General features: G+C 37.1%; 1 protein-coding gene and 1 long non-coding RNA gene across 4 annotated transcripts; one reads left to right on the top strand and one right to left on the bottom strand.

The window, feature by feature from the left end:
* Positions 1–6,623: 6,623 nt before the first annotated feature.
* RORB (RAR related orphan receptor B) lies at positions 6,624–195,170 on the bottom strand. 2 transcript variants are annotated; one of them, XM_012759802.2, is made up of 10 exons: positions 194,495–195,170; positions 67,430–67,515; positions 62,822–62,963; positions 55,370–55,771; positions 38,456–38,577; positions 36,909–37,041; positions 34,435–34,542; positions 32,797–32,907; positions 28,201–28,313; positions 6,624–13,359 (listed from the first exon to the last, which is right to left on the bottom strand). In XM_012759802.2, exons 1-10 carry the CDS (start codon positions 194,499–194,501, stop codon positions 13,204–13,206), a joined length of 1,380 nt encoding a protein of 459 aa, XP_012615256.1. In that variant the 5' UTR covers positions 194,502–195,170; the 3' UTR covers positions 6,624–13,203. The 2 variants fall into 2 exon arrangements, with proteins under 2 accessions (XP_012615256.1, XP_075864741.1); XM_076008626.1 differs by lacking the exon at positions 194,495–195,170 and adding an exon at positions 80,280–80,615.
* A 567-nt stretch (positions 195,171–195,737) lies between these two features.
* LOC105868717 (uncharacterized) lies at positions 195,738–207,239 on the top strand. Of its 2 annotated transcripts, none has more exons than XR_012922082.1 (3): positions 195,738–196,211; positions 200,881–200,945; positions 207,014–207,239. It is a non-coding gene; the product is annotated as an uncharacterized LOC105868717 (long non-coding RNA). The 2 variants fall into 2 exon arrangements; XR_012922083.1 differs by lacking the exon at positions 195,738–196,211 and adding an exon at positions 197,610–199,797.
* The last annotated feature ends 81,119 nt before the right edge of the window (positions 207,240–288,358 follow it).

The raw sequence follows: 288,358 nt of genomic DNA on the forward strand, positions 1-288,358 counted from the left end.
GAGATCAAGTGATCCTCCTGCCTCGGCCTCCCAGAGTGCTAGGATTACAGGCGTGAGCCACTGCGCCCGGCCCACAGGGGGACTTTTGATCCCTGGGAAAAGTGCGTGGAAAGGTGAGGGACATTGGCGATTGGCTGGCCATGTTCCAGTCTCAGCATCCCCACTGAATCCAATGACTTCTCAACTGCCTCTTATAAGCTTTCTTCGAATGACTTTGTCCCTTCCCTCTGCCCCGTTACATTCTGATACTGCTTTGATTTCTGTCCTTTGCATCAACAACAAGCTACGTGATTTGTAGATTGCTAGACCCAAAAGTGAATATATTCTAAGAATAATTTTATTTTATTGAAATCAATTTGGAGTGTCGTCATCTCATCGAATGGGTGGGACATTACCAAATATCACTGGAATGCACACTATGTAAGAGGAGGAACCTTGCTGTTAGTTCATTATTTTCTCTCTAATTGTTATGGGTTGAATTGTAACCCTCAAAAAGGATACATTGGGGTCTTAACCTCAGTACCTCAGAATGTGACTGTGGGGACAAGGCCATTGGCCTCCTAAAGGGTCATTAAAAATCACTGACACAAGGAAGATTGATTCATAGGAGAAAAGGCATATGAATTTATTTAACGGGAGCCTGCAGAATGAAGACCCAAAGATACAGGGGAAATTGTTTATTTTTATGCTTAGGTTTACCAAAATATGGATAGACATGTAGAAATATTGTTGGACAAAAAGGGTGTGATCTAATGCTAACAGACTGAGTAGGGAAACTCAGCAAGGCCTGTCTAGAGTCTTCTCAACCTCTCTGAGTATACATTCCTTCCTTCTGGGTCTGGGGCAGGATCCTCCCTGGAATGGGGGTCTTACTACCTACAGTTAAACAAGATAGATCAGATAGTTTCTTTATGGCCAGTTTTTTAATGCAGAATAATTTTAGGTTTTATGGCTGGCTTTCAGAAAATGGGTTTGGGTTTCTATGACCAGCCTTGAGGAAGAGGGATTCTGGTTTCTATGGCTGGTCTCAGGGGAGAATGGGACTGAGAGACAGAAGAATGGCAGGTCAGAGAAAAACTTTTGCTTCTGAGGCCTTCATTTTGGGGTACTGTTTCCTGAGCCCCAACATGACCTTATATGGAGATAAGGTCTTTGCAGAGGTAATCATGTTAGAATGAGGCCATTAGGGTGGGCCCTAATCCAGCATGACTGGTGTTCTCATAAAAAGGGGAAATTTGAACACAGACATGCATACAGGGAGAACACCATGTGAAGATAAAAGCAGAGATTGGGATAATATTTCTGCAAGCCAAGGAATGCTAAAGATTATCAGCAAAGTACCAGAAACTAGGGGACAGGCATGGAACAGATTCTTTCTGATAGCCCACAGAAGGAACCAACCCTGCTAACAATTTAAGCTTGGATTCTAGCCTCCAGAAATGTGAGGCAGTATACATTTCTGTTGTTTAACCTACCAGCTGGAGGTGCTTTGTTATAGCAACCCTAGCAAATTAATACACTAATGATTGGCACATGGTCTAGTGGTTGCTCAATGAATAGGAGCACCTGTATGAATTAATAAACTGATGTCTCCCTCACAGAGGAGGCCTCTGTGGTACCTAGAAATTGGGATTAAGTGTCTGTGTTCTAGAGTCACCATAATATCTGCATATTTCTTCATGATTCAAATCTTGAAGATATTCTCCTCTTTGTTGCACTGTGTGAGACACAGTAACCTTTGCTGGGACAGAGCTCTCAGAAGCCTGGAAGTCAGCTGTCTACTTTGTAAACACTTGAGGTAAGGAATTACAAAGTGCCTTAGGCATGAGTTTGAACCCAGAGGAGGGAAAATAGAGAAGGAAGAACACACAAATATCTTTAAAAAATTTCCTTCCACGATGGACAGATATGGTTGTATTCTTCCTACGTAAGGTTTGAGATTGGATTTTTTCCCATGGGAGGTCAATATGTACAAATCAATTGTACTACGCATGTCTTTTTATCCTGATGCTTTAACATCATATAAATAATTAGCCCAGCTGACTCTGGAAAGACTGCCCTTCCCAGGCCTGGCCAATTCCTAGAGCTAGTAAATGACTTGCAGGTGAGCCCCCTTTCAAATACAAATCAACCAGTCCAGAGCCCATGCCCAACCACCTCCTTTGGGAGCTGTCACACAGGGTGCCACTGTCCCCCTGGCCTCATCACCTAAGGGTCAGGTACTAGACAACTGGAGAAAGTCCCTACACTTCAGTGTCACCTGAAATTATTTAAACCAACCAATTCTACATCTGCTTACCCTGCCTCACCTGTTCCTTTCCATAGAAACCACAATAAAAGCGAGGCAGCTAAAGAAATTTCAACAACAACAGCAAAAGGAACCACAACAAAAGTTCTTACCCACATTTCTGCTTGATCCCTCTGCCTCTTATTGGACACTTGTGCTTCCCCGTGTGGCCCTGGGTGGTGGTGTGTGCATGCCACCTCCTCTAGGGAACTGTGAGTAACAAACTATCTTTCCAATGGCAACTGTCTCCTGATCTCTTGACCTCACCATACCTGAATAATAATAAAATCTAAATTTTAAAACACAAGTGCCCTCAAAAAACCGTGTTCTAAATGCACGTATGACTGACATCATTGACATCATTGGGATCACTGATTGGTCCCTGTGCCACTGATTTGTGTTCCTGGCTGTTCTGATGACATTCTTCAAATGAACAAAATTTTTATGAGCAGGTTTTTTTTTTTTTTTCTGAGCAGGTTTAATTGTGAGAAATATTTTGGATAAGTGAGAATTTTTATTGTGCAAAAAGTAAGATGAGGTGTAAAACCTGAAAGATGTGTTGATTTTATTGAAGGCCTTGATATGACAAAGATAGGTTTGGACGTGCATTTGCTATGCTTAGTCTCAATGAGCAGAGCTAGGTTTAACTGGAAGTATATAACATGAGAAGAAAGGTTTTATTTTACTATTATGAAATTAATTACACAATTACAGTGTTAAACACAAACAAACCCTGAATGGGCTATGATGGGTGATTATGAGTTCAAAAGTAGAGCTAAATACAGAATAGGTGATAATCTGTAAGGACATCTTATAATTTTGTTTGTAGCTACCATAGTAGTTGTAATAAAGTTTATCCTTCATAATTATTTATATTACATCTTTGTCCTCTTGTATACTCACCTTTCTTGGACATGGACCATAGATTCCATAAGGGCAGAATCTGTACCTGTCGTATTTCACCATTGTGATTTTGGTGGACAGTGCCTGGCGTGCAGTAGTGGAGCAATATTTGTTGAATATTTGTTGAATAAATAAATAAATAAATAATAATTTGTTGAATAAATAAATAAATATTTGTTGAATAAATAAGTTGAATAATTGTTTGTTGAAGTCTCTGGTGGGAAAAGAAATGAGAGACTTTCCTGAATTTCTTTCATATTTGTGTCAGGGCTGTTATGTGTTCTTTAAAACCTGTTTCCTTTTCCCTGTGGGCACACAACTAGATGGCATTTCTCAACCACTTCTACCTTTATGTGGATCAATTCTGAATGAATTGAACTCTAGGTAGGCCTAGTATGTGCAAACCAGAGTACTGGGTAATCTTGTCTGCTCTTTCTTGCTTCCTTCATTTTCTGTCCACATGCAAAGCATTTAGTGACTAAGTAGACATCCAGGATAACATTTGACCCACTGTTTGCTGCAACAGGAATATATAGTCACAGCTATCATGGTTTCCATCTCTTAAGAAGTAGGACTTCTCTAAAATTTCTTACCTGTGCAGTAATATAGTTCAAGAAATAACCAGTTCTCCAGAATATCTCCTTTTGGACTGAGATTTTTTGATATGATCAAACCAGACCGGAAGATTTGAGAATGGCATACCAAAGCCAGGCTTTTATGCTAAATTTATTATACAAATTAGGGTCCCAGAGCTCCTGCCCAGCTAGCTTGTCTATGAAAATTTGAGAAGATACATCTAATAAATAATACCTTCTAATAGCCACTGAGCCTCCTCTGTTATTGCTTTTGGTTAAATCTTTGGAGAAAGGAAGGGAAAAAATATTCTTTTAGTGTCCATTGCCAATGGGCTGCCATTTTCCTTCTCATTGTTTACAGTGAAAAGCATGTCCCTGTCTGGTGCCCTTGATTTGTTCAAGGGCAAAACCAGTGAAATGAAACACATGGATAGTTGGGTAGCTAAAATTACAAAAGGAGAATGGATCCCAATACATGTGGTTGACACATTTATGGAATGCCATGCCTTGTCCCAGGAACTTGGGTGGTTTAAAGGTCTGTGAGACATAGCCATCATGAGTTTTACAGTCTCTTGGCATAACATTTATTCAACCAGTGAAGCTTAACAAATTCAAATTCAGAAAACAATGAGAGCAAAATTTTAGAGCATGGTGGCTTTGTAATCTGAGACACCACACTGTCAAGATGATATTAGAGGGTTTGCTTCACTTCTGTCTCTTCTCTAATTTGGTCAAGGAGCTGCTGCCCCTCTGATACCTGACATGCCTCATGCACACTAGCCTGGTGTGATGATGGAAATTTGTTGCCAGTTCTTGTCCTCAAATAAAGAAGAGGAGCTGTGAACAGAACAAAACTCTGTGTACAAAAAGGGCTTAATTCGTAATTTTGATAATGCTATTAAAAGTTAAGAATTGTCATGCTATATGGTTCAAGCTGAATTTAAAAAATGGTAAGTTTTCTTTTGTATTTTGATGTTGCCTAGATCTAAGTTTCTGAAAAAAACTTCAGATCACTGTAAAGAGTTTTGTGACCAATCATTAGTGACAATTGACATGAGCCTGGGAGAGACTGAGATAGTATGTTTGTCATCTCCGATTAGGCACTCAAAGACCTCATTAACAACCTAGGACATAAATGGTACTTTCACAGAAATCTCAGTGCAGCTCTCTATTTCCGTTTCCTCTGATCGGGGCCACATGGTGTATAGATGTCCTGAATAGAGATGTGGTGTGAAACCTACTGCAAGTGTTTTCATTGGTACCGAAGAGCAGGAAAAGTTGGGAGAAATTTTACTGAAAGATGTCTGAGGCTCATTCTGTCGTTTGTGTCAATGCCTTCACTTTTAAAAGCTGTTAAATCTTGCTTCAAAATACTGCTTTTGGAGCATTTCAGAACCCCAATCTGCAGCAACTTCCAAGCACCTGAAAAATCGTTGGCCTCTCTTAGAGCTGTCTTTTTCAACATCACTGTGAGTCTGTGATTATCCTCAATTGCTTCCTACTTCAGCTCCAAATAAGATTCAGAGCATTCATATGTTGGTGGGTATTGATTTTGGTAGCAGAACAGCTTGGTGATGCTTTGTTAAAAAAAAAAAAATCAGACTCAGAGACTTAATCATTAATTATTATCTGAAAGCTTTCATCAGATGTAGGGATTGTTACATCCATTTCAAATCTGCTTCAACTTATTTCAACAAAGTGTTTGTGGGGGAATTGCTTATAGCTCTGCTAGCTGGGGATTCCTCTTCTGAAAGTGCTCAGAAAAGGAGAGCTGTTATCTTTGAGAGATGCTGCTCTCATTTTAATTGCAACTTGGTAAGCTATTTGGCTAGAATGAAGCCTGGGTCTTTTCTCAATGAACATTTCTAACTCAGGCCAGGTCCACACAAGAATTCCCAGAAAAAAAATTACCCATTATTTACTGGAAAAAGAACAATTCTGAAGGTAAGAACCCAAAGCTAAAGCTATCTAACTTTTCCACCCTTGTTCGAGGAAAGAAAACCATCATTAGGCAAGACTTTTTTTTTCTTTTTCTTCTTTTAATTTTGTTCAGCATTAAAGGAGGGAACTTCATAAACATTGATTGTCATTTACAGAAAACATTCAGAAATCATGTGTGCATTATCTGGGAATGCTAACAGTATTCAACTAATAATTTACAGGACATAAAATAAGGACAAAAACCTATTACATTCTAAAGTAATAGAAAACTCTTTTTTAATTGTTAGGGAGTGCTGTTTTATTCTAGTATATTTATAATTTAAAAAAACTCAATGCTTACTTCCTAAATGACTCAGGCTGCAGTTTTACTCACATACACAGAAATTAGGTCTTACATATTAAACAAGGAGAGAGAGATCAGAAAATTGTAGATTTTAAAACTATATATGTCACTGGGTTTATTCGTAGTTTGCCTTTTGCCTCTATAGGACGATAAGAATACATGGTAACAATGTAATTAAAGTCCAGAAAAATCAATGGTGACTATAAGAGGCGTTATTCTTTTAAAAAAGTAGAATTACTATGCTTTTTAGAGTGAATACTTTTATTTTACATACTTGTGGCAATGCCACTTTTGTGCATTGCCAGCAGTGGTGTACATGCTCAGGAAATGCAAACTGCACCCCTCCCATGCTGCTGCCCCAGGTGCAGTAGTGGTTAGTGGATACAGCCAAGCCCCAGACAGCCCAAGGTTTCAACCTGGAGGACTTAGAGTCGCTCTGCACTTTGCAAGTGTAGGCTGGAGCTAAGGTAATAACATTAAATCTCTGAATGTTGGAAGTATACGAAAATCATTTCTCTCAATCCTAAAAGCAAGGAAGCATTATCGGGGATTTCAAAAATATTGGAAAGTCTCATTTAAATCTAAATATCTTTTTTATTATTATTATAAATCAATCATCATAAAATACTAGCCTTTTAAAGTCATATTTGGGATGCAGGAAAAGCATCAGTTTCATGGACTTGCTCCTGCCTGTGTTGCTACAGCTCATGACGCCTTAGATTTTCTTCCCTCTCAGTCTCTCCCCAGCCCTCCCCCAGGTCTTTGCAACATTTTATTTGGTGCAGGTCAGTTATGGCTTCAGCGAATGAGTGGTCTGACCTCAGGTTATTCATAAGAAATAAACGTGTATAAAAATATTTTGTTCATCGGAAAGCGGAGTTTGTTTGCCTTAAGCTAGTCCATGCAGAAAGGATTTGGACAAAGCCATTTGTTACAAGGAAAGATGACTTAACTCAGGCAACATTTTGACTATTTTTTTTTTTCACTTCCTTTTTTTCATATTGTTTAGCTCAGATAGCGTTTGCAGGTCTTAGGCCAATCTTCAATCCAAATTCTTTGGAGCAGATTTAATTGACAGCCCTGTCCCTTTCTCAGTTGTATTACAAAAAGAAGCATACACTTAACACCAATGACCCGTCAGGATGCTTAAACTGTTACAATCAGTTTCCATTTAAAAACTGAGAAGTATATAACACGCAGAAAGGAAGCAAGTACATATTTGCTCTTTGTTGGTTTTTTTCCCCCTCTAAAAAAATTGTTACAAAGTCTTATGCTTAAACAGAGACATAGAAAAATCAGTGTATTCACTGTCCCCAGTTATTTACAGCAAAAATTACAGAGACAGCATACATTGTATTAGACCTTCCACAAGCATATATTAAAAGTAATTACATTTGAAAAAATATTTTTATTTTTCCTCTACATTTCTACAATACATACTCAGTTTTTCTGCGGGTGTAGTTTTTCTTTCTTGTGTGTGTGTGTTAATCAGATGAAGCAGACGGTACTGTGCTTGGATGTGGGATTTGTAGCTTTTCAGACATACCTAATGTGTGTCTACATATGGCTGTGACAGAGGCTGACAAATGCTTGCCACCAGCCACGGCCAGAACGGTAGAGTTGAAAACAAGGATAGTGCCGCCCAGCTGGGGTGCAGACACCCTGCGCTTCCCTGAACCGGGCTCATGCAATTCCAGTAACCCTTGTGCTTTATTTTTGGCTGTGAGAACAATCACTGAGCTGCCTTCTCTGATCCCCTGGAGGCAGTCGCGCAGGAGGCAAAGATTACTATGGCCAATTCGCTTCAGAGGAATTTCAGCAGCTTAGGAAAAAAAGTGCACAAACAGACAACCCCGTCTGCTGCATAGGAATCCGTGGTCTGCACTTGGGCACAGCGGAGGACTGCATTAGCACGACTATAGAGTCAATTCTTCACATATGACTAAGCGAAAACGAAAACTTGTTGCAGGTACCCAAATCACACAGTTAAAGAAACACGTTACGACCCCAAAGCATAAAAAAAACTGTGCATTTGACTTTCAGAAAAAAGTGGCAAGAAATCTAGCCCCCCGACGCTGTGAAGGTGGGAGTTTGTGCAAGACAAATTGAAGTGTCTTTTATAAACCATCATTAAATTGAATTGTTACCATTTTTAGACTGCGATTTTTTTTTAAACTGACCTCTAACTATGTCCTCTAGTAGTGATAGTCCAAATATGGAAACCAAATTGAATATCAGAAGGGCAAGATCTCTACCCCCTCCGGCCAAAACACTAATATTGTTCTAATATCATCCAGGGTTGAATCTGACCAGACCTGCTCCAGCTGAACAGGGCCCTAGTAGTGATTTTACTTTAAACCAGAAGTTGCAAGCTAGTGGCCTGTGAGCCCTCTTCTGCCCAGGGACTTTGGTCTGTCCTAAGGTCTGAATCAACTGCCATCATTTACAACTTGAGAGATTTTATAAAATTTAGAAGCTCTAGCAACACTCAACTTCAGCTGAATAGGGAATGTCCCCTTTTAGATGGGACATTTCCTAGCTAACTTGCCACTGGGCTGTTCAACTCATTTGCATTGACTCCCTGGCCCTTTTAGGCTTTGGAATTTTCAACCCCTGCTTTAAATGGACATCTAACTCTGGTCCTGAGACCCCCCCAAAATAGAGTGTCAGCTCTTTTTTGAAAGATTCCCATGGTTTCCCACATCAGGCCTTTATTCTAATTGCTACTTATACCAGCAGTTAGAATATCAAACAGTGCTTTGTTTAACGCAAATGAGGGGCATTTCCCCCCTCTTTCTAACAGGGGATTTTGAGGGAAGTTTCACTACGGATACACACTTTAAATTTATTGTTGTTCTATTGCACGGTGGTTCTATCAGGGCACAGATGTCCATGGCCTGAATTTAGTGCCAATTGTAGTAATCTCATTGGAAATAAATGTTTACAAAGAAAAAAGAGCCAGGAAGAAATTATTTCTTCTAATATCTAATAGAAATTTTCCTTGCTTCTGTAACAATCAGAAAGAAAGAACATAGAACAGCACTGACATTATTTGCATCTCATTGAAGTTTTTAGGAAAAATAAGCTGTTAAATTTTGGGTTGTCTTTGGGACCTAAGTACTGTTTTTTTTTTTTTTTTTTTTGCATTCAAGTCTGGTACACACAGCATTGTAGATAGAGTGAGGGTGAGTTGATCTGTATGGTTTCCTACAGTTAGCTTGACTGCTATAGAGTTGCAAGTTGCACAAGGCAGCTATGACAGGAAATGCACTGAGGCCTCCCTGGCAACTCTTGTTAGTGTGCAGAGTTCATTATGATTTAGGGGTCTCTTAGATTCTGCCACAGAAATATAATCACTCAACAGACCATTTTATTCTCTGTTTTTACCTACTCGTAGGTCCTTTAGCTCACAGCCCTGAAGGCATTGTTCAAACAAGGGAAATTTAGAAAGGGTATTGTTTGTAGAATACATCTCCACCCTCAGCTTTCAGTCTTTGGAGATAAAAGGGCCACAGAAAAAAGAACACAAAGATGCACTGAGTCCTGGGCAGTAGGGGTATATGGGGGATGTCAGACCAGATTTGGAGTCCCTTATTCTCCTATTTGCCCTCCCAAATTTCCCTTTCTTTTACAGATCACAGGTACATTGGAGTTTGCGTTCACACAGCTTCATTCCCTTGTCAATTCCATCTAACGACAGTGAGATTTCTGTCTCTTCCTTGCTCAGGATTTGTATAGGAAGCTTGGATTTGCTGAGGGATAAGTATTCCTATGAATGGGGCAGCTGGATTATTTGGCTCTTAGCAGATTTTTAGAAAATGAGGCTAAGTTGTCTTCACTCATGTGCAACTTTTCAGCAAGTCCAAATAATAAAAGGAAATTCAGTTTACAACATGAAGTTACCGCTTGTTGGTCTGAAAGCCTTGTCAGAGAGGTTCTCTCATTGGCATACTTAATTTATCCTATTTATATTTTGTTGTCATTTTCCTGTTTTTTTTTTTTTTTTTTAGTTTTTTCCTACTTCTTGATGTACCTTTTTTTTTTTTTCTCAAATGAAAACATCCCTGAGTGGATACAGTGCAACATCTGCATCAAGCAGTGATTGTCATTACGAAGCATGAAGTGAAAAGTACAGATCATGAATTTTTTTCTTCCAGTGCACATTTTATCATGAGTGTGTTGTGAACATTTTTTAGTCCTCATGGGGAAGGGACAAAGTGCTAGGGATTGCATGTAAAGAAAGTTGTTTTCACCAAAATTTCTAAATACCTTGACAGGTATAATAGCATTAGGACATGTTTAAAGGGCAGCCTCTTAAGGCTTTGCTACCATTGCAAACATGACTTGATTCTCTTTTAAGAGGAGATTTGGCAACTGTGGCCCAAACTACAAATCTCTCAATCTCAATCTCTTCTCTCAGCTGAAGTGGGCTGAGTATATACTGGTTTCCATTGTTTTGTTCTGGTTCAGTTGCCAGCTCTGTTTCCTGTCCCCAAGCTTCAAAAAGTTTATGTCGTCCCAATGAAATGCTTGCACTAGTGGAAACGACACAAATTCAAAACCAGTACCTCCCCAGGCAAATGTGGGGAACAATCTTTTTCCTACATCACCCATGGGACAAAGGAGGAAAAAATTCTCAGCCACTTCATCAATTGAGCCAATTTAAATCCTCCAAGGTAAATTGGAGGAAACAAATGATTCCCTTTGCAACTGAGCAGGAATTACAGGCTGACAATGGAAAACACTAGGCCAACAGAACAATGAAAACAAAGTTTGACATAAGTTCAAAGCTCAAAGGGAAACACCAAGTAGACACATTAAGCATCGCCTATCACAAGCCAATCATAAAACATACATTGCATTTGGAAATGGCTTGCTTTAATTGAGTGCCTTCCATTACCCTGTTTTCCTAGCAATCAGTAAAGTAATCTTTCCATTAGAAGGAAATATGACTCTTGGAATTAATTCTTTATACAAAGAGCTAGCAGGAGTGACATTTACACCAAAAAGAATTGAGTCCCTGTAGCAGCATAATAAGCAGTCTACAGCTGTCTTCTTAGAACCAAAGGTAATTTGGTTCAATGTAGTTAAATTAATTGAATATAACAGTAGTTGAGAAAGAGATTCATTATTTTAAAGCCTTTTTGTTTTTCCCCATTGGTTTGGAATTCATCAATCATGAGGTGAGAAAAAATCTCCATTTTCTAAAAGGAAAAGACTAACACTGCTGTTTTGATCATCAGTCAGGAGTTCTGAAGCATCTTGGACATGGCTCTCAACAATGAGCTTCAGGAGAGCATAAGAGATGAGAAAAAAAAATCAAAAGTTTTCCACTGATGGAAACTTTACAAAGCAGGTGTGTGTGTGTGTGTGTGTGTGTGTGTGTGTGTGTGTATGTGTGTGCATGTGTTTGACAAGCAGAGAAGGACAGGTCTTTATGAACTGTTGGCTGGGCTACACTTAACAAGAGATCATAATTTTCATTGTCTTACACACAAATTTCTCCCCTAGCTTCCTTCTTTATAAAAAAGGTCTTATTTTGCATCAGATAATACCAAAGGCATAGGGCTCCAGGATGTAGGCAGAATAAAAGCCTTGATATTTATGCTTTTCTGATGATTGATTTTTATCACAGAGCAGGTGGAGGCCTAAAAGCTGGTGGAGAAGTGAGAACTTGTACAAGGCAGTCTAAAATCTATGACCACAATGTCATCCTTGTAATTCTGTGCTTTTAAAAGTTGCTAAAAAACAATCTTAGGGTAGATGGATGATGTAATTTCAAACTGCATAGGAATTAGTTTTGGTTTTGGGGAATATTAGTTCCATAGAATAATACAGATATTTTTTTCCTTATCTGTTAAGTTTTTGCTATCATTTTATAATATAGCACTTTGGAGTTAAAAAAACAAATTAGAGGCCCCAGACTAGAAGGACATAAAAAGTCCTCCCTTCCCCTTTATCATCATCACTTTTTATAACAAATGTATTAAAGAGAAGAAATATAAAGAATTATTTATCTACTTTGTATCTTCTCTTTCTATCTCTTCTTTGCCAAAACAATGATTGGAGAGAAAATGTTGACATGAAATGGCATTGGGACCCTGGCTTCTGATCTGCTTCTTTCATTTTTCTAGAAAAAATTGCTGGTGGTCATAATCCACAGACTATATTTTTCAGTTGAAGACACAATAAGCACCAAAATCAAGTTTTTTGTCATACTTGGAAATCCAAAGGAAAAAAGTGTTTTATATGTTCTGGTGAAAAATGGGAAATATCTATTGTTTGGTCAAAAAAGTCACAGACCTTACAGTATTATCTGCGGCCTAATTCTTGAAACAGGAAAATGGCTACAAATACTTCCCCGCCATGATGTACCATCTTGACAAGGCTTTGATGTCACTGACAGAAATAGAGTTTACACAGAGGCTGTGCATTACAGTTTTTCCTTTGTAGGCTTATTTCTGAATTGGTACCATCCTGCTGTTGACTATAGATGAAAACTCTGGCTGGGAAAATAAAATCCTGATTGTCTAACATAAAGGTAACATATAACACAGAAGGGAAATAATATGAGAGAGCCTGACTGAACCTCCATTGCTAGTAGGTATGGTATTTAAGCCACAGTGCATGTGCATGTATAAGTAATAGTCATATATAATATCTCCCATATTATATACTTATTACATACATGCACAGTACTTCCCAAGACAGCTACAAATTTACACATGCATCAACTATCTAAAAACATAGAAATAGGTAAGCCTATTAAGTGGAATTTTCTTAAATTATATTTGAACAATCAACAGGAAAAGTAATCATGTAAAGTACCGCTCTGTTCTCGTATATATCTACAATAAAATTCTATAAACAGTTGTCTCCCAAAACATACCCGAAAAAATAAAAAAAAAAGGATAACACCCAGTGTCCTATATTTGTATATTTATGGTCATTTCAAAAACAAACCAACAAATAAAAGAGCCCCACTCAGGTGCATATTTACATTCTTCAAACTGTAGCGGTGAAAAATAATTCTATTAAGTGCAGGACATTCCTAATGTTGCAGTAGTGACATTTTCCTTAAGTCTTCATGAACACATTGCTTTTGTCTTAATGGTGATGCATTCCATGACTATGAGATAGTTCTCTCGTCCCCTTCATTTGCAGACTGTGGCACAGTCAGGATTAAAGAGCTCCTTGTATAACGGAGGAAACAGTGTATTCACTATGTCTGGATGAGATTGCTTAAATACCTGCAGCTTCTCCCCGTGCAAGTTGCAAACTGCTGTGATGGTTGGTATCTTGGCTATTAACTGCAAAATAGAGAGACAGGGAGGGAGACAAAGGGGGAAGCTCATTAGTGCTCTGTCTTCAGAATCAGTGTCCTTTCTGGCCCCAGATGAAGGTAAGTGGCTTTGGCAAAAGATGTTCAGAAAGACAGAAGGCTCACTTTCAGCTTCTCTTTCAGAACAAAACAAAACAAAATGTACCCCCCAACTTCATCTCCTAGAGGGAAAAATAGAGAGAAAGAAAGAAAGCAGGACCAAGCTTCCTGATTCATTGTTCTTAAATAAATTATGTATGGGAGGCAGTCTGGTTTAATAGTTACAAGTGGGTGCTCCGTAGGCAGGCTGCCTGCGTTCCAAAATAGCTTAATGATGGTGCGACTGTGACGTGCTCTATGTCTCAGTTTGTTCATTTATGAAATGGGCTTAGTAATAGCACCTAGTTCACTGGGTTGCTGTGTACACCAGGTGATGTAATTCTTATAAAGGTGTTAAAAATAGTGTAGGCATGAAGCATAAATGTTAGCTAACATTATTAGTATCTTATCATTTCCCACAGATTTTTGTGACATGAATATTAGACTTTTTTGGTTTGGAAGGTGACAATGTTAGGAACATATAACTAAACTGCACCGGGTGTGATCCACAGTGGTCTAGACTTCTTCGCTATCAAACTCACTAAACCTACTATGTGTCTCTAATCCCTTTCCATTGTATTCCAAAACATGAAACCTATGTTTAATCAACAGAAAATTTGGGAAGTCACTGGCACTTAGCTTCCTTAGGGAGTTGCTTTAAAAATGAGTAGGAGAACATTCGCTTATAATTGCTAGGTTTTGAGATATGTGTGTCATGTACGATGGTAATTTTTTGAGTTAAAATACCCAGAAGGCAAAGTTTTATAATAATTTAACACATTGACTGCCACACTAGAAAAAAAATTTTTTTTCCTTGGGGCCATGGTGTTTTATTATGAAAATAGAATAAGAACTTTAAAAACAAAACAATCCTTTCTGATTTAATGAAAAATTTGTTATTTTTTATTCTGTTGTGAATTATATGCAATTAAATTGTCAATATTAATTGTCACAATGAGAATATCAACAAGGAAGAGTTTCATGACCCAACTGCAGGGTTTTGCCCAGGGGGCCACCCGTCATGTAACATGTATGCTATAGCATGGCAGCGTGAGTTGCCTGCATACCACACGGCTCCCATGGTAAAGAGATGTGTGAGTTACATATGCTTCATGAGGCCCCGGACTCAAAACTAGCACTAGTTAAATACAACTCACATGGCAGTTAATATGTTAAAATGTCTATAGTTTGCTAACTGCTATGTAGGTTTTAGGAGATGAACAATTCCAGCTTTTAACATACTTATAGTTCAGGAATACTTTGAATACATCATTTAGTGTCAAAATTAGCTTAAACAAATATCATCATTATCAAATTACTGTGAGAAATATGTTCTTGTATAGAGAACACTCTTACAAAAGATAAGCATGATAGTTCATATAGCTGACTAAAGATACACTTGAAAGTGATGATAAAATATGATTAAATAAAACCCATCTCATCACCAATTAAGCTCATCGTGCTCCCTAACCCGTTCAATAACAAGAATCCACTTCAGTCTTTGAAGTAAAAGAGGAAATAGATAATTAGTTACTTTGTGGTTTTTCAAAATCAGAAATTTCCACTCTTTCATTAACTTTCCTTTTACCAGCTAATGACTATATAACCACACTATGAGCAATTTAAAAATAGCATCAGGATTAGAGCTGTTCACACATTCATTAAAGGGATCTAGAATAAATCAAGTAGTTTTTGGGTCACACTTTCTAACCCAGCCATCTCCACTGCTATTTACAGACAAGGATAGAAACGGAAGATGTGCAATCTTTGTCATATAGAATTGATGATAAATTCTAGACTGAGAATTAAAATCTTCTCTTGAACATTATGAATTAAATTTTTTTCATGATGCCCCACAACAATGAAGTGCATGCCTGCTATGTAGCAGGCTCTCTGCTGGACACCAGAATGCACAGAACAGTTACGGTTCTTATTTGTAGAGCCAAATAGTTGGAAGAGACAGGTTGAAATAGGTTGGTAAACGGTCAAAAGCAGACTGAAAGCTATGGTGAGCAATGGTGAGTGCCATGGAAGAATGGTGGGTGGAGAAGTGGTAGACAAGAGGATGGCCTGACTTCTTGAGGCAGGTTTAAGAAGGCTTCCCTGAGAAAGTGACACTGAAGCTGAGAACTGATGGAAAAGTGAGAGCTAACGAGGTGCTGGGGCAGAGGATACATAATAGAGCCCAGGATCATGTGCAAAGTTGCTGCAGTGCTTGGTGCACTGAGAGAGCCGAAGGCAGTTCAGGGTTTTTGGAGTCGTGGTAAGGATAATGCCGGAGACACGTTCATGGCCAGATTATATAAGCCCTCATAGCCCACGTTATAGTCCCTGGGAGAGTTTTATGCAAAAAAAGAAAGATGATAAGAATTCCATTCTGAAAGACTCACTTTGGGTCCCGGGTGAAAAAACTGTCTTTTCTATATTTTCATAGGTACAGAGTGTACAAGTGTCCACTTAACTGGAGTCCCTTGGGAAGTTATTCAGGCTCTCTTAACCAGCTGGCTCACACAGAAGGAGACTACAACAATTTAGGAACACTTCTTGCACATGACAATTCTCCCTGAAATAGCTGTTGAACGTAGAGAGGCTTTGAGAGCTTTCTACAATCATCTTCAGTCGAATTGATGATGTGCAGAGCTCCTGAAACTTCCAGATGCAATGCCATGATTGTCAATCTTTAGTGTGTATAAGAGTCAATGGGGTGTCTCCTAAAAATGCAGATTACTGGGACCTACTCCTAGGGTTTCAGTGTCAGGAAGTCTGGGTGAAGCTCAGACTCCAAGTTTGAAACAAACATCCCCTGTGGACACTGATGTAATGGGTCCATGGGATAGACTTTAAGAAACACTACTTAGGACATTCAAGTTTTATAAATTTACAGTTGGCTTTCACAAGTGAAAAGGAAATTCTATATTGTATTTGAAACAGTCCTGTGAGCTGAATGTAAAGTGACCTCCCTTTCAGAAGGAAGGAGGAAGGATATCAACGAAGTTCTAGTATCTACAGAGGGAGGTTGCCACTTGGTTTGTTCTCTCAGTTTGGATTCCTGAGTTCCCTGGGACACACAAGTAGTATGTAGAGAGGACTAGCCTGTTGATAAAGAACATGGGCTTTGGAGTCAGGTTGCCTGGGTTTGAATCCTAGTTCTGCCCTTTACAGCTGTGTGATCCTTGGGCAAGTCACATAACTATTGTATCCTTATCCATCAAATGGTGATGACAACCGCCCCTGCCTCACAGGGATGTTGTGAGGATTAAATGACTCAACATCAATTTTTTTACAGTGGTGTCTGGCACATAGTGGTGATATATGTGGTAGCTGTCACGCTTCCATTCCCACATAATGCTGCCGTCAAGGAGAGAAAGAGTCAAGGCCACACTTTTCAGTCACATGACATACAGGGCAGGAAACCAGCTTTGCCTTTAACCAAGCACCAAAAGTATCTCTGTATGTTACATTTTTGGGGGGAGAAAATCTGCCACTTACTTTTATTAAAATGGCAAGGCAAAATCATACTGTTTTCCATTTTCTTGTAGCAATCCAAGTAAGTTGCCTTTTTTTTTTTTTTTTTTTTTTTTTGAGACAGAGTCTTGCTCTGTTGCCCAGGCTACTACAGTGCCATGGTGTCAGCCAAGCTCACGGCAACCTCAAACTCCTGGGCTCAAGCGATCCTCCTGCCTCAGCCTCCTGAGTAGCTGGGACTACAGCTGTGTGCCACAATGCCCAGCTAATGTTTTCTATTTTCTGTAGAGATGGGTCTTTCTTTTGCTCAGGCTGTTTTCAAACTCCTGAGATCAAGCGATCCTCCCACTTTGGCCTCCCCTAGGGTTACGGGTGTGAGCCACCGTTAGTTACTCATTATATTAACTGTGCTTGATAGAGTAGAATCTGATGTACTACAATTATTGAAGCACTTCTCTGGTTTTTTTAAAATTTATTTACCTTTTTTAAAGACAAGCGTTTACTATGTTGCCCAGGCTGGTCTTGAACTCCTGGGCTCACATGATCTTCTTTCTCGCTTTAACCTAGAGAGTAGCTGGAACCACAGGTGTGCACCACCACACCCAGCTTCTTACTGCTCCTTTAGTGGAGAGGTAGTGTGGGAAATCAAATGTATAAAAGGATGGCCGAAATCCTTCTATCGTTGCTCATTTGTGCTGCCAATATTCAACTAGGTGTCTGATTTTGGAAAGTGAAATACGGACCCTTGCTCCTTTCCTGCCAAAAATTGGGGTTAAAGAAGAGTCTGGCTCAGGGCCCAGTTCTGCCCTTTTTTCTGGGATTTGAATCCAGTCCCTGTTGCTCATCTATAGAATGGGCCAAATGATGAGAGTTGCTTTTTCTTAAAGGACAACCAGCCCACTTGAGCAGACAGCACTGAGAAAGGCAAAGAGCTTCCTCAGTCTCTACGCTCACAGAAGAGGCCGACTGTAAGACACCAATCGGCCAAGGAAACAGAAGTGCTGGCAGGGGTATCCATCACTCCGGAGGCGTGATAGGCCAGGAGGCCTTGCGGAGGCAGCAGCAGCACTTGTCAGAGCCCAGAAGGGCCTGGTGGAGAAAGCAGCAGGCAGTCACTTACTGCTCATTAATATTATGCACTGCAGCCGGGGGACCCCCATTTCAAAGGGAGCTCAGAGCAGCCTCAGCAGCAGTTAATGGCTCAACAACTTTTTAAACAGCTGGGGAGGTGATCCAGAAGCACTTGGAGATGGAGGGGGTAGTCAATTTTAAATCATCATGAAATTCCTTCATGTTTAAATAATCCCCATGGCAGAAGTAGACAGAGGGTCTATGAAAAGGCATTTTCATGCTCATCCCTTTCTTATGACAAGCATTTCTTATAAGAAGGAAGCTTCAGCTTATACCTACAGGGGTCTACAGAAAGAAAAAGCGGCTGTTTGAGAAGAGATAATAATCCTACACTTCTCTCCAGAGGGCAGTTTTATGAGAAAATTCACAATTTTATAACTGGTACATTTGATCTTGGGAAAATGGAACATGCGGAGGGTAAAACCAGTGATCTTGTTCACGTGGGCTTCCAGGCCATCAACATGCCCTCCAACCTGAAGCAGGAAGCCAGCAAGGGTTTGATCAAATTGCAAGAAACTTCAGGGGCACTGACAAGAGCAAGGTGCATAAAATAAAGGCTGAACACGTCCATTTCACATGTCCATTCAATTTTCTTTGTTTGGGTTTTGATGAACCAAACCTAGACACCTGGGTTTTTTAGAATTATAACTGTGAATCTAAGATATTGTTCCAGGTCATAAGCCCTCTGCTCCCATTCCTAGTTGGTCCTTGGCATTCTTGTCATAGTGCATGTTCTTTCTACCCCCCGGGGCTGGCTGACTAAAGTGGAAGTGGACATTTGACCCAGCTGGGGCTGGAATTTGCAATCAGATTGAGAGCCAGCAAGATCGCTTCTAAATGTAGCAGAAACTATAAGTAACCTAAGGAGCCAAGAGCTTGCTATATTTCATCATGAGGACCAGGGAAGCAGAGAAAACTAGTATTCAGAAAGGGAGAAGAATGAAGTAGATACCTATACAGAGATAAACATGTAAGATGGAGAATTCTGAAGGCTTCCCAATTCCTTGTTCCAGTACCTTCTGAAGGGTGGCTGAATTTTTGACCTTGGGTTCTATGAGATATCTATTATTTTTATTTTTATTTATTTATTTATTTGCTTAAATTAGTTGGAGTTGGGTCCTGTTACTTGTAACCAAAGAGTCCTAATTAATACATCGACTTGAAATTTGATAAGTGAGGAGCAATATCAAAGCCTCTCTTCTCAGTTACAGACGATTAATCTGATGGACAACCCTCGGAGTTTCTGGATGTTGGACCTTTAGCGTATGCCAGCAAATTATAAATAGCTAAAATAGTTTGAAATAATCTGGCCTCTCACGGGAGATCCCTCAAGGAAACTGCCATGTGTCATGCACTGTTCTTTCCTTGCGCCTGGCACCTAGCACCTATTCATAATAAATGTAGGTTGAAGGAGAAAACCATCCCAGGAGAGAGCTATGCTTCTTGAGTCTACATTTGAAATTTAGAAACTTGGGGGATCTGTTGAACTGTTTTCTACAATTTTGCCTATTCTTGCATTATTTTAAAGTCTATTTACTTTCGAGAGGAAGCCTGAGGGGGGCTTTGGGGAAACTGGTTTCACTTCTGCGGTGGTTACCCAGGTATGTTAACATTATGATAAGTCACTGAGCTATACGCGGAGGACTCAGGAACTTCTCACTATGTGTGTTGTACTTTAAAAAAGTATAGACATTTTAAAGCATAAAACAAATCTCTAACTAAAAAGAAAAGGGAACGGAGAGGCTGAGACCACAAGTCACATCATTTAGGTGGGGGCCTCTCAAGCGCTCACTAGACAGGCTGTGCTGTTCAAGATGAAATTGAATCCAAATCCCTAGCCCCACCTGCTAGAATTCTAATATAAGACCTAGTGTCTTGCAAGAAAAATAAGCAAGCTTGAGGCATAAACATTCCATCATTAATCATAGCGTAGTCTATTTTGATCTCATTGAGAAGGCAGTAAAAATCAATGTAAACGACCTTTTGCAGTTTTCATTGATTTCTCAGTGAATGTTTGCTCCATAGACTCCATCTGCAAAGAGCATGGCTGTTTTTTCTAAATCTGTAGCATAATAGTACTCCTAATGTGAGAGTGGCCAGAAATGATTTCTTTCAAGTAAAATCTCAATTATTAGTACAGAAAATAGGGTTGTTTAAGCCTTCCCACTTTTAAGCTTTTACTTAGCAACTTGGTATTGCTATAATAGAAAGACAAGCTTTCCTCTCATGTTAAGTATACAGTTTTGTTATCTTTATGCTAGAAACAGATGTAGGAATTAAGAAGTTAGTGAACCTGTTAGCATGTATTTTTCCCAGGGGGAAATTTTTGGGAATTTTTCCCAATTCTATTGCAGTTCTCCCTGGGAAAGTGCAGGTGCCTGAGCTAGAAAGAGCCTCTTTACCGAGCCTCTCAGATATTTAGGAGCAGTTGCCCCCAAATTAAGAGTTCTGACACTGGAATTGGCCCAATTTGTTTCAAATTCTGGCCCCCCATTTGCAAGCTGATTAACCTTGGGCAAGATACATAATCACTTGAAGTTTCAACTTTCTCTTTTGTAAAGAGAAGTAAAGAGAGTGTAGTTTTGAGAAATAAATGCCAATCTATTTAGAATCTATCAACACAGTGCCTGGCACATAATAAATGCTCAAGCCTTCCTAACTAACTGTCACTGATCTTTTTATCAGTCAAGTGATTCTGATCATGCACCACTTTTCATTGAAGTCATTGAGGTACTTGGTTATTTCCTCCACAGCATGTGAACTTATATCTCATATGTTTATATATCTTACATATTTGATCTGCAGTAAATATTTGTTGAGTGAACAGAAATAATGGACCTTATAAAAACTTCTTACTTCACCTTATTTCCATGTAAGATATTTTTTTTTTTTTTGCAGTATGAAAGCTGTCCCTACGATGTCGCATTCAGATAGTGCATTATATCCTGCAAAGTTAAGGTTGCACTGTCTAGATAGCATCTCACCTGGAAGGTGAAGGGAATGCTCAGGTCCTCACTTAGGTAAGAGGTTTTTGCTCAGACAGATTATTGGAAATGAGAGGCTGTGTCTGAAATAGGCAGGAGAGGTGTATCTCCCTCTTATTTGAACCTCAAGGAATCTAGATCAGTGATGTCCGATGGAAATATAATGTGGGCTACAGATGCAATCTAAAAATTTCTAGTAGCCACGTTAGAAAAAGAAAAAAAAAAAGAACAGATAAAATTAATTTTATAATTCATTTTATGTAACTCAAAATACCTAAAATATTATTATTTCAACATATAATCATAAAAAGTATAAATGAAGTATTTTATATTCTTTTTTTTTTTTGCACACTGAGTCTCTGAAATTGGTGTATACAGGCTTAAAGGCTGAGGAAGGAGATCTTGCCTAGATGATGCTGCCCATGGCAAAGTAGGTCAGAAGTCAGGAAATGAAAGGGAGGCCCCTCGTTCATCTCCCTGAGGCCACGTGAAAATATGATGGGTGTGTGCTGGGGAAGGCTGGACCTTTTAAACCTGATTGTTTAGATTTAGGTCAGTCTCCTCTATCTATGTCAGAGGAGATTGTATGGATCTGTATGGATTAGATCTTTTCAACAAGTCCAGCTTCTTCTCAGTGGTCCTGCGGGGGACCAGGAGAAAGGTCTAGTGTTTATTCTGGGGCTACGCTGTGAAAGGAGGGTGTGCCTCCTCTGAGGCCCACTTGTCGATGGCAGTGAATTAAGCAAAAGATCTGAAAAGATGAACCTCAAAGGAACAGGTTTGTCACCACATGGTCCAGTCATTCTTCTTGGCCAGGATGCACTCTTCCCACAACTAAGCCTAGATCCCCATTGCGCTTCCATGAACATGGTGTAACCTTGGACTCTAGCACTGCCTTGTGGGTGAAGGGATGTGGTGAGGACTTCTTCTTAGTCAGCATGAGCTTGGGCAGACTGACTGGAAAAGAGAGAGCAGAGAGCCCTGCAAGGGACAGGTCGTAATGCTCTGGCCAGCCAGGAATAGGAGGAAAGAGAGGAGTGAGGTGTTGACCTTCGGCAAAAGAATGACAGACTCCTCCACATCCTAGGAGAATTAGAAAGGGTTTGTCAGCATAGAACAGAAGTGTGGTGAGGCCAGGACTCCTGGAAAGCCAGCATGGATAGCACACATGGCGAGGCACAAGCATTGAACATTGAACCTGCTTTGAGAAGCTAACTGGAGACATGGCACTCTCAGAGCGTTACAGTTGGGGCAAAATAAGAAACAACATTCCCTCTAAGCCTGCATACTGTAAACAGATTGGGCTTTGCCTGAGGCATACCAGGAGTTCTCTATGCCTTCCTGTTACATATATGTATAGTTAGAGAGTTTGCTATTTTCAAACTTCTCAATACAGCTTTGAGCAAGAACACATCTCTAGGAGTGTTGCATCTATTTGCAGGAGTGCTGGGAAAAAATAAATATGCTATCTAACAATATTTCATGATGCTAATCACCCAGGAGGCATGAAAGGAGGAGTGCATTGGGGGTGGCCAGCATCAAACAAGTCTCCAGCTACTGGCCTGACCCAGAGGCTGCATTTAGGAAAGGGCTGGAAACACGCACCTGAGGGCAAGGTGAGCAAAGCATACAGATCCAGGCTTTGCCCTTGGTTGTGGGTACTCTGCCACAGCCTGGCCTTGGCTGGACCGGACCCTCCCTCTCCTCCAACTTCTGCCCCTACGTTCAGGGCAACAAGAAAGGTAGACCTGGCCAGGCGTGGTGGCTCACGCCTGTAATCCTAGCACTCTGGGAGGCCGAGGCGGGCGGATTGCTTGAGGTCAGGAGTTCGAAACCAGCCTGAGCGAGACCCTGTCTCTACTAAAAAAATCAAAAGAAATGAATTAACCAACTAAATATATATATATACAAAAAATTATCCGGGCATGGTGGCACATGCCTGTAGTCCCAGCTACTCAGGAGGCTGAGGCAGGAGGATCACTTGAGCCCAGGAGATTGAGGTTGCTGTGAGCTAGGCTGATGCCACGGCACTCACCCTAGGTTGGGCAACAAAGTGAGACTCTGTCTCAGAAAAAAAAAACAAAAAACCAAAAACAAAATGGTAGACCTAGTGACTTTTAATAGAGGAAGCCCGAGAATAGAAGTGCCAACAGTGTTCCAGTCCAAACACTCACTGCCTTATCTCCCGCTGTTTCTCCATCCCCAGCAGTGGTCCTGCTGTTCTCAACTGAGCGGAAAAATTGCTTCACAGGCTCCAAAACTTTACAGCGTCCTTCACTCAGGAAGTAAACCTCTCAATGTGAGTCTCGGCAGCCACCACAGCCCAAGGTGGCGGACCTCCTCCTGGGAGCCTGGCAGGAACGCTGACCTCTGAACCCAGGCTGTGCAAACACTGTGTGTTTTGCAGCTTTGTGGTGGGAATATCATCCTAGGCTAGATGACCACGGCGCACAGAGAACTAACGTGGATCCGAGAGACTTGGCAACATCAGTTCTTTTCTTCACTTACTGTGACGGTAAAACATTGAAAGAGTACTTAAAACAGTCGCACTGGACCGAGCGCGGCAGGGCAAGAGAAGAGGTCCAGAGGAACCTTTGTTTTTCTTCTTTTGGGAGTCAAGGAATATCACACTGAAGAGACCTTAAAGACCATGCAGTCCAACCTACTCATTTCCCAGACAAGAAAAGTGAAGCCCAGAGAACAGATGGGCTGCCTCCTCTAGTCATATGGGGCTTAAAAATATATATGTATATTTATTTTAAATATATATGTATGTATTTTTTCATGAGTTTTAGTGAAAGTGACCAGTGTTATCTCATTTCCTGGCTTCTCAAATCCAGGTTCCAGCCAAATCTAACTATTATTTATAGCCCGAATATACCTTATGCTTTCCTTCCTCCATATCGTTGCCCCTGGCACTTGGAATGCCATTCTGCACACCCCAGCCTCCCAACTTCCTTCTTTTGAAATAGTTTTCATTCACCAGTGATTAGCTCAAATATACTATCTCTTGGCTGAAAATTTCCCCGCTGAAATAAAATTTCTTCTGTCAACAACAACTACAACACAGCAATAGCAACTACATAATGCCTATTGTGAACTGGGCAGCTTACTTATATTTTATCTCATTTAGTCCTTGAAATAATCATATTTTGAGGTTATTGGTATGACATTGGTACTGTCTGTAGTCACACTGTATAAATGAGGACTGAGGTACAGACAGTTTAAGTTATGTGTCCAGTCACTCAAATAGCAAGTTTATTATGTAATAAAACTGAGAGTTTATTGTAAATATGGTGTAAATATGCCTCATTACACTGATGAGGAAAGGAAACTAGATTCTTTTCTTTTTTTGAGACCAAGTCTCACTCTGTTGCCCAGGCTAGAGTGCTGTGACCAGCCTAGCTCACAGCAACCTCAAACTCCTGGGCTCAAGCAATCCTTCTGCTTCAGCCTTCTGAGTAGCTGGGACTATAGGCATGCGCCACCATGCCCGGCTCATTTTTTTCTATTTTTGGTAGAGATGGGCTCTCCCTCTTGCTCAGGCTGGTCTCGAACTCCTGAGCTCAAATGATCCACCCACCTCAGCCTCCCAGAGTGCTAGGATTACAGGCGTGAGCCACCACGCCTGGCTGAAACTAGATTCTTTAAAAGTTTTTTTTTTTTTTTCCCTAACCACCCCCTCCCCAAATCAAAAACCAGATTAATATATAGGGATTGAAATCTTCTAGTTAATGGACACAGAATCCCTGAATTTTCAAACCTTCCCTAGGTTAAAGTTTAGTCAAAATTAGAAGGCACTGCTAGCTGAACTTTAACTTTCAGGAAGTGGGCATGGAGAAAGTGTGCTGGAGATCGCTCTTTTAGGAGGAAGTTCAATGACTGGGTACGATCCTCTACCTCTAACCTGAAGTCTGTGACATCTGCTCAGGGTTGAACTGGTCAGTGGTAGAAAGAGTCCTTTGCACAGCACACAGAAGGCAAGTGTATCCCCCACCCCCTGACTACTGGAGATTTAACCCGAGCCTCAGGATTTGAACACAACGTTTTGGGTATATGTGTATTTTTCTAGAGATAGGTTTCATAATGTTTACTGGATTCCCCAAGAGTTCCATGAGCAGCAAATATTAAGAATGACCGGCCAGGCGCGATGGCTCACATCTGTAATCCTAGCACTCTGGAATGCCGAGGTGGGTGGATTGCTCAAGGTCAGGAGTTCAAAACCAGCCTGAGCAAGAGCACGACCCCTGTCTCTATTAAAAATAGAAAGAAATTAATTGGCCAACTAAAAATATCTAGAAAAAATTAGCCAGGCATGGTAGCATGTGCCTGTAGTCCCAGCTACTCAGGAGGCTGAGGCAGAAGGACTGCTTGAGCCCAGGAGTTTGAGGCTGCTGTGAGCTAGGCTGATGCCACAGCACTCTACCCAGGGCAACAAAGTGAGACTTTGTCTAAAAAAAGAAAAAGAATGGCCATTGTTTTTTTAGAAGAATTATGGAGGTAGAACTCCATGACTACGAAGGCACGGGAGCATTTCTGAAAAGATGAGAAGAATCGTGGTGGAGTGAAACAGTTTCTCTTGAATTTAAACAAAACTATTCCTTCTGGGGAATTCGGTGAGAGGGTGTCCTATACACCACTGGTGTGTTTGTCCTCAGAGTGTTAAAGCAGCCAGGAGCTAAAAGAACTCACTTAACACTCCCGCCTCCTCCAACACTTGACAGTTGATGAGTGTGAGACTCAGACAAGTGACTTATCCGAAGCCACAGAGTTTGGAGCTGGGATAAGTGAGAATCCAGTTCTCACTTGGTTTCATGGTCAGTCCACATTCGTTCAGATAACATCCTATAAAAATGATGACTGTTACAAGAAAGGGTGCACAGAAAAACCCAATATCTACACATGGCCTTGGAAACCATGTTTTGTCATCTGACTCCAGTGTATTTTATACAAGAAATAATCTTCTTCTAATGCATTCTCAGCTTTGCAGCATTACTTCTCTATAAGAGAAGAACTGAATTGTGTACTTTTCCCACTAAAGAGATAGAAAGGGAAGTTAAACTGATGTATAGTCGTTGTTGCAATTTTTTTTCCTTGCCATCAGGTACATTTCATTCTTCAATTTCTCTGTCTACTTTCTACCTCAAATTCCTCAAATCACCACCAGGACATTGAGAGGCAGAAAGGAGTTAAGCATGCACATCCTGCCCTCCCAATGGAGTAATAATCACAATTTCACAGTGTGTTAGAATTTATGCAGTGTGTATCTCATTTGAATCTCACAACACACCTGTACAGGAAAAGAAATTGTATTCCTCATTTTCTAGATGATGAGACCATGGTTTTCAGGCAAGCAGACAACTCCCCTAGGCAGAATAACAAAAACTTTCATCTAACTCTGGGTTTTTTAAGACTTTAATTTTAGGAGAGCAAATATGGGGACCAAAGTTTTTGGAAGATCCCAAATGCAAGAAACATCCCCCCACGTGAATTAGCTAGATGTATTTATGCACATTAAGCTACCAAGGAAGTGTAGAGACACATGCTTATGTTCACATTACAATCTTTTCTGCCCAGTGAATATGAAAACATGTTGAAGTTCTGCTCCTGACTGGGAGAAAACTGAGGTGATTTGAGCAGGTGATTTGCCCTTGACCACATAACAAGTGAAAAGTTACGTCAAAGAGAACTATCACTCTACCATGTGGAAATGTTCTTCCTAGTGATGCGTTAATTTTAACAAAATGTTACCATAATGAAGCAGCATATTTAACTCATGGGGTTTTTTTTATAGCAGTGCTGTGTATGTGCGAAGTAAAATCTGACGGTGTCTTCAAATAGAGTCTTTACCCTCCCCCTTTTTAAAATAAAGAACTTCAAGGGCAGAGTGGGAAGGTTTTAATGATAAAAATACAAAGAGTAGGATTCCTATCATCTTTATCCAAGAATAAGCTCAATTTCCTAGTTTCTTACCCTGTAAAAAATTCTAGTTCTTAAGATATAAAATAATGCGGAATATCGATCATTGAAAATTACTTCTTCCTTTTGTGATTATTTTACTTTGGTAAACAATTTTTCTTAATACTCTTCTTAAAGATCATGATTCTTTGGCCGGGTATGGTGGCTCACGAGTGTAATCTTAGCACTCTGGGAGGCCAAGGCGGGCGAATTGCTCGAGGTCAGGAGTTCAAAACCAGCCTAAGCAAGAGCGAGACCCTGTCTCTACTATAAATAGAAAGAAATTAATTGGCCAACTAACATACATATATATATATAGAAAAAATTAGCCGGGCATGGTGGCGCATGCCTGTAGTCCCAGCTACTTGGGAGGCTGAGGCAGCAGGATTGCTTGAGCCCAGGAGTTTGAGGTTGCTGTGAGCTAGGCTGACGCCATGGCACTCACTCTAGCCTGGGCAACAAAGCAAGACTCTGTCTCAAAAAAAAAAAAAAAAAAAAATTCACGATTCTTAATTAAGCAGAAATTGGCAGCATGTTGCATGCATTTTTGCCCATGGGATACTTCACTATTTTGAAAGAACCTCAAGGCAAGTCCTGCATGAAGAGATTAGCATTGGAGGGAAATTTATAAGTCATCAATCTATTGTTCCACTCTGGGTAGGACTGCCAATTCATAACACAGCCGAGAGGTGACCAGGCAGTATCTGCTAGGATCCGACCAGTGACGGGGAGCACTGGTGGACATGCAGCAGCCCACCCCTCTGTTCAACAATTCTCATTGTTTGATGGTTCTTCCGTATTTTGAATAAATATCTACCCACTTTTAACTTTTGCCCAGACCTGAGTCCCTAACTGGCATAGTGTTCTCCTTCTTTGCACGTGAATTTTGAAGGCTTATTTCCTTGCTCCAAGCTTTTGTTCTTCTCATGAAACACCCTCAGTTTCCTTTGATTGGTCTTCCTGTGCCTTGGGTTCAGATCTGTCATTATCACCCTTCTCTAAAAAAGCCATTCTCCTCTCTATCTATTATAATTTAACTAGTCTCCCTCTTAAAATGCATACCTCAAAATCTATGGAGCCTTTGACAACTTTCAGAAATTGTTGCTGCTGAGAAATTTCCCTTGGTTCCTAACAGGCCCCTTTTGCTCACAGCCCCCTCTTGATGGTAGTGGTCCTGTGATCTGAGGACCTACCTTTGCCAAGGTCTCGTCATCCAGGTGATTCTTCTGAATCACATGTTGAAGTGCAAAATATATTTTTTCCTGAAGCTTCTGGACTTTCCTTGGTTCTATCAGCCAGGCTCGGTCTGACAAAGGAAAAGGAATAGATAAGAAGGGGAGAGAACATAAGCTGTTTTATTTTACCAACAAGTGTCAGTGCTGAGTGTCAGACCCACTTAAAATTGCTTGGTTCCAAATTGCTTCTGAAGACAGGTCGTTGTTTGTGTAAAACACAAATATAAGCAATACCATGATGCCAGCAATGCATAATATAATGACATAGGAAATAAGTTTGGAGGAAAGGACACGATGGTTCAAACAAACTCCTTTGCTGTTTCTCATTGTCTATGACAATTTACATCTCTCATTCTTTCTTTGGACATATGCTTAGATTTTCTTTCAAAGCAGAAGTTAGCAATTTATAAAGAAAGTGAATTATATAAGTGAAGAAAGTCTATTATATAGAAATATTTTTGGTTTCAGGATTCCTTTTCCTTTTCTCAGCTTATTCTGCCATCAGATAATAAAGCTGAAGCTATGTTATAATTTATGTAGTATGAACATGAACCAATTTCAAAAAGTTACTCCTGAGTCCTAGTTTTCCATATTGAATTTTTAAATGGTGGGTAGGATAATCCTGCCTTCCCTCCCTCTCTCCCTTTGTTCTTTCCTCCCTTCTCTTTCTTTCTCCATCCTTTTCTCTCTTCCTTTCTCCCTCACACACTGCTTCTCCTCCCTCCATCCCTCTCTCCTTCCCTCCCTACTTCCTTCCTTCCTTTCTTTCTAGAGGCTTTATATACCATGGTGACAAAATTCAGCCCAGCATCAGTGCTTCAGGTTGGACCTTCAATGAAGAGACATCTGGAATCCTCAAATACTGAACAAATACTCATGGAAAAGAACCTGGACATGATCCTCCTGAACACAATTCAGGTCAGGTGAGAAACTCGATTCTGTAATCCTAGACAGGACGAGGACAAGTCTAGCCAACAGTTAAGCAAACCCTTACGTAAGTGAGTACAAAAAGCCTTCAGTGACAATTGTCAATCAGAATAAATTAAGTTTCTCTCCCTCTCCCTCCCCTAAGCTGTTTGGAGCTGAATAGACAGTGGCCCTTATGTCGAGAACCCGGAGAAGGTGGGGGTGTCTAGCAGGGGATGGAGCCTACACAGGCTGGAAATCTGTCTTCCTTCCCTCTCTTTTAAAGGATGGCCCTACGCCAGGGTGCCAAAGAAGGTATTTGGAGTTGCTGAAGCTTCTCCGTGTGGGTCTGCTACCAGCACTGAAAGATTCCCCACTGGGTACAGTGAGCCAAATCTCATGCTTCCAAACTCCTCAGAATTTGATGGCGATAGTATGTTCTTTCCAGAAAAGGGCTGAACAGCTCAGCTGATTTCTAACTCGTAAGGAACAACAGGCTACCCTTCTTCTGGGGCAGTCATTTTCACAGATCATTCAGGTTTAACATTTCATGTCTTAAATATTTGCTGCTTGACATTTACTGATTGGCCACAAACATTATCCAAAGAAGAGAGTGACTCTTTCTAATGCTTCCTTTGAACTAGCAGGAACCATCGTAAAATCATCTCGCTCATCCATAGACCCATAGGCTTAGATTTAGTCTTCTATTGAATTATTCTCAAGGGAAATAATGACATGCACTGAGAAAACGGTAGAAGGAAAATTATTTGGCATATGGTTGCTATCAGAAATAAGTGTTTCTTGTCACTTCTTCTGTCTATCTTTGTGCTTCCAGTCCTGGGAAACTTTCTAGGGTTTAAAAAAAAAAAAAAAAAAAGGCCCAGAGGAACAGCTTGATTTTAGACAGAGCCATAAAAGAAACTGTTAGTAAAAACACTCCATGTGAGAACTAATTTCCATTTTTGATAAAGCGGTTAAATAAAAAACAGCAGCAAATTCGAAAAACCCTGATAAGACCATCAATGATCATATTAAGAGTCATAAAGTCTAACAGATAAAAAGTGTAGAGGTTGGTATTGTTGGTAAATATAGGTAGAATGACATGCCAAAGGTATAAGATAATCTTATATCACAGGTAAGATTAACTTCTTCCAGCCTCATGGAAAAATATACTAGCATATAAGAAAGAAGATCTAGTCTCTAGAGATAAATGGGTTACAGAAGGAATGAGTCTCTCAAACTTAAAAATTAGTCAGGAACCTGACATGGTGGTTCACAGCTATAATCCTAGCACTCTGGGAGGCCGAGGTGAGAGGATTGCTTGAGGAGTTGGAGACCAGCCTGAGCAAGAGTGAGACCCCCAAATGGAGAAAATGGAAGTCGAACTATCGCTCTTTGCTGATGATATGATCGCATATCTAGAAGAGTGAGACCCCCATCTCTACAAAAACTAAAAAAAATTAGCTGAGCTTTGTAATGCACGCATATAGTCCCAGCTATTCTGGAGGCTGAGGCAGGGTACTTGCTTAAGCCCAGGAGTTTGAGGTTGCAGCGAACTACAATGACCCAACTGCACTCTAGCCTGGGTGACAGAGTGAGATCCTGTCTCAAAAAAAAAAAAAATGTAGGGGGGAATGTGTTTTTCTTTCAATAGAGAGCTGTCAATGATACTGACATCCCTTGACTCAAAATCTAACCAAACAGACAGCTGAGAGAGAGACTGAATTCTCATTCTGGTTGAAGGGGGAGCCATGTATTTATTATCATATCATTATTATTATATTATTATTATAATTATTTATCATTACATTTCAAGCTGGCATATACTTTTTTATTTTTTAAAATTTTTATTACTACTTTTTCTTTACTTTTATGTTCTTTTCCTTCAAAAATTCGTCTGCACATCTACTTCTGAAAAGTATTTTAATTGCTATAGTTCTAGTTGATCCACAAGCATCACACCTTGGCTTGTCTGAAAACTTTTTGGTATTTTATTGCATTTTAGAGCTGGCAGAGGTCTTAGTTATTATGAGTTCCAACCCTCTTATTTTGTAGATGAGGAAACTGAGGCTCTGAGGGTCAGGTCTTTAAGGTCACACAGATAACTGGTGACAGAGCTGGCACCAGAGTGTCCATGTCCACGTCTGAGATTCTTCCTCTTCCACTAGGCAGTCTTTAGTAGGAGCCATTTCCCCCTCGGCTGTCCTCGCCTCCTTTTAAAACTCCTAATACAGCTGACCCTTGAACAACACAGGTTTGAACTGTGCGAGTCCACTTGTAGGGGGACTTTCTTCCTCCTCTGCCACCCCTGAGACAGCAAGGCTAACCCCTCCTTTTCCTTCTCCTCCTCAGCTTATTCAATGTGAAGATGATGAGGATAAAGACCTTTACAATGATCCACTTCCACTTAATAAATAGCAAATACATTTTCTCTTCCTTATGATTTTCTTAATAACATTTCTTTTTCTCTAGTTTACTTTAATGCAAGAATAAATATAATACAAATACCGTATTTCCCCGAAAATAAGACAGGGTCTTATATTTATTTTTCCTCAAGAAGACACCCTAGGGCTCATTTTCAAGGGATGTGTTATTTTTTTTTAAGTACGGTACAACAATCTACATTTATTCAAATATAGTTAAGTCGTCTTCTTCTGGAACATCATCATAACTCTCCAAACCCCGAATTCCATCCTGAATTTCTTGTGACTCTGTTTCCTTTAGAACCATTGGCCCCAATCTCTCATGTTGAGCAATAGAGCTCTCATGGGGCAGATGAGAAGGGCTGCTCCTCTTCTTTACCGCTCCACGACGAAATGCATGGGTTGTGCAGATATGCTGCGCAGCCACGCCCATCACTAGGTCTTATTTTCGGGATAGGGCTTCTATTGCACAAATGCTTAGAAATCTTACTAGGGCTTATTTTATGGGTAGGTCTTATTTTTGGGGAAACACGGTAACAGAAAATACCTGTTAATCGATTGTTTATGTTATTGGTAAGGCTTCTGGGCAACAGCAGGCTATTAGCAAAGTTTTTGGAGAATCAGAAGACATACTTGAGTTTTTGACATGTATTGGGGGTCGTTCCCCTAACTTCTGCATTGTTCAAGGCTCAGCTGTATTGCTAAGAAAATAGACATCAGCCTTTACTTGCCTGAAGTGAGCACACCAACACTAATTTGGGAGGAAAAGCCAATGAAAGAGGTATTTAAAGAGGAGAAAGTGTACCTTTTACTTATTTAAGTCCCTATCCTGGATCTTTCATTTAGGTACATTTCTACTGAGTCTCACCTTACTAAATATTTATTTTCCATGCACTTTATTCTTAAAGTCAAAATAGAACTTTAGCTATAACTAAAATAGCTGTAACTCAGAGCACTGTGTGTCTTCATTTATTTGTTAAGAAACAATTTCGTTTATCTGAATCTGAGCGGCCCCTAACCATATGCTTTTGGAACAAAGTTGGTCATTTTAATAAACTCAAGGCTACTTTCCTTTGCCTTGTCCAAAAATGTCAAAAGCTTATCAAAGAAAATATAGTTCTTTTAAAGTTTCTCCTGAACACATTGGATTAGGTAGTTATAATCAATGTTAAAGATAATAAAACAAGCTTAAAAAAAAAAGGTAAAGGACCTGAGACCGCCCTACCTGGAGATATCAGAACAGCAGATGAGAACAAAGCAATCTCTTCCTCTGTCAGCTGCAAGGAACACAAATTCTTTGCAAAGTCAAATGCTTCATTCACTAGGTCATCAGAACCTATAAAGGAAGAAGGAAAATTGAATGAAAATGCTTGAACTTAGAACAAGGCATGAATAAGACAAGTCTCATCAAGAAGTTATTCAAGGATTTTCATACTGGAAATCTAGAAAAATATGTCTAAGTTCCTCACCACGGAAAAAAATGACATGATATTAATTATAGAATGGGGAAATTGGGCAACATCTTCACAAGGTGATTGAAGTTAACATTAAAAAATGAGGGGCAGGTTGACACGTGAGTGTCTAGTGTAATATCTGGCTGAGAATACATAATCTGAATCTAATCCTATACATTTGAAATTTTTTCCAACTAAAAAAAATTAAATCAATTATTTGGGGATCTTTTATAATAAAGATAGTATTCAAAGAAAACCTAAAACATTATGTACAGGGGCTGAAGATTGTCGGTCCTAGTGGCACTTGAACATAGCAATGTAGGGTGTTCAGAGGCTTCAAACTGAAATGTTAGGAACATCTTATGGAACAGAGATGAGGTATCTTTCAATTTGGTAATTTCCCTGGAAATTTGATTGAAGAGCTAGAGTTTATTTTTATCTTCTAATGAATGGATCAGAGGTCAGTTGCTTAGCCATCGTGAATTTTGGCAAAATAACGTTGCATCTCTATACTGTTCCCTGGTAAATGTTTATTTGATGAAGCTGGAAATGTACTGAGGTTGCTTGCCAAGGCTTTTCCTCCTTTCTTGAAAATCTAGCCCTGGAGATGACATGGATGTGTATCAACTGTAGAAGGGAAACACTGCCAGTCCCGATGGACTTGCTGTTGGCTGCCATATCAACTAACAGGACAAGAGGTGAAAGGGCAGTGGCCTTCTTTGGTGTCTGTGGGCAGGATATGGAACAAATGGCACTATCAATCGTTAAAACCTTTCCTGGCGTCAGCCCATCTTTGCTAATGTTCTTCTCCATGCTGTGCGCTGACGACTGGATGGGATGACACACAACACTTGCAAACAAAGACTGACTCCTTCAGTGCTCTCCTGCAAGAATGGGCTGGGGATCATTTGGGACAGGTTGGCACCAACTCTATCTGTGCTCCCAGCACTTCATGAATTAAGTGTTCTCCATGAGAACCAACTGAAGGAGCTCTTCTTTTAATTAAGTATCTTAACTCATGACTATGAATTGACATAAAAAACTTAAGAGGTAATATGCTTTGTGAAGCAGTAAACTAGGAGGTAAAAGAAAAGCTGATTCTACTAAGAATGACCTACAGTGCAGCCCAGCTCTTTTAGTGCTAATCTTCATTTATTTCTGAATGAGATCTCAACAGGCTTGGTCTCAATAGGGTCCACATTTCCCTCCTTCCTTTTATATTAGGAGCCACAGTTGTAAGATGAGGAGGGGCTTACCTGGACTGGAAGCTCACCTGGTCCAACTCTTATTGAATAGTGAGATACAAGTTTACATTTGAAGAGTCAGGGCACTTCATTTTTCAATTTCACTCTAAGTGGAGAAACTGATGGTAGCTAACAAAATTGTGTCCTCATGAAATGGAAACTTACCTAAGGCTTTGAACATTTGCATTCCTCCATATTTTCCTTCAAACAGAACAGTGTTGTTTAATGGGTTGAAGGCACGGCACATTCTCACTAAAACCACTTCCAAGCAACCTGTGAGTTAAAAAAAGATTAAATATATGTGTATATATATATATATATATATATATACACACACACACACACATATATATCCAACAATAAAGAGGTTATCACAGCATATAGTTCAAGAGTCTTTCAAGAACTTTAAAACACACACACACACAGACACAGGCACAAACAAACACACACATACAGAAATTCCTTAAGATTCCTTCCCCCCTAATAACTATGTTAGAAATAAAGTTCTCTTGATACTTACGTGAGGAATTAAAGAGAAAATATACTTTACAGGTGGCTGAACTGGAGGGTAGCAACATTATTTTTTGGAAATATGCATTTCTCTTTATTTTTTGACTAATATTAAAGTTGGTTTCAATTCTACAGTTCACAATTGATAAAATTAGGGCAGCAGAAACCTTGTCTGCAGCAATAGGAATTTGTGGTTATTGTGCTCACTCTTGGATTTCCAGAACCAAGAAAAGTCTCGGCTGGGCACATAGTAGCTGCTTAGTAAATATTTATTAAATGAATTTATTTACTACCTTTGTTTTTCCCTCTGAACATTTATTAACATGCTGAGGATGTACCGCTGCATAGTTTCTCGATGTTTTAGAGAAATGGGCCTTTGCCCCCCACAGCATAGTGGAAGGTAACAGCCAGAGTCAAAAGCCACGGATTTGCATGAGAGCATCAGACTGGCAATTTGGCTACATCTTGGTGTCTTTCTTGTGCCACCACTTTGCATTTATGACTGTTTTATTTCTTTTGATACATGTATGTTTGCCGATTTCTCTTTGCTTTCCCTTAGGTATGTCAGCTAGCATAGGGGCTTATATATATGAAAGAATTTGCAAATATTAATTGCAACAATGCTTTTCTGACATAAACAGTACTAGGTACCATTTCCTATTTACAATTATGGAAGGCACTTTCTTCGGTCTCTTACATTCATTATCGTATTTGCACCTTGCAGTAACTATTACAGGTGAGCTTTATTAAACCCATTTTATGGATGAGTTGTAGGAGGCTTAAAGAGATTAAGTGCCTTGCCTTTTATACTAGAGTCAACATTTTTACACCAGGCAGAGATGTTAAAAATGATACGGTTCAGTGGTTCCTAATTGTCAGCCCATGGATTGGTCATATCTGAGTCTTAGTTAGAAACACAATGAACTGGGTTCCCCTTCAGGAAGTCCAAACAATCTGGAGAGGCTTACATAGAGAGAAACTGAGGCCCCGAGCCCAGAGCTTTGGCTGAACTCCAGGCTGCCACCTGGCACAACTTGCCAGCCATGTGAGTAAGCCAATTTGCAACTGGATCCTCCTGCCCTCAGTGAACTCCACATGGACCAGAGATAAGGCATTCCTACTGAGCCCTGCCTAAACTGTATTTCTGAGAGCAAAAGAAATGATTATTGTTGTTTTGGCTAAGTTTTAGGCAACAGACAACTGATACATCAAGTTAATGCTTGAGTCAGGATTCACATCAACTTGCATCATTTGATAAAAGAAGCAGCAACAGCTTAGAATAACAATTCTCTCTGGCCTAAGTTCAAAGGCCAGCTTTACCGTGTATTGGCTTTGAACATAGCCCTTTACTTCTCTGAACCTCTGCCTCCTCCTCTATTAAATGTAAATAATAATGACAATCTCACAAGATTAAATGAGGTATCATAGGTAAGCATGTGTGCATGTGTTTATATATATGGGTATGCTGTCTTTATTACCATAGCATAGGACCATGAAGAGTAGCAGAAACACCATGATGGTCCTTATTTGCTATTTTTAAAGGAAGCCAAGAAAGACAAATAATTTTTCTCCTATTTGGTAATAGCGTTTGCAAAGTCAATCATAGGCAGAATTTCTTGAGCTACTTCAAAACGATTGTGTATGTGTGTCAGAGAGTGTGGAGGGAAGGGGAGGGAAAGATTAGAGCACTGGGGAGTTTCTCCCCGTGTATACTGGCTGCAGGGCATCCTCATTAAAATGATTGGAAATGACCACAGAGGCAGAGCTCAGCTAACCCGCATTTTTTTTCCCCATCGCAGAAGGCAAGGAGTATGTTTTAGCGCCAGCTCAGCAATTCAGCCACCTTGACACGCTAATTACTCGCACTGCCTGTCAAGCTGGGTATCTCAGCCTCCGCAATTAATAGCTCCACTTTCAATGAGCAAAATTGTATTTGACTTCAAAGGGGAACTGAATGAATATCAGGGCATTTTTATTACTGAGAGTTTTCCTTTGGGAGTTGGCAGCCAATGTGGGTGGTAGAAACCAGCTACATACGGGAAGGAGGGTTTCCTAGACCTGACACAGAGCTGAGGGTCCACCACATCCTGGTCTAAAATAGGCCCCCCGTGAATCTCCTCCTTGCTCACCTGACTTCAGAAGTAGAATTTGATCATTTTGACAGAGCTCCATGAAGCCTGTTATCCGCTTTGCAAACTCCACCACGTACTGGATGGCGTGAGTGATCTGGATGGCACACTGCTGCCACAGCGCTTCCCTGGACTTCAAGAGAGAAGACACAATGTAAACGGGGCCAACAACCCTCTCGAGAGTCAATAACGTACTCAGCCTTGCCTTACTGCTGCTGCCTGGCACCTGGGGCCCAGGGTGGGAACTTACATAATTCCTTTAAAAGAGGAGGGCAATATTTTCTTTTCTTTTCTTTTTTTTCCCCCTAAGATGATATTTTGACTTATTTCAACCTCAATATGCCACAATGATCAAAATACGGAGGCTAAAATAATAGAAACGTTGCTTATAGTATATAAAGATAGTTTAGTTGTTTTCTTTACTATTTTTTCCCTCCTTTTCTTCCTTCTTAATTAAACAAACTCAAGCTCTTAGTCCATTATGTAAAAACAAACCATTGCATTGAGGAATAGTGATTTTATAGACAGACTTCCTTGATGCCATTTTCATGGGCACCTGATGAACATTAAATCCGTAATATTTTTATATTGTGTTCTTTTTCCAGAACCTACAGAGATTATATTTTTGGTATAAAAAGAACTCCGAGAGAAAAGATGTCAAACCAAATCAAATCACTCTTGTAAGTAATATAGAATTCCCCAAATATATTTTAGTCCTTGGGTTATTTTCTTTGAAATGAGAAAGATAAATCTATGTGTGTTAATTCTTCTTCTTATGGACCATAGCAATACCTGCTCCTGTGTTTTCTTAGTTATATAAAAGTAGTAAGATTTAATTGTTGTGGTGGAGAAAAATCAGTATGTTATAATCATTTATTTAGATATACACACATTTACATATTTTGTTAAAATTCCATCTCTAGGTAAATATTATAGTTGAGGGTCTCTAGCCCAAAGGAAAGTAATGTGAGTACTGAAAAGCAACAACAAACTCCTTTCCTTAAAAACTTCTTCAATGGATCCAAAGAAATAGCAATAATAATAATATAATAATGATATGGGATAAGTTGTCCTCTTTTCTTGGGCCCTTTTGTAACAAGTAGGGCAAGAAAAAACATTTAGAATGCTTTGTTCTATATGTTTGCTGTGTGAGTTTGTGACTATTTATTACTGCTGTGATCACTCAGTTGCTCCTGTTTTTTGCCTGGACCCAGAAAGCCACCAAGAGATTTTCTAAAATCATCCGATGAAGGCACAGTCTCTGCAGTCACTCAAACAGGGCAGCAGTTTTCAATAAGGGCAGTTTTGCCTCCAAGGGAACACGTGCCGATACCTGGAGACATTTTTGGTTGTCACAACTGTGTGTGAGGGTAGTGCCACTGGCCTCTAGTGGGTAGAGATCGGGGATGCTGCTAACTATCTTACAGTTGACAGGGCAGCCCCTACAACAAAGAGTTACCCAGCCCCAAAATGTCAATAGCGCCAAGGTGGAGAAAGCCAGAAGTAGGGCGATCGCAGAATAACTTTCCCATAGTTTCTCAGAGTACCTTGCTTTGATATGCTTTAATTTCTTCATAGGTGTGGGTCTGCCACGCCAGCTGGTGCAGCTCTTCCATGGTGTACTGACACGTCTCCAAATGGGACTTGATGATGTTCTGTGCAATTCGATCTATGAGAAAGAATATCATTTTGAGGGTTTGTGAACAAAATCACTCTGCTTGAGAAATTTGCTTTTAATGTGTTTACTATAGGAGTGCCTTTTGGAGATAATCCAGTTGCATTAAAGCGTCGTTAACACTACTATCTATCTCAAAATCTCCAGACTCTTTATTGCCGTCTTTCAATTTTCAGTATTTTAATCAAAATTTACTGCATCCCCCTCTTTGATCACAGCCTTGAGAGTTGCAAAACATTCGAAATTATTTATTTATGAAATAGATACAAAATTATCATATTTCTCGCCTTTTGTTCTAAAAGTCAACTAACAGGGTTTACATACTCCAGATACTTAAAAATGTTTTGAAAATCACTAGAACCCTCTTCTGTATCTCAGATAGGGAGAATTAAAATATAAATGTATTTCCTTATATTTTTAAAAAGGGCAACTAATCAATAGACTAAAAAAACCGGTTATCTAGCAAGTAAAAAGGGAATAGAATGGAGGGACAGGGAAAAAAGTTAGACTTCAGTGATGATATTATTTTTTTAGATTTTACTTTGGGGCAATGTAAAGATATTACATAATTAATAATGGGAGAGGAGGTACAGATGATATAATATGGGCCCATGAATTGATAATTATTGGAATTGGGTCATGGCGGGTCATTATATTCTTTTTAATTTTTTTTTAAATTTTTTTTTATTTTGGCATATTATGGGGGTACAGATTTTAAGGTTTCAATAAATGCCCATTTCCCCCCCTCCCCCCAAAAGTCTGAGTCTCCATCATTTTTTTAATTTTTTATATGATAAAATTTTTCTTTTAAAAAAGTTTAATAAAAGGGAAAAGATTATATTCATAGACAGTGGTAACAAACACAATCAGTCATTTTAGGCAGTTTATCCCAAATGAGTTGTATTTTATATTGTGTCTTTATACTAATCATATTGGGTTTGGAAGTATGAAAATGGAGAAATAGAACCAGACATAAGACCTCTCTTTAAAAAAATCTTCCCCCAGGAAGGAGGAAAGAGCCAGGAGGAGATTCCTTGTAATCACACCTGCTATTTGAACATATGGAGCAGGTAACAACTTGGGAAACCAAAGTATTCAGGAATTCTGCTTGTGGGGTGTGACCAGAATGAACATGACCAAATATTCTGCTTGATACCTGCTCTTGGCTCATATAGAAATGGAATTTTTCTTGTGTTTCAGGTTGTGTCATTTTAAATACAATTTCTGTTCTTTCTAAATGGTCAATTTCATTTCTCCAGGAGAGCCCTCAAAGCAGCACTTGCGTATGCTCTCTTTACCTCACTAAGCTTCAGGTACGTATGGTATGAAGTAAATTCAATTTCGGTGATGTAGAGCAGGGGTCCCCAACCCATGGGGAGCTGTGTAATTATTTCATTATGTATTACAATGTAATAACAATAGAAATAAAGTGCACAATAAAGGTAATGTGCTTGAATCATCCCGAAACCCATCCCCCACCCCCAGTCCATGGAAAAATTGTCTTCCATGAAAACAGTCCCCGGTGCTAAAAAGTTGGGGATAATTGATACAGAGAACAAAAAATGTAAACTTAAGCTTCTAATGAACTTGCCAAATAAAAATCTCCTATAGCCCATTGCCTGGCACATTATAAACACTGAGCAAATGGTAGCTACAATTATCACTGTTAGACTATTCTATATAGTTTGTCATCAGGGCAGCAATGTGATGACTCCAGGGGAGACAAAATTAAAGGGAGATATTTAATTTTGCAATCAGTGCTACCGAAGAAAGATATTTCAGTACTTATTAGAGTTTTTCAATCAAAATAAGTGATATATGTAGAAGATGCTACCAAATGCTAATTTATGATGATAGTTATACTCTGTTGGATTCAGCATTGAGCATTTCTAGGTTTTCACTGCTTATAATAATACAATTTTTTTCTGCTTATAATAATACAAGTTTTTTTCTTTAAAAAATCCTATATTCAAAGTTTTATTGATATCTTCCTATGGTATGAAAAAGGGCAAACATTACTCTACACATCATGTTAAAATAGATTGGTATGTCATGGTTCATCAACTTTCAATTTCACTTGGGCATTCTAATTACTTAGAATCTAAAAAACGTATCTGTTCTCCAGTAGGTACATAATGAAAACATAAGACTTTATAGCTCTATAGTTTTCAAACCTTTATCTTCTTGGTATAGTTTGTTTTCATCTTCAAAGATATTCTGATTTGTTGGTAATTTAAAGGCTTCAGGGTTTATAAAAAAAACTATAATTGCCACTCAAAATTGTATTATGAAAAAAGTCTATCTGTTCCTTTGTGATATTTCTCAGGAACTGTTGGCTAAACTGAAACATTCTCTGGGCTTCTGCCACCAAAACTTCAGGTTCTGTAGGGTATGAGGAGAGGTAGGCACAATAAACAAGTGGGCAGGTGAAACCAAATAGGAAATGAAATGCACATGCATGCTTCAGGTCCCTTCCCGGTGAGGGCTTCCCTGTCTCCCTGAGTCCTCAGGTAGAAGGAAGGGCTGGCTGCCATCACACTTCGAATCTGCCTCACCTGAGCCTTATCCCAGTGATACTGTTACTGTGGTTATTTGTGTGGGTCTGTGTGTTTCCCATCCCATCCCATCCCCATGTTCAAGATCTGCTATTCAAGAACTGGACAGCAGAGCCCTGCACGGTGCCTTCCTATATTCATTCTACAAATACTTTTGAGAAGCTACTTCTATATCAGGTCAAGGTACAGATTAAAAAACAAAGGCATTCCTTTTAGGCATCTTACAATAATATCATTTCATGTCATGATGCAATAAATGCTATGGTCATTGCGGGATCCCAAAGAAGAAAGCATCTAACTCAGTCTAGGGGAGGCAGAAGAATAATCACAGAGGAGTTTGTCACATGAAGAGAAAGATGTACCTCAGGTAGAGGAAGTGATGTTATGAAGGCACAGATAGAAAACTGTAATAGCTCTAGACTAGGCAACTTCTGACATATCTTACATCTTTCCGACCCTTGTCTCTTTCCAAATAATCTCCCCTTTATGGAGGAAAGAAGTGAGGTCCAGAAAGAGTGAACAACTCTAGACCAGTTTCTACAGAGTTAGTAAACAGTGCTTTGAAATTGGGTCTGTCTTTTGAAAAGAAGTCTCAAGTGTTTGCAACAAGGGTGCCTGGAGGAGATGGGGAGAGATGGGGCTCAAGTGAATTTGTGACTGGAGTGGGGACAGCTGAGTCTGCAGGACAAGAAATTTCATCTTACAGGATTTTTGGATTTTATCTTTAAATTCTACCTTGTAGGCAACTGGAAGCTAGGGGAAGCTGTAAGGCAGGAGGGTGACGTGGGCCGTGTTTTGCTTTGGAAGGGTGACCCTGGCCATAGCAAAGATGAGATGGTATTAGCTAGTATGTGAGATTAATCATGCTGTTGCAAAAACTGAGGCAAGCTATGAGGAGGGTCTGGACTAGGTGGTGATAAGAGAGATAGAGTGGAGGGGCTAGATTCAAGACAATCCTGAAATAGAATGAGCAGGACCTGCAGATGAGTCAGTAAGACAGAGAAAACATTAAATATAGTAAATGCTTGACCAATGTTGAGTTGATGAAGGTGATATTGAAAATGTCTATCCATCCATCCATCATCCATCCATCCATCCATCCATCCATCCATCCATCCATCCACCCATCTATCCTCCCATTGTCTGCCTTATTTCACAAAGGAATTTAAAAAGTTAAGATTGACTCTTTGTTTGATGATTTCAAAGCCTAAGCACTCAAAATGGCTTTGAACAGTAAGCATGCACAATTATTTCCCATGCCCTTGTGGTGAGAAATAAAGGTCAATCTCTTTTGGCCATAAGGCTCATAAATGGCAACGAAGGCAAAGGCACAGTAGCAGCAGTTGCAGACGCATTCCTCCTTCGCTTTCTCCCACTGTTCTGCAGTGCAGAGGTGAGCCACGTGCGAGAACCAACTTGACCCTCTCAAAGCTCAGGTCGATAAAACACGCGGTAACGCTAGACTTGGTCTCATGGGAGCAAGACTAGAGGGCTTATTCTGTCGATTAGAAAGATGCCTGAACATCAGAGGAGATGGTTTGCTCGGACTGAGAGTCTGCAGTTGTGAAAAGGGGAGAAGGACTTAAAAAGAAGGGATAAAGGGAGAGACAATGAATACAGTATGCAAAGTTCCTGCTGGGAGCCAAAGGAACTTTCAAGAGTCCTTGCCTGGAAAAGTAGAAAAGGTAAGAGTAAACGTAGTCCTCTCCAGGGACCAACCACATGAGAAGGTGCAGACAAAGGAGGCTAAGGTAAAAGAGCAGAGGATACGGAATCTTTCTGGGCAATCTCACATCCGTTACCCTGACTTGGATTGCAGCTGTTTCTCAGAGCTCAGTTTTTGTTGGATTCTTTAACTAGCTTGGGCTGCAGATGGTACATGTTGAAGAAGTTGTCAGCATGCTCTGTGCTATGAAAATCGGTCCAACGGCAATATGGCCCAGATAACTAACTGATGGAAAATCCTACCACCTTCCAAGGTGATGTGCATGGACTCCACACTCTGCTCTTCCTGAGACCAGGAATGAGGCTGGAGATTCCTTAAATGGATGTGAAAGGAACCTGTAGTGAAAATGCAGCCACATCTTCTCAGTAGTTAAGATTCTCTATGTATGTTCAGTGAGACAGAGGTTTGTTTGTTCTCAACTTGCTGACAGTGTATGGGCTGCTTTGATAATTAATAAAATGATGTTGAGGAATAAGGAAAACTATATGCTCAGTCCAGTCACTCCTTTTCAATCATAATGAGGCCAAATGAGAACACTGATGCAGGCAAGGGAAAATTAGGTATGTATTATAGGTTAATATTAAGTCTATGTTCTTTATACTCTATTTGTTAGTTTCATGAAAAATAGCTTGCTCTCATTTTCTCTCACTTCCATTCCCTTCTACATTTCCATGTATCTGAACATATAAAACTTTTTTTTCTTTTTTTTTTTTAGAGACAGAGTCTTGCTCTGTTGCACAGGCTGGAGTGCTGTGGTATCATGATCCTCCTACTTCAGCCTTCCTAGTAGCTGGGGCTATAGCTTATGACACCATGCCCAGCTATTTTTAATTTTTTTGTAGAGATGGGATCTTACTATGTTGCTCAGGCTGGTCCTGAACTCCTGGCCTAAAGCAATTCTCCCACTTCAGTCTCTCAAAGTGCTGGAATTACAGGCGTTAGCCAATGCACCCAGCCAAAAATTTCTTTCCTCTATAAAATTGCTGTTTTGTTTTGGACTTTGACCCTGATACTATTCTTGGAGGAAGGCTTAATTGAACCCAAGATTTATATCCAATTAATAGAATTTGTAACTTCTTTTTAAGTAACTTTATGGGATAGAAATGACAATGTGTGATTCAAATGAAAGAATAATCCTAGAAGCTTTAAAATACTTGGTAAAGATAAACATACTTCTCCATCATTTTTGATGAAAAAATATTTTAAAATATTGTTAAAACTGTCATACTTCCCTAGAAGTCTTAAGGATAATCTTTACTTTTGATGTAGATAGTAAGAGGAGAGAAATTAATTTTTTGGAGGGAAAATTAGAATAAAATTGATATTATCAATAGTGTGTGCAGTAATTATAGAACTCTGGAGCTGAAACTAACCTCCTTCCTCCATTTCCAAACGGACTGTTAATCTTAGAAATGAATTGGGTCTTTCCTGTCTCTCTCTCTCTCTCTCTCTCTCTCTCTCTCTCTCTGCCTCTCAGACTGTAAAGGATTTCCACCCTTCCTATCCCATCCTATTAAATAAATTAAAGTAGTAAGAAAGAAAGTCCTCTTTAAGGCATTTATAGCATGGTTGAGATGTATGTGATAAAGTTTACACAGGTAAATGGAATTTTAAAAGTATATCACATGATGTAAAAAGATGTAAGAATAATATTTTGAAGCAATTTTAAAGAATATATGAAAAATAACTTTTGTTACACATTGGTCCACAGAGTTAAGCGAAGTTTGGAAACAAGTCATCTAAATTACCTAACTCTATGTACAAAAAAAAAAGGCTGCATCTGCTTATTTTGGTGAGAAAGAAGTAAACTGACAAGCAAGGTGACAATTTCTTGTTTATAGCTGTGATATTATAAAATGAGGACCAGCTTGCAGCTACTAAAATAGCAAGTGACCTTCTGCAGCTCAGATTTCAACCACTCAGCGGGTTTTTTCCACCAAAGTGGCTTATTTTAGCTCTCACTAGACATTTCAGCAAATGGTGCTCTCCAAAGGCTACGGTGTCTCCGATATGGATTGCACCGGTGGATTCATTAGAATTCCACATCCTGGGAGTGGGGAAAGTTGAGTACATCTTTAAAAACTGCTGCTTTCAGTGTTATTAGCAAGAGCACCCAGTGGCCCAACTGCACCAAGGCGAGAAAGCTGAGGCTCAAAGCTATATATAGCGCTGGAGGGTGTTGTGCCTGAACTTCCTAATTCTCTCCTCCACCTCCTCCCTTTTTTTTTTTTTTTCCTTATGAGAAAAGAATGGTTTCTTCATGGTGAACTATAACCTCTATTCATTTTCCTCCATGAGGGATTTTTTTTTTTAAACTTGGAAGTATTCTTCCTAAAATACTATATCTGAGCCTCAATCAAAATGATTAATGGATTTTTAATTTGTCACTTGCCTTAAGGATCTAGACAACCGCTGAATTCTCTGTTTAGTTTATACTACTAGTGCGAGAGTGGAATTCTTAGGGGATTCGCTTTGAATTAATGCCAAGATATCTCTACGGACTTGCTCAAGGCATATTTTAAGTGCCTGCATTCGGTTTCCATAATATCGAGATTCCTCAGAATCCGCGCTCCGAAGTGGTAACTATAATATAGTAAAACAATTTGTTGAAGAGTGAAACATTTAACCAAATGCACATTTGGCCTTTTTTGACAACAGACCACTGGTTTTACAAGTTTTCTGTCATTTAATAAAACAAGTCTAGTGGTCATGTCAGAAAAGACAATGACATTTAAAGACCTTTCTGATTTTTCTAATCTCTAGTTAGAGATCGTTATTTTTAGCATAAATAGAATTCTGCTGTCAGAATAAAAATATCAATAATACTTAAGTTTAAAACAGCAATCTACTAGTGATCTGTAGCCTCAAAAAAAAAAAAAAAGGAGTAGATTTAACATTTGGGCTCCTCAAATTCTTTTAAGCAGAAATTGGGGCATAAATAATCTATAACTTATTTGTTGGCTCAGTTTATGGTCCACCTACTCATTACTCTGTCCCGAATGAATGAAGATAGCTTCTAATCTCCTTTTCACGTAAATTCTATTGCCAACATTTATATCAGAGAATGGCATAACTGATTTTTACTTCATGTAGACCTCAATGTTCTAAGACCAATTTGTTCTTAGAATTTCTTCAGAAAAAAATATATTGATAAAAATAAGATTTTGTAATTAACTTTACACAATAATGGAAATATGATAAAACAATGAAAAAAGTCTGATTAATACTAAAAACAGTAATATCTGGGTAAGGACTGAGTGAACATGTTAGTACAATGGTTAACATTTTTTTAAATTTCAGGAAGCTACAGTAAGATAGTATTTTACTAGAAGGTAAGAAAGAAGGAAATAAAGAAGAAAGAAGAACCGAAAGACCTTATATAGCATTAGCGTTTAAGCAGAGTGTATCTAAAGGAAAACAATTGCAAGAAGCTAAAACAAGTTAAATATCTAAGAGGGTACTTTCTTAGTTATTTAATAATGGAAAGCTGTTTTGGATCACAAGCATTTTGTTTTATTGCAGTAGTGCACGTCTAATTTTGGGAAATTACAGTTTCCTTTCTTGAAAGTAGTTGATGAAATTGAGAAAGAATCTATTATGAAAACATTGCATTTTAAGTGAACTTTCATAGTAAAAGACCTCCTTCCCAGAACAATCGGAAAAGATGAACTTACTTAAATGTCCTGCAGTTGATGAATATTAAGGGAGCTATATGATAAGACAGGGAGAGTCCACATGGCCCCTTTCAGTCTTATAGATCGTGCCTTTGGGGAAGTCACTTAACCTTGTTAATTCTTAGTCTTTTGGGGTTTGATTCTCCATCTGCAGAAGGATTTGGCAGCAGCAATGTTTTCTAAGGGCTATGTGAAGCAGGACAACTTGAGTCTGAGAGGCTACGTGGGAATTTTTCTTTGATGCATGAGGGAGAAGTCTCACAGAGTCATGGAGGATGAGAGTACAGCACAGTCTTAAAAGCACTTGAAGAGTCTTAGGACGAACAAAAGCAATACAATCTGGAGGCCATGAAAATCCTTCCTCACTCTCCTTTAAAAAGTGCACCCACACATGCCACCCAAAAGACAACTACTGGGACACAGATGATGAAACCTAATTATGGAAATTGCTCAGGGCCATCATTAGGATTGATTTTCTACTATTTGAATTTTGTTGACATATGGATTGATTGTTAACTTAAACAGAAGCACTCCCCACCCCCCTTTGGGAAGTTTAGTCCATGCATTTCTGACCTTCAGGAAGAACTAATTTAGAGATAATCTTTGGAGGCCATTTTTATATTTTCAAACACTTAACTTAAAATTTAAAAAGTAATTTGATTACTTCAATAGTGTATTTAGTTGACAAATGTTTTAAAAGAAGTGTTTTCTTATGGCTTCTTATTACACCAAATTGTTGCAGAACAAACCTGTCTGAAAACCAAGTAGTGGTTCCCCAAAAGGCCCTGTAAATATGGCTCAAATTTACATAGCAAATTCATTCTCCTCAATATTAAGATTATGTTGTCAAAAAGAAGCTTACACCCCAAAATAAAATTAAATAAAACAAACAAAAAAAGTTTTCTCCAGCTGAAAACCCTTCCAACAATTTTCCCCGCATTTGTGAACATTACAGAAATAAATACCGTCCTGGTTAACAAAGAGTGCCCGTTAAATTGGTTGTATGACTAATGACGCCAATGTATATTGACCTCCACCAACCTGGACATCACCTGGCATTTCTGTATTCCATGTGGTATTTTAACCCTAACCAGCTCTTCCAAAAATAGGTGCTTGACTATGTGGCTAATGTAGAACAAATCCACCCCAGCCAGTGGAAAAGCAATTCAGAGTTCTGAAAGCTAATGTCAAAGCTTGCAATGCCTTAAAAGTATGCTTGTCTGCAGTATATCTTGAAATACTATTCAATGTGCAAATTGTCCATAGGGGGCTGTTTCAGAGGTCACCTCATAAATACAACCATTCTCTCTTCCTACAAGTCACAGGCAGAACCTTCTGAAATCCCCTTTCCTTTTGCTTACTGCAGAATATTTCATATGTACTATGGCTTTTGAAATTGGTGTGTAAAATAGAATTGGCTTTCCAGTACCTTCTCCATAATATTTTTTTTGTTGTTGGTAGATTTTAGAATCTTCTTACGAAGTTCTGAATTCTAAGTCAAAAATTAATCCCAAACAAGTATCTCCAGGGCAAGTCCACTGAGGAAGATCAATTTTACACAATTTTAACTTAAAGTAGAAAAGGTGCTTTAGAAGATTTATCTAATCTAGTGAATGCTAGCACATTAAGAAAGCTGTATTAACAGAGGTAAAAGCACGCAGTGACTAATATGCACACATGTACTGTTAAGTAGCTGTGTCTGTTTATGAGTACTTGAATTGAGCATGTATGCGTGTGTTGCTTTTGATGTAAATCATCTTTATGTTTGTTTGGAAGCTTTCTGGTCACAAAGTGCTTTGTATACATTATATCATTTATCCCAGGTGGGGATTCACTGTACACGTCACTAGGTGATTGTAGACCATCTTTGGGAGGTTATTACAGGATATCTAGATACATATGGATTTGGATGACCCTAGGGAAGAACTGTAGAGTCCTTGGATCCAGGTACTGTCTAGGATAATTCATATCTGTGAACTGGTTAATAGCATAGTTGTAACCATGGTAGAGATCCTAGGAATATGGAAAATTGGCCCCATAGTTGGGGAGTTCCTTTTCAAGATAGAAGCATCCTTAGGGAGATATTTTGTGGGTGGCAAAGAACAAGGTGGTATTAAAATTTCAGGAGTCAAGTAAGTCCCTCTCCAGTGACCCAGGTGACCTAGGTAGGTTGACTCCTTAGTAGTCAAGAAAATATCTTCATTGTGTAAACATATATTTATTTTTCCCTCAAGAGGGGCTTGGAAGTGACCAGGATGTAGTGAACCCAGGAGGACAGGTGCTTTTGCCTTGAAGTGGTATCTCTACAGCAGCTATTGATTGCATGTGAACTTGGGGTGGTTTGGGATTGGCTACCACCCTCTCCTGGAGCTTCTCCTGATGTTCATTTTAATCTGATTTCTCTTTCTTTTCCCCAGGAGGGTGGATGAAGAGGCTGGTGCAGAATTCTGGTTTGATGGTGGTTATTAACTGTATATTTGGCAGGGTCATTCCACCCAGTGAAGGCCCCAAGCATTGTCCTGCTCCTTGGGAGGGAGGTGTGCTGGCCACTGCCATCAACAAACTCATCAGCATCATTCAGGATTGTCTAGTTGCCTCGAAGTCCCCTCCTCTCCACCCCCCTATCCTTCTCCATGTGAAGTGGCTATAACAAGGGGACTATTTGTGCACATGACCAAAGCCCTCCAGGAGGTGAGAGAACCATAATCCTTCAGTCATTTAGTCCAACTGTTTTATTTTTCATATGATGAGACAGAGCCTCAGACAGCTAAACTAATTTTGAACAAGTTCACATGGCTACTATGCAGAGTTAGGACACCTAATTTCAATGTACTTCCCCAAAGTGCTTGCAAAGGGTGTGTGTTTGGGGTGAGGGTCACAGAAGGCTAGATGACAAAGGAAGTTCACAAGATGTTTTCCCTTGAGGAAAGAAAGAAAGAGCTACAGACACTAGTTTTCCTTCCCCCATACTGTTTAACTATTCTTTTCTTGCTAGTTTAGTCTACTTCTATCTGTTTTTATGACCTACTAGACAGTTACTCCTAAATTGAATGCCTACCTGTATTTGATAGAGTGTGCTATCACAGGACACAAGAAATATATAGCAAAAGTTAAATTGTAGTCTCTGTATCACCTCTGCACGGGCAGTTAAATATGCATAATAGATTTAAACAGTTGTAAAATATTTATCCATAAAAGCATATGTCATTAAAGGTGCTGCTTTAAGACCACAGCATCTGCTTGGGGTTCTCAATAAGCAACAATTGAAATACCACCAACTGTTATAGAGTTCTGTAAAATAAAACACTACTGATAATATCTTCTGTATTTCTATGTAGGTTTGATAGAATAAGTAGTACATTACAGGGACGAGATCACTTTTAGGCCAGTCCCTTTTTGTAATTTCTAACTATTAATACTCAGTTTCTGTAATAGATTAATTAAAAAAAAGAATTTATATCTATCTTGATGCTTAAAATTCCTGGCTCTAGAACTAGAACACAAAAGAAATATGAAACTAAATCTATGGTAAGACAACATACTATGAAAATAAATCTATGTTTAAGACTATATAATGGATATATGATGAATGTAATGCATATATTCATATAATGAAGATATGATGAATTCACATTTCATCATCTTTATCTAGAGAGAAAAATTAATGAGTACAATAGCAAACCCAGGCGAGGTACATAAAAAAGGCAACTTATCCCCTTAGCATCATAGCTAATTTAATGAATTTTTGTTTTCTTTTTACAAAGCATGTTGTTTGGTTGTTTGAATAGTCTTGTTGTCTGGGACCTCGTAGATACATTGTCTCTCAGCTTAAATGAGCTTTCATTAAGAGTATTAGAGCTGCAGAATCCTACAACCCATCAGAGCACTATAGTTGGGGAGCAAAAACAAGAGGTTCCACTTTCCTTTTCTGCTTGTTTGTTAAGTATCTTCTAGCTCGTTTCCTCTCCCTGCCACCAATCAGTGCAAAATTTTATTCCCAAACATTTAAGACATCCATCATGCCAGCCTGAAGTAAAATTCCAGCTCAACCCAGTTAATATTTCTGTCTAAATATTAATTTGCAGCTTACGGTTGCCTTTCTTTTATTTCATGGCTTCTTTCCCCTACGGGATTTTGAAAAACCTAGGGATGTAATTCCTGAAATATTTCATGGTTTTCTTTTTGCTCACCCACATTTTGTCTTCTATGCTCAATACATACATAATGAGTGAGATGTGCACCATCTGGGGGATGGTCATGATGGAGACTCAGACTTTTGGGGGGAGGGGGGAAATGGGCATTTCTTGAAACCTTAAAATCTGTATCCCCATAATATGCCGAAAAAAAAAACAAACAAAAAACAAACAAACAAACAAACAAAAAAAAACTACGGGAATGAAATATTCCTGATAAGAGATGTAGCTCAGAGTAATCAATACCCGCCGTCTCCCTCACCCTCCAGGCCTGCATGGTACCGTCATGCCCAGGATGTGTAGTATGTGACACTATGAACATTGCAATTACTGTATTTATCTTCATGGTGTTTCCTAGATGGGGTGGTCAGAAACCTTGTTCTGCTCTTCTTGAGTGTCTGGCACATTTCAAAAATAGGCTTTTGAAGAAATGCCTGGCAGTCTGGGGCAGCGGAATGACTTACTTTTAGAATCTAAGTTTTGCCACTTAACTAACTCTGTGCCCTAGAAACACCCTTAATTCTGGTCCTTAATTTCTATAGCTGTGCAATGGGACAGTTTCTTCACTGCTGACCTGAAAGCATTGGTGTGAGACTCAAATTGACTAAAATGCACGAACGGGTTCTTTCTATACATGAAACATTACTATGAGAGCCTTTAACCTAGGAAGTTTATAGTTCCTTTGGTGGACTTTCAGAAAGACAGGTTTGCTTTTTCTGGAGAACATTCGTGATTCTGATCACATCAATTTACTTTTTGGGATCTGCATGCAGTTGCTTATATAGTTCTGCTATGGTTCTTAAACATGCATTTTTATTAAAAATTTCAAAATCATAAGATCTTATACTACACGGACTAATCTAAAAGCTGTTTTTTTTTTTTTTCCCAAAAGATCTACTTTTAAGATGCCCCACTCTCAGAATAATGACCTGGTGGCACACATTTCATTATTCTCTCAGAAACCAGAGGAAGCAGATCAGGACTTCCAGTAGTTAAGAATGATAAAAAATGTTTTGGTGTGACATAACTTTGAATTCACACAGTCAGCACGTGGCAAAAATCAGATTTTCTGTTTTGTCTGCACAGGGCTCTTTCAATGACAGGTTGCCACCAGTCAGATTGGCTTAGACGCCCATTAATCAAATCAAGTCAAAATGTCACCATGAGAACTCAGTAAGCTCCAGTTTGTAGCACTTAGAAGGATGTTAGGCAGCAAACACCAACCAGAATGCCAACCGGCTTGTGAAGGATGGTCATTGTTTGCTGGGAGGAGATGCACTATAATAGTTACTCAGACCTGGTCTCTTATATATTCTTTTGCTTTTTATAAGCTATGTAACTTCTGAGCCTCAAGTTTTTCATCTGTAAAATGGGTATACAAATTCATAACAGTCATAGTGGGATTGTTAAAAGAATTAAATCTAGGACATTGCTCACCACAATGTAGGTGTTCAATAAAAGGTAATTATATTACCTTCAATAACTAGTGATGCTATTAAGTAATAAATAATTATATCAATTATATTATTAATAATGATGATGCTTACACATGACAAGTACCTTACTAAGAACTCACAAATGCATATTAACTCATTTAATCCACATACACAGATAAAAACTATTATTGGCCTAGGTTTACAACTGAGACTCAGAGAAGTTAAATAAATTGCCTAAGGGAAAAGGCTTTCAGGCTTTTCAGGTTTTGAACTCAGGCAGTTTGACTCCAGAAACCAGAGTTGTTAGACACCATATTGATTCACTGATGCCTTCCTGACTGTTAAGATCTTGGTATTTTAGGCGGGGCACAGTGGCTCACGCCTGTGATCCTAGCACTCTGGGAGGCCGAGGAGGGCGGATTGCTCGAGGTCAGGAGTTCGAAACCAGCCTGAGCGAGACCCCATCTCTACTATAAATAGAAAGAAATTAATTGGCCAACTAATATATATAGAAAAAATAAGCCAGGCATGGTGGCGTATGCCTGTAGTCCCAGCTACTCGGGAGGCTGAGGCAAGAGGATTGCTTGAGCCCAGGAGTTTGAGGGTGCTGTGAGCTAGGCTGACGCCATGGCACTCACTCTAGCCTAGGCAACAAAGTGAGACTCTGTCTAAAAAAAAAAAAAAAAAAAAAGAACTTGGTGTTTTAGTGAAGTGATTGGCAATTTTTTGGATGGTGCAGGAAACACAGTGTATCACACTATTGTCACAGGTACTTAAGAGTCGACACTCATAGAATGGGCTTGTGTCCACTAGGTGGCATTGCTGTTTTAACAAAATGCGAACCAAGCAACTATTTAGGTTTAGGAGTCTGCTAAATTTGAGAGCACTTGCAGGACGTTCTATTGCATCCCTTAAAGTCGGATAGAAGAAGCTTCCAACATTTAAAACCTATCTAGAGATCTCGAAAGACTAACTGTATCTTAAAATAATTAAGAAAATATATCTGCCAGTTCATTTTCCATGTTGACATATGTGCAGAATATATGGATACATTTTGAGATTATCTATTATAGTCCAGTTCTATCAGTTCATAGAATAGACTCGGGACCAGAGAGGAAAAATGACTTGTTCAGGCTAACCCAGGCCTGATGGTTTTGGCTGTACTTCTCTTTCCATAATACTTCCTCGATGTTGCTAAATCACAAAGAAATTGTGATTTCTGAACACTTAGAAGATTTCCGCTTTGCGTATGGGGCAGAAGATTGCTCAAAAATTATGAGTTTTGTTTCATTAGGATTTAAATTATGTTCCAAATTAATAGTAGAATCAGGAACTTAGAGATCAAGTAGTAAAATGCAAAAAAAATGGTGTCTTTCCCTTCTTGAAAAGATTGAGTGGTTCTATTTTAAATGACTGTCTTTATTAGTTGACAATGTAGTTTATGAATACTAAACCCAGGCAGGTAGCAGGTTAATGGAAGAGCACAAGGACTCTGGAATCAGACTGTGTAAGGAGGATGCTGGTTCTGTCATTTAGTAACCATAGGACTCTGGGACATCCTGAGATATTTCTAAGCCTATTTCAGCATCTATAAATTAGAAATAATATTTTTACCTATTTTTGAAGATGTTTGTGAAAATTAAACCTGTAAAGTGCCTGTGATTTGGACGAAACAAGGTTAAAGATCACAATAATAATTGACTATTTTTGTAATTACGGTTGATGGTTAGTTTTCTATGACTCTCAGTTATGAGAGTCATCACAGGTGCCTTATCAACCACTTTACTCACTGTCACATGCTGAATTACTAAAAGGGAGAAATAATATTTCAGGTTTATAACTGTGAAACATTGTCTCTTCCTCAGCCAGATGGTACAAGTAGCCAAGAATATGGCCATGTATTTCATTATGTGTTTACAGCAACTTAATTTAAAACACTTGTAGGCTCTAGGCTCCTGTTTGCAGGTTAGACAGAGAAGGTGACTGAGCACATGGCATAAAACAATAATAGCTAAGAGTTATTGAGCACTTGCTGAGTCCAACACATTGCTATGTTTTTACAAGTATTAACTCATTGAATTCTCACAACGTCCCTGAGAGCTATGGACTGATGCTTTCCTCTTTTTAAAGATGAGCAAACTGGGAGTGAGAAACTTGCTCCAGCTGAAATGAAAAGCCACAGTAACAGGCTTTGGATGCAGGTAGCCGGGTTCTTGATCACTCTGCTCTGTGACCTCTTAGGGTGAAATGTGAGGGAGCCTCAAAGGTTCCTGAGCTCTAGACTGCTTTCCCCAGCACGCTAAACACTGCAACGAAGCCTGGGATAGCTATGGTTTGCTTAGCTCTTCTAGGCTATACCGTTAACGTGCAACCCTGTTACCCAGGAGGGGAACGTGTTAAGCTTACATCAATATTTTTTATGGCAGTTGGTTGATGAGATTAGCTGGCTAAACATTTAATAGGCTTTTGAATTTCACAGGGTAAAACAAAGTCGCAACAGGTCAGAAGAGAGCTTGCCTAAGATAGGGTACTCTCGAAGATCACTCCTTAGGAACTGAAGAAAGAGGATCAGGTTGCTGATGCAATCATGCCTATGACTAGCTTATTTGTCGCTCTTGTGTTCGGTAACATTCCAGACTACACTCTTTTCATTGCTGTAATTAAGAATCCCATATGGAATTCTTGAATTCAGATTTACGAGAAACTTAACTGTCTTCTGGTCGACTCCCCTGACTTTATAAAGAAGGAAACTGAGATACTGTTTGCTTAAGATTTTAGAGGAAGAGTTGGACCCCTGTTCATTTGGTTATTCTGTACTGTTTCTGTATCTCTTAGCTATTTCACTTTGAATAGCATCAACTTTGAATACATGCCGAAATTTCCCTGTTTATACCAATAACATTTTTCCTTCAGTGAGAACCCAAATTCAACAGATAGCATCTGTTCTTTACAGATAGCATCGTTCTATTTATAATTTCTTCTTTCTTCCTTTGCTCGAAATAAACTTTTATGGGGAAGGGAACAACAACATTTATTAGAATATATCTTAATCTCAATTAATTTTCTCAGCAGAAGACATGAATGCAAGTAATTCAATTTAGATCTAAGAAAATGACCCTGCTAAATAGGACCAAGGCAACTTCAAAGCAGAATTTCCAAACATAAAGGAAGACTTTATGTTTGAGAGGAGACTTCCACTTACCAATTTCAGTCATTGTTATCCCTGGGGCTAACTGCCCATTGTTGAAAGAGCTATAGGTAAACAAGTTGGGTACGGAGGTGAGGTCATAGATAGGTTCTTGCTTTATCTGTTTGATTCCAGTCATGTCAAGTCCTGACTGATCAGGGGACGGCTGACCGGAGTCGACGTTGTAATAACCCTCGGACTTGGGCAGGTCGATGACGTGCCCGTTGGCGTAAGTGCCGCTGGTCTCGTTGTTCAGGTTGCTCAGGCTGTTGCTGATGCTGGTGCTGTACACCCTGGCGAGGGCTTCCGCCTCCCCGCTCTGCTGCTGCCGCTGTTCCTGCAGCCGCTGCTGGTGCTTCTGCACCTCGGCGTACAGGCTGTCCCTTTGCTTCTTGGACATCCTCCCAAACTTCACAGCTGGGTGGGAGAGAAAAGCAGAAAACAGCACTTGTGGTTATTATTCTCATCAACCACCTCGGGTCCAAGGGGTCACAGATGGTTGTCCCTTCAACATCGAATGCGCAAACGCCCAGCGCTGTAACCTAACAACCCATGCATTCGCACTTATTTGGGACAAGACTATACTCAGAGGCTGTGTGTTCTAGTTTATGTGCATAGTGAGAACCAAGGCTAAGCCAGGAAGAAATGTAAAAAAACTTATGTATGCATTTCTCATTGCCATGAAGTTAGAAAGCATATTTTCTTGTTCTTTTTAATGTGTGAACCCCCCCCCTGAAAACCCCAAAGTCCAGATTATTAATAGTACCAGTTATTAAAAAGTCAACTAACATGTTACTAACTTCCCCCGCCTAAGCATTGGGACGACTGGTTTGTTGGATAGGACCCTTTTATTTCACGCTCAGATCTATTTTCTAAATAGTGTGTTGAGTAAGAGCAAGGATGTGGAGCAGGGCAATGAATACAATTTTAAGTGAACCACATCATTTGCCTTTTGGGATCAAACGATAAGAATCTTTGGAAAATAGCAATTTTGTGCATTCCAGTGTTCAGCAAGCGAGTCAACAGTAACTACCTTTTCTCATTCTACCACTACCAAGTTTTATTTTGCCCATCTCTTCTGGCAAAATTCTCAGCCTTTCCAAAGAAAAAGGAGGGAGAGGCTCTGTAAGGAATCAGAGAGTCATATAAAGATGCTTTTATTTCAATATGTTGTTTCTTAACTTATGGAGCTTCACCCCCTGAACTGTTATGGATATTGACATTTTTCCTTGCAGGTTGCCAACTCCCCTTTTAGGATGTGGACATCCTGAGCCACAGGGCTACCTTGTCTGAATCATCAAGCACTATTCAGCTCATGTTAATGGTAAGGACTATGACGAACCTGGAGGCTCCCCTTTGAGTTTCTGTTTTCTTTTCCTTTGTGACAGTGTTCCCATCAACTCTAGATGTTGGGAGTTGGAGGATGTAGGAAGAAGGAAACAGAGTTTAGAAACAGGTCCAATTCCTAGACTCAGTCACTAGGGTTAGTGTTCTTCAGAGAATTTCTAAATGGTGAAGTGCTTAAGAGCCCTCTAGCATAGAGGGCCCACAAAGGAGATTCCTGCTGGGAGAGAACTGCCATTCACTTCTCCCCCTGGCCCCAATTTCCTCCAAAATTTAATTTCTTATTCGGTTGGGTACAGAGCTACCAAATTTTATCCGAGCATAGGCTGTTCACAATGGAGACCACATTTTGCAGGCCCCCTCAGCAGCAGCTGTGCTAGGTGATTAAATTCTGAGTCACAGGAAGTAAATGGAAGGGTTGCATTCACTTCCGGGTGTTGGGGCATACGAGTTTCCTCCTTTCCTGCTGGACTGTGGATGTGAGGGGTGGACTTGGAGAAGCCCAAACTCTTTCTATTTTTCCTTAATCTTTCTTAAAAACCTATATTCTGCCTTTCTGATGCTGCCTAAGTAGGCAAATGAAGTGGTAATTTTCCAGTAATATTTCTGAATAAAGACAAACAATCTGATTAATTCAAACCAAAATCCTCTTTTCACCTCAGTAGTATCTTTTTTAGGGTCTTGAATCATTCAGATCATTATGTTCAGCTTTGTTTGTAGAGACAATGCCTTTATTAAATTGTTTCTCAGAGACAAATTTATTTTCTTAATAATTGCCGTGATATTTCTAGTTTGTCTATGGACAGAATTCTATAGTAACTTTTAGGGCAAGCTATCTCTGTACTTTTAAATTATGTCTTCCCAAATAATTTACTACATATTATTATTTTTTTATTTTATTTTATTTTATTTTATTTTTTTTTATTTCAGCATATTATGGGGGTACAGATTTTAAGGTTTCAATAAATGCCCATTCTCCCTCTCCCCCCACAAGTCTGAGTCTCCAGCATGACCATCCCCCAGATGGTGCACATCTCACTCATTATATTACATATTATTTTTTAAGAGGAAAAAACACTGTTGTGCAGGAAAAATAAAAAAAAAACTCATAAATATCGATTCAGAAAGAACTTCCTCATCTCCCCCAAGAAAGTAATGTGACATAGCTTCTTTTTTTGCTAACCTTCTATCCTTTGCATTCAGCTATGTTCAGAACAGCTCTTTGTTGCAGCATTATGGACGTGATTAAGATTTTTGTTTTGGCCAGGGTAGATTGACTGTTTGACTTATTTTAGTTGAATAGTTTTGCTTTCATTTGTTCAAAATTTATAGAAATCAAAAATTAAGAATGAGAAACTCTTTTCACGTGGAGGCAGAAATGCAGTATCTTTTAAAAACCCTTTCCATTTAATCCTTGCTTTAGATCTCTACATACATTATATTTGGGTCAAATATACTTTGTGTCAGATTGATTGCATTAATGACCCCGATTCCTAGCTTATGTCCTTCCATGCCCTTCCTCATGTCAATTTGCAGTGCCCTTTCATTCTGTGCAGGCATCCTGCCCAACCCCCTGACTCAGGGGCATGTGACCTGCTCTGGGCCAATAGGATATTGACAAATGTGACATGAGCAGAGTCTTTGAAGACAGCCTGTGTGATTGGGTACCTCACCATGACAAGGGCAAGCCTGAGCTAGCTTGCTGGAGGATACATTTATGTGAAGCACAGACAAGCCTTCCCAGTCATCCCAGGCAAGACCATTTATGATCAGCAGAGCCATAGAATGCCCTGCAGCCCACACATGCAGAATTCTGCTGTTAACCATAGATGTCATAATCAAAGCTAACAATGTTAAAAAGACACGCTGCCGAGACCCTGCCCTGGTAAACATCTGAAAACTCAACAGAGAAAAGCTATGCCTTTTTTAAAAAATTGACTTATCAGGTCACTGAGCAACTGACATATTTTCAAAGAAAAAACTTAAGGCTATACTACATTTTAAAATTAACAGGCTTCATTGTAAATCAAGGACTTCACTGACAATGATTATTATAGTATTCTAGAATGAATTTCCATTCATTTTATAAACACTGATGAGCCAGTGTTTTAGTTTTATGCCCCTTCCTCCAATAAAAGTAATGACATATTTGGGAAAAAATTACAATACGTGGCAAAAATAAACCTACTGGACTTTCCTAACATAAATAATTTCTTGTCACTATTTGTAAATACATTTGTTGTATTCTTAGGACTATTTTAACAAAGGCCATGTTACTATTATATTTCAAGTATTAGCATTCTTCTTATCACTACACATTAATCAGAGTGGCATATGTTGTGACTGTTTGCCCCTCTCAAACTTGAATTATTCTGTTAATGATATTCACTTGAGTATAGAGACAGCCTCTTGTTAAACTGCTACCTCTTAAAGAAAACAGCACAATTCTGTGTACATTGCAAGTGCTTTATAAATATTCAGTGACAATGGTGTTTTCTCATGATGTGCTCTTAACCCTCATTTTGATCCGATGCTAGCAAAGAACAATTTTACGAAAAAGTACTGGAAATCATTTCACATTTATTTGAATTATGGGGTTCTAAACGTAATGGAAGTTTTAAAAGTAACTAAAAAATAAAGTCATTACTCCTTAAAAGATTTCTACTTATATCATAACTGGACAAGAGAATCCAATTGTACAACTATCATCTATGACTTTCTATAGACATTTTGGAAATTATTTTATCTTACTACGTTGGTGGTGCAGTTCTCTATATTTACATCACACTGCTTACTGATGAAATTGGTCTTAATTTAACTCTTTTCAGCTTTGGAGATGTGCTCCCTTCCCTTTTTTAGTGCTCTGAGCTTGGTTTAGAAGTCCGATTCAATCTACCTAACCCTATCCATTATTTTAAAATTTCTTTTTTATCTCCTTTCACTTTTTCTCCAGCAGGACTTCCTGCGATGATAGAATGTTCTCTGGACTTTCAAATATGGCAGCCATGAGCCATATGTGGCTACCGAACACTTGAAATACAGCTAATGTGACTGAATAACTAAATTTTAGATTTTATTTAATTTTAATTCATTTAAATTTAAATTATTTAGAGAGTGACAATTGGATTAGATGATGTAGTTCTGAATAGAAGAAGCTTAATATGTGAAAACTGTCCTTCCTTGTAGGGCAGCTTCTGTGTTTTCATGGAGACATGCCATCTAGGAGGACATAGTCTAGATTTTTGCAAGGTGAGTATCATATTTTCTCTTTGGGGTCCAATATTGTCCTATTGATAGCAAACACTTTTTTTCCCTAGGAGTAGCACTATTGGAAACAATTACACTAAAGATTCCTTTGTGATGGGCCCAGAAAAAAAAAGATGGTAAAGAAGATTCAGTGGGCATATCCAAGCTATCAGTTCACACACACACACACACACACACACACACACACACACACACAGACACAAATGCATGCCTTCTCTTTTTTTATACACATAAACACACATGTGTATGTATTCCAAGTGGATTTGATTTTTGATTCTTTGCCTGAGCAAAATTTGAATACATTTGTTATTGCTGAGTTTGATGTCTATTCATACACGTGCTATTAAACCAGTATAGAAGTGAAAATTCAGGAGAGAATGAAAATCCAGTGATTTCAAAAGTTATTTTAGGCTATGTACTAGAAGCCATGTTATTTCAGTGGCCAGGTATAGTGAAACAAACACTTTTGGAGCCTAATTGGCAAGACTGGGCATGTTCAGGGTGGTATGGTCTGACACTTGGAGCCTGACTGACAGAAAGCAAATGTATTTGCCAAATTTACCAAATGAAGATGCCACTTTATATCTGGGGAAGGTAGAGGGTTTTAGAAAGAAGTTAGGTGTGAGGGCATCTTACCCTGGCTACTAGTAGTACTGCTAAAGCACTTTGAAAATACTTGCTTAATCAGTAGAAGGCAGGGATAATAAGCAAGTGGCAGGAGAAACCCTGCCTGTCATTCTTGAGTCTTTAGTAAACATAGCTAATCAATCCTGGCTTCAGGGTGTTGGAATCCTTCGACACTACATACTAGGCATTACTTACCAATAGGTGATAAAACCTATCCAGCTTCCCTGGTATTAGTATAATTTATTTTGGCATAAGTTATCCTTTCTAAGTTTGGTTCAGACCAAACTTGCTCTGTATGACATAGTAAAGAAGAAACTTTTTTTCCTCCTAGAATTTTTTTTCCTCTCCTTGAACGTCTTCTGCGCTTCCCAACCACTATTCCACTCCTGACCCTTTCTCCCCATGATTAGTTGGTCATCGATGTGCTTAGGAGGCATTTTGAAAGATGCCCTGGTAGCCTCAGGATTGTTTCTGGACCTAAAGTGAACATGGATCATTATCCTTAATCCCTAGTGTCCTTAGACATTATATTGCTTTTATTTGCATAAGGGTTTACATGGTGCAATGAATTTCTTCTCCCTTGAGAATAGATTATGGCTCTATCCATTAAATGACCCCTCCTCCTCTCCCAACACATTTCTTTTATGCCATGGGATTCAGACATCTCCTAGATTTTGTGGGCTGATGTCACTGAATCTGCTGAATCTGCCTTGGCCCATATACTCATCCCTGGCCCATGATTCTGTTCACCAGCACTGACCCAGAGAACACACTTTTCTAGAAGAGATACTTCCTTTTATTGCAGGAAGACATAACAAAAACAATAACTCAATGGCTTATCTCTTTGCCTAATTATTAATGGGGCTTTTCAGATGCTATCAATTAATATAATATCTGTATCCTAGGAGTAAATGTATGTGTTTAGTGAGCCCAGAAAAACAAATAAAACAAAATCAGTTAATAGGAAAGTTTTGGAAACTTTATCTTTTCAGCTTTAGAAGCTACCTATAGCTACTGAAAAGCTCAATTCAGATTCTTTGAATTCTTTTTGTCTGATTTGTTTTATAGGTGCACTTTTATGCAGGACAAGCTTAGGTGAATTGGGAATTAGAGAAAAGGTAAAGAATCTAATAACTAACAAAACCCCTTTATACTAAGTGCATATAAGTTATCCCTATTTCTTTAAAATTTGGAAGGGTTTTTTTTTTTTTTTTTTTTGTCTATACAGCCTTGAACTTCACTAGAGGGAGTGTGGCTAGAGGCATAGAATCCACAGTGATTCACATAAAGAGTGTAAGTATCAGGGCTGCTGTCTAAGTCTTAGGCTCCAGATAGAAGAGAATCTGACAAAACACTTATCTGGCTCATCTGACAAACATTTAGCTGCCTGCTTTACCCAGACCCTGAGGTTTTAGTGGGAACAAGACAGAAAGACCCCCCAGGACTCAAGGCTACTTATAATCTGATACAGAAGCGTTGTGGCCAATATCAGTGGGGAAAGAATTAGTTTAGATGAATGCCTAAAAATGAAAACAAAGCTAGGTGAAATTCTTTGTTCATCTTGTTTGAATTTATCTGTCCTCTTACATTAATCTTAGACGTTCATTTGGGGAGCCAAGCCACCCCATTTGGTTGGGTGTGAAGGTGGAGGGCACACTGTGTCATATTCTGAGTAGGACACCACCTATGCAACCCTTCTAAGACTTGGACTTCTGCTATAGCCTTTGCAATCTTTATCATGGCTCAGATAGTCCAAATCCTGATCTAGGTAGCTATGATCAGCCAGCAGAACTTCTGTGCTTGTTATAGAAGCATAGCAAGTTCCTTAGCATCTCCACACATGAAGCAACTTGTGCACCAGTCAGACCGATGCTGGTCCCAGTTTACCTGGGACTTTCTGGTTTTACCTCTGAAAGTCACATGTCCCAGGAAACCTTTGTTTGCAGGCTAACCTAGACAGGTGGTCACCTTCCACCCAGGCTTATGCTTTCCTTTAACCTAGTTAGCACAGGTTGCTGCATGAGCTACAGTAAAGTCTCTCATTTCACAGGCAGCACTGTTATTTTTATATGTTCTTACTCTACCTCTTAATGCACTACCAGCACCATGATTGTCTTTTCTTGCTATCCCCCATCCCTTTATTTAGAATTCTTCCAGTGGGTTAAATAGACTCCAGCAAAGCATCCATTTGAAAAGCCTCAAGTAAGAAATAGGAAGGTGAAGCCGTACCATCTCTCGACATTCCTAGGGCAAGACACTTTTGCAGTCGGCAGTGTTGGCAACGGTTTCTGTTGGTTCTGTCAATTAAACAGTTTCTCTGCCTTGGGCAGGAATAAGAGGCATTGTTCTGCTGGCTCCTCCTAAAGAATCCCTTGAGGGAAAAAGAGAGGGGAAGAGAAAAAGATTTATAAGATAGGAAATAGAAACTGTTAGTATATATATTTGCTATCTTTTTACAATGACTATAGCTGAGTTTAGTTTTTTAAAATTCTTTGAGTACCCCTCTTTGTATAGCTTGCAGATATTTCTGCTGGGAAGAACCTGTGCTCTCTGAAGAGGTATGATGGTAGCATTCATTCATTCATTCATTCACTCATTGAATTGATGTTTGTTAAAGACATTTACAGCCGTGCTGGTCTATGTAAAAAAATAAAAAAAACCCAACCACATGTACTCACCAACAAATTGGTATTAATGGATCAACACTTAAGTGGACATATAGGAATAACATTTATCGGGTGTCGGATGGGTGGGAAGAGGGAAAGGGGCATGGGCAATATACATAACCTTAACATTTGTACCCCTATAATATGCTAAAATAATTTAAAAAAAGATCAAAATAAAAAATAAAATAAAATAAACCCATTAAAAAAAAACAAAACCAAAAATGAGAACAGAGTTCCTGTCTCCAAGGAGCAGTGGAGAAAAAATGGCAAAGGAGAGTGTCACTACTAAACCAAATATGATAGGACTTGATGGGGGCAATAACACAGGCTGTGCCAAGTGCTGTGGTGGTGAGGAACTTGGGGTATTGTTAGCAGTAGTTGTGTTGAGGACTATGTGTTACTGTTTCCCTAGTTTCTAAGGTAGTTTCCATGATGCATTTTTTCCCCATTAGAAAATTTTTGAATTTGGCTAGAATGCATCTGGAAAGCTTTTTTTTTTTTAATTTTTTTTTTTAAGAGGAGTTTTGCTATGTTGATCAGGCTAGAATGCAGTGGCTATTCATAGGGATGATCATAGCTCACAGCAGCCTCAAAATCTGAGGCTCAAGCCATCCTCCTGCCTCAGCCTTCTGGTAGCTGGGACTATGAGGCATGTGTCACTGGACCCGGCTCTGCAAAGTTTTTAAAAATCAATGATTACCTTATAATCAACCACATCTTTGAATAAAGGAACTAATATAAGCTGTGCAATAACAAAATAAATAATAAGTAAAAATTGAATGACTGGTCCCTGCTTGGCCTCAGGTTATGGCAATGTAAGAGGTCTTCATGAAAGTACACTTGGGTCCTTCCGGTACAAAATGAACGCCAGTGACCATTCACAATTTCTCTAAATAAAGCCACAGCTGAGTTAATTTTTTAATAATTCTTTGGCTACTACCCTCTTTAGTTATCAAGAAAAATAATATTTTAACACAATGTGTTAAAAATCAACATTAATGTAAAAAAATACCAATAGTTTAAAGAAAGACAGGGTTAATATTATTGAATTTCCTATTGTCTTGGGCTCTGACATGGCTCTGCATGGCACAGTGAAGAAAGTATGGCCAACCTGTGAGGAGCCCCAGAAACAGATGTGTGGCTGAGGGTCTCCTTAGAGAGAGAGTCCCAACCGGCTTTGTGGTTGTGAGCCCAAAGCCATTCAATAATGAGGACTAGTTTCATCTCTGTATAGCCACACGTATTCTTTTTTTTGAGACAGAGTCTCACTTTGTTGCCCAGGCTAAAGTGAGTGCCATGGCGTCAGCCTAACTTACAGCAACCTCAGTCTCCTGGGCTCAAGCGATCCTCCTGCCTCAGCCTCCCGAGTAGCTGGGACTTACAAGCATGTGCCACCATGCCCGGCTAATTTTTTCTATATTTATTAGTTGGCCAATTAATTTCTTTCTATTTATAGTAGAGACGGGGTCTTGCTCTTGGTCAGGCTGGTCTCGAACTCCTGACCTCGAGCAATCCGCCCGCCTCAGCCTCCCAGAGTGCTAGGATTATAGGCGTGAGCCACCACGCCTGGCTCACACGTATTCTTTATTTAACGAACGGGTGATGGCACCGTGAAATGTCTGATTGTCCAGTTTGACAGAATTCATGGAACCCCTTAAAACAGAGATCACAAATAAGCCCCCAGGGATTGAAATGATGCACTTCATATACCATGAAAACTGTCAGAAAGCATAACCTCAGCCTGTCGGTCTTGATTAAAGATGACTTGAAATTTACATTTTAAGAAAGAATTGTGTGGTTTTTATCTTTGGATACTCTCATGCCATTTAGCGAAAAAACTGACAGAGAAGACTTTTCTGAAGTCACAGCTACATCCCTAATTTAAGGCCAATTTGACATTAATTACGAAGCATTTCTTGCTTATCTGTTGCTCATTATTGCAAATGAGGTTTTTGGCATGAAAAAGAGATTCTGTTCCAAATTTTATTGAATGAATAGGAATTTGAATAAGTGCACGAGCTGAATTGATGTTATTTAAAAATGGGTTGTTTATGTTGACTTGAAAACAGTATAATGAAAACTCAGAGGTTGGTACTGAATGGGCTGATACTGTCATCTAATTCTGAACAGAATTTCTTGAGTTTTCTGTTTGGACAAAAATGTAGCATATCCACAAATGTGGGTTTTTCCATGGATTAAAAAAAATAATAGTGTGGTATACAGTGTCATTTTGACTAAAAACTCAGAGTATGCTTCATAACAGCATACTTTCTTTGACTGTGGATTCTTTCTTTAAATAGAAAAGATGACAGTTGTTTCTGGCTATTGGCCTGTTGGATTATATGTGTGCAGCAGTTAAATCTCTTGGAAATTACTGTTTAAAGTGTTTTTCTCCTTAACATGAACATATCCCCATATTTTGAAATCAGACATTTTCCAAATGGAGCTTATACCATGAAATGCCAAATATCTCCATTTTGACACTGATCTAAGAAACACTTTTAGTGGATATTATGTAAGCTAAACCAGAGCTCTTCAAATTACACAACAAGCCAACAGAATGATAGAATTGCTTTCAAGGGAGATAGTTGTGATTCCAAAATTATTATTGTTTATGAAGAAAACTATTTGTCTATGTGCCCAGAGGAAGTAATAACTTATTTAAGGAGGGTAAAAAATTGCCAAGTTATAATTTTGCTTTATTGTTTCTTCTAGATGAGTTGAAAAACTTGCATTAAGGTGGACAAGATGCAATTCTTAATTATAGGTCTGCAGAGGAAAAGAACGCAAGGAACATCCCATGATGTTCACATGTGGATTATCACTAATCATCTCTAAAGCAGATCAGTATGTTGACAGGTTAGTACGTTAATATTATCCCCCACCTTCCTCCCTCTCCCACTTTATTCTCATTTATTTACTTTTCTTTTCTTCCCTCCATTTTCAATTCCAGAAATCACACATTTTTGAGACTACTATGAAAAGACTGTCAATTTTTCATGCAGCACCACTATTTGACAGTTACAGTATGTTTTGTTTCCTTTCTATTTGAAAGTCTGTTAAGATTAAGGCTGTATCTTCAAATCTATGACTGGACTACATCTCCTTCAGTTTACTGACCTTAAATTAATAACTCTTTGCTTTTGTCTTTGATCAAAAATATAATCACTCTTGCCAATGACTCTGCCAGTATATCACCGTTTCCCTCCCAGACTGTCTCTGAATTTTATTTGTTCTGGTTACACATGGCCCTGTAATGTTAGTTGTAGAACTCTTTTGATTTCTCCTTGCTGTTTTGTTTCCCACCCTTTCTTTCCTTCTAAGGATTAATTTAAAAAACTCACTCTTAAATTTCAAATTTCTCTTATTTCAGGTTAGGTCTATGTTAACTGCTATTTCCCTAGCTCTGCATATAAGAAGAAACTTGCTCCTAGGAATTGGTTTGTCATAGGAAGGACTGGTGGAATCTTTTGTGGAAGGGACTGTTGGGCTGAGACTGAACGATCCCTGTTTTTGGCCGTGCATGCTCTGTTCTTTCCTATTTGGATCAGCGATGTTGGTCAAATGGCATCATCTTATTTATACCTCAGGACCTCATCAAAAAATGAAGAGGTTGGGCAGACGATTTTTAATTGATTTAGAGATTATCTCATCCACTTCTAACATGCCATGCTTCTGATTTTCTTTCTTTTTTTTTTTTTTTCTGGAATGTGAGAATGAAGCATGGCCATATGCATATTGCAGCTATTACTTTGATTTTCTCTTTCTCAAGGAGATAGATAAATACAAGCCCATTTGTTTATAAGCTTTATTTTAACCTTTAGTTTTTTTTTTTTCCATACAGTAATAAATGCCCTGGAGTTTACTGGAGACAGTATTGCCAAAACAGCAAAAGAGTCAGTGTTTAAATCTCTGTAAATGTGAATAATTCAAGCTTTCGAATAAGAATCCATTTGTAAAGGAGCTGCAGACCAGGTAGACAATAACAAAAAGGTAAAAGACAAAAGACCAGAAAATCAACTGTCCCACCCACCAAGCAAGAATTTCTGAATGTCAGCAGCAGGCACAAGAACCCTTCAGCAAGATTTCTTTAAAAAGGTGCCTCCACGAGCCTTGCGCAGTGCACAGAGCCGGAGGCAATACAGAGCAGGGCGGTATGAAAGTCCCCTACCTTGCAGCCTTCACACGTGATGACTCCGTAGTGGATCCCAGAGGACTTATCGCCACAAATTTTGCATGGTATCACTTCAATTTGTGCTGAAAGGAAAATACAGACATTTTGAGTTTACAACGTTGTTTTCTTCCTTCCACATCTGTCTGTCTCTGCCCTGGGGTTTGCGTTTGGAAGTAGAGGTGCGGGGTCTCGTCCATTACTATTTGAATGGCCTTCTTAAGCTGTTTCTAAGGGAAAGGACATCCGTCTGCCATTGTTCTCTTGCTTTTCTCAACCTTAAAAACAATAACCAGAGACCAGAAGTTTTAAACTCTTGCCTTCACTGTTCTCTCCTGTGTGCCTTGCAAGAGGCTCAGTGCCCGCCTCTAATCCCAGCTACTCGGGAGGCTGAGGCGGGAGGATCTCTTTGAGCCCAAGAGTTCCAGGCTTCAGTGAGTTATGATCATGCCACTGCACTTCAGCCTGGGTGACAAGAGCAAAACCCTGTCTCTAAAATATAAAAGAAAAATGTTTTAAACGTTTAACATTAAAAAAAAAATAGTGTGACTCAAAAATCCCTGAACCCATGGCTTTAGTTTTCTTATTTTGCACTTAAAACATTAAGTCACTGAGAGCTTTCACATGGCCTTATCTCAATAATATTTAAATAAGTAAATAAACCACAACTAGGGAGGAAGTGCATGGTAGCTTTTATATATTATATGGCTGGATGTTGCCACATAATGTATATGGCGTGTGAATGTTGTGAAATTGCCAATAATGAATCAGTCCAATATTTATCGAGCATGCTGCATATGTCCATTAAGATAATGAAGGCTGTTGACGCAGGGTAAGATATGATAATTATACCAATAATCTAATTAATAAAACAAAATTGATGTTTCGAGAAATCAGAGACAAAATGATTAATTATATGGGTGTTAAGTATGAACTGTCAATAGTTTCACTGGAGATAAAGTCATTTTTGTTGCTTTTAAACATCGTGTGGGATTTGGTTCGGCTGAAGGGAAAGGCAAAGGGCATTTCTGCAAGCAGAAGTGAATGGAAAAAGATTGGAGGTCTGGGATGATTGTGGTTTGTGAACACTGAAGAGGTAACTTGGCTATAATGTAAATGTAGGTGAGATGGTTGGTTACAGGGGTGATGCCAGGTTGCGGAGCTCCGGGGGTTAAGCAGAAGAGTTTTCACCTAATCCCAATGTCCATAAGGAATCAATGAAGTGAACAGGGTGAGGAAAGGTTGAAAGTGGTAGCTTGGGTTAGAGAGGTGAGTTTGGCAGGTTAACCAGAGACAAGCAAAAGACCAACTAAAGGTTATTCCTAACTTGGGTAACAGGAGATCAAAGCATGGATTACATCGGTGGCAGGATAAATGCAGAGGAAGAAACAAATAGAAAGATTCAAAACCAGAAGCAAGATTATATGATGAAAAAAGAGTATAGAGGTGAAAACTGATGAAGAATTGAAGGTGATTTCTAGCTTATTAGCCTTGAAGGTGAGATAAAGTAGTAGGTTTGACAAAATTGGGGACATTGGTAAGGATTTTGTGGAATATGGTGGGGCATGGTATTTCTAGTTTGCATGTTTGGTGACATGTCTCGTATATGTATATGTGATGACCTCTTGGAAAGATAATTTTAAACCATCAGCATCGAGGCTATGAGATAAAATTTATTTAGAATGTAGTGATTCCTATGTCTCTGATAGTATTCTAAGAGTTGTTAAAATTATACACACTATGAAGATCTGCTATTTCCTCTCCCAATTTAAAATAATTATGTAAAATATACTTTAAAATGCTTTGTACATCAATCTGTCACTTGGATGTTTTTCTGCAAGTTTCTCACTCTTGAATATACAAAACAAATAAATGCAAGACATTACCCTCTTCTTATTGTTTTACATTTTTAAAAAAGACAATACTTAGTTTTAGGGTAGCACATTAAAATTTTCAAATTAAATATTTCACAGAAACTGTAAATCATCTTTGTAAGCACAACATTCAGTGTTGTGTCCCTAGTTTTCATATGAAAAAACTGAGGATCCAGGTTGTTAATGATGCTTTTGAGTTGATTTGAGAAGGGACAACCAGAAATTAGCCGCATTTCCTGCTACTTTGTTCAGTAGCCCATTCTCTGAGACACACAAAAACAAAATAAGACTACAATTTTGAAATCCTATATTATTCCAAGAACTAATGATAAAAACATCAGAAGACACAAAGTTACCTAAAATACTTACTAGAGTAAGTATGTATTTCTACTTGCTTCTGATTCTTTTAGTTTTCAGATTATACAAACTAGTAATTGTTTTCAAGATTTTGTGATGGGGAAAAACACAAGATTTGATGTCATTCTATTCTGTCCTCCTGAACTCCAGTCTTTAGTCTGTTAACGATTTGAGCTATGGTCAAGATAAAATCTCTGATCTTGTGTTTTCTGGTTTATAAAGCTTAGCTAACAAATTTACAGATTTTTGAGAATCAAATGGATATTTTACGTAAAAGTGCCTTGTAAATAGTACAGAGCTAGAAGATCAGTCTTTATCATCTTCCTCCTCCTTCTCCTCCTCATCAACTGGGTTTCCTAAAGCGTTTTTGGACAAGCCACATCATTATTCCTTTGTTAATTATCTTGCCATTTTAAAATAACCTGATATATCATGCTTATAAATTATTTGTACTACGAGGGTTTTCTAAAGTAGTGGATTGTTTATAATAATTACAAATTTGACTAAAAATCCCAGGTATACATTGTATAGTTTTTAGCTTATATGATATAAGTCAGAGATTCTCTTTGCATAAATTACTCCCCAGGGAGTAGCTTACACGTGGGGAGAATCTGCTTCAATAAGTTCTTAATTATAAAATGATCTAACTTTAAAGGAAATGAAAATAGAGGTAATTTGCCCCCTGGGGTATGAGAAGATGTTTTTGAAAGCCACAAAGGTTATCTTACACAACTTTGGAAATACAAATGAGATAAGGAACATTCAATAGAGTATCTGCATATTTATACATATTTATAATCCTGGCTCAAAAACATGTACTCCTGAAGAACCATAAACATTTTAACAGCATTTTAAAAGAGAAAAAGTAACTTAAAGGGTATATGTGTGTTGCTGTGTGTGGGAAGGGGTTATTGGTTTGGAAACCCTATGATCATTTTTACTTATTGTGACAGAATAAATCAGCTGAGGTTTCTTAAAGGTGAAGATAAATTTAAATCCTTTTAAAGTACTGATTTTCTTCCTTTTCGTTCATTTGGAAAAATAAACTGCTTCTGAGCTACAACTTTATAGTTTATACTATGTATTTTATAAGGCATATCTTCAAGACACAGTGTTTCTGAATCTGATTAGAACAATAGATCACATTATTGCTCCAATATTTGCCATTTCTAAATGTCTTGCTGTTATACCAGGCATAGCTTCTTGTGGAATTGTCTTGCAGTGAATACAGATCTAGTGACATGCTATTTGTTATGGTTTCGAACTGAAGATCTTGGGAGGATTTGGTGGCTTGGATCTTACCCAGCTGTGACAAAGAAAGTGACTGAAGGAAACTGAGGAAAGACTTTGGCTTTTGTACTTTTGCTTGAGTCATGGAATTATCCAATAATAGCATTCTCTGGGAGCTGAACTTAGAGGAACTGAAATGTCCTAAAATTTGTTCCTTTTTATCCCCCAATTTCCTATATATTTCTCTTACTTATATTTTTCTATTGGCAATTCTCTGTGGACACTATTGTTAACATTTTATTTGCCAATTAGTTTTTTTGTTTATAAAAGCAATGCTATATAGGTTTTTCTAAAAACAATATTCTCACAGTGTTAAAGAGTGTCATGAAAGATTTAAAATAATTTGAGGCTTTACTTTATATTAGAACAATGTATGAAGTACAATTAACTTACTATCCCATGACTTGACATGCAGATCCTAATCAACAATTATGAAGTAGTCAAAACTTGTCTCCCTCTTTGAAGATGACAATTCTCTCTCCCCCAGAATCCCCTAAAGATCCCTTCCTTGCCATAACTTTGCACAAATCCACCATGTTTTCAATTTTTCCTGCTTCATGGAAAGTACACATTTTTTGCTCTTTTTCCTCAGAACACCCCGCCGGTGATGACAAGTGTTAAGATTACATAAACTGATCCAGGCTAATGAGTTAACTAGAAAATGCATCACTTGGATGCATCAAAATCCTTTAACTCTTAAAAACATCCATCAGGAATGGCAGTAATAATGGAACTTTCAAGCACTTTCTGGTGGGAGGGAACATTTTTACTGTGCATGCTTCTGTGGTTCCCGGCACCTGCCATTCCAACTCTTGCAACTCAACTCGGCCATTTTTATATTCTGGGCATTTTAAATCCATGGAGGACTGGGACAAGGTCATACTCCTTTTTTGTTTTCTACGGTGCCTAAAGAAGAATTTTTATAATTCCTGAAAGCAGTGGCCCTAAAGTTTTTTTTTTTCTTTCAGTACAACCAAGAGATCGGACATATTCCCTTTTATTAAAAAAGGCTTTAAGCAATCCTGATTTTTCATATTTGGGGTGAAGAGAAGAAATCAGAGACTGTGGGAATATTTTGGAAAAGGCCCCCGGGTGACTCTGATATGATATGATAAGGATCCTACTGGGACTTCAATTAGTCAAGTTATTAGCTAGGAATTCTATCTACTGTATAAACCACCTACAACTGTGAAAAAAAAAAACAAAAAAACGATTGAAAGGACAGATCTGAAAATATTAAAGAGTGACCAGTAATTCCTTCCATCTTTCTTGACTTTGGGTTTGGGGCTATCCTTGCAGCACTTTGTTTTCTGCTTTTATTTTTGTTTTTGCCTTGATGGGAATAAGAAGCATCTGCCCAGGCTATGATTTCTGGACACTGGACACTGTGTTCCTAGACACAGGCCACATTCCTGGACACTAGGCTTGCCTGTCAGTTTCTGTTTTCCATAATTTTACAGTTATGCTAAAAGTGGGCAGTGCAATTAAATCTCTTAATGTCTGAGTAAAGCACAATTTACACATGTAGAAATTTCCAATAAAGATGACTATTTTGGTTAAAAATCCTTTTGCAGATGGTCTCAGTAGCCCAAGTTGTATCTCATCTACCCAAATTGTATCTCATCTACCATCTGTGGTAAATCCAAATTAAAATATCTGTTTGTACTTTTTCCCTCTCTCACTGGCAGACTGATAAATATCTATCTCTTTTAGGTACAAAATCTTCTGATGTCACAGAACAACAAAACCCAAAATCCTATGATGAAGCAGGTATTCCTGGGACCCGGTTCCACTGCAACTGTGATTGATCAGATATTAGCCCTGAGGTTGGGGTGGGATGGAAGCATGAAAAAATGAGGCCCTCAGGGGACAAACATAAAAGCCTTGAACTTTGGTCCCTGAATGATACTAGGGGTTGGTGATTCTAAAAGATTCCTGACTTTGCATTGGGATTGTGCTCACTTGTATCTCATTAGTGCAGAGTGCAATCTGACGCCAGCTTCCTACCTAAATATACAATATAATGCATGAAATTCGGTGTGCTCTAATTTCTACTGTAACGCTCTCACATGTACTAGCATCTGGGGCCTCTCTGTTTTCTAAAATTCTTCTCTGTAATACTCTGGGTGGTGTACTGTGTGAGCCTCTCTCTGTTCCATTCAGTTGATAGCTCCTAAATGACTTAAAGATACATTAAGCTTTATATTATTATAATTCCCTATATTATTTATCACTGGAAGCTAGATTAAGAAAAAATAACTACCGTAGGACAATGACAAAAAGATTTTTTCCAATGGCATAATTTGTAGGATTATCACAAAGGAGGCTGATTTATCTTTTACATATGAGCATTTACGTCTGCTGAGTTCCTTGCCCACTCTAACTCCCCAGAGGACCGAAACAACAGAAAATGAGACCAACACATCACAATGACAGCAATTAGTATAATCATTAAAGGCAATTACTGATAATAAGTTAAATGCTCCCCTTGTAAGCAAAGTAAATCACTTTTATAAGTTGTAGTGGTTTTAAGCTCATAATTTATGAATTAATTCCCATTAAATACATTTTGTCCTGTCAACATTTTAATTATAATGGATTAATAGGTTGAGAATAATGTCTTCTGTGACCACTCAGACCACTGTAGACCAGTGGCATTGGCATCATCTGGGACCTCGTTAAAGATGCAGACTACCAAGACTCACTCAAGACCAGCTGAATCAGAATTTGCTTTTTAATGAGCTCAGCACTGTTCTATGATGTCCAGGTAATCACAGTTGTGGCTACTCCAAGAGCCGATAGAATTTTAAATTTCCGTGGCATTAAGGTAAAAACTTCACAGGATTCTGGAAAAGTAGTTTCTGCTCCTGCCTTTTAGACATTGCCTTTTGTTTATAAAAGTAGTAGGGTAACTGAAGGGATTAAAAAAAGAGAACACAAGGCAGAAGAAAGAGTAGCCAGCACATTCCAGAAACATCTTGTAATTAACACTCAGTGTACCAGGCTTCCTTTGCAGATTTAATAATGATTGTGAGCTGCACCCACATTTCCTTCGCATTCTAGCACGGCTTGGTAGGGACTCCTCCTTCTTCTGTAGACTCACTCTTGGGGGTGCTTGCTTCTTCTCTGGACAATCAGTTCTGACAAAGGCTTTCTTGAGAAGATTTTTAAAAAGTACTATTTTCATATTTCAAAAATCAAATTGCACAAAGTTTACCCCTTTTGGCGGAGGTAAGCAAGTCAAGTAATTTTAGAAAGCAAGAGATGAACTCGTTTTAGCTACCCATGGTAGTTTTGGAAATGCAACGTTTGAAAAGCTGTCCCATCTCACTGAGGCAGATCAGTTAGCACAGAGCTCAGTCGCCATGACGGATACTCACGGCATTGCTCTCATCTGTTCTAGCAATGCTGTCCTGAGACGTGCTAAATCCAAGTGTGGTCCCTGACCAGCAGCACTGGCATTTCCTGGGTGCCTGATAGAAAGGCAGGCACTTACGTTCTATCCTAGGCCTACATAATCAGAATCTGCATCGTAACGATATTTTTGTGATTCATATACACAGTAAAGTTTGAGAAGTTCTGGAAGTTCTGGAAGAGACAAAGGGAACACATTCTACAATTTACCTTTCAGTATGTCCTGCCCCTAAACTCCAACTCTCTATAAAAAGAACAATATCTTTATTTATCTATCTATTTATATTCAAAATATATAAAGAAGAGATATACTCTACTTGATAGCTAATTTTTCCAGTTCTGAAAAAAAGAAAAAGCAATTATCTTGCTTTGATGGATAAAACTTGTCTGTCTTTAGTTCCTTGATAATTTTGGAACCCTTTCTCTAGTCTACGTTTAGCTGAAACCTTCATCAGGAAGCTCATGTTTATGTAGTATACTTTTGCTGAAGGGGAGGGATGACAGCACTCCGCAAACCTGGTTCCAGACATGATTCAGAATGATCAGGTAGAATGTCTTCCCTGGAGAATAATTCAAGCATAGCAAAAAACTTCTTTTCAGAGAATGAAAAAGAAATGCCACTTTTCTATGTTAAAAATCAAAGTGCATTAAGAAAATGAAGAGGCAAGTTACAGACTGAGAGAAAATATGATTAAACACATCTCAGATAAAGGACTTGTATCCAAAATATGCAAAGAACTCTTAAAATCCAAAAAAGGGGCAAAGGATCTGAATCCAAAATATACAAAGAACTTTTAAAATCCAAAAAAGGGGCAAAAGATCTGAATAGATACTTCAAGAAGTTATATGAATGAAAAAACAAGCATATGAAAAGATGCTGAATGTCATGTATCATTAGGGAATGACAAATTAAAAACAATGAGGTGCCACTACATGCCTATTAGGAAGGATATAATCTAAAAATCTGACAATACCAAACGCTGGAGATGATGCAGAGCAAAAGGAACACTTGTTTGTTGCTGGTGGGGATGCAAAATGGTACACCACCTTGGCAAACAGTTTGACAGTTTCTTACAAAGCTAAGCATAGTCTTATCATACGACCCAGCAATTGTGCGCCTAGGTATTTAGCACCTGAGTTGAAAACTTATGTCCACACAATAACCTGCACAAGAATGCTTGTGGCAACTTTATTCATAATTGGCCCAACTGGAAACAACCAAGATGTCCCTCAATAGGTGAATGGCATGGTTCATCTGTACAATACACAAGAATGCTTATGGCAACTTTATTCATAATTGCCCCAACTGGAAACAACCAAGATGTCTCTCAATAGGTGAATGGCGTGGTTCATCTGTACAATAGAATATTATTTGGCAATATAAAAAGAGCTATTAAGCCATGAAAAGACATAGAAGAACTTTCAATGCATATTACTGAGTGAAAGAAGCCAGCAGGATTCCAACTGTGTAACATTTTGGAAAAGGCAAAACCATAGAGACAATAAAGAAATCAGTGGTTGCCATGTGTTTGGGGTGGGGGAGTGGGATAAATAAGTGACATGCAGGGAATTGTTATGGTGTGAAACTATTCTGTACAATACGGTAACAACAGATACATGTTCTTATGCATTTCTAAAATCTATAGAATGGTACAACACAAAGAGTGAACATTAATGTAAACTGTGGATTATACTTAATGTATCAATATTGGTTCATTATTGTAACAAATATACGATACTAATGCAAAGAACTAATAATAGGGGTGGGTACGTATAAGGAACTCTGTGTACTAACTGCTCAATTATTCTGTAAATCTAAAATTGTTCTAAAAAGTCTATTAATTTTTCAAAAAAAGTGAATTGCACTAAGGTGCTTCTTTTGCTGGAGGTAGTGAGAATCATCTGAGACAGCCCAGCAAAGACAAATAAAAAGTACTTTAAAAACAATCAATTCAGAAAGCACCTGTTTATTTGAGACTACAGATATATGCAAAACCAAGTTTCTGTCTTTAAAATGAATATGATGCTTGTACAGCCACAGATGTCTAAATCACTTGAATACAGGATAGACAGATGACCACTGAATGAACCTAGGAGAAGAAGATGTTAATTTCAACTGAGGGAAGCAGGAAGGTTTAGTGCTGAGGTGACTTTTGAGCCGGGTTTTGGAAAGTGAGCAAGCTTCAAGTACTAAATACGTAGAGAAAGGGCAACCTTAAAGTTGGTTGCTAAAAATTGAAAAAGGAAAATCCAAAAGCAAGAGTAAAAAAAAATTCCAGATTAGGTATTTAAACAAATTTTGGGGACCTAGTTAATGGGGTTAAATTTAAAGTAAATAGTAGCAGAAGGCTTCTGGAATTATCAAACAACCATGCTTTAATCTGTAGTCAGTCACCATATGTTAATTTGAATCATATGAAATTGCCATCTTTTTGTGCAAAAAATTGCCAATATTGGCAATTTCATATAGCTCAACCTAGTATTATTATTCACTGTGCTCTGAGATATAGTTTCTATACTACAATGTTTTCAAGAAGACTTGAAAAGACCAATGAATGATACTAGGACATGCTGAATAAATACAAAAATAAAACCATTAAATTAAATATTCAGAATCAGACAATTCAAAGGTTGGAACACTCATTAAACACCTCACACCCCCACCCAACACAGAGAAAAACCTCAGTAGCTAAAGTTTGGGGTGGAAGGAAAACAATACTGTTTTTCATTCTCTTCATTGACAGAAGCAGTAGAGATCATTCCTGAAGTTCCCAGCACTTGTTCAGAGAGTTTGAAAATAAGCAAAGCATGTCTTTTTCTGGTTGGTGGTAAAGAAAGACTAAATCGCTTGAGTGTGTTAAAAAAAGAGACACGCCAGGACTGCAGAGAAAAAAAAGGAAGATGTATTCTAAAATACAGAAATTAGAATCCAATTTCAATGCCTTTGTTCTTGAAAAAAGAAACCTTGTAAAAAAATAAAAGTGACATCATATCTTCTCGTCAGGTATTTGAGTATATTATTGCCCTGCATTGAGATGATGTCCACGTAAGATCAGAATGTTAGTACTATATGACCATTTATCTTCCTAATCTAATAATAATTTTATTCAACTAGCTTGTAACGTCTTACAATTAGCCTGAGCAGCCAAAAACTAAACAGTAGTATTATTTGTCACCTTTTCACGTTTACAGACACTTATGTTTTTTAATGTGCTTTTAGCCACTGATGCAGCAAATACTTATATAAGCAAACTACAGAACATACATGAGATATTTACATGTTTGTGTGAGTGTGCATATGAGAAAGACAGAGAGAGAGAGAGAATATGACACCAGTGATCTTTCAGTAAGAACTCAGGTTTTAGAAACTCATTTTTTTTTTTTTTTTTTTTTTTGGTTAGCTACAAGACCTTTTGTTTTCTTAAAACATAGATAATGCTATGATGGGCTAAACATATTGTCAATTTCTATATTGAAAATTACATTGTTATATAATTTATGTTTTAGCAAAGTTGCAATTCAGCCTACATTGATCCAACACCGAATCTTGAAATAAAAGGAAGTCATACAATAGAAGAGACCATTTTAATTCTTATTCCATCTCTAGGAAAAACGACTCTAGAGGTTAGAGAAAGGCATGTTTGCGTTTTGTTCATGCTTACATATTTTTTTTTTTAAAGAAGCAGACATATAGAATTGAAAGGAAAGTATTCTCATTTGCACCAGAAATTATTTCCGGAGTAAAATAATAATTTAGGATGTCACTCCAGACGCTCGCTCTTACAATGTCACCCTATGCTAAACATCACAAAAAGCTAGTGTCCAGTGTGGGACTGCAGCAAAGGCTCAGCCACCCAACAAATGTAGAGTTAGTGACTAGCTCCCTTAAAGACTGAAGTGCCTGTTCTGCTGATACTGCACACTTTCTCTAAAGAGATTACGCGCATAATCCTAAATATTATAGGACCCGAGCGATCTTATTTTTGAGCTCATCAGATCCAGCATGCTGCACGTAATCCCTAACAGCTTCATTCAGTGTTTATGTAAGCTGGTGAAGTTGTTGTATGAACACGATGACCATATCCCTTCTCATTCCCAGAGGCAGCATCGCTTTGTATTATTGCCACAAAAAGTAGTAAGAATAGATAGGAAGATTTTCAAATTCCATATTAACCAATTTCGTCCTTTTGAACTGTTTTTTCTGCAAGTGGAACATTCATAACTATTGCTTGATAGTCTATAATAACATTTGAATGGAGATATTTGTTTTGTTCTGTTTGTTAGTTGTGTTCCTTATACATTAATTTGTACCATAGGCATTTTGATGCTACCAGGTGGATTGAATTGGTAGGAAAAAAGGGGTTCCCCTCTTCTTCTAGAGGTCTGAAGTACTTTTAAAGAAGCAGAGATATTTATTTTTTTGGAGAAAATATTAGAGGAAAAAGACATTGGTGAAAACCATAAATTCCTAAGCATAGTACCAAATATTCTTAACTTAAAAAAAGAAAAAAGCTGCAGCTTTAATTTAGGAGATTCCTTTTAATTTCATGAAAATTTAAGGGGAAAAAGAAAAATATCTGATTCTCTTTGCAAAACGTAAAAAGCCATTTATTCATATTTTTTCACTTAAAAAGTGAGTTGTGTGTGTATGGATGTGTGCATAAACCCCTAAAAATCAAACAGTATGTTTTATGTAATTTTACAACAGAAGGTAACCTGTTTGTTTTTTTAACAACAAATCAGAAGAGAAAGAAATATTTCTGTTCATCTGTGAGCCTCTGCTAATTGTGATTCAACCCAAAGAGGATTAAGTACATAGACGTTAGTACGTCCAATGTTATTAATTTCTAAACAACAATAGCAACAATATCCTGAGTAAATCTGTCAGTAGTAAGGATGAATGGTTGCTTAAAGACTCCATTGATGTCAGAACTGCAATCTGCCGATAATAGCTTATTATACCAATAAAATCTTTAAATACATATATTTTGAAGTTAGTGAGTAATTACATGGAAACAATATCTAATTGTTTAAAAACAGAAGCACCAGGAAGCTGTAAGCATTGTAGAAAGATGCAATTCTGAGTTTATATATTTAAAGGAGTTTAAGTTTGATGAGTAACTTTTTTGGAACAGTTGCAAAGGTTACATTATTTGAAACAAATAATTATATCAATTTACATTTTAATATTTCCAACTGTTGTTCATCACTATCTAGTACCAGTAAAGAAATGACAATAAATCGTTTTACCCTGAAATATTTTTAAAACGAACGCTCAAAAACCTGGCTGTATTATGAGGCAATGTATGTCTGAGGAATTGTGCACTAACTTAATTGTAAAAAATTTAGAAGTAAAACTCAAACAAAATTTACCTCATTGTTAATAATCATTCAACCAAATAGATTTTTTTTGAAAATAGATTTTTTTGAAAATAGATTTGTTATATATGAGAAAGTATCTGATATTTTATATGTGTGTGTATATATATACACACACGCACACACATATACACTAAAGGGATTTTAAAAAAAACTAGAAAAGTAAAATGCTTATAACTACAGCAATGCCAATAACTAAAATCAAAGCTACAAAATTGTGAGAAGCACGTTCATATGGTTAACCTAGTGTTAGTGCAATGTGGTAGATGACTATTTGAATTTAATCTCAAAACGTATGCATTTGGTAATTCACCTCAGGCTATAACACTATGTATATATAAATATCTTCTCCAGCATAAAATTAAGCCTGAGTGACTTGTTTATTATATACATTCCTGAGCCCAGAAAATATTTTATTGTCCCCACACCTAGCTATCTATTTATTTTGCTGAGAGCTTATCAGATACCTACTTTCTCTCCTGGAGGACGGCTCACACCTCTAAATGTCAGAAAAGAGAAGAAAATGCAAAACTCACCAGTGGCGTCAGCTTTAGTTTTGAGCTGGTTCTCACACATTTTGACGTAGCAATTAAAAGTCTAACTGAAACAAAATCTTACACTTTTCACTCGAGGTCTGACGGCTGCCCCTATGTTATCCCGCAACTACAATCCCAACAGACTGCATTAATGAGATTAAATGAAAGAGGGGTTAAAGGCATCAACGGTTCCATTTCATTAAGTAAGGGTGAAAGGCTGCTCAGGCGAGGAAGGCGGGAGGGAGAATATTGGTTTTTCTTTGTGATACTACTTATTCGCTGAAGAATGCAGCATTTGCTTAATAGCAATCAGCAATTTAAAAACATCATTCTCCTCCCCGAAACTGTACAGATAAACTCCCTTTTGTTTTCGCCCTGTTGGGAACAGATCTGATGTGCATATGGAGTGGAACTAGAGTCATCCCTGTGACTATAAAAGTATATAACATAAATTCCCTTCAGGTTGAGTTTGTCTCGAATGATTTTGGAGCCCCTTATTGAGGTCCAATGATGAAGGACTGCATAAAGGAATGACTCTGTTCCTGTTCTCCCAAATACTGGGTCCGGGAAGTAATTAATAGAGTAATTAATTTTACAGTCAAAGAAAACAGTGCAAACGCCTTACGGGAGCCACAGCAGCAGCAGCAAAATCCGGGAACCAGTTTGAGGGTTTAACATCAGGCAACCTCGCATGGCCCTAAACCTGAAGTTTAGAGTGACTTCATTCTCCCATGGTGCCTCGGTGCTGTCACTTGTAAAATAAGAATGATGGGGACACACAAACAGAAATTTCTGATCCTCAACCCTTGTCACAAGGAAGAATAAAATATAGGAATATGTAAAAATTGCTTTGACTTCCACAGGAAAAACATGCTTTTCATACAAGAGCAAAATGCTCATGTAAGTATTAGCTTTATTTAACTTTGTGGAGAGCTGGTAAATGGCTTCAGTGAGGAACCTCAGATCTTTCTCTTCACCCCTCACCTTCTGTACCACCTTCCACAGCTCTCCATTTCTTTCTGCTAACCACTATCACGAATGGCTTCTCTTTTTCTTTTAATATATTTTTTAAAAACAAATTTTATTGTGTATATTTAGGATATACAGCATGATGTTACGGAGATATAAACTGTGTATAGTCAAATGGTTGCTATAAGTGGAACAAATGAACATATCCTTGGTCTCACATAATTACCCATTTCCCACCCCCCATGGCAAGAGCAGCTATAATCTACTCATTTAGCAAAAGTCTTGAATACAGTACAATACGCTGTATTGCAAATAGTTTCTTGATCTCCTTCCTTTCTGTTTCTCTCTTCTCTTGAACATCTCCACGTTCTCCTGGCCTGTATCATAGTAGAACTGCTTTTCCAGGGGATGAAGGGCAAGGGGTGGTGGAGTGGTGAGTAGAGGAGTCTGGGGAACCCAGTCAATGTTATTCTCAGCCTGACAGGGCTGAGCCCCGTGGTGCCCATTGCAACAACCTGGAGACTTTAAACACAGTGATGCCCAGGGATTCCCATCTTACACACACTGATTTCTTGGGTGTGGGGCCAAGGCATGTGGAGTTTTCAACATTTCTGAAGTGATTCCAAATGGGCTGTCAGGACTGAAGACCCCTGGAATGTTCCTCAGAACCACCAGACACGAGTGTTCTGGATTGCTCGCCCCCACCAACTACCATGTCAGAATCTGAGGAGAGTCTGAGATGCTATAGTTACGATGAGATAAATTCAGTAAAAATTTGAAGAAAGAAACTTGGATTTTGAGTTAGCACATCTGGCTATAAATTCTTGGATGAGTTACTTAACTTTTTCTGCGTCTCAGGGTGCCCATCTCTGAAATAAGATTGTAACACCTACTCATTGAGTGGTATAAGGAAGGCATGTGAAAGTGCTTGACAGAAGGTCTGAATCATACTGGGAACCCAGGGAATGTATTAATGGTGGAATATGAGTTGGCCTGCCTTTGCTTATCTCGTAGATGTGCATGTTGGCTGTTGACTCCGGATATCATTCATTCGTTCAATTCTTATTAAGTAATTCATAAAAAATTCATACTATTTGCACTGGGAAATAAATATGCTGAAGCCAGTGTGTACTTAAAACCTGTGGATTGAATCCTATTTATTAATAATTCCTTGCATTGTAATAGCTAGTCTTCTGTATAATGCTAGAAGTAATAATCTTGGAAGACTGGTAGGTAATGAAGATAAGGAAGAAAGCTGTTTTATAATTGCTTTATTTTGTCATAATTAAATGATTTTGAGGGATGTTGCATGTGTTATAGCTCAAATGTGGAAACATAATTGGTCTCTGTGAACTATTTAAAGGTCATTCAATATTAACTTTAGTGGAATAGTATTTGTAGGCACCATTCATAGAAGACTGAAAGCCAGATATCAGAGGTAGAAATTCATACCTCCTCATATCTCCTGGGCTGTGACACAAATCAAACTCCTGCCCTGCCAACTAGGAAATGGGTACAAAAGAACACTAAAACAGTGGGCAGCATCCCAATGCACAGAGCATGATCATACCACTAGAAACAAAGAGAGGATTGGAGCTGGGAGCTCAGGTATGACAGGTGAATCTAGTCTATGTTCAGGAAAGAAGGAGGAAATGGTTGATATTTCTCTGAAGTTATAGTTTTATCACATCACTTTCCTTATCCAAAGCTTTTCAACCCTCTAGGGTCCACACAATAACACCAAGCTCCTCCTTGGCCTGCCTTTCCACACTTGGACCAGCTCTGCCTCCAGGCACTCACCTGTGATCCTAGGCCAAAGTGATCCATTCACCTTAGCCACCCCAAATGGCTTACTTCTTTGTTTCTTTCATGCCACCTCTCTCTCCTTCTCAGACCACCTGTAGGCTTCTCTCCACTGTGCTCTAATTACCAACATCCAACTCCTATTGCCTCTGCAAAGCATCCCTTGACCACAGTGATTTCTGCTTACACTGCCTTCCTATGTCTCCACCACTCATTTGGTCTTGGTGTTCTTCCTTAATCCTGTTTATATGCTTACCTTTCACCTCGACTATAAGCTTCTTAGGAATAAAACCTTTGCTTTGTGTGTCTCCCAGTGTCTAGCATAGGGATTCCATAAAATGTATGCAGTCTATCAGCTGATGAATGTGTACTTGCTGACTGACCACACTACTGGGGAATCATATATAAGTTCTCCTGCCTACTGAGATGATTTTCCCCTAACTTGTATCTTACATCAATAGCTCATCTTTGGGGTATGTTTGCTAGCTTGCTGGCTGCTGTTTAGTGGTGGTGAGGGATAGGGAAAAAAGAAAAGTACTGGCCTCTAAAACTATATTTAATCATAGTTGGTTTTAAGTGTAGGAACAAGGAAGTTGAAATAAAAATTTTTCTTCATTTCTTGTTTTCCCTTAATACGCTATCTTTCCCATCATCCCCTTTGTCTGACATTTAATTGCCGCTTGGATCATTGTCCCATGGGTTTAGGTCACTTTCTGTCCTGTTGGTAGGCTGATTTTTCTCTGGTTAGGAGTCTTATCACTGAAGGCAAAAGGAGGTTGATTCCTCTACTGCATGGCTGTCCCTTGACCCCATCCCACAGCAGGCAGCAGCCCTTACACACTTTTCACTCTAACATGGTGCTCAGGACTGTCCCTGGTATCACAAGACATTAATCCAGTGAGACAGAAAAGTTCTGCAACCCCCCCCACCCCCAAGATTTGAGGGGTGGAGAATGAGGGCTTAAATCTCTTTAAACAGAAGAAATGTCATTAAAAAAAAAAAAACAAAGAAAGAGCTTGATTTTATAGGAAGTGCCCCACTTTAGCACTGTGGGTCTCCAAGTGTAGCCCCCAGACCAGCAAAGTCAGCAGCAGCACTGGGAACTTGTTAGACATGTAGATCGTTGGGCCCTGCTGCACAGCTACTGAATCAGAGACTCTGGGGCTGAGGCTTAACCATCTATGTTTTCACAAGCTCTCCTGATGGCTTTGCTGCACACTTGTGTTTCAGAACTGCTCTTTTACAGCATGCATTTTCTAATCAGAAGGAACTAGATTTAATTCACAGCTCTGTCACACACTAGCTGCATGGTCTGGACAAGCTATTTAATCTTCTGGCATTTCAGTTTCAACATCTATAAAATGGTGATGATATGGTCTGAATGTTTAGGTCCCCCACAAAATTCATGTGTTGAGATCCTGACCCTTGTCTATGGCCATACCACCTTGAACATGCCCAATCTTGTCTGATCTCGGAAGCTAAGCAGGGTGGGGCCTGGTTAGTACTTGGATGGGAGATCCTGACTCTTAAGGCAATGATGTTAGGAAGTGGGCCCTTTGGGAGGAGATTAAATCATGAGTGCAGAACTCTTGTGAGTGGGATTAGTGCCTTTATAAAAGAGGCCCCAGAGAGCTGCCTTGTCCCTTTCGCCATCTCAGGACACACAGCAAGAAGGCTGTGAACCAAGAAGTGAGCCCCAGACATCAAATCTCTTGGCACCTTGATCTTGAACTAACCAGCTTCTAGAATTGTAAGAAATAAATTTCTGTTGTTTATATGCCACCTAGTTTATGGTACATTGTTACAACAGATAAGAATACCTATCTGATAGAGGTGTTGAAGAATTTAAAGTGAGATAAAATCCCTGCAAAGTGTTCAGTGTGGTCCTGAATACATAGTTAGAATTCAATAACTGTGAGCTATTACTAGGATATTAGGTTAGTGGAGAATAGAAAATGTTCCATACCTCCTAACTCTCTGTTATTTTTCTCAACATGTTTCTCAAAACTTGGATGCACATTAAAATCACTTGGGGAGCTTTAAAAAAAAAAATCTGATTCCCAGGAGAGTTATGCCAGACTAATTTAGCAAGAATTCTGGGAAGTGAAACTAGGCATTTTTATTTCACAGAGGATACCAAGATCATTCTGATGTACAGGATAATATACCACTGTCATGTATTATAGTCTATATTGCTATGAGAAAGAGTTGGGAGACAATATGCAGGCAGGAATTAATCATAAGTAACATGAGGTATTATATTCGTTATTTCCATGATTTGGCACACATTTGTGGTAAAGAAATACAGAGAAATGCTAAAAGGCAGGTTCTGGAGCAGAGTTTCTTAACTTTGTCATTATAGAAATTTTGGGCTGAATAATTTTTTTTTTTTTGTGGGGGACGGCTCTGTGCATTGTAAACATACTTGGCCTCTATCCACTATACACTAGTATGTTCTCTCAGTATGACAACTAAAAATATTGCTACATATCCCTTGGGGACAAAATATTAAGAGGTCCAAGTTGACAATTACCATTCCAGAGTTTCAGTGCCTGGGTACAAATCTAGGCTTTACTACTTAACAGTATGAATAGAGCAAGCTTCTTAACTCCTCTATGCCTCAGTTTCCTCTCTTGTGAAATGGAGATGATAATGGTACCCAACTGATACAGTTTTGTTTTGCTGTTTGAGAAATAAAAGAGAAAATGGATAATAAAGCACTGACCACAGTGTCTGGAATGTGGAAAATATTCGGTAAATGTTAGCTATCATTTATGTATGTATTAATAGTCTTATTTTGATTCCAAACCACTGAAAAAATCCTCTAACGTCCTCACATAGGAGTTGTGTATGCATTCATTAGTTTATCTTTTGAGTTGAGGATCACAGTGACTAAATGCTCATCACATTTTAGAGTTAACAGCGGGTACATGAGACAGAAAAAAGAGCAAGTGTATGTCAGAATTAGAACTTTTCTAGCTATGCAGTTTTAGGAAGTGACTTCACCTCTCAGAACCACTGTTTCCTCATTTGCAAATGAGGAAAAGCAATTACTATTTTACATATTTTTATGAGAATTAAATCAGATAACATACGTGAAAGAATTTAAGCAAATATCCTGGTATATAATAGGTATTCCATAAACATTTAATTCTCTTAAAATTATAATAGATGAGAACATTGTAGGAGACAAGGTGGGCACACTCCATGGCTTCACGGACTTTGACTTGGCATGACATCATTTCATCTGTATTGATGAGTAAGCAGTGAAAAGAGTTTTTCCAGTTATGGCAGCATTTTGTTCTGACAAATCTGCATGTGCAAAAAAACTTCTCTGAAGGGTACTTGGTAAAATTAATCATATATTTTAATGCAGTCAATTCTTCAGAAGGCAGAAAGAATGGGTTAATCGATTTACAGTTTTGTAAATGCATCACTTGTGCTATTGAGCACTAATCTTTTACAATCCACTAAGAAACTTAGCAGTTTAATTTTGGTGCAAAGAGTAGTGATTATTGCTTTAATCAGTAGCTACATTATTCCGGTGACCGTGTTTGTAAATATCTTACCTTTGTTTCAAGCCCATATTGTAAAAAGCCTTTTACATTTCCAAGCATTTCCCCTTTTCTGCTCCTATTTATTTTTCATCCAAGGGAGAGTTATATAGGTAATAGAATAGAAAACAAAGAGACCAGCAATTTTCTCATTGGATGACATTAGAAGTGGAACCCAAAATTCAAATAGCAGAAATCTTGAGCCCTGATTGCTCATTTACTAACGCATTCCTCAGCTTCCTGCCAACATTTCGGGTTTTTAAACCTTAAGAAAAGTAACAAGAACAACCACATAGTATCATGTAAAATAGATTCCTTCTGTTACATGAATTATGAGATAGATAAAATGCATAAAGTAGATTTGGGGGAACAATTAATTTTTATTTTTATAAAAAAGTGCTGAACATTTTTGATATTAAGCAAACACTTTTCAACTCAGTAGAAATCCAAGCCATTTAAGAATAGAGATCTGAACATTAGGAAATGGCCAAAACTCAATCACTTTTTGGATTTTGACATTTGTTTGTTTAGCAAAGACTTGTTTGTTGAGTGCATATTCCAGTACCTGAGTTAAGTACCTTGCCTCATGGAACTTCCAGCCCATAAGCTTACTGTATAGGAAGAGAAATTGACATCCCTGGTTCTCAATCAGCATCTACTCGGTTACATATTGATGGGGAGTTCAGCATTTTGCAAGACAACCAGTTTCCCTATTGCATTCTCCTGTAAACAATTATGATCCCCTCTAGCCCATATGTCTCTAGTATGTCTACAAACCTTGCTGAGAGAAAAACACAATTTATGTGTTTTTCTGTTCTTATCAGTGTTGTAAACCCTTATCAGCAATGCTATGGGATTAGTTTGTCATTACTTAATTTCTGGTGTGCCCAAGAGAATTGCCAATGGTATCACTTCTTGAGTCCAATGGTTCTAGTAAGTAATTTGTCATAGTGCAATTGAGTGTCTATAGTATTTATAGTGCATATGTATATGTATGCATATAGATATATTTATGTACATATATACTTTTATATATTATGTGTACATATATAAATACTATATGTATAGTATAAACACGTGTCTATATGTAATTTATCTTTCTCAGCCTCCTTTGGAATGTGGGACATTTCACTTATTTCTCATATTCTGGAGGTTTTTCATTTCTCCAGGAATCTCAAAGATTGTCATCAAAGAAGAAACATAGCTCTTGTCCTCCAATATATCTTTCATTGGGAGACTTAAGCTTTACAGTGGCAAGCTTCACCGTTACAACTCTCAGTTCAGTGGTGAGCTTCAATTCTGCCTTAATGATGCTTGTTCTACCTTCTTTGAGGAGACACTATTCTTAAAAAAATATGCAAAGAGATCGATAACATAAGAATCTTCCCCAAGAGATCTTAACTTGGAAGTTGACTTCAGATAAGCTCTTTCAGTAGCCTGTATGTGACAGAGCCTTCTATTATCTGCCGTCATGGGTGACAGCAGTCATTTTGCATGTTGCTGAATATGCATTATCACAGGATGAACTTTGATTGTTTTAATCCAGGAGACATAGCCATAAGCTGCTGCATTTGGTACCTATATTATTATACATTCTTGCATGGGTTTCATCCATTCTAGCTCAGAATTTTCTAGCAAAACCATTCCCATGTCTCAAGAGGCTCATCTTCCATTGTGGCCATCAAAACAGCAATGACAACAATAGCAACAAACAGAATAGCTTCTTTCTTTATGAACATTAATGATTTTTAACCCTAGATTTGTAGGTTTGGTTCATTTATTGCTATTGCTTATATTCTTTCTGGTTTTTTTTTCTTTCTGTACAAAGGCATCAACAACATATCCTCATTTACATGAGAGCACGGCAGTCCTGTCGGAAAGAATTTAGGTATAGTCATTAGTGCTAACCAACTCAGCTTTGTTCCACAACCAGAAAAAGAGTTGAGCTTCTCATCTTACATCTTCTAAGGAACATATTCACCAAGAGACAGCTTAACAACCAGATACAGTAAATTTACTTAAAAATGTAGTAAAGTCCAAAAATGGTAACATTATCTCTGTGTGCAGCCCCAGTTTGCATTAGCAGAAAAAAAAAACATTTGTCCCTAAAGTATCTCACAAGGTAGAACTGTGCACGGTTCTTAACCCTCTCTCATCCTGGGACATCTTACAGCATCTTACAGCCAACCAAAACCATGAATATTTTACTGAACAGAGTGAGAAACAAATGAAGAATGTAAAACCACGTAAACATATCGCATTGCCAAACTAAATGTAGATTTAGCATTCTTGAAGAGCTAAATCTTTCTAACTTAAAAGTGAAAATAGGAGTTTAGTTTGACCTAAAAGTAAAAGCAGAAAATCCAGAGAAGCAATCAAAGGCAAATACATCAAGCCATTCACTGCTTTCATTTTCAGATGTCTCCAGGGTCCATAGAATTAAACAGTTACAACAGCTAGCATTGAGAACTTAGTACAGTATGTACCAGGCATTGTGTTAAGAGATTTAAATCCATTGCCTCATTTATTATATCACAACAACTCTGGGTGGTAGATGTTAGTACTCTCGAGTAACTGGTGAAGAAACTGAGGCCAAGCAGCTCTAAAGAATGAAGCCTTAGATTGGTGATTCTCCAGTGATGAGTAGTATCACTGCCAACTCCTGCTCCTGTGTACTTCTGAGAAAGGCAAATTCCCTGGCCCACCACAGGCCTACTGAGATGTGGTCCAGAAACTCTAGGAGTGAACATTATAGTAATCTGTTTTAAGAAGCTCTCCAGCTGATTCAATTGCCTGCTAAAATCCACGAACAATGGCTTAGATTACATAATTATAATGGTGTATCCATGTCTGTTTAGGCATTTAAGCCTATTCTTTAAATTACATACACAATGTTCAAAAAGGTACGTAATATTCAGGAACACTTCCACAAAGACATACTTTTAAATATTTAAGTAGTAAGTATTGATATTTCTTCTATTTGAAGAATCTTGAAGAATTGTGTTTCTAATTCCCATAATTTCAGTACAGCTTAGTGAATCCTTGCAAACAAAGACAAACTGCACATTGCACAAGCTTTTCCCTCTTTCGTCTAAGGAGCAGACAGACACTGGGTGCTACAGTTGGATGTTTGTCCTCCCCCCAAATCTCATGTTGAAATTTGATCTCCAGTGTTGGAGATGAGGCTGAGTGGGAAGTGTTTAGATCACGGGGGTGGATCCCTCATGATTATATTAATGCCCCCCCCCCCTTAGTTCCCTGTGAGAGCTGGTTGTCATAGCCTGGCACCTCACCTCTCTCTCTTGCTCCCTCTGTCACCCTGTGATCTCTGCACATGCTAGCTCCCATTTACCTTCGGCCATGAGTAGAAATAGCCCATGGCCCTCGTCAGATCCAGATGCCCTATCTTGAAATTTTCCAGACATCAGAATCATGAGCCAAATAAAACTTTTTCCTTTATAAATTACTCAGTGTCAGATATTCCTTTACAGCAACACAAATCAACTGGGGTCCTCTCCTTCCTAGGGTAAGTTTGTGATTGCCAGGGTGAACAGATTGCCAGTGGAAAATAGAGTACGTTACTTTTACTTGGGTTTAAATTCCCCCAAATATCTCTGTTAGGATACTTCTGGTCCACAGGAAGCTACCGACCAATAGTATTATGAGTTTTTGGTTTTAAAGTCTATCTAGGATCCCCCTAAGTCTCATGAAATTTGACTATCTGCCATAAATCTGTGTCTATGAGTGAGAATTGTTACTTGTTTGTCCTTTCTACCTTTCAGTCATGGACGTTAGGCTGGGTTAGAATTTCCATCATTACTATATTTGCTTATAATCATTAATACCTTTGCTGTACTTCATGCTGAATGTGATTTCAGGACTAAATGAAAGATTTAATCTCTGGTTTCCCTGAAGAAAGTAAAAAGGAACACAGAGAGATATGTTTGTGATGATCTCTTTCCTTTGCTTTCTAGGATTAAAGGGTTACAGAATAAGACTTGGGAACTTACCCTGTTTTGTCAGAACAAACGGAAAAATACTGAATGTGGATACTAATTTAGGGAATATAGTAGCATTTGCATTTCCATTTTATTTATATTTTGTTTCTTATCCTTGATACTTATTAAGTGTTCAAGTGGCTGTCCTAAGCACTGTTAAGTGGTAAATTAAAGTTATTTTCAAACTGCTTGAAAAGCATTATCAAAATATAGCTGCTTTGGGGGTCAACAAAGCCTGGGGACTCTTCAGTGATAATTGTCATATTGAAGATTTAAAAGACTTATTCTACTTTATTTAGATAATTTTTTTTTCCTGGGCTGAGATAAAAATCGCCAAGTAGATATAATTGCTATTTAATACCGTCACACTTACTAATAATTGGGTGATCTAGAGAAATAACTGTTGAATTATTGTCTTATTGTTGGAAATTAAGAATTGTATCCCAATGGCTAAAGAATTTTTCAGATTAGCAGGAACATTTCCATAAAGGACAATACATATCTTCAACTCTGTGACAAAAATGCTCATCGAGTGAATAACCCAATTTACCCATGCCCTTGCAACTAATGGGTCTAAGAATAGTTAATGCTAGAATCTAAAAATTATCTTTTGTTTGCTAAAGGCAGTTGATGGGTGATGTGTTGAATGAACAACTGCCTTAGGTATGTTTCAGAAAAGTGCTTATTCTGATTTTTTGAAGAAAGACTAAATGGCCTCACTGAAGAGTTATATTTCTTAGGGTATGAAAAAGACAAGATCATTAGGATACCTTAAAACAGGCAAAGATTCAAATAACATTTACTCAAAATATTAATAAATATAAGAATTAAGACAGAGTTAATCATCAGCATTGGATAGATCCTGCCCTTATTTAAGATTCTAGATCATTAGTTCAGAAAATAAGAATAGGACACTTTTTAAAGTCTTGTGCCCTATGTAAATTTTAGGGATATGAGAAAAATAAAATAGCATTTTGTACTTACACTTCCTTTCCATTACAAGGAAATAATACCGGTATGCTCTGCTCTGTTCACATACAAGGGAATAAACAACTCTCTCCTCTTTCATTTTAGCATAATGGTTAGGACAACGGTACTCTACCTTTTTTTTTTTTAAATTGATTTTGGCACACTTAAGCAAGAAAAAGACATCAGGGTCCTTCTACCTTATCTCTTCCCACTCCCACTTTCTAGTGAATTTCCAACTATCTGCATGTCACATATGCGAAATAGCAACTTTAGAACTCTTTATGTTAGCTGAATTCTTGGTAATGAATTACAGTCATTTATAACCTCCCCAATACCCTGTTCATTTTAGTTTGTGAATACCAACATTTTAATAACTCCTAGAAGTTGATTAAGTTACTAATGAATTGGTTCTTATTTTTATGTAAAAATGAAACTCAGTGGAATTGTCATTTGCTTATTTTAAGACCTGAAAAAGGGGCTTATGCTATTTAACTAAAGGCTGATGTGGAGGGATTCATGACTTTCCCAGTGGACTGAGTATCAAACTTTGAGAAACACTGGTTTGCAGCATGGGCTTCGGACCTGTGCTTATGTTCTGACTTGTTCACGTAAGAGATGCATCTCTCTCAAGAAGATCAACCTCTCTGCATCTAAGTTTCCCCCATCATCAAACTGGTGCGATGACTACTATCACATGGGGTTGCTGAAAAAGCAAAATGAAATCCTGTTGTAAGGTGCTTGGCAGGGTGGTCAGCAAGTGGTCGGCAGATGGTGGTCATGACTAAGCATGAAAACTACCCACCTGATAGCTGAGGTCACTGTCACTGCATCCAAAAAGAGCCACATCCCCAGACATGCTGAGCACCTGTGTTTTCCTCATCACTGGAGGATGAGTCCTCCTAGAGAGCTGCTACTGGGGACATGCATGTTTTGGGGTTGAATACCTGAAACTCTTCCTACCTGGCAGATCACAAACACAGCTGTGCCACAGACCATGCATTTGTCCCTCAGAAAGGACTCAAGCTAGTTCTTACTCTGTATAATTCCATGACAGGGAAAATTACACCTACTGATTAATTCAGCAATAAATTCTTATCAATTGCATACTAAATGCCTGAGCCCATACTCATTTACACTAGCTAGTTATCCAGCTAACAAGTTGCCTGTTATTTTGGGAGAACATTATAAACATTATCATTCTTATACTAATTATAACAGCAATAATAGTTATCATAAATAATAATAGTTCATATTTACATGGCACTGTGCATTTTTTAATTTGAAATTTTTTGCCATTTATAAATGGAACCAATTTATATAGTGAAGAATTTCTTGACAGAACAGAAAGAAAGGCATTAAATAACCAGATATGGGCAAAGGAATTGCTAAATAAGCACTGGATTTCTTTGGGTAAAAGGTGCAATATAACTCAAGAATTGTTAATTTTGTTCCCTTCCCTGTGGGTATGGCTCAGTTCAAACAAAATAGCTCACAGACATAACAGTTTGTTGGTAAGGTCAGCTGCAAAGGGCAGACCACTGCTCGTCATCATCTTGTGTATCATGTCATCAATAGGGTTTTCGAACAAAACACTGCGTCAAACCTTCCTCAAACTCAAGCCCAGAAGTCCTTCTCTTCTCACCACCAGAACTTTCCCCTGTACTGTCTTCCTTTAGTACAATACACAGTGCCAAAATGTATCATGCATGCATCTTTAACATTTATTCTTTGAAATTGCAATATAGGATTCATTCATTTAGGCATCTCTTTGAAAATTATTGAATAGTTATTATGTATCAGGTCCACAAATTCATTAAACAGCTCATATAACAAATTTTACATCTTAAGATTTTCATCTGAGGAAAAAGCACAAAGTCTCAACACTGAGGCCTTCGTGGACCACATTTTATTCTGCCTTGGGAGACTGTGGGTGAATGTTGCTCTCCAAGGTTTGCAAAGTTTCCTCTAAGCACAGCAAGGGGGGTGCTGGTGTTGATGGAGGATCATTGTGGTATATCCAACTCTGTGGGATGCAGCTGGGCCCCTGGCCTTAGCATGATGGAGAGTGGGAAGAGTTGTTGTTGGAGTGGCCCTCATACAATTCTGCTGATCATGTGCTAAGCTAAATTCAAGCTAAATTCTGTTTCTGCATTTAAGGAGAGAATGTGGTTTTTCCTTATCACTGTAGCCAGTGCCTGGATTGGGAAGTTACATTGCTTATTTGGTATATCTCTTCCAGGGGGCTTGGTGGATCTCATCTAGGCTGAGAGAGAGGAAAACTCATTCACTCCCATTCACCCCTAAAATATAGCCAGCTATTAGGGGTTTGGAGGGAAAGTGCCCACATGACAACTCCTTATCTCTTTTGCTCTTAATGAAGGTCTCTATAGGTAGGTAGGCAAATAAGATTTCATGTCATATGACTTCATAGGAAGTCTTTTTTTTTTTCTTTTTTTAAAATTTCAGAATATTATGGGGGTACACATGTTTTGGTTACATAATTTGCTTTTGTCCAGTTTGAGTTAAAATTATAAGTGTGCCCTTCACCCTGATAGTGTGCATTGTACCCATTAGGTGTGAATTTACCCATCCCTCCTCCCTGCTCCCGCCTGCTTGATTTCCATTGAGTTTGGCTCTCATATGTGCACATAAGTGTTGATCACTTAGTTCCAATTTAGTATTGAGTACATGTGGTGTTTGTTTTTCCATTCTTGTGATATTTCACTTAGAAGGACAGTCGCTATTTTCATCCAGGTCCTTACAAAAGACACTTGATCACCATTTTTTATGGCTGAATAGTACTCCATGGTGTACATATACCACATTTTATTAATCCACTCATGTATTAATGGGCACTTGGGTTGTTTCCACATCTTTGTGATTGTGAATTGTGTTGCTATAAACATTTGAATACAAGTGTCTTTTTATAAAATGTCTTTTTTTCCTTTGGGTAAATATCTAGTAGTGAGATTGCTGGATCAAATGGTAGGACTACTTTTAGTTCTTTAAGGTATCTCCATACTAATTTTCATAGAGCTTGTACTAGCTTGTAGTCCCACCAACAGTTTATAAGTCTTCCTTTCTCTCTGCATCCATGTGAGCATCTGTTGTTTTGGGACTTTTTGATAAAAGCCATTCTCACTGGAGTTAGGTGATATCTCACTGTGGTTTTGATTTGCATTTCCTTGATGATCAGAGATGTTGAGCATTTTTTCATGTGTTTGTTTGTCATTAGTCTATCTTCATTTGGAAAGTTTCTGTTAATGTCTTCTGGCCACTTTTTAATGGGGTTGTTTGATTTTTTTCTTGCTGATTTGCTTGAGCTCTTTGTAGATTCTGGTTATCAGCCCTTTATCAGATGTATAGCATGCAAATATTTTCTCTCATTTTGTAGGTTGTCTATTTATTCTATTGATTGTGTCTTTGGCTGTGCAGAAGATTTTTAATTTGATCAGGTCCCATTTATTTATTTTTGTTGTTGTTGTGATTGCTTTTGGGGTCTTCTTCATAAATTCTTTACCTAGGCTGATAACTATAAGAATTTTTCCAACATTTTCTTCTATAATTCTTATAGTTTTATGCTTTAGGTTTAAGTCTGTTATCCATCATGAATTAATTTTTGTGAGTGGTGAGAGGTACAGATCCTGTTTCAGTGGCTGTCCAATTTTCCTAGCACCATTTATTGAATAGGGATTATTTTCCTCATTATAAGTTTTTATCTACTTTATCAAAGATCAGATGGCAATATTAGGATGGTTTCATATCTGGATTCTTCTTTCTGATCCATAGGCCTCCCTCTCCCTTTATGTGCTGTACCATACTGTTTTGGTTACTATAGCCTTGTAGTATAGCTTGAAGTCTGGTAAAGTGATACCTCCTGATTTATTCTTATTATATAAGGTTGCATGGGCTATTTGGGGGTTTTTCTGATTTCACATGAAGCGTAGAACTACTTTTTATAAGATTTGTGAAAAATGTCATTGATACTTTGATAGGGATTATATTGAATCTGTAGATCACTTTGGGTAGTATAGATACTTTAACAATATTGATTTTGCCAATTCCATGAGCATGGTATGGTTTTCCGTCTGTTTACATCCTCTGTGATTTCTTGCCTCAGTGTTTCGTAGTTCTCCCTATAGAGGTCTTTCACCTCCCTAGTTAAATATATTCCTAGGTATTTTGTTTTCTTTGTTGCTATTGCAAAGGTATAGCATCTTTGCTTTAATTCTCAGCTTAACTGTTGTTGCTATATATGAAAACTACTGATTTGTGTACATTGATTTTGTAACCTGAGACTTTGCTGACTTTATTTATCAATTCCAGGAGTGTCTTGGTTGACTCTTTGGGTTTTTTCTAGATATGCAAGGATATCGTTAGCAAAGAGCAATAATTTGACCTCTTCTTTTCCCATTCGGGTCTCTTGATTTTCTTCTCTTGTCTGATTGCTCTGGCTAGGACTTCCAGTACTAAGTTGAATAGAAGTGGTGATAATTTTCAACCTTGTCTGGTTCAAATTCTAAGCAGGAATGCTTTCAATTTTTTCCTATTCACTATGATGTTGTCTGTTGATTGGTCATATATGGCTTTTATAAATTTGAGATATGTCCCATCCATGCCTATTTTGTTAAGCATTCTTATCATAAAAGTGCAGAATTTTGTCAAATGCTTTTTCTGCATCTATTGAGAGAGTCACATAGTCTTTGTTTTTGCTTCTATTTATGTGGTGAATTACATTTAAAGATTTGTGTATGCTGAATCATCCTTGCATCTCTGGGATAAAGCCCACTTGGTTGTAGTAAACTATTTTTTTGATGTACAGCTGAATTCAGTTTGCTAAGATTTTATTGAGAATTTTTGCATTTATTAATATGTTCCTAAGGGATATTAGCCTGTGGTTTTCTTTTTTGTTGTGTGTTTTTTGTGTACTGGCTTTGGTATCAAAGTGATATTCGCTTCATTGAACAAGTTGGGGAGGATTCCTTCCTTTTCAGTGTTATGGAGTAATTTCTGCATTATAGGTACCAGTTCTTCTTTGTAAGTTTGGTAAAATTTGGATGTGAAACTGTCTGGTTTGGGACTTCTTTTTTTTAGAAGATTTTTTATTGCTGCTTCAATTTCAATGTTTGATATTGGTCTGTTCAGTTCTATTTCTTTCTGATTGTACCTAGGGAAGTTGTGTGTTTCTAAGAATTTGTTCATTTCTTCCACATTTTCAAGTTTCTGAGCATAGAGATTTATATAGTATTCAGAGATGATGTTTTGCATTTCTGCGATATCAGTTGTGATTTCTCCTTTTTCATTTCTCATTGAGCTTATTAGAATCCTTTCTTTTCTATTTCTGGTTAATCTAATGAGAGTCAATTTTGTTTATCTTTCCAAAGAACCAACTTTTGTTTCATTAATATTCTGTATAATTCTTTTATTCTTGATTTCATTTGGTTCTGGTCTGATCTTGGTTATTTCTTTTATTCTGCTGGGTTTGGGATTGATTTGCTCATCCTTTTCCAGTTCCTTGAGATGATTCATTAGATTGTTGATTTGTGATCTGTCTTTTGAATGTGGGAATTTAAAGCTATTAGTTTTCCTCTCGGAACTGCTTTTTCTTTATCCCACAGTTTCCCTGCACTGCTCTTGTGTTTGGGCCAGAAGTCTGGCCTGCCTGTCCAAGATGCCAGTGGGTAGTCCCATGAAATGCCAGCATGGAAGGAAATGGAACTCTCAGCACCAAGCATTTACACAGTTGCTATGGGGAGAGGGGCTGTGGTCTCCCTGTGCCACTATTGTGTCTGGGGAGCACTGGTCTGGCCCACTTGTTCAAGCTGCCAGTGGGCCATCCTCTGGGATGCTAGTGCAAAGAGAAACAGGTCTCTTAGCATTTAGCACTCTCTTGGATTCTATGGTGGGAAGGGCCATGGCTACAAGTCAGCTTGAACCACATTTGCTTTCTGTGGTATCAGGAATGGAGGAGATGCAGAGGAAGAAGCATCCAGGCATAAGAAAGCTGGCTTTCTGGTCCCTTGTGGCACTCTTCTGTGTTCCACTGTTCACCAAAAGCACCCAAGTGGGGGAAGGGAATCCCTCTTGCCCTTTCACTTGGCTCCAAGCGTCTCTGGATTTGGCCAGTGCCACTGTTGTCTTCTCCTCTACTTCTTCTTTTTTTCTTATCTTTACAGCCCTTCTCATTGGGGTCCCTGGATACCTCCATTGCCTCTCCCTGAGATCTACACCTGAGCTGCAAGTGCTTTCAGCTCTCCTCAGTCCAACCTTTCACCCTCCAACTGGGACAGTCTGACGAGTGCTGTCTCTAGTTGGCCATCTTGTCTCCCTCCTTGGAAGTTTTTCTTTTATACTGAAAATTTTAGAAATCTTATGGAAGCTTTATAGTGAGAAATAATATAGAATTGAGTAATAATCTCTTTTAAAGCTCCAAATCTAATATGGTATCATTGAAGAAAAACAAACTTTCCCTCACAGGTTAAAACGTATGTACATAAAATATCTCTGACATGATAAACAAGAAACTGGTAATACTGATTGTCTCTGGGGAGATGATTAGGCACAGGAGGAAAATATTTAATTGAAAACTTTCTGTACCATTAAAATATTATATATATATTATTCAAATATTTCCTATGCAAAATTAAATTAAAATGTAAAATAGAAAACCATGAATGCTAAAAGATTCCTTTTAGTGGATTTGTAATATTTCTTCATATGATATGCCCTAATTTATTCATATTTTCTCATAAGTGGATGTTTACATTGTTTCTAAGATTCTTTTCCCTAATATAAATTGCACATATTTTTACTTCTCTTATTCCTAGAAGAGGAACAGCTGAGAAAAAGAGTATAATTATTAATATTTTAAAGGTTCTTTGAAACATGGAATATCATATGATTATGGCTTCATTATACTCTTGCTGACACTGAATATTATTATTTTTTTAAAATTATAGTTGCTAAATTTTTCACTAATAGGTGAAAAATGACCTCTTGAAACCTTGCTGTTACAATATGATAACGTATTTTACCCCAGATTGGCTTCTAACTGCCACTTGACAAAAAATGTTGGCTCTTATATGTTTTGCATCTATGCAATGCAAATTAACAAAGCATTAGTCTAACAAAATTATAATTTTAAGGCGAAATCTGCTCAACCCTAGATAGAGGAGTACTCTCTGTATTTCCCATAATTTTAGTAATATTTATACTGTTTTTTTCAATAGTTCTTTACTGGAAAAGAATAGAGATAATTTTCAATGCAGAAGGCATTGTATTGGTAAAATAGGATTTATACTTTAATTAAAGATTTCAATGTATTAATGTTTTTAGCTCTGAAGCTTTTAAAATCTCTTAAGATCCTGATATCCGAGTCTATCTCAGTAACAAAACTATACCAAAACCAGCATAAACTCAGGTCAGTTTATGTTGGGACCAGCCATGGTTCAGAGGATGATTGAAAATGATGACTGCAGGTGACAGTCCATGTGGCCCAGCAGCAATCCCAGGGAAACCCATTGCCCTCAGAAGGGACTTCAGGAAGATTTCTACATCTCTATTAACTTTCAGTAAGATAGCCAAAGCACCTCAATGGTGAACAGAGAAGTTTACTTTAATTCACTTTGAATATGACCTTCACTCATAGAAAAATAATTGTTTCCATGATTTGATTAAGGATACTGTCAAGTCTGAAAATTTCTCATTTCTGGTCTGTCCACTGACCAAGAGATTTCCCCTTTGATCATTTATTCCTCTGTTGGAGACATTGCTATTCCTAAAGAATTACTTTAAAGAATAAAACCACCTCTACGGGAGATACTGCTATCCCAAATTATGAATTAATTTTTAGGCGTATGGATCCTAGCAAAGCTCTAAGTGAAGGAGACATAGGATGGGCAAGTTTTAATAGAGAGGGGAGAAGGATGTGTCCAGAGCTGCCCTGACTGCCATTATTGGAAACTAGTCTTTATGAAGCAGTGGCAAAGTGTTGGTTATCCGAGGAGAGAACTAAGACTGGGCAGGGGACGTCAGCATAAAAAGAGAAGTTAGAAATTTGCTGAAGAAAAATGTCAGCTTCACAATGTGTGTAGTTTTGGTCCTTGTCAAGTGTCTTATCTGGTTCTGGACAGGTCCATAACTAGTAGTTTCTAAACTAGCTTGGGTTCCTGGGATGTTAGAAGTTTGTCCCATGGTCTGGCTCAATCACAATTCCAGGGAAGCCATTAGGACCCCAGATGAAGGCCAGAAATGGTGCAGGTAAAAGATCCAGAGCACAGAGGCAGAGTTCTGGCCCTGGCACAACTCAGCTTTGTGACCTTGGCCACATCATCGAACCTTATTCTTCAATGTAGTTAATTATTTAATATATATAGCACTCACAGTATGGTTGGTAGTATAAAATGAAATACTGTATTTAAGATGTTTTGTAATTTTAAAGTACTGTGCTAAATACTGCATAACTACAGAATGAATATTCTTGTTAGTGTTACTATTATTACTAATGATTCTCTCTGGGATTTGGTGCTCTTCAGGGACAGGAGAGGAGTAGATGGCAGTCATAATGTGTGATAATCTGTGAGCTTGTTTTAATTTCTTTAAATATGTCATTTGCATGTGGTTGAAGTAGATTCCATATTTTTTTTACCTTGGAGGCCATTGAATAAATCATTTCAATTTGTGGCATTTTTGTGTCTGGTGGAAAGACTGTTTGGAGTTGGGAGTCCAACGTTTTGCTATACACAAGCAAAACAAGCCTGTTCTCACTTCGTTACATAGGTGTATGTTTAAGAGGTGCAGCCCAGAGGCAGAGGGGTGGAAAGAATGGGGAAAATGACAGTCGAAGGATACGACGCTTCAGTCCTATGGTTTGAGTATGCCCCTACCAAAAATTATGCTGAAATTTTATTTACAGTGTGGCAGCGTTGGACGGTGGAGACAAGTGGGAGGTTTTGGGGTCATGGGAGTTGATCCCTCATAAGTGGCTTGGTGCTGGTCTTGTAGTGAGTTCCTGCTTTTGAGAGAATGGATTAGTTCTTGCAAGAATGGATTAGTCATGAGAAAGGGGGCGGCTATAAAACAAGGTTCCTCTTTCTGTTTGGTTCTCTTTTTGCATGTGTCTGCTCCCCGTTTGACCTTCTCCGCTGTGTTATGATTCAGCACGAAAGCCCTTGGCGGAAGCCAGGGCTAGGCCCTTGGAATTCCCAGCCTACAGAACCATGAGCAAAATAAACCCCCCTTTTTTTTTTTTTATAAATTACCAGCCTTACGTATTCTGCTACAGCAACGTTAAATGGATTGAGACACTCACTTTGATAGAAGAAATGTCTGATTCTTTTTAGATCAATTACACGGTATGCTGAATATAGCTAATAAATGAGCACTGTATTTCAATAGTGCTAAAAAAGCAAATTTCTAATGTTCTCATCAGAATAAAAGCTAAATATTTGAGCTAAATGCTAAATGATGGATATGCAAATTAGCTTGATTGAATAATTCCACATGGTATTTAAAAATCATAACACCACTTTGTACCCCATAAATATATAAAACAATAATTTTTCAATATGTAATAAAAAAATGAGTTTAAAAAAGAAGGGCAGCCCAGTTAGAAAAGTGTGTGTGGGCCTGAAATGTAGTCCTTGGTGGCTGAAGGAGATTCAATCATCGGATCTCTTTTTCTCCGAACTGCAGATGGAGAGTGGGCTGTCATGATCTTCAGAGGGGAATAATTGGCAGATTTTGCCCAGTGTTTGGAGGAAAAAAAGAGAAGAAAAAAAGATTATTTTCTGGCAGGTTGCCTCATAGGAATCACAGACTTTTAGAGCTGCAAGTGGCCTTAAAGATCACTAATTTATTACTCTTCTCTTCCAACACCCAGGGCCCCAAGTGATTGATTAGCAATTGATAGGCCAAGAGAGTGAGGTTAAGTTCTAGACCAGCATAGTCCAATGGAAATATAATATAACCCACATATGTAACTTAAATTTTTCTAGTAGCTGCATCAAAAAACAAGAAATAGGTGAAAGTATTCACTTATTATTATTTAATTTTATTTAACCCCACAATATGGCAAATATTATCACTTCAGCATGCAATCAAAATAAAAATTATTAGGATATTTTAACTTCTTTATATTAAATATCCTGGTATATTTTATAATTGAACCACATTTCAATTTATTTTCATTTGAGTATTCTCAATTTCTTCTAATGTTAAACTTTCAGTGATGAAGTAAAACATAGGCTTGCCAAAATGATATAATTGTGCTTGATGGAAAATATTTTACAATGCTTTGATATTTATATTTAATAATATTAAAAATCCAGTTCCTTCTGTGCACATTTTAAGTGCTCATTTGCCACATGTGGCCAGTGGCTACTGTGTTGGACAGCGTAGCTCTAGATGATATTCCTTTTCAGTTATAGAATCAAAGTTATAGAATCAGTATTGATATTTGTAGCTCTGTGTTTAACAAGGTCCTTGGCTTATAGAAGGTACTCAATAAATTAGTGTTGACTGAATTGAGATTGAAACTTGGATCTTCTGATTTACTAGTCAGATGTACCAGTTACCAGTCACCTTCTTGGTATTGCTCCTATTTTCCAGAGAGCAGTGTTTCTTTAAAGGTGGTCCCTTGACTAGAAGCATCTGTATCACCTAGGAGCTTGTCAGGAATGCAAATCCTTAGGATCCCATTCCAGATGTACTGAGTCAGAAGCTCTGGGCATGGGCCCCAGCAATCTGCAAGAACTACTGCTATAGGTATAAAGAAATCTTATTTCCCTAGGGCTATTCCTGGGAGTGGGAGGATGCTAAGGGAGCAAGATCTAAATCTGCAGTGCTGTCCAATAGCAATTTCTGTGTCAATGGAAATGTTCTATATCTGAGCTGTACAATATGGTAGCCCCTAGCCACATGACTATGGATCACTTGAAATGTGGTTAGTGCAAATAAATGAGGAACTAAGTTTTAAATTCTATTTAGTTTAAATATGAATTTAGAAATTTGCACGTAGCTAGTGGCTATCTAATTAACCTCTCTTATAAACAGGCAGGGGGAGCATGGGGTTCAGTAATTGTAGTGGGAAATCATCGACCCCAGGGTTAACTCTGAGGCAGACTCTGTTAGGCAACAGCCCTGTCTTCTCCAGGGCTACTCTCTTAGAATGGAGAAAAGATGGATTCACTGAACCACCATGTGTTCTAAAACCCAGGATTAGGGTAATCAAAACAACCTGTAGCCCATCGTCTGATCAAGACCCATGGACTTACTTTTCCAGGTCAGAAGCAGAGCTGTGAAATATGACAAGGAGGCCATGTTAATTGCAAAATAATCATACTTTGTAATTAACAATTGTACAAGCTGTTCTTCCTTTGGCTCCTGAGTTATCAGAATTGAAGTCTATTAATTTTTTTAATGGTGCAGGCTATCTGGCTATGCTTATGATGAAGTTTTTTTTCATTTGTTAATTTTCCTTTCTAAAACATGCTTTCTGGAGCTGACAAATGACTCTACCTGTGTCCTGGACCCTTTCTCCCTCCTTTCTCTTAGGCAATTACTATGATTTCCTACACTTCCAAAGTACAGGCGTTTTCCATAATGGCACAGAAAAAGAAAATGACTGGGTTTCAAGGGATGAGATAGAAAGCTCTCAGTGCTACAGCTCTTATTACTTAAAATAAGAGTGAATAGGAAGAAAAGTGACATGCATTTTTTGTTCAGGTCATCACACCTTACTTAAACCAACTCAAACCCCCGAGTTTCCCTGCACCCGAATCATGTGTGATGAGATTGAAGTGGGCTCTATGGAGATAGGATGTAGTTCCTGATGAAATTTACCCACTAAGACGGGACTGCACAGCTCTGTGGAACCTCTGGGGAGCCCATCACAACGTGCTTTGTAATTTAGGTGCCCCTAAGAGAACAAGTGTGACCCCAAAACAACACCAGCTCCCAAACTTGTTCCCTATCCACCTCCTCTTCCCATAGAGAGGAAACTTAGTTTGTATTTAGTTGTAAAATTTATACCACCACTAAGCCATTTTTACTTGCACGTAGAACCAGGAAACAACATATTATGGACAGAAGGTGTTACATAAACTGGTAAACTGGCAAAACAATTCTTTGACAAAAGGAGAGCGATACAAAGCCATTTTCAATCGGTCCACCTGAAATCTCACTGAACAGTGTTCTCTCCCTACCTCATCGATCTAACGCTCTAATTGGCAGACAGTAAAGTCTGATGGGAAAATAATGGTCTCTTAAATACTTGAGAATGAAAAGCAAATTAAGTTAGCACAGTGTAAAAGGCAAGTAATTACATAATGTCAATCCCGTTTTATACCATTTAGTCTTAAAGAGCATACAAAGAAAGGGCATGTTTAGGAGAGAAAAAATAAGACTGCTTCATTAGGTGGCTTAAGCTCTGCTTACTTTGGTGAGCAGTGAGCTTCAGGGAAGGTTTCTTGAATGAGGGTGGGCCTGTATCCAAAGTCTTCCCTTTCTACTGCCCGTCCTATTTGTACCAATCAGTGACAGGGTGATCATCATTTCAAGCCAAGAATTGTTTTTTGGTACATGGACATGTTTCTGAATAGGAAGATGACCTGAGTGCATTATGGAACAGAGGAAGAGAGTCATAGTGCACCTTAGGTTTCTGGGAGAGTGACTCAACTGGTGAAGGGTCACCGATCTTTCGCTGTGCCCAAGGCTGGCTTTGTGGCTTCAGCATGGTTTTCATCCTTGGTACCTGGATTTTATCGTTCACCAAAAAGGGACATCCTCAGGGACTGAATGTGTAGAATAACCAATGGCAATGACAGGGAAGTCCCATACAAATAAAAAGGGAATGAAATCCTGGTGTGGAGAAAGATAAAGAGGGACTGACAGGACAAGTGACAACTGGGAGATCAGTGAACCATCTTCCTTCTCTCTCTCAGTCTTTCCTCTCTCCCTCCCTTCCTTTCCTCATTTCTCCTTCTCTCCCTCCCTCCCTCCCTCCCTCCCTCCCTCCCTCCCTCCCTCCCTCCCTCCCTCCCTCCCTCCCTCTCTTCCTTCCTTCTTTCCTTCCTTCTTTCCTTCCTTCCTTCCTTCCTTCCTTCCTTCCTTCCTTCCTTCCTTCCTTCCTTCCTTCCTTCCTTCCTTCCTTCCTTCCTTTTCCCTTTTTCTTTCTTCCTTTATTCTCAAATTGAAATCCAGAAATTTTTATATACATGTGTATGTGTGCTCTTTACAAAAACTACAGAATGCAGGATGTAAAAAGGAAAAACTGCAAGTAATTGTAATTCCCAGAGAAAAACCACTGTTAAGAGTTTAGACTATATTTTTGCAAACTTTTTCCCATGCATATTCCCAACTCTCTGTTTCTCTTTCTCTCATATACATGTGTGATGATATAATATAAAAATAGGTATTTGTATTAAATATATTAACATACATACTATACACAGATTTATATATAATTTTCGTGATGCTTTATACCCAGATAGCCTCATTTTTGAATATTCCTTAAGGAGTAGGCAAATAAAGATTGTTTGGAGTTTCCTGGAAGTTTGCAGTGACGGTCAAGGACCTGGAAGTTGGGGTTGAAGTACGTGAAGGGTGGGCTGACAGCTCTGAGTCCTCCGACATATCATGGGGAAATACTATGCAGAGTTCCTAAGGTACAGCTGGTGCAGACGATGTCAAAGCCTCACTCATACAAAAGGCCTATGGACGATTAGGGTCCCTCAGAGTGAGTGTTCCTTATTTCGGTGCACTGACATTATGCCAAGTAAGTGTGTTATGCTTTTAAATACATACCAAAGTCTCCACTATCCGGAATTTTATAGATCGAGCCTTTGCAAATTCCCCAAAAGTACTGCGGTTGCTATTTTAAGCACCATGATTTTTCTACCGGAGGCTCTTTGCATGGAGAGCTTTTTAAAATATATTACATAATTTTTATTTTTCCTGAATAATAGTATTCTGAACATGAGTGAGCTTTTTATAAAGACTCAGGTCCCTTATAAAGACCTATTGATTACACTGATGTAGTATGCTGAGACCCAGGGCTTGTGAGGTGTGTAGAAATGTTGGTATCTACACAAAAATAGCTCCAGATGGTTGTGCTTTATGAGCTCTTGTGTCTTCAATTTATAGGTCTTGGTCCCTCCCTGTGCTGACAATCTATTGCTCTTCCAGCAGGATCCATGCTTTTTCCTGCAGCGATAGCGTAGATTGTCCAATCCCTTGTCCCCATCTACTCCAATCCACTCCTTCTCATGGAGGACTTGGAAACCAGACAACCAATCTTGCTGGAATTATGTATAACATAAACAAAATGGATAAATAAATACAGTCATCATTAGGGCCATCCTGATTCTACACAGAAGAGTGATGCTCTTTAGTAATGAGCTTTGCCACCTATTTTGGCTATTTTGAGGTTTTTCTTCTTCTTTTTAATGGAGTCATGGTTATGGTACCTGCCATGCAGTCATTGAATTCAATTAAACGAACTTTCTGACGTGTATCTGGGGAATGGCATCTCCAGATAGCTGAGTGATGGAGGGACAAGGGGCTGGACTTGAAGGTGTCTTGAGTAGGAAGCTGCTGTGACTCTTACCAGCCAAAGAAAGAGTCTATAGACGCAGGACGGCCTCTAAGAGTCAGTAGGCTCCTCCTGGCTCTGTCCCCTAGTTTCCTATCTCTCTTTGCCCCTGAATCATGGTTCTTGATAGACTCCCAATGCCTCCTTATCACCCACTATAGACTTTGAGACATGTTACTGGCCTTTACTATCCAGCCTGTGTCTGGCTTCTCAGTGTATGTATAGGTAGTACCTGTGTTTTCCCCTTGAAGTATTCTATTAATACTTTCTATGAGCACTTAGTCATTTATTCACAGAAATTGGGAATAAATCAGTGGCAAATGAGGAAGGTTTTCTCTACACCCTTGCCTGTTTCTTACTCTCTAATTCTACAGCAATGTCATGGAGATACGTCAAACAGTCTCCCAGGCAGTGCTTCCCAAACCTTAATATACATACACATCACTTTTAAAATAGCAGATTCCAGTTCAGAAGGTCTGGGATGGGGCCTGAGAGAGCCACCGTGGCTGGCTGAGATTCTCCATTTTAAAGAAATCCTTCCACTCCAGGTACCACACTTTCTCTACCAAGAAAGTGAGCCCTTGTCTGGTCATTCCTTACGTTTTGCATTTCCACTGTTTATTTTCTAGGGATGTGTGCGTGCTGAAGCAAGAGATTGAGGGCTCCAGGGGAAAGTGAATATGGATGGCTATGGTCAGTTTCTGAGCTATCAAAATCTGGGCCATTATAGATAGTAATCTATTTGCTATTTTACAAAGCCGAAAAAGAAAAAAAAAAGAAAAAAAAGGATACACTGTTAAAATAAATAATCAGCCCACACACATACCTCTCTCTGCAACATTCTAAGCATTAAAAATGATGAGAAACATATTTGGTTAAATGTGGAAGTCAGGGTGCCTTCTACTTGTTGTACATTAATAAATGAAATGTACTTAATCTATCTAGTGGAATCCCTGTGTTATAAACAATTTAATGTGAATACATTTGGCTTCCAGCTGTCAGCGAATTTAGGTAAATCCAGCTTTGAAAAAGAAACATGTTTTATGTGAAAAACAATTCAAATTCCATGACAGCACCTCTTTATTATCTCAATCATACCACACTAGGGCAGTAAAATGAATAATCAGACTAGTCACCAGGACTTTGTGATCTATGTCCACTTAGTATCAGCTACCCACATTAAATAAGAATGTTTATGGCTTTGTTTTATTTACATTATTTGCCATAAATCTGGAGTTTTCTCTTCTTTGTAACTGGAGTGCATGTAACTTTTGTGTTCTCTTAAAATATTTTTGGGGCTAAGCAACTCCATCTTCAAGAGGGAGTTAATGAGGAGACCATGACGTTTTGGCTGCTGGAGAGACACCAACTCACACAAAGGAAAGCAGTTCATTCACATGCATAGGAGATCATGGTCCCAATTCAAGATTGGGGCCATTTTTTAAAGGCAACATAAAGCTAGTAGAAGTTTGGAAGTTCAGTCCACGTTAAGGTCCATTTTACAAGAACTCAATTCAACTAGAAATTTCAGTGCTTTCTAATATTTGGTAGAAGGGCTTTTTCATTGTTCCTCTTCGTCACTGGCTCTGAAATTTCTTTTCAAATAACCAAATTGTTCAGATTAAGAAGCTTTCCAAAATGAAAATACAAATAGCCCCTAAAGGACAAGAGCATATGGGCGCTAAATACCGCTTTGTGCCTTGTGTGGCCAGAGGTCTCACTTGGTATGACAGAAAATCATGGGAAAAGCTTACTTACTGTGTGCAAGTCAATACGCTTAGAATTTTATATATATTAACTCATTTATTCCTCAGGACAATTCCTATTTACAGGAAAGGAAATAGAAGATTAAGGAGGCTACGTAAATTTCCTAAAGTCAAACAACACACACACGGTAGAATCGGGACTTGAACTGAAGTCACAGTACAGAGTCTTCACCACCATAACTCTCAGACTATATCCCAGACTATTATATATAAACAATAAAATAACTTATACCACATTTTAGAAAGACTCATAATTGATCCAAAAGTAATCAATCTGTCAACAAATGTATTTGAGAGCCTACTGTATGCCAGGCACAAACCTAGGCTCTGGGAAAACAGTGGTAAACAAAAGACACATGCATTCCAGTCCAGTGGGGCATCCTGCTACTCCTACTACTACTACTAGTGCTACTGCTGCTACTACTACTGTTACCGTGTTTCCCCGAAAATAAGACCTACCCATAAAATAAGCCCTAGCAGGAGTTCTAAGCATTTGCACGATATAAGCCCTACCCCGAAAATAAGACCTAGTGATGGGCGTGGCTACGCAGCGCATCTGCACAACCCATGCATTTCGGCCCCGAGAGGTAAAGAAGACGAGCAGCCCTTCTCATCTGCCCCTTCGTGACAGCTACTATCCCAGAGGTGACTGGAAAGGTGCGGGCAGCCCCACCAACAAGGTCAGCTCCCCCTGTCAGGTCCCGGCCATCCTGTGCGTGCTGCAAGCTGAGGCTTTGAGGGGAAAGTCTCAGTGAAGTGGGGATCAGGACGCTGCGCTTTAGGTATTGTGTGTCCCCAGGGGGAAGAAGGAAAGCTGTGGCTGCCATTTTACTATGATGATGCTCCAGAAGAAGACGACTTAACTATATTCGAAAAATGTAGATTGTTGTACCGTGATTAAAAAAAAAAATAACACATCCCCTGAAAATAAGCCCTAGGGTGTCTTCTTAAGGAAAAATAAATATAAGACCCTGTCTTATTTTTAGGGAAACATGCTACTACTTCGATTCCACCATGTGCCCAGCAGAATTTTAAATGCTTTATATATATTGCCTCATTGAGGTAGGTAATTTTTTTTTTTTTTTTTCCTGAGACAGGGTCTTACTCTGTTGCCCAGGCTGGAGAGCAGTGGTACCATCGTAGCTCACTGCAGTCTCCAACTCCCGGGTTCAAGTGATTCGCCCTCTAGCCTCAGCCTCCTGAGTAGCTAGGACAACAAATGCATGCCCACCAAGCCTGGACAGATTTTTTTTTTTTTTACTTTTTGTGGAGATGAGGTCTCACTATGTTGCCCAGGCTGGTCTTGAATGCTAGGTCTCCCGAAGAGTTGGGATTTCAAGCGTGAGCCACTGCACCTGGCTGAGGTAGGTAATATTGTTATGCTCATGTTACAGATGAGGAAACTGAAACACAGAAATGTTAAGTAACTTGCCCGAGGCCACACAGTAGTGAATGGAGGAGGTGGAACTTGAATTTAAGTAGTCTGACACCAAAGTCTGTGCTCTTATCCACCATAGAAAGCTACCAAATACCATGGATGAATCAGTCATGAGTGTGCAAATTTTGGCAAAGAAGAATAGGGCATGTGTAACTGGAGACCCAACTTAATATCTGTGGTTAGAAAATGCTTCCCCGAGGAAGATCTGGTGCTTGTGGTTCACAGTAAAGTGTGCACCAAGTCAGCTCAGCAAGTCCTGGCGGAGGGAAGAGTGGGGTTTGTGTGAGGGCATGCAAGAAGCTGCCAGGGGTGCTCTTACCTTATGTTTTTTTCTTTTCAAATTTGGTTTTTAATAGATGTGGAAATGAGGAAGCAAAGTATGAAAAAGAAAAATAACATGTATCGGGCACTTTGCTAGATGCATTGCATGCAATACATGATTTTTTAGTTCTCACAAATGTCCTGTGAGATTAGTCTTGACACCATTTTAAGAATGAGACAATTGAGGCTTACAGAGTAACTTGCCCGAGATCCCATAGCAAGTGGGTTAAAGCCAGGATATGAATCCAGTTCTGGCCTGGGCTCTTATCACTGACCCATGGGGGCCCTGTTTGAGGAGAAAATTCTAAGCCGTGGTTTGTGTGTTGGGGCCGGGGAGCAGGGGGAATCTGTGTGCTCATATTTCAGTAATGGAGGAAATAGACACGGAAACCTAAAGTTTTTTTTAGGGTCACAAATTCTTTCATTTGACTACTGAAATTCTCCTCTTCTTTAATTCCACTTTCTGTCTCTCCTGTCTGTTTGCAAAATTACTAAATCCTCAGATCAAATTTAACTGTGGACAAATGATTCTAAGGCATAATCTGACTTCAGACGTGACGATGTTTTGAAAGTGATGTCTCTAAAGTGCTCTATAATTGGATGTCCAATGAGTTCTACCTGTACGATGCTGGGAATATTAACACTGTGTTTCATTTTAAAGAAAAATTGTGGTCAGAATCTTATTCTGTTGCCAAACATGCGTGTAAAGCCTTCATTTCTTTCTGGGTCTCTTGTTTAAAAAAAAAAAAATCTCATCTAATAGTCAGAACCAAATCCAGAGGAAAACAAAAAGAAATAAGAAACGTTACCACTGAAAGCAGGCCAGAGAAATATACAACTGTTTTCCTCAGAGGATTAAAAGATATCTTGCTTTGAATCTCTCTGTGCCCATGCAACAAGGTAATACATGTACTTTAGCTGACTAAACAAGATTCCATTGATAGCTTAAAAGCTCCAGTTCTTATGTAATGAATATACTATTTCATGTACTAATGGCCCGAAAAGAATGAGAAATGTTTTTTATCTTTCCTTCAGAAGAAAAGTTAACTGGATGATGAATTGAGAGTTCCAAATCAAAGAATACCCGACCACAATGAATGGCGATCTATAATAACATTATGCTGTATATAATAATATTTATTAGGATGAGAGGTAGACTAATTTCAATCACTAGCTTTGGCTCTTGAAAGCATTATTTTATGGGTAGCTAAAAAAAAGTAGGTATTGATTTCTTTTGAGGCAAACATCAAAATTTATTGACCTGAGTTTGCCAAGGTCAATATTTTCCTCACAGGGCAACATATCCATATGTTTACTGAACCACGGAATCAATATGTACTGTTATATGTACTGTACTGTTATACATATTCCAGATGTCTTGTCGGTAAAGAATATAGGAGAAGGCTTAGCCCAAATCCCGTAGTTTACAAGTGAGGAAATTGAGTCTCACTGAGAGACTCAATTAGGGACTTGCCCTAATTATGCCACTAGCCCCACATGCTGGTGGAAAAGCATGCCTGCTCAGATTTTGTCTACTCTCTTGTCATGATATCCCCCTAGTTTCATTAAGTATTTTGAAGGTTGTCTTCTAAATTCAGAGAAACCTTATTAAAAGATTCCTATGAGTAATGTAGAATTCTGTAACCTAAGTCATGTATGAAAAGGGAGACATAATAAAAATCTAGTGACAAGTTATGCAGATTTATAGATTTACATTGGAGTGATTTTTCACTGATACACTGTGCTGGTTTAGTTTGGTAGGTTTTGCAGCCATGGCCCCCAATGCTGCACATTTCCCTATATTCGTGCTTTCCGGTAGTGCCTCCAATTCTGACCCTAGACTTGGCCAAGTGATGTTCTTTGGCCAATGGGGCACTAGCAAATCTGAGAGTGGCAGAACTTGACCTGTGTGTACACACTGGGACTTGTCATCACTTGTTACTCTTTGGAAGCCTAAGACCACATGTGGTGGAGCCCAGGCTAGTGTACTGGAGGATGAGTCATACCAGCTGAGGCCTCCTTGACCACCCATGCTCCCAGCCACTGGATTCATGAGTAAGCCCACCCTGGACCATCCATCCCCAGCTGGGTCCTCAGCTGACCTCAAAGATCAGCTAAACTGATCAGGAAAGAGATGGTAGGAGCAGCATCCGATGGGAGCGATGAAGCTCTGAGCAGTGCAAACCCCAGTCCTAAAACCATCATTTCAGAGCAGCATGGATCAAGTAGGCTGAATTCCTTTAATTATTTGATCTTTATTAATTCATAAGTATTCCTATCATTCATCACATTGCTGTCAGTTTAGATGAAGTTGTTCCTTTTACTAATGTAGCAAGTTGAAGCCCAAAGTCAAACAATCTCGTCTGCAAGGCAGTACCAGCTAACGTCTGTACCAAGAGAAAGGACAGATTGATAAGGAGCTCACCAGGCATCAGATAGGACTTTTAATATGGAGCATTAGATAAAGAAACTGAGCAATGCATTGACATTGACATAAACAGAAGAAGGCTAGGCTGTTAATTGTATGATTAACCCGAAGTTAAAAATTTTGTTCAATTTCACCTACCTCCTCAGTGAAATTAGCCCATCATGTTACTAGAGTTGTTCTTTTTTTTAAATTTCAGAGTATTATGGGGGACAAACATTTTGGTTACATAAATTGCTTTTGTACCATTTGTACCATTGAGTCACAGTTATAAGTGCGTCCATCCCCCAGATAGTGTGCATTGTACTCCTGTTAGGTGTAAGGTGTTCTCTTAATTCCTTCTGTACTCCAAATTAAAATACATGGCAAAACACAAATAAAAACATTTGCCAGATTCAGAGAAAATATTCCAACTTTGCCCATGTGGAATGGTATAACACAGAAGCAGGAATAAGGATTCTAAAAATTAAATATTTTGAAAACATACATATATACACACACACACATATACTCATTCACGTACAATTTAATTTTTCCTGAAACAATAATATAAATATAAAAATGTACATTTCTTTACAATATAAGTTATCTGTTAGCTCTAGAATTTCATATTCCATTGGCATCTGTGGATTATTAACATCTTGGTAAATTTCTCGGTATGTTGTGTTTTAATACCCTCTATGAAAAAGAGTATTATGTAGATTTTTAAAAAATATCTAAATGTTTATCAACTTATTAGCCATGTGGCTAGTTTTCTATAGGGGAGAAAAAAGGGACTAGTTGAGAGAATAGCACCAAGGAGGCTGTTCTTCATAATCTAATGGTTAGGATTAGGCAAAGGGTAGACTACGGCTGTCAGCTAGCTGAATTCCTTCCAACACTTAGAATTCAGAAAGAGGAGAGGATTTACCAAGATTACCAAAAGGCAATAGATTTTCAGTTTGACAACCCTTGAATAATTTATGACCTGGTTGAAAAATCTGATAGCAGACACTTGGTCATATATTTTTTAAAAGTACATAGTTTCACATAGCATATGTTATTCGACCTTTGGAGAACTCCATTTGCTTTTGTATTTTCTTATATTTTGACTTTTTTTGTATTTGCCGTTTTTTTTGAAATTAGGCTAGGGAGAGAGGATTCCCACATTTGGAATTCAAAGACCTGCTTTAGAGTAGGCAAATTTTCAGACCCATCCTAAGTTATACTTTTGGAATTTCTTGATAAGGAGGTTTCACAATTATAGAATGCTACCAATGCACTAAGTAGAACATCTACGTTTGAAAAATGGTCACATCTATACTAGTAGTCTTCAAGCAATATTTGGTGCATGTATATGTTGGGTGGCTCTGCCATTCTCCTGAGGGTCTCTGGTTGGACCACCGACTGCATTAGTGCTGGGATTGAAATGGGGGGTAGAGACTCAGTCCACCAGAGCTCTGGTGTGTCATCATTTTCAACACATTCCACAGCGTTTGTTTATGTATGGTGTTTTCATTATTCAACAACCCAATTTCACATCTACTGCTTGCCAGTCCCAGTGTCAGAAGCTTTTGTTACCTAACTGGTGACCCACTCTGAAGGCAGCACCCAGACTCAGGCCGCTGCTTTTGCTCCCCTTTGCTCCATCAGCCTGAGGGTCTGTGACAGTAGTCACTGCAGAGAAAATGGAAACTCTTGAAGACCATGTGTCTCCCATCAATGAACAAGGTCTTTAAATAGAATAACCTCAAGTCTGGCTGAGCATGTTCTCATGGCTTTCTGTCCTCTGTGATACTGGGTTGACATGAAGAACAGTAGACTCCTGGCTCTGAGAATCAAGTGCAATGAGTGGCATTGCGAACACCCTGGACTACTTTTTAGAGCAAAGCACATCACACCTCTGGAGAAATAATAAGAGACTAACATTTAAATGAGTGCTTACTACATGCCAATTGTCGTAGTAAGTCTTATGGTATACATTGTCTCCTTTAATCCTCAGAACAATCCTATAGGTGGTTATGCTGTTATAATACCCATTTGGCATAAGAAAACTGAGGCACAGAGAGGACAAATAGTTTGCCCAAGATCACACAGTCCTTGCAGTCCCAGACTGACTGGCTCCAAAGGAACTCTCTACCATGCCATCATACAATTATATCTACAAGTGCTGCTGAAATGACGCAGCAGTATTTAAAAAAGATACACCACCACCCACATCATTGGTAAGACGACACAGGGGATGAGAAAAAAATTATATGTGATTTGTTGCACAGAACCTACTAGTAATATCCCTTTTAATGATATTAATGTTCTCTAATTCTCAGGCAAAGTGTTAAGGTTGGAGAGACTGTGTGTGGCTGTCAAGACTGGCACCCAGAGAGACAACACAAGCGCAGTGCTCTGAAGTGTCATCTCACAGAAAAGTTGCATTTCTGTACCAGCTCTACACAAAGACAACATTTGCATAAGCTGGAGCAACACCCTCAAAGTGCTGAGCCTGTTTCCTAGTGGGTTTATTTTCTGGCTGGGCAAATGATGAATTCTGCCTTCTAGAGGGAAGAGACATCTTTAACTTGTAGACTGCCCACCAGAATTAACACTGAACATATTTAGATTCAGTCGTGGGAGTCTCAAAAAGTTGAGTGGTTTGATGCTAAATAATATTTACTCCTTAGATGTTATAATTCAGCCATATGCCAATACCTTCACTCCAGCTTGAGTTCTGAAGGAAGGATAGATCTGGTTTGTGCTCTGAATTGTTCATCTTCTGGAACTGACAGATCTGCAACCTAGGGGTGACTTTCAGAAATCTATCCGATTGGAAATGCTCCTTGGATAAAACAATCATTTGGAAAAGAAATAATTACCTGTGGAATTAGAAATCCAGATAAAACATAATAAACATTTAGAAAAAAATTTTTGTCTATATATTTTTAGTTGGCCAATTAATTTCTTTCTATTTTTAGTAGAGATGGGGGTCTCGCTCTTGCTTGGGCTGGTTTCAAACTCCTGACCTTGAACGATCCACCCAACTTGGTCTCCCAGAGTGGCAGGATTACAGGCTTGAGCCACTGTGCCCGGCCAAGAAATTTAAACAATCCTGAAAATAAAGGTAAATCAGTATCTATTTTGCATAATTACCATGACTCTGTACAGAAAATGGATCCAATGTCTCTATAGGGGTCTGGATACTCTGGGAACATGCTTGGGGCATGTGTAGCTTTGGGAATTGCCTGCATATGTACAGGTCAATTCCTCTTTAGTCTGCAAGCTGCTTATCACCAGGTACTGAGACAAAAATAAGTTTGTAAAGAGAAACACTTAAATGAGCCCTACATTGAAGAGGGGGTTTTTGTCAGTCCTTGAAGTCATAAGCTTTGTAGATTTTTGGGAAAAGGGGGCAGGGTGAGGGAGCAACATACACACTCCCCAATCTTCCATTTGTTCACACTAGCCCAGCCCTTGTGCCACACCACTGCCTTATGCACGAGTACAGCCCTTAGGACGTGCAATACTATACAGAGACCTGAGCAGGTCCAAGCTCCTGAGTATTCTCTTGAACAAATAGCAGCTCTCACTTTTCTATTCATCCTTCAAAGCAAATTTTGGTATCTACCAAATGAGTGGATCTTTTTTTCTTTTTCAAAAGATACACTACTGAGATCCTAGAACTGTTTATCTTGTGCATTCAGGAACTGTAGGAGATTGTAAGCTCAAGCATTTTCGGAGGCTTTCATAGGTGATGCACATGGTCGAAAGGAGATGAGCTTAAGATAGGGTGTGGTGTGGACTGAGGTGAACTAATAAGCATGTGTTTGGTCCAAAGGAACAGTGGCTGCTCAGATCCAGCTGATTGTTGCTAAGCAAGAATATAAACTCAAGGAGCAAACCAGATTTTTGTGTCACATCTTCCAATCTTTGAATGGTAACTAATTCAAGTGTTTAAAAAATACTGGAAGGGGCAAAGAAAAGAACATTGTGGGGGGGTATTTGACATGCAGTCTGCCAGTCTGTACCTCTGCAAGGTTTTCTCCAATTTAATAATTTGCTCACAGTTTTGAGTGACAGTGGAATTCCTTATTTGTCATTTGCAGGGCATGGACTCTGAGCCATTTTTCAAATACGGGCGAAAACATCCACTGGTCCATTTACCCTCTTGGCTAGTTCTTTTTTGTACAGATAGCAAAAGCCATCTGGAAATTGATATTCAAGACAGATTATTCAAGACAATTACCCTAAAATGGCTCACTGGCTTAAAATTTCAGCCCTAATTCTTGGTCTTATTAATATCATGGTCCAACCTGCTAAGTGTGGTTATAAACTTGCCTATTCTTATATTTTCCCCATTGCACTTAAAGTATCGTGCTATTTTGGGTGTTATTTCTTCTGACAGAATGCAATATTTCATCCATGCTGTTAAGTTCAAGAAGAGATATAAATAGAGACTGAATAGATGATAGAATATTTATACCATCCCCACAAACCCAAGGAATCTGATTTTTCTTTGAACTGATTGATACAGAGAATTCTTCATTTCACTTCATGAGTATAGACTTTAAAAGCTAAAATAACAATGCTATTTTTTTAAAATGTTAAATAATAGTCTATAGATGTATAACATGTATAGCAGGTGACTTTGAGTTTCTAAAGCTCTAGACAAATAGTGGCATAAAATATATAATCCAATAATGCATCAGAGGAATGCCCCGTGTCCTAATGTCTACTGGTAGTCATGAATTCAATTTCAAATGATGTTTGGCCCCCACAGAGGAATCACTTCATTAAGAGAGAATTTTATTGCAGGCTATACAGTCTCTGAATAGATTTGATGCAGGTACTTATAGGGAGAGTGGAATATTTAAAGATGAAGATTTAGGTTCATATTTTGTGGTTAACTCCTCTTGCTCCTTTGCACTTCTGTTTGGGGTGTGCAAACATTTCCCACTTGAGCAGATGAAGATAGTTCCTAAAATTTTGGCGAGGTTGTGAAGGCAATCAATTCATTTCTGGCAAACCTCACTTTCTAATGGAAGCCTTCCTTTGGTCTTAAGTTCCTGGGATAAGAGATGAAATCCAAAACAAACCTGGTTTCCTTAGTAAATGATCTCTTCCCCATCAACCCCCTGAAACTAGTCTTTGTTTATTAATCAGCTGATGTAGAAGTAGAGCACATGGCGAATGTTTGTTTACAGCTCAAGAAAGAGTAGACCTTTTGGATTTCATTTCATGCCCCTAGCCTTTCACCACTATCCGTTTTATATGTCATGGACACATTTTTGATGTCAAAGACTTTTCTCTGGGGCTTAGGATCTTTATGAAGGTATGGGTTGAGCCTCTCAAGGTGCTGGTGAATTTTTATGAGGAAAGAAGGAAGCTGGTCAATCCTTAGTTAAACTTGGGGACACAGAGAAGTTATGTAATACTTGGTGGTTCTGTGCTACCAAGGTCAGGGACTACTCAGGAATGAACCTTTAAGGCAGAGGAAAGGAGTCAGGCTGCTTCTACCCTTGAACTTCTCCACAGCTTGACTGGGAAAAACCTTCCTTCACTTCTGGAGATTCAATGGAGTATTTCATTCTAAAAGAACCATGACTTTCTCTTACTTATTTGTGGACTTTCTAGGGAAACTTTCCTCTCTACTACTTTTTGCCATTACAGAAATGCCTATGATACAGTTAAAGTAACTGAGGCATGGTTTATTTCCCCAAGGCATTACCATTTGATTAGGCTGATTTCTGTGAACTGTTTGGAATCAGCAGCTTGAGGAAGACACAACCAGCTGCTATATGAATATATTTTGGTGCCTTTAATATCTTTTAGGAAAGGCAGTATATTCCTAAGATACGTTTATAGAATTATTCTGGAGGAATTTCAGTGACAAATGAGAAGCCCTATTTTTTCTCTGATCTTTCCAGTAGCCACTGTGAATTACATAATAATAATATACCATTAACACTTTACTCTAGATCTTATACTATTTTCTGAGCAATAACTCTTGGAAAGATAATTCTGGACCCCAATTGAGGGATAAGAATAGAATAGAATAATTTCACTGAAAGTCCTATGAAATGGGAAATTTCTTAAACAACTAAAATATTATTATTTACTAAATGTAAGTTACTATTTATTAGTCTAGATGAGAAAATGATGGAATAAACATTAGCAAGTCACAACAAGATAAGAACTTAATGATCAACTCAAAATCTCCATATTATATATAATAAATAGAGTATATAACCTGGCTTACAGGGAAGAGGTATTCATCAATTCATACACACACACACACACACACACACACACACACACACACACATATATGTGTGTGTAATCAAGGGCAGTGGGTGCTTTCTGTTCACGTGCAGATCACTGCTGATTGGTAAGCTGACATATGGCAGGACAGGCAGAAGGCAAGAGATCAGGACATGCTGAGACATATCAACTGGCAGAGGGCCTGATTGGCAATCAGAACTAGTGCAAATGAATTCGATGGCTTTAGGAGGAAAGTTAGACTCTGGTAGTGATTTAACCATAACATAATTCATATGGAAATAGTGCAGAAAAGACAAAGGGCTTGTACCATTTTAACTAAATCTGTGGTATATGGTATTGATAAGTTATCCTTAAAATAATCTTCTCCTTTAAGTAAACTTTTAAAATTCAAAATAAAATATTTTTACAGCATTTCATGTCACGAACAATTTTAAGAATTCATTTGATCAGACATCGGTATCTTCCAGTTGTCTTAATTGACTTCTCAGAGTCCTTCATGCCCTAAACCTAAATATACTTTACTCAACCCAATAATGTGGTGAAATGGCCATACTCAAGAATTTTTCAACTCAGATATTAATAATGCTTTCTATTAACATTTACTGTTCTTTTTCTCACGAGTCATCGATGACTTAATATTAATATGATCTATATTTTCCTGTCCTTTTTAGAACGACTATTTTTATCATATGATCTCAGTGGTGATTAAAAACAAGACTGGAAATTTAGAAAGAGGGCTGCTCTTGGCTGGCCCCTACTGGCCCAAGACTTTCATTGCAAAGAAAAGCAGCCAGCATAAAGAAAAATGCTCCAGAAGGAGGCTGAGTGTTTCATCCTAATTTTATCTTCATCACTTGCTAGAATGTATGACCTTGAGCAGGTCACTTACTTTCTCAGGTCCTCAGTTTCCTTATCTATATATTGGAATGGTGGGTAGGAACTAATACCTTATCCAGCTAGGCTAGATAGTATTTTGAGATTTCTTTCAGTTCTGCTATTTAAGATTCTTTGAGGCTGGGTGTTGTGGTTCTCACCTGTAATACTAGCACTCTGGGAGGCCGAGACAGGAGGATCGCTTGAAGTCAGGAGTTTGAGACCAGCCTGAGCCAAAGAGAGACTCTGTCTCTACAAAAAAATAGAAAAATTAGCCAGGCGTGGTGGTGCATGCCTGTAGTTCCGGATGCTTGGGAGGCTGAGGCAGGAAGATTGCTTGAGCTCAGGAGTTTGAGGCTGCAGTGAGCCATGATGATGCCACCACGCTTTAGCCAGGGCAATAGAGTGAGACTCTGTCTCAAATATATATATATTCTTTGAGTTGGAGGCTGGAAGCTGTAGAGCCATCCTCAAGGAGGGTCACGGGTTCCTTTTAGTTAAGTTATCAAATTGAATAGAGATAACTTGGCACCACAATTAATTAATCAGCTACTATGTGCCAGGCACTTTATTCTCATTCAGTTCTCACAACAAAACTATAAAATCAGTTTAATTGTCTCCACTTCATAGGGCTAGAAATGGAGGATCAGCGAGGCTAACTAACTGGGAAGTAGGACAACTGGAGCAAACCCTGGTTGGTTTGATTTCTATGTCCGTGCTTGATTTCATTTGGCATCCAGAACTTTCTCTGAGGAAGTGTTTTGCTCTTGATTTTGAGGGTCATCTGTCATATATCTTGCGGACGAATGTCCACAGCACACAGTTCCTTTCAAATAGAAATAAACATACTACTTTGCCTATTTGACTCTCCAGCATTTTCCATTTGAAGAGTCACGTCCTGCAATGTTTGACAGTGCTATCTAGAGCATAATTCAGGTTGGGGAAAAGCAAATGAAGGAAGTAGATTTTTAAAAGTAGACTGAGGGTCACCCTGCATTTAAGCTCTTGACTATAATTTAAGGTAATAATAATTTGGAAGACAAATGAACACAGAGAGGAAGAAACCAGCAAAATTCAATTGCTTCGTGTTTCTTATACACACTGATATAAGGTACACAATGTTATTTTTCTATGGAATAAATATTTTCATCTTGAGCATCTCACTTATGCAAAATATGTAGACACACATATGCATGCAGCCTTTCTTGTAATGCACATACACCTGCAATGTCTATAGCATGAACATTGGGAGGCAGTGAAGTGTGATGAGGAAGAGCATTGATTCTGCATCCAAACTACCTGGACACAAAAACTGACTCCTGCCATTACAGGCTGTGTGACTGTAGACAAGTTAATTAGCATCAGCGTGCCTCAGTTTCCCCATGGGTTCATTATGAGTATTGAGTTAACATATATAAAGCCCTTGTCAGTACATGGCATGTAATACGTGCTAGTTAAGTGTTAGCTATTATTATTATATAAGAATGTTCTTTAAAAAAGGCTTTTGGAACCCTACCAGCATGAAACTAAAAAAGCCTTTCGAAATAACATTTTCTTAGCCCACCAATTGCTTTCACGGGCAGGTTCAAAAAATATACACTGATTAAAAATTTCATTTTAAAATGAAGCTATACAGACTGATGGATAGTTTTCCAAAATGAAATCCAGAGGTTTCCCTGCTAGTCTTAAAAAAAAAATGTTTGCATTATAATCATGGTGACACTTACAAGGACAATTCCATTCTCTCCCTCCTACTGAGCTCTCTTTTGTCCACTATGAAACCTTGAATTCCCTTCAAGTCCCTTTCTCCCTGAGCCTAGCTAATGCTATGGTCTGCCACTGTTGCCCTTCTCCCCACTTCTGTGATGTTTCCATACTTCAAGGCAGGCCACAGAACGGCCGGCATACAACTGGGAATTCCTGCAAAGCTCGCCAAGTTAATGGTGATTAGCTGCTTCAGACAGGAGCCAGGACCAGTGTAGATGGTCCCAAACAATGGAATCTAACATGCATCCACAAAAGCTTTCATCTTGAGAACATAACCTCTTGTGAGATATAACCAGAAGTCTCAAGGTAATTGCATTTTACTGGAATCAAACCTAACAAGTATTTTATAATTAAAGATCACGCTGGTTTCCTTTACTGTCACCTGCAACTTAATCGTGCACTTGAAGCTTCCCACAAATAGTGAGGCTGTTTAATATTTATTGAACATCCACAATTACCTTTACATTTCGTTTCTCTGGAAACACACTCCTTTGGTTTGGCTTCGAGGGACCTTGAAGAAGATCATTATTTTATTAAGAAGGAGGCAGAGAAATCCTGCGTGATAATATTGATAATAACACCAGCTCATGTTTCACAGGGCTTTTTCATTTACAAAGTGCTTTCACATACATTATCTCATTTGATCCTCACAAAATTGTGTCCAATTTGTCGATTTGTCCTTCCTACTCTGTGGAGTATAATATTCCCTATACCTCTCTATAAGGAGGCTGCTCTTTATCCCTTCCTGTTCTGACTGCTAATCTATGCAAGATTTTAGGAGGCAAATCTCTAACTTATACGCAGGAAACTGCAACTTTTTTCTATGTCAACTGCCTTTTGAGCTGTGGCAGTCAGATCTTTAACAATTGGGACTTTTGGAATAATTCACACGCTCCTGGATGAATGTCCAGGCATATAAAAATGTCTTGGAAGATTACAGTACTGAATAAAAGTTACCACTGATAGAAAATTTTGCAGGCAACCCATGAGAGCACAGGCTTTGCTGTCAGGCAGATGGATTCAAATCACCCTGGCTTTACCATTTTCTGTACTACTCGGCGGACTTCAGAAATGTTTCTCAACTTCTCTGGCAAAGAGAGTGGCAGTGTGAAGCCACCGACATCAAATAAATAATCAATGTGAGTGAAAAGAGGGCAACTGCTAAGTGAATGCAGAGCCCTGCAGGTTGTGTATCTTCCCTTTGTCCTTGGACTGCCTCTTCCAAGTGGACCCCTGCATTGAGCGATTCTGGAGCCAGTCCTGAGGCTGAGACTCAGTTTCCCTGTTTACAAAATGAGAGGAATGATACCTATTTGCAGTGTAATTTTAAAGAGTAAACATTCTTTTAGCATCTGGGCATAGAAAAGGCAGTCTTGCTGTTGTTGTTGTTAGTAAGGCCCAGTCTACTTTTTCTGCACTAGTCCAGATATTTGAGGTGTCTATACTCATTTTTGACATGGCTCGCCCAGTTTTTCAAGGGTTTGGGATGCACTTTAAATAATTTTAATTTCTTATAGTTATTTTTGTCTATATTCCTCCTGAGCAAATAAATACTACTTTGCCCTCCACGAATATTCCTTTGCCCTGCTTCAGTCCCATATAAGCTTTGCACAGTGCTGTGTGATTGGCACTCATGATATCAAGCAGATTCTCTTTTATTTTAATACTTCTTCCTGGGACATTTTGTGTCTGTCCTTTTCCCTTTGTTTATAATCTCAGAAGTCACTAGAATTTAAAAATTTCTTCTTTGTCATTAATGTCAAAATCACATCACCAGTGGCTTGGATTCTTAATTGTATGGCTAGTTTGGGGGCTTTTTTTGTGGTGTTTTCAAGTTCCAGGTTTACCCAGTAAATTTACCTATTAGTTATGGAAAATCCAAGAAGGCTGAAATTTGTGCCCAATTCTGACTTTATAAGACTGTGCTGTTTTTCAGTACTCTGATTGGACTATAATATGGAAGATGGTAAATGACCGAAGACACACAAATAGGTATGTTCTCACCTGATTTTCTGCTTTATTTCCTTTTTGGAGCTCTTTAATGTGACATGTTTATGCAATCGGTGTTAACAGTGTATTTAAATTAATACAGAAGAATATTAAGGGGAAATGAAATGTCTATGAGGTAAAAATGGAGAAGATAATTTGTGGGTAAACATTGAAGGAAAACAGCTTGATGTATTAAAGTGATATGACAATATGGCAGAATACTGGCTTTTCTCCCCACCATGAACTCTCTAAATGAAGATCAAACTTTCTTTATTTGCTGTTGTATTTACAGAGGACTCCTGAAACTGACTCAGGGCTGGGTCTGTTTGCTGATCGGATAGCGGCAGTTGTACGTGTGAATCAGAGCTGTCCTCACTCCTTTTGGGGGGAGGGAGTGGGTATGATAATGAGACTGCCAGACAAGCAGGAAAGGCACAATGAGGAGGCAAAGAATAAAAGCTGTGGAAATCTAGAATGGACATCATCTTCATCTTGCTGGGGTGATGCGGGCATCATAATGGTGCCTCTGTTTCTTTAAAACGCTGCTCAGATAATGGCCTGGCCTCCCACGCATTCCGAGAGGGTGCCTCTAGCTTTACTGAAACCCTATCCTGACCACAGACCTCATTTCCCCTCGCAGCTTTGATACCCTGTCCAGCCAAGTTACCCTCCAGAGACACGGTTGCTGTTTCTTTCGATGCGCTCCACAGTGGTTTTAGAAATTGCTTCAAGAGCACCTGAGGACAGAAAGCCCTCTGCCTTCTCCACCCTTCCCCTCTCATCATCCACAGACATTGTCAAGAGTTTCATTAGTGCGGTTCTTTAACATTAATCTATGGAGACAATCTGGCAGTTGGCTATTTGCTCTGAAAAGCAACGAAAGGGAGTTGGAAACCAGACAGTAACCAGGAGATTTTTTTGGCCAAGTCCTTTGTCCTTGTGAGTTTTTGAAGCAGTGTAAGTCATTAGCAAGCCCATGCTAATTGAATTTGATTTCATGTCAACACTGTCACAGTCACAGAGAGTACATCAATAAAATCCCAACCCTGTTTGCTGCAATCATTAAGCCCAATTTTACTAACAACAAAAGCCCGGCCTTTGGTTGAAGGTTGTCACATCAAGCCCAGGGAATGCGGTGCTTCCTGGCCTTCCATGGATTACATTCAAGCACTCAAGTCGTCATTTAGAGTGGAACCAGGATTGAATGGGAAAATCCACTTGTACAAATGACATGCACAAGTGGCTGATTGGTCCCTTGTCGATGTCTGATGTGTAACCCCCTTAAAACAGTTACAGATCACGCTTGAATTCTTCACAAGATGGACCCGTTAATTAAATGTCCAAAATGGCACCACGTACTTGGTTCAAATAAGTGAGACCAATATAATTAAGATGTGGATAAAACACTTAAAAAAATTCTCCAGTCATCAGTCATCAAAGTACATGTGAAACTTTGGTTATTTTTACCTCAAGTTATATCCTTTATAGGTTGAGAAAATGGGGCACCTGACTGAATTACCAAAATAATGTAATTCGAAACAGATAAGATTTTTGTGATCTATAATTAAGAGATTTGGAAAGGTGAAAAATCACCCTCTCAAATTCAGCTACAATTTGCTAAGTTTTGAACTGTCACTCGATAAGCAATTTCCTTATATTCTTATCCTTTGTGCCACACATGAGGGAAAAATTTGGAATATCTTTCACAAGGTGGCACTGGGACTTGTTTTAAGTTACATTGTCATGTTACATCTGGATGAGGAAATATATAAAGTAATTAAGTGAAACCTACTGAGGAAAAAGGGGATTTCATCCGAATTTAGCTAATTAGTCCCAAGACTAGCCCCAAGTGTAGAAGGAAAAAATATTCCAAAGGGTTTTTCCTTACCGGTTTTAACTTTGCTCTGGGCAATGGCAGTGTGATTCCACTGGTTTTGTATCTCATTACCCTCAAGAGCACCTTTTTTCCTCCTGTGACCTGCACTTAAAGGGTGATACCATCGCCTCATCAATTGCCAATGCCACCAGTTCAATAACCGGCTATCTGGGTGGGGCATCTTCCTTGAAGAGAGGCAACTGCAGATCGTGGCTCTCTCCAAAAATAGCCTGCGCTGCAGTGCCAGGTACATCCCAGATTTCCTCAGTCGTCTAAGCTCAGGAAAAGACTTTTCATACCTGTGCTTTCGTTGGGACACATTCATAGTCAAATAAAGATTGTATTTCCTATGACTCTGGCCTTGACACATACCTGACCATAATATTTTCTTTCCTATCATTCCCATTTTCCTTTAAAACTGGTGACAATTGTCTCTATAAATGTTATCTGTGCCTCTCCATCCCGTTGAATTTAGCAGTCTGAATTTTAAAAAGAGAGAAAGATAGAGCTTTTCATTTAGTATTGCATGGTACAATAAGAGTTCCTCTAGGGAATTTGCTTTCACTAAACCCTAGCAAAAGTCGTAACTTGATATCTCAGGTGGTGATATGTTAGAGTTTAGAAGTTCTTCCCCAGGTAGGAAAAGAAAGTTCCCTAGAGGGCTCTGGATTATGCAATATAATGTTAGGTGGAAACCAGGTAAGAGCCACAGGAGGGACGGAGAGGTGCAGAGGTGCACACCGATTGCAAATGTTGACTGGAGGCATCATCGCCTCTTCCTTTGTGGGGAAAATGGCACGGAGAGCACCTACTACACCTGTGCTGGACACCCTGCCCTGATTCACCGTTGCCACTCCTCCCAGAGAACAGGGCTACATTAAAGTCTGAAACGACAGGAGCATGACATTACAGAGGTGAAAGTTGTTATTTTAGAGACCAGCAGTCTCGTTTAAGAAATTAAGCTCAAAGTTAAAAAAAAAAAAAATTGGTTTGCTTTTTTTTCTATTATGAATCAAAAAGGGAATTATGACAAAAACACCTCTCAACTCTGGGTAATATTTTTGTTTCAAATTTAATTTAGACAATATACATTTAAAATCTTTTATTTTGCTTCCAGTAATTTAACCATTCTTTAGGAAACGCTCTAGCTTGCTGTTGATACCAACATCAACCACACGATGTCACCAATAACTACAGTACCAACTTAACAGAGCCCTGGGGAAGAAACTTCAATGTACACATTTCTCTATAGATTAAATTATTTTCTGTTTTGTTCAATAATTTTATTTCTATCTACTAGACTACAATCATTTTATATTAATTTATTACTATATTATCTACAATGATAGTGTGATTCCCAGCATTTACAAATTTTAAAGTCTGTTTCTAAAAAAAATTAGTAACAACATTTAAAAATAATATGCTTTCAAAAGATCCATTTGTTTATTAACCTTCACATATGTTATGATGATATAATTTGGAGGAAGAGGAAGAATTAACCAAAGGGCATGCATTGAACGCTATTTTCCAGGCCCTGTCATGAGTTGCAAAATAGACACATTCATAATACACACACATGCTGTGCACATGCAAATACATGAGCTGTAGTACAATTGAGTCCCAGTCAATGCCACCTTCTAGAATTCTCTTTTTAAAAGAAAGAATAGGGTGCTTTTGCACCTCTGAAATTGTACTAGTCATGTTTAATATTTATGTGTTATATAATTACTCTTTTTGGCATAACACAAGATTAGCTAAAATAATATTTGACCTCTCTTCATAAGGGCAAAGCCAATCTTTTCTACCTTCAATTCCCTTCATAGATCTATTCTGAATTTACAAGGTTAAAAAAATAAATGTACTGTGATTGTATGACCAACTTTTTCCCTTAAAATGGTTTATCATAATATTATGCTTAATTATGCAAATATGCCAGAGGCTTTTTTATGGGTGCATCAGCCAAATTCAAATATATTAAAGATGACAAATACATATTCATTTACATATTCAGTACATATATGCTTGTATGAAAAATTCCATTAATTTAATAAATAATAGCATATAATGATACAAATATTAAAAAGTGAGAAGGTATGAAACAAAGCTGTTTGATGGAAGCTCATGGAAAAATTTCTTCCATTAAAAATAACTAACTTATAAGAAATTATATTTATTTTGCTGATTATTCTTTATGTCATTCCCAAGATTCCCAAAAGATTTCAGGGGCAGAAAGTATTTTAGTGTTATAAGATTGACATAGTTTCATTAGCTCTAAAAAATATCAACTAAAATTTTGTATTGTTATAGTACATATGCTGTGCTTTTTAAAAGATATTTAAGGAGGGGAGAGGGAGCATTAAAAAAATGATCTTAAACACTTTAATGAAATCTAAAAACCTATAATAAAAATTTCAAATATTTCCAAATATTTGGCAGAGAAAACATACACCGATTCTTTAATCGAATATGCTAGATGTTTGGCCTTATTTATATACAGCCAAAGAAAGAGAAATTTGCATTTGTATTACAGTTGTCAGAGAGTTATATTTGCAAAAAATGCAGTATATAATTTTCTCTTTATAATTTCCCTGAGGTATTTTTAAATGATTTATAAACAAAAATTTCTTAATTTTGTAGGTTATTTTTGAGGCCACCAGGTTGTTTCAATGATGAGTAGCAGCTTATAAAAACAGCACACAGTTTACCTTTAAGACCAGTGTTTATGACTGGTCTTCCAATTTGCTATTTCAATGCAACACATCCAATTTGTGAATTAATCTTATCCTCAGACATCAGAAAGTGCAATGTAAATACTTATTACCTTTTTGTGTGTGCAATAAACATTCTTGAATTGGCCTCACTTTTTAAACTGTCATCATAATGAACTTCAGCAAAAAAGAGCATTCACATTTCTACTATGTCCATGGCTACACTACATACCATATACTTTAATATACATACATTCCTATGTCTTAGAATACAGTCCTTTTAACAACAACAAAATTTTAAAAAGCATCTGATATATTCATAAAAACTAAGAAAAAAATAAATACAAGCTTTATAAAATAAAGCTTGAGATAATGACAAGTATGCCATTGTATTCATGAATAAAACCCCCCAAAATTGGTCTTCTATAATGATACTAATAATTTCATTTTATTATGATTCATATTAAGATTTTTTCCACTTGCATGTTATGACTGAAGTCGATTGACAGCTGCTTTATTTATACAATAACAACTCATTGGTTTATATTCATCTCAGCAACAATCTGTTTAGCTAACAAAAAACTAAGCATTAGTGTAGTGACTTTAATGTGTCTAGCTGGGCACATTATGTGTTCTTAGAAGAGGATTTCTCCTAACAAGAACTTATTTGAGGTTATAATTTTTAATATTTGATAAACTATGAAAGATATTTTTAGCTGTAGAACTGTGCCACTATAAATATCCTGGGGAAACTGCAAATATTTTAATATATATTTATTTATACTTATAAATGTGATTTTAGGTATAGATTTCAAATGTTCATTTCACTCTAGGTGATAATGTTAATTCAAGCTAATCTAACATTTTAAAGACAACACTCCAGTTAATTTTCTTCAGAAAAGAAGTGATTGCTACTCTCACTGTCATGTTTATTTTGCTGATTTTTATCATTTTAGGTGACCTCTCTCTATCCCTGATGTAATGACCTAATGAAAAATCACAATCATTTTGTTGAGTTTGTATTTTCAGAAAATTTACATAAATAAATGCTGCGGGCCAATTTGGAGGCAGAATACTTTTCACTTGAATCAAACAGCTTTTAGAACTGTTGTCCAGTGCTGAATTTATTTTAAGTTGTTTTGTTCAGCAAAGCTGTAAGTGTTTAACTGTGGAAGGCGTTATAAAGATCTAGAATATTTGGACTCTATTTGGAGTATTGAGAGCAGGAAGAATTGGGAATGATGTGTTAGATTATTAAGCAGGACCATTTGTCTATTTAAATTATAGATTAAAAGTTAATGAACACATAGAAAGCCTCTTGAGTTGCTAAAACCTTGGACTGTAAAAATAAAATGATACTAGGCTTAAAAATAAAATGACACTAGGCTTAAAAGCTCCATGACAAGTCACCTGAAAGTTCTTGATGTTTGCTCTGTAATTCATCAAAAGCTGTTTTCTTTCATGGCAGCTTCATTCCAAAGGAGGCACAGAGATTTGCAATGCCATTGAACATAAGCAACAACTTCACTCAGGGAAAGGAATATGCTGCTTCAGAGAGGTTAGAAAATAGGACTGCTGCATCTTTATCTTCCATGAGTGGTACCATTTTCCTCATGACTGGCAGCGAAGTTTCATAATCAGGAGAGGTTGTGGTGCTGAATAAATTTGATATGTGTTATTGCTTTGGAAAAGATGGCACCCATCCAAACTATGGTTTCTGTGGAGATCTTCATTGTCATTTCCTGCCACATTTATTAATGTTCCTGTGAACCTTGACATTGGGGAACTCTACTTTTCTGCCCTTGCCATTACCTGTTCTGAATTCTTCTCCTTTGCTATATCTTGGTTATGTGAGCTCAATAACCAAGAAGAAAACATGAAGCTCCAATTCAATTTCGTTCCGACTCAATCTCTGCTTCCCTCCTTAGGAATCCACCCAGCTTTCCTAAAAGCACAGGTTCCTCTCAAATAGAGGGCATTCCTTGCCCCAAATAAGGCAAGTGAGAAACAGCTTTTGGAAATCGAAACAGTCCATAGACCAAACTCTTTTAAGCAGAAGCTTCTAGGTTATTTCAGATTCCCACATACGAAGATCATTTACATCAACAAATGACAATAGCAATATGGCTGAATAACTGAAATCCTAACGACTTCTCTGATTTAATTGGGGCATCAGCCTTACATCTTACCCCACTTCCTTCAGCTAACTTAGAAGAGATGAAGATTTGGGGAGGGAGGTATAAGTAACCACTGTGGAAACACAAAACCATGTGATAATAGTAGAAGACATGATAATAAAACTAATACTAACAAAATAATAGAAAATAACATAAATAGTAGGTTCTCAAAACATGAGAAGAAATGTACATGCATTATCTAATATCCTCCCAACAAATATATGAAGCAGGATGATTTCGAGATTCTAACTTAAAAAGTTTAGATTTCATAGAGCCAGAAAAAATTGAAGAGCTGTAAAAGCTTTTGATGAAAGGCATTAATGGAGAGCATATTTTGGCTAATGTATTTCCCTGGTCTTAGATTTTATCATTTCCTCACTCCTCCTTTCATCGTTCGAGGTGATAGAGGTTGATAAAGGACAGAAGAGGAAGGGAGCAGATTTGCCATCTCCTTCCATTGATGACGAGCACATGGATGACTATGGTCTTTTATACTTCTGCTTTGTTAGTGCCTAAGAGCAAGATTGGAATGTATGAAGTATTCTTACATAACCTTTTTACCAGGGAATTTTAGGATTGGAGATCATCAGAACATCTTGTTCAAGGAGCACTTGTCATTAATCAGGGCAGTTTCATCTAAAGAAGGCAATTCTGATACTCATGTAAGAGACAGGAAGGGGACTATGACTTATGCCTAAGTATAGATGATAAAACTAGGAGATCTCACTCGACAGAATGTCCACAGGCCAATCGTATATAACCTGCAAAAGATTTATTTTGCCAACACACAAGCAGAAAAGCTTAAATAAAAGTTTATGAAAAAGATGCTGCTTTTTGAGGAAAGTTATGTTTTACAATATTAAGGCATGTTTTTACATTCTACGTTTGGAATAAATGTAAAAATAAATAATTTTCATCTTAGCTTCACATTCTGTAAGTTTAACTATTTGTTTAGAGGTCATGTGTCTGCTCACCAAGTGGAGGGTATTTAAAAATAAACAAAAATACATTGATTTCTAAGGTACAAAAAGCTTATGAAAAAGTCTGACGCTGATATTAGCAAGTTAAAGTGAGAGCTGGCTGTGAACAGTGTCCAAACTCATCATTTATGTATTAATCAACATATTTGTACAACTTTATACAAATAAATGGATTTTTGCAAAGGGAGCTCTCTTCTGAGCGAGTATATTGTGGTGTGTCTTTGTAAAGGGTGGATGTTTTCAGCTAAGAGTTATCCTTATATCTAGTTTTCATGTCAGTAGGTCTTGAATACCAAATGCAAGTAACACAAAATAGAAACCGCCACCGAAAAAGATCTAACAATACAATAGAAAATTTAAAGAGATGTTTGTTTCCTTATAGTGTATCTGACAAAAGGCCCATTAGAGTAAAGATATTTTCTTTGTGATAGTCACCACAGCTCCAAGATGCTGGTGAACCAATATTTACTCAACCCATATTGAGCAGCTGTAAGCGGGAAGATGTTCTGAATGTTTGCTGGTAATCAGAAAGCCACGCTTACTTTCTCAATGCCACCAATCTAAGCTCCTGGAATCTTTACACTCTTAAAAAAAAAAAAAAAAGAAAGGTACTAGAACTGAGAAACTGAGATCCCCTTAAATCTCAACCTGTCAGTTCTCTACCCCATTCCATTTTAAAAAAAATCTTCATTTCTATGTCCTTTTGAATCCTAGTAGGTGCTATATAGTTTTAAAAATGAGACTTACATGAAAATCATGTTTACATTCCACCTACCTTCCACCAATTGGATATTGACCAACCATTGAAAGAGCCAAAGTCAGCTATACGAAGTAGTGAGTGCAGAAACGCAGAGGCAAGACAAACAGAGAAACCAAGAGATAGAGCAGCCAAAACAAGTACAAATCTTTTCAACACCGTCCCAGCATGGGAGATAATGGCGGGCTTGCAAGTTACAGTAATTTACAACTGACGCAGCTCACAGGAAGGTAGTGACGTGGTAGAGGAAATGGTTTTCTTGGAAAACGAGTGGAATAAAGAGGCTCTGGCAGTCTTACTTTGAACATGAGGCATAAACACAAAGCAGCGTGCTTCATTTGCTTTTGCTTTAGGTTAATGAATCGTGACTAATTTCATAGCTCCACACCTATTATATGGCATAATAATAATCTTTGCAACTACTCCATGAAGGAGATGGGCAGGTGTCAGGAGGCCGCCTTTACAGAAACTCAGAGGGGCTAGTGTCTGCATCCTTGAGGACTACTGCTTTTATCAATCTCCCTTGACCTACCAACTCTAAGGTTCTAACTCAAAACAGACTCCCCAAAGATCATATCCACATCCTCTGTTGCCACTTCTGCACCCCTCAGCATACCCTTGCTGGTTTCCACGGCCCTGCCCATACCTGTATACACAGCCCTCCACTGTAAGTTCCCTCAAGACCTGCCACTATCAAAGATGCACAACCTCAATCTGATCAGGAGGAATCCATCAGACAAATCCAAATGGAAGGACCTTCTACAAAATAACTGGCCTTTACACTTTAAAATGTCAATGTCATAAAAGAAAAAAAAAAGAAACAGACTGAGGAAACAGTCCAGATTAAAAAAAAAAAAAAAAAAAAACAACTGGAGAGACAGGGCAACTAAAGGCAATGTGTGATCTTAGATTTGAATTTTAATTTTTTGCTAAAAAGAATAATATTGGGAAACTAGGTGGAAGATAAGTAAGGTCTTTGCATTAAGTAATGGCACTGTATCATTGTTCCTTTCATGATTTTGATGATTGTACTGTGATTATATGGGATAATGTCTTTATTGTTAAGAAATGAACATTGAAGTATTTAAGGATGTAAGGGAACAATCATGTCTTTACCTGACTTAAAATGGAACAGAAAAAATATTAATAATATTTATATGTGTTTATGCATAATTGTAGATAGATGGGGGAGCAGAGGGAGTGAGCGAGAGAGAATGGGAAAGCTATAGTGATAAAGTGTTAACAATTGGGAAATCTGAGTGAAATGTACATAGGAGTGTTTTGTACTATTGTTACAACTTTTCTGTATATTTGAAAGTATTTCAAAATAAAAAAAATGAAAAATAATTAAAAGAGTTTTCAGTTTTCAAAAATTCTAGTTGAGTGTGCTGTCTCATTCTTGACAGGATCCTCACTTATTAGGATTGTAATTTCCACATCGACTGGCATTTGTTAAGAAATGATGATCCCACTACCCAAATTTTTATTGCTTTAGAGCTACATGAACCAGGACTGGGTCATGGTCAAGGGGTGGAAAGAAGAAAAAAATAGCCTCCTAGCACCTCAGATCTAAGAGGGAGCAAACTCTCAGGAGAATGATGTAGGCACCTCCCAAAGCATTCAGAGCTCTAGCTCTGCTCTCAGAAAGGATTCCCACACAAAGGAAAATTTATAAATTTCTTGATATTCTTGACATAAAATACATCACAGTAATGTCAGATATTACATATGCAATAACTTATTCACACACACACACACACACACACACACACACACACACACACACACCCCAAACACACTGAGAAGACTGCAGGGATCACAGTACATTATAAAGTCTTTTACTTGAATTCCTGCTCCACTGTATCTAACTTTGAGATACCAAGAATAATATTTTAGCATATCCTTACAAGTAAGATATGTTGTCACACATAACATATAATCAGGTGTACAGCAGGATAGTAGACTCAAATATGCAGCACATTTGTGTATAGAAGGCTTCACTGGCTCAAAGATAGCCAGTCAAGATTAATAACTATTTGCAAGACCCTACTTAAGCAAATGATCCAGGTAAACACCATTAGTACCATGACACACTGACAACATGTACCACCCTTTGATACAACATACTGAAAATGATATAACATTGCTCTTATGATATTCTGCCCCAAAATGCATGTCATCAATCTAATCATGAAAACATCAGACAAAGCCAAATTGAGCTGGGTGACATTCTACATAATGCCTGAGCATTAGTCATCAAAAGTGCTAAGGCTATGACAGACAAGGAAGACTGGGGGATTCTCATAGATTAGAGAAACACATTAAATGCAATGTGGGATTCTAGACTGGATACTGGAAGAGAAAAAAGGACATTAGAGGAAAAACGGGTGAAATTTGAATAAGGTTTGTGATTCAGTTAATAGTATTGTACTAATGTTAATTTCCTGGTTTTGATCACTGTGCTCTGGTTATATAGATTGTTAACATCAGGGGAAGTTTAGAAAAGGGTATATGTGAACCCTCTGCGCTATTCTTGCACCTTCCTGTAAGTTTAAAATTGTGGCATTTCAAATTTAAAAATAAAATATTACTAGGGATTTATTCTTCCTAATAAAATTATTATAATTCTAGATGAACTGTTTCCTATTTTGTGAATAAACATGGCCCATTAAGTGCTAAAATGTTATTTTATACCAGACATAAAAGATTTGCAATTTTAAACTCATACTCATTTAGTTGGTACTTACAGACAGACATCTAAGGATGATTGTATAGGCTTGTATTAGTTATGCAAAAAAAGGTATTTACTTTAGCACCTTTCTAGGGAATGTAGTGCCTTCTTAACTATTTCTCCTGATATTTCAATACTCTTTTTGATTGACATTTAGAACAAGAACTAGAGCAACACAATGCAGTGGGGTATAACTTGATGAACTCAAATAGTCTATTCCTTATACTGAAATATGTTTAGGTTTCTTATTATATAAATGTATTGTTCTATTTTATTAAATAAATTATCATTAGATGAATTTATTATCAGATAGATTTCAAAAGGTTGACCAAGATCTTTTGAATCTCTTTAAGATTTAACCCAAAAACTTTCAGTCTCTCTTTGGAAAGATCTCAAATATTTTTATCAAAGCTAAAAGTTTCTGAGAATACATGTATTTTCTTAATATGAAACCCCAGTGATACTTTTTTCTCCCTGTTTTTTCAGTTCAATAACTTGGTTTAAAGTTGGAAGTGATCAGTGCATAACCAACATAGCCAATTGTTAATACATGGAGATACAATGCTCTTTAACATGCTTTGTGTATGATGGCATTCTTTCATTGCTAGAGAATTCAAGAAGGAGCCACAATGAGCCGTGGGCCCTACCCCAGATTTTGAGTGCTTTCATTAAACCACACTCACAAGCACACAATAGATTAAAAATATCTTGCACTTCAAATTGTGACTTGCAATGTGAACTTTGTAGTCTAGGCTGTAAGGAAAACAGCCAGAGGATGCTTGTAAAGATAGATCTTACTCTTAAGTGACATGTTGTATGAGAAACTTGAGGTTCCTGCCTGTCATTGAAGAATAGTGAATAGAAATGAGTGACCTGTAGAGGAAGCAAATATTCCCATTTGTTTTAGTTTACCTTTGCTTTAGTTTTCTGAGACAAGTGAATTTCAAGCAGGATTCATTCCACATGATGATTCAATATTAATACATTCAAATGACATTTTGTAAGTGGTTTGCAATGTGGTTATATGACATATGTGTGAAATTCTTAGCTCTTCCATTAGTGTCCTTGCTTTAAAGACCCTGAAAGTCCCAACTCAACTACTTTCTGTATAACCTTGAACAATGCCTTTAAGAGAAGCAGGCCTTGGTTTCCTTATAAACAAGGAAGGATAGCAGTATTACATCTACTGTAGGGAAAGGTTATGAATATTTCAATATCGCTATCAAGGTGCCTTCATCTCTTTGGTAGGAAAATGTCATAGAAAACAAGAATATTACTCTTATTATCCCATCTAGTGTGAGTGATCTTTAAAAGCCCAAAGGTCCTGTCTTTGTATATAAAAATCCAGTCTGAAATATCTGGATTTGTTTTTAAATTTCATGAAATTTCCAGTTCTATCAATAATGCACAAAGTCAAAGGTGAAACTGTGGCTATATTAAAAAGAAAAAATAACTCACAGAGGCTTAAAATCAGGCAAGGGGAACATGGTGGCTGAGTTTATTGGGAATGAGTTTCATGGGCCAGGGGCAGAGAGGTTGTCGTCCAGTAACTCCAGAGGAGATGAATCTCATTTTCACATTCTGGCAGGAGCAACTGGGTGTCACCTTCCATTACTTTTTGCATCTTGGAGCTTGGGAGACAATGTATGGAGACTCACTCGACCTTTTCCAGGGTTTTAGAAGCCACTATTTGGCTTTCTGGTATATAAGATAAATAAAATTATTTGTTAAAAAGACACAAATATACAAGAAAATATTGTTTACAAAGATCCTGTGCCTTGAATTTTTCAAAATATATTTTGCCTCCCTGGCCCATGGTGGTTATCAAATCCTATGCACCATAGGAAAATATGGCTACCAAATTTTAAAGTTGGCAACAATGCTCCAATTCGAGAAACTGAAGTCTTAATTCAATGGGTCAGTCACACTTTCTCTAGAATTTCCTTTTCATAATTCTTGCTTACAATGACCACTTACATGTGTCTGTTTTCAATGAATCCCCCAAAGGGGAACTTTTATTCTAACAGACAAATGCTCAGATCCTTTCTAGAGCTAAAGTCCCAGCATAACTGGCAAATAACCAGTCTTAAGGCTTATGTAAAATGACATTACATAAGTCGAAAAACTCCTGAACAGAAGTGGGGCTTACAGAGTTTCATTGTTTCTCTCTCTATTTCTTCTCAGCACTTTGTCCTTGTTCTTCTTACATTGTATTGCATCATGATATTTTCACACTTCTGTCTCCTCCAATAGACTGGAAACCCTGAAAGTCAGGAATTCTCATCCAGTCACTCCGTAGTGGGGTGTTCAATAAATATAGGTTGAGGCTGGGCGCGGTGGCTCACATCTATAATCCTAGCACTCTGGGAGGCTGAGGTGGGAGGACTGCTTGAGCTCAGGAGTTCTCGACCAGCCTGAGCAAGAGCAAGACCCCGTCTCTACTAAAAATAGAAAAAATTAGCCGGGCATGATGGGGAGGGCCTGTAGTTCCAGCTACCCAGGAGGCTGAGGTAGGAGGATCGCTTGAGCCCAGGAGTTTGAGGTTGCTGTGAGCTAGGCTGACACCACGGCACTCTAGCCCAGGCAAGAGAGTGAGAATCTGTCTCAAAAAAAACAAAAAACAAAAAAAATAAATAAATAGATAAATAAATAAATATAGGCTGAGTGAATGAATGAATGAATGAATGAATTCAGATTATGATAAAAAGTGAATCTTCTATTTACTTAAGTTCTAAAGTCAACATATATATCTGTGTAATGCAGTCTTAAAGTGGGAAGGAGAGCTAAGATAAAAAGGTAGAGAAAGAGGGGGAATTGGCAGAGATGTCAGGCCTCTTCCAAGAGATGCCAACACAAGGACAACAGGTTCTCAATGATGAATCATAGCAGTCCCCAGCTCTGACAGTCACTCCCTGTCTCAAGCTCAATTGAATATCCTTTCAACCCACAGGCACAAAAGCTGGATGCAAATACCTGAATGGCAGCCACAAAAGGAAGGGAAGCTCTGGGGGCCATTAGAATTCAAATGGACTACAACATTAATCAAGATGCTCAGTTTTATCTTGGTTACTTGAGTTGTGAGAGATGTCACCAAGAGTTCTTGGCCATCAACACAGTTAAGGCTGATGCTGTGGAAAGCCAGCTTAAGAAAGATAGTGAGATCTTCTGTCAAAGCAAAATCATTCCCTTAGTCCACATCACATGTCCAGGTATATTTACATACCTGAACAAATTAGTGTGAATTAGGTGGGATGTTTTCAACTGTGAGGCACCCAAACCCTGACTCAAATTGGCTGAAACAATTAAAAATCTATTAATTTGCTTAAAACATCTGGAGGCAGGAAAAGTTCAAGACCCAATACCATCGGGGTTTAGATTGTTCTCTTGGCACTATTCTCTCTGTGTAAGGCTTGTTTCTCAAGCTGGTCTTCTGCATGGTGTCAAGATGTTTGCCAGCAGCAGCCTGGGCTACCTGCTTCCTGATTTATGTCTATTAAAGGGCAGGAGAAGGTCTCCCTCAAGTATGGAATAAAGGTCCTTCCCATCTGGTTATCTGGGCCAATAATGATGTTAGAGAATGCCGCATGATGACTGGCTTAAGCCTGTTTCCAAGACCAATCCCAGGCAAGGAAGGAGAGGTTACCTTAATTCATCCAGACTAAGATTCAACCTGATAATGGGGGTGGGAATAGGATCAACTTCTCCTGAGTCTTATGAACTACATGAGGTGAAAGTTTACTCCTGAAAAACAAGTGGAGGGCGAGGGTAGTTCTAGTAGGTAGAATAAAGGGAGCAAGAAATACTGAGTAGGCAAGGAACAGTGTCTACTATATGATAGTATAGTCATTATGGAAAAAAAATTATCAAGATATGAGTCAAGACATCCAGAATCTATTCCAGGGGTTGACATTAACATATCATTGGACTGTGAAGAAAGTCACAAAATTTCTGGGTCTCAGCTATTATAGCAATAGTATGATGATGTAAAAATATTTCTATGGCCCCATTCAGCTCCATTATCAGATTTTTGCCTACCACCCTCCTCCTGGCCACCTGCTCCCTAGCACACAAAGCACCCACTACAGCACATAGGTAAATACTTTTAAAGGAATGACTTTCCTGGTGACTTTTTTTTTTTTTTTTGCCATTTATCTCATGGCAGATCAGCCAATTGCTATGACCCAGCAAAGCAAAACAGTGTGTGGTGCAATTATCTGGGAAATATAAGACCATCTATGCCATCAGATAATACAGGGAAGGGTGGGCTTTGTTTCCTGAACAATTTGCCTGGTCGCTGTGGATGGTCCCCAAATCCTCAGATAAATGGACAGGGCTCCACTTTTCTCTGGCTGCATAACTCCAGCTCTTTGTGAATCAGGATCAAACTCCTTGCTGTAGAGATAAGATCATTTATGCCACATTTTAAAAGCAAGGGTTCCTTTTGAAAGGCTCATTTTACTCTTTTAGTGTCATATGACACTCTTTCACTATCCCAGAGGGTCCTAAGACCTACAGCAGAGGCCCTTGTGTTTCTACAATAACATATCTCAATAATAAGTATAAGATAAAATGAACTGAATTCATATAATGCTTCTGTCTTTCCAGAAATAGTTTCAAGGACTTACCGAAATCATTTCAACCAAAAGCCTTCAAACTGATGGATATATTATATATGTTTAAAATTCTAAGAAATTATTTTATATCAGTATAAAAATTACAAAGGCAAGAAAGTAACAAGAACACCAATTTGTAATGGAAAGCTTGATCTCAGGGAAAGGGAATTAAAATCTTGCAAATACATGCAAATAAAGAGCCATTGATATTTTATGACTTCATTATTTTAAAAAAAAACACCAAAATACATTTTAAAAAAATGCAAACACTCCCTAAATTGTGGAATCAGCTATATGAACTTGAGAGGTGACTTCTCTGAGAAATTTCTGCTGGGCTTACAGATGCTAATACCTTCTTATTTTCCCACGCTGACATCATATGCAAACTACCATGTCAAGAACGCATTTGCAGAATACATAAGTAGTGCAATGAAACATTATTAGTTCTTATTTGCAGCTGCTACCAACCCCAGTGCCCAAGCTCTAATTGGAATTACAGTGAATTTAAAAGCAGTGGACACTCCAGAATCTGAATAACGTACAGGGAGCTGCCATCCAAGACCTACATTCTTTCAAAATGCATACTTCTGAAAACTCAAAGTTAAATAAACTCCTGTGCTTCTTGACTCGACGAATGCAGAGTTTTAAAGACACGTGACTTCAAGTCTTTGCTGAGTTATATGTAGAATGGCTTGAGCACTAATAAATTTAAAATAGAAACATACCATATGCTTATAGGTATTAAGGTTTTATTTCTCTCCCATCAAAAGTAGTTTTCAAAGAGCTGTTGGTTTCTGGATTCTTCTCCATCGAAATGAGCAAACTCCCACTTTAAATGTCTCCTGATTACTGGCTGCTTCTCAGGCTAATAAAAGCTGCTAAATCACTGCTAGGACAAAGGTCCCCACTGTGGTGCATGAAAAAGAAGATTTACAGTCATATGCTATGCTGAACAGCCTTGTCCAGGGCAACACGGTGCCTTGCGTCTGTGACAGGCTAAAACAAACCGCATGCCAGATCTGATTTCAGACTTACATAAGAGGGCAGCCAGGCTGTAGCCTCAGCGCTTAGGAGAATAAACTAGATTGGGGGGCGGGGCATGAGAGAGGAAGATGGGGGCCAAGCCATGCAATTAGCATGCGCCTAGTTTTAATGACTGGTTTCCTCAGATAGCCTATTCCCAGTGTTGATTTTGCTTTTATGCCCTTTTTGTCTCACAGTCGTTTTTTACTCATCTCTTATGCACACAGATCTACTCTCAATCACACCCGCCAGAAACACCACCCAACTGCTGGGGTAACTGTATCGTATTTGGCTATATTAACAACTATAGAAAGGGGATGCCAGGTAAACGTCTAGAATGACAAGATCTCTTTTTAGCAGGGACTGAATTCGTAATACCATCTCACTAGCAAAGAAAGCAGGGGGTATACTGCTATGGCCTGGTGCTACCAAATATTCACTGGTCATCTGAATTTTCAGGCTAGTATTTCAACTACCTTTCCACTTCTGCTAGGACCTTTGTATTAATTCAGTCCTCAACAAACAAACAAACAGAAAGCTTGTATTGAAGCTATGATCAGATAAATGCTTGTGAAAAAAGATAGTGGACCTCTTTTTTTTTTTTAAGTTATTCAAATTGCATCTGGAAGAGGCTGGACTTGGGGTAGTTCTACACTCCCTTCTAAGGTTCAGCTGTGGCTAAACAGGGCTGGCTGTGCCTGCTCATTATTTATGCAGCTTCCAAACAACAAACTCCTGCAACTGTCCAAAAAGAAACGAAAGAGCCCAGGTACTTCAGTGAAGCATACCTTTCCCTGATGGAGGATAGGAGGCACAGACAAAAAGCAATGACGGTTGGACCCAACCCGGGCTTCTCAGGTTGCAATTGCAGAGAAAGGAAGGAAGTCCAGTTCAAGATGCAAGTACAAGCACTAGGTGTCAGGAGGCCCAGGTTCTAGTCCTGGTTTTGATGCTAAGCTGGATCACCCCAACCAAATCACTTTACTTTTCTGGTTCTCAGTTGTTTCACCTGTGTGATCAAGAGTTTGGAGTAGATCAGTGGTCTTCAAACTTAAGCATGGGTCAGGATCACCTGGAGGGCTTGTTAAAGCACAAATTGCCGGGCCCCACCTCTAAGATCTGATTCAGTAGGTCTACAGTGGGGCCTGAAAATTTGCATTTCTAACAATGTCCCAGGCGGTGCTGATGCTGTGGATCTTTACTCATTGAGAACTATTGACTTAGATGATTTCCAAGGGATTTTCAAGTTCTAAAGAGCTACGTATCATTTCATGCTAGCTCTAGACTATTGCATACTGCTTATACCTAAGTCAAGAGAACTGAGGTGTGGCCATAACTCAGCCTCCTCTGGGTTTAGTAGGAAATCACAAGATTCCAATTTTCTTTGAAGTCATTTACTTGATAGTTAAAACGGAGAGTGCACTGCAAAATAATTTTTTTAAAACAGGCAAACTGTCCATTAAACAGTAGTTGTGAATTGGCCTGCAAAAAATGTGTTAAGTTCATGTAGACAGAACCTATGCTTTCTCTTTGAATCCATTTATTCCTTTCATTTAAAAACACATTTGTGGGGCGCGGTGGCTCACGTCTATAATCCTAGCATTCTGGGAGGCCGAGGCAGGCGGATGACTTAAGGTCAGGAGTTCAAAACCAGCCTGAGCAAGAGTGAGACCCCATTTCTACTACAAAAATAGAAAGAAATTAATTGGCCAACTAAAAATATATAGAGGAAAAAAAAATTAGCCGGGCATGGTGGCACATGCTTGTTGTGCCCACTTGTTGACACTTGTTGTCAAGTGTCAAGAAGGATCACTTGAGCCCAGGAGTTTGAGGTTGCTGTGAGCTTGGCTAATGCCACAGCACTCTAGCTTGGATAAGAGAGTGAGACTCTGTCTCAAAAACAAAACAACAAGAACAAAAGCCACACATTCATGACATAAATTTCAGCTTACTATTGAATGCTACCCTTCGTGCTTGGTACATAAGTGGTAATAGGTAAATTATGTGACATTGATTCTGGTTATAGTTCTGTTTTTGACAAAATACAACCTTAGAGAAGTAATTTCATTACTCTGGGTCTCAAAATTCTCACAATTCTCTTTACTCTGGGTCTCAAAATTCTTATCTGTAAAAAAAGCAGTCTTGCGCAGAATTAACAATATTTACTTATGATTCCGAATTTTCAAATATGTAAGGAAATAAAATGTTTGGTTCCTACTACTACTTAAAACTCATCTGGCAGCTCTAGATTCAGGGGAGAAAAAACAATTGTTAAAACCCATCTGCTCTCGCCACGGCTGCCCCAAATGGGTCTTCCTGCTTCTACGTCCTGCTCTCCGGCCTTCTGCGTAAAATCCTCCAACAGTGTCTCATCGCTCTCAGAATAAAATCCAGACTCTGTATCAAGGATCCTACTCTGCCCCAGACTCATCTGCCTCAGTTAGTCTTCTCATGCCTTCCTAAACTCTATGGTGACCTTCTTTCTGATCCTTGAACATTCCACGTTTATTTCCACCTCATGCCTTTCCACCAACAGCACTTTCTATCTAAAATGCTCTCTGGGCTAGATCCTCCCCTGGATTCAGATTTCAGAGAGATCTTCTGTGACTGCCCCATCCTCTTCTATCACTTCATCTTATGTTAACTGCACAGCACTTGTTGCTATTTTGTTGTTGTTGTTGTTGTGTATTTATATCTTCATTTTCTGTCTCTATGCTCGTCTCCACCAGGGAATGTTAAGTTCTGCAATGGCAGGAATTGTCCTTAGAGGCATGCAGAGTATATGGTGCCTGATACATGCTCAGTATGTTCATCTGTAGAATGAATGCATGGGATGAATAAATGATACTATACTAAACAGTCCTTTGGCTCTGTATAGAAAAGTGAGTCTACATTAAACTACCTAAACACTTACATAATGCATATTGCATGCTAGGCATTTTTTAAAAAAGTACTTTATTGATTCACATATTAATATTCACTACTGATAACAAACTTAAGATGTCATTCCATCATCATATTCCATGTTTTTCAAATGAGGAAACTAAAGCAGAGAGAAGTTACTTGACTTGCTCAAAGTCGGAAAGCCACTAAGGGTATGGCTAGCATTCAAACTCAAGTTGTCTGTTTTCAGAGTCTATGCTCTTAATCATTATGTAATGGATGGTAAGATGAAACTCTTACAGTAAGTTTCACCCCCCCCCCCAAAAAAAAATATCCATGCCAAATGATTACCATTATTTCCTGATCACTTCCACTGATGAGATTCTCATTACTTTGGAATCAGCCCATTTCTTACAGTGAAAGCTCTGGTAAGAAATTCTTCCTTATTCTGACCTCAAATTTCTCACAGTGCTACCGCCACCACTTGGTCACTGCTCTATTCCTTGAAGCCCACGGAACAAGTTAAATCTCTCTTTCCACATCATGGCCCCCCCGGCATTTGGAAGCTACTCAGCATTGCCTTCCTGAATCTTTTCTTCTTCTCGGTGACAATCCCTTGTTCTTTCAATGTCCTCTGGCCTGAGACTTTAGGCCTCTTACCACACTGGTTGCTCTTCACTAAATATGCTCCATTTACTTTATATCCTCTAAAAATTTGGTGCCAGCACTGGATATAATATTTCCGATATGGTCTGATCAACAAAAAAGTGTGGGAAAGCATTCCACAATAAACGTTTGAAAATCAAACACATGGTGACCAGTATAATTTCTTTTCCAGGACAAACTTTTTGTGTTCCAATTGTCCCGAGAGATTTGTATATACACTATGAATAGTCTAAGATCAAACTAAACTATCTACTCTATATCTCTAATTGTATCGTATAATTCTAGATCCCTAAATTAATTCCCAATACAGTTGTCCCCTCTTATCCGTGGTTTGGCTTTCTGTAGTTTCAGTTACCAGTGGTAAATCTTGGTCCAAAATAAATGAAAAATTTCATAAATAAGCAATTTATAGGTTTTAAATAGCATGAAGAAATCTTGGAACCATCCTATTCCTCCCACTTGGGAGGTGGATCATCCATTTGTCCAGCTTATCCACGCTGTCTATGCTCTCTGCCCATTAGTCACTTTATATTTAATAGCTTTCTTGGAGATTAGATTGGCTGTCAAGGAATTGCAGTGCTTGTGTTCCAATCATTCCTTTATTTTACTTAGAAATGGCCCCAAAGCACAAGAGTAGTGATGCTGGCATTCAGAGATGCCAAAGAGAAGCCATAAAGTGAAAGGGTAAAAGTTCTTGACCATTAAGGAAAAAAACATAGCGTATATAGGGTTCAGTACTATCCATGGTATCAGCAATCCACTGAGGGTCTTGGAATGTATTACCTCCTAGATAAAGGGGGACTACTGTAATGGGAAAACAAATTTAATTTGCCTCAGTGGCCATTTTTTATCGTCTCTAGACCAGTGCTATGCAGTAGAATATAATGTAAGCATCACATGTGATTTAAAATTTTCTAGTAGCTGCATTAAATAAGAGGCCAATTGTGGTGGCTCACGTCTGTAATCCCAGTGCCTTGGAAGGCCAAGGAGGGTTATAGTGAGCTATGATTGTGCCACTGTACTTCAACCTGGGCAACAGAGTAAGACCCTGTCTCTAAAACAAAAGTAAAATTTTAAAATGTATTAGTTGTTCCAATATAAAATATTATTTTTACATGCAAGCAAATAAAAATTATTAATGAGATATTTTACTTTTCTAAAGAGTTTTCAGAACCAATTGTACATTTTACACTTACAGAACATGTCAGTTTGAACTGGCCACATTTCAACTGCTCAGCAGCTACACGTGGCCAGTGGTGCCATATTGGACAATGTAGTTCTAAATGTTCATAGAAGAGATAATGCCCAATAGATATTTGTTCTTTGAGTTGCCCTTTAGATTTTTCTATCTATTACTACCAGCATATAGGATTGACCTGCCAATTGCTTTCTTCCAGAGTAGCTGTATAAGAAGAGAAGAGAAAATGGTTTGAAGTGACATCCTTTTCTGTCAAATGTACTGTCAAGTGGTAATTGAAAGGTGGAAGCGACCAAAGTTGGCATTGGCCAATTAAGAGGAAGTTGCAGAGAGCTAGAAATAAAAACTATTTCTCTTACACTGGAAACTAATAGAAAAGTATTTCTCAACCCTGGCTAGGCTATAAGACCACTTGTGGAGCTTTCAAAGCTTACAGTCACCCAAGCCCCACCCTTAGTCTGCTAAATAGGAATTTCTAGAGATAGAGTTCAGGTTATCCTGATCTGCAGTCATAGTTAAGAACCACTTGTCATAGTCAGGTAGGACTGGAAAAGTGTATGTTTCTCAAAAGAGTGAGTTCTGTTCTTTACAGTCATCTAGATGGGAATTTCTAAGTGATGTTTTAAAAATTATATTTTAAAAGCATAGATTGGATTTTTTCTTCTTTAGTTGAAAAACTGCCAGAGATTAAAAACAAATTAAAGTTTTAAAATATCAAATGAATTAACAGTGGGAAGATATAAAACATTTCACGATACTTAAGAATACATAAGTATTTTTTGAATTGGTAAGTGCTTTTGAATTGGTGTTTATATTGATGCAATTACTAAGTGTGGCCAGAAGAAAGGGAATTAGAAATAGCACATGATCCTAAAAGCAAAGAATGTGGATGAGAATGTGAACAGGTACAACTTTTGCAGAAAACAACTGAACAGTATGATTATTTCAAAAGTTTTTAAATACTGATACCATTTGATCAGATAGTCCCAATTTCATGTGATCAAAGATTTATATAAAATATTAGAAATTTAAATAAAAGACTAGAGTAGCATTATTTGTAATAGATTTTATTTAAAAAAAGAACATAAATATTCAAATAATGTAATTATTAAACAAATATGATGTATCCATTATCCATATTATGGATCATCATGGAAATTTATTAAAAATAATTAAGATCATGGGAAAATCATTAGAATATTTTAAATGAAAAAAGTTGAATACTAAGTTTGCTTACAGTGTGATCTCAAATTGAAAAGACAAAAGTAGATCTTTATACATATGTATAGAAAAAAAGCTGGATGAGAATTGACCAATATATTTTTAAATGTGTATTAATTTTTTCTTTATGTTTCTACAGTTTCTGCATTCTCTGCAATGAGCAGTTATTACTTTTGAAGCTCACATGGCTTTCAGGGTATCTTCATTGTGCCATTCCAGGGAGCAAGAAGCCATGACATGACTGGAATTGTGTAGTGTACCATTTGTGCAGCAAACCAAGATTATGCTGCAAATCCACTTATTCTGAAAAAGTAAATTGCAAAATAAGAAACACTAGAAAGAATTAATATGGACCAAAAAATAATGATAAATTCCACAGGATAAAGAAAATCTTTTCTAACCAGAAAACTCATTTCCAGTGTTGGGTTTGTCCCTGGTTTCTGGTCCAAGTCACTCTAGCTTCTAGCATGGATTATTGCAGTAGCCTGCTAGCTGGTCTCTCTGATTTATTACTAGCCTCTTTTCAGCCTATTTTCTGCAGTCAGGGGGATTTTTTTTTATTATATATATATAAGCATGTCGGGTCACATCACCTCTCTGTTCCACCCTTGAATGGAATCCTATTTTACTCAAAAATAAAGATAAATTCTTTACAAAGGTATACAGGTCCTATGTAATCAGGAATGAGGGGCACTCCTGCTTCTCCTTCCCTTATTAATTCTGTGACCTCATGCACACTGCTGGTCTTTGAATATGGCAGGTGCTCTCCCACCGCAGGATTCCTTCTGCATGGGATGTTCTTCAGCAATGTCCCCTTCCCTCACTCCCTCACTGACTTCAGATATGGGCACAAGTATCACCATTACAGTGAGGACCCTCGACGACCTTATTTTAAATTGCAAGCCTCTTGGGTCTACTATTATTTTCCAAGTCAGCTGTAACAAACCTTCTGCAGCCTTGGTTCCCCAATCCCAAACTTATCTCCTTCAATGCCAGCAGAAGATCTTTCATCCTTTGTTAACTGATAGGTTTTTAATCATTGGAAAAGTAAATTGCAAAATAAGAAACACTAAAACCTGAGGTTACCTGTCTTCCCTCCTCTCTACTTCTGAATTGTAATAGGTGTCACCTACCCTTCCTCCTTCCATCCTTCTTCCCTGTAGGGAAGATGAAACCTCCTTTTTATTTAAGGGTAGGTTGTATATACTTCCTCTCTTCCTCTGGGCCACGCTACATCAGTGATCTCTCTCATACATATTTTCTTATAGTTTTCATCCTCTTTATCAACCTACACACATACTTAGGTCTCTACTCTTAAACCAAAATAAATCAAGAATTTGTAGGGTCCTGATATTCTTCTGTCTTCACTCTGATTGTCAAACTTCTCAAAACAGTCCTTTCTTTTATTTTTTATCACTTCTCAACTCACTCCCAAGAGATAATAGCCCCCATCCTAAACTTACTGCATCAGAATCTCTAGGTGGGTTTTGATTATTTACATGCATTAAACAACAACAGCAGCAATCAAATCCGCAGGTGACTCAAATGCACAGCAGGGTCTAGAGCTACCTAGCACTGCAACCTCAGCTTTTAGCAGTCTGTCTGCCACTTCTCTCCTATAGTTTTCCCTCTGAGCTTGCCAGTGATTAAACTTCTAAGCATCTAAGCCAGTGGCTTTTTCGTAGCTTTCTTATTCCTTCAAATTTCATTAGTTTATGATGCCATTGATTATGTCCTCCTTCTAAAACCTTTTTACTTGCTTTTATAACAGTGTGCTGCACTAGTTCTTCTTTTTCTTGCTGCATCCTTTGTTAGCGTGCCTCTTTCCGTCTCCTAAATGCAGATGGCCCCCCACAGTTCTCAAGTCAACCTGGATCTCTTCTCTTTTTACATCTTTTATCAGAAGTATCAGCTGCTTCAGCAATTTCAACCATGACCTTTCTGAAGATGAGTCCTCAAACTCTGGCATATCTCCCTTTTCAATTCGTAAACCCAAATTTCTACCATTTTCCCACTGGAACCTCTAAACTCCTCTATCTAAAACCAAACTCATTATTGTTCTCCATCATGACGGTTTCAAACCTTCAAGTCATTTTTAGGTTGCTTTATCTCGAGCATCCCCGACGATCAGAGGCCAAAGCTCACATGTTTTCCTCCTGCCATGTCTTTATATTTATCCTTTCTTCTGCCACTGCGAAAATTCTCATTACTACTGCTCTTCTGGACCACAAATACAATACAGCAACCTGTAAATCTCTCTCTATTGTCAGTTCCTTTTTGTATATATATCTTTCGTATTAGAGGAATATGTTTGAAACAAGATGTTGACTGTGTCCCTGCCCTGATTTAAAAGCTCAACCAATGACCGATCTATCACTGGCTTCTGTCAATTATAACAGGTACATGCTCTCTGGGAAAAAAATGATTTTTAGATAAAATAAAAGTGACTAAGCTCTAATTTCCATATCGCAGGTTAATATTCTAACGAACATTGCAAGTCTCTACAAATGGTGACTGAAGTGTTTCTAAACTTAATTGACCTGGGAATATTTTTCTCTCCTGAGGAGCTGCCCTAGCCCAACCAGACTAGTTTTCTACAACCTCTCTCCAATCTTCCCATCTGTCTGTCTTTGCCCTTGCTTGTTTCTCTTCTTTTTTTAAATTTTAGCTTATTATGGGGGTACAAGTGTTAAGGTTACATATATTGCCCATACCCCCTCCCCCCTTGAGTGAGAGCTTCAAGCATGGCCATCCCCCAAATGTTGCACATCTCACTCGTAGTTGTATATACCCATCCCCTCCTCCCCCTCCCTCCCTCCCAACACCTGATAAATGTTACTCCTATATGTTCACTTAGGTGTTGATCCGTTAATACTAATAATGCTGGTGAGTACATGTGGTGCTTGTTTTTCCATTCTTGAGATACTTCACTTAGTAGAATGGGTTCCAGCTGTATCCAGGAAAATACATGAAGTGCTATATCACCATTGTTTCTTAAGGCTGATTTCTCTGTCTGATTTCCAAAGAATTTCTCAGACATTACCTATTTCTTAAACTCCTCTCCTGATCACCTAAACTGGAGAGTTGGATTAATCCATTTCTGAAACAGATGGTGATTTAACTATGATAATGTTAGATATATTTATTATAAACATAGTCTTGGGGAATCTCAAAAAATCTGCTGGGCTAGGTCTTTGTGTAAAATAATGGAGAGATTTGATCCATGCAAAAAGGCACCGCAACATTATTTCAACAAGAGCTACCAACGCTCCACATCCCCATGATTGAAATAGACTTTTGGGTTATGACACTGCCTCCAGAAGATCTCTTTTGAAGCACAAAATTGGAAAAGAGAAGCTATAGGTAAATTAAGCCATGAGCTCCATCTAACTTAACACTGGCTAGCAATCACTTGCAAAACTAGCTTCCCTCTGTCTTCTCCCCTTAATAAGTGCCATAAAAAAATCTTGGTAGCAATGGAAGTAGAAGGGAAGAGCAAATTGTTATGCCGTGTAGTGCATAACCATTCCCATAGACCTTTCAATACATTCCCACATATAAATGCTACAATAGCCTGTGTTGCCAATCCCAATTTTACGATGAGATGAATGAACCTCCCAAGAGTTAAATGGCTCCCTCAATCGCACCCACCTAGTTAGTGGCCACGCCAAATGTAAATTCTAAAGATTTGCTTTCAAAGTTTATATTTATTCCTCTGGAGATGATGGAGACCTGGCTGTAACATCTGCTCTCCTTCTGCAGGTGGGGGTTGACTGAGCTAATGGAGCGGGCTGGGTAGGGGAAGCCTTCTCCCCTCAGGATTCCTGTGCAGGCAGAGGACACAGGAATCTGTGCACCTGTTTCTGCCAGGACACGCGTGGTAAAAACACGGAAGAGAGGTGGTCATAATGGGGCTTCCTAGTCAGGGACCTCCATGAACCATAGCATCGCATGACAGCCTGGTGAGGCAGGGATTAGAGGGAGAAAAATAAGCAGGAAGGGAGGTGGGAGAAGACACTCAGGCTCTGAAAATGAATGGCAAGTTAGCACAGAACTAGACCTCTAAATCAGGCCTGCAGAGCACATTTATTCATTTATTTAAACCCACTGTATGCAAATGAGAAAATTATAAAGCAATCACCAGAGCACATCCCTTCCCCCTACCTTTGGTTTTAACGATTTACAGTACTGAACTGAGCAGAGACACCCTGTGGTCTCTGGAAACTAAAGAACAGTCTTCACGTGTGCACGCAGGTGAGGAAAAGAGGGCTTGCTGTACTGGTGTGGACCATTTCGGCCTCCGTCACATGACCCTCCAGCAATCAATATCAATAGCTGTGTCCTCAAATCAGAGGATAATGATAGAGAATGGAGCAAACAGAAGCACCAAGGCAAATGGCAAGCCTGAGAGTGTTTGGAGGAGGCGGGGGCAGAGGCCGAGTAATGAAGACAAAATATGAAAGTGAAAAGGTATTGTGTCTGCTGACAGTACATTTCACTGGCTCTCCTCCACCAAAGAGAGTCACTGGTACAATATCCTGAAAGATTTCATCCAATTTAAATCCTAGGTCAAGGGACTGGAAACAAAACCCTCTAGCAGTTTGAGTCTAGCTTCAAGGTATTCTATTTAATTGCCAGCCTATATCACATCCTAGTTTATACCTACATATGAAACTAGGTTTCATATTATATGCATTTAGCTGAGACTGTGTTTTGCAGCAATTTCCTCCTGTGCTCTGATGAAGCGATATTAATTTCCTTTGCATTTCTACAAAGCAAAGTATCTCCCAACTCTTTTAAAGATCATTGATAGAGGATTACATTAGTTTTTGATAGAAGTGATTAGGGAGATATTATTTACTGACTTAATTTGTTTTTATTTGAACATATGTGCATTATCTCAAAACAGTTCCAAGTCCTATGCTTCCTCCTCAATCAAGCTAAGGTTTCTTTCATTTTTAACCCCAAATCCCTTGGACTTCTGAATTTACCTAGAGTGTCCTTTGTGAAAACAGCCTCATGACCTGTGGGACTGATATGGTCCTAGATGTTCAGTCTAAGATAGTGTCTGACACACATAAAAAATGAGCTCAATAAATCTTTGTTGAATGAAATAATGAACAAAGAGAATTTTTGCAAGCAGGGCCCCCTGTTATTTTTCCATAAGACATGAATTGGAGGAGTGACGTGGTGATGCAAAGAGGAGCTTCCTCAAAGGGACAGTCCAGCCATGCTGTTCCTCCTATCTGCCTGTACCTGAAGTCTGAGACACCATCAGGGGTGAAAACCAGGATTCTTGCTTGTGAGTGGGTTGGTTTTGTTAACTTGCTTTGTGTGGTGGAAAAAATCATGCTGGTCCCCACCAAGCTCAATGGTGTGATTAATACCAAAATCAGGGAATGGTTGAGGGTACTGGATCAAAGGGCTCTGATCGGCCCTTCTGTCAAAAAACTCCCACTATCAGGCACTCATAGAATTAATGACATGGAAATGGACCTAACATGTGCTAAATACCTGAAATATTCCAGGTAGTATGCTGGGCATTTTATATATGCTATAGTATTTAATTTTCATAACCTGTCTTTTAAGGTAGAGTCCATTATTTCCATTTTAAGCATAAAAAAAACTGAAGCTCAGAAAACTTAAATAACTAGCCTGACACTACAGAGATAGGATATGCAAAGACCAGACCTAGAGATTTTCCACAATACCACATTGCCTTTCAATAAGCCCTGAGGAAAGAGCTTGAGAATTATGTTCTTGGGAGAAACCCCTAGGATTCTTAGATAATTAATATTGGAATTATGAGCATTTTGAGTGGAGTTAGAAGAAAATTTTGGGGGAAAAGATATTGGATAAGAAGCAGGAAAGGGATGATTTTGCTAAATCTGAGGAGTAACATCTTTCATTAGTTGTGAAAAGTTGCAGACAGTATCTTCTTAAATATTGCTTCTGCCTCATTTTCTTTTTCCTCTCTTTCTATGGTTCTGATTACCTATATGCTAGACTTTCTTTATCTTCCATTTCTCTTTATTTCTCTTCTGTATTTTCTCTCTGCCTTTCTGTGCTGCAATTTGGATAATGTCTTCAAATATGTCTTCAATGATTCTTTCTTCATTTATGACTTCTTTGTAATTTAATATGTTCATTGAAATTTAGTTTCAATCAATATATTTTTCATTTCTATAAGTTTTGCTTCTTTGAAAAAATTCTTGGTCCTATTTATTGTCTCTTGCTTATTACTAGCATATTATGCATCACGTTTTATTTCCTGAAACATAATAAACATACTAATTTTACATTTTGGATCTTATAATTCCAATTCTGAATTCTTAATGAATCTAGGTTTTCTGTCTAGTGTTTCAGTCAGAGTATCTTGTTTCCTTTGATGTTTTTGTCATTTTTGACTGTTTATTTATGTTTCTTAGAACTTGATCTGCTTGAATTCTTTTAGGTTTGGAATAAGTTTCACTTTTCCAGAGAGGATTGCATTTGCTTCTAGTAGGTATCCGAGGGTACTACCAATTACTTAAAATAAATTTTTGGATTCATTTTGGTTCTCACTCCCAACCCACACATAGGTAGTATAAATTTGGGTTGCAAATCCGTAAGAGGACTACTTTGCAGTTATTAACTCTTAAGAATTCTTTGTAGTAATTCTGGAAAAACAAGCACCACATGTACTCACCATCAAATTGGTATTAACTGATCAACACTTAAGTGCACATATATTAATAACATTCATCGGGTGTCAGGCAGGTGGCGGGGGAGGAGGGGTTGGGTATATACACACCTAAAGGGTGCGAGGCACACAGTCTGGGGGATGGACACACTTGAAGCTCTGACTCGGGTGAGGCAAGGGCAATATGCATAACCTAAACATTTGTACGCCCATAATATGCTGAAATAAAAAAAGAAAAAAAAGAGAATTCTCTAATGCCAAGGGTGAGGGCATTCCCAGTTTTATGTGGGGGTCTTCCATCAGAATCTTGATTGGGCGAAGGTCCAGATTACTATCCTGACTCCTGTACCCCACACAGCCATCAAAATGGAAGCTCATGAGGGTTGGTAGATAGCTTGGGGATAAAAGACAATTTAAATGTCCCCCTTCTTCTGGATCAGGTATGTTTATAAATTTATAAATGTATTGAAGGAAAAACTTATTTTTCTACACAAAGCTTTATATTTAAACTTTGAAAATCCCCTTCTAATTTAAACACAGATAAAAATTATAAATGGCCCATTTCCTAGAACAACATCATGTCTAAAACTGCAAAATGTAGTTTAGGAAAAGAATTAATCATGGGTTAAACAGATTCATTTTGGGAAAATGAAGGCAGGTTGGAAGATAAGATAGCTGTTTACAGAGGATATTGTCCTTTATCACTATGTATATAGCTCTAAGGTTTTATTATAAGAATTATTTTCTCATTTACAGCTGTCACTTAAAATATAATAGTATAATATAGACCAACTGCTCTTCATTCTAGCTTTCACATTGTTTTTTATTTTTTCCTCTGGTTCTCAGAAGCCTTTACTTTTTTGACTAACAATGTATTTTTAAAAGATGTTCTCTTAGGCACTTCCATAGATTGCTGGTGGTGCAAAACATGGTACAACCACTACAGAGAGCAATTTAAGAATATTTATAAAATAACAAATGCATTTACTCTCTGATCCAGCAATCTCACTTCCGGAAATCTGTCCTACAGATTTACCTGCATACCTACAAAATGATACATTTATGAGGTTTTTTTAATTGAAGCATTGTTTATAAGAGCAAAAGACTGGAAACATCTGAAATGATCATTAATGAAGTAGGAGTTAAATCGAATATGGCACATCTATTCTATGTAATGATACTATGCAGTTATAAAAAGAGATTGAGAAAGATGTCTGTACTAATAATAAGATATTTTAAGTGAAAAATGCCAAATTTCAAACTCTAGCATATTCTGTTCTACCTTTGTACAATGAAGGAGAAAATTACCAATATATTTTCTTATTTTCTGTATGTATCAACTTATTTACTTAACAAACACATAGCTTGCACATTCCACATTTCATTTGTCAGGAACTCTTCTATGTATTGTTATAAATATCAACCCAATTAATATTCATTAAGACACTTTGATGTGGATATTGTTATCCTCATTTTTGCTGATGAATAAATTGAAGCATAGAGGAGTAATGCATAAGAGCTAATATAAATGATAACTAGAGGAGGCAGGTTGGGGCACAGGTGGATAGATGGGGAGAGGGGAGGAAAAGTTCTCAATATATACCCTGTTATATATATTTTTATTTTCAAACTCTGTGGATGAATTAGTTACTCAAACAAAAGATATTTTTCAAAAAAGTATTCAACATTTTTGGTTGTTTTCAGTGGAAAGTGTTCAGTTTGCCATATTGCTAAAAGAGCAAGGTGCAAAGAGTTGGTTATAAATCCCATTCATTCTGGCCTTGTCTTTCTGTCTCACTGACCAACAAAACAAAAAACGAAACAAAAGCCCTTTTCATTCAAATAAAATAGTTTTTTCTTTCCCATTTTAAATTTGAAAATGATGATTACTTTTATGTCTGGAAGATGACTCAGGGCTGAAGCAAGAAGCAAAATTACTTTGTTTTTCTTTGGAAAAAAAAATTTTTTTTGAAGGAATTGAGAGATAGATAAGTGATTTGGTAATTTAACCACAAAACTTAAGGTTTTCTGGAATTGTGCTTGAAGTGGTATTTTCTTTCTACCTATACATGGAATTCATAATAAAAGGTGGCCCCGTCCCACTGTGCCCCTGGCTTGCCTGCCACCCTTTGTTCTCCTATCCTGCTTTCATTTTCTTGATGGTATTTATCAATAACTGCCATTTGTCTCATTTTTGTTGACACATTCATGGTCTGTCTCCCCTATTGAACTAATGAATAAAAGGCTCTATGAGGGTAAAAACATTATCTGGCTTCATAACACTGTAGCCCAGTACATTGAAACAGTATCTCAAACATGGTCTGCTTTCAGTAAATATTTATTAAAATTATTAATAGGAAGTCCCGGTTTACATTCAAAGTGAGCCATCTTGTACATCATTTTCCCTTTCTTTTATTTGTTCTCATCCAAACAGCAACCCATCTTGGAATGCTGTGCACTCATTTTCATGGCATGATAGAATTAGTTTTTCTAAAGATGTTGCATTTCAAGGGGAACGCAAAGAGAAATCAGCAATGTCTAAACTAAATCTAATGCAAAACACACCTATAAATTTACGAATAAATATATGTCATCGTCTATGATATTTGCTTTCAATTTTCTGCTGTAGTTCTTAATTGATTGCTTACTTTCATATGGTATTGCTCAATATGTGAAGTGTATTCATGAATACCATTCTACAGGATTTATTTTAAGACTTGACTTGATCTTTCTAACCTTAAAGAAAATGAACTTTAGTTTAGCATTTGTTTCTATATTTCCATATAATCATGAGCAGGGAATGAACATAAGTCAGAATTTTGTTTTCGTGTTTATTTGCTGTTGAGTCCATTAACAAAAACATTTCAGGAAAAAACAAAACAAAACAAAACAAAACAGCAGCCGCCATTATCTTCTTTGAGGTAGACACTTTTATCTTTGCTTTATTGATAAAGGGACCAGGGATCAGGGAGTTTGAGTAAATTGTCCAAGGTCACACAGCCAGGCAAGCTTGTATTCAGACTCAGTTTTGTCTGACTCTAAAGCTCATGCTCTTAATTGTGACTGAAGTATTTCCTTTTTACTATTTAACTCTTCCTTTTAAAGTTGTTTATTGTTAGTATCTTTGGCTTTTGCTGTAAGCTACTCAAAATTATTTTATTAAGTAGATTAGGCATGATACATACACATATACATATATAAAAATACCTCTCAAAGTACTATGATTTTATTTGTATACTAATTGAATGATTAATTAATAATTGTTAATAAATTACAAATAATTGATGTGCACAGTATTTATAATAGTATTGCTGAAGCAAAACACTACTCAAAGAAGCACTTTCACAATAAATTATGCCAAATAGATAACTTCTTGGAATGTTTTCCCTGCTTATCAAACCCTAAAGTTTTATTTCTTTCACTCATCTTTAATTTTTTTTAATTAAGAGGGTGAATAGTGGGCCAAAATATAAATTTCTCTAGTGATGAGATTTCTTTTGCTATTTTAAAATTATCCAAGAGTGCTTCTTGAGAAAAAGAATACAGTCATGCATCACTGAATGACAGGTATATGTTCTAGAAAATACATTGTTAGGTGATTTTGTTGTGCAAACATCATAGAGTGTACTTACACAAACCTAGATGGCACAACCTTCTACACACCTAGGCTATATGGTAGAGACTATTGCTCCTGGGTTACAAACATGTAATCCAGGCATGTTATTGTACTGCATGTTACTGCACTGAATACTGCAGGCAATTACAATGCATAGTAAGTATTTGTGTATCAAAACATAGAAAAGGTACAGTAAAAATACGGTATAAAAGATACAAAATGGTACACCTGTATTGGACACCTACCATAAATGGAATCTGTAGGACCAGAAGTTTCTCTGAGTGAATGTTGAGTGAATGTGAAGGCCTAGGACATTACCATGTACTACTGTAGACTTTATAAACACTCTACACTCAGGCTACATTAAATTCATATTTTTAAAAGGAACTATGCTACAATGTTACAACACTATGACAATCAGTAGGTGGTAGGAATTTTCCAGCTACATTATAATCTCATGGCACCACCATCATATATGTGGCCCATCCTTGAACAAAATGTCATTATACAGTGCATAACTGTACTGTGTATGTCATCAGTTAACAAAAATAATTTTATTATATCTATGTCTGTACTGCTAAAACTCATCAAATGACATTTAAAACTTCAAATGGCATGCAACTAATCAGTAGTGAGGCTCTTTGAAAATGTTTCATTTTGAACTAATGAATAAAATGCTTACTTTTGAAGCAGAATGAATAAAGTTAAATGTCATTTTTTGTTTTTAAGAAAACAAACACCTGCTTGAAGATTTCTTATATTTAACCAGAGCTGAGGGTTTCATGTGGGGGAAACAAATTAGCCTTTTCAAGTTTCAGGAGATGCTATGGGGATTTTCTTCTGAGTAGGCAAAAGTGACTAAGAGAAAAAATAAAACCTTTAAGAACTAGAAAGTCAAATATAAAAAAATGCCTTTTTTCTGTTTTCAGATGCTTAATACATTAATGCTTCATTCACTCCTGTTTACTATAATACATAAGAGAATGCACTGTCTTTATTCTTTAAGTCTCCAAGCAAAAGCAGATATTTGTGCCAGGAAGCATGGAGAAGAGGCAATGATGAATGAGGGAGCATGATGTTCTAGAAAACTACATTCAACTTAGAGAATAAAGGGCTGCATTCTATTTCCATCTCGGCTCTTAACTGGTTCTATAACTTGAAATAAGTCACTGAACTTTTTGAGGCTCAGTTTCTTATCTGTAAAATGGGACTTATACCTTATATATATGACCTTATATATATGACCAAATAATTGTGGGAATCAATTCAAATAAATTAACGGCATGTGCAAAGGATAAAAGTGCAATGTCAATATAAGAGAAAATTCTTTCTTATATGGGTCATGGGGGTGGCTAACACATTTTAGGAAAATTTAAATTTTTTTTTTTTACTTTCTCTCTCTCTCTCTCCAAGTTAAAAGCTTTTTGAATGGCAGATATTAAATTGCTGTGTTTATTGCCATCTCATCAGGTGACCCTGGGTTAGTCCGCTGATGTTTCCTCTTTTTTTTTTTTGCTTTTTCTTGCCATGGGAACAATTTAATAAATGACTCCAGTTACACAGTCCATTTTTTGGAACCTTGAAGTTACTGACTTGGTCTTATTACTGCAGGACAGTCAGAGTAAGCAATTGGTTTGAAATAATATTGTCAATTGACTTTGCTCCAGACAGTGAGAGAAAGGGAGATTTTGAGTTGTTTATAATCTTAATTGACCAAATATTTGACCAAAAGGTACTTTAATGTCCCCAAAAGAGGTGAAAAATTTCACTTAATGAATTTCCAAGGATTTAGATGAACTCAAAGAACTAGTTGTTAACATAGAGAGGGTCCTCTTTCTCTATTATCCTGTAAAAGTATGTCAGAGTTAACATAATATTTCTAATATCCATTTCTTCTACTACATCTTCCTTCTCCTCCTCCTTCTCCTCCTCTGTGGCATCATCAAAATCTTTAGTTTTAATGTAGTATCTTAGCTCCTTTTCAGCACAATTAGATGTAGCAACTGACTCCTCCCTTTTTAAACCTAAAAACAAGATGTTATTTTAACTATCTAAACCAGAATAAATCATAAACTCAATAAGGTCTTGTCTTTTCTTAGTGGAAGCAACTTAATGGAGGAATTTAATACATCATGTAAACAGAGGAATTTGTTATATTTTATGAGATTTTGTAATATTCCATTGTTTCCATTTAGGGATATCTGTTGAGTCAATAACCTAAGATTGTCCTAGGACCAGGATTCACTAGCTTTTATAGCTATAATTTATAGATAATCAACAACAACTCCAAAATCCTACATCATTTTATTTTCAAGTCATTTGTTTTTATATTTAACTCCTTATAAAGGAGTAATGTTAAAATGCATTTAATTTGCATACCACTAACCAACAAATGGCATCATTCCACGAATTCCAACAAACGGCATCATTACTAGACTGCTTTTATTAGCAGGTTCCTGCTTTTTTTCTGAATTCGGATAGCTTATGGGAATGATTTTCACCTCATACCCTGAAACATTTCTGAAGCAGCCAGACATCTTATTTTGTGAGTATGCTTATCATCAAATGACGAAGGAAGTTTCTCTAAAATCCTTGCAAATACCAAAACCATTTCTCAAAGCTCTTAAACTGAGAGACACAAGTTGGAGGTTTTGATTTCATGAGGGCAAAAAGAAGCCTCCTGGGAGCAGTGCGTGTTTTACTAGAGCCAGGAGGAGAATGATTGGAAAATTTATACCAACATTTTTTCATTCTGCCATCCTAGTCATAACCCTGGAATCCCAGAGACACGTACACATATTCTCGTTAGCCAGGCATTCCCTTGATTTAGCCATTCTGAGTAACTTAGAAGCAAGTGGGAAAAAAAAGATCTGGTTAGTCTTTATCTAATGAGCAATGTAAATCCCCTTTCTGCAACACAAAGATTTGCTTTTTCATCTTCTTTTTCCATGTGTTTTAATAAAGTGAACAGAACATGTGCCTTTTTATAAGATAACATGTACACACACACACACACACACACACACACACACACACCACCCCCCTATGTTGCTCTGGGAAGGACTGCAGTTTTCATGTAAAATAACTGCATGTTTCACCTTGTTCTCCAGGGCTCCAAATTGCCAATCTTGTGATGCGCTGTCACAACTTATGCGTGACTGACTGGTTACAGAGCCCGCTGATCTATATGGAGAGGTGAGAATTTGTCACTGTGCATAAGCAGAAAGATCAGTCAGATACAGTGATAGATCTGTTCTTTGCCTGGATTCGTCTGCTGCTATATTAGGGTAGCTCGGCAGCTGCCAAATCCAATTGTGAGCCTGGTTTTGTGGTTGAGAAAACAGAAAAAGAAAAAATGATGTCCTGACATAGCCACTTTGGGGTACAGTAGCTGCAGAGTGAAAATATTATTGTAATCATTATGTCAAAATCTTCTCTGACTCTGTAGCCACCACAGGGGGTGCAGCAGCTACTTCAGCATCTTTTTCTCAGTCACCGCAGAGAGAATTTATATATTGTGGCTTTGGGGTTCAAGTTAGCATCTGGGGTGTAAGTGGGTGGACAGGCTCACACAGAACTCAGTATGACTTTTTCCAGGCCTGCTAATTAGAATTAGCATCTGTAATTAAAAATGAAGCCATCACTCTGGTGCCAGGGGCAAAATATGGTCAAATGACCCTTAAACAAGCTGCAATGGTGTTCTATGAAAATATTACAGATTTTGCAAAACTCATTAATGATGCTAAAGACAATGTGCCTCATTAGATTGGAGGGTATAAAATGTGCACAGTGGCTTATCGCTTTTGTGTTCATTCACTCGGCTGTGTTCATTACTATTCATGTGGATTAAAGAGGGGAAAAAAGAAATAAGATCAAAGAAATAATATCAGGCCATTATCAATCATATTTAACTAGTGCCCTTTAACTACCAACCTCCATTCACTACTCCGTATCTGAGAGAAATTTCTTTCTCAGAACCCTCTTGGCTCCCTCAGGGAGTGCTAAAAGGCATTTTATTTATTCTTTATCCCTACATGAACCTGGCCATTTTAACAGCAAACAGAGGGAAAAGATACTTACAAAACAGAAGAGGGAACTTCCATTAGAAAAGTTACATTTGGACTTAGTCTATTGGAGAACACTCAGGGGTGATATGAAAATGTTGTCAACAGAACAGCTATCCTGGTACCACAGAGGAGAACAACCACTATTTGGGTGGCTTTTCTCCTTAGTACATGATTAAATAAATGAGCCAATGGTCCCCTGTCCTTCTTTAAGGAGCCCTAGATCAAGCCCATTGGGCAAATTTTTTTTTTTTCAAGATTATCATCAACTTTTAACTTTTCAGTAGGAGCACAAAATCGATATTCTTACAAAAGCCTGAAACTTTATCAGCAGTACATACTTTAAAAAAGAATGAAAACCATTTCTCTAGTTTCCTCCTAATTAAAAAATCATAACCCCCATAGCTCATGGATTTCATAACAAAACCAAACATATGAGAAACACTGGTGCCATTGTCTCTCTGGACTGATGCTCAGCCTGCAATCAATTTAAATAAACTTGACCAGGCCCATCCAGATTAAATTAATTTTAAAAAAATGTGTGTGTGTGGGTAGATTAAAACAACAACAACAACAACAACAACAACAACAACATAATAACCATTAGAGCTTGTTAACCCTTGTAGAACTGCATTGTGATTAAAAACTTACATGTCAAAGGAACTCTGCTTCTGCGTTATTGTCATTAGTATTATTTTAGGTTGGGGATGTTGCTGTCACTGCCACTGTTAGTAATTTTTCAGGACACTGTACAGAACATTTCAGAAATGCAGATTTCATCATATTCCCAGAGTGGGAACAGCTGTGTGAGGGCTCCTGCACAACTATAAAGAAAAGTCCTGTAAATTTTTGCATAAATACGAGGAGAGCCCCAGGGAAAACAATTTGACACTCACTGGATCCTCTCAGAGGAAAGAATCTGCCATTTTCCCACTTGTGAGAAGCTCCACTTGTGAGATAATTCTATACAATGAATTAGAAAGCCTTTGAACAATGTGTGTGTGTTGGGGGGGGGGCAAGTTAGCAAACACAAATGCCTAGAGAGACCAAGCATGTAGTGAAGCAAGTCCAGTGGGCACAGGAAACACAGAGAGAGTGCTTGCCCATTTAACGACGGAGGCCACTTTTCTTGTTACCTTGTGGGAATCAGGGCCCAAATCTCCTGACTTTTTAAAAGAGAAACTGGAAATCTGAATTCTTGCAAAGTTTCCTAATTTTAAAATGAAGGCAACTTATTCGAAATGAGCCCAACAAAAACTATAGGATTCATCACACCAGCTGCCATTTTTAATTTACAGAGTATGTTGCTATATGATCCACATTTACTAAGGGTCCCCTGACCATAAAGGTTAATATGATGCTCTAAAGGATACGCTGGACATGAAGGATACGTTGAAGACAAGAACTGTGCTCCCAAAGAGTATGATATGTGGCTGAACCAATTAAGAAAGTAGGTCTCCAACGGTACTGCAAATATACAGTATAGCATTGCATTCTTCATCCTAATTAGCAATAATAAGAGTAAAATAGAATTTTTGAGGAATAAAGACCAGGAGGAATGAATGGGAGTGGAAAGAGAAAATAAAAACTAAGCTTAGAGTGGTGCTTTCGGGCTGGATATCAGATCTGAACACTGAGAAAAGGTGGGGGGTAGGGTGGAGATTCTGTTAGATTTTAATGATCTTCACAGACATACACATCTAGGTAATGTGACTGCTGTTGGAATAGAATTGCATTCACATTTGATCACTCCCCTTATTAAAGAGCAGCATAGGAAAGAATTATAGAAATATTATTCAGGTTTTGATTCTTAGAAACTAATACTGACTTTAGAGGTCATGGATAGCTGATCAAGGATAGGTAAGCTTGAAACAAAATTTCTGATTGCAAACAATTCCACAGCATTATATGTTCTTTTATTTTTATTCACAGTGACAGTGTGTCAGCTTAGATAAAAAGAAACACTGAAGGTTTTTCATGGGCTTCAAACATCACATAGCATTAATTCCAATGAAAAATTTTCAAGACATGACTTTAAATGGCAATAATTTTGACACTGTGAATTTCAAGACTAGGAATTCAACACCCCTCCATATAAACTGAACCCCATTTGCAAGAAGACTTAACAGTCTTTATAAAAAATTCTCATGTAAGGTTTAACATGTTTACACTCAAAATTTACTAGGGAAGGGTGGAAACAGAAAAGCTATTCTGAGTTCATTTGTATTTATTTTTCTTTCAAAAGAAGATATAAAAAAAAGTAGGGCTTATTTTTTTTTCTCTTGTATATTAAAGCCAAACAACAATAAAACTTGATTGTCATTCTATTTAAAGAAGGCAATTATGCAATGGTTATATATACCCGACGCTCACATGTCTGAACCTAAGATGTCTGAGCCCTCTAAACCGATCTTGTAATAGAATTGCATTTCACAGGGGGGTAAAATGGCATAAAACCACAAGCTTGGTATTTCTGACATGGGAAAGCCATTCACTCAGGAAGGGAAATTCAGCTTCCTCAGAACTTCCAGATCTTCACTTTGTACTTGGGCATAATACATAGATAGAAAACCGGCAGCTTTGGGGCCACTTTTGATTTGGTGGTGGGCATGGACTTATTCTAAAGGTAGAGTCTTGCACCCATTGGGGTGGGTGGCTTTGGGGTTATGGCTGCGTCTGAAAAAGCAAAAAGCTTGACCCTAGCATTTTACTTTGATCCATCATGATCACTTTGGTATAATAATCAGTGAAATCCCAGTGTTTGGGTCTTCAGTTTACATCTTTGTGAAGGTGTGAGGTTCACTTATGCTGACTGATAACTGTTTCAAAGTACACTGCCTCCCTACTAAGTGTTCCTATGTTTTGGAGGTTTCTTCATGAGATATATGGTGTCATTAAGGGAGTACTATATTGCAGGATAGTATCATATTTTATAAAACAACAAAGAAAAATGAAAAGTTATAAAAAATTGATTTCTGGGATAAGAATAACATTGAATAAATGGGTGTGATAAGAAGGAAAATGCCATTTAAAAATGTCTCAATTAGTCACTGGGAAATAAACAAAGCCACTTTTAAGCCAGTGTGGAAGGGTCAATGTTCCTAATTCATACTTACAGAAAGGAATGATAATAAGGAAAATGAATGATTTCAGGCCACAAGTGTGATCTCAGATGTTTCTGTCTGTAGATGAGTACCTTTTGATTATCAGCACAAATGGCAGAGTCTGACAATTTCTCTTCTGCTTGTTCCATCATCCCTGGATCTACATGACAAAAAAAGACCAAATTTCCTCTCCAGGTGGTCATGTAGCCAATTATACTTGCAGGAAGCAATGTGAGGTTTTCACAGCAGTGTATATAACATGGTCAGTGTCACCTTTAGAGATACTGACTTCACTTTAATTCCCTGGGCTTCATTTGGCTTCAAATTCAGGGTGTACCAAGTATGATAGTTTTCATTTTGCTAAACCTAAGGAAAATGTGTAGAAATTTCAGTTAACTCTCACAAGGAGTGAAGAGAATCACGTTTTCTTCTCCAACCAATGAAATATAATAGGAAATAAAATTTCACTTCTATTTGGAAAATATTTTGCTTATGTGTGTGACCTTTTATCATACTTGGATTGGAATTTGGATTTATCTCAGAGATTTGTAGGGACAGAAAGAGAAGATTAATTTTCATGTAACATGAAATGCATACATGTTTGGGGTGGGAGACAGAATATTGACACTATAGAACATCACCTGAGCATACCATCAGTCTCATATGGTTTTCTTTGATATAGCTCTAGAGTGTTGCTTAATTAATATACCACTTTAATAATAAATCCTCATAATTTAGGACAAAAATGAGGGAATCAGTTTTTATTTTCCTAGGTATCATGCTTTTACACAGGAAGTGTATTATAATAATAAAACTTACAATATCCAACATTTATTTAGTGCTTGTTATATACTAGACACCATTTAGAGTGCTTTTAAAATACTTTATATTAGCTCTTTTAAACATATTATGTTTAAAAATAAACGTAAATTTACTATTTGTTAATAGTAAATTTTACTCTTTTAATTCTCACAAGTTGCCAAACAAAGTACTATTATTATGCTCATTTTCAAGATGAGAAGTTGAGGCCAATTTTAAAAAGCCTTAATTTTCAAAGATTTAAATATTGGAGAAATATGCAGTGATCTTACAAGGAGCAGAAATTATGGAAACATTTTTATGGTTGACAACTAAATTGTTAAATCTGATCTTCATGTTATTTTTTTCCTAGCTTTGCATTAACTATTCTTAGCTTATTAGTTTCTTATTCATATTCTTTATTCTTCTGTTCAATCCTCTTGCCACTATAAACTATCCTTCTTTCCTTTCTTTCTTAATTTGTCAATGACAAATCAACTTTTAGAAGTCGTTTGGCTTTAATATCTCTTCCCTTTATCAAGAAAATAAACTATTATCTAAAAGCCCACTGGAAAATTTTGCAATAGCAGGAGGAATTTTTCTTAATTATGAAATATTTGATGGTTGCAACAATACTTCCCCCATTCCTTAACCATCTTCGTGGATAGAAAATATGGCACTCCTCCTGGAAACCGTGGTCAAGTAAAGAGAATTTAATCTACCCTTTGTTGAAAAAGGTTTCCTGGATTTGAATCCTGCTCATCTGAAGTCCTAGCTCCAACACTCAAGAAGGATATAACCTTAGGAATATTATTGACCTACCTTAGTCTCATTTCCTCATCGAAACCATGGCTTTAATACCAATATCCACTTCATGGGATTGTCTATCCAGTGCTGGGATAGAGTAGGCACACAACAAATGTTAGTCACTCTTCTCGCCCGTGCAACAAAACCTAAAGCAAAGGACAGAAGACTAGCACCTAACGGCTCTCGGGTAAACGCTAGTTCAATATTACAAACGAAGAAGAAAATGATTTCCATCATATCACAAAAGAAGATGCTGCGTTCAGAAGAAATAATTTTCAGGTTCTCCCTAACGGGTATCGAAAACCCAGTTATGCTCACAGTTAGAGGGTAAAAACTACTTTAGGTACATCCACCGTCTGTCTCTTTCTTCCTCTCATTTGTTTGCAGTTTACAAGTGGAAAGGGTAACAAGACTTTGGCCTGGCACACTAAATCCTAGATTCAAACATCCAGGGCTGCTGCCTTTCCCACCGCCAGACGGATGGCTGTGTGAGGAGAGATTAGGAGACACTTGAGACGTTGATGCCTGAGGCTTGCAGTACTAACCAGAATAAACATTTTTCTTTTTTCAGTAAAGCAAATATGCACGGAGCAGCTGCGCTAGGAGAGTAGTATTTTCACAGTTACTTCTAGTAATAACTGCACTTTAAAAGTGTTTCAACACTTGGACTCTAAGCACCCCTCAGTCCTTTATGTAGATTCCAATTTCGCTCAAGTTGGGTAATTTCTTGCTTCTCTTCTTCCAAGGTCTCTCTGTTGCTTGCCCCGATAGAAAAATGATCTTTGGTTGTATGTCACTGAAGTTTAGGAAAAGGAAGTGACAGATTTGGAGTTTCTTTTAAAAACAGATAGTTTAAAAATAAATGATAGCGAACTATATTTATGGTCATCTGTTGATAGTCTATATAGATCTCTGTCTTGGAAGAGTAGCTCTGAAACCCCATTTGGAATCATGCGAAATTACGTCACCACTCACAGCATGGTGTTAGCAGCCATCTATCTTCAAGTGCATGAAGTCAACCTGCCACCCTATAAACACACTGCTGGTGAGATACACAGAGAGAAATATTTTGGAAGAGTGAAAACATTCTTAGTCAAAGTCTGGACTCATTTGCTCATTTGTAGTGACAAAACGAATGTGAAGGGACAACTCCTAAACTCCTAAGAGAGGCACAGGAAACAGCGTGAGGCGCGCTGGTCTCCGTGCCCAGCTGGACTTGAACTCGGGCCTTGGAAATCGTAGACAAAATATGAACTTCTGTGGGCTCTGTTCTCACTTCTGTAAAACCAGGGGGTTGAGCTAAATGACAGTGAGCCTGAGAATCCTAAAATTATTCTTGGTGATAGATGTGATTTTACTTTTGTCATACAGAAAGAAAAATAGCAATAATTATCTATAACTTCTTACCATGCTGGAACTCCCTAAGCCCCTTCCTTGCTTTATTTTTCTTTGTAGAACTTGCCACCATCACAAATACTATGGATTTTACTTTTTTTAAAAAATTTTATTATTATCTGTCCCTCTCTTCTGAAATGTAGGTTTCATTGGGGTAGAGGTCTTTGGTCATTTTTATCACTACTGTATTCCCAAATTTTGGAACAGTGACTGACACATAATAGGTGCTCAGTAAATACTTAAAGAATGAATGACTCATAACTGTTCATAATTTAGCATCTTGTTTTCTATAGTGAAGTATGGTAATTAAAGCTACTTCCCACATCCTTTCTAAAAAATGTTTGAGAGTAAATTTCTATTATAATTTAAAACTTGAATAATAATCAAAATCCTTTCATATTAAAAAATGCATTACTACCAACGGATAATGGTTGATTGCTCATGCTTATGGTTTCTAGGTCCAAATTCTCATGAGATTTTTGGCTAGCTTTAATTAATTAGGGTGTCTTTCCCAAATTGTCTTTTGTGAGCAGCTGTAAATATATCAACATAGACAATAAACACTGGATGGAATTTAGATCTTTAATTCCAACCTTCCATTCAGAGAAGCTTGTGTTTGTAAACTTCCCTGGAAGGCAGCATATCCAATGATAGAGCCCAATGCATTTCTATCATTGGATGTGGCTGTTCTGTTTGTTTCTGTTTTTTAAAACATACATTTCTAAAAGGCATATTTCCCCCCTTTTTCTTCTGATCAGCCACAAGGGTCTCTCGTGTTTGTTTGCCCTAAGTGTCTCTTTTATATTATCCCAGATGTGTATGCATTTTGAAATTTGTTATAACTACATAATTAAAAAACTCAGAAATCATGGCAGCACTACCACAAATCACAGACCACTTGGCATTTAAGAAAGTATACCTTTCCCTAAATTTCTAGCACAAACTTGACTTTTGAGTAGCCAACAGGAAGTTTGCATTAGATGTCTCACATGTGCGCCCCCAGTAGTCTGAAGAAGTCACTGAAAATTCTGAGAAGCAGGCATCTGATGAAGATGGACACATCCTATCATGGCAGCTGAGGTCTGCAGAGCAGCTTCGAAGGTGATAAAGGAGAAACCAGGTGATGGAGGAAGCACTGAGCAGGGGGAGGAACAGAAGCTCCATGCTTGGATCACAGCTGCTGACTGTTCAGTTGAGTCTGGATAAGTCTTTTTGTTTTTTTTCCTCAATGGTTGCTCAAATTGCAAAGTTACAAGTAAGCCTTTATTTCCCTAAGGGGCAAGTGTGTGAGTTAACTAGAATAATGAATCTCAAGCTTCAGCATAAGAATCATGTTGGGGTCTTTGTTAAAGTGGATGTTTGTCAAATTATTGAGCCCCTCTGTTAGAGATTTTGATTCAGTAATCTGCATTTTAAATAAATTCCCTGGTGGTTCTAATGCAAGTCAGGCACCTACTACAACTTGAGGGATTCTAAATTAGGGAAGTTGATAGTCTATTTCTTATTGTGAAAGGGGGCATGTGTGAAGAAGCTGTAAATTAGATACATAGCAAACTTGATTTTTTCTTAAAGTTACTGTATCCCATCCTTGTAATTTCTAACTAATCCTTTTGCAAATTTTTTTCCCTTTCCTTTTAAACATTTAGTGATCAATTGCAGTATGTTTGCATTTTGTTTTCTCAATGTCTCTCAGCACTGGCTCTATGCTAGAATCATCTGAGTTACTTTTAAAAAGAAGTTCTGATTCAGTAGGGAATTTCAGGAAGCAAAGGGGAACGTTCATGAGAGTGCTGTTGAAATGGGGATGGAAAGCAAAAAACACTAGAATTCTATATACTGATTATAAAAACTAATAATGTGTGCTCTTTAATTTATTCATCTTCCCATGGGAACATGTGGACACCAATCAGGTTTCCCACATACCTGCCTACTTGCTATGTTCATAGTGTGAAAATTCTAATGTGTGGGCACAGTATCCTCTTGTCCTTTTTAAGATGGACCAGCAAGAAAATCCTGGCTGGTTTAATAAAATGTGAAATGCAAAATGGGAAATGGAAGATTATTCGATGAATTATGTGTAAAGATAAATCTCTAACTTTCTTTAAGAAAGAGTAAAAATAAAGTTCTACCACCTTACTGCCTAACTTTATTAACTAGACTAGACAACTGTTTGGTTTCCCACTGATTTCTAAAAAAAGGATCTTGGAAATATGACTTCTCCCTGCCTTCATGTTCGAATCCATTTTATATGGCATGTAAGCCTTTAGCTAGTAATGAACAGTCAATATAACCTCCAACTCCTTATAACTTCTACATTCTACTTACAAAGGAATTAGTAAGTCACAGTAGTGATTATGGCACATAAACACATTTCTTTCTCCATTCAGTTGACAAAATGAAATACTGCTTGGAAATTAGAAAATCAGGAGTTTAACATTATTGTTCTTGATATAAAGATTATATGGCTTTGGATGAATCTTTTGTGTTTATTTGTCAGCATTAGGAATGTAGATCACTAAGTAGATTTAGCTTTAAGTAAAATTAAATGTAATTTAATGAGTCATTTTTGAGTACTTTGTATGTCCTTAGTTTTGTAGTACAGCATATCTAAGGTAAAAATAATAATTTTTCTTTCCAAAGATATTCCTTATTAGATTATTAAATTATAAGAATATTAGGCATTAGGTAATTAGAATCAAAGACATATTTTCCAAACAAATTTTCACAAATTTTAAGAATGATCATTAGATTTCCAGATGTGATCTTTACAGGCTATATAAAACTATCTTTTATTTTCCCTTTTCACAGCTGAACATAAAAGAAAGGCAAATATTGTAATTTTTGAATTTGGCTTTTCGTATTTGTTATGATGGTTGATCTAACCTTTGATTATCAGGCAAGGGAAGAATCAATAGTGGTTGGAAAAAGTATTTGCATTATGCAAATAGAGAAGAAACACAGGAATAGTTTGAGCAAACAATAGGATAGATATTTAAGCATTATCTTCTCTTATAAATTACTTGAACCTTTTCATGCATGTATTTAAATCAACAGCTCATCTTATAGAAAGGAATGAAAAGGTCAGCAAAAAATAAGGTTAATTAGCTTTGCAGCAGAAGTCAAGACCTTCAGATTTCCTTCAGGATCTCTTAAGCCATAGGATCTAAGAGATGATAGTAATTCCACTGTAGTATCCGTCATTTATGCCAACTTTCCCCCCAATTTCATTATCATATCTAGTAAAAAGTGGATCACTTTTTGGACATTGCTCTTGCTTAGAGTGATGGCAACACTTCTTTTCTCTGAAGAAATTCCACTTTTCTTCAGACCTTTCCACACCCTTCCCTTCATCTACCACCCAAGGCAGACAAAGTCCCCTCTTCTGTGAATTCCTAGCACCTTATATAAAACCTCACCCTGGCATGTCACTGTACTCTGAAATTACTGGTTGGTCATATCTCCAGCTTTCTCTAGATGATGAAATCTTTACTTTGCTCCTCTTTTCTCTCTCAGAACTAACACAGGTTTTGGCATATAATATTTGCTAAAAAAATGTGTGGTTGATCCAATGAATAAAGTCATGGCAATAATTTCCATGTTGCAAATTTTAAACTCTGGTGTGATGTACCATTGGCTTTTTCTCAAGAGTATTTCACAGCTCAGGAATTAAAGACTGAATATAAACCCAAACAGCCTCAGCTGCATAATCAATTCCTCAAAGTAGTCTGGCCATACTTGATACCAATTCTAGAATGAAGATTCAACAGTAGATAAAAGATTATTTATCCTTATGAAAAGAAATCAAGTTTAAAAAGTGTTTGGATTAACAGTCTCCTAGACAAAGAATCTAGCTAAAGCTAGTTTAAGAAAAACATTACAAGTTTTTTTTTTTTTAATTTTAATGTTCTGATTATGGGGCACTGACAATCGGGCAATCAATTTATTTTGAAAGCTCTGGCTGGAGTTCTCCAGGTGTGAAATGTTCATATATGTAAAAAACACAGATGTGGGACAAAATTTGAAATCAGGTACTTGGCCTATAAATATGGATTTATGCTTTGCATTTGATCAAGGCTATGAAGGAACAAGGAGATCTTGCAAAGTTCCTTAATCCAATGGCAGTTTTGATAAACTTTGCCAAAGGTGGAGATGTTTAAAGGAAAGAGCGAAAATGGGTAGATTAGGGAAAGAAAAAAAAAGGATATAGGCCAAACAAATGCTTTCCAAGTATATGAGAAAAAATTTACAAGACTACTGAGATAATATGAATGAAAATAGAAAAAAAGAAGAGAAGATAAAAGGAATAGAATAAAAGAGGAGAAAAAAAGAATCAATGCCAATGGGGAGAGCTCTGAGATGATGGAAAAAGAGAAATGACAGGGAAAAAAGATATAAATTTTTAAGAGAATGTAAGGGAGAAACATAAGACGATAGCAAATTAAAAGACTTATAGAGAAGAAAATTTCAGAGAATCAACAGCTAACAACCAGAGTCAAACCTCAAGAAATATCTACCAAATGTTTACTGCTTGTTAAGCACCGAAACTCAAGTGGCATCGTCCCTACCCCATAAATCAGTGTGATGTGCTAGGTTAATAAGGATTAGATAAAGCTAGATGCTAGAGAAGAGGTGCTCACATGCATTTTACATTCTGCTTCTTTTTTTAGGTTAATAGTGATTTGCAGTGACGTCCCTATTCATCAAAACACTTCCTTCCATTCTTTGGTTTATTATCTGGGTACAGTGGAACGCCAAACAATGACTTCAGCTTACAGGTTGTTCCTTGTGAAGAATAACCTGCACGATTCTGATTTATGTTGTTCCTCTTTTTGGTAACCATTTTTAAGAACTGAATATCAATACCGTCCTCTAGGGAAGCAAGTGACAGACAATGCACTACATTGTAAATGGTTTATTTTAGCAAAATCAAAGAATTAGGCTTTATCCTTAGTGAGGTAAACACCCATCCACTGCTGTATTACCAGTTTGTGATCAGTTCCTGGGCTAATAATGGGAACTCAGTTTCTTAGCTTTTATTTGACCTACATACAGATAATTCAGAAAATAATGGAATAAAATCACTGTATAGAATAATTTTGGTCAGTATTTCCTGGAGAAAAGGTAAATTCTACCTTCTATTTTTCTAATGTTTGTGAGATTTTGATGTCAGTGATTTGGGATCTAAAAATGCTTCATCTTGATTATTATATTAATGATGTATCAAGCAATGGGAATTTTCAACATGCTCAATGGAAGTCAATAAATTTAGCACAATGCAATTTCTCCAAAGAAAGTCAATTTTTTAGATGGCTGAAAATGTAAAATTGAAATTGAAAGCAGGCAAAAATTCAATAATTTTACTAAGTTTATTGCTAAAATTTGGTAATTATAGTGTTCTCTGAAGAAAGTTATTTTCTTATCCCTCTATCTATCCACCCATCGGTCTGCTTTGTTGCAAAAAGGTCTTAAGTGACTGCAGAATACATTTTTATTGAATGCATCAGTGGTGTGACATCAGAAAACAAAAGCCAGATAAGAACAGAACCAAGGCCTGTGGCAGACAAGAGCAGGAACTGGGAGACACAGGAGATAATACACAAGGAGCATGTTTATGAGAGATTGCAGGATTGTAGCAACATTGTTTTACCAGTCCATATAATTTTATAATAACCATACAAAGAAGGCTAACTGTACTTTCATACTGTTACAGATTAGGAAACAAGGTAGGGTTCAATTTCCTTGGTGCAGTCATTCAACAGATACTCATTGTGTCAGGTACTGTATTGAGCAATTGAGATACAACTGTGAAAAACTAGCCTTGTTACAATCCAAGATCAGGAATAAACTGTAGAAGCCTGGTTCTCTTGGTTTATCTACATAACATACTCAATAACCTTCTCAGGTGATAATGACCATGAGATTTTTCAGGAGTTTCCTATGAAAAGTTTCCTTCCCTAAGATACATTATTGAAAGCTGTGCTATTTACTACAGAGATATTGTTCATTGTTCAAACTTTTATTTGCTGCAAAGATTACTTTTTAAAGTTTTGGAAAAGGCTCCCTTTGGTGTATGTTTGGATTTTCATTTTGTCAAATTTTAAAATCTGAATTTAATTTTGTACAGCAGAATAAATCATGGCCCCCTGATTTATCCAACTAAAGGTCATGGGCTAATCCTTTTAGATTATAGTGAAGGAAAAGGAACACTTTAGTTAATTATAGAATGAGTTTGCATGATTTATCACCCCCAGATCTGTTATGGAAAACTTTCAAGGGATTCAATATACATGCGGTTATTTTTCTGGATGATACTGTTGTTGTTACAGCTGGTCTTCACCCTCTGAATCATCTTGGGCTTATGATTAGACACATAAGTGAAAAATTATTTTGAATAAATCATCTTCCCAGAGTAAAAACAAGGGTTTCAGCTCAAGCTCGGTGATTAATGCAGTGGTACAATCAAGTTTTAGTCAATGCAGGATTTAAAGACTGGAAAATGTTATGTCCATGTATTTTTTCTAGCTGGGAGGGAATGCCAGTTAGCATCCAGTTGCCCAATAACTAAGTATAGGGTTAGACACATGATGATCGTTGCCTAAATTTAACACCTTGACCTGGTTAATTAATCTGTCAAATCACAGAATTTTACTTTTTATTTTGTTTTCATGTCTAACAGGCCCACAATAGTATAGAGTTATAAATAGTAAAGAGACTATAGGATGTGAAAGACTCTAAGGTTAGTGATCATGCTTTAGCTGGTTACCAGGCAAGATGCAAGATCAACAGAACCACAGGCATTCACAGTGTGCAGAAAAGAAAGCCAGACCCAGAAATGGCATGTTAAATGCAGCATAGCTGTTTGCAGCCAACCTTTAAAAGTGCAAATATTCTATATTGTTGCTATCTATCAGATAATAATACAGCTAGTTAAGAATCTGCTAGATTTGGTATTGCCTCATTTAATTCTTGCACCTATCCAGTGAAGTAGGACTCATTATCACACTGAACAGGTGAGGAAACAGACTCAGGGGGGTAGGTAAATGATCCCAACTAACTCAGAACGTAAGAAGGGCAGCAAGACATTTGATTTCAAAGCTCAAGGCTTTCAAAATTGTTGTTTTATTTTGAAGTCAGTCTGCCTTCCACTACTACATTGCTGCAGCCATCCGCAAAAGTAATTTGGGCTCTTTGCACTAACAACTTTATATTTGTGTGGCAAAATTGCTCATGAATGTCAATTTATTAGACTCTGTGTCTGCAATAGATGAGCAAGAATAAGAATGTCTAGGTTCTGGTCTTATCCCTCCCACTGATTGCCTGGTTAAGCTGCTGATTTTTTTTTTTTTTTGTACAGCATTGGAAAGAATGTCTTTCTCCATCGTCTGTGAAATCCTTAAGAACAGCCTTCCCCCCCTTCTCTAAGTCTCTATGTGCTGCGTTTAGCAGTTAGAAAAAAGTGGGTCTTTCGCTTTTCAAGGAGGACAATAAATAGTGCATTATTGTACCTGCCTCTCAGAGGTATTTTAATTGATATGTAGTTAACAAAGGATGTGGTGATGTTCTTGGAAATTGCTGTGAAATGTGAATAACAACAACAACAAAAAAATGATCAGAGGCACTAGCGGCCCCAGCTTGTTGGGCATGTTTTTAATTTGCATTTATGTAACTTTCCTATTTCTGGGCATCCTTGGGAGGACACATTTAAGAAATTAAAAGGGAAAATTTATTTTTCCAAAATGTTTCCTGACCTTCACAGCATAAAAACCAGTGAACCCGAGCTTCCGAGACGGCAGACTGTCGGGAATTGTAAAGATGCTTCTCTCCGAGCGCGTCGCTTGGCGGGAGGGGCGCAGCCTGCCACCGACGGGAAAGTCCAAGTCAGCATTTACTCAGAGAATTTCTTTTAAAAGTTACAGAAGCAGTGCACAAGTATCAATATTCCCTGTACAAACTCATATCTTTGTTCTGTTCTCCTGCTCTCGTGCCGTCTCTTTTTGAATTTCCTATAAAAGCTAAATTAGGTCTCAAGGGTTCTGCACCACTAAGCAAGGATCTCTTCTAGTCCATTGTGATGGAAGTAAATGTACTCAGGAGGGAGATGTACTTGAAGGGAAGGCTAAAGAATCTCCCTTCACTGAACCCCCCTCCTGTCTCCCACACAATCTACCCACCCTGACTTTTCTAAATACTTCCTGCGTGCTCACGCGCGTGCGCACACGGAAACACTCCAACTGGCCTTCAGCAAAATTGCACGGTAGGTGTGTGTGCGATTTTGACTCGGGGATAGCTACCCCGAGTCAGCCAGCACAGCCTTTCTGTGCTTGCCCCACCAGCCCGGGGGAAGGACCTTTCGAGTTTTCAGGCCCTCGAGCTTTCTCCTTACACCCCTACAAAAATGTGTTCTCAGGAAAGGATTTGGTAATTTATTTACATGCTACGTTTACTAGCATGTAAATAAAATTAAGGCTGAATTTCTCTGTCGTACGTACCTTATCATAGCATTCAAGAACCACCAGACTCCTTCCCCGTCTGATATCTGTGCCCTCACCTCACTGTGGTTCTAATGAATATCGTATTATTGGTGAATTGTAAGATGACGGGCTATGTAGACATGAACTGTAACTCTAATGAGTTGGAGAGCGGGCATATTTTAGGGGACGGAGCTACTGGATTTTAAAATCACAAAGGACCCCTCAGTTCAAGACTTTTGGAATCACATGGACCTGAAGTGGAATCGCAGGGTGCACATCTTATACCTGTTGGTTTTGGACAGGTTACAGAGTCTATAAAAGTCTCTGTTTCCTCCAAAACTAAAACAACTGAAAACCAATCCTGGTAACAATGTAACAAAAGTATTGTCCTTAAGGGCATGAACCTATGGACTTTGAAAGCTGGAAGTGACCCTGGAGACAATCTTATCCCACATTTTCATTTGGAAATGAGGAGGCAGGACCCAACAGGTGACTTGTCCAGGCTCATAGTTAAGGGCAGCAAAATGCCTCCTGATTTAAATTCTAGAATTCTTTCTGCTGAATCCACAGAAGACAGTCTGTCTTTTGTGAGACAGCAAAATACCACTGTGTTGGATACTGTTTGTACTTGGGTGTGAGCCACATGTTCTCAAATTAAGACAGGTTGCTCAGGGCCAGGTGCAGCATGTGGTCACTGGTGGCACTTTTTAAATGCTCATTTAACAGAAAAGCATGTTTCCCAGTGATTTTGAATGATCATGCTTTCATTCTAGCTGTTCGATTTGATGGTGCCATGGAGGGAAGCTTTAATATTATGCGTGACTTAAAGAAGAAGATGAACCGGTGCATTTTTGCAGACCACTCACTTAGCTTTGGCCTGGCTGAAGCCAAGGAGTAGTGTGAAGGTTGTATATCCCAGAAAAGGCCTCTGAGACAGACAAGATGGACCAAGAGGGAGAGGTCAGCTTGAAGCATCCTGCAGCCATAGGTTAGTGACAGGGATGGCACAGCTGTTAAAAACCTGATTTGAATCCCAGCAATTCCAGGTGCTATCCGTGTGACCTTGGAAAAATTAATTTACCTCTCTTTGCTTCATTTTTTTCCATCTGTGAAATGAAGATAAAAATAATAATTTCAAGGGTTTATTCTGATGATTGAGGTAACTCATATAAAGTACTCACTGCAATGCCTTTCATATAGTAAGTGTTCAATAAGAATTAGCTATGATGATGATTAAGATTTAGACTAATGCCAGGGGAACATGAACCTTATAACTTAGTTTTTTTATATTATACATTTATAGTATTTTTCTTTTACAAGATCACTTGTCTTGTAGTGGCATTTTAAATAGAAATTTATCTTTTTCTAGAAATTGAATCCTAAAAATTAAAAAAAAAATAACCCCGCTGTTTTTGAGAGTACTGGCTTAGCTTTTTTTTTTTTTTAATTAAAAATGTCTAGTAAGAAAATATTTCTGGATTCAAATATAAGTTCATCAGATGCCTTTCAAACATTACCGCTTTTATCTATATAAAACTTTGCCTTCAGAAATAGGTTCTGCCTGAGAAAGCAGGTTTTTGACTGCTAACAAGGTGCTAATATCCACAGCACCACACCGTACCTTTCTGCCAACTGACTTGGTTTGTATTTAATTAGACCTCAAGATGTTGGACTGAGTATAGTACAAGTTACATAAGTTTCACAATTTAGATCTCCTGATGTCAGTACTTTCCATTATAGCAGAACACACCATTGAAATTATGAGAATAAAGAGAATCTTGAAAATGAAATGATGAATAAAAACACTGACTTACTTTAAGAAGAAATGATGAGAGAATTTGGATGCTTTTAAAAGATATATATGCATTTTGCAGGTGCATACTTGAAAATAGACTCAGATGAAATTTTGAGGAGTTTTTCTACTAGAAAACATAATTTTTTAGTGAGAAGAAGAGGAAAGACTAAACTAGTTTCGATTCTTGGAGGCATCCTTAAAAATTGTATATAAAGTATGATGAAATAAAATATTGGAGAGCTCCCATTTAAAAAGTGGCATGCTCCTTCATAAAAAAAAAAAGACTTTGAAAGAACAAATCAACTTTCCGTATCTATGAAAAACATCACAATTGGTATAATAATGTTCAGTGAGATGGTACGTGAGGAAACATTGCAATTTATATCCAGTAAGTATTGTGTCTATACATTTTTTCAATCAGATCTTGCTAAAAAATGTAAATAAATAAAAGGAAAAAACACCAGGCTGAAATCAAATACTCCAGGTATGTTCAGAACTGTTAGGTGGGAGTGAGGACACATGTTAAAAGACAGTTTGGGGGGGGTAACTGGTATGTCAGCTAAACTTTCTGTTTTATGCTTGACTCCTCTTTTTATGTAGTGACCCCTAATTCATTAAGAGGCAAGTTTTAAATACAAGAACAGTCATATATTTCCTTTTGTTCAAAAGTTAGAACACTAGTTAGAACACTAGTTCAACATTCTCAATTTATCTCAGTACAACAAAACTCCTATTTTAACATTTCAGCATCTCTTACTTCTTTCCTCTAATAACCAAATCTCTATTTCCCAATGAGAACTCCCTTAAAGGCATATTGTACTTGTAAAATTATACATATATTATAGACGTTAGTCTGCGACTCTCTGAGCCTCAGCTTTTGCAATACAGAGATAACAATCCTTCACTTTTTTCTGTGGAACAATAGAAATTCAAGAACAATAATAAAACACTTAAAGAGGGCTAAATACCAGGCACCATGCAAAGCATTTTACAATGTTATCTCATTTGATTTAACTCTTATAATGACCCTATGATGCAGGTACACTTTATCTTCACTTTACAAAAAATTTGAGGCTCAAAGAAATTAAGTAACCTGGTAACTAGCAGAGGTGGAATTGGTATCTGGACTGCCTCACTTCAGTGCCTGGGATTGTAACTAGCTCCCTAAAAGGCCAAGGATCAAATGCAGGATCTGACACATGGTTAGAATGGAGTTAATGTTAGTCTCCTCTCTTATACTTTATTTCATTTGGGGTCACACACACACGATTTCTGCCACCATGCTTCTGTTCACTCTGTTCTTCCACCTGAAAAGTTTCTCCGTGATTCTTTGCCAATACAATTCTACACAATGTGAAGGCTTGGTTCAAGTGACTTCCCATGAGGTTCATGCTAACCACTGTAACATGACCTTCTTTCTCAACTCATCTAGCTTTTATCGGTTACAGGTGTCAATTGGAAATGCCATGCTGTGTTGTCCTCTTATGTATTAGCAACTCACATCTGTCATTCTGAAACCTCATAGGATTTCTCAAGAGAAGTGACAGAATTTTGCAATGGGTAAGAACACAGACTCAGGAGGTGGAGTGCCTAAGTCTGAATCCCAGTTTTGCCATTTACTAGCTGTGTGGCTTTGGACAAATTACTTAACCTTTCTGTAGCTCCGCTTCCTCATCTATCAAATGAACCTAATAATGTACACTACTTTATCACATATTTGCTGTAAGGATTAGCTGAGTTAATACGTTGTTAGGAATTAGATCTGAGCATGGACATATAAATGCTATATAGTATTTATTTGTGTAATAAATTTTCTGCATTGGCTCTGCTTCAACAACTAATGTTTAAAGCATACTAGATACACCAAATGTTCGTTGATTTGTTAGTTAATTGGCCATTATTTGATTTACATAAAGCAGGCTATATAGTAAATACAACATCACTGAAAAGGATGTAATTTCTGAGACAATTTAGATTTTATATGTTCAAATAAAAATGATGAATTGTTCTTGAAATATACCAATAGAATCTAAATTTCAAAATATTTTGATATCCATATCATACATTTAAAAGGCAAATGTATAAACAAGTTCTTCTTTAGCAGAAATTTTACAATATTTACCTTTCTTCTTGAATTCCTACTTTCACTTTATTTACCCTACATAATTTTATTCTAATGTAAAAATTCTCACATTGGAAAGCTTTTTATTAATCATACTCTGTAACAAAAATAAGCATATATATTTAAATTTAACATTTTTTTCCTCTGTGAACACAGGTTCTGAGTTAAAATTTCTTCTGGATTGAATTATTATTATAATTATCCCTAGAATATAAATTATTACAATCACACAAATATATTATAAATTTTATATTTATTGAACATAAAAATAAATGTTTAAAGGAAATTCATCTCTTAATAAGCCAGATGGGCCTTTTTTTTGTTCCACTTAATTCTGGTGCTTATGTTTGACTACTATTTACTACTAGAATAAAATGGGGCTTAGAACCAATTCTGATTACATCTTTGTTTTTGGAGATAGAAGTTTTGAAAAACTTCTACAAATATGTGGAAGAAAGTGGAACAAATTTTGCCACAGCAATTGAACTCACTTCTTAAAACTCCTTCTGAAATGTATGCCTCACATCACATAGGATTCTCTCATCAAACACTATTTTTAATGATCTACAACTGACTATTTAGATAGGTTGTCCTTCTATTTTGTTGAAAAAAATGCAAGTTACCTGACTTGTGAAAGAATGTTTGGTTGTCTCATTCATTAAAATTGCTCATCTTCTAAGCATTGAAACTAGTATTTTAAATTGTCCCCTTTTTTAAGTGCAGTGCAAGTTTTTCCACTTAGGAACCATGCACATAATAAGATTTAAAATGAGTGAGAGTCAGGCTTTTTTTTGGTGGGATTGAAGGGAGGTTATTGTGAAGGGGAGGTGGAAAAGAGGAAGCAGGCTTCTCAGAGAATACATAAGAAAACTGAGCATTGTAAAATGATTCCACACAGAAAGCCTTCATATACTCGTAGGGCAGTGTTCTTAACCTCAGCATAATGGGCACTTGGAGCAGGATCATTCTTTGCTTCACGTGCTGTTCTATTTATATAGGATGTTTAACGGCATCCCCGACCCTTACCTATGGGAAGCCAGTATCACCTTTGCAGTTGTGACAACCAAAATTTCTCTAGATATTGTCACATTTCTCCTGGGGGGTCAAATTACTGCCTCTTTTGAACCACTGTTTTAGTGCTATGAATGAAGACTACCTTAGCAGTGAACATCATATTGAATCTTGCTCTCCTAAAAAACCAATGAGTTTCCAACATTCTTAAGGGTAAATTGGGATTCTTCATCTACCTCGTCTATTCAGAGCATATTCTGCACCTATTCAGAGCATAGGAATATTCAAAATGCTCCCACAACACCATTAGAAATCAGTTCATCATCCAGCTTCCTATTCTCTGAGGCCCGGGTGTGTCGTGCTCGTATTCTTCAATGTCCCTGGGAACTGCCATGCCTCACAGTTTTGTCAGGGGATAAATACAGACTACTTCAATGGAGGTGAAATGAAGGCAACCTCACTAATTTCTCTATATGAGTATGCTAATCTTAATTCTGACATTTGAAATAATATATTTCCCAAATTAATATGAGACTTCAGAGAAAAAAATAAGGCAATATTAGCCCACTCTTAAAGAACTTAATAAGGCAGAATGCTTCTTTTTCCAGTGATGTAGAATGTTTTATTAAAAAACTACTTCTTCCTTCTTCCTCTTTTCTCCTTTCTCCTTCCTCCTTCCTCTCTCCTCCCTCCTCCTCCCTCCCTCTTTCTCCTCCTTTTCCTCCTCCTCCTTCTTCTTCCTTCTTCTTTTTATTTGTAATTATTGCTATTTCTGGTGCCTATTGTGAATTGCAGTATACAGCTTTCAAGAAGACTAGACTCGAAGCTCCTTAGAGCACAGGACTGACTACTGCTCACCCTTGTATCTTCAACACTTAGGATAGTGCCCTGTGCATCATAGGCCCCTGATAAATATTTGGTGATGCAGGAAGAAGTAGTTGTGCAAATATCAAATAAATTAGCTTTCTGATGAGCCATTAAACTTTCAACCTTAACCTTATCATCACATTAGATGACCTCAGGCAAATGGATAAGCTAAAGCACAATGAGTGACAAATAAAGCACAGCCTTGCTACTTACTGTGCCAGAGTAATCGAGTATTTGCTTTGGCACTTAAGACTAAGTGTGGGAAATTTTGAAAATATGGGAAAAAGTGAAGAATAAAATAGTTCTCTAAAATATTAATATCCAGAGGTGACATAACCTTTTTATATGTTTTCTTCAACTTCTCTTCTATGTATTTTTATATTATTTAGATCATATAGCACAAACAATTTTGCATTCTTTTTTTTGTTGTTGTTGTTGTTAGTCTTTAGGTTTAGTGAAGTCAGGAATGATGTCTTTTTTCTTCACCATTTCATTCCCAGTACATAAAATACATTATCAAGTGTATTTATAGACACTTAATGCTAGGCAAGTATATTGAATATATGGTGAATATATGCTACTATACACGGTGAATATATGCTACTCTACACAGTGAATACATGCTACATGAAAGTGTATTATAAAGAGCCTTACAGGAAAGTTTTCCCTAAATTATTGAAAACATCACAATGAGGCTGTGATATGTCTTTAGGTACAAGTCTTTAGAATATAAAGTCCTCTTGGTACTTTAGTTTATTTTCTTTAGAAAGATTCCCAGAAGGTGAATTATTGAGCCAAAGAGTATGATATTTTTAAGAGCTTAAGTTCAAAGATTGTACCATTATAATCTCCTACTACAGAATATAAGAGTGTTCAGTTCATCACACCTGCTAGAATTTGACAAGTAAAGATGCCGCTCATATTATTTTAATTCTTTAGTGAGTGAGGTCGAACTCTTTTTTCCCAAATGTTTACTAGCCATTTATATTTCCTCTTTTATAAACCAAATAGTTACACTTATGATTTGGGACTTTTTTTTGAAGTGTAGAAGTCGCATTTTTAAACTGTTTTAGAAAGCACTCTTTATATTTTGGAGTTTTCTTTGGCTTGGCTACTTGGGCACATGCCTGTATTCATACCTGTCCTGCATATCTCATGTGATTGCTGGGTGTGTCATTGAGATGGTGGCTAGATAAGCTTGTTGAGAGCTATAGAGCTCAAAACACAGGCAAGATATTATTATAAATTTTAACTGCTATCACATTCGTAAAGAGATGAGACTGCATCTGTCAGCTCCTCTCAGGTTGACATAGTTTCTTTCTTAAATGTTTTCAGAATTTTCCTTAAGAGCAACTTCAGTACAAAGACTGACAGAATTGATGAGTATGAAGAAATATACCACTATTTCTAAAACAGAGTGAGCAAAGAAGGCACTTTACATGCAGTAAAACAAAGAGGATCATCTGAAATAAGTCTGCCATATTTTCCAACCTGATATTGTTAAACACAGTAGATATTAAATATAAGATGAAGGCAGCCAAATGCAGTCCATTTTCTTTCTAATAATATTTGTGGTCAAATTTAGTTGAGTTGTGGGAATCATGACCAATCTATATTATGATCAACTAGAGTCCTGGAGATTAAACGACAGGGTAGGGTCCATGATTCAAGCTATGTTTTGTACAGTACAGTTTAAACTGAAGCGGTCTGAAAAGCCAATAACAGTGGACTAATAATTAGGCTTTTAAAGAAATGCAAATGGACTTAATTTGAAAGCATTGAAATTAACCATACAAATGATAGCTCAATGTAAGGAATATTATGTTTCGGCCAAATGCAAAACAAATTAAATTGCAATATTGTTAAGGAGGAGCGTAACTCTGCATTTCTTTAGAGTTAATGTCAAATTTAATTGGTTTTTTACTTTATATTGCTGGGCACAATTAGACATGGCATCTTCTAAATGTTGTCAAGGTTCTTTCCTTAAGAAAATACCTTGTGCTTGTACAAAACATAGAAGGATAATAGGCCTTTGATATAAATAGTGTGTTGAGGAGAGTTTCAATCCCAGTCAATCAGACAAAATTAATTAAACTCAGGTGGATAAAATGGTGGTATGCTAGGCTATTCAAAACAGTTTTTTTCCTTGAAAGGCTTATGGCTGAAGATAGATAACCTAACTCTTGACAGACATAAAAACCAGAGGAGAGAACTGACAAGCTGAGTGTGCAATGAATGCATTCACATCACAAACTAAATGTGCGTGTTCATGAATGAATGAAGGATTTTGTATTTAGTCATCACTAGTCTTTACAGCTATTTCCCATAAATTGCTTCCTTAAAGTAAATGCAGATTCTTAGTGTGGGGAAAAATATAAATAAATGATTTTGCCAAAAATTTGAAATCCATATAAAAAGATATATGTATGTATAAGTTTATGAAATTAAATTTTTGGATCCTTTGAGGGAATAATTATGGCAAGAAAAGACTTTATTATTTATACTTAGAATTTCTTATTATTTTGACTGGACAGTTCCTACTTAGAATGTGTAAAATTTTCAACAATATTTATTTTAATTTTTGCTGAGATTAGTAAATGCCATTATCATTATTTGTGGAGTGAAAACTGTGTAGAACTGAGGTTTTCCCAAAGGGATCTTATAACTAAATTAATAGTTTTATTATATTTTTCTCTATTCTTTATGTGGTCAAAACACTGATGAGCGTTTTGGTAAAAATTTTTATCTTAAGGGCCAACACCGGCCAAATGGTAGTAAAGTTTGCATCAGGACTTAGGAAGTATTAATGCTATGGATGATGTCCACTGTGGGTACAGAGGTGCCAAAAAATAGTACGGCCTAAGAAAGAGAGAGAGAGAGAGCACGGATTAATGAAAATAGAACTGGAATTGGAGTCAGAAGCCCTTGTTTCCAGTTAAATTCTAGCATCGATTTCTTTAACGAATAATTATGGATAAGACACCTATTTGTCTCCTTTAAGAAAAAGAAAGAGAGAAATTTAAGAAATGCAAAGGAAACCAATATGATCTAAGGGATTCTTTAGGACTTTTATAAGAAAAGCAGTTTGTTGTGCTTCAGACTGTTATCTTGGAGGCCATAGCTTCTTAGACATTGTGAGCGCTCAATAATCAAGATCTGTTGGACCGCATTTAAACCCTATCCACTATTGGAGGTGTCACTTACAACTTGTCATATATTTCCTTTATGTTTTAAGCATTTTATTATGAACAAAAAGGTCTATCTTTGACTCTAAATCAATAATCAAATCAATTATGGTAGATAATATTTTAAAAATCATTAATGAAAATAAGGAAACAATGAAATTTTGGAAAGAATTTCAGAATCAATTTATTTCATTAAAAAAGAAAATTTTCTAAAACCAGTCACATAACTTTTAGTTTATTCTGACATTAATGGCAGCCAGAACTGATCTTTAGTAATATTAATAAATGAAAACCAAACCACAACTGGAAGGGTATTAATGCTACCTTACTAGTATTCTTCTTAGTGATGTTTCTGCATTGTCCTTGGAAAGATTTACTCCAAAGCACTGCTCCTTTGGTACTTAACATTTTTTAAATCACAAGAATGAAAATATATATCCAAGGATAAAAGTGCTTAGAATTAAACCTATTATTAATAAAAAATAGCATTTAAAAGAGGAAAAAAACCCTCAGAATATTGGACTGTTTTAAATTTAATTTTAGAGCAAATAGATTAATAGATTGGGGTCCCCAAAATTTCTAAATAATTTATTTAAAATTATTTTTGTAGAAAACAAATTATTGCCAAGAAGCATTATACCTTGATGATACGATGTTTTTCCTGAACAAATGTTCCTCTATTGTACCAGACTGTGTAGCATTTGCTCATATTCAACAACTGTGGAAATTTGGAACAAGGTTTCTTTTCCTTTCTTTAAGAGTGTTTAAATCCTTTGCAGGTGCCAGGCACAACTTGTGTGTAAGCTATCAGGAAATATTCTATGTAATAATTTTATTATTTAACCTGACAATGATAATGATATCCAATTATTCATTAGAAACTTAACATGTCTAAGGTCCTTAAACTTGTGTGTTATTGTTTGATTCTGGAATCCAGAAGCGAACAGCTGTTGGATGATAAAATATGATTTGAGTGTTCATTCTGGTTCAAGCTATATAATGAACTTTTTACTTGGGAAATTTGGCATATGAGTTTTCATGCTAATGTGGAATTACAAAATCCATATGAAGCACTTTTGCGATCCTTGCCTTGGACAGGTGAAATGGAACATTTTGAATGTACTTTGTCAAATAATTCGTTTCATTTGTTTTCATTACACTCTTTAGGCAAATAAAAATAGTATGACTGAATTTCATATTCTCAGGGTTAATTACAGGCAACAGCACAATTTGATTCTATTGAATAAGATTTGTCTTTAAATAGCCTTTTTAATGGAAAGATTAAAATAGTGGTTTACTGTTTACTAAGTACTAGACATATTTCTATAAGGGCTGGAATAAAAAAAAAAAAAGTAGACTTATATTACATATACCACTTCAAGTAGAACCACTGCTCTCCAAAGGTTCAGCCTACATTTACCACCCAGAATAGTATACTGGCGCAGGGATAACATGAGATAGTTGTGTGTGTCCACTGTCACATAACATAGGAGCACCGGACAGAAACTGCAGGAAGGCGTGGGGGAGGGAGTGCCCAGGCAGCTGGTTGTCTTATTAAATAACCGTTTAATCAACGCCACTAAAAGTTGGAGGGACCTTCCAACCTTTCACCTTTTTAGAAAAGCCTCAAGAAATGGTTTCATACATCCACATCTTGAATTCTTCCAGTTCCAAGAAATAAAGAGAGCATGCGCCATAGCCATTATATTATCTGGATATTGTTACAACAGAAGAGTACAATTCCTTAGTCTAATGAATTCTAGTTAATAATCAGCATTTAAAAAATTATCCATTTTTCAGAACTGAGAAATTGTGACTCTGTGGTCTTGTTCACTGCATAGAAATTGTAAGATGAGGTTCATGCTAATGCAGAGGGCTATGGCTAAGAGTGACAATTTTGGATGCCTGGAAGTTTCAAATGGTGGCATTTACTTATGTGAATTCTCCCCAGCCCAGTCTGTTTTTCAGCTTCATAGACTCAGAAACTTGATCTCCCCAGTGTTTCAGAGTGGATTAGGCATTAGTATGAGGACCCGTGTTAAAACTAAGCTCATAAGAGCTAATATGTAAGATATATATAAGAACCTGTTCTTGAGAGTGTATCTTAGTTTGGGCTCCTGGAAATGAGTTGATCAGTGAGTTTAACAAAGTTTTCAGAACAGAAGAGAATTTGGTTTATTTGATTTCAAATAAGGAGAGAAATTTATACTTGCAAATAGCAAAAACATGACAAAACAAAGCTGGTCAGAAAATTAAAATAAAATGAGAGTCTACATTTTTTCTTTTGTAGCTAAAAACAAATGACAAATTATCATGTCAAAATAAGCAGCCTTCACTGTGAACTGTTCTGGACACTCTTTTCAGCCTGATCAGTGATTCACCCATCCATAGTGCTGGGATGGACCTGGCCAATATTTACCCTCACATCCAGGTTTTTACTCCGAAGAGTCTTCATAATTTTCCTTCTTTAAATACGCTTAAGAAAGAGAATAGCTCAAAAGTCAGCAAGATCATTATGAGTTGATTTTATAACGTGATTTTTCAGAGTACAGTATTATATCCAAGTTCTTGGAATGGAAGAGTTTGAAGAATATCACTGTGACTTCAGATACTACCTACAAACTCTATTACTTCAATGATTTTATTCTCCCCAATATCTAATAATCTAAAATACTCTCCACAGCATATATTGCTACTTTCAGATAATAGCTTAAACATTGAAGAAAATGAAACTCAATATATATCAGCATTTCCTTATATTAAAAAATGTATTTCCCTTATAAAAACACATGTATAAGACTATTGTAAAGTATTTTCACATTTTTTTCTTGGTGATATATATTTTTAAGAAGTTATGCTTTCATTTTCACAGGGGTATTTGCCTCCTTCATTTATTTGCTTTTTGTAATTTTAAGAATTACCTTAGAATTTCGTTTTTAATTGTCACTTAAGAATAATTTTACTAGTAAAAGTTTTATTTGAGAACAATACTACTATTTGTGCTGCATTAGGTTATGTTCTTTTCTGGACAGTTCTAACTTAAACTCAATTTCATGTAGTATCAACTATCTAAGGCAACGGGGGAGTACAACTGACAATAATTTAATAGACCTTATTTATGATGAAGGAGTTAGCCAAAAGAAGGACTTCTATGCATCTTTAGAGGTCCATCTTTAGAGGTCCATCTCAAACTCACTTCCCCTGTGAGAGCCTTCTGAATTTCTAATAACGTCCTTGCTATATTCTGTTCTGCTCTCACTTTGATCATAGCTTTGACTCCATTAGTTGACTGCTTCACCAACTTTAGCATCCTTAGGGTCTAGTCCTGTACCTTACTTTAGGATGTTGGTGTGAGTCATATACATTTCTATTAGTGTATATATGGCTATAAAAGATGAAATCTTTGAGCTGATCCCTCTGAAAATTTCAACGGAAACACTTATGATCTCATTCTGGTTCTGGTTCTTGAGAGTGTACCTTAATTTGGGCTCCTAGAAATGAGTGGATCAGTAAGTTTAACAAAGTTTTCAGACCAGAAGAGAATCAAGTTTAGTTGATTTCAAATGAGGAGACAAATTTGTACTTGAAAAATATAAAAAATAAAACAAAACAAAGATGATCAGAAAATTAAAAGAAAATAAGAGTCTACTTTTTTTTGGCAGCTAATAATACTAATTTATTTCATGCCAAGTTCTAGTTATAAATGTCAAGGCCTTTTAAAAAGCTTTTGCTGCTTCTTTTTTAAGGTCATTTTGTGCCTAAATTCAGAGAGTACCATTTATACTTCTAATTCAATATTAAAATATTGTATATGTACTGTTGTCACCTGATTAGAACATTATCTAATGAAAATCAGGTAATGGGGTAATAGTCTTTAAAAGAAGGATGCTTTATTGGACAATAGTATGAACATTTTATAAAATATACAATTTAAAATCAACTTATTGCAATATTTACTGAAAAAAGTTTTACTGTGAGTTAAAATCTATGTAGTGGTTTTCTTTAAGCACCTCAAATCTTTTGTATGTCCCATAGTGCCAGGATATTTGGCTTATATGAGCACAAAGTAATAAGAAGGCTAGTCACAAAAGTATAATTTGGTAAACAACCAGATTAATTTTCTTTTTCTTTGCTAATGTCTGTGATTCCCCTAAATTAGAGAAATGTAACCCAGGGCCATATAATGTGATAACTAATCACACAAAAAATGACATTAATGGATGCCCATTCTAATAATGTCATTTACAAAGTCAGCAGACACAGCCAGTTAATAAAATATTTATGATGCAAAGGTGAACATGCTTAAGTCAAAGCAAATTTCTTTTGCTGTTTTATAAGAGCATATTTTGAAATAAGTTTTCAGCCTCATATTTTGGCTTTTGTAAGAACAGGTCTATGTCAAGAACTTCCTAATTAGGTTTTAAAACAAAATTTATCATCTATTATTAAAAAGTTATAATCTATTTTCAACATTTATAAAATAACTACTAACCAAGTAGCATACATGCCATATTAAGTATAAAGCACTATACTTTCTAAGTGTTATCTTTAAATGTTTTAAGTGCTTATTACACATGGTGTACAACAATGTATATTGAATAACGGCTTCAGCCCCTCGGATGAGCACTAATAAAATTGCGCTTATTACAGAGCCACCAAATCTGGAACTCGAAATATTAATGGCCGCGTGGATCTATTTTAAAGGTTACCTGAGCAAGCCAAAATTCTAAGTGATTTGAAATGTGCAGTAATTTTGTGCCGCTATGATCACAATATTTCCTTTCATAAGAATCCACCCCCAGTGCCATTAGTTAACCACATGGTTATTATATGGAGCTTGATTCACTCTAAATGCCGTTATAACACCTGTGGTTTCCCTCATTAAGAATTGAATGGATGGGGTCAGGGGTTGAAAGGGCAGCATATGCGCTATGAAAGAACTAGTTAACATAGCCTATTATATTGGTGCACTGGTAAATCTCATTTCTATTCATCAGATGATTAGTTCAATCAATATTTATTCCTCTATGCTCCCTTTGTCTTGTGCTACAAAGGAGACATCCTTCAAATTCATGGCATAAGCCTTGTTATCTATGAATTTGTTGCTTAATTTGAGAGGGAATATTTTATTTATTTGGCAGTCCTGAATTCTTTGATTCTCTTTCCCTCTAATTATCATTAGGTAGTATAATGGAGTTTTGTGTAGATTATTTATAAATAGATGCTATTAACAGTTTCTTTTTTTATGCGGCTCTAGTACCATGTGTATTCATATCTTCCCTTTGAATGCTTTGAAAAGTTGCTTCTGTTTCTCTAAATATGTTTGAATTTGGAAGTCTGGATTGTGAAAGCAAAGATAAGAATGATTTTCTCTCTCAAATATTCATTCTTCTTGTCTGAGTGGGTGGTTATAGGCACATACATATACATATTGCGTATCAGTGTGTATCAACAGACGCCTCCAAAGACTGCTATTATCTGCTAGGGATTCTGTTAAGTCAGAGATTCTATTCAAAGTAAGATAAATATTTGCAAAAAGCTGTAATTGGAAGATGATTACAAAATTACAGGAATAATACTTTTTGTGTAGAGTGCTTATTTTATCAAAGGTCATCGTTCATTACAACACAAAAGACTTATTTCATTAGTCTGCTTAATTTTTATCCTTTACATAAGAATACATGGAATAGCAGAACTACATCTAGAATAAAAAGCCTACATTCATTATTAAGCACAATTTCCATTTCTAATATTTCCTTTTCTGTACATTTTTAACATCACAACAAAATGTTTTGTTAATGTCAATTAAATTAATGCCAATGTAATTAAAAGCCTTTACTTTTTTTGTCTTTGTGGAATAAACATACAAATGGTTTAGTCTTAAGAAATTCCCTTTGTATTATTAGAATAATAAAAATATATATTTTAAGTCACCACAGTTATTAATGATTTTTGCACTCACAACATACGTGCTCGTGAACCTTCGATTTGTTTCAGTTTGGCCAGATTTGACAGTCTTCACTTTGGCATTAATTCTCTTATTTACTAATATGTTTACCAGTAAGGCTTAGATTTCACCAGTGCACAGTGGTACTGATGTTATTGTTCACAATTTTAAGCCTCACTTTATTTATAAATTTGCAGAATCTCAGCAGACCTATGTATATAGGATTGTTTAACTTAATAATTTAATAGAATAAAATTAAACTATTTGTTACTTGAATGCTATAATATGTACTTTAAATTAGAGGTATATTGTTCATTGCAGTGAAAAAATCTAGTTAATGTGCTGCGATTCACACTTTTATTTCTTAGAACTATTGTTTTATAGTATAAAAACTGTATGGGCCATCTTATATTCCTAAAAGGTGAATACAGGCTTATAAAATGTGAAATCTTAGCTAAAGAAAAAAAGATTCACTTGTTTTCTTATGTAGAAAAACTTCCTTTGTTAAATAATTTTTAAATCCTGGTAACAATTGTGTATATGCTACATGTAGGAAAAAATAGGTATTATTACAAGGTTCAAATGTCATTTCCTTGAAGATCAACCTTGAAACTTTATATTTTCTTGGTGCCATAAAATCTTTGTTGCTGTAAAATTAGGTTTCATGACTTAGAAACGCTTAACCATAAAATATAATCTATGGAAATATACACCTGAATAGTTGCTTTTAAGGCTGTTAATAGCTAAGTATTTGTCAAATTGTTACCAAAATAAGTAAATGTTAACATTTGTGTGTGGTTGAGAGTATAATGTGTTATTTATGCTAAACTATCACATAAAGCCACTTTAATAATGATGCAAAAAAAAAAAAAGTCTTTTAAGGATCCTCTAAAGAGCGAAAGCTATATTGTTGTTGATAGAAAATCTAAGAACTTGTAAATTTTAAATGAATGCCAACAAAGGAGTTTTAATCTGTATCCCCTATGTTTATAAGGCCTGCCACTCAAAATTTTTCCTTTATGTTTCCATCTTGGTTTCCCAATTCCTGATTATCTGAAAATATAGAAAAGCAAAATCCTTGTGGTACTAATGCCTACCCTGGAAGCGCAGTACGTCAAGCACTTCTGTGTCACAATATTGGTTACAAATTCACCAGTGATGTTGGGGGAGGGAGAAACTAGATGCAGTCATCTAAGAAAATATTTTATTTTTCTGGCTATATGTTTTTTCAATAATACTTGAAGTAGAGCTTCATATTTTTTCTTTAAACTGTTTGAATGATTACTTGTCTTGGAATAAAGACAGCTTACTGATGATTACTTAATGAGCAATTATTAATGAACTACAAACAGAGATGTCCTTCCAGCAATGTTTTTTAACTGTGGGAGGGGGAATGTTGGCTAGAAATATTTAATTGGAACTTGTGGAGGAAATTAAGAGCGAGAACTCGTTTAGAAAATCTAAAGGCCTTGCCAGCAGGACATTCAGAGCTCCATACTTCTGACAGGTTGCCATACCCCTGAGAGCAAGCTGCCTCTTTTCTAAAGTTTAGAAATTAATAAAAATTAACTACCTGCAAATAATAGATAAAAACTGGACTTTAGAAAAGCCAAGCCCCATCCTTGTTTGTAGCAAGCATAAAACCAGATTTCTAATCTGCTCCAGCGACGACAATCACCTATTGATTGCCACAACATCTGTGCCCCTGTTTGGGGAAGCAGGGTTTTCTGCGGAGGCAGGAGTGAATAATCCAACCATTTTGGTGACCCTGTGTAATAAACAGCTGACAGATCTCTCAGGAGGGAGCCTTGAAATCTACACCTAGGCTCACTCCTTTCTTACCTATTGATGGGCCCAAATAAAAGTCCTCCCTTCAGCTTGCAGAAGTTACTCCTTTCGATAATGCAATCTAGGAAGAAGCGTCTCTAGAACTCCCGTGGACCCTCTCACAAAGGGTGAACTGCTTTGTGCACCACCAAATACAACCTCCTCCGCCCCAAGCCACAGTAAGCCTGCGCTGTGTCCTGGCCTCAGTTCAGCTGTGGGGCAGGACAAGGACCTCAAAGATCAGAGCCTCCTAACCCCTTTCTTAGCCCAGAGCTTCCCTGGGAATAAAGTCTTTTAAATACCGTAGGCGGGGGCGGAGTAGGGGTGGGGATAGGTTTGTTGGATTGGTCCCAAGGGAGACCACTCAATCCTGGACTACGTTTGCATAGCGCAAAGTGCCCCGACCCAGGACAGTTGCCAGCTGCAAACTGTGGTGTCTATGCACTGACTGGGACCACCTGGGGATGGAAAGAGTGTGTGTGTGTGTGTGTGTGTGTGTGTGTGTGTGTGTGTGTGTGTGTGGAATGGGTCCACTCTAAAGCCCAGTTCAAAACCCGCCCCTTCTCCCAATAAAGGTTGCTTAAGAGCCCTGCACTAGGGAAAGCTGATTTGTTGCCCGCTTTCACTTCTCAAGTTCACACTCAAGTTCAACCCCAACTCCCACAAGACGTCTGAGTAGCCTGGGTCTTTTCTCAATTCCATCCTTAATGAATGGCCCCTGATGATACAGGAGGGCATTGTCCGCGGGCAATGCGAAGGGGCGATAGGGAAAGACAGTGGTCGAGAAAGGAGAGCCAGGCAGGGCGAGAGAGACCTTTTACGCTTACTTTTTTCTCCAGCGCGCTGCCCCCAGGCCGCCCGAGAGCTAGAGCCTCAAGTTAGAAGTTGTAAGCGGTCGATGGCAGCCTGGAAAGGCTGGAGCCCTCTGGGACAGGGGTGTGGGGTTACACTGGCTTTCTCAAGGTGAGCATGACGACCAGTCCCTGGCTTTTAATCCTTCAAGTTCCTGGAGTCCTTGAAGCACCGAGGTGGCGAACCCGGACAATCATTTGCCAACCAACTGCTCCTTCAGGAGCAGCAAGATCAAGCTCCAACCCACTCCCGCTGGGCGCTGCTCTTCATTCTACACTTAAGGAGAGCGTGAGAGGCTTTTATGCCCTAGGTCCTAGTGCCGGGTCCGAGCCGAGGTGGTTCTTGGTTTCAGGACCTTTAGAAAGTATGAACCCAGCCATAAGGGAATGTTAGAAGGAGAGAAAAAGGATAAAGGACAAATTGGCAACCCAGACCAGAGCAGGGGAAACCGAAAGGAGAGTCGATGGGGTGGTGAGATGGGACAGAAATAGAAAAACAAAGACAGGGCGTCTCTTACTAAGTAAAGGCTCTGTAGTGGCCAGTTGCTCAAGTATACTTTCTTGAAATTATTTGAACTGTGGAGCATGAATCCAACCCCTAAACCCGGGACAATCGGCTGGAGCTAGCGCGCACACACGGTGCCCCGCTCCCAGTGCGCTCCCACTCCGAGTGCGCGGTCAATCTAGACGTCCCACCAGGACGTCCTTGTTTCTTAGCCACCCCTGCCCCCCATCCCATGGACAGCTTTTCTCCGTTCCTTTTCCTCGTTCCCTTTTCTACCACACCCCAATGTCCAGCCAGCTAACCCAGTCTTTGCCTTTGAGTCCGGGCTCCTGGCTCGCGGTGCTGGGTCGGGGTTGGGGGTGAGGCGGGCTATCTCCCGGGCAGGAAAGGCATAGGGGGAAGTGGGTGGAAGCCGAGCACAGCTCTCTGGAAGGAGAGGAGCGATTGCAGTCCAACTGTCCCAAGGGCTCCAGAATGCGGAAAAGTCCGCAGCTGGCCATTTCCAACTTTTTGTTGTCAGGACAGGGAGGTGCGGGACATGTGAAGGTTAGAGAAGAGCCCCCCAAAGCCTCACAGAGTGGCAAGGAAGAGAGACTAGGGGTGAGAGTAGGTGCCCAGAGGCTTACACAGAGTCCCATTTCAGGCAGGCACCCACTGGTCTCTTGGTAAAAGTGAAGTTGTGGGTGGGCACAGAGCTCAGGAAACCTAGAGGTCCCCCGCACTGCAGGAGAGGAGACAGACTAAGTGACTTCCCAAAGTCTATCAACAAGCCGCTTCCGGTGGCCCAGAGTGCAGCCAGAGCAGGTGTAGCACTCCTGTCGCTGGCGCGCCGCGGGTGCAGTGGCCAGGGTCCTGGCCTGAGGGCGCACCCAGCACCTCCTTTCGCCGCGGCCCTTTATCTGACAAAAGAGCCAGAGCCCTGAGCTCCCCAGCCACAGGTAGCGTGGCCTCCAGTCGTCTCCGGAACTTTCTCGGTACAACTTTTTCGGGGTCGCGCTTGTCCCTGGGCCGCGCGGGCTTGGGCACGCGGACCCTGCCAGGGCGCAGAGCGGGCGCGAAGACGCGCGAGAAGGACGGTCCCCTAAGCTGCGTCCAGCTCCACGACACCGCCCCTCTGCCTACCACTCCGGCAAAGGGACGCGCCTGTCGACCGGGACGCTAGTGGGCCTTGTAACCTAGGGAGTGTGTGCCCGCGCGGGTCCACCCTGTCGCCCGCCGGTGCGCCTCGCGCGCCCAGCCCCGGCCAGCGGCCACTGCGCGCTTCCAGCTGCTTTTGCCCAGAGGCAATACTCTCCCAGCTCTTTCTCCATCCCGACTCAGCTTCAGCACCCGAGAGCGACGCGCAAAAAGGGTTCAGTGCAACTCAAGCACTGGCGGTTACCAACTAGCCTCTGTCCCCTTTCCGAAAAGCGCCCTCCCGCGTCCCTTCAGAACTCCCGAGAGGCACCCGCACCTTCCCCGTAACTTTCTACGCCCAGGCCATTTGCAGCCCCACCTGCGAGCGCGGAGTGCGCCCGGCCAACCTCTTTCCCCTTCGGCCGAGTGCCTCCCCTCCCCCAGCTCCCCATCTGCCCGGAGTTGGCCGGACCCGGGCAGCCTCGGTGCCCGCGGGCTCGCTTACCTCGCATGGTGTGGCCGCTCTCCCGCTCCGCGCAGTCATGAAGCTGCTCCCAGCCCGGATCCCGGAGAGTCCAAAAATCCCGCTCAGCACGAGTGAGGACGGCGGTCGGTGGAGAGCTGCTCTGCCGAGAAAACCATCCCTTTAGGCAGACGCCGTGGCCGCAGGGTGACGTTTGCCGCCGCTATGTTAACAGTTTGGTGTTGTTGACGGTGACTGTGTTGATGTTTGTTTGTTTGTTTGTTTGTTTTTTCAGGAAGGCTGGGAAAAAAAAAAAAACCGTTCTGGCTGGCCCCGGTGCCTGGGTTTTGTTTTGCTTTTTGTTTTTCTTTTTCTCTTTCTCTCCAATGTGCTTGCTTTTTAAAAATGCCACCGCCTCCGGCTCCGAAGATTTCTTTTGTGATCACTTGGACTGAGGAGGAGGAGGAAGGGCAGCGGCAGCGGCGGCGGCAGCAGCAGGAGGAGGAGGAGGAGGAGGAGTTGGTGGTGGTTTTGTTAGTTACAAAGAAGAGGGAGAAGGAGCAAGGGGGAAAAAAGGAAACAGAGAGGAAAGAAAGAAAGGCGGTGTGGATGGCAGAGCATGTGCGCTTTCACATGACATCTGTGCCTGTTAGCGGCTCCGCAACGTGGATTTTCACTGTTCAGTTACAGGAGGAAGGAAGGGAGCGGCGAGAGAGAAAGAGAGGAGAGACGCGGGGAGAGAGCCGAGAGGGGCTTATACGCGAGGGCGGGCTCGGCCGGGACTCCCAGGCCCCGCCTCCTGTCAGCGCCGCCGCCAACCAGCGCCCGGCGGCGCGGGGCGAAGCCGGGACCTCGGGGCGGCGACGCGACCGGCGGCAGGGGGCGGGGCGGGGGCTGGGGCCGGAGAGCCGCGGGCGGCCGGGGCTGCCTCTGGGAATTAGAGACCTGCGGGACGGGGCAGAGGAGGGCCAGGACGCACGGAGAGGGCCGGGGCGCACGGAGAGGGCCGGGGCGCACGGAGAGGGCCGGGGCGCACGGAGAGGGCCGGGCAGGTCTGCAGGTGACATGCACTTCCGACGCCAGCAGAGCAGGGGACCGTGGCGGGTCCTTCGGAGGCGGGAGGCGCTGGGGGCGGGTGGGGGCTCCCTGGGCCCGGAGTTCCGTCCCTCTGGCGCGCGACGCCTGCGGGCCCGGGCGGAGTTAGTTTTGGGTTTATGGCAGCGCTTTGCCTGGCCCACTGCTTTTTCTGCAAACTCCGCGCCTCTGGCAAGGGGGGTTTCTGTGGGCAGGTCGCTCTGGTTTTAAGTGGTTGAATGATGCAAACCCACTTTCCGCCACTTTTAACACAACTACTACAATGCAGTCCCATGCGAGTCGCCGTCCGCTTTCTTTTAAAAACGTCGTTCACATAGTCCCTGCTCCCCCCACCCCAGTCTTAAAAAAAAAAAAAAAGGCCCGGATCGTGTGTGTGTGTGTGTGTGTGTGTGTGTGTGTGTGTGTGTGTGTGTGTGTGTTCTTTTGTCAAGGAAATAGATTTTCATTAGCATCTGGAGAACCCCCTGGCGATGGGCTACTGGACTGAAGGGTAACAGCCCAAATTGGCTGTGGGACCACCTTAGTGATGCAAGGCAAAGGGCTGGGGCTAGAAAGTGTGACTGTGTGGTGCTCTTAGAAGGGTCCGGGCTTTGGGAGGAAGAAACTTAATTTTAATTGCTACCGGGAAGACAATTAACTATTCAGAGGCGATTGGCAATTAAATGTAGGTAAAGTTACTTCTCTTTCTTAGATGGGAATTGTCATTGATGACCATTTACTTGTACTTTGATAATAACCTAATACATACATCAAAACTGTTCCTTTGCAAGTTTTTCCCTCTCAGAGGGCAAATTAAACATATAGATGATTACGTCTACTTCCATCCCTATATAGTAGGGAGGGAACTTCTTAAATATTTTTTGGTTCACTGGTTACCCTAAAAGATTGGGAGGTGGAGAAATTTGCCTCATTTACTCAGTCTGAACGCATTGAGACATCTAGTTATTAATGTACCTGTTGGTAGAGCAGGCCTCATCACTGTTTAGGTATCCAAATAATTTGATTTTTACTAGTATTTATTCAGGTTATGTCATGTAAGAATTGGCAGTTATTTAGTTAATTGCAGAATTGGCAGTTATTTAGTTAATTAGAACACTGTACACTGCCAAGCAGTTTTTAAATAAAAAAAGGGATTACTTGCTGATTTTTCACCAGTGTTAAATTGATGTTGCCTTGTTGTATGCCCTTCTATTGGCAAGCCAATGTGTAATTTAGGAAAATTTTAGTATTAAGAGAGAAAGTTGATTGAGTCATTAATTAAATGAAATGAACAAAAGGAAGTTACTGTTCAGAATAGTTATTCCCTTATAAATACCTTTCTCCTAGATTTGTAATTGACACAGTAGTTAATCTTTTAAGATAATATTTAAGGCTCCCTGGTTTTATCATTTTTAATCAAGTAAAATATATTCATCATAACTACATTAAAGCTGTACTAAGTTATGCCTAATTTAGTCACTTCATTAAAAATTACTGAATATAAAATAGTCAAGAAACAAATTGTGACTATATCATTTTAATTTTATGTGCTTCAAGCACAGACATAGAAATATTGAAAATTCCAGTATCTTTGTAAACATTATATAATTATTGTTGTTATCATTTTAGAATTCTATTTGATAGTTCTCCTTTGAGTAAAGAGGAATTTCAAAATTCAAGTATTTTAACTTTTATGTAGTTTTAAGTTTCTAAACATTTATTGAATTCTGAAATTTCTTTTTACTGCTACAGTATCTATAATCCTTGAAAAAGCTAGTCAACACATTTATGAATGTATTTCCCCACCATCTTTTATATCTCTTTGCTTTGTGGATATAATAATGAATAATTTTGCCTAGAACATATTTCTTAATCCCTTCTGAATATTTTTGAAAAACTATTAATTAGAAATAAAGATTTAATTGTTATTTCATTTTTCAAAACTATGGATATATTATATATACATGATGCTGCAAAAATATTTTCTCTTTTATAGTAAAATAAATGCTGATCATTGGTTTATAATGTGGTGATTTGGGACATTTTAGATCTTTCTAAAAATTTTAAAAACGGAGTTCTCAGTGTTTGTAATAACTTTCACATTTATTTCAACTGAATGAAACCCATTTATGTAAAATAAATATTAAGAATCTAAATGAAAGAAATCAACATTTTCCTAAGAAGTCACTAAATATTTGTATATAATCTAATGGTTTTGTAACCTATCTGTCAGCAAATAGCCAGATTTCAAGTGGCATAATAATGATATATTATATAATGTCCTGTTCATATGAAGTACAGTGTCAGTAATTTCAGTTAAATGATTATAGAATTGTCTGGTTTCCTATAAACTTGAAACTCTGCTTTTGGCTCTGGGACTGAAGGATATTCTAAATCGATAGTTAAATTTTGATTAATTTATATGATAGTCACATAGCACTGTCCTCAATTCTCAAGAATTGCTATAATTTCACTTGGGATTGCCTGCTTACCTGCTTTTCTGACACATCAGCACCCCTCAGGGTGAGCTGTAAGGCCATGAAGCCATGGAGTACTGATGACAAGAAATATCCTGAAGGAGGCAAAGCTTCAGTATGAGCCAACCAGGTAGGGTGACCATGACATTTAGGATTATTTCAATCCTAAACTGCTTACACCAAAATAGGAAGTCATGCTTCATTATATTCTGAGTTGGTCAGACTATATAGAGAGAATATTTTAAGTAATTATGAATCTTGAAATAACATTGGCAATACTGATAATAGTATTACATTAGGAATGACTGAAAGATTAGGTGTATTTAACCCTGTTTAGAGGGGTGTGGTTGTGAAAATTGAGAAAGATATAAAGCTGCCTTTACATATTGGAAAGGCCCAAAAAATATCACAACTTTTAATGTTTGAACCTTTTAAAAATGGAAAAGGTGAAGTACTGAGCTCCCTGTGGTTGAAGGCATCCAAGACAGGGTTGAACGAAAGGTTCTGGTAAAGATGCTCTAGTATAAAAATTTTTATAATAGGTTGAGAATTGTCTAGATTACCTGCAAGATACTCTGTAGCTCTAAGTGTACAGTCGGCCCTCTGTATCCATAAGTTCTGCATCTGTGAATTCAACTAAATGCAAATCAAAAATATTTGGGAAGAAAATTGCATCTGTTGTGAACATGTACAGAGTTTTTTCTTGTCATTAGTCCCTGGACAATACAGTATAACAATTACTTATATAGCATTTATAGTGTATTAGGTATTAGAATCTAAAGGTGATTTAAAGTATACAGGAATATGTGTAAACACTGCACCATTTTATAGCAGGGACTTGAGCATCTTTGGATTTTGGTATCTGTGGTACTTCCTGGAACCAATCCTTTAAGAATACAAATGGACGACAGTATTCATATAGAATATAGGTAGCTAGCACTCTCAAAGCAGCTGCATCAGAGCCAGTCTTCCTACCTGGAAATTATCAGCTCCAGGAGAGCAGGAGCCAGGATTTTCCTAGAGTTTGAGAGAGCTCCTGGTGCTTTACAGGTGCTTGAAAATTACTGGTGGAATGAATACTTTCTATCTTTTTCCTGCTGGATGTGAACCACAAATGGAGTAAAGACCTGAGTAAGACCTCTTCTTTCTTAGTTTCCTAATAAATGAGCAGAGGTGGGGGAAGAGACTCTTTGCATTTTTAAACTCTCCTAATTTTGGGAAGAAAACATGATGGTTGAGATTGGTTACATAATTACAAAAGAAAGCTAAATCTAGTTATTTCCATATGTATTACTTTTCTCAATTTTATTAGCAGGTAGAGAGTCTTCTTCATAATCTTTTAATACTTTATGTTCTGCTTCATTTTAAAGTATGGATACAAATTCAACAAATTTTTAAAATGAAAAAGGAAAGCAAATGTTAAAAATGTGTAGCTTGTGTTTTATGTAATAAATTGGAAAAAGGATGGGCCAAAACACAAATTAACCCCAATATGTGGGATACAGGTGAGTAAAGCTAGCTAGAAAAGGATAAAACATACAGCTTAGGGGGAAAAAAAGGAGCTAACTTTTATTAGATGAATCTTATGCTCTACCAACTAAGTTCTATTTCTTCTAAGAGCCTACATGTTATACTTTATATCTCCTCCTCCCCCTGCCCCTTCCTTTCTTTGTTTTTTTTTTTTTTTTTTTTTAATAGCTTAGGAACAGAAGCTTGGAAACTTGTAACTTGTCTAAGATCACATATCTAAAAATGCTGGATCCAAGGTTCAAACCCAGAGATAGTCATTAAAATGTAAGTAAGTTCCACGAGTGCAGGAACTTTCTTGAATCTTGCCTGGTTAGTAGTAGATACTTAGAAATACACTTGTGAATAAATAAATGGACATTTGAACCATGTACACTGCATAATACTACATACCTGCATCCTAGTCACTAAGTTACATTAAATAAAAAACAGTGCATTTTGACTTTTTGAAAATAAAAGGATACTATGGAAAATTTATGAAGCAATAATAGGCTGATTTGGCCCATTAAGGAGTTTAGGAAAATATTTTTGGAATAAATATTTTAGATCATAGATAATGTAAGCCTAAATTAAATTGGCATGAGCAAAAATGAAAAAAATATAAAAAGGTTGGATGCAGGACACATTTTGCAAGCAGAAGGTACCACATGATTAGAGGACAGTGCTGTGGGCAGAGAGTTGGGTAAGGGAAGTGTAAGTCAAACCACAGCTTTGCAAGTAGAAGGCTGGTAGAATGAATATCCCATTAATAGAAATAAGTAAGTAAGGAGGAGTAACTTCTTGTTTAAATGGAGGAAAATGTTGAGATTAATTTTTAATTTTGATGCATCTTAGTGATCATGTCCAGCAGATAGTTGGGTATGTAGAACCAGAGATTTGGCAATTGGTTAGAGGTAAAAATAAAGATTTAGGAGACATTCAGAAACACCTTGAAGAAGAGAAACAGTATAAGATTTAATGTAAATAAATGAGTACATAAAATAATAGAATCACAGTTTTGTGTATATTTGTATTATATTTTGGATAGGGACAAACTTTTCTATATCAGGAAACCTAGACATCATAAAGTTAGATATGTCACCCTATATACATATTAAAAAATAAATGTTTAAATGTCAACGACCTCAAAACAAAGTCAACAGGCTGGAGAGAGTATTTGCTGCACATGTGACAGACAAAAGGTTAATAGCCTTTATAAACAAATGTATGCAAATTGATAAGAATTAGAAGAAAATTCTCTCAAACTTTTCGTTGAGAGGAAATGGGGGGGATAATTTAGTAGATAATGTCTTTTATTTTTACTTTATCATTTTTGATATATAGGTGTCAATTTCTCCTTCTTGTTTATAGCTCTGTGAATGCTGTTCCAAAAGTCCCTTTCCAGATCACCTGACCAGGCTTTAAGAAGATTTCTTGTATGTATACTAAAATATGAATTAAAATGCAAATATAATAATTTTGTAGAATTTTGCCTTTCTTGCTGATACTTTCCAAAATTTATCTTAAATTGGCTATTTTTCTCTACCTCCACTGCCTTATCAATCCAAGCTACGGTCCCTCTCCTGCCTAGGGGGTGTAATATTCTCAGAATATTCTTTCCACTCCGTTCTTGTCTCTTACCTCATTAATTTTCCAATTGGCAGTTAGAGAGATCTTTGAAAAGTACAAGTCAGATAATAAATATTCCCCTGCTAAAACAACATCAGCATCCTCCTACTGCATTGAAAAAAATAACCCACACTCCTTACCTTGGCTTAGAAGTAGGGTGCATACATATTATGGTTTGCCTGAAACCTTGTATAATTATTAAAATGCCTGTTCCCTTTTCAAATGTGTTCCGGTTTGGGCAATAAGTAATAGAGTTCTGCTGTCTTAAATGTTATGTTTTCAGAGAAATTGTCCCTCATTATACCACCTAAAGGAACACTCATTTATAAAAATTTTTTATCAGAGTGTCTCTTTGTTTTCTTTATAGCACATACCAGAATTTATGATTATTTATTTTCTTTATTATCTCATTAAAGAAATAATTTATAATTAATATTATTATTATCTTTTAAAAGTGGTAACCACTTTTATTTTGTGTTGTATTATCAGTGCCTACAATGATGGCTGACACTTAGCACATGCTTAGTAAGTTTGTCAAGAGAATTAACTTGGACTAACTGCCACTACTAAAGTGATGTTGTAACTAGTACCTTTTTCTTTTTAAAAACCTGATTCACATGTTTGCTAAGATGTCTTTACATCTCATTTTGCATGGAATATTAAGATTTTCCTTTCAAGGCAATTGACATATACAGTGATGATTAAGTATATTGGTTTTGCAGTAAAATGAAGCACCACCACAACAATAACAAACAAAAAATGCTTAAGTTCCCAGATCTGCTATTTGCCATGTAACTTCTAGCTAGTTACTGAATTTTCCTGGTATGACCTGCATGTTTGTATCCCCTACAAATTTATATGTTGAAGCCCTAACCCCAATATGATGGTGTAGAGAGGTGGGGCTTTTGGAAGGTAATTAGATTTAGATGAGATATGAGGGTGGAGCCCCCATGATGGAATTAGTGCCATTATAAAAAGAGGAAGAGACACCAGGATTTCCTCTCTCTCTTTGCCATGTGAAAATAGAGCAAGAGGGCCCTTGCCCGCCACTGTATCTGTCAGAACCTTGATCTTGAAATTCTCAGCCTCCTGTGAGAAATAAATGTCTGTTATTTAAGACATTTAAGACAACCACACCCAGTCTAATAGGTATTTTGCTATAGCAGCCTGAGCTCAGGTACTGCGTGAAACTCAGTGTGTGTGTGTGTGTGTGTGTGTGTATAAAATAGGGCTAATAAATTCAAAAGGACAGAATGAGATATATTAATAAAATGCTCAGGGTGTCATAAACAAGCAAAAATCATTAACTATTGATAATATTTTATTATAATCTTTTTTGTACATTAGCAATAGCACATTTTTGATTCAGATCAATTAGACTTTGTTCACCACACTGCACAGCTACTTCTAAACGATCAATGGATGCACAAAATATAAACTACAGGCAGTCCCCAGTTTATGGATTACCCTACTTACAGCGTTCTGTATTTCTGAATGGGCTCCCAAGGCTCCCCATAAGGATAATTTATAATTAAGAAAATTAAATTAATAATTCGGGAACTACTTCCTTCTGCACATGTAAGCAAACCCGCATGGCATAGGCAGTTCATTGGCATAACATCTTTATGCTAGTGGCTGTTTATCTGTCACTTACGCACAACATCGCTTTGGTCTTTCTTACTCAATTTTGTGAATCTGTGTTTCCCCTTCAACCATACCTCCAAAGCAAAAGTGTAGTGCAAGTCCAGGTGAGCCTGCAGCAAAGAGAAAGATGATTACAATGGAACAAAAGTAGACATAGATAAGCATTCAGAGAAAGGCCAGATGCCATCATCCCCTGGAAAAACATTAGGCTTCAGTGGCTCAACTACTGCAACAATTACAAAGGATAAAATGAGAATAAGGGAACATGTGAAAGGCCTCAATTATTACTAAGCAGCATGGCAGATTAATTATTGAAATGGAAAAGTTATTATTGATAATCAAAATAAGATCAAAATAAGTGTACCATTCCTATTAGCTTAGCGTTGATGCAATATTGGGTGAGTGTTAACCTTTAGTATTCTCTTTTGAAATTTCTCCTATCTCCTATCTAAACTCATTGTATCAGTTTATTATTATGTTCTGTTTGTCTGAATTAAAAGAAAGAGCACAACAGTTTCTGTAACTTATTATTACAGGAGTATTATTACTAGTATTATACTATATTCTTATTAGGACATATGAGCCATTATAGTATTGTTATTATTGCTATTATTACCTTAAACTTGCCGCTCATCAGGGATCTAGTTACATACAAGTCTGCTCTAAAGATGTTCTCAGGGACATATCTTGTCCGTAACCTGGGGACCACCTATAATTTAATATTTATCACATTATTAGTTGTGTTCAATTTGATTTTTCCCAGTTGCTTTATGACCACCCCCTTTTTTTTCTTTCTTATTTTGAATTAGTCAATTTTGGATTATTTCATTTATTTCTCTTCTATTGGTATGCTGGTTATACATTCTTTCACTATTCTTCTAGTAATTTCCCTAGAGATTAACATCTGTCTGTGGATTATTAAAATTAATATAAATTAGTACTTTTTCAACATTCCTGTCAATGCTAAGAGCTTAAACATTGAACTCCATTATCCTTCCCCCAACCCTTGAATGCTATGTTGTCATGCATTTTAACTCTACATGTATTTTAACCTTCTTAAGATATTATTACTTTTGCTACTACTATTATTGTTATTATTTGGGATAGTCAACATTTCTTTAGATTTGCCCCAAGTTTGGCCTATCTACTTTTCCTAAATTTTTGTGTTTTCCTTTGAAATTATTTTCCTTCTGCTGGAAGTACTACCTTTTGCTATTTAACAGCCCTTTTGTTTATGCTACTGATGATGAATGTGTACAAGTGTCTATGTTGCTTCACTTTTGAAAGATATTTTCACTACTTGCAGATTTTGTTTTTCACACCTTGTTCATATAATTCCATTGTCTTCCGTCTTATACCTTCTCTGTTGAAAAGTCAGCTATCACTCTTGTGATAATAAAACTTTAAAAATAATGTATCTTCTTTTTGTGTCTTTTTGTGATGTTTTCCTTGTCTTTGGTTTTCAGCTGCTTTATTGTGATGTGCTTAGATGTGGTTTTCTTTTTAATTACCTTCTCTGGACTTTGAAGCACCTCTTGAATCTACAACTTGATATCTTTCAGGATTTGGAATGTTCTTGATATTTACTATTAAATGTAGCCCTTGCCCCATTCTCTCTTTTTCCCTTCTCTAGGGAGATGGTGTTGCATGTATGTTAGAACTTTTCCCCATGTCCCAGATGCCAAATGTCCTTTTCACTCTTATATGTAGTTTCCATCTTTTTTGTTCTCCAGACTTCCATCAGTATATTGTATACTTACCTAACTTCTAGTTCCCTAATTCTTTCCTCAGCTATGTCTAGTCTTCCAGATTGTTAAGGTCTTTGTTTCAGTTATTGTGTTTTTAGTCTTAGAATTTCCATTTTGTTCCTTTTTATAGATTCCAATTATCTGGTAAAACCCTCCATCTTCTGTTTTTTTGAACATATGAATACATAGTGACTTTAAATTTTACATCTGATAATTCCAATATCTGAGTTATCTGTTCCTTTGATATATTGTTTCTTTATTCTCTAGAATTTTTAAATTGAAATTCTGGACACAGTTTAAAATAATTAAACAAGCTCTGGATGATCAAATGTTACTTTTGATGGAGGCAGAGGGTATTTGTCTTTCTGTGTTCCAGAGAAGACTGAAATGGACAGGGAAAACACAGGTCAAGACAATTTTGAATATTCGAGTTTGAAAAAATTTGTTGAAAGGCATGTACATAGCTGAAAACTGACCAAAGGCATTTTCCAGTAATATTAAAGATTTTTCTGTTTGTTTCCCCTTCCTTCCATCAAAATTGTCACTGGTATGTTGCTGCATGTTTGTAATATCACTGAAAATACTATTCTTTTTTCAACTCACTCACCAAAATCAGATCATGTCTTAGTACAAAATGTTGTTTTCATCTTTTCTACTGCTTAAAGGACAGATGGGAATCTGCATTTTCCCTTGAGATCCCACAACATAGTGAGGTTTCATTGGAATTTACTATCATGTTTCTTTCCTTGAAATAAAAAATATACAGCTAACTGCAGCTACTTTAGGGACCAAGATTACCATCGCCATGTCCCTCACTTAGAATGAATCCACATATATGATATGGGTTGCCCAGTTTGAATGCTTGGCATTCCTGGAGCCCGATGACATTTTGATAAATGATGAACACACATAATTTGAAAATTTAAAATGCTTTGGCAGAAATCAGGAAATGTTTGTGTTAATAAAAGCATAATTTTCTGGATCAAAGCAGATAAGGGAGGCCAATTTTCTCACACAAGGGCTGCAGAATCTATTTAGTGAATGAAAAGAGAGGTTGAGGCAAGCAAGATGAACTTTTAAATAAAGGCAGACTACTTTATCAATCTGAATCAGTTTTAGAGTAGTCCATCTTCCTTTTTGGAGGGTCACTGGGAGTAAAGGGATGAAATCAGTCTAGTTTTTAAAAACTCTGAGCAAGTATACCAGAACTCTGTAGTGGGATGCTTACAACCTCAGTCAATTTGTATCAAAATGTGGAGAAAAAGTTTTATTCAAATGTAAATTCTGTGGAAATAAAGAATGAGAGAAGAGATGAGAATTAAGGGATTAAAAAAACCTTGAGAGAGACTGGGAAGGCACACATGTCTTTAACACATGGTAGCTAATGTGTACCGTAAATTTGGTGGGACATATTTCAGACTAGTCATTCTATGATGAATGAGAAAAGGTAGGGCTGGGTTATAAGGATGGAGAGCAGAAAAGAAAGAAGAGGGGATAAAGAAAGAAGAGAAGAGGACAAAGGGCAGGGAAATTTCAGCTTTGTTTATTGGCTTCTATGAGGGGAAGTTGATTGCTTAGGACTGGAATTGATTGGTTTCATGAGAAGTGGTACCTGGGTTTTTGTTGTTTGTTTTGTATTTTTGGCAATTGAGTCTCAAAGGTGATGTTCTCACAATGGCCCCTGTAAGCTACCAGTCCCTATCTTTAACCGCTATAGTCTATCATAGGAAAGTGACGTGGTGGGTTTTTCTGCTTGGGTTAAGTTTATTTCCAACACGCAAATATGAAACCAGTATACAAGGCAATGTTCGCAGTCCCCTAGTAAAAATTTCAGAAAGGACTTTGTTTCTCTTTATTACAAAGTAAACACATATCCATTAGCTAAGTTATTTTATGAAGATTTAAAAAATTATTTTGTTAAATCTACCATTGTTAATCTTGGAATCATGTAAACTTAATAAAATTAGTGCTATGAGACAGCTATACTGTAAAAAGAAAAAAAGAATTTCTTACAAATCCCAGTGAATCTGCAAAAGGTAAATACCTTTAAGTGAGTCTTTTTTATTTTTTTTTATTTTTCAATTCAATAGGTTTGTTATCCTCAAAATGTACCAGGGACAGGAAAAAAAGTATTTTGTAAAAGAATTAATTTTTATGGACCATGAGTCTCAAAGGGTTATATAATCAAAGTGGAACCAGGAAAATGTGGCTTTGAAAATAATTGGTCATGTTATACTTTAACACATGTGCAGGTGTGTCCGTAGAGAAGTCTACTGAGGTTATTTCATGTGTTTAAACTCTACGATAAGTGGATAAAGAGCTATAGATATTTGCTTAGATTGCTTCTATCTCTTATCTTTGCTTCTGGAGATCCTGCCAGGATATAAATGACATGGATAAGTGGAGGGATTGGGGCAGCAAGTAAGCTTGTGCTCCCTGTTCCATTCCAAGGGGTCAGTTGTGTTAACTTCCTGTCCCAACAGATTTGGAAACAGAAGAACAGTGTCTGGCAAGAAGGTAGTGCTGGTGGCAGGACCTGAAATCTATTGGTTTAGAAGAAGCCAGAAAATTCAACCACACAGAAGTGATGACAACAAAGGAGAATAGCCCTTTCCCACACATGGGGAGCTAACTATAGACCACCAAATCAATATTTTGACCTCAAGCCCATTGAGCTCAAAATTAAATAAAACAAACCATACACATCTACCACAATGGCTATTATTTTATTTTATTTCCTTTTTATTAAACTGGAGCATGTATGAATGAGGAGCTACCAGGGAAATGCAGATAAGCTTTTAATTTTTCCAAGTTGTCTTCAATCAAGAGTAGTTTATTACAGTATGTCTTATATTTCTTATATGTTACCTGTCCACAGAGATGATTTTTCCCCCCCTGGCAAATTTGTGTTTCCTTTAAATGTTGAAATTGCTAGGTCTTTAGTAACCTGGCTGCAGATTGGTCCTTTTACCTTGGAAGGCTATCACTTCTGGGTAATAATTGATTCTTACACTAGCCTTCAGAAAGCCCTACAGTCTCCCAAAAAGGAAATTTTTTTTCTAAGGACTTAAGAACTTGACTGCAACAAAAAGACGGTAAATAGAAACATTAAATGCCTAAGGAAAAGACAAGCCGGCTTTGATCTTGTGATGAGTAGGAGCCAACTCAGTGCCTGTGTAAGCATACTGGACTTGGGGAAAAACCTGTGGAGGATATAGTTACAAATGCTTGAGATGAAACTCACGGGAGGAAAAAGGGAATTATTTTTGGAAAGCATACTTTACAAAGCCAACTTTATACAGCCATGACTATATTTACAGGTGAATGTCCCATTCATTTAAAAATCCAGCAAATACAGATTTAAGTAAAATCTGCCATTTCAATCCCCTAGACGTTTCAACAGAAGTCAAATCTTGAGTAAATTCCGTTACAGAGACAATAGAAATTGTTAAAAGTCACAAGCCATAAGGTATATATTTAAATAGAAATCTTTCTAAAACATATTCTAAGATATACATAAGCCTGAGAAATGTTTGCCCTATGTAATTTTGTTTTCCAATTTATGCAGAAAATTTGTAAAATTTTTGGAAATGCAAAAGGATATCTTAAAACTCAAAAATTAAGCAGACTGAATAAAAAGCAAAACTAAAATTTACTGATGATTTTGTGAATCACATTAAAATGATCATTTTTAATAGTCTTACTTTTTAGAGCAGTTTTAGGTTTACAGAAAAATTGAGCAGAAAGTACAGGGGGTTCTCATATGCACCCTACCTCACTCACACAGCAGTTTCCCCTATTAATAGCATCTTACATTAATGTGGTCATTTATATGTAGTTTACGTTAGGGTTCGTGCTTTATGTTGTACATTATATGGGTTTTGATAAGTGTATAATGACATGTATTTACCAATACAGTATCATACGCAGTAGTCACTGGTCTAAAAATCCTCTGTGTTTTGCCTATTCACTCCTCCTTCCTTCAATCCCTGTCAACCATTGATCTTTTTACTGTTTCCATAGTTTTGACTTTTCCAGAATGTCATATAGTTAGAATCATACAGTACGGAGCCTTTTTAGATTGCTTTCTTTCACTTGGTCATATACATTTAAGTTTCCTTTATATTTTTCATGGCTTGATAACTCATTTTTTTTTTTAGCACTGAACAATATTCTATTGTCTGGATGTACCACAGTTTATTTATCCATTCACCTACTGAAGGACATCTTGGTTGCTTTCCATTTTGGCAATTATGAATAAAGGTGCTATAAATAGCAATATGCAGGTTTTGTATGGGCATAAATTTTCAATTCATTTGGATAAATACTAATAAGCATATGATGGCTGGATCATATGGTAAGAATATATTTAGTTTTGTAAGAAGCCACTGAACTATCTTCTGAAGTGGCTATAACATTTGCTTTCCCACCAGCAATAAATCAGACTTCCTCTTGTTCCACAGTCTCACCAGCATTTGGTGTCAGTGTTCTGGATTTGGGCCATTTTAATAGGTGTGTAGTGTCTGGGCTTTGATCTTTAGCTTTGAGCAGATTTACATTTGTGAGTGTTTATTGTGCTGTTCTGTGGGTAACACTGATGGCCAACAAACATATGAAAAAATGTTCAACATCTCTAATCATCAGGGAAATGCAAATCAAAACCACAATGAGATATCACTTAACTCCAGTGAGAATGGCCTTTATCATAAAATCCCCAAACAACAAATGCTGGCGTGGATGCGGAGAGAGAGGAACACTCCTACACTGCTGGTGGGACTGCAAACTAGTTCAACCTCTGTGGAAAGCAATATGGAGATACTTCAAAGTGATACAAGTAGATCTACCATTTGATCCAGCAATTCCACTACTGGGCATCTACTCAAAAGATCAAAAGTCACTTTATGAAAAAGACACCTGCACTCGAATGTTTATAGCAGCACAATTCACATTTGCAAAGCTATGGAAACAACCCAAGTGAACATCAATTCATGAGTGGATTAATAAAATGTGGTATATGTATACCATGGAATACTACTCAGCTTTAAGAAACAATGGTGATATAGCACCTCTTGTATATTCCTGGACAGAGCTGGAACCCATTCTACTAAGTGAAATATCTCAAGAATGGAAAAGCCAGCACCACATGTACTCACCAGCAAATTAGTATTAATGGATCAATACTTCAGTGGACATATAGAAGTAACATTTATTGGGTGTCAGAAGAATAGGAGGGGGAAGGAGGGGATGATGGGTATATACAAACACAACGAGTAAGATGCACAACATTTGGGGGATGGACATGCTTGAAGCTCTTACTTGAGGGGGTTGGGAGGCATGAGCGATATAAGTAACCTTAACACTTGTACCCCCATAATATGCTAAAATAAAAAAAATAGCTGTGTAGTAGTGTCTCACTGCTATTTTAGTTTCCAACTCTCTAATGACATATGATGATTGGCATCTTTTCATATACTTACTTACATCTGTAGTCTTCATTGGTTAAGTGTCTGTTTAGATCTTTTGCCCCAAAATGATCATTTTTAATTTATAAAATACATATAACAATCAACAGAGTAAGTTTGGAAAAAAGAAAAATGTTTTTCATAATCACATTTAACCACGCAACTATTGTTATTCTTATATTCTCTTCTTTCCAGTATTTTAGTGTTGTTATTCAAATGCATACAGATTTGACATAATTGTCATTGTGTGTATACCATATGATCCTTTTTTTAATATTAGAATGTATCTTATATTTATTAATATGATTTATTAGAAATAAGTGGATATATTACAATTTACTTAATCATTTCCCTACTTCCATTTGTCATGAAGTGTTTCTAAAAGTTTTTTTAACATAATGAATTTATAGATTTATTTTTAAGTTAAAAATGCAAATGCTACTAAATCTGTTTTATTTATTTTTTGGTAGATTAAAATGATCTATGCTGAAAATGCAGAATTATTTTATAGGTATACCTTTATAGAAGATATTTTCTTTTTTAAAATTTTATTTTAATAGATTTGGGGGGTACCAATGTTTTTTTTTCACTGTGATAAATATATAGGTGGTACAGGTGTCTTTTTGATAAAATGCCTTCTTTTCCTTTGGGTAGATACCCAATAGTGCAATTACTGGATTGAATAGTAGATCTACTTTTAGCTCTTTGAGAAATCTCCATACTGTTTTCCACAGAGGTTGTACTAATTTACATTTCACCAATAGTGCATAAGCATTCCCTTTTAACCTGCATCCATGCCAGCATCTATTTTTTTTTTTTTTGACTTTTTAATAATGGCATTTTGACAGGGGTAGGGTAGTATCTCATTGTGGTTTTAATTTGCATTTCCCTGATGACTAGTGATGCTAAGCATTTTTCATATATTTGTTAGCCATTTATTTCTCTTCTTTTGAAAAATATCTGTTCATGTCTTCTGCCTACTTTTTAATGGAGTTATTTGTTTTTTTCCCTTGCTGATTTATTTGAATTCCTTATAGATTCTGGATATTCTCTTTAACTCTGTGTTGAATTCCTTCTCAGGTACCAGGGCAACGGTAAGGCTAGCTACCAGATGTTCTAGCTGACATTCTACCACCTGAATGAACTTCATGAAAACAGAATATCTCTTCTAACAGTTTCAGCATAAGTCCCAGATCTGATATTAATTGGTATCTGATATTAATTGGCATCTGATATTAATTGGTATCTGATATTAATTGGTATCTGATATTAATTTCCCTCAGTCATGTTCCCATCCTTGATAATTATAGGTGTCTGACTGGCAGATCTGAAGGGATCCTTGGTGACTTTGGAGGGGGTCAGCCTTTTGGAATTATGTGAAAGGGGAATGTTCCCCTAAAAAAACTGAGTTTGGTAGGAAAAATAACATATGTGTTATTACACATTAATGTAACCCTTTCTGTGGAATATGGCAGGAGGGAAGGAGAGGGAAAAAACCATGTCTATTACCATTTGTTCTCCTCTGAGGGGAGTATGAGTTCCTGAACCAACTGCTCCTGCCACAAGAGTTACAAGAGAGCCAGGTTTGGGGAAAGGGAGTAGCTGCCACTGTCTTCCCTTTCCAGGTTACTACCAGTTCCTCTCCATTTTCCTGAATTTTCACTGGGAGCTCTATATAAGTAAGGATGGTGTTTGTGATTCCCGGAAAGACAAGTTCCATTGTAGAGGCATCAAATAGGGTGTTATTATTATTATTTTACACTACAAGAAGGGCAGAGGTAAACAGGACAGTATAGTCTCTTCATGATTCAATCAGGGACACAGGGGCCTTCTGTCTGTTCCACAGACACTTGTATGGCATAGATTTTATCCTTATGCACTTGCCCTGGAGATCTCAAGATATTTTCTCTACCTCCTGCATTACCTCAGGAAGACGTGGAAGTCTGAGGGAAAAGGTGTACGCCAGCTAACTGTCCTCCCTCAGAGAAAGAGAGAGAGAGAGAGAGAGAGAGAGAGAGAGAGAGAGAGAGAGAGAGAGAGAAGGGGCCCCTGGCAGCCAGGAACCGGCCTGGCACTATCAATGGGCCTCAGTGTTGCTAGGAGCCGGCCTGGCACTCATGGCTGGGCCTTAGCAACTGAAGGGACAGCGCTAGAGATACCAGAATTAGAGAGAGTGTTTCAGAGAAAGGGGGAGAAAAAAATCCTTTGACTATTCACAAGTTGGACTAGCTTTGACCTTACTCCCCAGTATGCTGCCCAAGTGGACCACTGTAAATATGGTCCAAAAAGTTGCATTAATTGTCTGCCTGAATTCTTGTAAATAGTCTCCGAGAAAGCAAGCTGAGAGAGCAAATGGCAAAAACTGTGAAATACAGTTATATTTGCCAACAGGAGAACCTCGTTTTGACATTTTCTTACACAAACCAAGATTTGGTCTTTAAAAAAATTAAATAATGCAAGTGACACATAAACACATATGTATTATAAGAAATTCAAATAAGAGCATATAGAGTCGAAATTACAATCCCCCTTCCCTTCCTCCACAATCTCCTCTCGCTAGCAGGAACCTCTGCTAAGATATTAGTGCATTTATTAGAAAACCGTTCACTTTAGGTTCACACTCATAATTTTAGTTTTTCTTTTACGTGTGTGTCTGTGTGTGTATGTTTATCATTTTCTTCTCTTATATGTACAAATTGCTTTCTTAGCGTAACAGGTAGAGCACTTCTGAGTCTAAGGTGTAACTTTAACCTTTTGGAGGCTATGGCCAAACTCCAGAATGTCCTTTTCCAATTTCTATTGCCACAAATGGTGCATGAAAGTGATTGTTTCCTCTCACTCTCACCAACCCAGAGCCATTCTTCAGTCAAGCACTTGGTACCCCACTGTTGTTTTAATTTGCATTTCCTTGATTATTCCTGATGCTGAGGACCTTCCCATAGGTTTATGGGCCTTTAGGAATCCTTGCTCTATGAATAATCTTTATTCTTCCCTTGCTCAGTTGTTTGGACTGTTTATGTAGTACAGATATTAATCCTTTGTTGCAATCGTTTGAATCATATGAAAATGCAAACATTTTCTCTCACGCTGCAGCTTATCTATTAACTTATTATGATGTCTTTTTTCTTGTAAGATTTTATTTTTGTGTACCGACCTTAAACAAATATTTTCCTTTTAGTTTCTGGGTTTTGTGTTTTTTAATGATAGTTTTCCTTATCCCATGATGGTAAGAATATTCTCCCCTATTTTATTCAAATGCTTTATAGTTTGGCTTTAGGTTTATTCCAGAATCTGAGCTTTATTATTTGGTTTGATGTCAGTAGGAATCAAATGTATCTTTTTCTGCACGATGTAACAGAGTCAGATGCTTGGGTCTATTTTCCAGTTCTCCATTATGTTTATAGTTCTGAACGACTAGCCTCTTCTGGACCTCAGTTTTGACATTACAAAATGTGAATAACATTTCCATGTACTTCATAGGATTGTGGGACAGATGAAATGAATTATTACATGGAAAACACTTAGAATAGTGCCTGGAATATTGCAAGCCCTTTTTGACGTATGCTAACAGCAACAAATTCCCAAACAAGCCCCCAAAACAAAACAACAGTAACAAATCCAAACTCCCCTCTAGTGCTGCTGTCCCCAAACCCTGGGACACGGCCAGGTACTGAAGCCTGTTAGGAACTAGGCTGCTCATTGCCACCTGAGCTTGGCCCACTCCCAAATCCCTTGTTATCCACCATCTGTGGAAAAATTGTCTTCCATGAAACTTAGGAACCAGGCCTCACAGCTGGAGGTGTGCTTTGGGGTGGGGGTGGTTGGATGAAGCAAAGCTTCATGTGTATTTATAGCTACTCCCCATCACTCACATCACCATCTGAGCTCTGCCGTCTCCTTCTACCCCTCATCACCCTCCTCCCTCTTGGTGCCTAAAAGGTTGGGGACTGCTGCTGGAAACCTTAGAGAGCCTCAGGATTGAAGTTCTCTGCCCCATGCTTTGCCAGAGGAAGCAAACTTCCTCTAAGTCTGGTTCTCATTGTGTCCTGGAAACTCCTCCAAATCTTATATGGTTGTGATTGAAAGCAAATCCTCAGATGTTTGCAGGGTTTCCTTTAGGCATTAAAATTATCCATGCTTCCCTACACCTACTCCCCAAATGCCCTACACACCTATTACTGTTTGAGTCACTTCAGCTGTACATTGGTTAAGGAAAGAAGCAAAGTGATTACATTTAGGCCACTATCCCCTGAGAATTATCTCTAATTTATCTTTTGATTGGCTTATACTCAAGAGGATCTAAGGCTACTTACTATAAGTCCATTCCTCTCTAGCAAACACAAGATACACTACTCATTTTAGTACAGCAAGTCCTCACTTAATATCATCAATAGGCTCTTGGAAACTTTAAGTGAAATCATGTACAGCAGATCCTCAATTAACATCATTTTGTTACAATGTTGATACGAAAAAAAATAGTTTTGTTGTATGTCGTTCTGCTTAGAGTCTCAGTTTGAAGAACTCATTGACGACGTTGAGAGACAACTTGCTATATATCATTTGCCTTTTGGAAAATTATTTATATTCCTGAGCTCTTGCAACCTAAAAATAATTTATTTCTCTTTGTTTAAGTTAATGATAGGCCTCCAGAGGGTATAATAGTTCTTTAGAACATGCTAGTAGTTGACCATTGCTTAGTTGCCATGAAAGTTCACTTTGCCAGATCATTTATTCATTCAACAAATACATTTGAATGCCTTCCTTTGGCTATATACTGTACTCAGTCCTGAAATGTCTTCCAAGAATCCTGTTTATTATATAGCATAAGAATTCCTGGGGAGAGGGCTGTCATGTGAATTCATCTGTTCTATTGCTTCACTTAATTACAGTTTTCATTTATCAACTTAAACAATTTTTTTAAACTTTGTGGTAGATTAAAAATTTGGTCACAATCCTTCATGCACTAGTCTCATATAGAAAATCTTTATAATATGACTTCGTAGCTCCTTCCATTCAAAGGTGGAGTCAGTGTCCCCATCCCTTGAATCTGGGCTGGAGTTGTCACTTGCTTGCCTGGCTGGGGCCATGTAGAACAAAAAGGCAAAGGAAAGGAGAATTCTCTCTTTCCTAGAGCTTGGACACTCTTCTTCTCCTGCCCTTGGACATCAGAACTCCACATTCTCTCACCTTTGGACTCTGGGACTTGCACCAGTGCCCACCCTCCCAGGTTCTCAGGCCTTTGGCATTGGACCAAGAGTTACACCATAGGCTGCCCTCATTCTGAGGCCTCTGGACTTGGACGGAGCCACACTACAGTGTCCCTGATTCTCCAGCTTGCAGACAGCCTATTATGGGGGTTCTCAGCCTCCATAATTGCATGAGCCAATTTCCCTGACAAATCTTCTCTATCTCTCTGTCTATATATACTCTATTGGTTCTGTCTCTTCAGAGAACCTTAATACAGATTGCTTTGACAACTTGACCTTCAGGCACCAGGAGGCCCTGATTTTAATGGAGGGCGTCAACACAGGGGCAGTAGAACAGTGTGATTCGGAAGTAGAGTTATGGGCAATGGAGGGGAGTGGAGGGCTGCTGTGTCTTACAGCTCCCAAGCAGCAGCAGTGCTCATTTCACTCTACCACATATCCTTGATCTTTTTCCTTCCTCCAAGGGAAATTAATGTCCCACTTTTCCCAACTTCCCTGGAATTTTTTCCGTACCTGTATCTACCTCTCTTTCATTACAGTATGTATGTGTTGGTTTTGTGTCTCTTTCAAAACTGGAGAAAAAGCCATGTTGGATTCATCTTGGTATCTCTCACACTTCTTTGGGAAAGGTAGATGAGCAATCAGTATAAATGCACAAATGAAATGTATTAGTCATGTTTCAGTGATTTCACTCTATGCCTACCTTGCATTGTCAAAAAGGACTTAAGAGAACTTAAAATTTTTATAATACAATTTGTGAAAGGAAATAAGAGTAAAGAAAGGAAAAATAAAGTGGATCCATATATAAGATTGGTTTATAGCAACCATGTAGTGTGGTCTAGTATTATTTGCCAGGAGTGGTCGGCGAACTTGGTGGTAAGCCACAGCCATCAGAGAAATACAATCATTTATTTGCAGTAGAATCAATGATCATGAGATTATCCTGACATAAGACTTGAAAGACATTTTTCTAAGATGTCTTCATCAGGAGGATCTGTTTGATGTTACAAATAGCATTCTTAACACCACACCTGAAGTATAAGTAACATGACTTGCCTCCAAAGCCAAACTTATCCTCAGTGGTGCACTCTCAAGAATGATAAGTTAGTTACCATGGAATAGAAATGACTGCATGATATACAGTCTTATTTCAGGCGTGATAGAGAGGGTCACACACAGTTCAGGTGACCACTGTATCAGGCTGTTTCATACAAATTATCGAGGACATGGTTATATACTTCATGTACGATTTCTTCTTTCTCCTCTCTTTTAAAGCAAAAATGAGACAGCAATTCAGTGTTGTAGTCGGTTTCTCAAGATTCTTGGAAGTTATTAGCTACATGGGGGGTTCGTTCTTGTTATAACCCTTCCACATAATGGAAGCAATGACAAATGCTATCACGGTATGATTATATATGTCTTTGATATCAAAATCATAATCACAGGTATTATAGCCAGTAATGACAGCAGACAATAACAATTATACACACACACATGCATACACATGTGTGTGGACACACATACATGTCTTTCCATATATATTCAGTGTTATTTCACAAAACAGTCTCTCACAGGCTGTTTAAACTTGGCTTTCTTCTCTCTCAAGGTTTAATCCTTTTTGTCAGATAATTGTCACTTACAATGATTATTCTGCTTTTGAGATAATGAGACATTTTATTATCACAAATAAAGAAATTTCTTAAACAAATTACTCTTTAAGAGTAAATAAGAAATAGTGTGTGCTGACATCATAAAAACCCTTGAATTTCCTCCCTGGTGTTTACTGTCAAAAAGCACAATGGGCATTCAAACAGGTTTTTGTAAGAAAAAATTCTGTTTGTTTTGTCACATTTTCCCCTTAATTTAAAACCAAATGAAAGCCTGAAAACACTGGGAAGTGTGAAAATAACCCCCAATTTTGAGTTTTCTAAATGCTCTTGGGAAGCACATTTGGTAGATAATTGCAAATGCTTTGTGAAAGAGCTTCGGAACTGCATGAGCTTCTGGATTAAGTATGTATCATTTTGGAGCACAACAAATCTTTCTTATGCTGTCTCATACTCTTTGATGAGCCTCCTCAACCTATGCCAGGATGAAAACTAATTAGCTCATTTGAAAAGCTCTATAATGCTTGTTAAATATTTCCTAAAAATCATGAAATATAATTAAACATTTTCTATAGTTCTGGAAATTAACATTTCCTAAAAGTCTGAAAATTAGCCTAAACAACAATAAAAAACAACAACTTCTGTAAGCATGGCTTTTATGAAACTTGTGTACTTATACATTGCTAGTGACATTGTGGATTGGCATAATCCATTCAGAAAACATGATATCGTATAGCATTGCCATATAGCATATAGCATATCTGAACAATAAATGTCTGTTTTCCTTAATAAAACAATTTTTTTCCATGATAGCTTGCCCATAGATTTGGTTAGATGAAAAAACTAAACCTTTGCATATATTTCTTATGTGGTTTAGTACTAATTTTTTCCTAAGACTTTGAACTACTTGAGTGTGTGTGTATGTGTATATGTGCCTGTGAAAATGTTTATCTTTTCATAATAGCTGCCATTATTCAGTAATTATTTTTTACTAAACAGTGTGATATATACTTTACATACATTATATCTTAATTTTATAATAATCCTATTTGGTAATATTATTATGACAATTTTAGACATGATAAAGATTGACCTCAGAAAGATTAATTAACCTAAACACATCATAGCTAGCAACTGATAAAATGCTGGGATTACAACATATGTAACTCTGACTCCAAAGTATAAAAGCCTTAACTACTGAACTCTCTTTTTGTTTATTTTTTTTGGTGTTTTGTTTTGTTTTGTTTTTACAGGCTGACTAGTATTTGAGGTTACTTATACACAAGTCATAGTTTCTCAGATGTGGATCAAAGAACATTTGGAGTTGTCACTCACAGTCTGAGTCACATTTATAGAAGCTGTTGACATGCCATACAAGCCTTCTGAGTGTGGAAGGTCTCTTCTTATTTCCTAGTTATTTGTATGGTTCCCGGAGCTTGCTTGTGCCTCCCTTTCCAAAACTATAGGATAGGAAAGCATGTCATTGGTGTACAACATGCTCCCGACTCAGGGTTCTTGACTGTGTTTCAGGGTGGGCTGCAGCTCTGTCACACATGCCCTATACCCTATGTCCTTTGGCTGTTCAGTGGGATGGATTATGCTCTTGCTGATAAGTCTACAGTTCTCAAGAAACATCCTCTGCTCTTTGATTGGTCTTGGATTATAGATGACTCAGCGGAACCTAACTCAAAGAATCCCCATAGTCAGTGTGGAGTCCCTTGTCCCTTTTTCTTAACATCCTTTGTTCAAGGCCAGTAGAGCTAAGGAGGACAGCAGGTAGATGCAAAGTAATGACAGAAGGATAAGTTTCAAAAGGAGTCCTATAAAAGCAATAAAACCAAGAAACCTTGTACAGTGAAGTGCAATTGGTAAATTGAGAGACTTGGAAGAGCTTAAGTAACATGTTGATTTTAGGAATAATCTTCATAACCGCCATGTTGTTTATCTGTTCACCACAACATTCACCATGTTGTGGTGTTATCCTGTTCATTCATTTCTTTTGCTATATAGTATTCCATTAAATAAATATTGCACAATTTATTTGACAATTCTACTGTTGATATCCATTAGGGTTGTTTCTCATTTGGGGCTATTACAAACAATGCAGCTATAAAAATCTTGTGTATGTCTGTTGGTGGACATATATATGAATTCAGATGAGTGTTAAAAGAAAAACTTTAGAAAAATTCAATCTAACAGAGTTTATTTGAGCAAAGAACAATTCATAAATCAGACAGCACTCAGAACCAGAAGCAGTTCAGAGAGCTTTACCCAGCAGCAGGACCAGGGAGCTTTCATAGGCCAAGCACAGAAACTACACAGAGAAATCACCCGATTGGCTAGAGTGAGGCATTGGCCTTGTTTGGGCACAGTCTGATTAGTTGGCTGCCTGTGATTGGCTGAAGCCAGGCTATTTGTTATTTAAAAAAATATACTAGTAAGTTAGGTTTCAGTTTGTTTACGTACTAAGTTTGGTTGTGGTTTGTTATGTGGAAAGTCAAAGTACAGAGATAGCCTCAGGCTAATGGCCTCCTGCCAATTTTATTTTAACAATTTCTCCCTTTGTGGTCAGCCCCTCAATACTGAGAGATTGATCAAAACCTTGACGCCACTGTCTGTCATCATCAGAATGGATTTGTTTAGTATTAGTATGGAATTCATAGGTCAGGAAGACAGGTCAATTGCATGCTTCTTTATGTTTTAGTTGTTCTAACCATATCAAGGCCATTTGATGTGCACTGGACAGCTGCACACAAGCCTTTCAGACTATTGGGAGGATACAGTACGCGAGGGAGGCCACTATCATGACTATCAGGATGACAATACCGATGGCAGCAGGACATGTTAACTATTGAACATGCTCACCCCTGTTAAGTAACAGAGAGTCCAATGAACTTCTGTTATCTAAAACAACTTTATCAAGGGAGTTTAGAGAAAATTGTCAGATAAATATAACCTTTGCAGTAGAGTCAGTTATAGTAGCTAATGCTTGAGATGGATTTCTAATTATAATTTCATTTACATTTACAACAAAGTAGGGAAGAATCATTCTACCAAAAGACACCCATTTAGAGGAATTTACACCTGCTGGAAAATTCTTCTTCTTTTTTTCTTTTTATAAAATTTCAAAATATTATGGAGGTATAAATGTTTCGGTTGCATGAATTGCTTTTGCACAGTTTGAGTAAAAGTTATAAATGTGCCCATCACCCAGATTGACTAATGGCCAATAAACATATGAAAAAATGGAACATTCTTGTTTATTCTATAGTCCAAATTAACAGGTATACACTGATGTTCAGTTTCTGATTGGTTATGGAGTGATAGTGGTACCATTAAATTCCATAATCCACATTGACCTTGAATTTCCCACTTTTTTAGACATAGAGTCACTCATGCATATAGTTGATTATTAAATCTTTTATAGATAAAATACATCCTAGAGGGGCACAACAGATAGTCCACTGTGGGGTGCCTTTGTGTTAGGGGTCACCAGTAGGGAACTCAGGCTATTGTATTTATCCCAGGTTCCACTATTGAATTATTATATGGTGAAAGGCTACTGGCAATTAGAAAATTAGGATTAGGGATTTTTCTACAATTTGTTGAACTGTCTTTACCTTTGGTTTTCTTATTTGGTTTCTGGCATAATGTAACTGCAAAACCCTCAATACAGGCTTTGCCTACTGTTATATTTAAACAAAGACTATGAATACATGAATCTAAAAGCCTAACCCTATAGAAAGAAATTAATGTGCAATTTGAATAGGAGTTGTACTAGGAATATCAGTGAAATTTGTTACAGGGTAAACTAGAAAATATCTAAGATCATGTAGGGATTTAGGCTTACCATGACATATCCAGCATTACTGTGGAAGCTATCAATTGTGAAATCATAAACATAACATTATCTTGCTGTGCATAAACAGAATGATGGGACAGGGAAAAGAGGAAAAGGAATAAAGGTTTCATGATGACAGAGGAGAGAAGTCTTGATCTGTGATCTCAGGAAAGCTTTCCACATCTAGGATGTCATCGGCTTCTGCGGGGAATCCTTCCTGGTCAGTTGAGGTCTCCAGCAGGTCTGGAGGGGCCTTTTTAGATTGAGAGATGTAGACTCAAGGCCAAGGCACTGGAGTTTTGATGCAATGTGGCTGGGTGGTGAGAACATGGTATGATCCTTTCCAACAGAGTTCAAGGGCAGTCTTTCTCTGGTATCATTTCCAAAAGATTAAATCTCCAGGTCCCAGAGTGTGGAAGGTCTGGTTGTCAATTCTGGATCACAGAAAGCTTCTTTTACCTAGTGAAAATATACTTTAGTATAATGCATTAAAGTCTTACAACACTGAGTCATGTCAGAATTTATAAGAGCATGAGATACATAAGGTTCTATTATTAAGGGGATAGGTCTCCCAGTAACTATTTCGTAAGGGGTTTTCCAGTAGGGATGGAAATTTCCATCAAGGCCAATGATAATACTTTTAACCAAGCAATCCAGTTGACTTAGTTAAGTTCGCCAAATTCAGTTTTAAAATGCTACTGGTCTCTTCAACTTTCTCAAAAGAATGAGTATTATAGGGACAGAGGTAACGCCATTGTGTTTTAATAACTCATTTAACTTGCTCAGTGAAATAAGTAACTCTGTTGCTGAAGATTTCTCAAGAATGCCTCATAAAGGAAACACATTTTACCTCTAATTTATTTATGATTTATTTTTAATTGATAAGTAAAATTATACGTATTTATTGTGCATAATATAATGTTATAAAATATGTATATATTGTGGAATGGCTAAATTGAGCTAATTAACCTACCATTACCTCACTTATGGTAGTTCCTCCTTACCAGTAGTTTTGCTTTCTGTGGTTTTAGTTACCTGTGGTCAACTGCAACATGAAAATATTACATCACTACTTGCACTGCGGAGTGCTTATTAAGTAAAATAATGGTTACTTGAACACAATCACTGTGGTACTGTGGCAGTCAATCTGATAACCAAGACAGCTACTAAGTGACTAATGGCAATTGGGCAGGATGGAATGGGATGATGTGAGATTTCATCACCCCACGCAGAGTGATGTGCAATTTGAAACTTATGAATTGTTTCTGGAATTTTCCGTTTATGTCACAATCCTAGGTCATTCATCTCATTTCATCTCATTACATCACCTCACAAAATTGCAAGATAAAGAAGCCTGAATACAGTACAATAAGATATTTTAAGAGAGAGAAATAGTGACCATGTTTATATAACTTTTACTATAGTACATTGTTATAATTGTGTTTTTATTATTAGTTATTGTTGTTTATCTTCTACTGTGCCTAATTTATAAATCAAACTTTATCACAGATATGTATGTATGGGAAACCCACAGAGTATATAGGATTTGGTACTATCTGTGGTTCCAGGCATCCACTGAAGGTATTAGAGTATATTCTTCATGGTTAAGGGGAGATTTTTTTTTCTGGTGAGAACATTGAAATATACTCTCTTAGCAATTTTCAAGAATATAATAAGAATACAAGAATACATAGGAAACAAATTTTCTAATAATCCTTTAGTTACTTTTATAGCATCAGCATTCCTGCATGGGAAAACTTTTATCTAACCAGAGAACATACAGACTATCATAAGAACATTTTGACATCCCATTGAGGGTAGAAATTTAATAAAATCCATCTGTATCAAATGATCTAGCAGGTAGTAGAAATGTAATACCTTAAGTATTTTGTTGTCTTACCAGGATTATGGATTAGACAAACCAAGCATTGATTATAAACCATTTTAACAATTTTAGAACAATCAACACATCAATTTTTTTTCATAACTTTTATCATTTTATCTACTCCATGATGAGTCACGGAATGCAGAATTTTTGATAATGGAAGCTGTAAGGACTTAGGAAGAATAAAGTGGCCACCTGCACCTTCTGTGGATCTGTGCTTAACACTAAATTTACAACCTTTCAGATGCCAGTTTTCTTTTTCAAATCAGATGTATAGCATTGTTTATTAAATAGGTCATCATAGATGATTTTATTTGGGTTAGTCTTATAAAGTTCATTCAAACAGTATATTCTGACTTAGCAAGAAAACTTGCTAAGGAATTTCCTTGGTTTTCTATTAATTCTTATTCTGCTTAATGTTACATTAGTGATTTTATAAACCAGCTTCTTCATTAGAATTGTAAGACTTCTTACCAAGTCTAATGGTATGATCTTAAAGTTATCAAAAATCTATACATGTTACAGTCCTTTCCATGGATCTTTCAAATGCAAAACATAGGTTTATAGATGCTTGAATACCTTTCAGGAAAGTACCAGAGTAAAATAATTAACTGTCTGTAGGCAAGACTTAACACGGCCATGGTAAACATCTGATGTGAATTCGTTATAATGCAACTGACAAGGAAATTTTGTTATTTCTAAACATAGACTGTTTTAAGATAACTGAAATTATGATTCATATGTTTGTTGGCCATTCTTCTGTCTTCTTTAGAAAAGTTTCTGTTCAAGTCCTTTGCCCACTTTTTAATGGGGTTATTTGATTTTTTCTTGCTGATTTTCATGAGTTCTAAGTATATTCTAGTTATTAGCCCCTTATCGGATGCGTAGGATGCAAAAATTTTCTCCCATTCTGTAGGTTGTCTGTTTACTTTCATGACTATTTCTTTGGCTGTGCAGAAGCTTTGTAGTTTGATCATGTCCCATTTATTTATTTTTGTTGCTGCTGTGATTGCCTTTGGGGACTTCTTCATAAACTCTGCCTAGGCTGATGTCTACGAAGGCTATTTTTATATCTTCTTTAGTGAAGTGCTTCATCAAGTCTTTTGCTCACTTTTTTTAGTTATTTGTCTTTTATTGAATGATTTGTAGTTCTTTACATACCGTGAAGACAAGCATTTTCTTGGTTATGTGTGCTGTAAATATTGTTTTCTACCTATTACCTATAACAGGTACGGTGGCCTATTGTTTCATTTTAAAAGAATCTTTGCTTATTTCAAGATCATGAAACTATTTTAATATGTTGTTGTCTTTTTGATGCTTTAGTGTTTACCTGTTACTTTTACTTCTACTATTTAGTTGAAATTAATTTTTGTGTTTAGTGTGAATTAGGGGTCACATTTCTTTTTTATTTTTTTCCCATATGTGAATCTTATTGACTCAGCACCATTTATTGCAAAGACTATACTTTCCTATCACTCTCCAGTACCACTTTTATCATAATTCAAGTGTCCATGGATCTGTGAATCTGTTTCTGGACTCTATTTTCTCTTCTGCTATTAATTTAGCTATACTTGCACAAATTCCACACATTCTTAACACATTAACTGCCATATAAGTTGTCTTTAACTCATGCTAGTTTTGAGCCTGGGACCTAGTGAAATATATGTAACACAATTCTCTTCACCTTGGGAACCATGAGAACTATTTTTCCAGTTGCATATAAATCATGCACAGAAAACAATAAAACATAAAGTTTTCATTAGATTAGTTAGGATCATTTTGTTTTTGAAGTTTTTATTCTATTTTCGTAATAAAACACACTGGTCCCAACGAAAAGTTTTTTTTTTTTTCCCTAGTGTGGCAGTTAATGTGTTAATTACTGTATCTTTAAAAATAAGTCAATGTCTGGTACAACAATATTTACCTCTTTTTTTCTTCTTTTAAATTTTGACTTACCTATTTTTAGCTTTTTTCATGTACAAGCAAATTCTAGAATTCATTTGTCAATTTCCACATACATGCACAAATCCTGTTGGGATTTTGATTGTGGTTGAATTGAATTTATAAATAAATTTGGTGAGGACTGGTAACTTTACAATATTATTTTTCAATCATAAACATGATATATTTTTCTATTTGTTCAGTTTTTTGTTCTTTAGTTTTTCTTATTAGTGTTTTGTGGTTTTGTCAGAAGTATTCACATTTGTTAGATTTATTACCAGATATTTAATATTTTTGATGCTACTGTAAATGTTATAATTCTATTATAACATTTTATTTTCATTTTTTTATTGTTACATGGGAATAAAATTGATTTTTAATTCTGGATTTTTATCTTTGATAAACTCATGCATTAATTATAATAATCTTTTTGTAGATTCCTTTAGATATTCTACATAAACTATCATGTTATTTGAAAATATTGCAAATCTTCATTCCCAATCTCTTTATCATACATAAACTTCAGTACATTTTAAATAAAAGTGGTGATATTGGTGGGCTGTCTTTGTGTTATACGCAGTCTTAGAAAAAAATCTTTCACATTGTTTGCTATACTTTCCTTTTCTTTTTTTTTTGAGACAGAGTCTTACTCTGTTGCTCGGGCTGGAGTGCCGTGGCATCAGCCTAGCTCACAGCAACCTCAAACTCCTGGGCTCAAGCAATCCTGACTCAGCCTCCCAAGTAGCTGGGACTACAGGCATGTGCCACCATGCCAGGCTAATTTTTTTCTATTTTTAGTTGTTTGACAAATTTTTTCTACTTGTCTCTCTTGCTCAGGCTGTTCTCGAACTCCTGAGCTCAAATGATCTTCCCGTTCCCAGAGTGCTAGGATTACAAGAGTGAGCCACTGCGCCAGGCCTATACTTTTCTTTTAGAAAAATGATATCTTTTATCAGATTAGGCAAGTTTCTTTCCTTTCCCAGTTTTCTATGTTTTTTTTTTTTTTACCATGAACTGATATTAAAATTTATAAAATACTTGACCATAATTTTTTGTTTATTCTGTTAGTATGGTGAAAATATAGTTTCTTGCTTTAGTCTGTTAAGGTTGTATAAAATATACTTATTAATTTTCTCGTGTTAAACCTTATATTACAGTATTCCTGGAATGAACTAGACTTGATTTTTCTGAATTATGACACATACACACATGAATATTCAATATTAACATATTAAAACATGTGAGATATATGTTAATATTTTGTTTAGAATTTTTGAATCTATATTCATGAATGAGATTAACCTGTATTTTTTGTTTATTATAAGGTTATTGTTAGGTTTTGTGTCAAGATTACTGTGGTCTTGTAAAATGGAATTGGAGCTATTCCTGATTTTTTAATTTTTTAGAAGTGCTTTTACCAATTGAAGTTATTCTTTTCTTACATATTTGTTTGATATTTACTGGCAAAGCCATCTGGACTTGAAGTCTTTGTGTATTTGTGTGAATGTGGGAGATGTTTATAGAAACACATTCAAGAACTCTAATAGGCATAGGAATATTCAGATTTTCTATTTTGGGGGGTCAATTTCAGTATGTTGTGTTTTTCTAGGAATTTGTCTTTACAATTAAATTTTAAAATATATTGGGAGAAAGATATTACAATATTATCTTACCATCTTTGTAATTCCTTTAATAGCTGTAGCTTCGCACCTTTTTCATTTTGGATCTTTGTTGTTAATACCACATTTTTTTGATTAACCAATTTTACATCTTTTCAATAAACCAGCTTTTACATCACTGATCATCTATATTTTAGGTTTGTTTTTTATTTCTTTCTCTGTTCTTTATTATTTTTCTTTCTTTTTACTTACTTTGGGTATAATTTACTGGTTTTTAAAGAACTTTATGAAATGGATGCTTAGATCATACATTTTTCAGCCTTTCTTCTTGAGCTAGCATGTGATAAAAGGACCACAATACACTTTAACTACATTTATCTCCTTTCTGACCTCTTATATGCTATTGTTGTGTATTTTATAGTAAATAATAAACTTTTTGTTTCTCTATGTTCCTCAAATTTGGGCTATCTCTATAACTTGCTTTGACTAATAGAATGTGACAGAATGATGCTGTATAACATCCAAGTCTGGATTTAAGAAATCGTTGGAGCCAGCTATCATGCCGTGAACTCAAGCTGAATGGAGAGGCTAAATGGAGGAGAATGGTGGTACAGCAGTCAACAGCCCTTCCTGATATTTCAGTCTGTAACCAACACTGTCTGCCAGCCATGTTAGTAGGTTATCTTGGACTATTCAGCCAAGTTGGGCATAATGACTACATCCTCAGATGATGCCACATGGAACAGAAGAGCTACCCCATCTTAGCTCAGCTCACATTGCAAAATTGTGAAAGATAATAAAAGATTGTTTTTGTTTTAACTCCCCCCCCCAAGTTTTGATGTGGTTTGTGATATTTTATACATTATCAAAATAGCAACTGCCATTCAAGAATTGAATCAATTAATAAATATGTGACTTTTAAAAATAGCAATGAGATACAATGGTGATTACCTGGATAAGTTTCTGTTAATTCTTCATATATTAAAAAGAAAAAAGGCAAATGTAGATTCATGAAAGAAACAGTGAATAAAAATTGGCTGGATTGTTGCAAAAAACCTGGAAATTCTTGAAGACAATTATGTTATTTCTCAGTTATGTAAATGTGGACTTGTAACAAATGCATCTATTATTTTCTATAAGAGAGTAAGCACCATTAGTGAATAAGGCTATCTATCTGGCACAATAAAATCAGAAGTGAGCATGGGTGGACATTATGTTTTATGGAATTTATATACATGTTTGAGTCCCTACTTTTTATTAGATGTCTTATAACCAAAACACCTGTTCACCTTCAAGAAACATATCAGTACCTTCATACCTATAAATTATCATAAATTTTAAAATTTTCAGTGTAAAGTAGGAAATTATTTGTTTAAAGTCCTCTGCCACAACTTCCATAAAGACATGCCTAAACTATCCATAGGAAGATAGGTATTATCAATATGTTTTTCTTCAAGAAGCACAGGAAGTCAGACTTCTTACATTTTGCCATCAGTCTGATATCCAGTTCTTCCTTAACCATAATCTAAACCTCCCTATCAATTTATGTCCTGCTCCTTTTGCTTATTCTCTCATGGAAATAGAAAAGATTTCTTATAAAATCCTAAAGGAGATACTCAGTAATTATTGCTAAAAGAGAAAATTGACATAAGAAACAAGAGCATTTTTATTTTTTAGGGGGAAGGAAAAGAACAAGATACAAAATAGGAGATAAACAGGAAAAAAAATTGCTAGGTCTTTAGTATTTTAAAAATATCCTAGATATGTTTTTATGGTGTGCCTCAATTTCTTTCACTGCTGTAGTTGCCTTTTGCATAAAGAAATATTGTGTTTTGTTGAGAAAGTTATAAACAAGTTATTCCAATTTTCCTTTCTCCGTGTTGTTAAAGCAGTGCACTTTTTAACTGTGACAGACTCTTCATACTTTATATTCTTTTCATTTTAAAGAAGAAAAGTTCAGGGAACCAAAGGTATAACAACTTACTTTGGTTATTTGACATTATAAAAGACTGAAATTTTCAAGAAAATAAACATCAAAGCCTTTATTATTTTTGATGAAATCTATTTCACTTCCTAAGAGTAAGCCAATACTAAGACGCATGAGATATTTTAGCATTCAAATACACACTGATATATTTCAGCATGTATTGCCTAACAATAGGGACATTCACCTTCATAAACAAAATACAATTATTACACCACATAAATTTAACATTCACAATTCTGTTATCTTACATATAGTTCATATACAAATTTCCCCAATTGTTCCAATGGTATTTTTTTATACCATTTGTTGCTTTATTTGATTCAAGATCCAACCAAGAATTGTACATTTCATTTGTCATGTTCCATTAGTCTCCATAATCTAGTATGATTTGCCAGCCTTTCTGTGTCTTTCATGATATTTGCATTTTTGAAAACATCTAAGTAGTCATTTTGAAAAATGCCTCTCATTTTAGATTCTTTCCTCATGATTAGCTCCAAGTTAAACTTTTTTTTCCTTTTTTTTGCAGAAATACTATGTAGGTTATATTGTGATTTTTGTATCTCACTGATTGTCAAATTAGATTGTTTTGGTTAAAGTGGTATCTGCCAGAATTTTCCATTGTAATTAATATATAGCCTATAAAATGACACATTGACACAGTGAATATCTTATTCCTCAACATTTCTATATCCTTTGGTTTTCTTGCCTGAGTCAATAATTATTATGGTGATGTAATACAGTGATATTCTATTTCCATTACCTGATGGATTTTGCCACTTTTTATGTTGAATTAATGCAGTACATATGTTTTATTTAGAGTTGTCTAGTATCCCTCATAGTAACACTATACTGGGTTTCCTTTGGGAAACCACTATTCTTCTCCATGTGATTTGAGGCTTTCCCCCAGTTCCAAGGATAGTCCAGGATGACTGTCTAATCTTACCTCTCTGGAAATAAATAAGTGTTTAAAGAATGGGCACATGATGCCCCAAAACTCTAATGAGGTCAGTATAACAGATTAGCTGAGATTTCTGTAAAAGTGAAGCTCTCTTTCATAGGAATTACCAGAGATATCATCATTCTTTCTCGGAAGCATCGTACTATATGTTTCAATTGTTCAATTGACCACCCATCAAGTACCACTGTTATGGGCTGAATGGTGTCCCTTAAAAATTCATATGGTAGGAATCCAAACCCCTAGCACCTCATATTTTGACTGTATTTGGAGAGAGTGCTATTAAAGGCATAATTAAGATTAAAGGAGATCATTAGGGTGGTCCCCAATCCACTATGACTGGTGTCCTTATAAAAATAAATTAATTAGTCCCTTCAAGATAAAAATTCTCAACAAACTGTGTATAGAAGCAATATACTTCAAAATAATAAACAAAATATAACAAAATAATAAAATACTTCAAAATAATAATAATAATAATATATGACAAACCCACAGCTAATATACTGAATGAGGAAACATTGAAAGCGTTTCCACTAAGATCTGAAACAAGAATAGGTTGTCCACTTTCATCATTTTTATTTAACATAATTTCTGGAAGAACTAGTTAGAGCAATTAGACAAGAAAAAGAAATAAAGGGCATCCATATTGAAAGGAAAAAGTCAAATTATTCTTGTCTGTAGGTGACATGATCTTATATTTAGAAAAATCTAAAGACTCTACTAAAAAATTTGTAGAGCTTATAAGTGAATTCAGTAAAATTGAAGGATACAAAATCAACATGTTTTGATTTCTATATGCTAACAGCATATAGTAATGTTTCTTTATGCTAACAGCAATCAATCTGAAAAAGAAATCAAGAAAACAATTCCATTTATAATAGCTATGCAAAAAACCTATGAATAAATTTATTTGAAGAAATAAAAGAATCTCTAAAAGAAAAACAATAAAATACTGATGAAAGAAACTGAAGAAGATACACAAAAAATGGAAAGATATTTTATGCTTACAGATGTCCATATACAGAAGAATAAAACTAGATCCCTATTTTTCCCCATGTACAAGAATACATTCAAAATGAATTAAAGACTTAAATCTAAGACCTGAAACTAGGAAACTTCTAGAAGAAAATATTGAGGAAATGCTATAGGACATTAGTCTGTGCAAAGGTTTTTGGGTAAGACCTCAAAAGCATAGGCAACAAAAGCAAAAATAGACAAATGGAATTATGCTAAGCTAAAAAGCTTTTGCACAGCAAAGGAAAAAATAAAAAAAGTGAAGCGACAACCTACAGAATGGGAGAAAATATTTGCAAACTATCCATCTGACAACAGATTAATAACCAGTATATATAAAGAGCTCAAATAATTCAATAGCAAAAAACCAAATAATCCATTTAAAAATGGGCAAAATACCTGAATAGACATTTCTCAAAAGAAGACATACAAATGGCCAAGAGATATGTGAAAAAATATTCAATATCAGTAATCATCAGGGAAATTCAAGTCAAAACCACAATGAAATATCATCCCACTTCTGTTAAAATGACTATTATCAAAGACAAAAAATAACAGTTACTGGTGAAGATGCAGAGAAAGGGGAATGCTTGTACCCTGTTGGTAGGGATGTAAATTAGTACAGCCACTAGGGAAAACAGTATAAAAATTCTTCAAAAAATCATAAATAGAACTACTATATGATCCTGCAATCCCATCACTGGGTGTGTATTCAAAAGAAAGGAAATCAGTATATTGAAGAGACATCAGCCCTTCCATGTTTACTGAAGCACTATTCACAATAGCCAGGGTATGGAATCAACCTGTGTCTATCAATGGATAAATGGATAAAGAAAATGTGGTATATAAACATAATTAAATACTAATTATGCATAAAAAAAGAATGAAATTTTATCATTTGCAGCAACATGGATGGAACTGGAGGTCATTATATTAAATGAAATAAACCAGGCACAGGACAAATATTGCATGCTCATACTCATGTGGGAACTAAAAAAGTGATTCTTGGAAATATAGAGTGGAATAATGATTGCCAGAGGCTGGGAAGGGTAGAGGAAGGGAGGGAGATATAGAGAGGTTGGTTAATGGCTACGAAAATTCAGTTAGATAGAAGGAATACATTTTAGCAAAATTTATTATATATTTCAAAATAACTAGAAAAGAGGAATTAAAATGTTGCCAACACACAGATAGATGTTTGAGGTGATGGATATCTCAATTACCTTGATTTGATCATTATACATCATATGCATGCATCAAAATATCACATATACACCCCAAACATGTACAACTATTATATACCAATAAAAAAAAAACGTGTAAAAAAAAAAAACAAAAATAAAAATGCCAGGGCACACCACTCTATGTGTAGCTGTCATTCCTTTTTCTTTGAGAAAATGACAATTCTTCCACTTGGAAATAAAACCCTAAATTGTAGAGATGCCAAAAACAAAAAAAAAAGAGAGAAAGATTAGGACACAGACACGCAAGGAGGAAAGACCATGCATGTGAGGACACAGGGACAAGCTGGATGTCTACAAGCCAAGGAGAGAGGACTCAGGACAAAACCAACCCTGCAGACACCTTGATCTTAGACTTCTAGCTTCCAGAACTGTGAGGAAATAAATATCTGTTGCTTAAGTGCCCAGTCAGTAGTACTTTGCTATGGCAGCCCTAGCAAGGTGTTGCAACCGTTTGGTGTAAAGTCTGGACCTGGTGGTGAGATTCCTGAGCTTTCTATGGAATCTGATGGAGGGGAGGCCACAGAATGCATAGCACAGAGGTACAGAGAAACAGCCCTTGGTCTACTTTTCAGTGAAGTCAGCCATCCTGCAAAATACTGAGTTATATGAACCAATACATTTTTTAAATTGTTTAAATTGGATTTATTTTTGTCAAAATGCAGATCCTTGCAGATGAATGTAGTATAGGGCACCAGCAATCCTAGCCCCTTTATGCCCAGCCTAGAGTTGTTGACCAGCTTCAGGTTATCTGGGTTACACTGGGTAGAGCTATATTCTCAGGATAGAGGCAAGCTCTCAGGAGGAGTCTGAGGGAGTAGCTCAAGAGTTTGCAATGGAAGGGATGAGTTAACCAGGGGAGGGAGACCTGAGCCTTCCTATAGTGGGCGTGGTGTAAGACAAGGGCAGAGGTTCTGGTTAGGAGAATGACACTTCATGTGAGTGTCATCCAAGTTCAATGAATAGAAATTGCAGAGGAAAATGTATAGAACTGGACTTTATGCTTTGTTCAGATAATGCCTGCTCTGCTACCCTGTTCCAAATTTTTCTATCACGTTATGACTTTTGTCCTTTCAATCAAAGTTATCATGCTTATTCTCTGTCTCAAAGGCAAGTTGTGAGGATGAATTGAACAATTTGCAGGCCATTTCAAGTTTCTTAGAGAAAAATCCTTGACCTCTAGATACAGGTTTTGACCTGCATTTTTCTTATTTAATGCATCAGTGATTGTACTTTAGGGGTAAACAACTGTTGGGCAAATTAAACACATAATGTAGGTTCATTGATAATTTATGTGTTTATTTCAGCTCCCCATGCTAACTATCAATAACTGTATAAGTCCAGAGAATCATATATAAAATGAATTTTTTCCCAATTATGCTCATATTTCATACTTTTCATGAAAAAAACCTGTAGAAAGTCTAATAAAATTCTTAGATCAATTTCTGAGAACATAGGGAACTTCTATTCACTTACAGCTTAAGCATTAATTTTAACTTCAAAAATGGGTATTGTTTCTTTGGTTTTAGAAACCAAAACTTATCATTTAAAAAAATTGATTTTCTATCACAGACCAATAAATACATAAAACACTTTATTAAGAATATTAAAAATTATAAAAAGAGACTGTCAATTTAGCACACATTTTGAATTTAATGAGCTTCATCCAGAATCAGTACCTGGTGTAATACACAGCAAATTTAAAAGATATTAGTTCCTAGCATTTCCATGCCAACTTCTCCACCTTTAGGTACCCTTTTTACCCTTATGGGGAAGCAACATATATACTAGGTAGGTTCTTGGAGATTCTGTGGTTGATGACACAATTGTATGGATACTTTATACTATTCTTTTTTGCTACAGTTAGGGGTAAAACTCTAGTGAGTAAAATGCCTTTCGGATCTAGATTACCTATGTAACATCGTATCTAAATTTGTTACAGAGTGTTAAAGTCCAAGAGGTTACATCGTTAATTAAAAAATGTGTCTTATTTTAAACAAATTCAAAATAGGCAAACAGATTTCTCATCAAAATATTTAAATGGCTAAGATTTACAAATAAATCACAATGGAATGTCATCACCTGCATGGGTGTAACTGAGGTATACATGGGTAGTTGTCATCTGAATAATTCAGCAACCTTCTAACTTGTTCCCAGATATCATTCTTCCCCTTTCATTACCCTACATCCCACCGTGATGTATTGCCCTCACTGGGGTCAAGATATCTTTGTAAAATATTTGTAATCTCAAACTAAACCTATTATGGAAGAAAAAGGTGACACACATAGAGGTCTTAACTCTAGGTGGTGAAACATGCAGAATCGATCACTAGGAAAGATTTTTAGTAACTATTAACTAGAACTTCAAGTGATAGAATCAAATGCAAATAAAGTCACAGAAATTTAAAGGAGGCCTTCTTTATTCTCCTTTACTTTCCCTAAGAAAAATACCTTGGTCTTGAGGCCTTAGACTTTAAACCTCTATTATCTGAGGACATCCTACAGAGGTTTGCTGAGAACATACTTCCTGTAACTTCTTCCCGAGCCCCTCCTTCCCTTAGCCCACTGGCTCTCATCACCCTTGCATTAGCATCGTTTCCTCAGATGACCCCTCCTACCATCTAAGCAGGGGGGCTCTTACTTTAGCTATCATTGATGGATGAGGTGGGAATAGAATTGAGTCCTCTGAATCCCGAGAAAGGAGGACAAGAGTGGGTTCTCAGGTTGGATTCACTGAAAGACAAACCTTTACCCTTTGAAGATAATTTCCTCTTCTATTCTTTATTATGCTAAAAGAATTGTTTTGTTGCTTTTCTTTGCCTTGAATGACATGACACTGTTTCTCACATCAGTCCCAGACTTACCAAATCTTGTGACCTGGTGTATGGGACCCTACGTGATTAGGTCTCTGCCTCCCCTTCCATTTTCCTCAGAGCCCATTTTCTCTGATACCTCTGTGCTCTAGCTACCTTAGACTTCTCTGATTTGAGCACTCAGCTGCCTCAAGGTCTCCTGTGCCTGGAATGATTTCCTAACACAGTGCATTCCTCACTTCGCCCTGACCTTCTCTTTATCTTTCAGGCGTCATCTGGAGTGTCACTTTGTGAGGCAAACTTCCTTATAGACTAGGTTATGCCCTAACCACATGTCCCATAGCAGACTGGACAACACCTTTGCAAGAAATATCTTTTTTAAAAAAAAAAAAAAAAACTTTCTGTAAGTTTTTAATTTGAAGCTTACACAGAAATTACAAGAATAGTAAATACAACATCCTTGACCCAGATTCATCTATTGTTAATATTTTGTAATATTTTGTCTCATTAGCTTTATTGTTTGAAACCTCTCTCTCTCTCTCTGTCACATACAACATATACACTCATAATATTATTTTTCTGAACCATCTGAGTGTAAGTTGTATACATCATAGCATTTTATTCCTAAATGCTTCAGCGTGTGTTTTCTAAGAATAGGGATATTCTCTTTCATAACTACAGTAAAGTTATCAGCTGTAGTAAACTTAACATTTATCTTATTTTTTACCTAATTCCCATCTATATGCCATTTTTGTTAATTTACCCACTAATGTGCTTTGATGGCATTTATTTTTATAATACAGGGTACAGTCTAGGGCCTAGGCTTTTTTAGTTATCTTATTAATCTCAAAAAATTCCCACAGTTTTATTTTTCAAGAAACTGATATTTTTGAAGATTAAGGTCCTCTTTTTCCTTAAAGAGATCATTTTTAATTTTGCTTTTGTCTGATGTTTCACCATAGTTGGACTTATGTTCTGCATTTCAGGCTGTAATAATGCATAAGTGACATTGTGTTGTGTCAGGGGCATCATCGCTCTTTTAATTATTCCTTTGTGCCTGTCCTCCTTGCTGGACAGTAATCAGCAAGAGGGCAGTGGCCAGCTTTGTTCTACTTAACATTTTTAGCTCCAGAACTGACCATAGGGCCTGGCGCATTATAGGTGCTAAATAAATATTTGATGACTGACTGAAGTGACAGTATAGATTTTGACTTAACTTTTCAGAAGCCTGCCTGAAGTTGAGATGCAGTTTTGCACTGCTCTGTAGGAATTATTTTGTTGCTACTGAATTTTTAAAATGGGTCAGGATGAGGACCCCAGGCTCTTTGTCCCCTCCTTCCTGATCAAGAAGTAGATTCGAGCTAGATTTACCTCCTTTTATACCTTTCTCCTTTCACCATTGTAGGCGCAAAATCCTCAGTGATCAGTGAGTATGCCCCATTATGAGTGGCCTCAGTGTGAGAAAATACATATTTCTCTTCATTTTGCCAAAAAAACTGAAGGCATTTTTTTTTCTCAGACAGCAATGAATGCATATTAAATGAACTGTAATTGTCTGCTAAATGTATTTCATAAACAAGCAAACCAGAGCTAGATTTTTTTGAGCCTTTAAAATACTCAGGATACTAAAAATATCCTGTCAACCTTGAGCACAAAGCTGTCAAGCCAGAAACATTAAGCATTTCTGAAAAAGAATTTGGAGGAGGTTGGTGGAGAAACATTGAAATTCATTGTGAATCTCATTTTTTAAGAATGAGGAGGCAGCTATAACATTGATGCGTATTTATCCTAAATGAAAAGAATGAATGAATTCCACTCACGCTGTAGGATGCACAACTCGGCGAGATTTTGCACATTATGGGATTTTTCTCCTTTTGCTTTTCAGGAGTGTTATCTCCGGTTGGTTTGTGAGACAGGTATATGTCATTAAGTGGCGAGGTGAAAGCTAAAAAATTTAAAAAATAAGAATATCTCTATGTGTTTATAGGCATTGGAGAAAGGTTCCTAAATATGAAAATGTCTCAAACTGTTTTTTTCAGAGTTTGACAATCTTTTTAAATGCTCCCATTTGAAAAGTATTTGCAGTAATGAACTGTTAGTCAGAACTAAAACCGAGAAAGAAGAAAAACAGAAAGCCCAGCGAGGAGCATTTTCTGCTGGGGAGTCCACTGGCATTCAGTTGTCTCATTTAATTATCCCTTGTGTGATTCAACCATTATTTATGAGCTTCTTCTTGTTCTTAAAGAGCTCTGGGCTCTGCTTGCCAATGTTATGGCATATGACGCGGCACAGTTATGCGGCTGGGGGGTGCGTGCGATAATGCATCGGTCCACACTCCTGGCATGTTTTCTATCTGAACTCATCCCCTGCCAAAAGGATGCAGAGCTCTCTCTTTAAAGATAAAACACTAACTGGGGTTTCAACATTGTGTGGGATTTGGCAGGCATCACATGCTCCTGCATTATTTAGGTAGAATAGAGTCCCTAAAATGTAAGCAGTACAAGTTCAATAAAAATCATTTGCATGGGATTTACACCAGTTTCTGTCTGATAGTATCTCTGCCACTTGCGAAGAGGAAATGAATTCATAGAAATAGTCTGATCTTAATTAATGTAGTTGTTAAACATACAATCAATTGAAGCAGTTCACATTTTTACTTTCAATCCAAACTCCCCTCCCACTTCCATCGCCAGTTTGAATTAAATAGTCCATTGTGGATCTGCCTTGCTTTCTGCTGAGTTAGAACGTTGCTACAAAATGTAAAAGCAACAAAAACATCCCACTAGTTTCTGGGTGGAAAAAGGGGAGGGTGGAATAATGATTAATAGTGAAAAACGCTGAAGAAATTCAGCTGATGAATGTTGCCAGCAGCATCATAGCTATTTAAAACAAATGAGTACCATTGATTTGAATATAATATGTGGATAAATGGTCATTAATGAGGTTAACAGTGGTTTTTGTTATTAGTAGCTCAACTTGGCTCCATCTCAAGCTAAGTAAAAACTCATCACCTAACAAATATTTTTTAAATGAAAATTATTTCTTCAGAAGAAATTGGTACTTAGTGTCTTTTAATTAAAAGGCCATGTCTAATAAGACACTTTTTTTTTCTTTTCTGTGGGAAAAATAGATCCCTAACACTGAAAAATATCTAGTTGACCAGGTCTCCTGGATGCCAATAAACAAATTGTTCAGTAGAATTGACTAAGCAAATTGTGGTGAACCATTGATTTGGCCAGCCTCTAAAGTTTGCAGAATTGTATTCTCAAACTACATTGGCATGATGCAATAGACACAACTAGTGGTGAGAAAATTAATAAATTCTTATTCATATTTGAAAAAGACTATGAATAACAGAACACATATTTTAGCGTCACAGTCATGAGTCACAGTGGTTATAGGATTGATCTAGATTAGTCTCCTAAGATAGAGGCCATGCAGTCAGAAAGGAGTTTGTACATATAGCCTCTTCTAAAGAAATATTAAGGACTTTAGTATCATTAATAAAATTTGCAAATTGAATCTCCCAGGAGTCCCTCGAGCTTCTTGTACCTGGATATCTAGATTTTTAGCAAGGCCTGGGAAATTTTCCTCTATTATATCCTCAAATAGCTTATGTAACCCTTGTGCATTTTCTTCACTGCCCTGTGTATCTATTTTTGCAACAATACCACCATGTTTAAAAAAACCATAGTCCCACAATAGTTTGAATATCTGGTGAGTCCTCCCTTATTCTCCTTCTCACTTCCTTTCCTTCAGATACTTCATGCTTTTCTTCATACTTTGCTTTTGACCCTTTGTGCTAAATTTGAAGTATATTTCTTAGTTTACAAGCATAGTCTCTGTTTTGTTTTGCTTTGGTTTCCTGTATTTTTATTGGTGATTTATATTTCTAAGATTGCCAGATTTAGAACATAAAAATACAGGATGCTCAGTGAAATTTGAATTTCAGATAAACAACTATAATTTTTTAGTATAAGCATATTCCATGCAATATTTGAGATATGCTCATACTAAAAAATGATGGTTGTTTATCTGAAATTCAAATTTCATTAGCTGTTCCATATTTTATCTGGCAACCTTAACTATGTCAATTGTCCTGAAATTGAAAATAAGAAAATGTGATCTGTATGATATTGATTATTTGGATAGTGTTAAGACCATTTTTACATTCATATTTTGTAATTGTTCATATGTGTTGGAAAAGAACAAATACATTCTTTGTTTGTAGGCCACAAGATGTTATCTACACTTATTAGATGAAATCCATTAATGGTTTTGTTTCAATCTTCTATAACCACCTTAGTATTTTTTCTTTGATTTATCTGTCAGTTCCTGGTAGAGGTATAATATTATTGCATATTTGTTCATTTCTCCTTCACATTAAGAAATTGTGTTTCAAACCAATTAGTTAGGTGCACACAAATTCACAATAGTTATATCATTTTTGGTAGATTGCTCTCTTTATTTTTAGGTACTGTAACTTCTTATCCTTATTTCCTTTTTTCCCTAAATTCTATTTTATTTAAAATTCTTATTGTTAAATATGTCTTCTTTTGGTTGATATAGTGTTTACCTTTTATAGCTTATTTTATCCCTTTTTTAACATTAAATATTGTCTTGTTTTAGGTAAAACTCATAAAAAAATTCAAGAGAATTTAGAAAAATGAATCTGATAATCTTTATAATTTTGAATTAGTGAGTTTATACTATTTAAGTATGTTATTATTGGTGCACATTTGGAGTTATTTCTACTACTTAATTAAGTTTTTTAATAATATTCTTTTCTTTTTTCACAGTTAAGTAGAATTGATAGATTTTTTTTCCTTTTCCATTCTGGCTACTTTAAAAATTGCATATTTTATTTATAAATTTTAGTGTTATTCAAATTTTTAACATACACAATTATCCATAAAATTGTCTTAGAAGGTCCAACATTAACCGGTATCACCTTCTTTCCTCTGAATAATATAAGAAATGTTTCATGTTTTAACTACCTGATGAACAGATACCATCCTCATTGCTCAGACTTTCTTTTGTATCTTTCGTAAGAACAATTTTTTTAGTTAGAATTATATTTGTTTCTGAGAATGAATATTTTATTAAATTTATCAAAACATTTTTATCAGTTTCTGTGATTATACACTATTTTGTTATTTAACTCCTTTGTATTCCTCGTATATTGACACCCTTTGTGGATTCTTTCAGAAAGGGTCAATGAATAACAAGATATTAATCTTTGTACCTCTGTAAAGATGGGTATGCATTTTAATTTTTCTTGAATAGAAGTCCAAATTCATTTCCATTTTGTCTGTTGTCACTCATGATATTCACATAGAATATCTAGGGGGAATTGACCTAATAACTTTCACAAAATTTACATGAGGCTATCAGGTCACTGTATACTTATAAAACAAAGCTGAAAATGAAATAAACAAAACTTCATATTACTTTAATTATTTTCAGAAGTAAGAGAGGCCATGTTGTAAAGGAAAAAATTTTAAAAATAGAAATTATTAGATTAATACCATTTTGTTTCATTACATTTGGTTCTAGTTCTGATTAACTTCTGAAAATGATCACTTTTCTCTTCTTTGAAGTTCTCTATTAACCATCTGCAAAAATATTTCCATAAAGATGATAAAAAGAAGTGAAATGCAGTTGTTAAATAGAAAAGAGTATATACGCAGTTTCATTAACTACAGGTATGAATGGCTCTGGAGCAATCTTGTTCTTACCCTTTTACAAATCAAAGCTGTTTGAACATGCATTTCTGCAGAGCTTGCTTTCAGCATTAGATTTTTCTCTTTGTATTTTCTAAGGAGAATTTTTAGAAAATAGGATATTATTTCCTTTTGGAAAAGTACATTATTACTTAGTACCATATTTTTAAATGTCCAAAAGTTGTTCTTAGAAGGTCTTATTTTATTAGATTCATATGTTTTGTGAATAAAAGGGAAATTAAAAACACAAACCAAGGTCCATCATCCTAGGAAACACCTATTGGAAACTTAAAAAAATATAGATATGTATATATTAAAGCTTGTCAACATGCATTATTATTTGCAATGTTTTCTTAAATTATATAAAGGAAGGAGTTGGATTTCCCCCTATACTGAGTATTCCCTTTTGTGGGTAGTTCACTATATAAAAAAGTACTGCCTATATGATAAAACTCTACTGTAATAAAAAAGATTGCTCTTTATAAATTCCTTTCAAAGGGTTTTGCTTAAAATAATCTTTTATAAAGGTGATGTGATTTTTATGAAAAACTTCATAAGTTTACCACCTTTACATTATATTAGACATTCCATCATGCTTTGTGAAATGTATCATTAAAATTGTGTCTTGAGTCCAAGTTGTCAAGGCAATTGATTTTCTTCTTAAGAGCACACTGACACTGAAATACATAATGCCATCAGAAAAATATGGAAGGAACTTGAACTGATAGGTTATTTCCCCTACTGTATGTAATTTCCTCAAGTCATATGGGCAAGTCTCACAGAAATAAAACAAATAAGATAGCTAGAACACCCTGTTTAGGCTACATGTACACAGCTCAGAGGTATTCTAAGAGGTATATAAGGATGCTATCATTATAATTTAATACTCTGATGGATTTTTGTGCTAATGAGGGAAGTTCCATAAACACTCTAGATTAATCATAAAAAAAGACACCCAAGTCTTGGCATAATTAAAGGTAGATCTTCAATCTAAAGCACAAAATTTTTTGGGGGGTACATATTAAACTCAAATGGATGATCAGGACTGGCAAACTCTAAGCTTATACCTGGTTGGGTTGGCAATGCCAGGCATGCTCATGTAACATATTGGAATATATGACATCTGCCCAGAAAGAATTGAATAGGTAAAATAGTGTTACTTCTTCCCTCTCAATCACTGCAGTCTCAATACTCCTGAAGGGAAGAGCTGTCCATCCCTGTGACTCCACAACCCCACTTGTTAAATTCCTCAAAAATACACTGGGCATGGATGATAGTTCATGGATTGCACTTGGTGCTGGAGTGCTGAGAATGTAAAGATAAGTAGCAGGAGAGCAGGGTATTTGTTTGTTTGTTTGTTTGGTTGGTTGGTTGTTCACTGCTCTATCCCCAGTGCTTAACTTAGCACAGTGTCTGGTATGCATTAATGGGGGTTCAATGAGTATGTGTTGAATAAATGAAAGAAAGTCTCTAGAGTAGACTAAATATCACCATAAATTGTTTGGTTCTCTACCCTTTGGGAGGTGGAATTTTGTTTTTTTTTTCCTTGAACCTGGGCTGGCCTTCGTGACTTGGTTGAATAGTACAACATGACAAAACTGATGTTCTGAGACTTCTGAAGCTGGGTCACAAGAAGTCATGCAATGTCTCTCTGTGTGTGCCTGTTCGAACAATTGCTCTGGGAACCCTGGGACACCCTGGAAGAAATTCTACTTTCCTGAGACCACTAAGAGGAGAGGTCAACTGTGGACACTTCAGCTGATGGTACCAGCTGAGCCAAATCTTCCAGCCATCCTTTCCAAGACACCACACAAATGAATGATACTAGCTTGGATTCTCCAGGCCAACACATCTCCAGCTGATACTTGCAAGATCTCAGCTGATGGGACCTATAGCAAGAAAATTGCCCAGAGGATTCCTGTCCAAATTCCTAACACACAAAATTGTGAGACAATAAAATGGTTGTTATTTTAAATTGTTGAGTTTTGGAGTGGTTATAGGAATAGATAACTGGAACACTTTCCAAAGGACTACAATTTAGGTTGGATGAGAGGAGAGATAGAAAGAGTCTTAGAGTTACAGGTGAATGAACAGATATTTACAATCCAAAGTACTGTTTTCTAAATCCAAGTTTTGCACAGGGTACTATGCAAATGCATAGGAGTGACAATGAACTCCATTTAGCAGTCAGAACTTTTATTGCTTGAAAGAAATGAGGTCTAAGCTTATGTATACCTTTTGAGGGAGAAATGAATGAAAATGTGACATCATATGACAGTTTCTCCCTTCCGATTTACATCGTTTTGTTAATGAATGCAATAATCACCCTTTTCCCACTAAAATCATCATAATAATTGGATCTCTCCAGGCAATTCTGAGGGATGTTGGAGATTAGCTATACAACACAAAAACACAGGTCTGGGAACACGGTGGTTGATCACCTGGAATTGCCCCAGCTTCTGGGAATGAGGCAAAGTAGGTTATTGTTTATGTTTGGTATAATGGAGGCTCTCAGCAGAAAAGTGGTATTTTTTACAGTATTTGAGGAACAGTATTTTTTTGGCAATATCTGGAACACTGCTTAGCCCTTTCACAAGCTTGTGTTCCATTTTTGGTTCCACAAAAAGTTCTTGGATCACCTTCAGACAAGATATTCAGAGTTTGTCAATATAGAGGTACCATTTATGTTTGGAGAAGAACTGAAGATTTTTGAATTAGTGGTGCTGAAAGGCTATAGCTGTACTGCAAATTAAATTTGGAGGTGGTAGACTTGTTTCCTTGTTTCTTGTACTGTAGCAGAGTGACCTAGAACTTTAAACCATGATCTATGAAGTATCTCTTACTTCTAAACCTACAGGAGTCTACAGATCCCACACATCTTACTTGGGCTGCTATGAGTACCATGAATTCTCAAGCCACATTTTTATGCCATTTAACAACTCCAGAGATCCCCATCCTCAACTTCTGATGGAAAATTAATGCTGCTGGCTCAGCAAAGTAGTGGATTCCCCCTTGAACTGAAAATCTTTGTGGGCTCCATTAGTCTTCAATGTGGATTTTCACCCATGAAACCAGCACAATTGTATTTGTAATGGCAGTAGATGAAGTACATCTTACTTCTAGTCCTAGAGCTGAAATTGAACACTTCACTAGTCTCACATGCCCAGGAGTGGTTGGGAACTAGCCACTTAGTCCTTCTCAAAGTTCAGACACAAAGACTGGGCTTCCAATCTCTTTGTCATTTTTATTTTTAGCTCACCTTGAACTGGAGGTGGGTGGGGAGAATTTTCCAAATAATGAGCAAAGTGAATATGACACTGGATAAACATTTACTTATCAAAGAAAGACTGCTTTTAAGTCTAAAGTGAATGGAGAACTTTTTTGCCTAGAAATAGTTAGTTTTAAGATGTGCCTGTGATGGGCATTGGGGTGAAAAACAAAGTTTTCTTCTTCTGGGAATTGAGAAAAAAAAAAGAAAAAAAAATATTGGTTTTTCGCAGATTGAGGATGTTGAATGCAGGAACTAGCAAGAACTCCACCTTGGCTGTAGCTGAAGGTCAGTGTAGGAGAATGGAGGGAGTTTCCTGTAACTGGATAGGAAGGTGGTGAGGTAACCACTTGCATAGGAACTAGGATCCCAGGTTAAGAAATTTGGATGCTATTTCAAGGTATTTGGGAATAATGAGATATATTTGAACAAGAAAATAATAAACTTGATGCACTATTTTAAGTTCAACTCAAGAAGATATTTAACATATTTTGAGCACTGACTAAATACTCCAAATAGTTTTTATACATTATTTTATACATTATTTATTTAACAACTCTATAAGGAAATATTAGTCCCATTTTATAGATGAGGAAATTTAACTTTGGATTGATAAACAAACTGGCCCCACATCACACACCTAGCAAGTGGAAAAATTGTAATTTGATCCCCCTTTACCTAATTATAAAGAGTGGGCACTTCCATGAGGCTAGGAATGTATCTAAGAAGTGAGTTAGTTAATTAAACCTGAGTAGATTAGCGGGAATGGCAAGACAATGACAAAAGTAAAGGATATTGGGAAGTTAGATCCATACAGACTTGACACTTAACTAATATGAAAGGTGAGACGGTAAGAAGAATGAAAACTATAAAATTTCTTTCCCAGGTGACTGGAAGAATATCATCACCAAGAAAGTTCTGAGTAGCAGTTGGATGGAGGAGAAAGAAACTCTCTTCCAGCATTTAAATCCTGCCTCTCTAAACTCTCTTCCAGCATTTAAATCCTGCCTCTCTTATTGTGGGTTTGGAGCTACAGTCTGATTTTATCAAAGTGGTATGCTCAGTTTGAAGTGACAAGTACTAAGCTGTTGTTATACACTGGGAAGAAAAGAGAGAAGTTAATTCACTATATTTGGTATGGCTGGGCTGGGGAAACCAGGGATGGCTCAGGGATCCAAGGTCAGCTAATAGGAGAAGTTCTGATGAAGACTCTCAGTGGCACTAGGCATGCTCAGAAAGAAGAAATGCTCCAATGGAGAGCACTTTCATCTTGTGACACCACGGGCCACTCAGTCAAGCTCATCCATCAACGTTATCTCCTCCGCTCCTTCATCCCTAGCTCTGGCCACCTGTGTACTGGTACTTACTCAGCATTTGATCTGACATGCCTTTCTTTAACAGCGGCTCAAACTATAGCACCCCCTTTTCTCATCAACATTTATGTATTGATAGCAAGAGCCCTGTTTTGACCTAGCTGTCATATTAAAATTAATTTTGCTGACCTTTATTATTTCCTGTATGTTCTTGGAATATTTGAATTTTAATTGACCAGTTTGACCTTCCTCAAACTATAGCCCTAGCCCAATGAGGTGAGCACACCCTCATGGAACAGGAGCGCTATGGTGTGTGATGTCCATCAGAAGTGTCTGAAGCTAGTTCTCCACCCACCTCTCCCTCACCAGGGAATGGTGCCTATAGTTTTAGTTCAGCCTAGGGCTGGCCTTGCTCAGCACTACAATGGATCCCAAATCACACAGTGGCTAATTTCGGGGTTACTTTCTAACATAGCATCACTGTCTTCAGCAATTTTTCCCAATCCTAAGAAAAACAGAGAAACTTAGAGAAGATTCAAGTGGGAATTTAGAAAGGGAATATAAAAAATAATTATTGACTTAACTTTTAATTTATGGCCCATGGGAAAGTACCTTAAAAGGTATAAAGAATCTCTGAGCTACAAAAGTGAAGCAAGCAAGAAAAAAAAATCGAAATCAATAGCAATACTTAGAAAGCTCTACCAGGAAACAGGCTTCCCTTGCTACCAGTCTTGAGGTTGCCCGCCTTCTGGCCAATGTGCCCCTGCCACGTACTGCTTTGAATGTGGCTAACATACAGCAGAGGGAATCATGTGACCCAATAAGTCCTTTAGGGGCATCTTAAAAATGTGTAGAGCTGATAAGCATGCAAATGGAGATAAATGCAAATATTAGATTAAAATTAATGAAGTATTTTTATACATTGTTCTACTTTATTCCACAACTCTCTGAAGTGGATTTTACTCTATTTCAATTGCAATGAGTATCCTAAACAACTTGCTTTCCATTTTTAACCAAAAACCTTCTATTAGGGAAAGAAACCTGAAATGCATAACTTATGTTCTTTGCTTCAGTTCCTTTACAAAAAAGTGAACATGTTCACATTTATCTTCACATGGTTACTTCTTAATCTCTTTGTTGAGAAAGAGAAAGAATTTTGAGAATTAGGCCCTTTCATAGGAGGAAAACACCCAAACATTGGAAAAATCTATAAACAACATTCCACTAAAATTAGTTCTAATGAAGCTCATTATTTCTTATTTCAATGACTGGGTTTTCTTGAGTATTTATTATATCTAATACCCATATGAATTAAACTTAGACTTTTTTCACTTTAAGAACCTTCTGTTCATAAGCATGCACCAAGACAATAGGAAATGGAAACAGTCACCATCCACCAGTTTATTAGGCTTAAAATAAAAACCATAAGTTGTACATGAAAAAACAAGGAAATGAGAAGTGTGGAATGTGGGGAGCCCAGCACTTTGGAGCAGCTTCTTTTTCTCTTTGAAAACCCTGCATTGCATTTTTCCATATCTAAACATGCTCTTAAGGAAAACTCTGGCACTAATTCACACCATAGTGAAAATGGCTGCCTCTTTATAGTTTTTTTCTATTCACTGTATTTGCATTATAACAGGGTTCACTGTCTTAAGCCATGCAGCTTGACCTTCTGCAGAGGCATTTTCAAATATCAACCAACAGGCTTGGGGTAAGCAAGAAAAGGGCGTGGGCATGTTATATCCCTGAAGAAAGATTCCTGTGCCCCTCAGTGTGATTTGCCTGTCGAGAGCTTCTGGATTGGGATAATGATTATGTTAGTGGAAATATGTGGTCAGATGGCTCAGGGACACTATCCAGCCTTTCCTCAATGTCTTGGTTCTGAATAAGTCTCACAGAACCTTGATGCTGTCAATGAAAAAAAAAAAGCCAAACTCTGTAAAAATAATTTTAAAGAGATTTATTCTGAGCCAAATTTGAGGACCATGACCCGGAGCTACTGCCAAGAGGCCTTGAGCAAGTGGACTCGCTGTGGCTGGGTTGTAGTTTAGTTTTATACATTTCAGAGAAATAGAGGCTACAGGTAAAGTCATAAATCAATACATGGGAAGCATACATTGGCTTGGCCCAAAAAGGTGGGACATCCCGAAGTGGGGGCTTATATGTTACAGGTGAGTTTAAGGATTCTTTGGCTTGTAATTGGTTAAAGACATGAAGCTTTGTCTAAATAGACTTGGAATGTTTTAACATATGGAGCTGTTATCAGACATAAGCCACTGGACATAGATTTGTTGTTTTGAGGACCTGCAGGTCTGTCTTGCATACCCTTAGGCCTGTTAATGGGTTACAAAGGATGTCTCCAAGAAGGGAGGGGGGCATGATGAGGCATTTCTGACCTCCCTCCTCCTGGTAGACAATTTAGTTTTAGGATATTCCTTTGGCCACAAGGGGGGTCCATTCAGTCAGCTGGTGGGGGGGTGAGCCTTAAAATTTTATTTTAGTTCACAATACAGTCCTGTGGACAGGAATGAAATCAAAATTTCCTGCCAGCTGATTTAGAAGGGGCCTTGAAATACAATAGAAATTGAATTGAATATCGAAAATTATTTTTTACATATTATACCTTTTGGTCTAAGATTCATGTTTTCTATATAACATATATTCATTTGAGAAGTTTATATTATGGGGTATTTCAACATAAAAAGTTTTAGAAGAAATGTCTCTATATATGTATATATATTTTTTATCATTAGGAAGCTAAAGATAAGAAAATGTAACATTTAATACATTCCTTACTGATGACTTTCAGCATAAAAATTTCCATATGACTGTATTTGTAAAAGCACTTTCCCATTTGACTATTTACTTGGCAGAATTGGGGCTCAGTAAAATGCATACCCTATATTTCAATAGAGGGGAGCTCTGGTTTCAGACACAGTCAAATGTGTACCTTTTGATCTTTTGATGGTATAAATACATACAGGGCACAAGGGAACTAATTAACCTAAAATCTGGTTAGGCCATTCATTAGCAGATGGCCCCTCAGTTTAACTTCACTACAGAAAAAAAAATGGTGATATCTCAATTATCAAATCACCTAAGAAGTAAATTGCTTTGAGTATACACCTATCCCTTGCAACAACAACTTTAACTTTTCTCTGAAAAGTCTGCCACTAAATGAAAAGCTGTTAAACAACAACAAAACAACATTCCATTAATTCTATTAGGGAAATTTTAAAAGCTATTAGAAAAGTTCTATTAATTCTATTAGGAAAATGTATGAGGAGTTCCATCTCAAAGGATAGATAAAAAAACAAACATCATTGAATAATGAAAACAATGTTATGTAAGTGGGAGATAATAATTTAAAAGTAAATAAATATAGTTTGTATTTCAAATGCAATATAATAACTCACAAAAGAAGTGAGACTTCCAAGAAGTTGGTGGTAGGTGAGAAGAGATAGAGTCATCCTTTGAAAGGGCATGTTTCTTTCCACCACATTTATTCCCCCGTTTTTTCAATCTGTTTGGAGGTTGATGGTTAATCTGCACTCAACTTGCACTTAAAAATAGTATTAGTGAACAGGAAAACACATTCTATTTGAAATACCACTTCTTAGAGTATATTTTAGTGTGTTTCAGGGTGGAAAATTCTGAAGAATATGACGTGAGAAGTTTGCAACAGGCTTTGGAGAAAGTTCTTCTACATTCTTCGGAAAGAGCTTTTGGAAGTGACTTTCTGTCTCTTCTTGCAGAAATTATTGATCGTGCCAGGAGGCCTAAATCCACAATAGGCATTTTAGATACCAGTTTGGGGGTGAAGCTCATTTAGGAAGAAGATAAGACAAAAGCTCATGTAAAGATGAGGAGCCACTGGATTAAGACAATCCTGTGTCAAGTTATTTTGAGATGAAGACATTCAAACTCATACAAGCAAGATTCTAGGAAATGACACTGGCTGAGGACCCATTCTGGGGGTGAATTTGAGAGACAAACAGTCCCACGGACACACAGGTCCATGCAAGGTGATGCTGGTTGCACTATATCCTCCATGTCCAGATTAGATTGCTCCATAAAAGGAGGAAGAGGAGTGCTGGGAACCAGAGAAAGCTAAATATTTGCCCTTCAAATGGGCATGGTCATTGTTTGTGGTTTACCTACTTAGGAGGGCTTATTCTTACAGTGGGTCAGAGGTTTGACTATATCACTGCTCAGACTCTTTCTAAAGAAAATTAATCACTGTCAAATTACAGTGTGATTGTAAGAAAAGTGTCATTAATAAAATGTCAGTCAGGTGGCATGAGTAGAATTGTTGGTTTAATTGGCACCAACAGTTAGTTCACCCGGAATAAACAGTGAGCATCTCTACTGAAATGCAGAATCGTTGATAGAGATAACACATGAAGTTTGCAGTTCCCAAACTGAGCACTGAGGTCACCTAGGGTGTAACTGCAAATTCAGAAAGGCACAACAGTGTATTTTTAAAATTTAGGAAAAACACAATAACCTTGTCTATTTCTCCTTGTCTACAGTAAAAAATAAACAAAACAAAAAGCCACAGTAACATCTGTTGAACATCTTGTGAACTACTATCTTTAAGTAGTTAACATTTTTAACATTGATCGTTACATTCCTTTCAACGAAGGTGGTGGAGTTCAATCTGATTCCACAGTTTGAGAAGTTTGTGCAGTGTTTAATAAATGCTTAGTTTTTAGACATAAATACTTATTAAGGCCGTTGGTCCTAGTAATTTAATAAATGGTGTTCTTAGGCATTTCTTTTGGCCTAGGGATGACAGGAACATTGCTGAGACAACTAAGGATGCCATATACCAAAATAATATAGGAAACTCTGCATTCACCTGTCACCACTTACTAACCATGTGACGACACTGTAACTACTTAGATTCAGTGAACACAGCAAAGGTTTGTGTGGGGAAGAGGGAATTCAAAAAGTTCCTTAGCAAGAGGGTATGACGTTTCAAAGAAGGCTTCCTTAGAAAGCCACCAAAACTTTGGGTTCCTAAAGAGGGGAGAGATGCCATAAAGATGGGGCATATGGTGAGTGAACAAAAAGACCATGACAGTTATGATTTTTGTCTAGAGCCAAGCTTGCTACTGAACTAATGGTACCCAGGTCTGATATGATCTGGACCCAGATTTCTAGAGCTTGGACTGAGCTGGAGTATCTTTAAACACAGAGTAAGGTACATAGCTATTCTACTTATTATAATTTACTCTTTCCAAAAACCCTCACAATTAGTTATGCCTTGAATAGAAAACATTCAAACTTAATAGGCTTTTATGAAAGTCTCTTTTCTTTATCAAAGGAAGTTCAAACCACCAAAATATTACCACAGAGAACAAAAATATATCATTGATTCTCTGATATCTATTGACCACAAGGTATCTCCTTTCCTCCACATATTAATAAATGATATCCATTTTTGATAAGCAAAAACTAGAGGACCATGATCATAACCACCCAATACCTTTAAGTATTATAACTGGCACCCGGTCTGGGTTACTTATTATTATAAAACTCCACGTTTCTTAGCTTTATAACACAAATGGAAATCACTTTCATGTATTGCATTTTGGGGCATAAGCATTCACTGTGTTCAGATTAAAATTACCTGAGTAATTTCTACCCATGGCTTTGCTTAAACTCTACTATTTCATCCAGAATTATTGTATAGTTTAAAGTTAAACAACAGAAGAACACTTGGGATTTCTTATCAACTTATCCAGACATTGACGGAAAGCATTCATAAACTGGGTTTTTTTTTTTTTTTCCTCGATAGATTGAAGAAATTCAAGTGTGTCAGAAACTTTCCTTTAGATCATTCTCTTTTAAGTTCTATCGTCCTTCCTGGTTCTTCTGCACTTTTCCAGTCTCTATCTGTCAAATAACTGAAATGATTTTGTGGGATTTTTTTCCCATGTTAAATATAGGCTTTTTTTTTTTTAATTCATTGCAATTGAGCATGTCATTTATCCTTCTGCCCATTTTTCTTATATTAAAAGGTCTCCTGCTGGAATTTAATTTCAAGTTAAATCTTTACCCCACCCTCAGGCTGTGAGACTGAATTAAATAAATCCCACTAAAAGTAATAAACCACTCTTAGCTGTGGTCTTGTGATATCAGTTGTCAGCCTGTCAGAGCAAATCTGAGTGTTAAATTCACTGCCTCTGCTAGTGAGGAAAGAATCAGAACAGCAAAAAAGCCCAGGGTATCAGAACTGCTGCAGTCATGCCAGCTTCATCTCAGCAGCAGGACTTAAGCATGCAAGAAAATATCTTTGAAGATGATTTTCTTGATGACACTCTTAAAATTCATATTGATGGTAAAACATAAAGGCTCAGCTATGGTTATTATTCTTTATTTAGTAAAGTTGTGAGCCCGTGAGATCCATTAACAAGAAATATCTATTACTTCTCTTTAGGGAGAAGGGACAAAACAGAAATATGGCACTGAAGGGGAGTGATGGATTTTAGATTGAAAGTGTTAGTCAGAACTGGTGTCCAGCTACATGACTGAAAGGTTCTTTCCCATGAAAAAGAAAGAAAAATAACATAATTCGTCAATTTCCACTTATGAAAATTTGCAAGGAAATTAATCCACAGAACACAGCCAATCCCTTACACTTCCAAATAAAATGCTCTAAAAGAAGGAAACAGCACCTTCCCTTAGTACATTGTCCATGATGCAGCGACACTGAGAATGATCCCAGTACCAGGCTGGATTTATGGGTGTGACTAATAAAAGGTGACAGCTAGCTTCAAATCTGTTGGCTTGTCATTCAGTGGACCAATTTACAAAATACTTGTTTACCCTTAAAGCACTGAACTTGTTCAAAACAAACAAAAAAAAAGTTCTTAAAAAAATGTTGGTTTCTCCATATTAAATTCTGAAGAGTTAAAGTTGTATAAACAGCCCAAAATCAATACTGTCAGTGATTTGGTATTTTTAAAGAACAGGACAACAGCTCAGCAGATTAACTTTCTACTCTCCGTGGATAAGCACAATATTGCCTTCTGTAGAGATATAGCTGGAGGAATTCCCGGGAGTAGGGGAGCTGAACACAGACAATTCTCTGAACAGGATTTCAATTGAGAATTCTAGAGTATGGAAGATGATAGACATTTCCCAATAATTATTTTAGTTGCAACTCTCATCTTTCTACATCTTTACCCAATCGAGCACTGAGCATATAGTTAGCACTGAATGCCTTGTAAGTCCTCAAGCTCTTTTTCCCATCTTTTAAAAAACTCATTACTTCCTAATTCGGAAAGAGAAAGTGTTTTAGGGAAAGCAAGTTCTGGAAAATAGCTGTCCCCCCATATTTTGAAGTAAATGTTGGCAGTCAAAATTATGGTATTTGGTTTGTTACACCTGCAAACATAGTACAAGGTCATATCCTTTTTCGTCCTCATGAAGAAATTATTTCAAAATACAAATGTGGGAAAAAATAATTTTCAGGTTCTTATAGCATAAAACCAATCCACCTTACTGATCTCTATTACAGAATTGGACTTTTCAACAGTGAGCAAGTACTTTCACATCTGCGTGAAAGGTTATTTAGCAGTATTAATTCGAATCAGAATGAAAGGATTTTGTACTTTAAGTCTGAGCTTTCATTTTAAATCATTGGAATACATGTTTGTTAGAATTTTGGTATTTTTAAATTTACAGAAGCTCATCGATACATTTCTGCTTAAATTTCATGAGCTTATTTAGCAAGTTATCATGAAAAATGAATGGGCTTTGAAACCAGAGAGACCTGGTTTGAAGTCTAGCCATTCCATATGCTGTTTAACCTCAGGCTAATTTCACCTCAGTTTACTCATATGCACGATGGGAACCACATTTCTTTCCTCATGAGGCTGCAGTGAGGATGAACACAAGTAACACAGGAAGTCACCAGCTCAGAGATTTGCATGTGTCAGATACTCCCTTCTGACTCTGAATCTACAATGGATTTTGTTGCCTGTGAGAATCCATGTTGATATGTTTAGCTGGAATTCCCATAGTCAATGTCCTCCAAAAAATTGGAGTGTAGGGAATTTTTCATGGTCAGGGGCATATAAATGATGACTTGAATAAAAGGAAAGATCTCAAAAAGATCGAAGATTTTCTTGTTAGATCATGGACGTCAGATCATGCAACTTGACTTTGGTCTTGATGACTTTTCACAAGATTAGGCAGTTTCACAGTTAAATAGTGACTACATCACTTGCAGTTTCATACATTTATTTACTCAACAATGATGTAGCAAATGCCCATTATATGCCAAGATTTTTGCTAGGCCTAGGGGCCTAATAGTGAGCAAAATTATAGTAAAGTTACTCACTGTACGATGAGGAAGGCAGACAAGGAACTTAAAAAACAATGATGGGAATAGCACGTGTAAGCAAATGAGGCCATGAGAGCAAGTGGGAAAATATACAATCGGCAACATCAAACGTAGTTCATAGAGAACTTCCATGTCTTAAACTCCTTCTCCTACCTCACTCCGCATTTGTATTATCACTCTCTATCTTTACACCTGGTTCAGATTTGCTTATGATCTCAATATTCCCCCTTTGGGAATGAAAGAATACTTTCTAATGTTTTTGCAATAAACTTGCTAATTTTACCACGATAGAATTTAAACGGACCACTGTATCATGTAAGGCTGCATGTCATCTGTGTAGTATATAGGATTACAGAGACAAGTCCAATGGGTAGAGAGCTATTCAATGAGCAATGCAAACCATCTTCTTGGCCAGTATCAATTTCTTTGACATGTGTCAATTGCTCAATATTCTGAATTTTTTTTCCTATGAATTGGATTTTCCAAGTATTTATTTTAACTGTAAAATGGAATCATATTGAAACATATCAGTTAACAACTCTGGGAGCTTCCCAATAAAGAAGTCGGCCCTTACTATTAGTGCCAAAAGTATGGCAATGATGGCAGTTAAAATTATGAACATCTAATATTTGTTGAGCATTTACTATGTACTGGTCATTGTTCTAGTCTAGTGGCTATCATCTACTCATTGAACATCAGTTATCAGGCATATTAACAAAAAATTTGAGGCTGTGGCCATGAGTTTCACCTTTGTGACAGGACGATTTTTTGCTTGAAGTCACCCAAATTAAAGAGTACTATGTTTGGAACTGAGAGGACAATCTGACTTTCTGGGCAAAGATTTCTATAACAAAACAGCAGAAATGAAGGATTGTATCTTACCGTATCTGAATTTCTGGGGCATGATAGAGTAATTTTTTATTTCATAAATAAACTTAAAAAAAAAATCCCCTTTTCTCATGAACCAGTTACTTTGCCATTCATTTAATTCAGTATGTCCCAAAGGGCCATGCCTGGCAATTTCGTTGACTTATTAAGATACATTTCCTTGATTTTATTTATTTTCTTGGGAAAAATAATTTTGATTTAGCATTTTAAAATCTATCTGCCACTTTTCAGAAACCCAGACACACAGTAACTTTAGAGGCTGATGTAATTGTTAATTTATGAACTAGATGAGAAGCTTCCTCTTAGTTTATGAGAGACATGTGTTAAGCCTCTTTGTATTTTTTTTTTCAATGTCTAGCTTAGGCCACGCACAGCGTTGATGTCTCGTAGACATTTGTGGATTGCTTGACATGTGATTACAATATAAAGATTTTACTCCAGTTAAATGCTAAGGAAATGTCACATTCTCATTTTCCTTTCCCACAAATACTGATGTCTTCTGAAGATCAGAAAGTCTTTGCTTTTAAAAAGAATTCCTTTTCTTCATATCAAATTGTGAGCTGAAATTTTTTTCTTTAAGGTTTTGATGGCTCTGGGTATATATTTCAGTAATTCTAAATCAAATAATCATAGAGTATGAGAGCTGGAAGAAACTTTCTGCAGCATTGTGTCTGGGGATTACAAACTCAAATGCCTCCGAGGATCAGGCAGGTAACATAAATATGTGAATCTGGCTGGGTTTAAGATCATAGGAAGGAGGGAAGCAAAGCCTGTAGCAAACTAGAGACTGCATAACCTGTCAAATTCAAACCCAATTTTGACCATAGAAAACAGGTTTGAGGGCTCTATTTGGTCCACCAGCTACCTGTTTATAAACGCTGAAGTTAATCCTTTAATTTCAATTATTAGTGCATTTAATCCTGCACTTACCACTTTTTCAGGGAGTAGACTTGCCATCATATAGTCACAGGCTCAGCAAGAGTCACAAAAGGCACCTAGCCTAACGTTAAACACAAATTGTCTTTAAGTCACATCACAAGGCTGGTGTTTTTATACTTTGTGAATTATTATCTAAGAAAACATGCAGGGGTAGGGGACAGAGCCTTACAATTATTTCTATTTGTTCTTTTTGTTTGTTTGCTTTTGAAATAAGGATGTAAAGATACCCTGATGAATTTCTTTATGTGTCTTTTATTGATTTTGAAGTCACGTAAACCTAGGCCTACCTTTTATGGGCTGTGTCACCTTGGAGTATTTGCCAAGTTCATTGAGCCTCACTTTTCTTAACTGCACATTGGTTTAATTTGCCATAAAGTTAGTTCTCAGATTAAATAAGAACATTTCTGCAAAGTGCCAAGCACAAAGCTTGCTCATATTTGATGATCACAAAATGTGAGTTTCCTACCTTTTATGCCCTAAACCTCTTCCCTTCCTTTTTTCCTCCTGGATGTGGGCCTGTAACTTCTTTAAACCAGTTGGCAATAAATTGGTCTGCATTCTATCTTTTCACTCCAGCTGAGATCATCAACAGTGTTGTGGGTTTTGTTTGTAATACATTGTTAGATAAATCCTTTCATATAAAAAAATGAATGTAAACATTTTCTTTAAGGAGCTTCCTTGGAAATTTCCACCCCCTGGTTAAATAACAATTTGTATTCTTTCAAGCACATGATTATTAGTTTTTTTCTTTTGAGAAAAATAAGATGTTACAGAAGGCCTCCAAATGTTATGAAGTCTTTAAATGTTCACCGTAGGAAATCTGGATTTCTAAAATTAGCACCTGTGATTTGACAGGGTAGGGAGCTACTCTGTTATTATTTGTAAGTGTTATCAGAATGGCAAAAACCTAGAGTCCTGGCTGCATTTTCCAATCGAGTGTTCTGTTTTAAGACACCATAACTTTTTAGAATTTTTCAAGGAACTTTATGAATTTTGGTCAATGGTTCTTTGCCATTTCATCACACACACACACACACACACACACACAGACAAGGTAAAAATGTGCCGTGGGCCAGCTAGGGGTGACATAATTAATTCAAAGCTGCACTTTCTGTAGGTGGAATCAGTAAGGCAGATTTAGACTTTTAGACCTACTGAGTAGGTGTTTTTTAGACAGAGATAAGTAGAGAGAAATATGTTCTTGAATAAGCAAGAAGAACCCAAATGTGTTTTCCCAGGTATCCCAAGGACAAATTTGATAACCTTTCTTACCTAAATGGTTTTGCTGCCACTTGTTTACAACTTTGATTATTGTCATCTATAGGCAGTCTGGTTTTCTTTTCTTTTCTTTCTTTCTTTCTTTTTTTTTTTTTTTCATAATTCCTGGCCACATCTTATCCAGATTTGGTTTTAGACAGCCATTCAGAAGAAGGGTACAAATAACCTCTAAAATGTCTCTTTTTCCTTGGTGAGCATAATTGTTCTTCATTTTACTCTACTTTTCCAGTAGTTTGAAACCACTGTTTTTACATGGCACCCTGGGTCATTCCTAAATCAGTCAGCCACTTTATCTCATTCCTTCTGTTATAGGTGAACAGCTCAGTCAGTTTTTTGTTTGTTTGTTTTTGTTTCCTTCTACTTGTAATAATTCTTGATGATTTTAATGCTGACATAAGGAACTGGCCTTTTAGCTCCTTCACCTGTTCTCCTCCACTTGTCTGTGTCCTTGTCATCACCAACAACTGGATCCACTATATAATCTCCCTCTCAATCTATTGGTGATTTAACAGGGGAAAGAGCTGTTCTGACATCATTTGTATAAAATGGGTACAACCTAGGGCCCCAACTGGAATCTCTGGAAAAGAAAGCCGCTGGAGTGTTTTGTTTTAAGACATCGTAGCTTTCCTTCTTCTTCTCTGATCACTACCACTTACCTTTTCAGTCACTCCTTCTAGCGTTTCACTTCCCCAAACCTGCAACCCCCTCTCCTTCTATTCTACCATCTTTTTCCTGCTTCTCATCCCATTCCTATTCCCAGTTCCTTGTATATCATGTTTACACTCCATGGACTGTCAGCATGCTCCCTTTCTTGCATATATCCTCATTCATCTTGTCATTCTCTTCCTTTATCACCCTCCTAGCAAAGCCCCAACCCTCGATAAACACAACTCAAGATTGTCCAAATGCTCTACCTGGACAACTGTGCAGCTGGACATAGCTGGGGTCAAATTCGGGACTTAAAACCACAATTGGGCCTTCTGCAGCTTGGCAAGCTCACCCCACTTCCCTCCTCAACTCACTCTTCCCTCTCCTAGATAACATTCCATTTCCTTTCTGTTCTTCAAGTACCTGCCCTGCCTAACCAACCTCACACTCAGCCACCGGCCTTGCTTCCTGTTCCAGTCAGAAAAGTACTTTCATAGGCCAGCATTGTCAGTTAGTATTTTTTAAAGGAGCTAAAACTCTTTTCGCAGAACATTCCAAAATCATTAAATCTAGTCAAAGAGAGCTTTTATTTCTTATTTGTTGTCTTCAAAGTTCAAAAGTCATACACACTTATCATTACCAAGATATCAGGTGCCTGGGAGTTGCCTGGCTTTAGCATTTGAAGTTCCACATCCCGAGAAACCGGTCAGTTCTAGGCCAACTGGGTGGGTTTATCACTCAGGAAACAACAACACCTTGGACAGGCAAACACAGTAAAAATGAAAAAAAAAATATAATCATTTCACCTGGCTACCTTACTATCCTTCCTTATAGCTATGCTTATACCACATAGACAAGCATGCATATAACAAACATAGGGTTTTTTCCCATTGTTTTTATTGAAGTAGAATCATGCTGTCCACGTTACCCTACAACTTGTTTTTCTTTTTCCTAATAAGAAAAAGAAGAAGAAAATTTTCCCTTTACAGGGCACTTGAAATAACAAAACCGAATGCTGTATTTCAGAAAAACTGGGTCCAACTGAAGTTGATGTATAACCATAAACTCTGAGTGATCCCAGGACACTAGATCCTTAGTGGCCCTAAGTGAAGACTCTTTTCTAAGGAACAATAGAAATTGTTTAACCAACTGTACATAGTGCAATAAATTCATTCCATCCTATTCAGAGTTTACTTTTCAATCTTGATCGATATAACCACCATGAACTACAAATTTCTAATACGTTTCCTGTTCAGTGAACCACTCAGTAAATTTTATTCTCTGGTGTGTGTTCTGTTGAATGACAAAGTAACTTCAGCTTGTTTTCAAAGCTCCGGTGGTATTTGTTTTAAAAATTTATACCACCAGTATATAATGGATACAGACAAACATACACATGATTTTGTATACATAAATCATATCATACATGTGTTTTTTGCTATTTTTCGTTTTAGTAAAGTCTTTATTTTTTAAAAAATTTTGCCTCTGCCTAACAGGTTGTTATTTGGTTCCCGGTGATAACCTGCTGAATATCCTTCCCTAATTTTCTACATGCTCATAGATGTTTATGAAACTTGTATATTCATGTGTAATGAAGGGTAGATTTTGGTCTTTTTTGCTTAAAAAAAAAACATTAAACATGTGGCAGGAAACCTTCAAATATGGCTCCACGTGATCCCATCTCCTGGTAGTCATTAACCCTTTATTAATCTCTAGCCCTTAAATGTGAGCTGGACCTAGTGACCTGTTTCTGATGAATATGGAAAGGTGATGGCTTATCAATTCCAAAATCAGGTCATAAAAGACTGATTTCTGTCTTACTATCACTCTTTCTCACTTGCTTATTTTGAATAAGCCAGGTGCCATGTTGTGAGCTGCCTTTTTTTTTTTGCTATTATAAGATTGCATTATATTTTGTTTCAACTATTCCTTTTTTTTGTATTTCAGCATATTATGGGAGTACAATTGTTAAGGTTATGTATATTGCCCATGTCCCCCCTCCCCCCTCCCACCTGCCCGACACCCAATAAATGTTATTCATATATATCCACTTAAGTGTTGATCCGTTAGTACCAATTTGCTGGTGAGTACATGTGGTGCTTGTTTTTCCATTCTTGGGATACTTCACTTAATAGAATGGGTTCCAGCTCTATCCAGGAAAATATAAGAGGTGCTATATCATCAATGTTTCTTAAAGCTGAATAGTACTCCATGGTATACATATACCACATTTTATTAATCCACTCATGTATTGATGGGCACCTGTGTTGTTTCCACAACTTTGCAATTGTGAAGTATGTTGCTATAAACGTTTGAGTGCAAGTGTCCCATTTGTAGAGTGTCATTTGATCTTTTGGGCAGATGCCCAGTAGTGGAATTGCTGGATCCAATGGTAGATCTACATGTATTGCTTTAAGGTTCCTCCATATTGCTTTCCACAGAGGTTGAACCAGTTTGCAGTCCCACCAGCAGTGTAGGAGTATTCCTATCTCTCCGCATCCATGCCAACATTTATTGTTTGGGGACTTCTTGATAAAGGCCATTCTTACTGGAGATAAGTGATATCTCATTGCAGTTTTGATTTGCATTTCCCTGATGATTAGAGATATTGAGCATTTTTTCATATATTTGTTGGCCTTTATTCTGTCTTCTTTTGAAAAATTTCTGTGTCCTTTGCCCACTTTTTGATAGGGTTGTTTGATTTTTTCTTGCTGATTTTCCTGAGTTCTAAATAAATTCTTGTTATCAGCCCTTTATCAGATGTGTAGCTTGCGAAAATTTTCTCCCATTCTGTGGGTTGTCTGTTTGCTCTCTTGACAGTTTCTTTGGCTGTGCAGAAACAAAAATAAATAAGTGAGCTGCCTTTTGAAGAGGTTTGAGTCGCAAAGAACTGGGAGTCGCCTTGGGCCAGGAATGAAGGCCCTCAGTCCTACAGCCTGGGAGGAAATGAGTCCTGCCAATAACTAATGGGTGAGCTTAGAAGCAGATCTTGCCCCTGTTGACCCTTCAGATGACTGGGCCCTGGACAGCACCCAAACTGCGGCCTTGTGAAAGATTCTGAGTAAAGGACTCTGTTAAAACATGCCTGGATTCTGAGCCTAAAGCAACTCTGAGATAAGAGCTGTTATGGTTAAACTGCTATGTTGTGGGGTAATTTGTTATGCAGCAAAAGGTAATACAACACATTTCACTAAAGATTGCTTTCCTCATTCAGGAATACTCTATGGAAATCTGTCCAAATTAGTTGATGTAAGTTTGATTCATTCTTTGTAACAGCAGTATAATATTAACTGATGGAGATTTGCCATAATTTATCCAAATGTTTTTGATGGATAGTCATTAACTTGCTACTATATTTCTAGTGGTAATAAAGCTTTAAATTAAGTAAATGTTTAAAAAATGCAATTGTTTTATTTTTCAATTTTACTTTCTATATTTCAGATGTAGATTTAGAAATTAGGAAAAATACACATGTAAGAGAAATACTAAGGAAGTCACTTTTTTCATAAACTATTTGGATCAAAATTATGATAAAGATTTTAGAATAAAATACCATTAAGGCAGAATTATACCTCTTTTTGTTTTGTAGAAAACATTTTGACATTTTTTAAAAAAAATTAAAATAAACACTTTATTTTGTTAACTTAATTAACTATATGAATTCTCTTTAAATTTCCTTCAGAAGTATAAGAGTTAATAAAATTATTTAATCCTAGGATAGACAGGATGTTGCAAATTACCTAGAATAACCACTCATTTCATATTTTAACTCCCATTAAAACTTTGCCATTGAAAAATATTTGAAGCAATAACTTCGAATTTTACAAATAAAACAAATATACATTCTCTGTATAAAAACGTAAATAATTATGTATAATAGTACAGTTCCTTACTCTGGTTCCTTTTGTCTCTCTTAGAGGGTATGACCACTATTGGTTTGTGTATTGGCATGTCTTTTGTATGTTTTCAAGGACTTTAATTCATATAAATATGTATATATATATATATATATATATCTGTTGACATTATAAATTATACCATATTGTATATATCATTCTACAAGTTGTTTTATCAAATGGCATTTGAGAATATAATTTTAACACTGTCTTCTTTAATGCTTTATGATTGATGATTAAGCTTTAGGAATGGAGAAAGATAAGTTTTTTTCATTTTTTATGTTATTTTCATTTTTGTGTTAAGTTAATTTTTATTTTCTTGTTCTGTTGTCATGTAGAATCAATATCATTTTTACTTTCCAACAATGCACTTGCTTCCATGTTAATGAAATGATGCTAGTAGCTAGGCTGGCAAACAAAATTCCTTCCATTTAAAGTGTCTCTAAGTACATTTCACCCAAGGAAACATTTTGAAACCATGTGAAGCTGAAACCTTGCCTGCAAGCATTTCTACTGACAATCACTTTTCTAGTAAGGAAGGGCTAGATATGTTTTTAACATTTGATGTCCTAATGCCTTTAAAACAAATTTTTTCAGCCTCAGCAGCAAAAAACATATTTTAGAAATGCCTGTTAGTCGAGCAAACATTTCAACCAAAAACACATTTGAACTGTTAAATTTCCTTGCTGAACCAAATGTTTTGCTTCACAAATGGGTTTTTAGATTTGCTTTGGTTCAACTCTATTCCTTCTTAAACATTGCTGTGAGGATTTCATAAATTATGAGCTCTTATTTCTTGGAATGTCTGTGCAATTTAGATTCAGTTTGGCAGATATTTATGAAGCATCTTCTTTGTGCTGACCGTCATGCCAGTTACTGATTCAGTGATAGATACTACACAGTTCCTACCTTTAAGGAAAATGTCATCTAATGGGAAAGATGACAAAAAAAAATATCAAGAAATAAATCCCATATTATGTAGCAAATGATAGTCATTAATTAATTAACTAATTTATCAATGAATTCTTATTTTTAGAAATTCTCCTATGGGCCAAGCATTACCCTAGGTATACAATATATGTTTAAGAAGGGACATGCAAAAGGGCACAAGTAGTAGTACCCAATCTTTCCATAGACGAAGGAGATCAGGACAAGCTTTCTGAGAGCTAATATGAGAAGCAGAACTTGAAAGAAAGAAAAGAGTCTTTGCATAGGAGAAGAAAACCCTTATCAGCAAATGTGTGGAGTCAAGAAAAGCATTTTCTGTTGGAGAAATACTGAAGCACGATTTTACTATGGGCACAGTGGAGGCAGAGGATCAATGGGGGAAGTAGACAAAGGTCAGGTTGTGAGGACTTTCAGTCTATTCCAGGAGGCTAAGAAGTCAAGAGCTTACATGATGTCTTAATATTCATGCTGAAGTCCAGCTGCTTACTAATTCAGTGATAATAAATTTAGGCTTTTTACTATCTTAATAATCCTTGAAAAAGAAAATCTGATAAATTTTCAATGGACCGGAAAAAGAATGCTTAGCAAATTAAACTGAGTCATCTATTGGTGCTTAGGTGCAGTATGAGTCACCGTGACATAAAAAAGTGCAGAGTAAAGTGGATCAAGCTCACACCCATACCACATTCTGGTTTCCCCTCTAACATGATGTAAGGGCCTTACTTTAATAGTGTGGGATTTTTTCCACGATGCTTTTGATTTAGATTTACCAGCCGGGAGTTCATCTAGCAGTGGAAAATAAGGTAGACTGATGATTCCCAAATGGTTTATGTCATGGTTAAAGTGATATTGACTTTTGAAAACTTCTACAGAGCTGCTAAATTTTAAAAACATTTTGAAAGTGAGGTGAGTCAAGCTAATACACTAATACAGTTTACAGGTCATTGATGTGATGTCAGCACTCCATAGCTTGATCAGATTCTTCACCACTGAAGAACTAACAGTAGAAATTTGGAAAAACCATTTACGCGTCTGGACCTTAGTTTTCATAAAATTGAGAAGATTGGATAAAAATCTGTTTTAGTTGTAAAATTGTGCAAATAAAATTCATACACTTTGTGGTAAAATTATTCCTCTTGTAAGTGAAAAGAATATATAGTAGCTCAGCTACTGGTAGAGCTATCCAGTATCAGAATATATTAATTAATTAATTTGATATTTTCTAAGTACCTACTATGTTGAAATGCTCTTGTAGGGAATAGGAATATGATGGGTATGGTCATTAACACTACTAATCAAACCTTTCTGCCTCTCTGAACCTTATGGGTACTTGGAAACACCATACTTCCTGGTCCCTTTGTAGTTGGCTAGGGTCGTGGGACTACTACTGGTCAATGAGTTGTCAGCAAAACTGGCCTATGTCATTTCTGGGTCACAGCAATTGAATGCCAGTTTGAGACCCTCAAGTGTTCTTCTTCCAATGTTCCAGATAGTGGCTGTTCTATTAGCCTGAGTCCTGGAATAAAACCCCAGCTGAGCTGCAGTAGGCATATGAAATGAGCAAGAAGTAGACTTTCATTGTTAGTTGTTTTAAGCTAGTGATATATTGAACTTGTGTGTCCCTGAAGCTGTACTAATCCTGGACTGAGAATGGAGAGAAGACAGACAAGGCTGCTATTCTGGCATGGACAGTTCAGTGGGAGATAGCAGATGCATAAGTAGAAACAAATGAACAACATGATTTCAGATAGAGAATGCCTGGGTTGATGGGGAGGAAGAATATGGATTTAGGATGGGTGGTCCTTGAAAATCTCACTATAGATATTTGAATTAAGGCAAGCAGACAACAAGGAGTCAGTCATTTGAAGACCTTAGGAAAGAGAATTCCAGACCCAGAAATAACAAGTATAAAGTCCCTTAGGTGGGATGAGCTTACTATGTTTAAGGAATAGAAAAAGGCCATGTGACTAGAGTCTAGAGATCATGTGTGAGTTGTAGAGTGTAAGATTGGGAGATGGACAATGGACTTTCTCAACCCTGAGGGCACATCAGATTCTCCTACAGTACTCAAACAAAACACCAATACCAGTCCTAGTCCTAGATATTCTAGAGTGGTAACAGGCCTCAGTATTTTCTTTTAAAGTTCCCCAGATGATTGTGATACCTGGGTAAATAATCTCTGATGTAGAGTCCTGTAGGTGATGGCTAATTCTGATGGTTAGAATTTTAGTTTAAGTTGGAAAATTTTTAGCAGGGAGGTGACATGACCTAACTTTTGTTTTATAAAATCACTCTGACTGCAATGTGGGATTGTATTATAGAGTGAATCAGAAAAACTGTTGAAGAGGCCATATCAGAAATTTAGATGAGAGATGACCAGTAGTTTGGACTACAATGTGGCAGTAGAGAAAAATTGCTGGATTCAGGATATGTTTTGGGCCTTATGCTAAATTCACTTGCTGATGGATTGGATACATTTATGGCAGTGGCTGGTATGGTGAGCCAAGGGAGAATAAATGATGACACCTAGAGTTTTGAGGGTAAGACTGAGTTATTAAGGGAGCTACCAGCTTAAATAGGTAAGACTGGAGCAGTAATTGATTTGGAAAGTGGTGAAACCAAGAGCTCTTTTTAAGACTTGTTATATTAAAGTTGCAACTATTAAACATCCAGTAGACACACGAAGTAGGCAGATATCAGAGTTTGGAGATTGGAGGAGAGATGAGGAATGAAGATATAAAGTTGGTGGTTACCAGCAAATAGTTTTTTAAAGCCAGGAGACTGGTGTAGTTAGGGAAGAGAGCCAAGAACTGAGTCTTTGTACATTCCAGCATTTAGAGGCTAACCAGATAAGGACAAACCAGAGGACACTGAGAAAAAATAGTCAGCAAGGTAGAATGAATACCAGAAGAGCATGCTTTCATAGTAGTGCCAAGAAGAGTGTTGTAAGGAGGCAGTAATCCACGTGCTGATTGTTGCTACAAGGGGCAGTAAAAGAAAGATGCTAATAGCATGCAAATCTATTAATAGTTCTCTTTTGTATTTATCTCTGATTCAATTCAATTCAATCTGGTATACATTTAAGGACATGATGTGGAATGGTGCTGCACTCTTCAAATACTTGTGCCAAATACTTCTTAAATAAATGTTGAAAAATTAAGCAACCCTTGCAAATTTTTAAGTTGACATCTAAAGAATTTTCATCATAAATTTAAATAATACTTGCAAATGAGGTAATTTTCAAAACACTATAAATGCTTATATTTAAGATAAATTATTACTTCTTTTTTTAAATGTACCCAGTGGAATATTAATACCAGAGTCTATCTTTCATTTAAAATGTACATGAACATATTCTATATCAGTTGAAACTTTTTTTAATATTCTCTTTGAACTTATGTTTTAATTCTACTTCCTCCATTGAATTTTATCTTAGTGTAATATATATTTAAGTATGAAAGTCTTTTACTAATCATTTCATTATATGCAATGCAATAACAATATATTAAAATTTAAGTTTAAATAAAAAAATTCCTGTGCCTTTAAGTGTTAAGATTATTTTTCTAGAGTGACTTCAGCAGTGTGGCAGTGTAGGCAGCTCCAAGGTCTCCTTCCCCTGCCCTCCAGCTTCCAGAAACATCATAAAACAATCAGAAACTATCAGTATCAGTGGAAAATGGTTGAGTTTTGCAGCAACCAAGTGAATACTGAATTTCAAAGTAGTAGGAAAGCTTTGTGGTGTTTTTACTTATCCTTTCCACACCCCTTTGCTGGCATGGCTACAGTCTTGAAGAGTGTGGGACTCTGGTCCTTGGTACTGGAGGAAATGTAGCTGGTCTTATTTGCAAATATTTTTATATGTCTGTTCTAACCTGTTGGGGCTGCCTGAAGGACTGATTCAAGGTGCTTATCTCTGTTTCACTAATTCATAGCTTGGGTTGGAAAGGTGCTGGGCATCACTCCCAAGTTCTGCAAGGTGAACTAACAACTTCAGATATGTTATGCAAACAATTATAGTTAAAAAGCACAATAGACTATCTAATGCCTGGGAGCAAAATCTGGGGAGAGTTTTTTTAGAAAATTGGGTGATTCAATGCACTGTGAATATGGGGGAATTTAGAAAACCATGCACATACCCAGGGCAAGGTGCATGCTCTGAATAAAAACAAAGAAGAACCTAAGCTCTCACCACAGATTGATTGCTAGGTTCAGTGCAAACTTGGCTAAGTGTTGAAAGAGTGCTCTGGCATTTGGCCAATATGCTAAGACTGGAAAATGGTATTATTGTTTGCTTGTTTGTTTTATGCTCCTATTGTTCAAGGAAATTTCTAGCTGAACAGAAATTCAAAACCCTAGCTGAACAGAAACTGAAGAAGAGACTTTAATGACTATACATGATAAGGAATAGTGTCTTTTCAAAAATAGTTTGGGAAAATCACCAAGCTGAGGGACTACTATAGTCTTCAACAGCAACAGAGAGAAAGAAAGAAGAAAGGAAAGAAAGAAAGACAAAGAAAGAAACAAAGAAGAAAAGAAAACACTTGGGAAGGGGAAAAATCTGATTTCCAGAGTTATAATATAATATTCAAATATCTAGTTGTCAACAAAGAAATCACAAAGCATACAAAGAAACAAGAATGGCCCATTCAAAACAACAAAATAAATTGTTCTTTTGAAATCATCCTTGAAGAAGCCCAGAACTAAGACCTACTAGCAAAAACTTTAAAATAACTCTCCTAAATTTGTTCAAAAAGCTAAAGGAAATCATGGATAAGGAAGTAATAGATATCAGAAAAATGATGTATGAATAAAATAAGAATATCAGTAAAAATACAGAAATCATAAAAAGGAACCAATTAGCATTTATGGAGCTGAAAAGTATAACTGAAAGAAACATTTTCATTTGGTTTGCAACAGCATATTTGAGTAGGCAGATGAAGAAGTCAATGAACTAGACAATAGTACAATTAAAATTGTTGAGTCAGAGGTGTAGAATGAAAAATGAATAAAGAAAATTTAAACAGAGCCAAAGGGTCTCTGGGATACCATCAAGTATCCAACATATGCTTTGTGGAACTGTCAGGAGAAGAATGGAGAGAAAGGACCAGAAAGAATGTTTGAAAATATAATGGCTGAGAGACTCCTAAATTTGATGCAATACATGAATCCATACACCCCCCCCCCCAAAATTCAATGAACTTCAACTAGGATAAAGTCAAAGAAATCCACATCAAGACACATTGTAATTAAACTCAAAAGATCAATAAACAAAAATGTATATACATACCATGGAATAGTATTCAGCTGTAAAAACGAATAAAGTTCTGATACAAGCAAAACATAGATGAACCTTGAAAACATGCTAAGGAAAATAAGCCAGACACAAAAGGGCAAATACTGTATGATTCCACTTATGTAAATTCATAGAGATAGAAAGTAGATTAGAGGTTATTAGGCACTTGGGTAGAAGGAATGTGGAGTTATTGTGTAATGATTATAGAATTTTTGTTTAGGCAATGAACAAGTTTTGGAAAGAAAGAGGGGTGATGGCTGTACAGCATTATGAATGTAATTAACACTACTGAATTGTGTATTTAAAAATGATTAAAATGGCAAACATATTTATTTTCCCATAATAAAATAAATTTTAACAAAGAGATTACTCTCTGGATTGAGTTAACATTACAGTTATTATTAGTATACAATTGATTATAACATATATGCATATCTACATATATTATACACTTTGATAATAATCATTAAATATGAAAGATATACTAAATTGGGAGTGTATTTTTCATGAAATATATGGAAATTTATTTTTCTAAAAATATTATGCATCTATAGTTGAAGTTTATTTATTGCTACCATGAGATAAATTTCAGAATCAATTGTATTCTTGCTTTACCTTTTATCTTGAGGTATGTGCTAAGAAAGTTTGTTGACATAAATAAAAAATGGAAATGAAGAGAGTTTCATAACAGAAATGTCATATAATTCCTCAGTTGATGTTGAAAAAGTGATGGAAGTCATTTGGGCTACCTGTTCTCAATCTGAAGTTAACGTCTTAAATTATTTCTGTTATTTGCCCAAAAAACAATGTGCCAATGCAAAACTAGGCCTGGTAAGAATTACATCTTCCATTTATATAGGCAAAGGCAGGCAACTGTAAAAGGGGAAGTGTGAAAAGAGAATCCACGTGATACCTTAAACTTATTCTCTTGGAATGTCTTTGTTTACCTCCGTGGTCACAGGCACTTTTCAGACTTCTGGTTCATTGGAAAGAACATTAGACCAAGATCCAGGAGATTTGCTATCCAGGTTAAACTCCACTGCTGGGAAGGAGAGAAAATGAAGAATTGGATGTGTTTCAATATAATTGCTTTGATGCCATCTTTACTGATGTACATAAGGTAAATTTTATGGACATTATAATACAAGATTTCAAGAGAAAGAACATTTAGCAAAGAAAATACAGAACTGGGAAATCATAGTTAGAGTTTATCCAGGAAATCTTTTTGTGTAATTTAGTGTCCTTTCCCTTCATACCTCCTATGCAATTTAGTGCTGTTTCCTGTACTTTTTTGTTTTGTTTTGTCTAGTGATTTGGTCCCCAGAAGTCAATTACAAGAAGATATTCATTCATTGAGCTATTTCACCCTGAATTAAAAGCTTCTCAATAATGAAAAGTACATCAAATAAGGAATGCTGAGGTTAATGTGGAAAGCAAAGGCAATTTTTTTTTTAATTTTACAAAATCTCTGATTTAGGCTCTCTCAAAAACTCACAGAGGAAATGTCACTCTGCTTATAGTAGGAAAAGAACAGAGATCAGATATCTCTTATGGTAGAAAGCTTCTTATGATCACCAGGAAACCATAAATTTGTAAAACAATTTTGGCTGGTCAATGAGAATGCTTTGTAAAAAAAAAAAGTGAAATGATATGCTCATATAAATTCATACAAAGTGTTTGGCTGAAACTAGGGTTATGTAGGCTTAGCCTACATTAGACAAAAACCTGGAGAGGGACCCATAGGATTTGAATATACTATGGGAGTCTCCTGCTTGCGGTCTCTCTGTTTCCACTACGGTCCTTTATATTTAATTCACGCTTCCTGGAAGTCAGGGAGATGTTGGAAAAATAAAGATTTACCTTACTTTGAAAATTCTTCCAATAGCTTTCCTTTATACTAGAATAGATTACAGACTCCTGCCAATAACCTAAAAGGCTCCTGCCTAACACGTTGACCTTTCTCAGAACTCCCCATCTCCGACTCTGTACTCCAGCGGCTGCCCTTCCTCTGTGTCTGTTCTCTAAAGATGATGAGTTTGCACCTGCTTAGGGCCTTTGCACACACTCTTCCCCCTCCCTGGAATATTCTTTTCCAGATTTTTGCCTGGCTGGTGCCTTTTCATCCTGCTGGTCTCAGTTCAAATGTAGCCTCTTCAAAAAGGCCTTTCCCAAACCACTCCTTCCCGTTCTCTCACTTCCTGTCTACCCTATTGTGTGTTACAAAGGAGTTGTCATCATAGCACTCATTGTTATTAAAATTTTTCTTGTGTAATTATTCTTACTTCTTTTTTGTCTCTTTCCTTATGTTGCAACTTCATCAATCTTGTTCATGATTGTATCCTGGTTCTCTAGAACAATACAGAGTAGGTGCATCATAAATATTTCTTGATGATTGATTAACAGAGTCTTTTGGGGTACTTTTTCCCTAGACTATTTCCTGCCAAAAATACGCAGGGCATTTTTTCTTCTGCACTATGCAGTTTGTTTTAAGTCTTAGAAATTGACTGACTTGCACACAGCAAAATTGACTTGATTCGAATATTTGACTCATTAGTCTGTCACTTTAGGAAATATGAGCTGGCTAATAGACGGCAGCAAAAAAGCCCCTGGGATCTGTAAGTTCACTACCATTTTTGGAACTAGAATGAGAAAGCAAGGTGAATTGCAAAAAAAAGAAAAAAATTATGTCTCTAATAGTCTGGATTTTATTCTTTGTATCTGGATCTGCCAGTTAATCTGAAAGTCCTAGTAAATGATTAGGTTACCCTTTTTTCCCCATAAAATCCTGCTTGTATCATGTCATGCCCCCACCGTTTCGGATTTCCAGTGGGGAAGAGGCCAGAACTGGAATCAATGGCCTGACTTGGGGGAGTGAGCAGGGAATAGCATCTCTTTCTCCATCTATGCTTCCTAGCAATTACATTCATGTTTGAGATTTCAGCTCTGAGTTAGGTTTGCTTATGTAGTTCTACTTTGGCTGCAATCAATTTGTAGAATTGTTCCACTAAGAAGTCAATCTTCTAAGAAGCAAGGTATGATGCACTGATGTTTATCATTGTGCTTGTAATTAACATTTCCCAGTTATTGGTCATAATCAGGCTGTGATTAAATTTTGATCAATACCAAGAGTTATGAAACTCAAAGTATGAAGGCAACTGTCGAACAAAATCAATTCAATAGTTGTCCATTTTAAAAGAACTATTGTTTAAAATAGAAAAACTACCACACTGTGCTTTAGCCAATTTGTAAGTATTACTATTCTGAGTCATCAGCAGACCAGCTTATTAAATAATTGTCAGTATTTCCTTCTTGGTTTTCCCTCCCTCAATTCCATTATTTTCACTTCAAAGTTTCAAATGAGTGTTTAATTTTTAAGATGATTAAGATGTTTAATTTTAAGATGATTAATTTTTAAGATGATTAATATAAAAGTAAACAACATTAAAGATCCAAGGATGATGTTCTTATTTACCCCTATTTTTTCCAACTAAATGAAAACTCCAACTAAATGAAAACAATATTTTACTATTTTATTCACAGATAGTATTGTGCTAGGAGCACAATAAACTAAATACTTAAAAAATTTCCATTGAAACATAAGGTCTAAGATTTGGAAAAGAAAGATATTGTAATATTAAAATAATTTTATTTTCTTTTTCTTAATAAGTGTTAGTCTCTGATTCCAAGGAATATTCTCTCACACCATTTCATAGGGTAAGATGATGAATGAATAGGCTTTAACAAATGAATAACAGTGTAAAACTCAGTAACAACTTATGTTAAAAACCACAGTAGATATGAAAACTTTCAGTATTTTTTATATTTGAGGGAATAAAAATACAAGAAAGATTTGTAAGAAGTATTGAGCAAGATAAAACTTGATAAACTTAGGTAAGGATTTGGTTTTGGGTTTTCACAGCAATTTCATTTTGGAAAGAAAAGAGAATAATAGGAAAACAATTATCTGTTAATAAGATATGATTATTTTAAATACCGACTTTCACGATTTTAGGTTTGTATATTCCCTATTGCTGGCTGCATTAGGAATATTTTGCTCTCTGAAATCAGTAATGAAGGTTTAAAAACCATGACAGATTTTCTTTTTAAAGTCTGAGAAGAAACTTTTTTCTCCTTTAATCCAAAGTAGCAGATACAAAATCCTTAACCAACAAGACTTATTTCATTAACCTTTACATTTCAGCTGACAACAGTTCATTTATCTGTTAAAGTGCTTGCTCTTTAATAATTTCTATGCTACAGTAGTCACCACTCAAAAATTTAGTTATGATTCCAATTTTTCCTTGCTTTTCTTAAATTTAAAGAAAACTCTGGCCCTGTCTAACTGGCCTATAGTTCTTTCTTGGGTATATAGGTGGAAATATTCATGTGAAACTTAGCCTTCTCACAGTTTATTTTCCCTTTTGATTCAGTGGTTTTAAAGTATACTTGATTCTGTGTTTTTGAGCTACAGCCATTGAGACAACCATCCTCAAAGCACTTCTAATCTTCTCTTCCCCCATTATCACTAAAATGTGTGCTTGCTGAGGGATGAGTTCATGTACATGTCATTTTCGTTTGCCTGGTGCTGGGGTAGCAAATAAGTTTCATCTTTGTATCAATTGCAAATAGATTGCTAGTGACTGCCTGGACTGATACACTGAAAAGCAATCTGAGGCTATGTCTGTCATCAGAGGGAAAGATTGCTGGGTTTGATTAGCAATGCCTGCCATGGGAATGGTTGAAAAGAATAGCTCTAAGACTGGGAATTTGCTATTCCTGTCCTTGTGCTTCAGGAGGTGCCTATAGCAGATTGGCACATGATAAGTGTTTGCTAGATAGATGGATGAACTTCCATTTTATTTGGACAATTCCCCTACACAGCAAGAAAACTCAGAGGTTCCTTTTCATCTTGACCTTTCAAATTTCCCTGCTATTCAGTCCACAGACTACTCCTTGGATTGGCTAGATAAAAATCAATGCTTTCTGGGCCTCACCCAAATCCAGTCAGTCTATACCATTTATTTCTCACCCATATTATGTGTTTGTCTTTAAGTGCTATTTGAATTTCCTATATATTTGGGTTAATAGTGTTTGTGATCTAGCTACTTTAATTTGTTGTTCATGGTTGGTTCTAGGCAGAATTATGAAGTAGGTGGTTCAGAGCTTAAGTTCTAAAATCTATTTTTTGCTCTTGTATGACTCTTCCTGCAGTATCAAAACCTGCTTTCAGGAAAGGGTCTGCTGTTATATGATGTAATACTTTTAAGATAATCTATTAACATTTATAGGAGCATTTTAGAAAATGCCTTTTCTAATTCTAGAGTACAAGTCTTTGTCTTACCCACAGAAGAATTTCAAGACATACTGAGCAAGTTGTAAAATAATTTTTGAGCAATTGGCACCTCCTTTGAGAAGTTTGTGCCCATTCCTTTTTGCATGTGTCCTTTATAATTTTCCATCTTGAACTCTATAATCTGTCATAATTGGGACAGTATTTATACACTCCTTCCTGTACAGTACTAAACAGAACACTTATAAAGCAAGCAAACAAATAGAACAGCAAGAAAACAATGACAAAAATCTTTACATAAATGCCTGATAATACTTTAAAAGTGATGGTCTTTTTGTCAATTAACATCACCTAAACACTTAGGTTAGAATTTAAAGAGTCATGTCATTTCTTCTTTCTTTCTAATGCTTGTCTAAAATGCAAACAATACAATCTATTTTATAATCTGTATTGGGATAAATCACAGATATATATGGTTTACACGAAAACAGTGCCTGGACTATAATGGATACTCAATAAATGACAGGTGCTATTAAGATTTGTACTAACTCTGGTGTGTATCTCAAACATGTTTTCCTTTTAATGCTATGCTCATGAAAATGACACTTATCACTCTAGCAAATCTTGAATATTTATAGTAGTAAGGGCAGGGCAAGCATGGTTATGTTAAAGATTCTGATAAATCAACATCTACTCTTATCAAGTGTTTTACAAGAGCTGAAGATAAGCAGCAGCAAAAGTGATTGGTTTGAATTTCACATTTTTTTCTAACTGCACTATTTTGTGGTGTGGTTGTGTATGTGAATATGGTACTTTTTACACAGAAAAAAAATTTTTAAAAATAAGGTTAAAAGGAATAGAAAGAAAGCAATAAATCTATAATTCAAAATAGTCTTTTGAGTGATATGGCTACATAAATTCAAAATGATTGTCTGAATATTTAAGAATTAGCTTATAAAAGCCTATAAGCAAACGCCATTGATCTGTTTTGTTTTCCCATTTAGTATATAGCCTACTTGAAGGAAAAAATTATTTATGGATTCATAGTTACTATGCTAATGGTGTACTACATATGATAAAATTTAGTAAATCTTTTCTGAAGAAATATAGCAAACTATCCACCAAGTTTTGTGTTACTTATAGTATAGTTTTGTTGCTGTAATATGGCTACCTGCTGAGGACTACATTTCCCATCTTCCTTTGCGACTAGGTGGGTACATGTGACTATTTTTCACTACAGAATGTGAGTGGACATGATGATGCCACTTTAGGGGCAGAGTGGTAAGGAAGGGGGCATGTTTGCTCTATGCTCCCTTTCTGAGGACTCTGCATTCAGATGATTCCAAGGGATGTGGGGATAGGAGCCCAAGTCCCTTTACTGACCACCATGATCACTCAGACTGACCTGTAATGGAGAAATAAACTCTTATCGAATTAAGATATTGAAAATTTGAGGTTTATTTATTACCATAGCTACCAATTGCCTAACTAACACAAAGCTCATTTATTATTCAGATAAGCTGAAATTTCCCCAACCACTAGCAAATTTGAGCTGCTTTCTACATCAAGCTACATTTACCATTACATTGCTAATTTTGATTTTTATTCTTATCTCAAATTTCCACTTCTGACACCTTAAAAATTTTGACATCTTGAGTATCTAAAGTTTTGACATGCCACATGTTAACAAATTTAGCAGAATATTAGTTATATTGGCATTTTAAGATGATCGGTCTTTTGGCATATCAAGATGGGATGAAGCAAAATCATCACAATATTGTTGTACTAGTCTTGTTAAGCCTTTCTTCAGATTGTTGCTTGGAGTGATTATATATTTAATATTTTGGTACATAACTACTTTGTGGCCGATCAGGACAGTAAGAGGCTTGCTGTTTGAATTAGAACAGTTACCGTCTTCTGCTTTTCCACAGATATTCTCAGTATTAAGAAATCCATGATATTTATAAAACATGTCTGAATGAAAGACAAAACAAAGCAAAAGTTTTGTTTGGATGGTGAAAAGGACTAAAAATCAAAGAGTAAATTACTTTAAATTGGTATCTTTCAACTATAATTTCACCAAGTTGTTGTTTGGAGTATTTTTATGTCGCATTCTTCAAACTTATTTTTTTTCTTTATAATGGTAAAATAGCAGTTATTTGGTATTTTTCAAATATGAGCTGTTGTGTGCTAAAGCACAATTGTCTATCACTGAACATGTTACAGGAAAGGCTTAGAATGATAAGTTTATTTTTAAAGACTTTGTATTTTTGTGATACTGAAAATAAAAACTATCTTTGAAAACTGCTCTGAAAACTTCTATAATATCTTAAAATTTTAAATTAAAAATGTCAAATTATGCTATGTCCATAATTAAAATGTTTTAAATGTTTTCATCTTTTTATGTAAATAGAGTCTTAACCATTTTCTCTCTAGCATATGCCAATCATAAACAGAAACTATCTGAATATAACATTAATTCTGGGGATTGAATTGATTATTATGATGGCCATTTCTTTAGTTGATAGCATAAATGATAATGTTCAGTATGAGAGAGGAGAAAGTACAAGTGTTCTGGGTTCAGGCAGATCTAGGTTGAATTTCTGTCACTTAGTAAAGTCGTGACCTTGAGAAAGTTATCTAAACTCTCTGAATCAATTTTCTTACCTATAAAAGGTGAATTTGAAATCATGTAATACCTGTATACAGTATGTGCTCAATTGTAACCACAATCATATGTAACTTACATACATAAGTCTTGTCATGTGAGAAATGCTTACAATTAATAAATCTGAACATTTTTGTTTCTTACGTTTTAGAGTCAGGAAGGGTGGTGGAGTTAGGAAGAATTTTCTGTAACAGCCAGCTCTTGCCACAATAATGCTGTGTAACAAATGACCTCAAAATGCAGTGACTGGCAGCAATGGGAATTTATTGCATTCTCCAAGGTCTGCAGATCAATGGGTATATCTGATTTAGAAATAGGCTCATTTGATTTAGATGCCAAGGTAAGTTGGGTTCAGCTCCAGGGTGTGCATTAGGTTCAGGTCTGCTCAATGTGTCTTTGATCCAGGGCCATGTTGGAAGGAGCAGAGTCTACCTGGGAGGAAACTTTACTGTGATGGATCAGCAGGTACAGAAAGCCAGACAAACCATGCACACACATCTGCTAATTCTTCATACTAAAGCAAGTGACAATGTCAAGTGGAGAGGGAAAGTATTCTCAGTATTATGGGTTAGGAGAAGAGCAAATATTTGTGAAATACTCAAATTTTAGAGTACAGGACATAGAAGGAAGAATGAAAACAGTTTAGGTTACCAGAATAGAAGATCTAAACAGAGAATGTTGCTGGACTTTAGTCATAGTGCAGAAGAAATGGAATGAGATGAGGAATAAAAGGAAAGAAAAAGAGGACGGAAAAGGACAAGGCAGTTCTGAGCATTGAAATACAGTAACACTAAAGAGACAGACATTCTAAAGAGAAATAATTTTAAAAGGAGCAGTTAGTTTTGAAAAATGGCATGTGCATTTAGTTATCACAAATAGAGACAGGCAGAGTAAAGATATTAAAATTGACTCAGTGTGTCCAATGTTCAGACTCATTCAGGCAAAAGTTAGTTACTCATGCATCATCTCTGAGAAAAATATATTATTTGTGCAGCAAAATATATGGTGAATTGAAAGCCAAGAAAATGAGTTTGCATGGAATAAACTGTTTCCATGAAGTATTGAAACCATTTGACAATATCTATTTATATAAAACAGATATGCTAACATATAAACTCTATCAGTTAAAACATATATAAGAACATTTATTCATCAGTAAAAATGAGCCTTAGTTTCATTATTATATATATTGAAAAGTGTTTTCTTAAAAACATTACTTTACGAATATTTATTAATTTAGACATTTTATAAACTCAGATTGTTTCTCCCAATAGACTAGATTAATATAATTTTATAGTAAAAAACTACAATTAATTTTTATTTAAGTGTTCAATCAACAAATTGTCTAAATGCTGAACATACAAAGATAAATTTAAAACAAGAATCATGGTTTTAAAGAAGCTCAGAGAAAAAATATATAATTTTAAACAATGTGTTAGAAGCGATAATTGGAGAACATGCAAAATATACAAATCATTTATAGCATAGGGAAAGTGAAAGTATTGTCAGTGTAGTGGTGTTTGGGTTGAGTTGGGAGGATAAATAGAAGTTGACTAGGATAAATTTGGTAAGGGGCATTCTGATAGAAGGAACAATGTAGAAGAGCCAAGAGACACAGCAGATGATAGTGATATGGGAAATGAGCAATCTAGGATGGCTGGGAGTACTTATTTTGCATGGAAGCAGTGTCTCCACCTGTTTGGAAGTGTAGATTGGATTCAGAATTAACAGATGCATTGGTCAGGCTGTCTGCCTTTCCTATAGCCTTTCTCTGACTCTCAGTTTCCATAAGATGACCAATCATTTTCAGTTGCACAAAAATTTTGAAAACTGTTTTTATTGGGAGCATGAATTGAACACACATAGAGGGAGTCTTGGGACAGCCCCTTGCTGTCATAAACCTGAAAATTCAGCACAGAAATACAGTGCTCAGAAAGGGAATGAAACAGAGATAGTAAGAAGCAGGGACAAAAGGCAATGTGGGCTTGTAGGGGTGAGAAAGGAAGGCAGCTGGCTTAAATCATAATGCTTCCCAGTGGCTCTGGGAAGACAAGTGGCACTTTTGGATTTGGGCTCCTGGAGAGTCCCCTGTGGTTTAAATTAACTTACCTTTCATTAGATTCAACTAAACCCTCTTCCTAAATCAAATTTCAAACATTGGCCTCTGACAGGTGAGTGGTGGGGAAACATTTGCATTTTATAATAATAACAGTAATATTAATATAATAACAACAATGATGATAGTTCACACTTACTGACTGCTTATTGGGGTTACAAGGTGCCATATGAGCACATTTTATAGGTATTAGCTCATCGAATCCTCCAAGCAATCTGATAAGTTAGGTATTATTATTGAACCCCATTTACAGATGAACTAAAGTGAAATACGAAGTGATCCAGTCCAACTTAAAGTCTGTGTGCCATTCCACAACACTTATTAGAAGGACTGATGTATTGGTTATGAAGATGGGTGAGAGACAGAAAATCCAGTTAGGAGGTGGTTGTAACAGGCAAGTCACGGGACGGATTGTACTGAATGAGATGAACTGAATGGACCAGGATTGGAGCAGTTGGGGATGTGGGAAGATGATCAGTTTAAAAGATATTTAGTTCTGTTCCATTGGTCTATGTCTCTATTTTTGTGCCAATACCATGCTGTTTTGTTACTACAGCCTTGTAGTATAGTTTCAAGTCTGGTAATATAATACTTCCATATTTGTTCCTTTTGCTTCAGATTGCTTTGGCTATTTAGGCTCTTTTCTGGTTCCAAATGAAGCATATAATTATTTTTTCTAGATCTTTGAACTATGATATTGGTATTTTGATGGGGAATGCATTGACTCTGTAAATCATTTTGGGTAGTATAGACATTTTAACAATGTTGATTCTACCGATAAATGAGCATAATATGCTTTTTCCATTTGTTTGTATCATCTGTAATTTCTTTCCTTGGTGTTTTGTAGTTCTGTTTGTATAGACAAAGAGTCCTTAAACTTTTTAAACAGGAGGCCAGTTCACTGTCCCTCAGACTGTTGGAAGGCCATTGGAGAGTATGGTGCACATTCCACACATGCACACCATGGGCCTGGGATGAGTTGGCTGCTAAGCAGGACAGGCAGCGGAGGCAAAAACACCCGGTGGGCCGGATAAATGTCCTTGGCGGGCCGCATGTGGCCCGTGGGCCGTACTTTGAGGACACCTGGTATAGACCAATTGAACAGAACAGAAAACTCAGATATAAAACTATCCACATGCAGCCAACTGATCTTTGACAAAGCAAACAGTAATATATACTGGGGAAAAGAATAGGGCTTTAATATATGGTGCTGGGGAAATTGGATAGCCACATGCAGATGAATGAAACAGGATCCATATCTCTCACCTCACAAAAAAATTAATTCAAGATGCATAAAAGATTTAAATGTAAAGCATGAAACCATAAGAATACTAGAAGAAAATATTGGGAAAACTCTTCTAGACATTGGCCTAGGCAAAGAATTTAAGAAGAAGACGCCAGTGGCAATCACAGCAACAACACAAGTAAATAAATGGAACATGATTAAATTAAAATGCTTTTCCACAGCTAAGGAAATAATCAACAGAGCAAGAAGACAACCTATAGAACAGGAGAACATATTCACAAGCTGTACATATGATAAAGGGCTAATAACTAGAATATACAAAGAACTCAAGCAAATCAGCATGAAAAAATCAACCCCATTAAAAAGTGGTCAAAAGACATGAACAAAGGCTTTTCAAAAGAAGATAGACAAATGGCCATTAAACATGTGAAGAAATTCTCAACATCATTAATCATCAGGGAAATGCAAATTAAAACCACAATGAGATATCACCTTACCCCTGTTAGAATGACTTTTATTAAAACGTTCTAAATGATAAATGCTGGTGTAGATGCAGAGAGAAAGGAACACTTCTACACTGTTGGTGGGACTGAAAAGTAGCACGAGCTCTATAGAAAACAGTATGGAGATAACTTATAGAACTAAAAGTATACCTACCATTTGATCCAGCAATCCCACTACTAGGTATTTACCCGAGACAAAGAAATCATTTTATCAAAAAGAAACCTGCGCTCAAGTGTTTATCACAGCACAATTCACAATTGCAAAGATGTGGAATCAACCCAAGTGCCCATCAATTCATGAGTGGATTAACATTGTGGTATATGTACACCATGGAATACTACTTAGCCACAAAGAAGGATGACTTAATGCCTTTTGCAATAATTTGGGTGGAATTGGAGACCATTCTCCTAAGTAAAGTATCTCAAGCATGGAAAAAATAAAACACCACATGTACTCACTATTGCATTGGAAGAAACTGAAGAGCACACATGTGCCCAGATAGAAGTAAAACTCAATGGAAATCAAGCAGGGGGAGGGGGGAGGGGGAAAGGGTAAGAATCTACCTAACGAGTACAGTGTACACTATCTGGGTGACAGGCATACTTATAACCATGACTCAAGCATTATAAAAGTGATCCATATAACCAAAAATATTTGTATCCCCACAATAATTTGAAATTAAAAAGAGAGAGAGAGAGATTTAGGAAGCAAAATTAATAGGACTAGGTTGTGGCGAGAGAGAGACAGCAGGGTAGTCAAGGAGTCCCCAAGATTTCTGGCTAGAATAAGAGGTGGGTGCTGGTGCTGGCTCAGGCCTTGAAAGAGGGGGCACTTCAGTGGAGTCTGGGAAGTCTCTGGATGCACTATTGCCTTTGAGGATGTAATCTTTCTGTGTCTGAGCCTGAGCACCTCATGTTGTCCACTTGCCTCTCTCCCTCCTCAGTTACTGGAAGCATTTCCTCCCTCAACCTCAATCCCAGGCCAGTTGACCTTCCCTTCCCTTCCATCCCTTTCTTTTCTTTCTTTCTTTCTTTCTTTCTTTCTTTCTTTCTTTCTTTCTTTCTTTCTTTCTTTCTTTCTTTCTTTCTTTCTTTCTTTCTTTCTTTCTTTCTCTCTCTCTCTCTTTCTTTCTTTCTTTTTCTTCCTTCCTTCCTTCCTTTTCTTTCTTTCTTTCTTTCTTTCTTTCTTTCTTTCTTTCTTTCTTTCTTTCTTTCTTCCCTCCCTCCCTCCCTCCCTCCCTCCCTCCCTCCCTCCCTCCCTCCCTCCCTCCCTCCCTCCCTCCCTTCCTTCCTTCCTTCCTTCCTTCCTTCCTTCCTTCCTTCCTTCCTTCCTTCCTTCCTTCCTTCCTTCCTTCCTTCCTTCCTTCTTTCCTCCTCCTCCTCCTCATCTGTGTTCTCCAAAATCTATTGTCTTTTCTTCCCCCCAGATAGTCAGACATTTGAAACTCAAAAACAAGAGCGGTGCTGTACTCCACCTCCCTCACCTCTGTCCTTCTGTTTTATCATCCTTCATTGAGGCAGTGAGTGGAGAATATTGTTCTAATGGCCAGCAAGAAGGATGAACTAGTGAAAATAAGTAACCTAAGGGATAATAGGTTTACTCACTCTGGATTATTTCATTAGCCTACTAACTGCTCTCTAGTCATCCTTTATTAAAATCAAAACTGCCTTTGGACACCAGGAAATTGGTGGAGGCTTGTACGCTGACTGCCCCTGCATGAGTTTGTTTCTGTGCTCTATCACCTTCCAAGAAATCATCTATTTATTTGCAGTGCCCATGCCTTTTATTCTGTATTTATGGTGCATTGTGGATATTTGGAATGACTATAAATAGGGCCATTTTGTTTAATCTAAGGTTTTTAGCTATTGGAGTGTTTCAAGTGGTTGTTCCAACCCTGTGTCCTTGTAATCAATTGATGATCCTTCGTCCTTTGTCCTTAACATCCAACTAGGGTTACCAATCATCCTGATTTGCCCAAGACTGTCCTGCTTTAAGCACTGGACGTCTCACATCCCTGGCTTCTCAGTCTCAGCCACACAGGGATGGTTGGTTATCCTACATCCTTCATGACCTCATCTATCCCTCATATTTCCCTTCCATGATCACAAAACCTAGTTAAAGTACTTAATTTTTTCCCTCACTCTGGATTATTTCAATAGCCTCCTAATGTTTCAGTCATTCCTTATTAAAGTCAAAATTGCCTTTGAACAGCAAATTAATTTTCCTACAGGGCTGTTTTGGTAAGATTGTCGTCTTATTTAAATAGTTCCAGTACCTCCCGTTTGCCCATCTAATGAAGCTGAAATGCTGATGATCTCTGTAATCTTTATTTGATCACTGTATTTGATGATCTCTGTAATCTTTCACAACCCCCAGATTTTCTCCTTTTCCTTTTGGTGACTCAGGAGTCACTCAGTATCTTTTAGAACTCTGTAGTCATTACAATAGACTGTAATGTGTTTTTCTAAGTATGACTTGCATTCCTAAAGTGACTCAGCACAGATTTCTAGTTGATAAAAATCTGGATAAAGTAACTTTCTAAAATATCTAGTCACAGTTCTCTCTTTCCTATTGCTTAGGTTTTAAGATCTACTCTGTGATTCTACTCTGAATTAAAAACAAATATTAAAAAGAAATTAGACAGAGGCTGAGGTGGGTGGATCATTTGAGTTTGAGACCAGCCTGGGCAAGAGCAAGACTCCATCTCTACTAAAAAAAGAGAAAGAAATTAGCTTGACAACTAAAAATATATAGAAAAATTTAGCCAGGCATGGTGGTGCATGCCTGTAGCCCCAGCTACTCAGGAGGCTGAGGCAGGAGGATTGCTTGAGCCCAGGAGTTTGAGGTTACTTGTGAGCTAGGCTGATACCATGGCACTCTAGCCCCAGCAACAAAGTGAGACTCTGTCTCTGTATCAAAAACAACAAAAACAAAACAAAACAACAAAAAAAACCCAAATTAGACAATCTGTAGAATGGGAGAAAATATTTCTCAACTATGCATCTGACAAAGGACTAATATCCAGAATCTACAAGGAACTCAAACAAGTCAGCAAGAAACTAACAACCCCATTAAAAAGTGGACAAATGATGTGAAAACAAGCGTTTTTCAAAAGGAGATATACAAATGGACAAAAAATATGAAAAATGCTCAACATCACTAATCCTCAAAGAAATGCAGATTAAAATCACAAGGAGATACCATCTTACTCCAGTTAGAGTGACTACAATCAAAAAGCAATAGATGTTGGCACAAATGAAGTGGAAAGGGAATGCTTATACACTGTTGGTAAGAATGTAAATTAGTACAACCCCTATGGAAAACAGTATGGAGATTTCTCAAAGAACTAAAAGTAGATCTACTATTCACTCCAGTAATCTCACTACTGGTATCTACCCAAAGGAAAAAAAGGCATTATATCAAAAAGATACCTGCACTCAAAAGTTTATTGCAGCACAATTCGCAATTGCAAAGATGTGGCATCAACTCAAGTGTTCACCTGATGAATGGATAAAGAAAATGTGGTATATATATATATATACATACATACATATATATATATATATATAATGGAATACTACTCAGCCATCACAAAGAATGAAATGATATCTCTTGCAGCAACTTGGAAGGAACTAGAGGCCATTATCTTAAGTGAAGTAACTCAGGAATGGGTAATCAAATATCATATATTCTCACTTACAAGTGGGAGCTAAGTTATGAGTATGCGTGGTCATACAGAGTGGAATAATAGATATTGGAAATTTAAAAGGAAGGATGGGGGAGGTTGAAAAGTTACCTGTTGGGTACAACAATGTACACTATTCAGGTGATGATACACTAAAAGTCCAGACATCACTACTTTATATCTGTGTAACAAAACTCTACTTGTAGCCCTGAATCTATTGAAAAAAAATTAATTTCTTCATAGAACAAAGTTTAGGACAGTTGTTGCAACATATCCAATAGGAAAATAAATTATGAAACAATCTGGAAATTAATTTTTTTATTAAGCTATGATTATTTTTCGAGTCATTCTCCCTGACAAAAACTAACTCTGCTTTATAAATTATTACATTGTTATTTTAAAGAGGCTTCAATTACTAGTGACAATATTTCTTATTATTTGTCATTGATCCTTTTGTAGTAAACACAAAAAACCCTCAATTGTTTTATTTATTTGGCTTCATAGTCATTTTTTAATGTACTACAGAATATATCAGTGGGCCATGAAAACAATAACCCTGTATACATCTCTTATCTATGACTGATAAGCAGTCTTTTGATGGTCTTTTTATGTGGAAGAATAACTTAGAGTTTTCTTCATTTATTCTAAACCTCTTTTTTTTCCCCTTGGATTTGCTGCCTGCTTCTTCTCCTCATCTTAGTTTTATTGATGGGTTTACTTTTGCCTGCTGAGGGGTTTAAGGTATGTCTTTTTATTACCTTCCTAGTCTAGTCTAAACTTCCAAGGGTTCTGCTTGCTCTTATCCCTATAAAAACTTTGGTGTGAATCCAGTGTTGCCCTTCAAAGCAGACAAGTGTTTATTAGTGTTTGGTACTCACTAATATTCATACCGCCACCCACCATCTCTTTATCCTTTTGTTATTCACATGCTAACAATTCCAGTGCTGGTTTCTGCTGCAGATTTTCCTCTATTTTAGGTGTACTTCTCATTAAGGACAAAATTATGTAAACATTTTGTGCCTTAGTATGAATTGACTAAAAATATTCTTATGTTGGCATTGTGTGTTTCAAATGAAAATACCTTTGAGTTATTTATGCTTTCATTTTTTAAGACTGCTTTATTAAAGTCTTTATCAACTAGCCATTCTTTCCTGCTTTCTCTACTGATAATGATCTATGAAATCCTTAAGACTAAATATTGCATACTGTTTTATACTAGGGGCTTTGGAGTTTGTGATGATTTAAAAATATGACCACAAATACTTTGAAATGTGAGCCATTAAGATATGGGTTCTAGATCTTCTCCCCTTGAATCTGGGTAGGCTTGTGACTTTTGACCAGTAAAGAATGATAAAAGTGACATATATGTTTGCAAAGACTAGGACATAAAAGACATGCAGTTTTTGTCTTATTTGCTGGAATATTTACTCTTGGAGTCCTGAGCTACTATGCTGTAATGTGACTATCCTGAGAAGCCATGATTTGAGGAAGCTCAAGCTACATGAAAAGGCCACATGTGGGCACTCCATTGACAGCCCCAGCTGAGCCCAGTCTTTGAGAGTGTCTCCACCCTAGATTCTAAACATACTACTGAATAAGTCTCTAGATGATTCCAGCTTGTCATTTAAGTGTTCCCACCTGAGTTACCAGATATTTTGAAGCAGAGATAAGTAATTTTCTCTGTGGCCTATTTAAATTTCTGACCTGAAAAATCCATGCTTCTGTGCTAAGTTTTGGGATGGTTTTTTATACGGTAATATCTTCCAGAGTCAGAGGTGACTGGACTATTTAATTTCTAATTTTTAGTTTCCTTTAGTTTCCTTATTTCTTGTTGGCTTTTTCTTTGAGAATTAAATGATAGAATGTATGTAACAGTGACTGAGGAATAAAGGCTCAATTCAAGGTAGCCATCATTACTATTACAGACAATAATAAACATTTGTTCTGTCTTTGTTGAGTCTAATGGTTGCTTTTTTTTAAAAATGTGGTAAAATATATACAGTATATAAAATTTACCATCTTAACCATTTTCAAGTATACATTTAGTAGTATTAAGTGTATTCACATTGTTGTGCGATAATCTTCAAAACTCTTCTCATCTTTCAAGACTAAAACTCTACACCCATTTAAACAAATCCCACTACCCATTTCCTCTAATCCCTGGCAACAACCCTTGTATTTCCTGTCTCTATACATTTGGCTACTTTAGGTTCCTCATGTAAGTGGAATTATATACTACTTATCTCATTGTGACTGGCTTATTTCACTTAACACTATGTCTTCAAGGTTTAGCCACATTGTAGTATGTGTCAGGATTTCCTTCCTCCTTAAGGCTGAATAATATTTCATTATATGCATATGCCATAATTTGTTTATCCATTTATCCTTTATTGGACATTTGGGTGGCTTGTATCTTTCAGCTATTGTAAATATGCTATTAGGAACATTAGTGGACAAATCTCTTTGAGACTCTGTTTTCAAATATTTTGGACATATACCAAGAAGTGGAACTGCTGGATCACATGGTAATTCTACTTTTAATATTTTGAGAAACCAACATATTTTTTTCCATAGTGGCTGCACCATTTTACTTTCCCATTATCAGTGCAGTAGAGTTTCAATTTCTCTACATTCTCACCAATGCTTGCTATTTCCTGTTTTTTTTTTTTTAATAGTAGCCATCTTAATGGGTGTAAAGTGGTAGCTCATTGTGGTTTTGGCTTGCACTTCTCTAATGGTTAGCGATGTTAGCATCTTTTCATGTGCTTATTGGCCATTTGTTTACCTTCTTTGGAGAAATGTCTATTCAAGATATTTGCTTATTTTTAAATCTGATTTTTTATATTTTTAATTTTTTTTTTATTTTAGCGTATTATGGGAGTACAAGTGTTAAGGTTACATATATTGCCCATGCTCCCTCCCCCATCGAGTAAGAACTTCAAGCGTGTCCATCCCCCAAACGTTGCACATCTTACTTGTTGTGGTTGTATATACCCATCCCCTCCTCCCCCCTCCCACCCTCCTGACACTCGATAAATGTTACTCCTATATGTCCACTTAGCTGTTGATCCGTTAATACCAATTTGCTTGTGAGTACATGTGGTGCTTGTTTTTCCATTCGTGAGATACTTCACTTAGTAGAATGGGTTCCAGCTCTGTCCAGGAATATACAAGAGGTGCTATGTCACTATTGTTTCTTAAAGCTGAGTAGTATTCCATGGTATACATATACCACATTTTATTAATCCACTCATGAATTGATGGACACTTGGGTTGTTTCCACAGTTTTGCAATTGTGAATTGTGCTGCTATAAACATTCGAGTGCAGGTGTCTTTTTCATAAAGTGACTTTTGATCTTTTGGGTAGATACTCAGTAGTGGAATTGCTGGATCAAATGGTAGATCTACTTGTATCGCTTTGAGGTATGTCCATATTGCTTTCCACAGAGGTTGAACATATGAAAAAATGTTCAACATCTCTAATCATCAGGGAAATGCAAATCAAAACCACAATGAGATATCACTTAATTCCAGTGAGAATGGCCTTTATCAAAAAGTCCCCAAACAACAAATGCTGGCATGGATGTGGAGAGTAGGAATCTGATTTTTTTTGTTGTTGTCTAACAGTAGGCATTCTTTATATGTTCTAGATATTAACCTCTAACAGATATATGATTTGCAAATATTTTCTTTAATCTTTTGTGCTGCATTTTCACTCTTTTGATTGTGTAATGGTTGCTTTTTAGCAAGTATCATGATATATTATTAATTCAGTCAGAATTAAGTTTTCAAAATGTATCATCATAAATGTAAATATGATAGCAGAATTAACCTTGAATCAGGAATAACTCTCACTTTAAATCAGGCTTCACTTTGAGATTAATAGGATGGATAGTTTTGATGAGAAAATCAGGTAAGCAAAGTAATATTCCTTACTAACGTGATTTATATTTTCAGGAGCAAAGGAATATTTTTCAGTTCTTGAGATTTTGCTAGTTAGTGCCAATCCTAGTGAAAAGTATAGTGTCCATCAAATGCTGTACTAGTACCTTTCTCATAACTCACAGAGGCCATTGCACTGACTTCTGCCCATCATTGCCTTTCAACTTGTTGATGGAGAACCCCTGTGGTCACTGTTCTAGCCCTTGAGGTATGTCTAGTAACTTAGTGTAGTAGTAATTGATCTTATCTTGGCTTCAGGTGCTGATGGATAGCAGAAAAATCAGGTTTTTTTTTTCCTTTTAAGGAGTTCAGTTTACTTTTCCTTGATGTTGCCTTGTAATTACATACCTCAAAGTATATTTTAATTGATTACTTGAAGTTTTTTCCTTCCAGGTATCTATATATCCCCATTGGCTTTACTTTAGCACAAATACTATAAATAAAGATTTATGTTCAATTCAGACTCACTAGTTAAAGAATGACTTCTTTAGTCAGGTAGGAATCAGTATGAGAATTCTGCTTAGGATTTTAGAAAAATAACAGGAAATTGCTATGGACGTTTAAAACTCACTAATCTTTAGGCAAAAGCTTGACATTTTCACATGTAAGATACAGTGAATTAAGCTTAATATATACATTTTGAGGCACCAGTCACCAAAAATTATTACCAGAAATTTAAAATTTCCCCCCTGCCTCAACACTCTAAGAGCAATGTTGCATTCACTCTTCCTAAACTCTAGAAAGTTGAATGGATGAGGATAATTTGCTAGATTTTGATTTAAGTCCTTAAAGGTATACAGCCCAGTTCTTAAACGATTCAATTTAATTTCTTTCGGATTCTGAGTCTCTGAACCTATAGAATACTTAAAGATGCATCAATTACATGTTTATCTTGAGAAACTACTAGAAAGATATTAGGAGCAGATATTTGTATGTTGGAAAGACAGGAAATAGGAGCCAAGAAACCTGGATTCCAGCTATGCTCCTGTCAGGAAGTATCCCTGTGTGACCAAGGGAAGACCACTCATACTTTCAAGATTTCATTTTCCTAATTAATCTAAGCTCATATATGGCTCTAACATTTAATTTTCCTATATGTCTATAAATATTACACAAAAAGGCAGGTAAAGATGCTTTTCCATTTACATACATACACACACACATACACACACACACCCCTCCTTATGTTAGCTTTACTCACCTCATGTCAATTGTTAGCTCTGCCAACTTACCCCACTTTACATAACAGTATACAAACAGTGCTTACTTGCTTAATTATTTATATATCACACTCAGAGGGCACATCATGATGAATCCATTATGGATACAGAATGGACAGAATGAATGTATTATGGATCCTGTCCCTGACAATCATAATTTCTGGGCCATCTCTGCTTTACTCTGGCAGGGCATCAAATAACAGACAAATGTATCAAAATAAGAAAAAATTAGTATTAATATAAAAAAGGGAAAGTGATGACTTTCACAGCAGTTTAATATGGATATTAATTTCATCGTGACAAGGAGAATTGTGGCAGTTCTCTTTTTGCTATTAATGTCTAGATAATATCCAGAGGAAAGTGACCAGAGAGTAGAAAGCATTGTGAATTACTGGAATGGGTGGAAAGCTTAAAATAATTAGGATGTTTAGCCTGGGTTAGAAAAGTCTTGGGAGAATTGATGACTATCTACTAGCAATTAAAGGAATGGCATTTAAATTTGGGAGGTAAAACCAAGACCAGAAAGTAGATGTTTGGTAAATTCAATTTAAGTTTCATGGAAATAGAATTTTATTCAATATGAGGAAAAACTTGATAACAATTTGGACAGTCTAATAGATGCAGCTTTCCTGTGAGACATACCATTTTCCCTAATGGGAATTGTTTGAGCAGAGGTCAGGTCAGCAGACAAATTCAAATTGTTTGCCAGACAGGTAACCTTAAGAGGCAAAGTGGGTCAGTTGAGGTAAAAGAGTAGTAGTGTATAGTCCATGAAAAGTTTACTGGATCTGATTTTTCTAAAAAAGCAGGAAGTCAGAATTTTTATGTTAGTTTTTTTGATATGTACATGTTGGTTTAATTTTTTTTTTAGAAACTCTGTAGACTAAATACAATCCATCTGGTTTGACTGTAGACTGCTTATCTAGTTTGATCCTTGAACTCTATTTTTGATCCCTAGTAGCCATGCCATCTGTAGACCAGTAACAGATCTGAGCTTATGGGAAGTGGAAACACTAACAGGTTGGGGTATCA

This window comes from Microcebus murinus, chromosome 12, assembly GCF_040939455.1.
Source record: "Microcebus murinus isolate Inina chromosome 12, M.murinus_Inina_mat1.0, whole genome shotgun sequence".
NCBI classification, from domain to species: Eukaryota; Metazoa; Chordata; class Mammalia; order Primates; family Cheirogaleidae; genus Microcebus; species Microcebus murinus.

Excerpts from the sequence above, each read along its gene's own strand:
- RORB (XM_076008626.1), bottom strand. The coding sequence starts at position 80,319 with ATGTGTGAGAACCAGCTCAAAACTAAAGCTGACGCCACTG. Across the intron at positions 38,578-55,369 it reads GATAACAATGACTGAAATTG|ATCGAATTGCACAGAACATC; the intron begins GTAAGTGGAAGT and ends TCTTTCTCATAG. Across the intron at positions 32,908-34,434 it reads GCAAATGTTCAAAGCCTTAG|GTTCTGATGACCTAGTGAAT; the intron begins GTAAGTTTCCAT and ends CTTCCTTTATAG.